The sequence below is a fragment of the Pleurodeles waltl genome, chromosome 1_2 (assembly GCF_031143425.1).
Source record: "Pleurodeles waltl isolate 20211129_DDA chromosome 1_2, aPleWal1.hap1.20221129, whole genome shotgun sequence".
NCBI lineage: Eukaryota > Metazoa > Chordata > Amphibia > Caudata > Salamandridae > Pleurodeles > Pleurodeles waltl.
In genome coordinates, this window is record NC_090437.1 from 152,367,229 (window position 1) to 152,655,586 (window position 288,358).

The following is a 288,358-nucleotide window of genomic DNA, read 5'->3' on the forward strand; positions in this document are numbered from 1 at the left end:
GGTTAGCGTTTTTGGACGCTGCTGTAGCCCTGGAGGGACCAGGAGGTCGCAAATTGGACCAGGAGAGAGAGGGGACGTCGAGCAAGACAAGGAGCCCTCTCAGCAGCAGGTAGCACCCGGAGAAGTGCCAGAAACAGGCACTACGAGGATGTGTGAAACGGTGCTCGCCCGAAGTCGCACAAAGGAGTCCCACGTCGCCGGAGACCAACTTAGAACGTCGTGCAATGCAGGTTAGAGTGCCGTGGACCCAGGCTTGGCTGTGCACAAAGGATTTCCGCCGGAAGTGCACAGGGGCCGGAGTAGCTGCAAAAGTCGCGGTTCCAAGCAATGCAGCCCAGCGAGGTGAGGCAAGGACTTACCTCCACCAAACTTGGACTGAAGAGTCACTGGACTGTGGGGGTCACTTGGACAGAGTCGCTGGATTCGAGGGATCTCGCTCGTCGTGCTGAGAGGAGACCCAAGGGACCGGTAATGCAGCTTTTTGGTGCCTGCGGTTGCAGGGGGAAGATTCCGTCGACCCACGGGAGATTTCTTCGGAGCTTCTGGTGCAGAGAGGAGGCAGACTACCCCCACAGCATGCACAAGCAGGAAAACAGTCGAGAAGGCGGCAGGATCAGCGTTACAGAGTTGCAGTAGTCGTCTTTGCTACTATGTTGCAGGTTTGCAGGCTTCCAGCGTGGTCAGCAGTCGATTCCTTGGCAGAAGGTGAAGAGAGAGATGCAGAGGAACTCGGCTGAGCTCTTGCATTCGTTATCTAAAGTTTCCCCAGAGACAGAGACCCTAAATAGCCAGAAAAGAGGGTTTGGCTACCTAGGAGAGAGGATAGGCTAGCAACACCTGAAGGAGCCTATCACAAGGAGTCTCTGACGTCACCTGGTGGCACTGGCCACTCAGAGCAGTCCAGTGTGCCAGCAGCACCTCTGTTTTCAAGATGGCAGAGGTCTGGAGCACACTGGAGGAGCTCTGGACACCTCCCAGGGGAGGTGCAGGTCAGGGGAGTGGTCACTCCCCTTTCCTTTGTCCAGTTTCGCGCAAGAGCAGGGCTAAGGGGTCCCCTGAACCGGTGTAGACTGGCTTATGCAGAATTGGGCACCAAAAGTGCCCATGAAAGCATTTCCAGAGGCTGGGGGAGGCTACTCCTCCCCTGCCTTCACACCATTTTCCAAAGGGAGAGGGTGTAACACCCTCTCTCAGAGGAAGTCCTTTGTTCTGCCATCCTGGGACAAGCCTGGCTTGACCCCAGGGGGGCAGAAACCTGTCTGAGGGGTTGGCAGCAGCAGCAGCTGCAGTGAAACCCCAGGAAAGGCAGTTTGGCAGTACCAGGGTCTGTGCTACAGACCACTGGGATCATGGGATTGTGCCAACTATGCCAGGATAGCATAGAGGGGGCAATTCCATGATCATAGACATGTTACATGGCCATATTCGGAGTTACCATTGTGAAGCTACATATAGGTAGTGACCTATGTGTAGTGCACGCATGTAATGGTATCTCCAGCACTCACAAAGTTGGGGAATTTGCCCTGAACAATGTGGGGGCACCTTGGCTAGTGCCAGGGTGCCCACACACTAAGTAACTTTGCACCTAACCTTTACCAGGTAAAGGTTAGACATATAGGTGACTTATAAGTTACTTAAGTGCAGTGTAAAATGGCTGTGAAATAACGTGGACGTTATTTCACTCAGGCTGCAGTGGCAGGCCTGTGTAAGAATTGTCAGAGCTCCCTATGGGTGGCAAAAGAAATGCTGCAGCCCATAGGGATCTCCTGGAACCCCAATACCCTGGGTACCTCAGTACCATATACTAGGGAATTATAAGGGTGTTCCAGTAAGCCAAAGTAAATTGGTAAAATTGGTCACTAGCCTGTTAGTGACAATTTGAAATAAATGAGAGAGCATAACCACTGAGGTTCTGGTTAGCAGAGCCTCAGTGAGACAGTTAGGCACCACACAGGGAACACATACATATAGGCCACAAACTTATGAGCACTGGGGTCCTGACTAGCAGGGTCCCAGTGACACATAACAAACATACTGAAAACATAGGGTTTTCACTATGAGCACTGGGCCCTGGCTAGCAGGATCCCAGTGAGACAGTGAAAACACCCTGACATACACTCACAAACAGGCCAAAAGTGGGGGTAACAAGGCTAGAAAGAGGCTACTTTCTCACACAACCCCCCCCCCCAAACGAAGGACAATAAGGCTAACCTTGGCCAGTTGAGACTTTATTGTCTAAGTGGTGATAAGTAGAGAGTAGCTCTGCAATAGACTGGTTACTCCCTTTATCATCCACTCTATGGTTACTTCCCTGTGGGGATGTAAACCACCCTGTTTGAAGTTTTTTAGCTAAGCAACAATGTGAAGATGTATTTTCAGAGTTTCTATCAGTAAGTTTTAGTTTAGAGCAGTGGGAATTGTCCACTGAACCTATTTGTAGTGATGGAAATGCCAGACAGGGATGCTGTCTCAGAAAAGCCATAGCTGGGCAAAAACTTTGTCCATATGGCTGGAAGAGAGAACAGGGATGCTGTTTCTCTTGAGTTGGAGCAGGGCAGGGATGCTGTCCTATGAGCTCCACACTAGGGCAGGGATGCTGTCCTAAGTGTTGTGAGGCAGTGCAGGGTTTCTGCACTAAAGTTTCTCTGGGAGGGTTGGAGGGATGCTCCATGTTAACTAAAATGGTGCTCTTTTTGTCACCAATGTTAGTTATCCCACAGAGAGGTACTTCTACCTCAGGGAGTCCAGCTTTGCCAGCTGATGATTCCCTTGGAACAGGTGCCACCCCAGGAGAGGTTTCTCCCACCACAGGAATGGTATCCTGAATGGTAGGGTGGTTAGGGGATACTGTGATACCCTTTTTACCTGTTGATGGAGAGGGATCCTGAGTGTTCAGGCCTTCTCTCCTTTGCTTTTTCATTTCAGTAGAAATGATAGGGAACAATTCCTCAGGGATGCCCAGCATGGCTGCATGGGCATAAAACCCTACATCAGCCCAACCTGAGGCCTCTAGGTCATTACCTAAGAGACAGTCTACAGGTAAGCTAGGTGATACCACCACCTGCTTAGGGCCAGTAACTCCACCCCAACTAAACTGAATTAAAGCTAAGGGAAGAAACTTAGTGGAGTTACGGACATCAATAATCTTATACTGTTGTCCAATGATGTGTTGATCAGGGTGCACTAGGTTTTCAGTCACCAAAGTGATACTGGCACCTGTGTCCCTGTAGGCCAAGGCCTCAACACCATTTATTGAAACTGTCTGCCTGTACTTATCCATTGTAAGGGGACAAGCAGCCAGTGTGGCAAGGCCAATGCCACTAGATGAGACAGAAACTGTCTTGGGACTGACTACCCCAGTTTCTATGATGGACCCATAAGTGAACCCAACTACACCCTTAACTTGACTGTTGCCAGCAGTCCCACCACTAGTACCACTACTGCTAGGGGCACTAGAGCTTGATGTATTAGTGGTGGTAGGCTCAGGGGGTTTACCTGGACAGGACTTATCCCCTGGCCTATGGCCTCTGTTTTTACACACAAAGCACCAAGGCTTTTTAATGTGTGCAGGTTGGGAAGAAGAGGAAGAATTTGTTTTATCCCCACCCTCTGAAGAGTGTTTAAGATTTGAAGTGGGATCTTTGGTTTTACCCTTATCCCCATGCTTATCTTGAGATTTTTCACCATCTTTCGTCTTATTGCCATCTTTGTCACCCCCTGTATGAACTTTTCTGTTCACCCTTGTTCTGACCCATTTGTCTGCCTTCTTTCCCAATTCTTGGGGAGAGGTCAGATCAGAGTCTACCAGGTACTGGTGCAACAAATCAGACACACAATTATTAAGTATATGCTCTCTCAGGATTGTGTTATACAGGCTTTCATAATCAGTAACTTTACTGCCATGTAACCACCCCTCCAAGGCCTTCACTGAATGGTCAATGAAATCAACCCAGTCTTGTGAAGACTCCTTTTTGGTCTCTCTGAACTTTACCCTGTATTGTTCAGTGGTTAAGCCATAACCATCCAGGAGTGCATTCTTAAGAACTGTAAAATTATTGGCATCACTTTCTTTCACAGTAAGGAGCCTATCCCTACCTTTTCCACTAAATGATAGCCATAGGATAGCAGCCCACTGCCTTTGAGGGACATCCTGTACAACACAGGCCCTCTCAAGTGCAGCAAACCACTTGTTAATGTCATCCCCCTCCTTATAAGGGGAACTATCTTGTGCAGATTCCTGGAATCATGCTCTTTTGCAGGATGACTATGGGGAATACTGCTGCTGCCACCATGGGTTTCTAAACCCAACTTCTGTCTTTCCTTCTCTAGTTCAAAAGACTGTCTATCCAAATCCAGCTGTTGCTTCTTAAGCTTCAGTCTGGTTTGTTCCACCCTCAACTTATTGAGTTCCCTCTCTAACCTTCTGTCATCAGGGTTGGTGGGAGGGACATTCCTAGATACAGAGGTATGATGGGAATGAAGAGAAGGAGACCTGTCCCTTACAGAAGCCACCCTAACAGCTTGGCTAACAGAAACATTACTACCAGTATGGTGAGAATAAATGCTTTTGCTATGATGTGAGACAACACTATTTGTATGGTGTGGCTCATCATCATTACCAACTATGCTAGACTGTCTAGTAATGGGCAGGCTAGGAAGTTTCTTTCCTGAATCTTTTCCTGGGGGAGTCCCTGAATCAGATTGGAAACTATTAGGTACTTTTTCAACAGATGGGGCACCTATAGCCTTATCTTGTTCTCTAAGCATGTTAAGTAACAGTTCCAAGGAAGGATTCTTCCCTACACTCAAACCTCTCTCTATGCAGAGACTCCTTGTTCCTTTCCAGCTAAGGTGATCATATGCAAGTTTGGACAGATCAACATTTTGGCCTGTGCCAGACATTTTTAGAGAGAGTTAAAGTGATAGAAAAAGAGAAAAAAGTTTGTCAGAGCTTTTAGAAAGACAGAGAAAAAAACTTTTAAAACTTTTTAGAACTTTTTAGAAAGTTAGAAGTACTTTTCAGCACTTAGAAAAGAGTGAAAAGAGGAAATGCAAAACTTTTTGGCTATGTGTATATACACTGACCTTGTTTTGTATATTTTTCTCTTATGAAAAGTACAATGACAAGAGTGGTAAGTAGTCTCAAAGCACTTATCCCACCGCTGCACAACCAATGTAGGAGGCTGGACTGGCTTGTAGTGAGTACCAAGGGGTACTTGCACCTTGCACCAGGCCCAGTTATCCCTTATTGGTGTATAGGGTGTCTAGCAGCTTAGGCTGATAGATAATGGTAGCTTAGCAGAGCAGCTTAAGCTGAACTAGGAGACGTGTGAAGCTACTACAGTACCACTTAGTGTCATATGCACAATATCATAAGAAAAAACAATACACAGTTATACTAAAAATAAAGGTACTTTATTTTTATGACAATATGCCAAAGTATCTCAGAGTGTACCCTCAGTGAGAGGATAGGAAATATACACAAGATATATATACACAATAGCAAAAATATGCAGTATAGTCTTAGAAAACAGTGCAAACAATGTATAGTTACAATAGGATGCAATGGGGAAACATAGGGATAGGGGCAACACAAACCATATACTCCAAAAGTGGAATGCGAACCACGAATGGACCCCAAACCTATGTGACCTTGTAGAGGGTCGCTGGGACTATTAGAAAATAGTGAGAGTTAGAAAAATAACCCTCCCCAAGACCCTGAAAAGTGAGTGCAAAGTGCACTAAAGTTCCCCTAAGGACAAAGAAGTCGTGTTAGAGGAATAATGCAGGAAAGACACAAACCAACAATGCAACAACTGTGGATTTCCAATCTAGGGTACCTGTGGAACAAGGGGACCAAGTCCAAAAGTCACAAGCAAGTCGGAGATGGGCAGATGCCCAGGAAATGCCAGCTGCGGGTGCAAAGAAGCTTCTACTGGACAGAAGAAGCTGAGGTTTCTGCAGGAACGAAAAGGGCTAGAGACTTCCCCTTTGGTGGACGGATCCCACTCGCCGTGGAGAGTCGTGCGAAGTGTTTTCCCGCTGAAAGAACGCCAACAAGCCTTGCTAGCTGCAAATCGTGCGGTTAGCGTTTTTGGATGCTGCTGTGGCCCTGGAGGGACCAGGAGGTCGCAAATTGGACCAGGAGAGAGAGGGGACGTCGAGCAAGACAAGGAGCCCTCTCAGCAGCTTGTAGCACCCGGAAAAGTGCCAGAAACAGGCACTACGAGGATGTGTGAAACGGTGCTCGCCCGAAGTCGCACAAAGGAGTCCCACGTCGCCGGAGACCAACTTAGAACGCCGTGCAATGCAGGTTAGAGTGCCGTGGACCCAGGCTTGGCTCTGCACAAAGGATTTCCGCCGGAAGTGCACAGGGGCCGGAGTAGCTGCAAAAGTCGCGGTTCCCAGCAATGCAGCCCAGCGAGGTGAGGCAAGGACTTACCTCCACCAAACTTGGACTGAAGAGTCACTGGACTGTGGGGGTCACTTGGACAGAGTCGCTGGATTCGAGGGATCTCGCTCGTCGTGCTGAGAGGAGACCCAAGGGACCGGTAATGCAGCTTTTTGGTGCCTGCGGTTGCAGGGGGAAGATTCCGTCGACCCACGGGAGATTTCTTCGGAGCTTCTGGTGCAGAGAGGAGGCAGACTACCCCCACAGCATGCACAAGCAGGAAAACAGTCGAGAAGGCGGCAGGATCAGCGTTACAGAGTTGCAGTAGTCGTCTTTGCTACTATGTTGCAGGTTTGCAGGCTTCCAGCGCGGTCAGCAGTCGATTCCTTGGCAGAAGGTGAAGAGAGAGATGCAGAGGAACTCGGCTGAGCTCTTGCATTCGTTATCTAAAGTTTCCCCAGAGACAGAGACCCTAAATAGCCAGAAAAGATGGTTTGGCTACCTAGGAGAGAGGATAGGCTAGCAACACCTGAAGGAGCCTATCACAAGGAGTCTCTGACGTCACCTGGTGGCACTGGCCACTCAGAGCAGTCCAGTGTGCCAGCAGCACCTCTGTTTCCAAGATGGCAGAGGTCTGGAGCACACTGGAGGAGCTCTGGACACCTCCCAGGGGAGGTGCAGGTCAGGGGAGTGGTCACTCCCCTTTCCTTTGTCCAGTTTCGCGCCAGAGCAGGGCTAAGGGGTCCCCTGAACCGGTGTAGACTGGCTTATGCAGAATTGGGCACCAAAAGTGCCCATGAAAGCATTTCCAGAGGCTGGGGGAGGCTACTCCTCCCCTGCCTTCACACCATTTTCCAAAGGGAGAGGGTGTAACACCCTCTCTCAGAGGAAGTCCTTTGTTCTGCCATCCTGGGACAAGCCTGGCTTGACCCCAGGGGGGCAGAAACCTGTCTGAGGGGTTGGCAGCAGCAGCAGCTGCAGTGAAACCCCAGGAAAGGCAGTTTGGCAGTACCAGGGTCTGTGCTACAGACCACTGGGATCATGGGATTGTGCCAACTATTCCAGGATAGCATAGAGGGGGCAATTCCATGATCATAGACATGTTACATGGCCATATTCGGAGTTACCATTGTGAAGCTACATATAGGTAGTGACCTATGTGTAGTGCACGCATGTAATGGTATCTCCAGCACTCACAAAGTTGGGGAATTTGCCCTGAACAATGTGGGGGCACCTTGGCTAGTGCCAGGGTGCCCACACACTAAGTAACTTTGCACCTAACCTTTACCAGGTAAAGGTTAGACATATAGGTGACTTATAAGTTACTTAAGTGCAGTGTAAAATGGCTGTGAAATAACGTGGACGTTATTTCACTCAGGCTGCAGTGGCAGGCCTGTGTAAGAATTGTCAGAGTTCCCTATGGGTGGCAAAAGAAATGCTGCAGCCCATAGGGATCTCCTGGAACCCCAATACCCTGGGTACCTCAGTACCATATACTAGGGAATTATAAGGGTGTTCCAGTAAGCCAAAGTAAATTGGTAAAATTGGTCACTAGCCTGTTAGTGACAATTTGAAATAAATGAGAGAGCATAACCACTGAGGTTCTGGTTAGCAGAGCCTCAGTGAGACAGTTAGGCACCACACAGGGAACACATACATATAGGCCACAAACTTATGAGCACTGGGGTCCTGACTAGCAGGGTCCCAGTGACACATAACAAACATACTGAAAACATAGGGTTTTCACTATGAGCACTGGGCCCTGGCTAGCAGGATCCCAGTGAGACAGTGAAAACACCCTGACATACACTCACAAACAGGCCAAAAGTGGGGGTAACAAGGCTAGAAAGAGGCTACTTTCTCACACAACCCCCCCCCAAACGAAGGACAATAAGGCTAACCTTGGCCAGTTGAGACTTTATTGTCTAAGTGGTGATAAGTAGAGAGTAGCTCTGCAATAGACTGGTTACTCCCTTTATCATCCACTCTATGGTTACTTCCCTGTGGGGATGTAAACCACCCTGTTTGAAGTTTTTTAGCTAAGCAACAATGTGAAGATGTATTTTCAGAGTTTCTATCAGTAAGTTTTAGTTTAGAGCAGTGGGAATTGTCCACTGAACCTATTTGTAGTGATGGAAATGCCAGACAGGGATGCTGTCTCAGAAAAGCCATAGCTGGGCAAAAACTTTGTCCATATGGCTGGAAGAGAGAACAGGGATGCTGTTTCTCTTGAGTTGGAGCAGGGCAGGGATGCTGTCCTATGAGCTCCACACTAGGGCAGGGATGCTGTCCTAAGTGTTGTGAGGCAGTGCAGGGTTTCTGCACTAAAGTTTCTCTGGGAGGGTTGGAGGGATGCTCCATGTTAACTAAAATGGTGCTCTTTTTGTCACCAATGTTAGTTATCCCACAGAGAGGTACTTCTACCTCAGGGAGTCCAGCTTTGCCAGCTGATGATTCCCTTGGAACAGGTGCCACCCCAGGAGAGGTTTCTCCCACCACAGGAATGGTATCCTGAATGGTAGGGTGGTTAGGGGATACTGTGATACCCTTTTTACCTGTTGATGGAGAGGGATCCTGAGTGTTCAGGCCTTCTCTCCTTTGCTTTTTCATTTCAGTAGAAATGATAGGGAACAATTCCTCAGGGATGCCCAGCATGGCTGCATGGGCATAAAACTCTACATCAGCCCAACCTGAGGCCTCTAGGTCATTACCTAAGAGACAGTCTACAGGTAAGCTAGGTGATACCACCACCTGCTTAGGGCCAGTAACTCCACCCCAACTAAACTGAATTAAAGCTAAGGGAAGAAACTTAGTGGAGTTATGGACATCAATAATCTTATACTGTTGTCCAATGATGTGTTGATCAGGGTGCACTAGGTTTTCAGTCACCAAAGTGATACTGGCACCTGTGTCCCTGTAGGCCAAGGCCTCAACACCATTTATTGAAACTGTCTGCCTGTACTTATCCATTGTAAGGGGACAAGCAGCCAGTGTGGCAAGGCCAATGCCACTAGGTGAGACAGAAACTGTCTTGGGACTGACTACCCCAGTTTCTATGATGGACCTATAAGTGAACCCAACTACACCCTTAACTTGACTGTTGCCAGCAGTCCCACCACTAGTACCACTACTGCTAGGGGCACTAGAGCTTGATGTATTAGTGGTGGTAGGCTCAGGGGGTTTACCTGGACAGGACTTATCCCCTGGCCTATGGCCTCTGTTTTTACACACAAAGCACCAAGGCTTTTTAATGTGTGCAGGTTGGGAAGAAGAGGAAGAATTTGTTTTATCCCCACCCTCTGAAGAGTGTTTAAGATTTGAAGTGGGATCTTTGGTTTTACCCTTATCCCCATGCTTATCTTGAGATTTTTCACCATCTTTCGTCTTATTGCCATCTTTGTCACCCCCTGTATGAACTTTTCTGTTCACCCTTGTTCTGACCCATTTGTCTGCCTTCTTTCCCAATTCTTGGGGAGAGGTCAGATCAGAGTGTACCAGGTACTGGTGCAACAAATCAGACACACAATTATTAAGTATATGCTCTCTCAGGATTGTGTTATACAGGCTTTCATAATCAGTAACTTTACTGCCATGTAACCACCCCTCCAAGGCCTTCACTGAATGGTCAATGAAATCAACCCAGTCTTGTGAAGACTCCTTTTTGGTCTCTCTGAACTTTATCCTGTATTGTTCAGTGGTTAAGCCATAACCATCCAGGAGTGCATTCTTAAGAACTGTAAAATTATTGGCATCACTTTCTTTCACAGTAAGGAGCCTATCCCTACCTTTTCCACTAAATGATAGCCATAGGATAGCAGCCCACTGCCTTTGAGGGACATCCTGTACAACACAGGCCCTCTCAAGTGCAGCAAACCACTTGTTAATGTCATCCCCCTCCTTATAAGGGGAACTATCTTGTGCAGATTCCTGGAATCATGCTCTTTTGCAGGATGACTATGGGGAATACTGCTGCTGCCACCATGGGTTTCTAAACCCAACTTCTGTCTTTCCTTCTCTAGTTCAAAAGACTGTCTATCCAAATCCAGCTGTTGCTTCTTAAGCTTCAGTCTGGTTTGTTCCACCCTCAACTTATTGAGTTCCCTCTCTAACATTCTGTCATCAGGGTTGGTGGGAGGGACATTCCTAGATACAGAGGTATGATGGGAATGAAGAGAAGGAGACCTGTCCCTTACAGAAGCCACCCTAACAGCTTGGCTAACAGAAACATTACTACCAGTATGGTGAGAATAAATGCTTTTGCTATGATGTGAGACAACACTATTTGTATGGTGTGGCTCATCATCATTACCAACTATGCTAGACTGTCTAGTAATGGGCAGGCTAGGAAGTTTCTTTCCTGAATCTTTTCCTGGGGGAGTCCCTGAATCAGATTGGAAACTATTAGGTACTTTTTCAACAGATGGGGCACCTATAGCCTTATCTTGTTCTCTAAGCATGTTAAGTAACAGTTCCAAGGAAGGATTCTTCCCTACACTCAAACCTCTCTCTATGCAGAGACTCCTTGCTCCTTTCCAGCTAAGGTGATCATATGCAAGTTTGGACAGATCAACATTTTGGCCTGTGCCAGACATTTTTAGAGAGAGTTAAATTGATAGAAAAAGAGAAAAAAGTTTGTCAGAGCTTTTAGAAAGACAGAGAAAAAAACTTTTAAAACTTTTTAGAACTTTTTAGAAAGTTAGAAGTACTTTTCAGCACTTAGAAAAGAGTGAAAAGAGGAAATGCAAAACTTTTTGGCTATGTGTATATACACTGACCTTGTTTTGTATATTTTTCTCTTATGAAAAGTACAATGACAAGAGTGGTAAGTAGTCTCAAAGCACTTATCCCACCGCTGCACAACCAATGTAGGAGGCTGGACTGGCTTGTAGTGAGTACCAAGGGGTACTTGCACCTTGCACCAGGCCCAGTTATCCCTTATTAGTGTATAGGGTGTCTAGCAGCTTAGGCTGATAGATAATGGTAGCTTAGCAGAGCAGCTTAAGCTGAACTAGGAGACGTGTGAAGCTACTACAGTACCACTTAGTGTCATATGCACAATATCATAAGAAAAAACAATACACAGTTATACTAAAAATAAAGGTACTTTATTTTTATGACAATATGCCAAAGTATCTCAGAGTGTACCCTCAGTGAGAGGATAGGAAATATACACAAGATATATATACACAATAGCAAAAATATGCAGTATAGTCTTAGAAAACAGTGCAAACAATGTATAGTTACAATAGGATGCAATGGGGAAACATAGGGATAGGGGCAACACAAACCATATACTCCAAAAGTGGAATGCGAACCACGAATGGACCCCAAACCTATGTGACCTTGTAGAGGGTCGCTGGGACTATTAGAAAATAGTGAGAGTTAGAAAAATAACCCTCCCCAAGACCCTGAAAAGTGAGTGCAAAGTGCACTAAAGTTCCCCTAAGGACAAAGAAGTCGTGTTAGAGGAATAATGCAGGAAAGACACAAACCAACAATGCAACAACTGTGGATTTCCAATCTAGGGTACCTGTGGAACAAGGGGACCAAGTCCAAAAGTCACAAGCAAGTCGGAGATGGGCAAATGCCCAGGAAATGCCAGCTGCGGGTGCAAAGAAGCTTCTACTGGACAGAAGAAGCTGAGGTTTCTGCAGGAACAAAAAGGGCTAGAGACTTCCCCTTTGGTGGACGGATCCCTCTCGCCTTGGAGAGTCGTGCAGAAGTGTTTTCCCGCCGAAAGACCGCCAACAAGCCTTGCTAGCTGCAAATCGTGCAGTTAGCGTTTTTGGACGCTGCTGTGGCCCTGGAGGGACCAGGAGGTCGCAAATTGGACCAGGAGAGAGAGGGGACGTCGAGCAAGACAAGGAGCCCTCTCAGCAGCAGGTAGCACCCGGAGAAGTGCCAGAAACAGGCACTACGAGGATGCGTGAAACGGTGCTCGCCCGAAGTCGCACAAAGGAGTCCCACGTCGCCGGAGACCAACTTAGAACATCGTGCAATGCAGGTTAGAGTGCCGTGGACCCAGGCTTGGCTGTGCACAAAGGATTTCCGCCGGAAGTGCACAGGGGCCGGAGTAGCTGCAAAAGTCGCGGTTCCCAGCAATGCAGCCCAGCGAGGTGAGGCAAGGACTTACCTCCACCAAACTTGGACTGAAGAGTCATTGGACTGTGGGGGTCACTTGGACAGAGTCGCTGGATTCGAGGGACCTCGCTCGTCGTGCTGAGAGGAGACCCAAGGGACCGGTAATGCAGCTTTTTGGTGCCTGCGGTTGCAGGGGGAAGATTCCGTCGACCCCCGGGAGATTTCTTCGGAGCTTCTGGTGCAGAGAGGAGGCAGACTACCCCCACAGCATGCACAAGCAGGAAAACAGTCGAGAAGGCGGCAGGATCAGCGTTACAGAGTTGCAGTAGTCGTCTTTGCTACTATGTTGCAGGTTTGCAGGCTTCCAGCGCGGTCAGCAGTCGATTCCTTGGCAGAAGGTGAAGAGAGAGATGCAGAGGAACTCGGCTGAGCTCTTGCATTCGTTATCTAAAGTTTCCCCAGAGACAGAGACCCTAAATAGCCAGAAAAGAGGGTTTGGCTACCTAGGAGAGAGGATAGGCTAGCAACACCTGAAGGAGCCTATCACAAGGAGTCTCTGACGTCACCTGGTGGCACTGGCCACTCAGAGCAGTCCAGTGTGCCAGCAGCACCTCTGTTTTCAAGATGGCAGAGGTCTGGAGCACACTGGAGGAGCTCTGGACACCTCCCAGGGGAGGTGCAGGTCAGGGGAGTGGTCACTCCCCTTTCCTTTGTCCAGTTTCGCGCCAGAGCAGGGCTAAGGGGTCCCCTGAACCGGTGTAGACTGGCTTATGCAGAATTGGGCACCAAAAGTGCCCATGAAAGCATTTCCAGAGGCTGGGGGAGGCTACTCCTCCCCTGCCTTCACACCATTTTCCAAAGGGAGAGGGTGTAACACCCTCTCTCAGAGGAAGTCCTTTGTTCTGCCATCCTGGGACAAGCCTGGCTTGACCCCAGGGGGGCAGAAACCTGTCTGAGGGGTTGGCAGCAGCAGCAACTGCAGTGAAACCCCAGGAAAGGCAGTTTGGCAGTACCAGGGCCAGTGCTACAGACCACTGGGATCATGGGATTGTGCCAACTATGCCAGGATGGCATAGAGGGGGCAATTCCATGATCATAGACATGTTACATGGCCATATTCGGAGTTACCATTGTGAAGCTACATATAGGTAGTGACCTATGTGTAGTGCACGCATGTAATGGTATCTCCAGCACTCACAAAGTCGGGGAATTTGCCCTGAACAATGTGGGGGCACCTTGGCTAGTGCCAGGGTGCCCACACACTAAGTAACTTTGCACCTAACCTTTACCAGGTAAAGGTTAGACATATAGGTGACTTATAAGTTACTTAAGTGCAGTGTAAAATGGCTGTGAAATAACGTGGACGTTATTTCACTCAGGCTGCAGTGGCAGGCCTGTGTAAGAATTGTCAGAGCTCCCTATGGGTGGCAAAAGAAATGCTGCAGCCCATAGGGATCTCCTGGAACCCCAATACCCTGGGTACCTCAGTACCATATACTAGGGAATTATAAGGGTGTTCCAGTAAGCCAATGTAAATTGGTAAAATTGGTCACTAGCCTGTTAGTGACAATTTGAAATAAATGAGAGAGCATAACCACTGAGGTTCTGGTTAGCAGAGCCTCAGTGAGACAGTTAGGCACCACACAGGGAACACATACATATAGGCCACAAACATATGAGCACTGGGGCCCTGACTAGCAGGGTCCCAGTGACACATAACAAACATACTGAAAACATAGGGTTTTCACTATGAGCACTGGGCCCTGGCTAGCAGGATCCCAGTGAGACAGTGAAAACACCCTGACATACACTCACAAACAGGCCAAAAGTGGGGGTAACAAGGCTAGAAAGAGGCTACTTTCTCACAATGTTAATAAGCAATTATCAAGTTTCCTTGAAGATTATAAGCTTCTCCATCCTTCACAAATGGGATTCCGACCACAACATAGTACAGAGTCAGCTCTGCTAGCAGTTGTGGAAGACACTCGAAAACTACTGGACTCAGGCAGACTTGCAGCCATCATTCTACTTGATCTCAGTGTTGCTTTCTACACGGTGGATCATGATATATTGCTTCAAAGACTCTTGGCTGTAGGAATTGACGGCACTACGTCAAATAGGTTCTCCTCTTTCTTGAAAGGTAGAACTTTCCAAGTTCTGGATCGAACGTACCTCTCCAATACGCTTCCCCTCACTTGCGGGGTCCCTCAGGGCTCCTCGTTGAGTCCCACTCTTGTTAATCGTTACATGCTTCCTTTAGATAAAATTGTCGAGCCCCATGGTCTTTCCTTGGTTTCTTATGCAGACGACACCCAGCTGGTAGTATCTCTCTCTAATACCAGCAACACTTCTCATTCCAATCTATCTTTATGCCTTGTAGATATTGCTAGATGGATGGCTCTTTCTAAGCTTAAATTGAACAATGAGAAATCTGAAATAATGATAGTTGGAAATCCACCTCTTCTCAGGTCTCTCTCTTTGGCCCTTGAAGACCTTAAACATTTCCCTTTATCTAAGGAAAACATAAAAAGCTTGGGTTTTTGGCTAGATTGGCACCTTAGGATGGACTGTCAATCTAAAAAACATGCTACATCCTGTTTCGGCATACTGAGGTCCCTGAGGAAAATTCTTCATATTCTTCCTTTTATTGCCAGAAGGCTTATCATTCAAGCTCTGATCTTGTCTCGCCTAGACTATGGCAACTCTCTTTTCCTCAGCTCCCCTAGCTATGTAATAAAGAGACTGCAGGTTGTGCAGAACACCGCTGCACGCCTGCTCATGAACACACCTAGACAGCTGTCGGCTATACCAGCTTTGGCCCCTCTCCACTGGCTTCCAATTAAGCAACAGAATTAATTTAAAGACTATCTGCATGACACACAAAGCCCTTCATAATAAAGGTCCCATGTTTCTTAGGAAGAATATCAAGCCCTATGTACCTCAGAGGGCACGTAGGTCTTCATCTGCCTTTTTTGGTGACCATACCTCGTTTTAAGAAAGCAACTTGGGGTGGCAGTTCTTTCTTAGTTAAAGCCGCGTATCTCTGGAATTCGCTCCCTCTGGATCTCCGGCAGGAAAAATTGAAATTCCCATTTCGGAAGAAGCTGAAAACATTCTTGTTCACAGCATAGATCTTGCTGAAGTCTAGTTTCCCTCTCTAGCGCTGGGAAGCCTCCGGGTAGCCATGCGCTTTACAAATCCATTAAACTAAACTAAACTAAACTGCACTGGGTCCACTGCCACTTTCCAAAAATCTGCCCCTTAGTTTCTTTCTAAAAATCATGAAATCACCTTCCATTCTTAGGCTAGTAGGCAAAGAATTCCAGAGCCTTGGAGCAAGAAATGTAAAAGATTGACCTCCTTCTCTGGCTTTTTTGACTCTGGGAACAGCAAGGAGGTTGAGACTGTTGGACCTACGAGCCCTCGTAGTGTGATATGGGGTAATCAGCTGTTGGAGAACATGTGGGCCACCTTTGTATTTATCCCGGAGAGTGATGCAGAGTGCTTTGAATTGTACTCTGCAAGTTATTGGTAGCCAATGCAAGGATTTCAGTGCTTCATGACTTTGTTTTGGGAATGCCTAAAGGTATCTGGGCCGTGGCGAGTTTTTTAAAGGCTGACAAAAGAGTGCCCAGATACAATGAGTTGCCGTAGTTGAGGCAGGAAAGGATTAATCCTTGGATCACCGTGACTCTAGACTCCCTCGAGAGCCAGTTCCACGTCTTCCTCAAAGCCCTCGGAATGTTAAACCAACTACCCGCTACCTTATTTACTTGGGATGCCATGAGGAGCTACTTGTCTAAAGTGATCCCTAGGTTCTTGACTTCCGGATTAGGGAATGGACGTTCTCCCAGGGAGGGGGCCCAACTAACCTGTTCCCAGAGTTTGGGGTTGTTGCCGACTACCATAACCTCCGTTTTCTCCCAGTTCAATTTTAAGCAGTTGGCTACCGTCCAATTTGAGACCACTCTAAGCAGCTTTTAATGACTTTTAGACTGTATCAGGTGATAGAGAGACAATCAGGTGGGTACTGTCCATGTAGGATACCATTGTGAACCCAAATGAGGAAATTATATCAGATAATGAGTGAACAAATATATTAAAACGTGTGGAGCTCAGGGAAGCACCCTGAGGTACCCCACACTTTAGCTCATGTCCCACTGAAACAAAAGGCCTCTCACTAACTGAAAAGCTCTGCTTCTCCAAAAATGAGGTGGGCCATGTTAAGGCATTGCCCATGATACCTATTTCTTCCAGCTGACGGCGTAGGATGGGAAGTGATACCATATCAAATGCCACACTTAGTTCAAGGAGAATAAGTGCATTTGAGCCACCCTGATCCAAGACCATTTTAAGATCTTCAGCGGCCTTTAGAAGAGACTTTTCTCGTGCAGGAAGAGCTTCCTGCACTGAAGCCTGTTTGAGTAGGATGAGGGATATTATTGGCTTCCAAATATTTTGCTAGGAGTTTTTTTTTTTTTTATGTTACTGATTCCAGGGAGCAAGGATATAGGTCTGTAATTTTCTACTACCTCTGGATCCAAGGTGTTTTTTTAAGTAAGGGGTGGACAATGGCATGTTTCCATTCATTCCGGACACAGCAGGTAGTCAAGGACAGGTTGCTTATGTCAGTCAAATGCCTATTGGGGCAGGATCAAATGGCAAGCCTAATTTGATTGATTCTGCTATGACAGCGACTACCTGTTTGCCCAGTTGAGGAAATAAGGGCAGTTTCACTGACGTCTTATCCTTCATGGGCCTTTTGTCTATGCTAGCCTTGTAACCCGCTGAGCCTGATAGAGTAGCATAAACATTCTTCACTTTTCCAAGGAAGTGGTTGGAAAGTTGTTAGCAGCGTTCTGCCAAAGGAGGAGGACCTGCTTCTGGTGTACCAGGCTTTAAGAAAGAATTTACAATGTTGTAAATTTCTTTAGAAGAGCTTGAGGATTGCGTGATTCTTTCAGCAAAGCTGTTAATCCGAGCTTTGCGGATGGCATGCTGATATTTTTTCAGGGAAGTTTTATAAAGCTGTTTGCAAGCCTCATCATATAATTGTGCACTTTCTTTCACATTTTTTACATTCCCTTTTTAGTTGTTTTAGTTCTTCAGAGAACCACAGCATTTTATCTCGAGATTGCCTATTTTTACTGGTTTTTAAATTATTTAACTCTTCGAAGGTTTTACTAATCCAGTTTTTAAGTCCTAGATAGAACATGGACACCAGTTTATATTCTGTTTGGTTTGGGACTGAGTTCCGTAGCGCCAGTTCCCAGCCAGCTACCTCCAATTTGGACCATTGTCGTGTGGTCTTGTAATACACAACTTTATATATGGAGTCTCTTGTTTTTGGGATGGAGAAAGAAACAATATAGTGGCCTGCTCAGACAGTGCACAGAGGGGAGTCCACTAGCATGTTAGTTATATTAGTAAAAATTGTGTCCAAGGTATGGCCCTTATTGTGCTTTGAAAAGCTGACCATCTGAGATAATTGAATCATTGCTATGTCCTGTAGAATGTTGGCCACCTGGGTACATGCTGGGTCCTCAACATGAATATTTAGGTCACTCAAAAGCATAAAGTTAGCTGTTTGGAAGCTATGCGCTGCTAGTACTTCTGGCGTATTCTTTACAAACTCTGTGGCTGAGCCTGGTGGACAATATGCCAGTAACCCTGAAAATGTATAGGAGTGATAGAGTTTGATGGAAAACAACAGTCTTTTACTGCCTGAGATCACCATTGGCGCAGACTTGCTGCCTAATCCTGTTTTACAATGATGGCTACCCCACCTCCCATCTTGCTGGTGCGATCACACCCAATGTGTGTAGCCTAGTAGCAAAGCTACCTCTGGCCAGCTGTCCTCATTAAGGCAGGTCTCGGTTAGAAAAAGGGCTACCATTTGAGTCTCTTCTAAAAAATAAATAGCTCATTTTAGGCTTGGGGAGGGATCTGCAGTTGATTAGATACATATGTCATCTGTCAGTTGGCTGACTATATGTCAACTGATTCTCACTCTTAGATGTAGAGCAATGTTCTGGTACTGTCTTTGCCAGGACCACCCTTAGTGTGCATAAGCAGAAAGGGCACACTTTTGGTGAAGTGATTGTATCAAGGGAGTGCAGACACACTGGCCCTCATTACGATTCCGGCGGGCGGCGAAGGCCGCCCGCCAGAATTCCGCCCTCCATAATACCGCTCCGCGGTCAGAAGACCGCGGAGGGTATTATGAGTTTTTCCCTGGGCTGGCGGGCGGTCTCCAAAAGACCGCCCGCCAGCCCAGGGAAAAACTCCCTTCCCACGAGGATGCCGGCTCGTAATAGAGCCGGCGGAGTGGGAAGGTGCGATGGGTGCTGTTGCACCCGTCGCGTATTTCACTGTCTGCAAGGCAGACAGTGAAATACATTTTGGGGCCCTCTTACGAGGGCCCCTGCAGTGCCCATGCCGTTGGCATGGGCACTGCAGGGGCCCCCAGGGGCCCGCGACTCCCCCTCCCGCCATCCGGTTCCCGGCGGGAGAACCGCCAGGAACTGGATGGCGGGAGGGGGAGTCGGAATCCCCAAGCCGGCGCAGCAAGCTGCGCCGGCTTGGAGGATTCCTTGGGGGCAGCGGGAAACCGGCGGGAGACCGCCGGTTTCCCTTCTCTGACCGCGGCTAAGCCGCCGCTGTCAGAATGCCCCGCGGGGCACCGCCGGCCTGTCGGCGGTGCCACCGCGTCCCGCGGCCCTGGCGGACGTAATCCGCCAGGGTCGTAATGACCACCACTATCCCTTGGACTCTTATTAAAGTTGGTCTGTTCTGCTGATGAGTGGCTAGTTATCTCCCCTGTAGAATAGGCATGGGTCCCGGTCCCTGGCCATGTACAGACATGGATGGGCGCAGAGGGGTTGCCTTTGGCGTGCTCGCTGTGTGAGCCCACTGCCTGTCTTTGCCCCAGCTGCCATTAAATGGAGTGGCCTTTCAGAAAACTAGATCGCTGCCTGAGAGGGGAACTACCAACAACTTGACAACAGGCTATTGGCACTGAACACGGTCAGATAGTCAGGTTTACAGCCTCCCAGCTGTATGTACATGGTACAAGTGCTGGTGAACTGTAATTATTATTCACTCACTCTCTCTGCTGAATGAGAGAGAGTAAATCATTTATGTTTCCTCCAAGTGTCTGAATAATGTGAGAATCTGAGCAATGCATGCAACAGAAAGAGTTGTCTTCGTATTTCTTATTAAAAAAGTTAATTGCCATTGTTGGCTCTCAAAAATTGTTTTATTTTGTGTGGTTTAATGCTTCTCTTTGTGTTTACACAACACAAATGACTCCTGAAGCAGACATTTACAACATCAGAAGAATCCACTGATTACAATAAAACTGTGTAACATAAAGATAATTCATGCACATATAACACATTGAGGCGTACCCTATATAAATGGTACATGAAAGGGAACATTTTTATTGTGTTTCTTATTTCATCATTTTCTCAATACTGAATCTGAATTATTATATCCCAGTGTCATTGAATACACACACCACTGACCCAATAGTCACAAAAATCAATATCACTATTCATTTGGTGAGGCTACCATCAGGAGGAAAATCCACAAAAAAAACAAAGTCCATGAAGTAATCCTTTGATTCTAGTTTAACATCAAATGTAATCTGGTTTAGAGAGATTGAAGTGGATAATTCATCAACGTTTTGGTCCCTGCATGTCAAACAAGTAGACAAGACTATCTTTAGGACTAGGTACACAAATGACTGACCCGTTCAATAACTAATATAGGAATATATACACATATTTAAGAGCCATATCAGGGATTAGTCTAAAAACTTGTATACACCATCTCTCACAAAAGTATGCGTGTGTAAAAACACCCAAAACCTAATGTAGATAGGTCACTCAGTCCACATGCACAAACCATTTTAAACATGTTTAAACAGTCTGAAACCTGGAAAGGGGGTAAAGGAGAATGCCATAATAGAAGTATTAGGTGGAAAACAGTATGTGAAAAGGCCACCATAAAGCTGAAGAGCCCCTATTTAACCCCTGGGTGCCTTGGATGTAAGGATTACATCCTCGGCTGCACCCGGCCCATGGGCTGCCCACCCCCTCCCCTGGGCAGGGATGGAAGGGGAATCGATTTCCCTTCCACCCCGCCCCATCTAATGATGTCAGCACGATGACATCATTAGAGGCCTCCATCGCCCTGGAAGCCATTTGCTTCCAGCGCAATGAGGGAGAAACAGGTATGTTTCTCCTGCGGCCGGGGGGATTGTTTGTGAAACGGGCATTGGGGGAAAAGAAAGGCCTTCCCTTTCCCTCAGGAATGCCCACTAGTCACCAGGGAGTTCATTTTGGTCGGTTTCATGTGGCGGGGAGCAGCCCCTTGGGCAAGGGTCGCTCCCCTTAGGGGGGCATATTATTTATCGCCATTTATGCCCCCCTTGGGGGCAGATCGGCCTATAGTTTTTAGGCCAATCTGACCCCAAGGGGGGCAGAAGCCACAGTGACACCAGGGATTTTTTTTCTTTGTTTCTTTTGTGGGGGGCGGCCCCTTGGGCAAGGGTCGTCCCACCAAAGGGGGCACAGCACTGTTGGCCAGTTCTGCCCCCCTTGGGGACAGATAGGACTATTTTATTTAGGCTCATCTGCCCCCAATAGGGGCAGAAACCACTTAGGCACCAGGGATCCTGTGTGTGTGCGTTTTGTGTGGGGGATGACCCCTTGGACAAGGGTCGCCCCACCCCCAAAAGCAGTACATTACTGACGGCCATTTCTGCCCCCCTTGTGGGCAGATCGGCCTATTTTTTTAAGACCCATCTATCCCCGGGGGTGGGGGGCAGAAACCACAAAGACACCAGGGATTTGGTTGTTTTTGTGTAGGGGGGCGGCCACTTGGACAAGGGTCGCCCCCCAAGTGTGGCACACAACTGTTGACCATATTTGGGGCAGATCAGCATATCTTATTTAGGCCCATCTGATCTCAAGGGAGGCAGAAGCCACAAAGACACCAGGGATTATTTTGTTTTATGTTTTTTTTTTTTGTTGGTGTTGGGGGTTGCCCTGTGGATAAGGGTCAGCCTCCAAGGGGGGCACTTGACTGTTGGCCATTTCCGCCCCCCTTGGGGGCAGATCCACCTATTAATTATTTGGAGGCCCATCTGCCCTCAAGGGGGGCAGAAGCCACTAAGACACCAGGGATTTTTGTTAGTTTTTTTGTTTTTGTGTGGGGGGCGGCCCCTTGGGCAAGGGTTGACACCCAAAGGAGGCACACAACTCTTAGCCATTTCTGCCCCCCATGGGGGCAGATCAGCCTATTTTATGTTTTTTAGGACCCCAAGGGAGGCAGAATCCATTAAGGCACCAGAGATAGTGCAGCAGCCTGGGGCTGAAAGGTTTCCTGTTGGAAGACCTGAACTCTGGGTTGTCCCAAACATGGAACAGCCAGAGTTGCCTGCCTTTACTGGTCTCCCGGGGTGAAGAGTAAATACGGAAAACTTCTTGTTTATGGACAATGTATTTTTAGAAGAGATTGTTGAGCAGACTAATTTGTATGCGGAGAAGTATTTGAGGGACAACGCTGCCAGACTTAGGCCACACTCTAGAGCTACCAAGTAGAGTCCCACAAATCTGGAAGAGATTAAAAATGTTCTTGGGTTTTGCTTTTGTGATGGGGTTGAAAAGGAAGCAGTCACAGGCTTCTTATTGGTCTACTAGTCTCTTGATGGCAACGGCTATAATTCCTGGAACCATGAAACATAACAGGTATTTGCTTCTTCTTCGGATGCTGCATTTTGGTGACAATCCTTTAGCCTTGCCGCCACGAGATTACCCTGATTCTGACTGTTTTTTTAAGATTAGGCCTGTCTTAGATCATTTTGTTTCAGAGGTCTATGTTCCAAGGAAAGAAATATCTGTAGATGAGACTTTGGAACTGTTCAAGTGACGTTTGTTTTCTTAGGTAGTACATTCCTAGCAAGAGGGCACAGTATGGAATTAAGATGTATATGCTGTCTGAAAGTAGTACAGGATATGTTTATAATTTCTGGGTCTACACTGGTAGGGATTCCAGTATTGATCCCCATGGTTGTCCGCCCCATTTTGGATTAGTGAGAAAATTGTGTGGGACCTTGGTAGACGACTGTTTAACAAAGGTCACCATTTCTACCTAGATAGCCTCTACACTGGAGTGCAGTTGTTCAGGTAATCGAGTGGACACTGTTGCTTGTGGCCCAATCCGCTGTAACCAGAAAGGCTATCCAAGGGAGCTTGTGTGTAAAAAACTTGAGAGGGGACAGTGCAGTACCTTGCGGAATGATGAGCTGCTAGCTGTAAAATTTGCAGACAGGAGGGATGTCTACATGTTAACTACCATCCATGATGAGAGTACTTCCCCTGTGACTGTTTAGGGTCAGGTTGCCGAAGTGCGCAAACCTGCGTGCATTTTGGACTAGAATAAGCACATGGGTGGTGTTGATAGAGTAGATCGGAGGTTTGAACCTTATACTGCTGTTAGTAAGTCTTATGTTTGTTATAGAAAGTTGGCTATACATTTGTTTCATTTAGCAACTTGTAATGCTTTTATTGTGTTCACGGATTGTTTCCCTGAGTCAAGGATGAAATTTGTTAAATTTCAGGAGTTAGTGATAGAGAGCTTTGTTGTAGTGGAACAGGCAAGAGTTCCTAAAGTAGCAGTGGTGGAGGATGTGGCTAGATTGAAAGATTGCTACTTTCCCAATCAGATTCCTCCCACTCCCAAAAAAGACTTTCCTGCTAAGAAATGTAGAGTCTGTGCCCGAAGAATGTATCTGGAGGGAGACTCGTATGTACTGACCCGAATGTCCTGCAAAGCCTGTGTGTGTGGCCGGCTGTTTCAGGAGTTACTACACCCAAAATAATTATTGGGAACTACAGTGAGCGTAAACTGCCTGTTTTATATTTTCATATGTTCATTTTCATGGTTGGCATTACTGTCATGTATTTAGTTAGAGCTTTTGTGTTTGTAGTTTTGTACTCATAATTAGTGTTTTCTTTTTTGTTAAAAAAAAAGTGATGGTGGTGTGCATGGAGTGGTGCTTGGCTGGCAGTGTAAATAGTGACACTGTTAGCCAAATACCAGTCCACAGACTCCGTCAGCTGGTGTGAGCGCTGTGTCAGGCATGTGGGCGTATGGAAGTGATGGGCCCTTGAATGACGCTGTCTGTTGATGCGAGTGTTGTAATGTGCTGAGGCCGCGGCTGGCGCCGGGAAAGGTCTTGTGAATGTCATGTATGAAAGGTGTGTGAATGGACTGTAAAGCGGTTGGTGCCTTGTCGTGGCTTTGCTGCTCACGAGCTGTGAGTCATTGGTTCAGTTTTTTTGGCCTTTCGGTTATTAACAGTGCATTTTATTTTTGTGAAATTTCTTGTTAATAAAATTTGATCTATTGAACTATCACTCACCTTAGTACCAAATCCAACCAGTATGTGTGGTAAAATTAAAAATTAAAAAACCCACTCTGCTGTAATCAGGGGTCGAAGCACAACCATGACATGCTAGGTGTCTCAGGTGGGACCCTGATGATGAATCATGCCACCAACTAGGTTGGTGGGTGAGGGGTCTTTTTAGCATAACCTAAAGACGTTTCTTTTCACAATTTGAATGTTTGGAACATCACAAAAGGATGTGGACACATCAAAATGATCTATTACAAAACTACCTGTGTTTGCAGGGGGGCACCTATGTTTTTGGTCCCGGGTGCGGCGGTCATCAAGGGAAACCTACCAAACCCAGACATGTTTTTAAACTAGACACCCGGTGGAGTCCAGGGAGGTGTAGCTTGTGTGGATCCCCCTACATTTTCTTACCCAGACTCCCTGCCAACCTCAAAATTTGCCTAAAAAAGCATATTTTCCTCACTTTTCTTTGTAGGCTCACCGTGCTGGTACACATTTCCTTCCACCCAATGTTCCCCTCAGTCTACTGATAAAAATGATACCTCACTTGTGCTGGGTGGAAGGAAATTTGTGGCTCCCCTCAGATTCCTGAACTTTCCATCACCGAAATGTGAGGAAAAAGCATTTTTTGTGATATTTTGAGGTTTGCAAATGATTCTGGGTAACAGAGCTCAGTAAGAGCCCCACAAGTCACCCCATTCTGAATTTCCCTAGGTGTCTAGTTTTAAAAAATGTATAGGTTTGTTAAGTTTCCCTAGGTTCTGGCTGAGCTAGAGGCTAAAATCCACAGATAGCCACTTTGCAAAAAAACGTCTGTTTTCTTTGGGAAAATGTGATGTGTGCACGTTGTGTTTTGGGGCATTTCCTGTGGTAGGCACTGGCCCTACCCACACAAGTGAGGTAGCATTTTTATCAGGAGACATGGGGGAATGCTGGGTGGAAGGAAGTTAGTGGCTCCCCTCAGATACCAGAACTTTCCATCACCGAAATGTGAGGAAAAAGTGTTTTGTTTGCCAAATTTTTAGGTGTACAAAGGATTCTGGGTAACAGAACTTAGTGAGAGCCCCACAAGTCACCCCATTCTGAATTTTCGTAGGTGTCTAGTTTTAAAAAATGTACAGGTTTGCTAGGTTTCCCTAGCTGCCGGCTGAGCTAGAGGACAAAATCCACAGATAGGCACTTTGCAAAAAACATGTCAGTTTTCTTTGTGAAAATGTGATGTGTCCACGTTGTGTTTTTGGGGCACTTCCTGCTGCGGGCACTGGGCCTACCCACACAAGTGAGGTACTATTTTTATCGGGAGACTTGGGGGAATGGAAGGAAGTGTGTGGCTCCCCTCAGATTCCAGCACTTTACAGCACTAAAATGTGAGGAAAACTTGTTTTTCAGCCAGATTTTGAGGTTTGCAAAGGATTCTGGGTGTCAGGACTTGGTGAGAGCCCCACAAGTCACCCCACTTTGTGTCCTCTAGGTGTGTAGTTTTCAATAATGTATAGGTTTGCTAGGTTTCCCTAGGTGCCGGCTGAGCTAGACGCCAAAATCCACAGCTAGGCACTTTACAAAAAACAGGTCAATTTTCTTTGGGAAAATGTGATGTGTCTATGTTGCATTTGGGGGTGTTGCCAGTCGCAGGCACTAGGCCTACCCACACAAGTGAGGTACCATTTTTATTGGGAGACATGGGGGAACACAAAATAGAAGAACAAGTGTTACTGCCCATTGTATTCTCTACATTTTCCCCTTCTAAATGTAAGACAGTGTGTAATAATAAAGTGTATTTGAGAAATGCCCTGTAATTCACATGCCATAACGGGGACCCCCAAATTCAGAGATGTGCAAATAACCACTGCTTATTAAACCTTTTCTTGGGCACATTTTGAAAATACTAAAGTTTCCCTGATAACTATTTTTGACTCTTTATATTTTACCAAATGAATTGCTGTGTACCCTGTTTACAATTAATACCCATTGCAAGGTGTATCTCATTTATTGGCTCCGGGTACCTAGGGTTCTTGATGAACCTACAAGCCCTATATATCCCTGTAGGAAGTTGGCTCTGTATGTACTATTTCAAAGTAAGAAATAGCATGCACAGAGTCCAAGGGTTTCCCTTGGAGGTAATATAGTGGCAAAAAGAGATAATTCTATTGCTCTATTTTGTGGTAGTGTGGTCGAGCAGTAGGCTTATCAGAGGGTAGTGTTAAGCATTTGTTGTACACACACAGGCAATAAATGGGGAACACACACTCAATGACAATTCCAGGCCAATAGGTTTTTGTATAGGAAAATATATTTTCTTAGTTTATTTTAAGAACCACAGGTTCAAGATTTACAAGTAATGCTTCAAATGAAAGGTATTTCTCTTAGGTACTTTAGGAACTTTGAATTAGCAAAATAGCATGTACAGTTTTCACAAAAATAGTAATAAGCTATTTTAAAACTAGACAGTGCAATTTTCAACAGTTCCTGGGGGAGGTAAGTGTTTGTTAGTTTTGCAGGTAAGTAAACCACCTACAGGGTTCAAAGTTGGGTCCAAGGTAGCCCACCGTTGGGGGTTCAGGGCAACCCCAAAGTTACCACACCAGCAGCTCAGGGCCGGTCAGGTGCAGAGGTCAAAGTGGTGCCCAAAACGCATAGACTTCAATGGAGAAGGGGTGCCCCGGTTCCAGTCTGCCATCAGGTAGGTACCCGCGACTTCGGAGGGCAGACCAGGGGGGTTTTGTAGGGCACCGGGGGGACACAAGTCAACCCAACAAGTACACCCTCAGCGGCACGGGGGCGGCCGGGTGCAGAGTGCAAACAGGCGTCGGGTTTGCAATAGGTTTCAATGGGAGACCCAGGGGTCTCTTCAGCGAAGCAGGCAGGCAAGGGGGAGCTCCTCGGGGTAGCTTCCACCTGGGCAAGGGAGAGGGCCACCTGGGGGTCGCTTCTGCACTGGAGGTCGGATCCTTTAGGTCCTGGGGGCTGCGGGTGCAGTGTCTTTACCAGGCGTCGGTTTCTTTGAAGCAGGCAGTCGCGGTCAGGCGGAGCCTCTGGATTCCCTCTGCAGGCGTCGCTGGGGGGTGGCTCAACTCTAGCTACTCACAGGGTCGCAGGTGCCGGGGAGTCCTCCCTGTAGTTTTGTTTCTCCGCAGGTCGAGCTGGGGGCGTCGGGTGCAGAGTGCAAAGTCTCACGCTTCCGTCGGGAAACGTGTGGTCTTTAAAATTTGCTTCTTTGTTGCAAAGATGATCCTTCTTTGGAGCAGAGCCGCTGTCCTCAGGAGTTCTTGGTCCTTTTAGATGCAGGATAGTCCTCTGAGCCTTCAGAGGTCGCTGGACCCTGGGGAACGCGTCGCTGTTGAAGTTTTTCTTGAAGTGGGGAGACAGGCCGGTAGGGCTGGGGCCAAAGCAGTTGGTGTCTCCGTCTTCTCTGCAGGGCTTTCAGGTCAGCAGTCCTTCTTCGTCTTAGGTTGCAGGAATCTATCTTGCTAGGTTCTGGGAGCCCCTAAATACTCAATTTAGGGGGGTGTTTAGGTCTGGGGGTTTAGTAGCCAATGGCTACTAGCCCTGAGGGTGGCTACACCCTCTTTGTGCCTCCTCCCTGAGGGGAGGGGGGCACATCCCTAATCCTATTGGGGGAATCCTCCATCTGCAAGATGGAGGATTTCTAAAAGTCAGAGTCACCTCAGCTCAGGACACCTTAGGGGCTGTCCTGACTGGTCAATGACTCCTCTCTGTTTTTCTCATTATCTCCCCTGGACTTGCCGCCAAAAGTGGGGGCTGTGTCCAGGGGGCGGGCATCTCCACTAGCTGGAGTGCCCTGGGGCATTGTAACACGAAGCCTGGGCCTTTGAGGCTCACTGCTAGGTGTTACAATTCCTGCACGGGGGAGGTGTGAAGCACCTCCGCCCAGAGCAGGCTTTTGTTTCTGTCCTCAGAGAGCACAAAGGCCCTCACCACATGGGGTCAGAAACTCGTCTCTCAGCAGCAGGCTGGCACAGACCAGTCAGTCCTGCACTGAACAATTGGGTAAAATACAGGGGGCATCTCTAAGATGCCCTCTGTGTGCATTTTTTTATAAATCCAACACTGGCATCAGTGTGGGTTTATTATTCTGAGAAGTTTGATACCAAACTTCCCAGTATTCAGTGTAGCCATTATGGAGCTGTGGAGTTCGTTTTTGACAGACTCCCAGACCATCTACTCTTATGGCTACCCTGCACTTACAATGTCTAAGGTTTTGCTTAGACACTGTAGGGGCATAGTGCTCATGCACCTATGCCCTCACCTGTGGTATAGTGCACCCTGCCTTAGGGCTGTAAAGCCTGCTAGAGGGGTGACTTACCTATGCCATAGGCAGTGTGAGGTTGGCATGGCACCCTGAGGGGAGTGCCATGTCGACTTAGTCATTTTCTCCCCACCAGCACACACAAGCTGGCAAGCAGTGTGTCTGTGCTGAGTGAGGGGTCCCTAGGGTGGCATAAGACATGCTGCAGCCCTTAGAGACCTTCCCTGGCATCAGGGCCCTTGGTACTAGGGGTACCAGTTACAAGGGACTTACCTGGGGTGCCAGGGTTGTGCCAATTGTGGAGACAATGGTACATTTTAGGTGAAAGAACACTGGTGCTGGGGCCTGGTTAGCAGGGTCCCAGCACACTTCTCAGTCAAGTCAGCATCAGTATCAGGCAAAAAGTGTGGGGTAATTGCAACAGGGAGCCATTTCCTTACAATACCCGCAACCATAAGCATCCAGCAGACGTAACAGTATATTGCTTTAAAAAAATCTGCCATAGCTGGAAAACGTTATAGAAGAAAACATGGACAGAGATGGCTCTTTTTTCACCTCAATTTCATAATTTTTGTTTATTTTAGCTGTTACTTTCTGTAGGAAAACCTTTAAGGATCTACACAAATGACCCTTTGCTGAATTCAGAATTTTGTCTACCTTTCAGAAATGTTTAGCTGTCCGGGATCCAGCATTGGTTTCACACCCATTTCTGTCACTAACTCGAAGGAGGCTGAAAGCACAAAAAGTAGTAAAAATGGGGTATGTCCCAGTAAAATGCCAAAATTGTGTTGAAAAATTGGGTTTTCTGATTCAAGTCTGCCTGTTCCTGAAAGCTGGGAATAAAGTGATTTTATCACCGCAAATCCTTTGTTGATGCCATTTTCAGGGAAAAGCCCAAGCCTTCTTCCGCAGCCCTTATTCCCATTTTTTTGAAAAAAACGAAATGTTCGCTGTATTTTGGCTAATTTCTTGGTCTCCTTCTGGAAAACCCACAAAGTATGGCTACCTCTAGAATCCCTAGGATGTTGGAAAAAAAGCATGCAAATTTGGCGTGGGTAGCTTATGTGGACAAAAGGTTATGAGGGCCTAATCGCGAACTGCCCCCAAATAGCCAAAAAAAGGCTTGGCACCTGAGGGGAAAATGCCTGGCAGCGAAGGGGTTAAAGGAAAGAAAATGTACTACAATGTACCAATTAGTGCTAGTTAGTGTTGTTGGTTTAAACCTTTTTTCACAGTGCCTGCTGCGATATTCATCTAATTTCTTTGATAGTGAGTATCCGAGCCACATCATGTCTTTTTGTTGAGCTGAAAATCACTTCTAACACAAGTCATTTTATTTCAGTTGCACAGTGATTTAATGTTTTGTAATGTGCCACTAACTGTGCATTTTGTACACTACATCGAACATTAATCTGGAATCCAATTTCATGTACAAAATCCACCCTTCAGGAGTCTTTTGTGCTCAAGAAATTCAAAGAGAAGCATAAAACCAGTGGTTGAGTTTCTCCCCGAATTCACAGGGAATTATTGGGTTGCTCTATCAGATGTACTCAATTTTTGTTTAGGCTTTTGCACGTGTCCTTTCTTTTTTCTAAATCTCCAACAGTTCCTTTATTCCCAATATTTACCAGCTATGGTTTGGCAAAAGCCTCCCATTCACCTTAACTGTGTTAGCGCGCCTGGTCCTTAGTAAGTAAACTTACAAGGGGACGCGAATAGGCCGATGAACCTTTTGGATCGCATGGAATATCTTAGTTATGTAGTGACTAATGGTATCAACAATCAGCACAACCAGCTTCTAATATCAAAACCAGAACTATTATAACCATCAATTCATGAATAATCACAACTCCATAAAGCGTTTTAACAATTTTTATTTCCCTATTAGTTACAATACTAAGACATCAATAAGATTAAACTTTATTCAATCTACTCAAAGTTAATTCATCAAATGAACACCAATACATCATCTAATTAGAACTTGAGAAATCATATGCTCAAATGCTTCAACATAAACCAATAAAAATGAATAAAAAGCATCAATAACAAAGTTCAGCAAGTAGTTCATCAGTCATTTGTCACTGTCAAATGTCACCCCTAGAAAAACCTACCTAACCAAGATTAGCATTAGCATGTTGGACTCCATGCAAAATAATTTAGGAAGCATGAATTTGGAAAACATCTTGCTACAAGGAAAACTATAAAAACAGCGTAGTTGGTACCTAGAAGAAAAGGCACAAGTTAGTCAGTCACATTATCATAGCTACCTATTCACGGAATGGATCAGCAACAAAGTCAGTCTTCGACTTCAGGTCATCAATATATGAGCAACGCATCAGGCTCTCAGAGTGTGAGCCCAATGACAGAATCTCGAACAGTGTCTCCTGATGTCACTAATTCTCCCCTCGCATCTGCCTAATTTCTGAATTCTTAGCCCCTTGTCATGACTTTTTATTAGGGTCTCCCAGTCCATCCCCCTAATTTCCAATTGGTCAGACAGTCAGCAGATATGACTTCAACCTATAACATTAATTTACCAAATCTATAAATTTTAATATCAGTCCTTTCGCAAGACGCGGATTGGTCCACTATACAATGTCCTCATCATCCGGCTCTTCAGGTATAGAAAATGTTGCATGTTCCTCTTCAGTCAGTGCTTCCATTGTTCAAGTCCTGGGAAAGTACATTTAGCCTACTCTACACATAATTCTATCAAATTGTCTTCATCATCTCCTGTCCATCGGTACATTGCACAAAATTCTAGCTAAGCAACTTTAACATCGGGTGGTTCATGGTCAGGCTATGCTTCAACTTCTCTACAGCGCGTTAGTATTTCAGCTCTTCTTATCAGGCTTGGAAAAGCTGGCCTGCTTAACCTGAGCTAAGCTTACTTCTATAAATTAATATAAACACAGGTTATACATTTTGATATGACTTATTACTACATCAATCTTTCACATTTTCATTACTTCACACATCTCGTAATTATTTTAGCATATCTTCGCATAAATGGCTGACAATCTCCGTGGTCACAATTTCAAACGTACACATTATTTTCCCTACAGTTGATTTCTCTATGAACTTTCATTAATTAAGCACGTAAACATTCATTAATAATTTCTAATTAGCATATTTGCGCCAACATCTGGCAAAATTGAATCCATAAGTCGTGCTTTAGAGATGTGGCCTAGCGTATGGAGCAGATAACTTTGGACTTAGGGAACCAGGTTGAATCCCTGCCTGGCCTTAACTTTCTGTGGTTCTTGGTAAATTAGTTAATCTCCCATTTCTGGTTCTCATGTAGAGCTCTTTAATGCCCATGGACGAAATTTATGGTATATAAAAATACAGAAGCAAATAAAACTACAAACCTAAAGAACGACTAAAGCTAAAGTATTACGGTTTATATTGTTACCTTTAGTTATTGTTTACTTTTGCTGCACGTTTCCTCTCTCCATCCAGCACACTTACAGCGACTTTATTCCCACTTACCAAGTATGCTCTTTGTAAAGGCCTTTCATTTACCCTTTTAGCTGGCAACATTGAGTGCAAGAAACATGTTTTTAGAGATGTGGCCCTCTGATGGGACTGCTAACCTTGGACCTGCAGAACCAAATATCTATGATTCTGCCAAGCATGACATTCTTCTCATGCTTAACAAAAAGCCAAGGAGCATATTTATAAATAGATCAGCATGGTGCAGCACCACAAATCTTTTTGCTGCGCTGCCCTACGCCAATGTGAGAGGCCAGAAATGCACCATATTTATGAAATACAGTGCATTCATTTTACTCAGCACTGGTGCACAATTTGGTGCCTAGCACCAATGCAGGTACCCTTGCACCAGTGTGCAAGGGTGTCTGCTTTGCATGCAGGATTGTTTTTATGCAGAAAAGGGGTACCATCTTGAATGAAAACAATTCAGAGAGGTGTTTTCTTCTTTCTATGTGTGCTGCACAATGCAGCACACATGGAAGGGGAAAAGACGAGGAGAAATACAAATATTTCTGCTTGTTACCCCTCTCCTGGGGAGAGGTAAAGTTTTAGTGCTGTCCCAGGTTCACGTCATTTAGTAAATCTGGGGCATTGTCAAAATCCACGGGTGTTGCATGGGAAAACTGACTGCAACACCCATGGGGCGACCCCCTTGCACAGAGTAAAGCAACGCAGTGACTTGTCGTGCCTTGCCTTACTCCATATCTCTAAGACCATGCAGAGCAATGCAAAGTGGCTTTGCATGGCCTCATAGATGATTCTGCAGTCTGCACCACCGAAGCATCAGCAACGTGGTGGCGCACAGTGCTTGTAAATATTCCCCCAAATGTGTAACCTGTATTTCTCAGGTAGAGCGGTTGAATGCGGATCACCTTCAAGAATACCTCCACTCCGGACTGGAGCAACCATCACTGCATACACTTTGCCATCACCGCACCCAACAGCCGCCTCCGCGTCCCCAGTGCCCCCCACAGGAAATGGAATGGAATCACCAACGAGCAATTCACCACAACCCTCGCCAAATCACCACCACCGACAATGCCAACGCCGCAGCACGCAACCTCAACACTTGGCTCACCGAATGCGCCAACTTCTTAGCCCCCTCCGATCAACTTCAGTCAAGCGTGTTCCAGAAAAAGCCAGCTGGTTCAACGCTGAACTCCAAAAATCCAAATGCACCTGCAGGCACCTAGAGAAGAAATGGAGAAACAGCAAAACCAGCAAAGACCTCACCTCTTTCAGAGCCGCCATTCCCACCCATCACCAATGAATCAATAACTCCAAAAAAGCTGCACTCCGTGCCCACACAACACGAGAGAACTCTTCACAGTAATCAACAAATTCACCAATCCTCCCTATGAAGCCCCCAATATCCCCCATTGCAAGGCTTCTGTGACAAACTGGCCACTTTCTTCCACTGCAAGATTAGGGACATCTATGACAGCTTCCTCCCGCAGAACCCACCCAGCGTCAGAACCTATGATCCATCCAGCCCCCCAGAACCCATGCCAATCATCCAGAGCTGGTCCACGCTCACCACAGAGGAGACTGAAATCATCATGAACAGCATTCACTCGGGAGCTCCAACAGACAACCACCACATCTACAACAGAGCCAGTGCATCCATCGCACCCGACCTCTGCAAGACCCTAAACTGCTCCATCACAACAGCCACTTTCCCCAAAGATTTGAAACACGCCAAAGTCTGCCCCCTCCTTAAGAAACCCACAGCCGACCCATCAGAGCTTAAGAACTTCTGACCCATCTTGCTGCTACTCTACCAAGTCCTTGAAAAAAACATAAACTTGCAGCTGCAACAATTCCTGGAGGACAACAACTCTCTGGATACCTTTCAGTATGGATTCTGCAGCAACCACAGCAAGGAGACAGCTCTTCTTGCAGCCACCAATGACATCCGCAAACTCCTCGACCACAGACAGACACCGCAGCACTCATACTCCTCGACCTCTCAGCAGCCTTCAACACGGTCTCCCACAGCACCTTATGTACCAGACTCACAACGCAGGAATCCGCAGAAAAGCCTTGCAAGGGATCCACTTCTTCCTCACGGGAAGAACACAGAAAGTCAGGCTCCCACCCTTCATATCCAAACCAACAGAAGTCAGCTGCGGAGTCCCTCAGGGATCCTCCCTGAGCCCAATGCTCTTCAACATATACATGGCCCCGCTGGCAGCCATCATCAGAAACCACAAAATGAGCATTGTGTTGTACGTCGATGACACACAACTCATCATATCCCTCAGTGAAGACCCGGACAAAGCTAAGAGGAACTTTCACACCAGGATGAAAGCCCTCGCCGCCTGGATGAGGGAGAGCTGCCTCAAGCTCAACTCAGACAAGACCAAGCTCATCATCTTCGGAAACTCCACCTCAGCCTGGGACGACTTCTGGTGGCCCACATCTCTCAGCGCACCACCTATTCTGACTGACGAAGCCTGCAACCTAGGAATCATCATCGACTCCTCCCTATCTTTGACCCGACATAAAACGCAGTCACCTCTTCCTGCTGGCACACCCTACGCCAACTCTGCAAAATCTTCAAGTGGATCCCGGTCTACTGCCGCAAAATAATCACTGACGCCCTAGTCACTAGCAAGCTCGACTACGGCAACGCACTCTACGCCTGCACCACAACAAAGAACATCAAGAAACTACTACTCATCCAAAACCCTGCTGCAAGACTCGTCCTGAACCTTCCCCACCAAGAACACATCTCCCAAAACCTAAGGACCCTCCATTGGCTCCCAGTAGAGAAGCGAATTAACTTCAAACTACTCACCCACACCTACAAGGCACTGAACAACATCATTCCGGCCTACCTGAGCCATCACATCTTCCTCCTTAACCCCGCCAGACGCCTCCGCCCAGCATGCGCTATCTACCATCCTGCGCATCTGGAAAACCACCCCCGGAGGAAGCTCTTTCACATACCTCGCAGCTAAGAGCTGGAAAAACCTGCCCACGCACCTCAGACAAAGTCCATCTCTCACCATCTTCAGGAAGAACCTCAAAACATGGCTCTTCGAATGAGGTCCAGACCCACCACCAGCGCCTTGAGACCCTCACAGGTGAGTAGTTGCGCTTTACATAAACTGATTGATTGATTGATTGCATGCTCTTGAATCACATTTCTGCTATATAAAACTACAAAGCTAATGAAGGACTAAGGCAAAAGTATTAATATTTTTCTTGTGATCATAGGTTGTTGTTTACTTTGAATGTGTAAATGTGAAAGCAGACTTCAAAGTAAACAACTTTATTGATGGAAAGGAAATGGCATTCCTGACTGACTTATATTTTCTCCTGTGCATTTATATTTCTTTGAAGAGTAAATAGCACCAGACTGGTAAAGCATCTTGGCAGTAAGTGAGTAGGTGTGTAAATAAATCAGAAAGGCACAAATTAAGACAATTACCTGCCGAATGTACTGGCACATGTATGAAAATGTCCTGATGTAGGAACTATGCTGTTGTGACACATGTACAGGAATGATCTGGGCATTTACTGTGATATTGTACCTATACACTTTATATTCTGTTGATTGCTATGAGTATTTTATACTAGGTGAAAGTGATGTTATTCACAATTAACTGGTAACGTTTCTTAGTTTGCTTTTTACAGGAGATTGTGTAATTAGGCCACCATGCACACATTAAGATACCTGTTTTGAATATTTATTCAGTTTCATTGGTTTAAAATAGTCATGTTTCGTTGTGCACCTCGTTTTGCAGCTTTATATCATATTTTAATGTAAAATACCCTTTTCAGGTTTAACATTTAAGTTGCATACTCGTGTATATAATTTGATTTGGCCAGGCGACGTAAAGGCATTGTGTGCTGTGTCTTTAATTACACTCTAGCGCGGGAGGACGACTGGCAGATGGGCGCCATGGATAGTTTCTGGCGGGGGTGTCATCAGAGGGGTACACTTACGCATATTCTATGGCAGTGTCCACGTTTGGCTGCCTTCTAGGAGAACATACTGGACCCTATCAATAGAATGTATGACACAGCTGTGCACCGTTTCCCTAGCTATGTTTTATTAGGGCTGCCAAACCCACAGACATACTCTCTCAAGGCTCCGAAGGGTAGGGCCATTGCACTTGCGATCAGAGCTGCCGAACAGCTACTTTGAGCTAGATGGGGCTCGGAGATAGTGTTCTCACAGACGGACTGGCTACACAAGCTGTGGGACTTCCTGGGGATGGAAAAATTGACAGCAATGGCCATGGGATCCCTACCCCAGTTTGGTAAGGTATGCGGGCCCTGTGTCTCTTACCTTTCAGATGAGTTCAGGGAGCTGACGTTCCCGCGCTATCTGCAAGTGCTGCGCTTGATGAGCTTAACTAGAGCCCCGGTGAGAGGGACAGTTGCAACATGAGTTGGAATGGGCCAGTGTTAAGGGGGAGAGAGTGAACAGGCAATAATGCAGGATATAGATATGGTACGGGGAGGCATGTTATTTTGTTATACATTTGTATTCAATTTTATCCATCGGCCAGTGGTTGTAGGTGGAAAAGTTGTACATGATAAAATGTCAATAAAACAGATTCAATCCTAAAATCGTACTGAATACTGTGCTCCATGTATGTGTGGCCAGAGTCTGCCTGGTAGGTCCATCAAACTGTTTTTTTCTATGCACTTGTACAATATTGATAACGGAAGGTAGCAACTTGTAGTAATAATGAGTATTCTTTTTTATTAGGACAAATTGTTGCTGGTGTGCCCCGTTAGAATGCTTGTTTTGAAACAGTGTGGTTTATTGTGAAGGGGATGTGGCCTAAAATGTGGCTGACTTTAGAACTAGTGGACCTAGTTCAAAATCTGCTCACTATCCTATTTAATCTGTGCAAACCACATAATTTCCTCGCTAAAATTGTGTGACATTTGGTTCTCATATTGTGTTCTTTATCCCCTCGCCCACGTTTGTGCCCATATAAAAATGTATGGTTTATAAACTTCATGGTACAAGGCAGCATTTCGGGCTAATATTAGCATATTGATTATTTTTTATTAAACCAGGCAACCAAAGTGGTTAATTTACCTACTTTAATAAAGTGTCATTTATGAAAAACACATACTTATAGGCTGCACAATTCTTTAGTGCTCAATCTTCGCCATACTCATCTATAAACGCGCCTGGTCCATGTGTTTTTTCCGTTGGTGGTGTTGCAAGGTAGCCGCTCAGGTCAATATTAGTACACTGATCAATCATAATGAAAACCAGTAGCCAGCCTGCCTCCTTGATATGCTTGAATAATGCTGAGCTTTGCAAACCATACGGTTTTTACTTTGCAGTGTGTGCATGTGGCTGCTGTTTTTTTGCCCTGCACCTTTCACCACTAAAGTAAAATAAATACTAATGGTTTGGACACTTGCAAGCTGTGCCTTTTTATAGTTTTCACTTACAGTTGACTGTGATTTTTTTCATTTTAGCTTCAAATATAAAATAACTTGGTTAGATTTAGTCACTATTAAGAGTCATACCTAAATCTAAAATATTACATGATTTTCAAACGTTTGTGCAAAATATACACGCAAATAAATCAGAAAATAAATAATAAAAAATGTACAAACAAATGTTAGTGCCAAAATGGTATCACTAACTTACAGTATACCTTAAAAGAGCCAAACATATTAGCTTTGCCAATGCTTGTTTATGAATGGTCGAACAAGTGGTAATGGTCAATTCCGATGGCATTTTGCCTCTGTTTGAGGCACAGTGGGATGGGAAAAGGTCTATAGAAAAGGCTTACTGTGGAGGTTGGTGCAGCTTAGGTCACTTCCTGGGCTAGTGACAGTATTTATAGGGCACACTAGTCAAAACAAGCATTGGTAAATGAATTTGATTGCACCTATGTGATTAATAATAAGCAATTTGTTGTTGTAATTTGTAGCTTGGTGAGTAGTTGTGTTATATAATTTACTGAAACTCCGGTAAAGTGGTATGACTTGTTTATAGACAAAAAGGCAACATCTTGTGCTGTTATTAGATATAAAGTGGGAAAGAAGCTATGTAGGAGACGCAAACATCGAGTGATCTGCAAGGGCGGGCGTAAAGGACGAGAATCTGCAAATGCGGGCACCTTTGAATGGATCTAGTATTTTGAGATGCGCTTTACTCCTTTTGTTTTAGTGTCCTATAGACCTTATTGTTAGTTACTGTGTTTTTTAATAAAATTTAATTTGAAAGGGAATTTTTACAAATGGCTAAATAAAGGAAGGCAGCAAATGTTGGCTACAAAGTGCCCTATAAAGTAACTGTGGCCATGAAGGGTACTTGGCACCGACATATAAAGTCTTAAGCATTTGTTGTGCACCATAAAGTCGTAAACAATGATGAAATGACCAGCATTAGAAGCTGGAAGACTTTTCCGTGAATACAGATCTTATCTCATAGATAATCAGTCCGTGAAGTAGTTAGAAGGAGTCGAGATACCCCCAAAATTTAAAAAAATATACTTCTCACAAGCACAGTACAAATGCGTCCTGAGAATGTAAGATTTGAGTGAATAAAATGTTGCTCAAACTAAAGCATGGCCAGGCGAACATTAGTTAAAAGCAGTCGGCTTTACGAAAAAATAAAATCGAAGCGCTATGGTGTGGCCAGCGTTGACCGCATCATAGTGCTTTATTTGTTTACTTTAAGCCATGTTGCACATCAGGCTGTGGCACTGTACAATATGCCTTATAACAGAGCCGGTTGGTCACAAGCAACCCTCTCTTAGGGGAGAGGATGTGGCTTTACAGATGCCCACTGTGGATCTGGGAAACCAGGTTCTAGTCTTGCCATTGGCTCAGCATCCTGTGATTCCTGCGCGGCCTCGTATTGAATTGTATTTTTTAACGTGTAGTGTGCTGTTTTTCCGGAAGGACACAAAGCTGTACTTTTCCAGGAGTTATATGTGTGCAGCCATAGTACATTCTTTCTCATGCGAACCGGTTGCTAAAGGCAATGATCTTGCTAGATGCAACAGTGTAGTTTGTAACAGGTGCAAAGTTAACCGTACTAGGAGAAGACAATGAAGACACTGACTGGTGTGCAAAGTGTAACATTTTCTACCTGACATTCCAACCGTTGAAGACGTCAATAACAAGGACCAATCTGTGATGTGGGAACTGTGAACTGTGGAAAATTCTACCAAGGTGCTTACCAAATTATTGGTCAGAGATAATGATGCGCCAAACTTTATCCAATGAGGAATTAGGGAATAGTTAGACAGTTTTGATTTAACGGCATGACCTGAGGAAAATGGGACCACTTACACTTTAACTTTAACTCTTGCCATTGCCATTTGCCATTTCTTTTGCTATGAGACTTTTGTTAGAGCAACTTTGCTAGTTGATGCATAATAGTTTAGTTGTCCTGTCACTTTAAACTATCCTCTACCCCATTCTTGCCTGATGCTAACTTCTCCTCCATCTGAGGGAAGTAAATCCGTTCCTTAGCTATGCTATCTTGAGACTTTGCCAGTCATATCTCTGCTGATGGTTAATCGACTGATGTCCTGAGGACGAAGACTGACGCTGCTTGCTGATCTGTTGGATTAGTAATTATCTGATGCAAATTGTGATTGTCTGTTTGCCTTTTCTTTCTAGGTACCAACTGCTATTTTGATAGAGGCCTTAGTATAGATGTTTTCCAAATTCGTGTTTACTAAATGTTTTGCATGAAGCCCAACATGCTAATGCTAATTTGAGGTTAGTTAAGGTGGTCACTAATACATTGTGCAAATAGACAAATGATCGAGATCTTGCTTTGTTGATTCATGTACTAATGAGATGCCTCTAAGTTGATTCAGATTAATGATGTGCATAAATATTGAAAGAATATAGCCTATGCACTGATTAAGTTGTGCTTCCTTTTGCATATCGATAGTGTTTTCTGATGAGTTTATTGCTATTGAGACTAATAGACATGATATTAGATTGTAACTAATAGGGAAATAAATATCCTAACACTAAATTAAACTGGTGTGGTTATTCATGACTGAAATGTCATGGTGTGTTAAAATTTTCAATTACTATTGATTGTTCATTGATTAGTGATTGTCATTATTGATTATTTATTGACATGTTTGGTTGATGATTCGTGAGGAAAATCCTTTGTACTGGGAAGTCTCCAAACACGGTGCAAAGGTTTGTCGACCTAGACGCGTCTCCTTGTAAGTTTACTTATTAAGGCTCTGATGCGCTAACAGGGGCACATAGCTCTCATGTTATCATCAGCAATGTCATGTGATACGGACTGTAGTTGTTTGTGAATATGTGCAGTTTGTGTCTGCCTATGCAAATCTCGACCCCCTCGGCTGAGGCAGGCATCCTGCTGCCAGGGTAACCACCAAGATATATGTGTAGGAACCACTGAGCACACAAAAGTGCAGATCGCCAGGACATTTTTAGAAATAGATGTGTAACATGTAAATGAAAAAAATAATTATTTGAGGTGACTATAACAACAGTGCTGATTATTGCTTGATTGTGATGCCTGCTCTTGTCTCTAACAATAATGATGTCTCTCCTATCCTATCACTGTACAGAGGCCTTCTCAGTGCCCTGTCTTTTTGCCTAGACTGCCTGCAATAATACCATACTCAGTTGATGTCTGTTCAGAGTCACGCCGCTGATGCTTGTTCAGTGCCATGACTCCATAGATGCTTGCTCGGTTCCCAGACTCTAGTAGTGCCTGGTTTAAGGCTCCATTCTCCTGGTGCCACTCAGTTCCCTAGGTGCACTGTTCTAATTGTGCCTCTATCATCACATGCCTGTAGGGCTCCTGCTAGGTCTGAATGTTTGATTGGTTCCGCATTCCGTCCATCCAGTTACGCTATCCCACAGCGTTTATATTTTGCTTTGCTTTTGCCGCCCTAAGTGCGCCGGGTATGCCCAGACGTGGGTCCCGGGCTCACTGTGCCACTGGATTCAAGCTAGCCTGGCTGAAGAGGGGTGAAACCCCGAAACCGGTCCCAGGATGCTTGTTTCCGGTCCAGGGAGAACCTGGCCTGGCAGTTCGGGCTGGACTGTTCCCATGTGGAACAGGGTCAAGACTGATTTGCATATGGCTGGGTTCAAACTGGGGTGGCATGGTGAGCAAAATAATGGATGGATTAAACCCAGATCTGTGACTGGGGGTGAATGTTTGATTGGTTCCGCATTCCGTCCATCCAGTTACACTATCCCACAGCGTTTGTATTTTGCTTTGCTTTTGCCGCCCTAAGTGCGCCGGGTATGCCCAGACGTGGGTCCCGGGCTCACTGTGCCACTGGATTCAAGCTAGCCTGGCTGAAGAGGGGTGAAACCCCGAAACCGGTCCCAGGATGCTTGTTTCCGGTCCAGGGAGAACCTGGCCTGGCAGTTCGGGCTGGACTGTTCCCATGTGGAACAGGGTCAAGACTGATTTGCATATGGCTGGGTTCAAACTGGGGTGGCATGGTGAGCAAAATAATGGATGGATTAAACCCAGATCTGTGACTGGGGGTGAATGTTTGATTGGTTCCGCATTCCGTCCATCCAGTTACGCTATCCCACAGCGTTTGTATTTTGCTTTGCTCCTGCTAGGTCTGCCTGGTTCATTTGTTTGTTCTAATGTCTGAGCCAAGAGCCCTGCCTTGGTCCCTGTGTTGCACTATACTGAGCGCTGCCCTGCCGTAGCGCTGTGTCAGATCCACGTGGGTGGCAATGAAGCCCTGATGCTCGTGAACTGCTCTGAGGACTGTCATGATTCTGCAATGTGCACTGTGAACCGCACCACTTCTATGCCTTTGGGACAACTGAGGACATTAATTTCAAGCATGTGAAAGATGCAGGAGCAACAAGGCATATTAGTATCCAATTTACACATCTATAATTGCACAAGATATCTGCATTGATTCCTGCTATCCATTTTCAATACGTTCAGTCAATCAAATCAATCAAATAAATTTCTTAAGCGCACTACTCACCCGGTAGGGTATCAAGGCGGTGGGGGGGGCAGTTACTTCTTGAAAAGCCATGTTTTTAGGTGCTTTCTGAAGGTTAGGAGGTCCTGGGTCTTGCGTAGGTTGGTCGGGAAGGAGTTCCAGGTTTTGGCGGCGAGGTGGGAGAAGGATCTGTCTCCAGAGGTGGTGCGTTGGATGCAGGGGACTGAAGCGAGGACGAGGTCGGCGGAGCGGAGCTGTCGAGTTGGTATGTGGAAGTTGACTCGTTCCTTGAGATCCAGTGTCATGGAGGGCTTTGTGAGCGTGGACAAGGATTTTCAAATGATCCTTTTGTTGATGGGCAGCCAGTGTAGGGATCTGAGGTGGGTGGATATGTGTTCGTGGTGAGGGAGATTGAGGATGAGACATGCGGCTGCGTTCTGGATTCGCTGGAGTTTTCTTTGAAGCTTGGCTGTGGTCCCTGCGTAGAGGGCGTTGCCATAGTCCAGTCTGCTGTTTATGAGGGTGTGGGTGACTGCTCTTCTTGTTTCTAAAGGAATCCATTTGAAAGTCTTGCGTAGCATGCAAAGGGCGTTGAAGCAGGAGGATTATATGATGTTGATTTGCTGGGTCATGGAGAGAAACGAGTCCAGTATGATGCCAAGATTGCGTGCGTTGGTGGTGGGCGTGGTCCGAGGGTGGTGGGCCACCAAGAGTCGTTTCATGCTGCCTTGTTGGGGCCGAAGATGATGATCTCTGTTTTGTCTGAGTTCAAATTGAGGTGGCTTGCTGTCATCCAGTTGGCGATGTTGAGGAGTCCGGCTTGCAGGTTATTCTTGGCAGTAGCTGGGTTCTTAGCGAGGGAGATGATGAGCTGGGTATCGTCAGTGTATGAAATGATGGAGATGCCGTGGGGGCGGAGGATGTTGGCGAGAAGAGCCATGTAGATGTTAAAGAGGGTGGGGCTGAGGGAGGATCCTTGGGGGACCCCACAGATGATCTTGGTGGCTGTAGACCGGAAAGGAGGAAGGCGGACTCTTTGAGTTCTTTCAGCGTGGAAGGAGGTGAGCCAGTCCAGGGCTTTGTGGCAAATTCTGATGTCGAAAAGGCGTGCGCGGAGGGTTTGGTGGCATACAGTGTCAAAAGCTGCAGAGAGGTCTAGGAGGATGAGGGCGACAGTCTCGCCCTTGTCCAATCTGGTCCTGATGTCATCTGTGCAGGTGATGAGGCCGGTCTCTGTGCTGTGGTTCTTGCGGAATCCAGACTGTGAGACATCGAGTTTGTTCTTGTCTTCTAGGAAGCGAGACAGTTGTACGTTGACTATCTTCTCCACGACCTTTGCGGGGAAGGGGAGAAGAGAAATAGGTCGGTAGTTTGTGAGGTCTTCAGGGTCTGCTTTGGATTTTTTGAGAAGAGCGTTGACTTCGGCGTGCTTCCAAATATCTGGCAAGGTTGCGGTGTCGAAGGAGCTGTTGATGACGGTCCGGAGCTGGGGAGCGATGATTTGACTGTCCTTGTTGAAGATGTGGTGGGGGCAAGGGTCTGTTGGGGACCCTTAGTGGATGGAGCGCATGGTTTTGCCGATTTCTTCGTCGTTGGTGGGGGTTGAGAAAATGTACATAAACTTAATCATACACCATAGCTGCTAGGCATCTGTTTATCTTTATTATGTTGCCATGTGCTCGACAAACCTCCTGAACTTCGATGATTGACCTTGTGTTCACAGCCTTGGGCTGCAATCTGCTTATCGCTGTAATTTACTTGTTCTAACCGTAGTTCAGAGAATGTTTGTGCTTAATCAGTAACTGCCAGAACAGGTTCGTACAGGTCGTTGCCACCTCCTGCCAGCTAATCTGTACCTTCTCCCACCACACGTGTATCTCTGAAATATTCTGAAGGCCGCAGAGGACCTTGAATATGCTAGGGGTGGAGTTGTCCTCTGACTAAGTAGTTTTGTGTGTATATAGGGTTGGGTGCCCTTTAGTGAAGGGGCAGCCTCCGTAGGATAGTCATTTGACTGTCCTGGGACTCTGTATTAGCTCGAGCTATAATCCATGTAATAAACTTCTCTTTATTTCTCCAGTTGGTGACTCTGCTTGATTTGTGTACTCTCTGCTAAATGGACCCTGAGGACTAGGGTGTCCCTCCACCGCTGGGAAGGAGACCCCGAGTGGGGATTCTATCTTTACTGGTTCCTCAGTTGGCGCCCGAACAGGGACCCGAGTCAGGCATCCAGGGGACCGACCAGGTGACGGAGGACTCACGATTGGACTTCCAAGGTTCTTCGTTCTCTGTTGTGGACCTGCGGATCTCCACTGTGTGTCTTCCAGCCGGCTCGACTTCTCCTGGCGCTGTCTGAATTCGGGTCTCTGTTTTCCGTGAACTACTGGAGTCCCCAACTGTCGGACTATAACAGAAGTGTCAGGTAAGTACAGGAGTTGAAAGATTCCTGTCTAAAAATAGGTCTGTGAGTATTGTACGGTTTCTATCGCTCTTTGCAAAGATCGACATCAGTGGTAAGACTGACCTCAGTTGTCATTTAGGTATATAGGAAGCAAAGGGCATATTTGCCACTCATTTGGTGTATTCAAACCACTGGTGTAAGAATTGTTTTTTTTTTTAAATACTGGAAGAATGCCAGCGTTCAGTTGTTTTAGGAAATTGTGTTGTTGTCTTTGCAGTACGGACTCCCGCCTGGAGGAAACATGCCCCACTCCTCCGGCCGGGACTCCGAATCATGATATATATGTTAAATATGGCATAGGTCCGATTATCTGGTCTGATATATGGAGAAAAAGAAACAAAGGTAGTTCTGATTTACAATGGCCTACTCATGGGACATTTGATAAAGATAAATTAGACTATTTACAGGAACGTTTGTTTGTGACAAAAAGTAGACCAGGGATGTTTGATTCACTACGGACTTGGCAGAAAGAAGCAGACCAAAGACGTAGGAAGGCAGAGAAAGAATTACAGAGACATAAGACCAGGACGGTGACTGAAAAGTTATATGACTCTGACGTAGCTGAACATCAACAGAAAATTTTAGAACATGACCGAAGGCTTCACTTACAAACTGATAAGTGTTACCCTTCAAGGACAGTAGTGGATAAGTCACAAGAGGAAGACCCCCTTTTAAACAATATGTTAGATAAACCCCCGTTATATACTCCACCAATATATCCTACACTACATCCTCAACCTGCACCAGGTGACCCTCTTGTGCCACCCACGGTTGGATCTCCGGCGAGTGCTCCGCCACCCACCACCACCCCTCCTGTCACCAGACCTATAGAGGATACACCCCGCCCGACTGTACACACCCCTCGACTGGCCCCCGTTTGGCCCACCCCTGACTCCTGTTTAGACACAACACATACCCCCCGTCCCATGACCCCGCAAAAGCGCACCCTCCGCGGACACTTGTTCTCTAATTCACAAGAAGAAGATGTCATTGAAGAAATGACACGGAGGTGGATGACTAATTGGAATGACTATGGAGTCAGGGACATTGTCCACACTATGAAACAATGGGATAGTTTAGTTCAGTTACATGCAGCTACCCTTATGTGCAACATTATAATACAAGAATATGAGGATGATGGATCCTCAGCTCCCGCGGGACTGGTGGACCTCCGAAAACGCGCCTCTACTGGACTGCCTTTTGGTTCTGGTCTACATGATTATGTTGTTACTCTTCTCGTATATAGGGACCGCCTGTGGACATGTAGCCCTTCTATAAGGGCATCCATGTTTCCCATGAGAGAGGTTCCGCCGATTTGGCGAGAGCCGGTGATGGATAACGCTGGCCAAGTTATTACCGCAGGGCATTTTCAACAAATGTGGGTACACACCCCATGGAAAAGATCAGAAACATATACCCTAAAAGCCGCCTTACCTGACCCCCGTAAGAATCCTGCAGGATATTATAAAGAACTGCAACAAATTCTTGAATCCTGAACTATGATGTTGTCTGATATTGACATGTTAATGGCAGCAGTAGTCCCGCAGGAAGTATGGTCAAAAGTACGGAGGCACGACTATGCTGAACTAGGGGGCACGTGGGACCAATTGCAAGCAGCAGAAAGGGACAGGGTTGGGGGAGCGAAACCAGACCCACTTATATTGGCTCTCCCACTGCGTATTTTGGATTTAATGAAGACCATACTTGCACCACACAGGATAAATTGGGATAAATTGGCCGCCTGTAAACAGAAGAAGGACGAGGGTGTTTCAGACTTTTATACAAGGTTTGAGGGTGTCTTTTCTGATTACAGCGGCCAAGACATCACTACTGAAGGGGGGATAAGACTCTTTGTTGGCAAATTCATGGACAATTTATTACCAGACATAAAGGGAAAATTGAAATTGTGTGAAAGTACGTGGCCAGTCTCTACTGCCACTGGAATACTGACAATGGCCCAATATTATGAGAACCCAGAGATAGAAGAACAAGAAAAGAACGAGAAAAAAATGAAGGAGTTGAAAACGAAGGTGTTATTTCAGCAGGCCTACCCTCAGCCCCGTCAACAGCAGTCCAGATCAAGGTCACAAGGACCTCCCAATGACAGAAGGCAGTCCCAACGCCCTCCCCGTTCTTCCCTCTCCTACAATCAGTGCGCCTATTGCAAGCAGGAGGGCCACTGGAAGAATGACTGCCCCAATAAGGACAACTCCACAGGCCGCCCCATGCCCCCACCGCAACAGGGCAACAGACCACGCGGTAGGTCTGGTCCTGCAGACAGACCCCGCCAGCAGGCCCCTTCACGGTCCCACAGTACCCCCCGCCCGAATTATTTTGATGCTTCATCCCAGCGTCAATATTTTAATGACGACTATGATGCGTATGAAGGTGAGGGGTCCTCCTTTGACTAGGACAGCGTTCAACAGAGGGGGGTGGGACCAGTTTGTATTCCTGTTAGGCAGAATGGCCCTCACTTTGAGGTACAGTTAGACTGTACTTCACATGATTTTTTGGTAGATACTGGGGCCACCAAAAGTTCTGTTAAACAGGAAGAGGTCCAAGGGGTCCCTCTGTCTGGCAGTATTAACATCTCTATGGGTTTTTCTGGTGTTCCGGTGGCTAACCCCGTCTCCCAGCCGCTGCATGTTGCTACAGGTCCTTACACCATTAGCTCCCCTCTCATTCTTACTTCGGCCTGTAGTGAGAATTTATTGGGTTTGGACCTATTAAAGAAATTGTATGCCACCATTTATTGCTCTCCGGATGGAGTTCATGTCACTTTAGGTCCAAATATTTCCCCGTCACAATTTTTGTCAAAACCACTTCCACCCGAACTTCGAGATTTGCCAGACATTTTATGGGCCACACATAATGACGATGTTGGATGTCTGGACATACCACCGTATGTCATACGCTTGAAAGCCAATGCCAAATTACCTCGTCTTCCCCAATACAAATTATCCCAACACATTGAACAGCAACTCAAAAATATTGTGACCCAGTTGATTGATTTGGGTGTCATTGAAGAAACGGGTGGTAATGATTGTAACAGTCCTGTTCTTCGTGTTCATAAAAAATTATCTGATGGCACCGCGTCTCCAGGACTCCGATTTGTTATTGATATACGGGCGGTCAATAAGATTGTAATACCCCAGTTCCCTGTTGTTCCTGACATTACGACATTATTAACAATGATACCTGCCTCCGCTACTTGGTTCTCTGTTATCGATCTTAAGAATGCATTCTTTAGCATTCCCATTCATCCAGATAGCAGACACATCTTTGGGTTTTCACTGGGTGGTCGCAGTTTCCGGTTCTGTCACGCTCCACAAGGCTATACTGAATCACCTAGCATTTTTAGCCAGGCCCTCAAGGGTCAATTAGATACCCTTGTTTTTCCTTGCTCCTCGACGCTGGTTCAATATGTGGATGACCTTTTAATAGCATCCACTTCAGAACAAAATTGTATAACAGATACTGTAGCCTTATTGAAACATCTTGCACACCATCACCATAAGGTCTCCCTCTCCAAATTGCAATATTGTAGACAGGAGGTTATATACCTAGGACACCTCCTGTCTAAGGAGGGACGTACGTTGACGGCTGAGAGAATACAAGCTATACGAGACATACCGGTTCTAAGGACACAGAGAGAGGTTAGGGCCTTTATAGGTATTACCTCCTTCTGTCGTCAATGGATTCCTAATTATTCTCTTTTGATAAAACCGTTTTTGCATCTCACCCACAAACATTGTCCTGAAACAATTGAATGGAAGGACGATTTTCAGTTTGGTTTTGATGAATTGAAAAATACACTCTGCACAGCACCTGTACTGGGTACGCCTGATTATCGTAAAGATTTTCAGTTATATGTGACCGAGAGAAATGGATGTTCACTATCAGTGTTAACCCAAGAGCATGGCGGCAAACAACGCCCCTGTGCTTATTTTTCGTCCCTACTGGATCCAGTGGCCCGTGCACTCCCGAGTTGTCTACGGGCAGTAGCCACTGCAGCGGTCGCAGTGCGTCAGTCGGCCGGGATAGTCATGGATTCACCCCTCACCCTGTTGGTCCCACACACTGTTGACGCACTATTAAACAAAACAAAAACACAGCATCTTACTAATGCACGATTAACTACTTATGAACTGACACTTTTAGCTAGTCATATAACATTAAAAAAGGTGCAACACGCTCAATCCTGCCACTTTTTTGCCAATTACTGAAAAAACGGAAGATTCTTATGATGACATACATGACTGCATCCTCCGGACGGAGGATGAAACAAAAGGGAGAGTGGACTTACAGGACACTCCACTGAAAGACCCTGATGGCATATTATACGTAGATGGCTCATGCATCAAGCTACCCGATGGCACTACCTCTGCAGCCTATGCAGTTACAACAGCTACCACTGTAGTTGAAACAGCTAGAATACCACATAACTCTGCTCAGGCCGCAGAATTAATAGCTCTAACACGAGCCTGTGAGTTAAGTAAAGGACTTAATGTGAATGTTTACAATGACAGTCAGTATGCATTTGGCGTAGCACACAAATTTGGTCGCTTGTGGGCAGAACGAGGATTCCTCACCTCACATGGGACACGTATTCAACATGGGATCCTTATAACTAACTTACTTTCTGCCCTGGCATGGCCCAAAACAATGGCTATCATGAAGTGTAGTGCACACAAAAAGGTGACAGATGAAACTGGACGGGGCAACGCCCTAGCCGATCAGACAGCAAAAGATACAGCGTATGCAAAAACAGGACACATGTATGTGGTAGATAGTACAGAGAAGGTTTGTCCCCATTAAATATTTGGGAACACGGTAGAGAGTGTCAGGAAGATACAGGATGAGGCAACTGAACAGGAGAGAAAGGAATGGGAAGAAGGGAAGGCCAAGTTAGATGAAAATACGCTGTGCTGGACAGATCTGTCACAGAGGGAAAGATGGATGTTACCCGATGCATTCGTTCTGCCAGTAGTGACTATGGCCCATGGTCCTGCACACGTTAGTGCAAAAAGCATCTGTAATTTGCTTGATCCGGTTTGGTCTAATAAAAATATCAGAAGAGTAGCTGACCAACTGGTTCAATCCTGCATGATTTGTTTACAATATAACATAGGGAAGGGCGCCTCAGTCCCCGCTGGGCATTTTTCACCACCAATGTATCCCTTTGAAGTACTACAAATGGATTATATTGAGATGGAAAGGTGTAACAACTTGAAATATGTCCTAGTTGTGGTCTGTATGTTTAGTAAGTGGGTAGAAGCTTCCCCTACTAAAGATAATACTGCCCTTACTACTGCAAAGGTACTTCTGAAGGAGTTCTTCCCACGGTTTGGGGTCCCAAGGTGTGTCTGGTCAGATAATGGGAGTCATTTTGTAGGGCAGGTGATGAAAAGGGTGTGTGAAGGGTTGAGCCTCCACCAGAAGTTTCATGCAGCTAACCACCCCCAGTCAGCAGGACTAGTTGAAAAATATAATGGCACACTTAAATTGAAGATGTCAAAGATATGCACAGAACGCGGTATACGGTGGCCGGACGCGTTGCCCCTGGCTTTAATGTCTGTCAGGATGACGTCTCACTCTAGATCAGGGTTGTCACCCCATGAGATAGTGATGGGAAGGCCAGCAAATGTCTGGGGGGTCCCTCGACCTCACAAGTACTCAGAACTAGAACATCCTGTTTTGATGGACTATTTAAATGAACTCACTAATTCTTTGCGTTCTATTCACCAACAGGCGCGTGAAGCACTCCCATCTGTATCCACTGATCCAGGTCACAAGATACTACCTTGCGACTGGGTTCTCACAAAGAATTTCCAGCGGAAAAAGAGTCTCGAACCTCGATGGAAAGGTCCGCGACAGGTCCTTCTTGCTACTCGAACAGCAGGTAAAGTCGAGGGAGCTAAGAATTGGATACATGCATCCCACTGTAAGAAAGTACCCCTACTCGTACCCTCTGATGAAATAAAAAGTGGTGACCACCCGACGACTGAGGACCATTTCAGCAACACTACGCGGAGTGATAAAAAACAGAACAACAGTGTGCTGCCGGGGGTTCCCTCAGATTTAGATCACACTGAACAATTGTTTCCTGACCATACCATACCACAGTCCACAAGATACAATTTCCACCCACGAAAATAAGAAAATGAACAATGAACTGATTGCTTGTCCCCTGTACTAAGTCTGACCATAGCTGCAGGGGCGTGATTTTGTCTGTCGGGGCGGACCAGAGTGTGTCAATAGGACTGCTGGTATCACCCCACAGTGAAGCAACCACCAGTCACAGGCAGCACATAGGTCGGACTGAACTGCTAGTGGGACAAGCAATAAAGAGAAATGGGTGTTATACAAGAAGACAAGAGGAAAAAGAAGAAAATAAGTAATTTAAAAAGGCTATTAGGCCCATGTATCGCTTGTCTCACCATAACAATACTATTTTGGTACTTCTGTCCTGCATTGGGTGGGTAATACATGATTCTGATTCAGAGGTCTCACCAACTACGCCACCACCTTCAGAACACAGCCATGTTTCCTTACCACCCCATGAGGAAGGACGACGTAAGGAATATGAAAACAATACCTTCATATCTATGTTACATCAACATCAGCTGGCTGTAAATAGAACAAATTGTTGGATATGTGGCTTGCTACCGAGTTCCGTGCAAAGAAGGTTGCCATATATTTAATTCCCTTTTTCTTTTGATGGCTCCTGCAGCACCTGGTATGAAATATCAACCATTTGGGCTACCTCAATGGATGCTACTAATTCCGGACTATTGGTCACCCACCTATACCGGTTATGCTGGCCCACTGGAACGAGAGTTTATGGAACAAAGGAAGAAAAGTCAGAATATGCTGACCGACGAAATAGGTCTACTGACATATATTTTTTATCCTTTAATACCACACCCCGGATTGGCCGAAGATTTTTTGTAACACAGGTCAAGGCTCCACTTTGTTTTCAGAAAAGTGGTAATAGAAGTGTAGGTGCCAGTAACTGTAATGCTACAGTAATATTGAATGGAACTAATTGGCCAACCATGATACCATCACGAAACTCGTATTTTGTTTGTGGTAATAATGCCTACACCTCCTTGGTATCCACCTGGACCGGCACGTGTTACATTGCTTGGTTACGACCACCAACTTAAACAGCTGGCCCTCAACACCACAGGACACGGAGAGGGGTAATATCTGCAGAAGATACCTCAGCACAAGAAGCATTGGACTACTTTAAAGGAGTCCTTCCATTTTGGGGCCCTATGATGAACAGTAGGGATATCAGACATCTCACACGAGTCGTGGAAGCAACAATAAATGAAACAGCAGGAGCTCTGAGTAACATCACTGCAGAGCTCGCTGCTGACCGCCTTGTTACTCTTCAAAACAGAATGGTTCTTGACATCATCTTGGCGGACCGTGGTGGAGTTTGTACTTTGATCGGATCGAGCTGCTGCGTTTATATACCAGACAATACCCCTTCAGTGTATAAAGCTATTCAAAGGTTGCATATGATAGCTTCCACAATACACCAAGACGAAGGAACATGGTCCTTGACCGACTGGTTTTGGGGTTTGATTTCCCAATGGGGCTGGAAGATACTAATATTCCTTTTCGTGCTCGCTGCTGTATTCCTCGCCTGTTGTCTTTGTGTACAGTGCCTACCTGCTTTGTGCGGTTGCTGTATGGCATCCCTTGCCCCCTGGCCTGTTCGCCCTCCTCAACACACGGCTATGCTGTCCCTTGAGCAGGAGATAAAAGACCTTATGTCCATTAACATAGACGCTGAATGACGTTCAAACTTGCCTCACAATGGCAAAAGGAGGGATTGAGAAAATGTACATAAACTTAATCATACACCATAGCTGCTAGGCATCTGTTTATCTTTATTATGTTGCCATGTGCTCGACAAACCTCCTGAACTTTGATGATTGACCTTGTGTTCACAGCCTTGGGCTGCAATCTGCTTATCGCTGTAATTTACTTGTTCTAACCGTAGTTCAGAGAATGTTTGTGCTTAATCAGTAACTGCCAGAACAGGTTCGTACAGGTCGTTGCCACCTCCTGCCAGCTGCATCTGTACCTTCTCCCACCACACGTGTATCCCTGAAATATTCTGAAGGCCGCAGAGGACCTTGAATACGCTAGGGGTGGAGTTGTCCTCTGACTAAGCAGTTTTGTGTGTATATAAGGTTGGGTGCCCCAGAGTGAAGGGGCAGCCTCCGTAGGATAGTCACTTGACTGTCCTGGGACTCTGTATTAGCTCGAGCTATAATCCATGTAATAAACTTCTCTTTATTCCTCCAGTTGGTGACTCCGCTTGATTTGTGTACTCTCTGCTAAATGGACCCTGAGGACTAGGGTGTCCCTCCACCGCTGGGAAGGAGACCCCGAGTGGGGATTCTATCTTTCCTGGTTCCTCAGAGTCCAGGTGTTCAGTAGGTTGGTGCGGCAGGGTGTTGTGGTGTTGGTTGTGTCGGTGGTGGTGATGGTGGGTGCTGACGATGTGAAGCTGTTGTGTATGTCTGCGATTTTGCAGTGGAAGTAGTTGGAGAAGGAGTTGCAGAGGTCTTTGGAGTGTGGAGGGTCGATGGTGCAGGATTTGGGTTTGGTGAGTTCTTTGATGATGGCAAAAAGTTCCTTGCTGTTGTGCGTGTTTTTGTCTATGCGTTCTTTGTGGAAGGACCGTTTAGAGGTCCGGATGAGTTGGTGGTGTTTACGCATGGCTGTTTTGAGGGTGGAGAAGTTGCTCATTGAGGGTTCTTGGCGCCAGGCTTTCCCAATTTTTCGGCATTCTCGTTTGGAAGACTGAAGTTCTGTGGTGAACCAAGGAGCGGTCTTAATGGTGCGGCTGTTGTTGTTTGTTTTCAAAGGGGCGAAGGAGTCTGCACAAGTTTCTAGCCATCGTGTGAGGTTGAGGGCGGCAGTGTTGGGGTCGTTGGTGATGGGAGGTGGAGCTTGTGAGAGGTTGGAGATCAGGTGTTCTTTGGAGATCTTGTTCCACACGCAGTAGGGTGTAGGGTGCTGTTGGTGGTGGGTTTCAGGAAGGAGAAGTGGACGCAGTGGTGGTCAGTCCAATGGAGTTTGGTGGTGTGAGTGAAGTTGATGTGGCTGCTGGAGGTGAAAATGGCATCTAGCGTGTGTCCCGCTGAGTGGGTGGGTGAGGTGACCAGTTGCTTGAGTCTGATGTTCGCGAAGTTGTCCAGCAGGGCTGTGGAGTTGCAGTCGTGGGTGCTTTCCAGGTGAAAGTTAAGGTCACCAAGGAGTATGTAGTATGTGGAGGTGAGGGTGTGGGAGCTGATCGTATCGGCGATGGTGTCACGGAAAAGGGGGGTGGGGTCCTGGTGGTTGGTAGATGAGGGTTCCTCTTAGGGTGGTGTTGGTGTTGATGTGTACTTGAATGTGTAGATGTTCTGTGTTGTCTAGGGTGTCGTTGGTGTCGGTGGAAATTGTGTATCATGGCGATACCTCCTCCTGGTTTTTTGCTGCGGTCTCTACGGGTGATTTTCTAACCTTCTGAGATGGCTATGGCGATGTTGGGTTCTGATGAGGAGTTCATCCATGTTTCAGTGAGGAAGGCGGTGTCAGGAGAGATTGTGGTGAGCAGGTGCCAAAGCTCGATGGTGTGCTTGTGGACAGAGCGGGTGTTAAGGAGGATGCAGTTGAGGTGATTGGGGGGTTTGGTGTTGTTGTGGTGCTTGTTGATGTTGCTGGTGTTGGTGTGAGTGCAGGATAAATGACATGAGCGGCATGTGAAAGGTCTGTGTGTGTGTTTGGGGTTAGCCTGGGCGCAGGCGGGGTGCTGGCCTGGGTTGAGAGCAAGGAGTTCTGTGGAGGAGTAGTGGCGATTCGGGGGGCCAGAGGAGCGTGGACTAGGGGGACGGGGTCTGGGCACAGTCCAGGCGTGGACGGGCACAGACAGGCTTCCCTCTGGTGCGCCTCAAGGGGAAGGGGAGGTGGGAGGGAGGAGCAGCTGGGAGGCGGGAGGGAGTGCCCAATGGGGGCGCGAGGGGGCGGGGCTGTAGGTGACGAAGCGGCTGGGTCAGAGAAACCGGCGAGAGCCAGAAAAGATAACGGTCACAAATACAGAGTGCAAATACAAAGCAGAGCACAAAATGGGCACAGTTTAGGGTAAAAACAGTGTGAAAAATGAAAAACCAAAAACAAGAAATGAAATACGAGCTATGGAAAGAAATACCCGGTATACTAGACACGCCTACCACTAGGCACCAGGGATGAGGCGCAGATGGGTTCCTGCGGGTGGTGGAGGGCCTCGAACTTCTTTTTCAGCAAATGGCGGGGTCAGGGGCACAGAGGCAGGCTGGTGGAGCCGAGTGTACTCCTGGCCCAAAGCAGGAAAAAGTTCAGGAAAAAAACAGCTGAAAACTGCACTGAGCCTCATAGCAACCCAGATAAACTGAACTCTTTACACAATGTGTAGTCACGCAAAAGGCAAGCACACATCTTACTTAAAGTGTGTCCTCTGGACGTGTAATGCGTGAACCCAAGTAAAACCTTATTTCCTAGGCAATAGGACACTGTAAATAGCTATATTGGGTGCATCAACAAACTAAGGTCAAGCGTCGTGACTTTTTTAGCCAGCGGTCTTTAAAACAGAATAAAAGTTTTGAAGAGACAAAGAAATGTAAACGTGCGTGCTGCCACCAAAAGAATTGTTCAAATGCATCAGCAAAAGTACACAAAGAAATGCGTGCAGCCACGGAAAGTTAAGTAAAGGCACAATTAAATAATAAAAGTGTCAGAGAAACAAAGAAATGTAGCTGTCTATGCTGCCACTAAAATAATTCTTCAAATGAATCCGTGAAAGTACAAGAACATTAATTAAAAGGAGTCGGATCACAGACTTAACCTAATGAAAAAAGTTCGAGTAATGAAAGCGGATGAGAATGAATAATTGGGCATGGTAAGCTGATTAGAGAAACCTACCCCCCCCCCCCTCCCCGCCCCCCCAAAAAAGGAGATACAATGCTACAACCAATAAAAACGAAAGAAAAGTAAGTGACAAGCACACGGACAAGTAAGAAGTGAAGAGGGGATGTAAGCCCTTTTTAAGATTATTAAATACAATATATTTCAAGCGCTGTTCAGGCAAAACCTGAAAACTGCCTAATCAAACAAGCAAGACGTGTTTTTTTTAAATCCTAGAACGGTGGTTGAAAGTTTTACATTTAGCATAGTGAGTTTCAGAGTTGAGGTGCCTGAACTAAGAAGGTGTTATGAGAGTGTGTTTCAGAATCCTTATCCAAGGCTGATATTTACTACCTACATTTGGAACTGGGTCCTGGAGAATGATTATAAGTTAGCCAGGAGCTTGCTGATGAAGGCATTTGAATGGTATAAAAAGCGTTTTGAAGGTAATGCCATCCTGCACTAGGAGCTAAAGAAGGGATGCTCCTGAAAAGTAGCCTAGGGTGATGGAAGAAGGGGGAATCAACTGTGGTTGCAGCCAAAGAGGCATATGGTTTTGGCCTTAGCTGCAAGGCAGGGTTGTGCTAACTACTAGGAAGGAACTCGTGCCATGCTCTACATTTACCATCATTTTGCACTGTGGTGCACCACTTTTTTGCAAGTCAAGATTTACAAAGCCATGGAAGAGCTGATTTGCATCGCCTTGTGTGGTTTTGTAGGAAAAAGTAACATAATGCAATGCTTTGTGCTGCGTTGCATTACACTGCATCAGGAAGGCGTTACATGGGTGGAACAATGGCCTTTCGATGCAGCCACCCATGTATTTTGACATAAACACAGGTATACTAAAGGCAGTAAACTTGGGTTTGTGTCAAAACTGGAAGCCTACCTGAGCTTCATTTGTCTTCATTACTTCCTCTTTCCATATAAAGAGAAATATACCTCTAAGGGTTGTTGTTGTGCGGGAAGGTATCCCTGTAAACACAGGCACCCTCGCACCATGGCACAAGGGTGCCAGCATTACCACTAGGCTGCTTAAAGTGCACCAGTGCACCAGTGCACAAGAGAGCAGATGTGCATCATATCTCATTAGATATGGCGCATTTCTGGTCTCTTCCTTTCACACAACGCAGCGCAGTAAGTTGCCTTGCTGCATTGTGTTACGTGAAAGGTTAGTAAATTCGGGCCTAACTGCCTGTCAGGTTGGAAACCACACATGAAACCACTGATAACGTGACTGATACGAAATCACATCAGTAATTATAGTTCAAGTGTAATATTCTCCATAAACATAACTGTTGCTCATTTATAACAAACAAATGAAATGCATTATTTAACTCTTTTTGAAAACTCTACTAATGTATGTATCATTTTTCATTCACTACTCACCGCACGTGTCTAAGTAGGTGATGTAATGTAAAGTGTTACTGCCTTATGACCGAGTATCACAACAGGTACAATCACTAAAGAAACTAAACAACAGAGACAGTGCCTGATTTGTGTCGTAGCCACCAGCAGTCAGTTTTGAGAACTGGGTCTTATTTTTTATCTTCAGACATTGAACCAAAGTATGAGAGCGGGACAAGCAGAAAAGAGAGGTCGAAGGGGTGGAAAAAATTAGGAAAACAGTGTCAAAGCGAAAAATAGAGATGAAAAGAACTCGCAAGAGTTAAAGAAAGAGACAGGAAGGGTAGGGTTTGGGTAAAACCAGGCATGTGAAGGAATCAAAAATAAGCAACTTTGATATTGAGCAAAATTGGCTTTTGGAGCTTCCGCGGCAAGCTCCCAAGAACATTTGGGGCGTCTGCTTTTTAGTTTACAAAGTAAGCCCCCAACATAAAATAGGGCACTATTAATACATCCGACTCCGCACAGATATTCACAGCACGTGTACTCACACAGTCCATATAAACTCCCTTTCCTTCCAGAGCACAGAATTGATGATGAGAGCTCTTCACTCTCACGTACTTGTGTGGCATTTTAAAATATTAGACACAGAACCTCTGAATTCCGAGTCCTTCCTGGGTGCCCTTTTGCTGACACATTCTCTTCCTTGCGAAGAGAACAATCTTCTCATTTACTGCTCTAGAAGGAGTTTGAACTAAAACCCTCCCCAGTGACAGTGAAGGTACCTGCAGTAGCTAGTGCTGCACTCAGCGTGGTCCTTGCAGGAGGCACCAAGCGGGCGCAGGGAGATCCACCGCCAGAGCATGGATCTTTTGGAGCGCAGAACAGAAAGAATTTCTTGGACCTTGGTGTTTTGTGCAGAGGCAATCTAAAGAAATAAATCGCACTTTGTTAGGTGATGTTTGTTTCATTTTGCATGTTAAGCTCTAACGTACCACACAATTAATTCATAATTCATAGTCCACCAAAATGACACATGGTCAGGTTTTCACAGAATGTGTTGAATTTCTAGAATGGTTCAGAATGTCACATTAGTCTAAGTAATTCAAATGAGATAAGGACAATTAATCTGGGTCACAATAACAAAAGGTGTCTTAGTTTTACTTCAACCCACTAAGGCCCTAATTTAAGAAAAGTGGTGCTGCACCCAGTGCAGCGCCCCTTTTATTGCGCCCCTTAGCGCCCCCCTAACGCCACCATGTGTACGCCATATCGAATGCACCATGGTCGGTAATAAGGGGAACTAGCGACAACATTTTTGATGCTTGTTTGGAGCTTTGCAGGATTAGTGTAAAAACTGTTGAATCTAATCCTAAGAAGCCCATTGATGCCCATTGAAATAAATGCTGGGCCTTATTTTAAAGCCTGCTTTGAGCAGGTGTTAAAAGTGCCTAAATAAATGACACAAGGAAATCTTTTGAATTTCTTTGCACCATTTTGTTCAGATCCCCTATTGGGGGAACCCCCCTTTGAATACATAATGCCTGGCACAAGCATAATGTGGCACAAAAGGTTACAAAGTGGCACAATGCATGCATTGCAGCACTTTGTAAATTTTGCGCTGCATTTTGTCCGCGTTGGGCCACATTTGTGTAAAAACAAATTATGCCAATGTGGCATAAAGAGGTGCTAGGGGCACTTAAATCAGCCCCTATGTTTTACACTGTACTTCTCCTTCCTTACAAGCTTCATGCTGCTCTCAGAAGGGCACAGGCAGACACCCAAAAAGCACAGCCGTTGGTAATTTTGTGATTAAATCATTGTTTGAAATCTATCTTCCTGGATGTAAAAATATTACTCTGTACCTCGATCAATGAAATGGTCATGATGGAATATTTCAGGTATGCTCTAAACGAGGTTCGACAAATCTTTTCTCCCCAGCAGGAGTTAAAAGATATTAACATAACATCAATCAACATACAGTATACAATGTGGCCAATTTGGCCACACAAGGAAGACCCAAATCAGAAATAAAGGTAAATGTTTTTTTTTTTACAAACTTGTACTCAGATTAATATAGACAATTCACAAAAACATGCTGTAGAGCAACGGTACTCAAAGTACGGCCCGCGGGCCGCCAGCGGCCCCACGGACCTAGCTTGGCGGCCCACGAGACGCACACCAAACGCCATATCATAATGGCAGCCGTATGTAAACATAGAAGAGGGCCGCGGGAGCATGCTCCCGCGGCCCTCCTCTATGTTTACATACGGCGGCCATTGTTTATTGCGTTGCCCTGACGATCCTGGAAGCCAAAGCCCCATAAAAGTCAGCGCTTGCAGCTAACTTTTACGGGGCTTTGGTCGTCTGCTTGCTGTCACCGGCTCCACGTCTGCTGCCCGCCTGCCTGCCGTCTGTTCCAGATTTGTGGCATCTTTACAGTGCTTTGAGTCAGGTAAGGCTCTTTGGTTATTTATTAATTTGTTTTTAATGTAGTGTGTGTTACTGGGGTAGGCGTGAGAGCAGATTGCGCTGTGTGTGTGCGCTGTGTGTGTGTGTTACTGGGGTAGGGGTGAGAGCAGATGGCGCTGTGTGTGTGCGCGCTGTGTGTGTTACTGGGGTAGGGGTGAGAGCAGATGGCGCTGTATGTGTGCGCGCTGTGTGTGTTACTGGGGTAGGGGTGAGAGCAGATGGCGCTGTGTGTGTGTGTTACTAGGGTGGGGTGAGAGCAGATGGCGCTGTGTGCAGATGGCGCAGTGTGTGTTACTGGGGTAGGGGTGAGAGCAGATGGTGCTGTGTGTGTTACTGGGGTAGGGGTGGGAGCAGATGGCGCTGTATGCAGATGGCGCTGTGTGTGTTACTGGGGTAGGGGTGAGAGCAGATGGCGCTGTGTGTGTGTGCGCTGTGTGTGTTACTGGGGTAGGGGTGAGAGCAGATGGCGCTGTATGTGTGCGCGCTGTGTGTGTTACTGGGGTAGGGGTGAGAGCATATGGCGCTGTGTGTGTGCGCGCTGTGTGTGTTACTGGGGTGGGGTGAGAGCAGATGGCGCTGTGTGCAGATGGCGCAGTGTGTGTTACTGGGGTAGGGGTGAGAGCAGATGGCGCTGTGTGTGTTACTGGGGTAGGGGTGGGAGCAGATGGTGCTGTATGCAGATGGCGCTGTGTGTGTTACTGGGGTAGGGGTGAGAGCAGATGGCGCTGTGTGTGTGCGCGCTGTGTGTGTTACTGGGGTAGGGGTGAGAGCAGATGGCGCTGTATGTGTGCGCGCTGTGTGTGTTACTGGGGTAGGGGTGAGAGCAGATGGTGCTGTGTGTGTTACTGGGGTAGGGGTGAGAGCAGATGGCGCTGTGTGCAGATGGCGCTGTGTGTGTTACTGGGGTAGGGGTGAGAGCAGATGGCGCTGTGTGTGTTACTGGGGTAGGGGTGGGAGCAGATGGCGCTGTGTGCAGATGGCGCTGTGTGTGTTACTGGGGTAGGGGTGAGAGCAGATGGCGCTGTGTGCAGATGGCGCTGTGTGTGTTACTGGGGTAGGGGTGAGAGCAGATGGCGCTGTGTGTGTTACTGGGGTAGGGGTGAGAGCAGATGGCGCTGTGTGTGTTACTGGGGTAGGGGTGAGAGCAGATGGCGCTGTGTGCAGATGGCGCTGTGTGTGTTACTGGGGTAGGGGTGGGAGCAGAGGGCGCTGTGTGCAGATGGCGCAGTGTGTGTTACTGGGGTAGGGGTGAGAGCAGATGGCGCTGTGTGCAGATGGCGATAGGGGTGAGAGCAGATGGCGCTGTGTGTGATAGACCGGACCCTGCAAGGGTAAGAACTGTGCTGCTGTATCTTTGTCTTGTAATGCTTAGGCACCAAGTTAGACCTTTGTTTGTGCAACCTCTAAACAATAATGCTTACTTTTATAACCCATACCCACCAACCCAGTACAGCCAGAGAGAAACCACCCACCCATGAAAACTACCAAAAATCAGATGACAATCCCAATATAAATCAAACCATTTGTAAAGTGTCCAGTGGGGTACACTTTGTGTGATGGGCAAACACCTTCAGCTTACTCCTCCTCCCAGGGGTGCGGATGATAAATGGCTGCTGCATCTAATTAAATGTCTCTTGTGATTAGGATAGGGATATACTCTGGAACATTCCCATTTGGCTCTTGTGATTAGTGTAGGAATATACTACTAGAGCCAGGGCTGTTGAAAATGTCTTACAATAATACACTTTTTTTTATCTGGCCCCTGGCATTTCGCGCACAGTTGATTTCTATTGCTGTGTGACCCAGCATGCTGAAAAAAAACAGTTTCTAAAAAGAGGCCCGTATACCATTCATTGGCCTCATTATCACTCTAGTATTCCTAGCAGGTTGCAAGCATAATTGCAAAAAATACTTTTTATAACATGGTCCTCTGGGAATCGGCAAAGGCCAGCATGTGTGTTGCCAATTGTTAGATCACGGTATGCTTTGTTTCCTTTTACACATCACTTTATATTACTTTGCTGTTGTGCACAGAGGTCTGTAGCGAGACGCAGTGTTGGTCCATTGGTCGTGAGGCGGTGTCGGTCCATCGGTCGCTCGTGAAGTGTTGTCGCTCGTGAAGTGGTGTCGGTCCTTTGGCTGTGAGGGGAAAATCTGATTCCTGACCCTTGAAAATCATTGCACAAACTTGCTGAGACCAATGGCCTACAGTCCAGTTACCAAGCCTTGCAAATGACCCAGATCCATACAGAGTGAACACAGATCATTCCAGGCAGCATGGGAAGAAGAGTACTTGTTTGTTGAATGGCCAAAGGAGAAAGCTACCTGTTTGCTTTGCAAAGAGAAAGTAAATGTTCTTAAGAGATATAACCTGGAACGGCACTACAAAACTCGACACGCAAGTTATAGTGAGAACTTCCCATTGCACTCACAACTGCGTTCAGCAAAAGTGGCATTGTTAAAGCAAACACTTCTTTCCCAGCAGAAGCTCTTCCTTTGCCAAATGAAGGAATCTGAGGCTGTTACAGAAGCATCATTCAAAATATGCTACCTGCTTGCCAAACATAAGAAGCCATTCACAGAGGCAGAGCTGGTGAAGAAATGTTTCCTTTCAGCAGCTGAAATTTTGTTTGAGAACTATAGCAACAAATCCAGCATTTTAAAAGAAATTGGTGCCTTACAGCTATCGGATTCCACTTGTGCACGCAGAATAGAGGCAATGGGTGAAAATATCCAGGAGCAGGTGATCAAAGCTGTCAGAGAGTCACCGTTCTTCAGCATTGCCATGGATGAGTCCACAGATATAGGCGATGTGGCCCAGTTATTAGTTTGGGTGAGGTATTTGGACCAATCACTTCATCCCAAAGAAGAGCTCCTGTGCCTTCTACCACTGCACGGGCACACAAGAGGAGAAGATATTCTGGACAGTATCTGCAACTACTTCGAAACACATCACATACCACTGGACAGTCTTGTTAGCATCACAACAGATGGCGCGCCTGCTATGGTAGGCCATGACAGAGGCTTTGTATCTTTGCTTAAAAAGAAGCTCACTGGACAGCCTGTAATAGACTACCACTGCATTATTCATCAGGAAGTTCTGTGTGCAAAATTAAAGCATGGAGAACTGAATAACGTCCTAAAACTTGCAGTGAAAATTGTTAATTTTATTCGTGCCAAAGCCCTTAACCATAGACTTTTTAAGGCTATGCTGCAGGATTCTGAAGCTGAATATACAGACCTCTTGATGCACACTGAAGTGCGATGGCTAAGCAAAGGGAAAGTTCTGGAGCGGTTCATTGCTTTGCTTCCTGAAATTGAACACTTTACAAACAGCAGAGGTCAAACATTCCCAGAACTAAAGGATGTGAAATGGCTTTTAATGCTCCATTTTCTTTCAGATCTATTTGCACACTTCAATGCTCTTAATTTGATGCTGCAAGGCAAACAACAGCTTGTGTGGTCCATGATGAATGGTATTTACTCATTTGAAAGTAAGCTTGTGCTATTCAAAGAACAACTGGATGTTGCTGACTTCACCCACTTTCCAAAACTGTTGGCTGTGACTCAGAGGTTTCCAAATGCACAAGAAATGCTGCCAACGCTAAATCTTGGTGCATGTCTTGAGGAAATTTCTGGGGAGATCAAAAGGCGATTTTCTCAATTCAGAACCCTCACCCCCCTATTCAGGCTGGTTGAAAACCCCTGGATGGTGAGTGCACGAAATCTTGATGCTGTTGAACTTATTGGCGTGAAAAGACCGCAAGCACAAATGGAGCTGATAGACATGCAGCATAACTCAGCTCTTGAAGCATCTTTTTTGGGGCAGGCACCAGAAGAATTCTGGAACACTGTGCCTTCTGACAAATTTCCTGTTCTTTTTACAGTGGCCCAGAAAATAATTTGTATGTTCGGGTCAACATATGTTTGCGAAAGTTCGTTTTCCACAATGGGACTTTTGAAGAGTAAATTCAGAAATAAGCTAACAGACTTACATCTGGATCAGCTCTTAAGGCTTGCCGTTTCAGACATAATACCAGATTACAGAACACTAATAAGAGACATGAAGTGCAAAATAAGTTCGTAGTATGTCTTCCTTTGACATACCTATTTTCCAGACTCAGAGAAAACTGTTCTGCATTGGGCCTGTGCTGAATATCCTGTTCACAAGAATTACCATGCCATGCCTCTTAAGATTACTATTGTCTGATAATAAAAATGTTTTTCAAAATGTCCCCTTTGTAGGTTTGTAGTTATACCTGGATTCAAAATACAGCATTGTTTAGCATTGTTTTGAAAAAGGGGGTGGGGTGGTTGTTCCCCCTCTAAGCCCCGCCCCCTCTAAGCCCCGCCCCCCGCTGTCACTTCAGTGCGGCCCTCGGCCGCAAACCATACTGCAATTTTGGCCCCCGAGAAAAAGTTTGTGAGTACCCATGCTGTAGAGGGATAGTAACACCATTTGGAGTCCAAACATCTAAAAGAAATGCAATCTGATTAACATTAAGCAAATTAATGACTGAATAATTGCTTTATAAAACAACAATAACAACACTTGATGCTCATTATATAAGCTTTGCCCAGGTGAGAAAGTAGCCTCTTTCTAGCCTTGTTACCCCCACTTTTGGCCTGTTTGTGAGCATATGTCAGGTGTTTTCACTGTCTCACTGGGATCCTGCTTGCCAGGGCCCAGTGCTCATAGTGAAAACCCTATGTTTTCAGTATGTTTGTTATGTGTCACTGGGACCCTGCTAGCCAGGACCCCAGTGCTCATAAGTTTGTGACCTAGATGTATGTGTTCCCTGTGTGATGCCTAACTGTCTCACTGAGGCTCTGCTAACCAGAACCTCAGTGGTTATGCTCTCTCTTTACAAATTGTCACTAACAGGCTAGTGACCAATTTCACCAATTCAGATTGGCATACTGGAACACCCTTATAATTCCCTAGTATATGGTACTGAGGTACCCAGGGTATTGGGGTTCCAGGAGATCCCTAGGGGCTGCAGCATTTCTTGTGCCACCCATAGGGAGATCTGACAATTCTTACACAGGCCTGCCAGTGCAGCCTGAGTGAAATAACGTCCACGTTATTTCACAGCCATTTTACACTGCACTTAAGTAACTTATAAGTCACCTATATGTCTAACCTTTACCTGGTAAAGGTTGGGTGCTAAGTTACTTAGTGTGTGGGCACCCTGGCACTAGCCAAGGTGCCCCCACATTGTTCAGGGCAAATTCCCCGGACTTTGTGAGTGCGGGGACACCATTACACGTGTGCACTATACATAGGTCACTACCTATGTATAGCTTCACAATGGTAACTCCGAATATGGCCATGTAACATGTCTAAGATCATGGAATTGCCCCCCCAATGTCATCCTGGCATTGGTGAGACAATCCCATGATTCCCCGGGTCTCTAGCACAGACCCGGGTACTGCCAAACCACCTTTTCCGGGGTTTCACTGCAGCTGCTGCCAACCCCCCAGACAGGTTTCTGCCCTCCTGGGGTCCAGCCAGGCTTGGCCCAGGAAGGCAGAACAAAGGACTTCCTCAGAGAGAGGGTGTTACACCCTCTCCCTTTGGAATAAGGTGTCAGGGCTGGGGAGGAGTAGCCTCCCCCAGCCTCTGGAAATGCTTTGATGGGCACAGATGGTGCCCATCTCTGCATAAGCCAGTCTACACCGGTTCAGGGATCCCTCAGCCCTGCTCTGGCGCGAAACTGGACAAAGGAAAGGGGAGTGACCACTCCCCTGACCTGCACCTCCCCTGGGAGGTGCCCAGAGCTCCTCCAGTGTGCTCCAGACCTCTGCCATCTTGGAAACAGAGGTGCTGCTGGCACACTGGACTGCTCTGAGTGGCCAGGGCCAGCAGGTGACGTCAGAGACTCCTTCTGATAGGCTCCTTCAGGTGTTGCTAGCCTATCCTCTCTCCTAGGTAGCCAAACCTCTTTTTCTGGCTATTTAGGGTCTCTGCTTTGGGGTATTCCTTAGATAACGAATGCAAGAGCTCATCAGAGTTCCTCTGCATCTCTCTCTTCACCTTCTGCCAAGGAATCGACTGCTGACCGCGCTGGAAGCCTGCAAAACTGCAACAAAGTAGCAACGACGACTACTGCGACACTGTAACGCTGATCCTGCCGCCTTATCGACTGTTTTCCTGGTGGTGCATGCTGTGGGGGTAGTCTGCCTCCTCTCTGCACTAGAAGCTCCGAAGAAATCTCCCGTGGGTCGACGGAATCTTCCCCCTGCAACCGCAGGCACCAAAGAACTGCATCACCGGTCCTCTGGGTCTCCTCTCAGCACGACGAGCGAGGTCCCTTGAACTCAGCAACTCTGTCCAAGTGACTACCACAGTCCAGTGACTCTTCAGTCCAAGTTTGGTGGAGGTAAGTCCTTGCCTTCCCACGCCAGACTGCATTGCTCGGAACCACGTGTTTTGCAGCTACTCCGGCTCCTGTGCACTCACCGAGGATTTCCTTTGTGCACAGCCAAGCCTGGGTCCCCAGCACTCTAACCTGTATTGCACAACCTCCTGAGTTGTCCTCCGGCGGCGTGGGACTCTCTTGTGCAACTTCGGGTGAGCAGCGATTCACTCCACTTCGTAGTGCCTGTTCTGGCACTTCTGCAGGAGCTGCTTGCTTCTGAGTGGGCTCCTTCTCTTGCTGGGTGCCCCCTCTGTCTCCTCACGCAGTTGGCGACATCCTGGTCCCTCCTGGGCCACAGCAGCATCCAAAAACCCTAACCGCGACCCTTGCAGCTAGCAAGGCTTGTTTGCGGTCTTTCTGCGGGAAAACACTTCTGCACGACTCTTCACGACGTGGGACATCCATCCTCCAAAGGGGAAGTTTCTAGCCCTTGTCGTTCGTGCAGAATCCTCAGCTTCTACCATCCGGTGGCAGCTTCTTTGCATCCACAGCTGGCATTTCCTGGGCATCTGCCCACTCCCGACTTGATCGTGACTTTTGGACTTGGTCCCCTTGTTCCACAGGTACTCTCGTCTGGAAATCCATCGTTGTTGCATTGCTGGTGTTGGTCTTTCCTGCAGAATTCTCCTATCACGACTTCTGTGCTCTTTGGGGAACTTAGGTGCACTTTGCACCCACTTTTCAGGGTCTTGGGGTGGGCTATTTTTCTAACCCTCACTGTTTTCTTACAGTCCCAGCGACCCTCTACGAGTTCACATAGGTTTGGGGTCCATTCGTGGTTCGCATTCCACTTCTAGAGTATATGGTTTGTGTTGCCCCTATCCCTATGTGCCCCCATTGCATTCTATTGTGACTATACATTGTTTGCACTGTTTTCTATTGCTAATACTGCATATTTTGGTATTGTGTACATATATCTTGTGTATATTTTCTATCCTCATACTGAGGGTACTCACTGAGATACTTTGGCATATTGTCATAAAAATAAAGTACCTTTATTTTTAGTACATCTGTGTATTGTGTTTTCTTATGATATTGTGCATATGACACTAGTGGTACTGTAGGAGCTTCACTCGTCTCCTAGTTCAGCCTAAGCTGCTCTGCTAAGCTACCTTTTCTATCAGCCTAAGCTGCTAGACACCCCTATACACTAATAAGGGATACCTGAGCCTAGTGCAAGGTGCAAGTACCCCTTGGTACTCACTACAAGCCAGTCCAGCCTCCTACATTGGTTGTGCAGCGGTGGGATAAGTACTTTGCAACTACTTACCACTTTTGTAATTGTACTTTTCATAAGAGAAAAATATACAAAACAAGTTCAGTGTATGTACACCTAATCAAAAAGTTTTGCTTTTCTTCTCTCACTTCTTTTCTAAGTGCTGAAAAGTACCTCTAAACTTTCAAAAAGTTCTTAAAAAGTTTTAAAAGTTTTTTTCCTGTTCTTTAAAAAGTTCTAAAAACTTTTTCTTTCTTTTTCTATCCCTTAAACACTTTCTATAATGTCTGGCACAGGCCAAACTGTTGACCTGTCCAAGACTGCTTATGATCACCTTAGCTGGAAGGCAGCAAGGAGTCTCTGTGTAGAAAGAGGTTTAGGGGTAGGGAAGAATCCCTCTAGAGAACTATTAGTTAACATGCTAGTTGAACAAGACAAGACTTTTGTTGGTACTTCTGGTGAGAAATTAGCTGATGGTTCCCACTCTGATTCTGGGGCACCCCTAGCAAAAGATTTGGTAGGGAATCTTTCCAACCTGCCCCTTAGCAAGCCACCTAGCATAGCTGGTACTGATGTGAATTCACATCACAGTAAGAGTGTTGCCTCACATCACAGTAATAGTGTTGTTTCTCATCACAGTAGAAGTATCACTTCTGTAGGCCAGAATGTTAGTGTGACATCTGTTAGGGCCAGGTCTCCTTCTGTTCATTCTCATCATTCCTCTGTTTCAAGACATGCCCTACCCACCCACCCTGATGACAGAGTGTTAGAAAGGGAGCTCAATAGATTGAGAGTGGAACAATCCAGGCTGAAGCTCAAGAAGCAACAGCTGGATTTAGATAGGCAGTCCTTGGAAATAGAAAGAGAAAGACAGAAATTGGGTTTAGAAACCCATGGTGGCAGCAGCAGTATTCCAAATAGTCATCCTGCAAAAGAGCATGATTCTAGGAATCTGCACAAGATAGTTCCCCCTTACAAGGAGGGGGATGACATTAACAAGTGGTTTGCTGCACTTGAGAGGGCCTGTGTTGTACAGGAGGTCCCTCAGAAGCAGTGGGCTGCTATCCTATGGCTATCTTTCAGTGAAAAGGGTAGGGATAGGCTCCTTACTGTAAAAGAAAGTGAGGCCAATGATTTCAAAGTTCTTAACAATGCACTCCTAGATGGTTATGGCTTAACCACTGAACAGTACAGGATGAAGTTCAGAGAAACCAAAAAGGAGTCTTCACAAGACTGGGTAGACTTTGTTGACCATTCAGTGAAGGCCTTGGAGGGGTGGTTACATGGCAGTAAAGTTGCTGACTATGAAAGCCTGTATAACTTAATCCTGAGAGAGCATATTCTTAATAATTGTGTGTCTGATTTGTTACACCAGTACCTGGTGGACTCTGATCTGACCTCTCCCCAAGAATTGGGAAAGAAGGCAGACAAATGGGTCAGAACAAGGGTGAACAGAAAAGTTCAAACGGGGTGACAAGGATGGCAAGAAGAAAGATGGTGAGAAATCTCAAGATAAGCATGGGGATAAGGGTAAAACCAAAGATCCCACTTCAAATCTTAAACACTCTTCAGGGGGTGGGGATAAAATAAATTCTTCCTCTTCTTCTCAACCTACACAAATTAAAAAGCCTTGGTGCTTTGTGTGTAAAAACAGAGGCCATAGGTCAGGGGATAAGTCCTGTCCAGGTAAACCCCCTGAGCCTACCACCACTAATACATCAAGCTCTAGTGCCTCTATCAGTAGTGGTACTAGTGGTGGGACTGCTGGCAACAGTCAAGTTAAGGGTGTAGTTGGGTTCACTTATGGGTCTATAATAGAAACTGGGGTAGTCAGTCCCAAGACAGTTTCTGTCACACCTAGTGGCATTGGCCTTGCCACATTGGCTGCTTGTCCCCTTACAATGGATAAGTACAGGCAGACAGTTTCAATAAATGGTGTTGAGGCCTTGGCCTACAGGGACACAGGTGCCAGTATCACTTTGGTGACTGAAAACCTAGTGCATCCTGAACAACACATCATTGGACAACAGTATAAGATTATTGATGTCCATAACTCCACTAAGTTTCTTCCCTTAGCTATAATTCAGTTTAGTTGGGGTGGAGTTACTGGCCCTAAGCAGGTGGTAGTATCACCTAGCTTACCTGTAGACTGTCTCTTAGGTAATGACCTAGAGGCCTCAGGTTGGGCTGATGTAGAGTTTTATGCCCCTGCAGCCATGCTGGGCATCCCAGAGGAATTGTTCCCTCTCATTTCTACTGAAATGAAAAAGCAAAGGAGAGAAGGCCTGAAAACTCAGGATCCCTCTCCAACAACAGGTAAAAAGGGTATCACAGTATCCCCTAACCACCCTGCCATTCAGGATACCATTCCTGTGGTGGGAGAAACCTCTCCTGGGGTGGCACCTGTTCCAATGGAATCAACAGCTGGCATAGCTGTACTCCCTGAGGTGGAAGTACCTCTCTGTGGGATAACTAACGTTGGTGAGAAAAAGAGCACCATTTTAGTTAACATGGAGCATACCTCCAACCCTCCCAGAGAAACTTTAGTGCAGAAACCCTGCACTGCCTCACAACACTTAGGACAGCATCCCTGCCCTAGTGTGGAGCTCATAGGACAGCATCCCTGCCCTGCTCCAACTAAAGAGAAACAGCATCCCTGTTCTCTCTTCCAGCCATATGGACAACGTTTTTGCCCAGCTATGGCTTTTCTGAGACAGCATCCCTGTCTGGCATTCTCATCACTAGAAATAGGTTCAGTGGATAATTTCCACTGCTCTAAACTAAAACTTACTGATAGAAACTCTGAAAATATATCTTCACATTGTTGCTTAGCTAAAAAACTACAAACAGGGTGGTTTACATCCCCACAGGGAAGTAACCATATAGTGGATGATAAAGGGAATAACCAGTCTATTGCAGAGCTACTCTCTACTTATCACCACTTAGACAATAAAGTCTCAACTGGCCAAGGTTAGCCTTATTGTCCTTCGTTTGGGGGGGGTTGTGTGAGAAAGTAGCCTCTTTCTAGCCTTCTTACCCCCACTTTTGGCCTGTTTGTGAGCATATGTCAGGTGTTTTCACTGTCTCACTGGGATCCTGCTAGCCAGGGCCCAGTGCTCATAGTGAAAACCCTATGTTTTCAGTATGTTTGTTATGTGTCACTGGGACCCTGCTAGCCAGGACCCCAGTGCTCATAAGTTTGTGACCTAGATGTATGTGTTCCCTGTGTGATGCCTAACTGTCTCACTGAGGCTCTGCTAACCAGAACCTCAGTGGTTATGCTCTCTCTTTACAAATTGTCACTAACAGGCTAGTGACCAATTTCACCAATTCAGATTGGCATACTGGAACATCCTTATAATTCCCTAGTATATGGTACTGAGGTACCCAGGGTATTGGGGTTCCAGGAGATCCCTAGGGGCTGCAGCATTTCTTGTGCCACCCATAGGGAGATCTGACAATTCTTACACAGGTCTGCCAGTGCAGCCTGAGTGAAATAACGTCCACGTTATTTCACAGCCATTTTACACTGCACTTAAGGAACTTATAAGTCACCTATATGTCTAACCTTTACCTGGTAAAGGTTGGGTGCTAAGTTACTTAGTGTGTGGGCACCCTGGCACTAGCCAAGGTGCCCCCACATTGTTCAGGGCAAATTCCCCAGACTTTGTGAGTGTGGGGACACCATTACACGCGTGCATAGGTCAATACCTATGTGTAGCTTCACAATGGTAACTCCGAATATGGCCATGTAACATGTCTAAGATCATGGAATTGCCCCCCCCAATGCCATCCTGGCATTGGTGAGACAATCCCATGATTCCCCGGGTCTCTAGCACAGACCCGGGTACTGCCAAACCACCTTTCCCCGGGTTTCACTGCAGCTGCTGCTGCCAACCCCTCAGACAGGTTTCTGCCCTCCTGGGGTCCAGCCAGGCTTGGCCCAGGAAGGCAGAACAAAGGACTTCCTCAGAGAGAGGGTGTTACACCCTCTCCCTTTGGAATAAGGTGTCATGGCTGGGGAGGAGGAGCTTCCCCCAGCCTCTGGAAATGCTTTGATGGGCACAGATGGTGCCCATCTCTGCATAAGCCAGTCTACACCGGTTCAGGGATCCCTCAGCCCTGCTCTGGCACGAAACTGGACAAAGGAGAGGGGAGTGACCACTCCCCTGACCTGCACCTCCCCTGGGAGGTGCCCAGAGCTCCTCCAGTGTGCTCCAGACCTCTGCCATCTTGGAAACAGAGGTGCTGCTGGCACACTGGACTGCTCTGAGTGGCCAGGGCCAGCAGGTGACGTCAGAGACTCCTTCTGTGGTTCTAAAAATTCTGGACCCATGTAATTTACTTTGCCACAGCAGTACGATTTTAGTATCAAAAGACCGATAATGACTAGTACACTAAGCATGAGCATTTTCGCTCAATTCCAGCAGCGTTTTCACCTCGAAATCGCCATTTCCGTCCTGCACTCGTGGCTCCCATTTTATACAAGGCAGCCATTTTTAAAAGTTGCCCTCACATAGGCTTATAATACAGTCAGATTTGATTCCAAGGACACATACACCTTGATTGACTTTTCTCTGACCTGGGCAAGCTGGAACCATTGCCTCAGGCCAAACCTGTTTGGTCAGTCCCTCTCCCAGTGGCCGAATCAGATAGCATCAAGGCACACCATGCCATAAAACCCTTATTATCGCTCACACACCCTGCTTAATCTTGCTCACACCTGCACCTGCTCTTTTCTTCTTCTTACTTTACGAGGGGGAGGTGCCCGTTTTTATTAGGGGTCCACACTTATCTGATGTAAAATACTAGGCCTTGCCGGGTAATTTATTATGGGTTGGATGACATGAAATATGAGGTTTCATCATGACACTGTTTTTTCCTTTGTAATGAAAACATGTGAATGACCAACCAAAATGTCAAGAATGTTTGCCTGAAGCTTAAAAAACTGTATATAAGGAAACCTGACTTTGCATTGAAACACAGTCTCCTGAGAACATACAAACCGTGCTGTTGTACTTCTAGGACGCTTGTTACTTGGTTGCAGCCAATAAATTCGATCTTTGACTTCACCTAGAAGACTCTGAGTTTCTGTGGTATGAATCAGGAAAGTACCCGAGGTCTTTGGGTGTACCCTGGCACCACTGGGTTACCGGATCAGTACCGGTTCTGAAAAACCCAGTACCTCAGTTGGCGCCCAACGTGGGGCGATACCAGCGGTACCGGTCCAAGCCTGAGGTCCGTGAGGAGCTTCGTGTGAAAATTCTGGAGGAAGGCCGCCACTTCATCGACCCCTGCATGTCGACGTGGTCCGAAAGTCTTTGCTGCGAGGTTCCCCGCTTCCCGACGGCTACGAAGGACTGCTGCCCTGGCTATCGCCTTGATTTGGACCCTTGATGTTTGGTAGAGCGAAACAATAAGACGAGTCTTCTGGTGACGTCATCGATATTTTCAGTTAAGTATAAGTGGAGCGTCTCCCAGTCCTTAGTTGGACACTTGGTTTGGTCCTTAGTTGGACATTTGGTTTGGTATCCCTTCGGGATCACTTTGATTTGGAACTTGCAAGTACCAAAGCCGAAGGACTCGTGTATTCACGAGACTATCGTAAACGATAATCCTTTGAAGTTTGAAGCTAGACTAGTGAGCGAAGATGCCTGGTCTTAGCAGACTTGGAAATTTGTTTTGTCTTGGGTGTAAAAGGGACTCCCGGTTAGAGGACTCATGTCCGGTTCCTCCGATTGGAACTCCAACCTATGAACTATATGTGAAGCACGGAGTAGGCCCCATCACATATAATGAAGTATGGATCCGTTACACCAGAAAAGATGGTGTTTTAAAATGGCCCCAAAATGGTAGCTTTGACATAGAAATCTTAGATAACCTCGAAGTTAGACTTTTTAAGAAGAAAGCCCGGCCGGCAATGTTTGATTCTTTCCGCTTATGGCGTAAGGAAGCCAAGCAAAAGGAAATTAAATTAGCTAAGAAAAATAAGAGAGAAAAAGGTATTTTGATTATGCAAGCTGCTATACAGTTTAAAGATAACGAAGTAGAACAGTTGAATGAGCAGTTGCATAGGCGACATAAAATGACAGTAGATAAATGCTATCCAGTTTTGCCGCCTCTTCAGCAAGATGCAGCAAAAGACTCTGAAAAAGATCCCCTAATGTCGCATTTGCTAAGTTCGCCACCACCCTATGCGCAGAATGCCACGGCACCTCCGCAACCTCTAGTTGCACAACCAGTGGTTGCATTGCCTCCTGCTCCTCCACAGCACCCACCAGCTATTCTTCAGTTGGTTCCTATTCCTCCAGTGCAGCCTCCTCATGGGCCACCGGCTTTGACATCTGCTCTGCCTTTACTTCCTACAACTTTGACTACTATAGCGACTACCACTCCTGGTATTGTTTCTGACACTGCTTCTGTCTCTGCCTTGTCTCATTCTGTTTTTCCTCCTGTTCATTTGTCAACCTCTCCCTCTATCCGTCAGAGAATGACAAACACTGTGACTAGTCTTTTATCCCCTCTCTTTGGGTCATTAGCTACGACCCCAGTTTCAGAGCGTAAACAATTGCGTAGCCAATTGCCTGATGGTAGGGAGAAAGAGACACTGAATTATTTGGCGCATAAATGGGTTACTGAACCAGCAAGATATGAACTAGAGTCTGTTATGGATGTCTTCCATCAGTGGGAAGAACCGAAACAGAAATACGTTTTTGAGAAAATGTGTACTTTTCTTTCTGAGGATTTAGAGGAAAATGGTTTGGAGCCCAATCCGCCTAAGTTGTGTCGTGTACGGTTCGATTTTGCAACAGGTTTGATTGTGGGTTCAGATGTCGAGAAAGCAGTTGCGATGTTATTGTCGTTTAGGACTGAAGGTGTTTCCAGGTTATTGTTTAAATATGATTCTTCTGCTAAAAAGAAAGGGAAACAGTACCCCATGAGAGAAGTTCCACCACAATGGAGGGAAGGGGACCCAAATGCTAATCCACCTGTCCTGCCTCATTTCCAGCGTGTATGGGTACACGTTCCATGGAAGCGAGCTGAAGTTTTAGCCCTTAAGCAGACATTGCCTGATCCCCGTAAGAATCCTACAGGGTATTACAAGGAATTGTCACAGACTGCGGGGTCTTGCATTATGAATTTAGCTGACATAGACATGTTGTTTGGGAATGTTGTTCCACAGCCTTTATGGGGAAAGATTCGCCATACAGACCATGCTCAAGAGTTAGGTGACACATGGGCTAATATTGCTGCTGCAGATGCCCGACAAATTGGTGGTGCTAAACCTGAGCCTTTAGTGACAGAGCTTCCTGGTAGGATTATTGATTACATGAAAACTATAATGCCTGCGATGCGTGTAAACTGGGATAAATTGTCTGCATGTAAGCAAAAGAAAGAAGAAACGGTATCAGATTTCTTCACCAGGTTTGAAGAAACGTTTGTGGACCACAGTGGTCAAGATATGAGCACAGAAGGTGGTCAACGTTTGTTCGTCGATAAATTTGTGCATAATCTGCTTCCTGAGTTGTGTAAAAAGTTAAAAGATTCAGAAAGTTCTTGGGCAGTTTCCTCTTCAGCGCAGATATTGGCTACTGCACAGTACTACGAAAATAGAGATAAAGATGAGAGAGATAGAGTAGAGAAGAAAACTAAAGAATTGAAAACGAAGGTTCTGTTACAACAAGCGTACCCGCCACGTGGTGGTCAAAATAGTGGTGCACAGAACAACTATCAGAATAACTATCAGCCCCAACCGTTTCAGAGAAACTCGCAAAGAGCCGAGTATGCTCAACCATGTATCCCAGTAGGTCCCAATCAGTGTTCATATTGCAAGGAAGAGGGTCATTTCAAGTATAGTTGCCCTGCTTTGCTACAGCGCGCAAATGGTACTTCTGGTTTAAGAGGTCGAGGTGTTCCACAAGCACCTAGAGGAAGAGGACGTGGATATGTTCCCCAGAGCGCGCGCCCATTCCTCCCTCAAAACTCAATGAACAGATTTGATCAACAGGTTAATGCATCTGGTAGGACGGCTCAGTACTATACTGATGATTACTATACAGAGGATGAGCATTTGGACAGTAATGATTGCTAGGATAGCCATAGACAAAGAGAGGGAGTTGTTTCAGTTCCAGTAGATCAGAGTGGGCCTTATGTTAAGGTGATTGCATCAGGTGTGTCAGAACCTTTTCTGTTGGATACTGGTGCTACCAAGAGTTCTATTATGCACTCAAAACTCCCTGGCGCACCTTTGTCTGGCGAAACAAATGTATCAGTAGGGTTTTCCGGCGCCCCAGTTAGAAATCCGATTTCTAACCCTATATCTCTTTCTGTTGGACCTTGTAAATTTGAAACACCCCTTATTTTGACGACAGGTTGTGGCGAGAACTTGTTAGGATTAGATCTGTTAAAGAGATTGTATGCGACATTGTATTGCTCTCCTTCTGGAGTGCAACTCACATTGGGTAAGAAAGTGGTTTCACCAATGTATTTGTCAAAGGACAGATTTCCACCAGAATTTTCGTCTCTTCCTAATACTCTTTGGGCTACTGGACCTAATGATGTAGGTCTTTTGGAAATTCAGCCATATGTGATAACATTAAAAGCCAATGTTAAAATGCCACGTATTCCCCAATACAAGATCTCTAGTGAAGGGGAAAAAGCGTTGTTAGCAATTATTTGTGATCTGATTGAGAAGGATGTAATTGAAGAGACAAGAGGCAGCGTTTGCAATAGTCCTGTTTTGCCTGCCTTGAAGCATACTGACCCTACTCAGCCACATGTTTATAGGTTTGTAATTGATCTTAGAGAGGTGAACAAAATAGTTGTGCCACAGTTTCCAGTCGTCCCCGATATCACTGCATTATTGACAATGATTCCAGCTTCAGCCACTTGGTTTTCAGTGATAGACCTGAAAAATGCTTTCTTCAGCATCCCTATTGCAGAAGAGAGCAGGGACATTTTTGGCTTCAATTTGGGAGGACGAAGCTTCAGATTTAAGAGAGCTCCTCAAGGCTATTGTGAAAGTCCATCTATCTATAGTCAGGCTTTGAAAGCACAACTTGACACTCTTATGTTACCTGATGGCGCCACTCTCATTCAATATGTCGATGATTTGCTAGTTGCTGCAGATACTAAGGAGATCTGCAAAGAAGCAACATTGTCATTATTGCGTCTGATTTACACCACAAAGTGTCCCTTTCAAAGTTACAGTATTGTCAAAAAGAAGTGACCTATTTAGGTCATCTCTTTTCGAAGGGGGGAAGGCAACTGACCCCAGAGAGAATCAGGGCTATTGCAGCAATGAGTGTGCCAAGAACACAGAGAGAAGTGCGTGCTTTCTTGGGTATTACATCATATTGCAGACAATGGATACCTAATTTTTCGTTAATAGCCAAACCCTTGGTGGCATTAACTTGTAAAGATACACCAAATCCCGTCCCATGGTCTGAAGATTGTCAGAAAAGTTTTGTCGAATTACGTGATGCATTATGTTCAGCTCCTGTGTTGGGTACCCCCAACTACAGGAAGCCTTTTACATTGTATGTCCATGAGAAAGAAGGTTGTGCGTTAGCAGTTTTGACACAACAGTTTGGAGACAGGGAGCGTCCATGCGCCTATTTCTCTTCAACCTTAGACCCAGTAGCTAAGGCACTACCAAGCTGCTTAAGAGCGGCAGCGGCAACTGCTGTTTCTATCCGACAGTCTGCTGGTTTAGTGATGAATAACACATTAATCGTAATGGTTCCACATGCAGTGGACACGTTGTTAAACAGAACCAAGACACAGCATTTAACTAGTGCTCGATTGTCAGGTTACGAGTTGACATTGTTAGCAAGCCATGTACATATAAGAAGATGCACTACACTTAACCCAGCTACGTTATTGCCAATTGTGACGGAGTTAGATACTTCTGAACAACATGATTGTCTCCATAGAACAGAATAAGAAACGAAAGGGAGAATAGACCTTCTGGACACTCCCCTTGCAAAGAGTGATGGTACTTTGTGGGTGGATGGTTCATGCTTTAAGCTCACGAATGGTGACACGACTGCGGCGTATGCTGTGACAACTTTGTGTACGATTGTTGAAGCTGCACGTATCCCACACAATTCAGCCCAAGCAGCTGAGTTAATAGCCCTAACAAGAGCATGTACAGTATCAAAAGGAATGAAAGTGACTATCTATACCGATAGCCAATATGCGTTTGGTGTGGCCCATAGTTTTGGGCGTTTGTGGAAGGAACGTGGGTTCCTGACCTCGCATGGAACTAAAATACAACATGGTCAGTTGGTAAATGAGCTCCTTGATTCACTTACTTTACCGTTGCAAGTTGCGATTGTGAAGTGTAGCGCACATAAAAAGGTGACTGATGATGTTGGTCGTGGGAATGCATTTGCTGACGAGGTCGCAAAAGAAACGGCAAGGAATGTGATGAGCCGAATGTATGTCGCGGGCCCTGCAAGATGGATTGGTGATGTTGGAATGTGTGAAGACACGATAGAAAGCGTGAAATCGATTCAAGCTGAAGCCACAGAGAGAGAATTGAGTGTGTGGAGAGAAAGTACGGGTAAATTGGATGCGAATGGTTGTTGGGTCAAGTTGTCAGAACATCAAAGATGGTTGCTACCCGATGCGTATGTGCTTGCAGTAGTTACAATGGCTCATGGAATGGCTCACATCAGTGTGAAAGGGATTTGTAAGTTGTTGGCCCCAGTATGGCAAAATGCAGGAATTCCCAAGTGCGCAGAAAATGTGGTTAAAAATTGCATGGTATGCCTGAAACACAACCCTGGTAGAGGAACCCCAAGTCCAGCTGGTCATTTTGCACCTCCTACGTATCCGTTTGAGGTTTTGCAGCTAGGTTTCATCCACATGGAGAGGTGCAACAACTTAAAATACGTACTCGTTGTTGTTTGTGCCTTTTCAAGATGGGTGGAAGCCTATCCCCTAAAAGACAATACTGCGCTATCCACAGCCAAAGCCCTTGTGAAAGAGTTCTTCCCTAGATTCGGAATGCCGAGAATGATCTGGAGTGACAATGGAAGTGAATTTGTGGGTCAAGTGATGAAGAAAGTATGCGAAGGGCTAGGCATAAACCAAAAGTTTCACGCTGCAAATCACCCCCAATCAGCTGGATTAGTGGAGTGCTATAATGGCACTCTAAAGCTAAAATTGGCCAAGATACAAGCGAGCTCTGGTCTTAAATGGCCTGACGCTCTACCCTTAGCACTCCTATCAACCAGAATGACTGTGCATTCACGAGTGAAACTTAGTCCTTATGAAATAGTCTTTGGCTGCCCGGCCAATATATGGGGAGTGCCCAGGCCCAAGAAGTTTAGCGAGATAGAGCATCCTTTTTTGCTTGACTATCTGTATGAATTGACGGCTAAATTGCGTGTTTTACATCAACAGGTCCACGACACCCTGCCTCCGGTCTCTGAATCTCCAGGTCATCCCATTGAGCCTGGATCCTGGGTTTTAATAAAGAACTTTCAGAGAACCATAAACGAGCAGCCCAGGTGGACCGGACCGCACCTCGTTCTTCTCTCCACAAGATCAGCTGTTCGAGTAGAAGGGAAGAAACACTGGATCCATGGGACCCATTGCAAAAGGGTACCCCTACCTCTGCCATATGACCGGTGGGTCCAGGAAGGTGTCGCCGACTCAGAGACTGAAACCGTGCCACGTTTTCTGCCTTTCAGCGATGCACGAATAAAAGGAACACTCACTGAGAAAGAAAGTGATGACATTTTACAATCAGCAGTATCACCGTCAGTTCGATTGAACACTACAGAACCTGAACTCCTTTTTCAGGACCACACGATACCTGGGACTAACCGTTATAATCTACGACCAAGAATAAAGGACAAATAAAGCAGTTTACTTTTCTTCCCTTTAGCAAAGTTCTCCAATATGGAAAATTATTTTTGAATGACTTTTTGCTTTTTTGTGTTTTTTGAACCTCCATCCGGGTTCAGCTGTAGGATCGTGGCTGAAAAGACTTAGGGGGGTAGCCTGTGGACACAAGGTCTACAGGTCTGGTTTGTTCTAGGGCGGCCTGGAACATTCAGAACACTCCTAAGTGAAGTAAACCAACCACCACGAACGGCAACGGTTAGAGGATGGAATCTTTCCAAAATGGAGAACATGTTGAAAGACTGAGTTTCAAGAAGAGAATATGTGAAACGATAACCAGGAAACGGTTTTTGCTGCTGTGCATTTTTATGTTATTTAGTATACTTATGTTTTTTATAGGATATGTTTTATTCTGTTTTAACGTGATATTGGCACCCACTACCTCGTCTACACCTCCTCCTTCCACTGTTTCCCCACATTCTTTTCAACTCCTCCCTAAACATGAATCTGCTAGGAGACTAGAGTTCATTAATAACTCCTTCATCCAGCTTTTGCACCAACACCAACTAGTGATAAATACAACTAACTGTTGGGTGTGTGGCCTTATGCCTCACACAGCAGATAAAGGTATCCCTTATCTGATCCTGCCTTTCAGCCACAATGGTTCCGTGTGGGCATTCAGAACGATATTCATCTATGCACACTACCCCCTACGTTTTGCGGAAGACAACCCTAAGAAAAATGCTTTAGTTAAAGGTATCATAGACATGATGAAGGACAATATCTTCTACGAGACTATCCCCAGAGATGAGACAATGGCATATATAGGATGGAACATGACCGGATATGAAGCCACAATGAGTGAGAAACAGCAAGCTAAGATATCTTCCCTGATTTGGGTTGTACCCCATCAGGGTCACCTGTGTCTGCAAGGTACTGGCAAGAATCCCAGAGCTCAGCTAGGGGAAAGCGTCTGCACTGAGACATATGTCTTCGCATCTCAAACCTCCCCTCCGCTCTTGGCAGCTAAGGGTACCTATTTCATCTGCCATGATAGAGCCTTTACATGGTTGCCCCCTGACTTTTCGGGCACATGCTTCGTTTCGTTCCTGTTGCCCCCTACCTACACAGCAGCGGCAGATTACCACAAGACAAGGATAGTTAGAGGCGTCTTCAGTGAAGAAGACACTGCAGGACAAGAATTTGGGGACTTCGTAAAGGGTTTTCTGCCGTTCTGGGGACAGCAGGAGCATAAGGCAATTGATAAGAGTGGTTGAATCCACCGTGGCTGAAACCGCTGGTGCCCATGGTAACTTGACTGCTGAGCTCCAGTCGGATCGTCTTATGACCCTTCAGAACAGGGTCGCATTAGATGTCATACTTGCAGACCGGGGTGGAGTATGTACATTGATCCAATCGAGTTGCTGTGTTTTTGTCCCAGATTACGCTCCAACAGTATACCAGGCCATCTCCAAACTGCATAGAATTTCCGAATCTATTCATTTAGATAGAGGAGATTGGTCATTAATGGGATGATTCTGGGAACTGATATCAGCATGGGGATGGAAGATACTGATGGTCATTGGGATGATCTTGGCCATTCTTTTCCTGTTCTGTCTATGCGTGCAGTGTGCTCCTGCGATATGTGGCCTCTGTGTTACATCATGCATAAGGAAACCTGCACCAAGAGACGAGCTAAATACTAGGATGATGTTACAGCAACATCTCAACGACTTTAGAAACATAGACCTGGACTCAGATTAGCATGAGAATAGGTTTATTGCCTATGTAAGGGCAAAAGGAGGGTTTGTGGTTCTAAAAATTCTGGACCCATATAATTTACTTTGCCACAGCAGTATGATTTTAGTATCAAAAGACCGATAATGACTAGTACACTAAGCATGAGCATTTTCGCTCAATTCCAGCAGCGTTTTCACCTCGAAATCGCCATTTTCGTCCTGCACTCGTGGTTCCCATTTTATACACGGCAGCCATTTTTTAAAGTTGCCCTCACATAGGCTTATAATACAGTCAGATTTGATTCCAAGGACACGTACACCTTGATTGACTTTTCTCTGACCTGGGCAAGCTGGAACCATTGCCTCAGGCCAAACCTGTTTGGTCAGTCCCTCTCCCAGTGGCCGAATCAGATAGCATCAAGGCACACCATGCCATAAAACCCTTATTATCGCTCACACACCCTGCTTAATCTTGCTCCCACCTGCACCTGCTCTTTTCTTCTTCTTACTTTACGAGGGGGAGGTGCCCGTTTTAATTGGGGGTCCACACTTATCTGATGTAAAATACTAGGCCTTGCCGGGTAATTTATTATGGGTTGGATGACATGAAATATGAGGTTTCATCATGACACTGTTTTTTCCTTTGTAATGAAAACATGTGAATGACCAACCAAAATGTCAAGAATGTTTGCCTGAAGCTTAAAAAACTGTATATAAGGAAACCTGACTTTGCATTGAAACACAGTCTCCTCAGAACATACAAACCGTGCTGTTGTACTTCTAGGACGCTTGTTACTTGGTTGCAGCCAATAAATTCGATCTTTGACTTCACCTAGAAGACTCTGAGTTTCTGTGGTCTGAATCAGGAAAGTACCCGAGGTCTTTGGGTGTACCCTGGCACCACTGGGTTACCGGATCAGTACCGGTTCTGAAAAACCCAGTATCTCACTTCTGATAGGCTCCTTCAGGTGTTGCTAGCCTATCCTCTCTCCTAGGTAGCCAAACCTCCTTTTCTGGCTATTTAGGGTCTCTGCTTTGGGGAATTCCTTAGATAACGAATGCAAGAGCTCATCAGAGTTCCTCTGCATCTCTCTCTTCACCTTCTGCCAAGGAATCGACTGCTGACCGCGCTGGAAGCCTGCAAAACTGCAACAAAGTAGCAACGACGACTACTGCGACACTGTAACGCTGATCCTGCCGCCTTCTCAACTGTTTTCCTGGTGGTGCATGCTGTGGGGGTAGTCTGCCTCCTCTCTGCACTAGAAGCTCCGAAGAAATCTCCCGTGGGTCGACGGAATCTTCCTCCTGCAACCGCAGGCACCAAAGAACTGCATCACCGGTCCTCTGGGTCTCCTCTCAGCACGACGAGCGAGGTCCCTTGAACTCAGCAACTCTGTCCAAGTGACTCCCACAGTCCAGTGACTCTTCAGTCCAAGTTTGGTGGAGGTAAGTCCTTGCCTCCCCACGCCAGACTGCATTGCTGGGAACCACGTGTTTTGCAGCTACTCCGGCTCCTGTGCACTCACCGAGGATTTCCTTCGTGCACAGCCAAGCCTGGGTCTCCGGCACTGGATTGCACAACCTCCTGAGTTGTCCTCCGGCGGCGTGGGACTCTTTTGTGCAACTTTGGGTGAGCACTGATTCACTCCACTTCGTAGTGCCTGTTCCGGCACTTCTGCGGGTGCTGCTTGCTTCTGAGTGGGCTCCTTCTCTTGCTAGGTGCCCCCTCTGTCTCCTCACGCAGTTGGCGACATCCTGGTCCCTCCTGGGCCACAGCAGCATCCAAAAACCCTAACCGCGACCCTTGCAGCTAGCAAGGCTTGTTTGCTGTCTTTCTGCGGGAAAACACTTCTGCACGACTCTTCACGACGTGGGACATCTATCCTCCAAAGGGGAAGTTTCTAGCCCTTGTCGTTCGTGCAGAATCCTCAGCTTCTACCATCCGGTGGCAGCTTCTTTGCATCCACAGCTGGCATTTCCTGGGCACCTGCCCACTCCCGACTTGATTGTGACTTTTGGACTTGGTCCCCTTGTTCCACAGGTACTCTCGTCTGGAAATCCATTGTTGTTGCATTGCTGGTGTTGGTCTTTCCTGCAGAATTCCCCTATCACGACTTCTGTGCTCTTTGGGGAACTTAGGTGCACTTTGCACCCACTTTTCAGGGTCTTGGGGTGGGCTATTTTTCTAACCCTCACTGTTTTCTTACAGTCCCAGCGACCCTCTACGAGGTCATATAGGTTTGGGGTCCATTCGTGGTTCGCATTCCACTTCTAGAGTATATGGTTTGTGTTGCCCCTATCCCTATGTGCCCCCATTGCATTCTATTGTGACTATACATTGTTTGCACTGTTTTCTATTGCTAATACTGCATATTTTAGTATTGTGTACATATATCTTGTGTATATTTGCTATCTTCATACTGAGGGTGCTCACTGAGATACTTTGGCATATTGTCATAAAAATAAAGTACCTTTATTTTTAGTATATCTGTGTATTGTGTTTTCTTATGATATTGTGCATATGACACTAGTGGTACTGTAGGAGCTTTACTCGTCTCCTAGTTCAGCCTAAGCTGCTCTGCTAAGCTACCTTTTCTATCAGCCTAAGCTGCTAGACACCCCTATACACTAATAAGGGATACCTGGGCCTGGTGCAAGGTGCAAGTACCCCTTGGTACTCACTACAAGCCAGTCCAGCCTCCTACACCTAGCCCATCTGTGTGCAAACTGAAGTCATCTAAGTAGTGAGCTAAGTAATGGGAGTCCCTCAAAATCAGCGAGTCACTAATTGACATGTGCTGGGCTACAAAACATGGGGACAAAAAAATAAAAATAAAATAAAGGACAAAAAGAAGTTGGAAAAATGCCATCTGGGGCAAAATGAAGCCAACTTAAGTAGGCAAAAGATAGGTGAAAAAGGAAGGTGTCAGCATCTCAGATGCTCGGTCAAAAGTCTTCTCATGGGTCAAAGTAATCCTATGTTCTCTCAGCAAGCATCTAGGAAAAGTGCAGGGCAAGGGAAAAGAGATCTTTTACTCTCAAAGTCCAAGGGATCCTTACTCTCAGCTAACTGAAATCGTTTAATTAAAGTCCATAGTAAACAGTGATTTGTCCATTGGTAACGCCTATGGATCTGAAGATTTAATTGTCCAAAGCTCTCACATCAAACGACAGATATCTGCAACATCCAGGCAAGTTCCCAGGACCATCATGGTAAGGTATCCATCCTTGCTCTCCTGTACAACTTTTGAGCACATCTGTTTCTAAACTAACATTTCATATGAATGAAATTTGAAAGAAATGACACGTTAGCAAAGAAGAAAAACAGTTTTGCCAAATTCTATGAAACTGGAGCCTAGCAGGCTTTGCAGGCTAAACTAAAGCAGAATTAAAATGGCATACTTTATTCAGATTAATCAGAACAAAATAACTTTTCAAATATAAAACTGTCAGTAATGATAAAATACAAGTCAAAATAACATGTTAATGCATGTCAGCAAATATGATGGGGAACTACATTTTCCAGCATTAGCCTATGACATTTAGGCCCTCATTACAACCCTGGCGGTTGGTATTAAAGCGGCGGTAATACCGCCAACAGGCCAGCAGTAACAAAAATGGGATTTGGACCCTGGCCGTTACCGCCATCCAACACCACCACTTTAACACACCGCCCGCCTGGGTGGTAACAGCCGCTGGGCTGGAGACTTCAGCCTCTAGCCCTGCAGCCATCACATTCCCACCCTCGGGATTACGACCCGGCCTACCGCCTTGGTTTTTGTGGGTTTTGTACTGGAATTCCGTCCCTGGCACCGATAGGGGTCTCCCCCACCGCCACCCCCTCCCCAGAATCTTCCCCCACCCTCCCGCACCCGTTCCTGCTCCCCGCACATCTATACACCCACACGCGTACCCATATACACACATGCACACACGCATACCCACCTCCACCCACGCATGCACACATACATACCCACACACCAGGACATACACCAACATACCTTGTCACACACATGCATCCACAACACACAACACTCACAATCACTCATTCACGCATGCACCCAACGCGACTCACACCCGCATGCACGCATCCCAGAACATACACACGCCCCCCATACACACAACACCCCCCACCCTCTCTCTGGTCAGAGAACCCGACTTACTTGCTTGCAGGGGTACCTCCGGCAGGAGACGGTCCATGGGGCTGCTGTCAGCAGCAGCGTCCGCCAGCAAAACACCGCCAGGCCGTATCATTGCTCATGATACGGTCGGCGGTGTTTTGCTGGCATAGCGGTGCTGCTGTCAGCAGCGCTGCCTTACTGCCGTCCACCGCCATGACTGTTGGTGGTGTTCCACCAGATTTCTGGTGGAATACCGTCAGCGGTCATGGTACGCATTGCCGGCTGGTAGCCACGGCGGCGGTATGTTTACGGCCGTCGCCGTGGCAGTAGGTGGTCAATACTGCCAATGTTGTAATGAGGGCCTTAGTGTACAACCGTTATGAAAATCATTATTGTTTTAAGTGTAACTGTTTTCTAATATCATAAGGAAACATGAAATCAAATAAATGATTATATTCCAATTAATATGGTTATACCACACATTTAAATTATACACTACAGTGAATACACCTCGAAATAGACTTTTAGTGAACCACCTTAAAATTAGCTTGTTATCAATCCACACAATATAATGTCAATATGGTCACATATAGATCAACATTGTGCCGTCGAAGGTAACAGCCAAATCTCAGATGCACCAGTCAATAGTGTTTTCTTGCTTGTACCCCAGTATATCATTATCAATGCCAATCTCAGAAAATACTCCGAACACCTTATTCAGCACAAAACTCTACTCTAGGGATGTGTTGCTTCTACAGTACTCAAAGCTGTCAATGGCCTCATACAAGTGAATAACGCAATCTTCCATGCCAAGTGCCAGCAGTGGAATTTCTAGGTCTGATTACACCTTAGTGTAAGTTTACCATTTTATGCTAATCATGAACTATATTTATGAGTAGTATCTTTATGACTGTGAGTCTCTGCACTCATGGCAGAGACTCCACACATAAAAAGTAGGCAGTCGTAAAGATACTACTCATAAAACTTGTTTGTGAATTGCAAAAAACTGTGAAGTTCAGTAAATTGTAAGTTTACCTTTGTGAATCAGGTCCTCTCTGTGTCATTCATGCACATGTCGTGTAGAGGATGCATACCTTTTTCAACTTATATATGAGAATTCTGGCCTATATACATGATGACAAGTGCAATCAGAGCACAGATGACATATGTCTCATTCCAAAGGAGCCCCTGGCAGCCTTGCGATGTCATTAGAATCTATAGCCCTCTGCTTGACTCAAACTGCCTCCTGGAGTGGAACTAGGGCTCGGATTTACATAGGTTTTGTGTCAGGTTTGTGTTACTTGCAAACCCAATGCAAAATCCTGTGTAAGATTTACAAACAAACACAAATGACAATTTATGTTGGATTGGTATAAAAAGAAGCACAATACAACACATTATGCTATCCTACATTAATTACTCTGCGTCAGGGCGGCATTCCATGAATGGTGCATGAGCAATCCTGTGCAACCATACATGGATTTTGATGCAAATCCATTTCTATAAGTCCTTGCAGACATGGATGTATGCCAAAACCTTAAACTTACCTAAGACTGCTGTAACAAGAAGCAAGGTTTTCATTTCTCTAGTTTTTTCCCTCTTTGCATTTTGCAGCACTCACGCAAAGAGGACACTGCCTTTCAGCATAGTATTAGTGCTTGGAGGGAATCCTTCCTGCACTAAAAGTATGCTGACCATAGCAAAGACACCCTAGAACAATGGTGCAAGTGTGTCTGCATTGACACATGGCAACAAAAAGTGCATGAGGGCTAGGGAAAGAAGGAACAGTGCAACATCTTTTAAGATATGGTGCTATTCTGCTTTTTCTATGTTCACGCAGTGCAGTGCAGCAACTTCACTTGTTGCACTGTGTGTGTTATTTATCTGTAAATCTGAGCCTAATTTTCTGTTAGACATTGGTCTCCAGTTGGCAGAAGTATGCACCCCGTCCAAGTAGCAACCACAGTCATAGTCATGGTAAGTCAGATACACACCCTAAAATAACCTGTGCTCAACCTTTGGTAGCTTGGCACAGTGCAGTCAGGCTTAACTTAAGAGGCAATGTTTAAAGTATTTGTGCAACACTTAAATTACAGTAACACAGTGAAAACACCACAAAAAACTCCACACCAGTTTAGAAAAATAGAGAATATTTATCTGTGTAAAACACAACCAAAACGACAAAAATCCAATAAGTAGTGCTCAAGATATGAATTTTTAAAGTATATACAACAATACAATATTTAGAAATCAATAACACTAAAAGGTTACTAGAGGTCACGCTAGACCGGAATGAGTCCAAAGTTCAGCCGACCACAATGGAGAGCAAGCTGGGTACAGGACCCATGCGGTGCCCACTGAAAAGTACCCTAGATGGATGGCTGCTTTGATGTCGAGGAGGCGATGCCTCAGTTTCAATCTGGGGAGATGTATTGTCATCGAGCCATGCCGCCATTGAAGCTTGGTCCTAAAAGTGTGGCATCAAACCCGCTGCGATTGAGTCGATGTGTCATTGATGAGCCACACAGTGAAGGCAATGCACTGGAGTTCATGGTGATCCGTCGATCCGCGATGTGAAGTCCTTGATCTTAGCGTCAGTGGCCATGCTTAGGCATCCAGGGAGGATGTGGCAATTCTCATTGACTCAATGCTGTTGCTGTGTTGGTTTTTGCAGGAAAAACAGCTGCAGTTCCCCTTTCAAGAACCAGGACTTGATTGGCACCTCTTGGGTGGCAGAGTCCAGTAGCTGAACCAGTGTTGGAGGAAGTCCTTGATGGCCATGAGACTTCAGAACAGGAGGCAAGCCAACAAGCCCTTGGTTCTTATGAGGATGCAGAGAGTAATGTCCAGTCCTTCACACTCCCAGGTCAGAGGCAGCAGACCAACTCAGCAATGCAGTTCAGCAGAGTGGCAGTCCCTTCTGTCAGCACATCAGTCCTTCCTGGCAGAATGTCCTCAGATCCAGAAGTGTATTGTTTTGGGTTCCAATACTTATAACCCAAATGAGCCTTTGAAGTGGGGAAGACTTCAAAGGGAGGCCTTGGAAGTGCACAAGCTCCCTGGTCTTCCTTCCCTGGCTTCTGACACTCTGCAGAGGGTTATGCAGCTCTTTGTGTGGAGACAGGCACAGCCCTATTCAGGTGTGTCACCAGCTCCTTTCCATCTAGTCTAGGAAGGCCCATCAGTTAGGTGATGAGCCATCAGGGTGTAAATGTTACACCTCAGCTCCCTTTGTGTGTGACTGTCTGAAAGGAATGCACACAGCCTACCTGTCACCCACCCCAGATTTGTTCAGAGGCAGGCAGAGACACAGAATGGTAAAAGTAAGAGAATACCAACTTTCTAAAAGTGTCATTTTCAGACTTACAATTTAAAAGCCAACTTCACCATAAGTTGTGATGTTAAATTATGAGTCCAGACACACCAAACTCCAAATTTCTATCTTTTCCCAATTGGAACTTACACTTGAAGGCTGCATCATGGTAATCCCAATGTTAACCTATGGAGAGATAGGCCGTGCATTACTGAAAAACAAATGTATTAGTTTTTCTCTACCAAGACATGTTAAACGTAAAAGTACATGTCTAACTTTATAAGTACACTACACCTTGAAGCTATCTAAGGCCTGTTTTAGAGGTGATGTCTATATTTAATAAAAAAGAAGGTTTGAGCTTGGCAAGTGGGTGCACTTGCCAGGTAAAAATGGCAGCTTGAAACTGCACCGACAGGCTCTACTGTGGCAGGGCGAAGACATGTTTAGGATCAAATCTGTTTATTGTATTTAAGAAAAGGAAAATAAAACATACAAACATAGCTCATCGTAGGACATAAATGCACATATCAGCACAATAGTAGTCTCAGATCTTCCCGCAATAGTCTCTATCGTAATCAGAGGATCACACCCTGTGGAACCACCCAGCCAGTCTTCTCTTTGCAGAATCGTGTATCCACCGGAAAAGCCCCATATCCTCCAAAGTACCAGCCCCACAGATGAAAACACATAAACTTACAAACATGAACACTTCAACAATGCCTCCCTCCAAAAAATCATGTCAGCTTCCTATTTCTCCTCACCTCGACCCTTTGCATCATCCAAGCTCATCTCCCTCATCCAACCTCCCCCCAGCACTCCAACCAAAATTCAAATCAGCCTCAACACTCTCAGGTATAACGGGCATGTCAGCTCGGGGAATTCTGCAGAGAGAATCCGAAGGAACGGCCTCCACAACTCGCCCAAATCTCCAACCCGCGGCTGGGAGGCTAGCGTAATTTTCTCCATGGCCAAGATAAACCACAATTTCTGGAACCATGAGATACACGTCGGAACTCTATCTGTACCCCAGAGAGCTAGGATCAGTTGCAGCACTGTGTTAAGTGCTAAGGCTATCTGTCTCCCTTTTAGAGACCGTAACGGGAAGGTAAGGGGATTAGGCAACCCCAATAAAATTTACGATGGGAATCTCGGGATCTTAACTTGGAACACTGCATCAATATCATCGATTATGCTTTCTCAATACCGATGCAGCTTAGGGAAGTGCCAAAGCAAATGTGTGAGCGTACCCGTAGCTCCACACCCCCTCCAGCAAAGATCCGACTTATCATGATTCCATGCATGCACCAGTGCTGGAGTATAATACCAGTATGAAGCTACTTTATATGATGTCTCTGTCCCAGCTGCATTATATGCTGTGTGGTGTGTTCTATAGAATATACTATCCCATTCTTCATCTGAGAGTTCTCTCTCCAGCTCCTTCTCCCATTGCAACTGCCCTTTTGACTTAGGCAGGCGGCTCTCCCCTTGCAAGAGCCGGTAGAGTGTCGAGATGAGTCTCTTATCATCCTTCTTTAGGAACAGCCATTTCTCAAATGGTGTAAGAGGCCTGTCTACCAGAGCTCTATTCGCCGGCAAGAGAGCCCAGTGTCGAACCTGATAATACATCAATCTATCTGCCTCCACTAGGCCATATGCCTCTCGCATCTGGTCGAAGGACAACACCCCTTGTTCGTCAAAAAGACTCCCTACTCTCCTGAAACCCCGTTCATACCAGCGTCTCAGGCTCTCTAAACGCAGTCCAGGCTCAAAGTCAGGGTTCGCGCCTATGGGGGTCATAGGGGACGGAAAGGAAGTCAGCCCTAACCGGCTAGCAACCGCATCCCATACTCATAACGTTGTTCCAGTAATCGAGGAAGAGTAAAGGCCTCCCGCCCAGTGCCGGCGCCGGAGCCAAGGCTCCTTCCATATATGAGAACCCACCACCGCTTGGTCCATAAAACACCAATGTTTCTCCATGAGAGCGCGACTCCACTCCACCAGAGAGCGCAGCTGTGTAGCCTGAAAATATCTCAGAAGACATGGTATCGCCAAACCCCCGCTGCTCTTGGGACGATATAAAACCTGCCGCGGGAGACGCGCCGGGCGACCCTCCCATATAAATCTCAAGACTGCCGACTGCAGGGTGGCAATCATCCGAGGAGGTGGTGCTAGCAGGAGAGCCTGAAACATATACAGTATCCACAGCAAGATTGTCATCTTGACCGCTGCCACCCTGCCCAACCAAGACAATTTTGGCTCCCCCACAACTCCAGGTCCCGTCGCACATCGCGAACCAGCTTCGCGTAGTTCACACTTGCCGTTTTAAAGGCAGATGTCGCCAACTCAATCCAGAGATAGGAAAGGCGTGAGGGCGACCAAATAAAGGGATACCGAGCCCTCAGATCCTTCTCATGATCAGCACTCAGTGACAAACCAAGGACCTGCGATTTCTGCATATTCACTCTAAATCCCGATACCTGGCTAAATTCAACTAGTATCTCCATAAGCGCAGGCAGAGAGGTCGCAGGCTCCACGAGTGTAAAGATAACATCGTCAGCATATAAAGTAATAAGATGGTGATCCCCGCCAAATTTCACCCCAGAAACCAAGGGACTATCCCTCAAGCGCTGAGCCAGGGGCTCCATATATAGCGCAAACAAAAGAGGGGAAAGCGGGCACCCCTGACTGGTCCTGCGCTCCACCAGGAACGGCCTAAAAAGCACACCATTAACTCTGACCGCAGGTCTAGGGGACCAATAAGCACACTGGATCCAAGATCTAAAGCCCGGACCCAGACCGAAACGCTCCAGGAACCGGAATAAATATGGCCAATGAACTCTATCAAACGCCTTTTCGATGCCGACAGAGAAAAAAAGCGCCTCTCTACGGGATCTCTCAATCTTATCTAATAAATGCAGAAGGCGCTTCGTATTGTCGCCACATTGTCGATTCGGAATAAACCCAGACTGATCCGGATCAATGAGACCCGGCATATAAGGATTAAGGCGGTAAGCAAGGATCCCCGTAAATAACTTAGCGTCAATATTCAGAAGTGAGATCGGCCTATATGAAGCGCACTCCTCTGGGTCTTTGCCCGGTTTATGTATAACAGTAATGGTAGTGTCTAGCATACTCGGCGTCAGGATTCCCGTCGTCCGAAAGGAGTTAAAAAGCCTCACCAGAAGGGGGGTGAGCTCAACACAAAAGGTTTTATAAAACAGTCCAGTGAACCCATCAGGTCCAGGGGATTTCCCACTCTTTAAGCGGGAGATAGCTGATATAACCTCCTTCGGTCTTATCTGTTGGTCTGCAGAGACGCCTCCCGCTCCCCAAGAGGAGTAATTGCTATGCCCTCTAAGTAAGAATCCAGGGCCGCATCATCCCGTTCATCTGCTGCATACAACCCCGGTAGAATCCTGCAAATGCCTCTGCAATCTGATCGCTCGTGCAAACCTCTTCGCCCGAAGAAGACCAGATCAGCTTGACCGCTGACGCCTCACGCAGCGCTCGTAACCAATGCGGCAATAGCTTCCCACATCTATTGCTCCTGATATAGTATTTGTGCTTAAGTTGTGCTACTGCATACTCCGCCCTATCCCAGTCCAGTCGCTTCCGCTGCTGTCGTATCTTCTCTAATTTGCGCCAAATCCTATGCGTCTCAGTGGATTTATGGGAACGCTCCAGGACAGCGACCCTGTGCTCAAGCCTCTCCCTCACCTTCCTCCTCGCTTTATTATCCCTCGCCGATAATGCCATCGCCCGCACTACCGCTTTTAGCGCATCCCACACAGTCTCCACAGAAATACTGCTCTCATCATTAAACTGATATACTCCCTAATCGCACAACGAAGCGAGTCCACCGCTATCTCGCTCTGGAGCAGGGAGTCCCTAAAGCGCCAGCTCAGAGTGCCAACGCAACCTATCTCCATGGCCAGTTGAACCGTGATAGGGGCATGATCTGTCAGAGCCCTAGGCTCAATCGTAGCCTCCCAAACCTGGGACATAAACTCATGCGAGGCCAAAAAAAGATCAAGCCGTGCATATGTCTTGGTCGCAGCTGAGAAAAAGGAATAATTCCAGAGTGTGGGATGCAATTTCCTCCATACGTCCTCCAACCCACACTCCGCCAGCCACTGACGCCCCATCTCTGACAAAGCTCCAGTCTGCCCAAAGCGCTGAACCGAGCGGTCAAGCTCGTTATCCATCACCAGATTAAAATCTCCCCCTACCAAGATGGCACTATCCGGCGAACTGAGTATAGGAGAAACTGACTGTCTCAGGAATTTCTCCTGCTGGGCATTCGGAGCATAGAAGGAAGCAATAGTAAAAGAAAAGGCCCCAAGCCTAATTCTAATAGCCAGGAACCTACCTGGGACTTCATGTACCTTCCCCACTATCTCCCCAGCAAATGATCTTGAGAGCAGTATTGCCACCCCTGCATGTTTCGTAGTTGCTGAGGACCAGAGCTGCCTAGGGAACCATCTGGATCGCATACGGAACCTATCTCTATATAACAAGTGGGTCTCTTGTAGTAGACAGATATGGCTCCCCGATTTCTCCAGAGCGGACAGTATCGCTAACCGCTTAGTTGGGTTGTTAAGCCCACAGACATTCAAACTTAAGCACTTAATTGTCATACCATCAAGGGGAGAAAATCACTCAGAAGGGGAGAGAAACCACTATGGGGCCGAAACTCAGAACAGTATTTCCACCACTCCAAGTAACATGACCAACCAGATAGAGCCCATGATGACCTATCCCACAGGGAGGCATATAAACATATATCTAAAATGCACAATAGGTGCTCATAACAAAAAAGTCCTCTCGCACCCATCCCAGAGAGGAAAGTCTCCATAGGGCCGTAGAACCACACCAGATCGCCCATTGAGTCCACCGCCTCCGCTACCCAGGCCCTCCCACAAGGGCGCGAGCCCGCTATAAGCGACTCCTTGCTGAGCAATGGGCCCCGCCTTCTACCCCTAGGCACTTGTCCCAGCCGCTACACTGCTCAATGCCGACTGACGTTCCAGTATCCGCTCCGACTCTGTGGGGCGCTGCTGCTTCCTCCTTCTCTCCTTCCTCCTCCAGCGCGGGCGATCTCCTCCCATCGGACCTAGGCTCGTGTCTGAGCCCCTAGTGTCTCCCTCCAGGCCCAGGATCCGGCAAGCCTCCGATACCGTCTTCACCTGACAAAGCTGGTCCTCCCAGCGGAAAACAAGGCGGAACGGGTGACCCCATGAATAGGACACAGCCTGCGCCCGTAAGTGCTCTGTGATGGACTTAAACTCTCGCCGCCGCTGTAAGGTCCGAATCGACAGGTCCTGGTATAACTGCAATTGATAACCTCTAAAATGGACCTGCGGGATATTGCGTGTCCGCTGCAAAATGTTTTCTTTCAGTCCATAGTTATGGACACATGCCAGGATATCTCGCGGGCGATCCCCACCTCCCCCAGCGCAGCCCACACGATGTACTCTGTCCAGGACAATCTCCAGAGACGCCTCTAGGTCCAGCACTGAATGAAACAACGCCACCACAAAGTCTCTAATGTCATCCTTCTCCGCTCCAATCGGCACTCCTCTAATGCGGATATTGTGTCTTCGCGAGCGGTTCTCCAGGTCCTCCACTGTCATCTGGAGAAGGTCCTGCTGCTCCCGCAGACGCAGAACCTCCTGCTGCAGGACCACAACCTCCTCGCCACGGGCCATCTCTCCATCCTCAACCCGGGTTAACCTCTCAACCAGGGACGTGAGCTCCACCCGCAACTCCTTCACCTCCTGCGATATGTCTTTACGGAGCTCCTGCAGGTCCCAGCGGATCGATTCAAACAGGGAGGTGAGGAAGCCTTTCGTAACCGGGGCCGCGTCCTCCTCCGATGAATCCTTCCTTGCTTCAGGGGACCTTGTGGCTGGCGGGTCTTCAGGGCCCCCCCCCCAGCACCGGGCGTCCCCCCGTCAGCATGTCTCGTACCGTCCGGTCTCGTTTAGGTTTGGAGGTCGCCATACCTGTGACTTCTAACAGCCGCTGCTCAGGAGTTCAGTCAAACCTCTGCGCTCCAACACCGGACTCCGTTCCCCCAAGCTGGGCCCCTCACCAGCAGCCATCGGCCTCTGCTCCACGGTGCGCTCCCCGGGGCCACTCCCAAATGCAACTCGCTTCTGTGCCCGGTGAGGTCACCACAGGCTGTCCACACCTCCAGCCAACGTCCGGGCCCCCAGGGTCACCACTGTCCCTATGCAAAGTCACTTAAAGGGGTCCTCGCCCCACCGTTGTCCTCTCTTAAGGGCCAGTTCTCCAGGCCCAACCAGCGGGCCCCGCCGTTTCCCCTCTCTGGCACCACCCACCAGAGAGGTCCCGCCTCCTGCCCGTCGTTCAGGGGAACTTACACCCTCCTGAGGGCCCCGCCGAGGGCCGAGTGGTACATCCACTGCCTACTGGCACACCTCCCAGTTCTGGGCCCACCGCCCTGCAAGGGCAGCGGGCCGCCGCCACTGTCAGCCGCCAGCTCTGCCCCAGGAAACGCGCCCCCACACGCGCCACCAGCGATCACAGGGCGCCTTCAATGTGTGGGCCCGGGCGCCACGCTTCCTGCCGGGACCCCCCCGGGCCTCTCCACACGGGGTCGGACTGCTAAATCAGGGCCTAGGCGGCGGAGCACGGACCAACCCGTCCACTCACGCCACCATCTTGGCCACGCTCTTGAAGACATGTTTAGTGTGCTACTGTAGTGGGTGCCACAATCAGTGCTGCAGGCCTTCCAGTAGTATTTAATTTACAGGCCCGGGCATATATAGTACACTTCACTGGGGACTTACAAGTAAATTAAATGTGCCAGCTGTGGAGAAATCAATGTCACCATGTTTTAGAATACACAGTACCTGAACTTTAGCACTGGTTACAAGTGGTAAAGTGCACAGAATCCTAAAGCCAGAAAAAATGAAGTCAGAAAAACAGGATGTCAGAAGGCAAAACATCAGGGGAAACCACACCAAGGATGCCGGTCTAACATTTTCTAAAGTTCAATTCGTAAAAATGAACCAATAAGCCATCTGTACTAGGTCTCTTAACCTTTGATTTGGACAGGATGGAGGCAGCAGTTAATGAATGGCTTATGTCTATTACCCATAACTTGGTTGCTGAATGTAGGAATTTTTTCTCGAAGAAGCCTAGGAATGTTTTAACTTTTTTCACTGTGGAATTGTAATTGCAGATATGTGCACCTACAAAACTTGACTATTGAAACTCAATTAATGTAAAATATTTATTGGAAATGACCTGGAATCACCAACTTTTATGACCTTTGCCGCTCATGTCGTGCAAGATTTTCTCACTTCTGGTGTATAGCCACTACCGGATGAGTTCTGAACAGGTACTTCTGACCTTCCATTTCAGATTCAAGGTGGCAATGATGCCCTTGCATTCAGTGTTTTGAAAGGTAGGAAGCTTTGTGAGTTGCAGTCTCTCTTTTTAAATTATTTCATTCAAAGTCAATGCAAGAACACAAACTAGCATTTGAAGAATATGGAGACAGAGGGCCTAATTCACAAAGGTAAACTTAAACCAAAAGTCTAAGTTTAGACCAAAAATGTAAACTTAGACCAAAAGTTCAACTTTACACATAGTAAAATTAGACTTTTGGTCTAAGTTTATACTTTTTGGTCTAAACTTAGACCAAAAGTGTCAACTTAAAGTAAAACTTTACTATGAGTCAATATAGACTTTTGTTAAAAGTTTACACTTTTAGTCTAAACTTAGACCAAAAGTGTTAATTTAGACCAAAAGTCTAACTTTACTACGAATAATGTTAGACTTTAGCTCTGAACTTAGACTTTGATCTAAACATAGACATTTGGTCTAAGTTTACCTTTATGAATTGGGCCCAAAGTCCTCTTTCATAGGTCAATGTAACATTAAAGCAAACATGTTTGTGTGTATGCACCACCTAGTAGAGGTAACGCCCAGCCTGCATAACCTGTACATTTCCTCTGTACACTTAATTACATTTTGCCTAGTTTTGCAGGGAGAAATTTAATTAGGTTTTTTGCATCTTTTGGCACAATGCTGATCTTCTCTGCATTCACAACTACCACGACCACACAGACAAAATGACTTGAAAGTCTTGGAAATACACATTTATTTGTATTACAATCAAACAGTTATTTGCTGGAACTCTTTCTTTGAGGCATACGGTGTTCCAGCTACATAACGACATGAATAACCAAATCAACGCAAATACAAGGGAAACTAAAATCTATTTTCTATTAGGCCCTAGTCCTACCATACATTTCAAGTAACGCATGATGCTTTTTATTTGACAGCATGAACACTGCACCATATTCGATACTACACCATGCATTTATCTTTAACATTTCACATACATATATGCAGTTTAATTTCTATTTTTGAGATTATTTGTCAAATCATATCACAACATATTATTATTATTCACGAACAATAATTTACAGCGAAAGGAGAACGATGTTTAAAACATGTAAAATTACATACTCTGAGGAAGAACAGGAGTTAATTTAGTATTTATAAAAATTCAAAAGGTAAACGCTAAGATTACGGCAATGAAGGAGTGAATTGTACCTTTATTGGCGGCAAGGGTATTTGACAAAGGGGTTGTAGTCAATGTGTTGAACTTTAAACAGCAAACTTAAAATCTTGGCTGCCCAAATCACCCCAATTTTATAAACCATACTAAAACATAAAATAGAATGGAGGTACAGTTGGGTATAGTGGGCTTGCCTCCCCGCCCCCAAGAAAATTTGGAAAGAAATGGTAAAAACTGTGTATTCCACAACACGTTTTCCATTGTATATTCAATTGTATTAGTTCTTGAAAACATTGTAAAGGATGACCTTACAGAGCACCAGGATACGTAATCTTTTTCAGGGCACTTCAATAATTCCCTAACCATCACCCTCAAACAGTGCCTCTCATCTTCCGTAGGCACCTCAATTGTATGTATTTCATTTGTTTTGTAGCACCTCTCGTACCAGCATAGGATGTTGGTGCACCTTACATCACATAGACAATGAGTCATACATGTGTAAGTCAGTGTATAATTGATTTTGATATAAGACAAAGAGGACTACAAGGTGTAGGATTTACGTGTCATCCACACTGGTAGGCATTTCTTAAGAGTGCTTGGTATGGGAAAGCATAAACTTGAGATTCAGAAGGTACTACAGTGGTCAGGGTTGACTTTACTAAAAAAAAATTATTTATACCCCAAAAAAACCTTTTTAGCAAAATTAGAATAATCAAACTCTGGGAAATAAACATAACGTTCTAACCTGTGCCATGCAGTTTGTACAAAGCTCTTTGTACATATATATATATATATATATATATATATATATATATATATATATATATATGTACACATACACACTCATTTATGTATATACACACACGTTGCCACCCACCCACAAACCATACCCACCCTAAGCCCTGATTAATTTCCTTACCACCCTCAATCCCATACCAATCTAAAACCTAAAAATGCCCTTTCCACCCCAAAACCCATACCCACCCTAAACCCATAAAATGCCCTTACTAACCTAAAATCCATACCCACCCTAAACCCATTACTTGCCCTTACCAACCTAAAACTCATACCCACCCTAAAACCTAAAAATGCCCTTATCACCCCAAAACTCATACCAACCGTAAAAACTAAAAATACCCTTACCATCCTAAATTCCATACCCACCCTAAAACCTAAAATGCCCTTACCACACCAACACCAATTCCCACCCTAACACCTAAAAATGCCCTTACCACCGCAATCCCATACCCACTCTAAAACCTAAAAATGCCCTTACCACCCCAAACCCCATACCCACCCTAAAAACAAAAAATGCCCTTACCACCCCAAACCCATACCCACTCTAAAACCTAAAAATGCCCTTACCACACCAAAACCCATACCCATCCTAAAACCTAAAATTGCCCTTACTACCCCAAAACCCATACCTACCCTAAAAGCAAAAATGCCCTTGCAACCCCAAATTCCATACCCACCCTAAAACATAAAAATGCCCGTCACCCCAAAACTCATACCAACCCTAAAACCTAAAAATACCCTTACCATCCTAAATTCCATACTCACCCTAAAACCTAAAAATGCCCTTACCACCTCAAAACCAATTCCACCCTAAAACCTAAAAATGCCCTTACCACCACAAAACCCATACCCACCCTAAAAATGCCCTAACCACCCCAAAGCCCATACCCATCCTAAAAGCTTAAAATGTCCTTACCACCCCAAACCCATACCCACCCTAAAACCTAAAAATGCCCTTACCACCATAAAACCCTTAACCAACCTAAAACCAAAAATGCCTTTACCACCCCAAAACCCATACCCAACCTAAACCCTAAAAATACCATTACCACCCCAAAACCCATACCCACCTAAAACCTAAAAATACCCTTACCACCCTAAATCCAATACCCACCCTAAAACCTAAAAATTACCTTACCACCCCAAAACCCAGACCCCCTCGAAACCTAAAAATGCCCTTACCACCCCAAAACCTGTATCCAACCTAAGAACCCAATATATGTATATAAATAAAAAAAAGAATACTTAACTTTTTAACCTCTACCACGCATATACATTTACCATTCTTGCCTTTAGAATGAAATTTGTTGTAAAGGCATGCGTATTAAAGGTATATTCGTAGTAAAGGCATGCGCGGTAAAGGCTTGCGTGGTAAAGGCATAGTCGTGGTAATGGCATCGTTGTAAATGCATTTTGCGGTAAATATATTGTTGTAAATGATGTTTCGCGAATGGAGTAACTTAGAGTGCAGAAGTGGAATACAGTGTCGTACTGTGTGGGAGAGTAGGGTATAGTAAACTGGAGTGGAGCAGCATAGAGGGAGCTGTGTAGAGTGGAGAAGGTTGTTGTAAAGTGGTATAGAGTAAAATATAGTGCTGTGCCCTGGCAATGACACAAGTACATTGTTGTACAGTGTACGGCTACAGAGGGGGGTATAGTGTGATAGAGTGGAGGGGCGTAGCCTGTTGTTGCATTAAGTATAGTGTTGTTGAGCGAGTACAGTGGAGTGGCGTGGAGTGAAGTCAGGTAGAGTGGATGACCTAGACTGTAATAGCATACAATGGAGTGGAGTAGTGTAGCGTGCAGTGCTAGAGATTACAGTGGAGTGGGGTACAGTGGCATGGCATAAAGTGAAAAAGCTTAGCGTGGACTGAAATAGAGTAGAGTTATGTACAGTGGAATAGCATGAAGTAGAATGCATAGGGTGAAGTGGCGTACAGCAGAGTGTCTTTGACAGGAGTGGCATAGAGTGCATAGAGTGCAGTGACGTACAGTGGAACAGCATACAGTGGATTGTTGTAAACTGGAGTGCTGCAACGTGGAGTAGGGTAGAATGGAATGGTATACATTGGAATGGTATGCAGTAGACTAGTGTACAAGGGAGTTGCATAGGTTGGAGTGGCATAGAGTGGAGTGGGGTAGTACGGAGTGGAGTACAGTGGAACAGCGTACAGTGGAGTGGCATACAGGGTAGTGGCATAGAGTGAAATAGCGTACAGTAGGGTAAGATACACTGAAATAGCATAGAGTGAAGTGACATATAGTGGCGTGGTGTACACTGGAGTCGCGTATAGTGGAGTGGTGTACAGTGGAGTAGCATACAGTGTAGTGGCATAGAGTGCAGTGGAGTGTGGTACAGTGGAGTCGCATACAGCAGAATAGCATACAGTGGCATAGTGAAGAGTGGACTGTGGTAGAGTGCAGTGGCATAGAGTTGAACAGCATATAGTGGAGTTGCATAGAGTGGAGTGTGGTGCATTGGAGTGGCATAGAGTGGAGTGATGTAAAGTGAAGTGACCTAGGGTGGACTAGTGAGTGCACAGTAGAGTGTTGTAGAGTGAAGTGTTGTAGAGTGGAGTAGTGTGGAGTGGTGTACAGTGGAGTGATGTACAGTGGAGTGTTGTACAATGGAGCAGAGTATAGTGGAATAGCGTACAGTGTAGTGGAGTAGAATGGAGTGGCATAGAGTCAAATAGCATATAGTGGAGTTGCGTAGAGTGGAGTGGGGTGCAATGGAGTAGTGTAAAGTGGAGTGGAGTAGAGTGGTGTACAGTGGGGTAGCACACAGTGGAGTGTTGTAGAGTGGAGTGGCACAAAGTAGAATAGCGTACAGTGGAGTTGCATAGAGGGAAGTGTGGTAGAGTGTAATAGCATACAGCGAAGTTGCAAAGAGTGGAGGAGTGTGGTAGAGTGCAGTAGCATACAGTGGAGTGGTGTAATCTGAAGTGCGATAGAGTGGCGTGGCATACAGTGGAGTAGCATAAAGTGGGATAGCGCACAGTAGAGGAACATACACTGAAATAGCGTACAGTGGAGTAGCAGAGAGTGGAGTAGCACAGAGTGAAGTGGCATATAGTGGAATAGCACAGAGCAGAGTGGCGTAGAGTGCACTGTATACAGGGGAGTGACGTACAATGGAGAGTGGTACAGTGGAGTAGCATACAGTAAAATAACATACAGAGTGGAGTGGTCTACAGTGGAGTGACATACAGTTGAGTGGAGTGGAATATAGTTGACTAGCGCAGAGTTAAGTGATGTAGAGTGCAGCAGCATACAGTGGAGTACGATACAATGGAGTGGTATACAGTGGAATAGCATAGAGTGGAGTGACGTAAGGTAGAGTGGCATTGAGTGGAGTGGCATAGAGTAGAATAGCATAGAGTGGCTTTCAGTGGAATAGTGTATAGTGGGGTAGCTTAGAGAGGAGTGACACAGAGTGGAGTGGTGTAGAGTGGAATAGTATACAGTGGCATTGTGTAAAGGGGAGTAGCATAGAGTAAAGTAGCATACAGTGGAGCGTGATGGACTGGAAGTGGTGCAGAGTGTAGTCGGGTAGAGTAGAGTGGCGTAGAGTGGAGTGGTATAGACAGGGGCATAGCTTCAGGGTGGGTGTTTGGGGTGCTACACCCCTCTAATAAATGTATTTTGTGATAAATAGTTGGACATAGATGCTTTTAGTTGGGTACGGTGCGGTGTCTGTTGGATTTCACCAGGAATTTTTACAGACACAGACAAAAAGACACACCAACTCTCTCTGTTTGGAAAGGCTTAACAAATGTTGGTTATTTCACAAAAGCATGTTTCTCTCATTTCGTACCTACCAGGTCGCATTCTTCTCCCTTTTCACTGCCCCTTAAATCCCTCTCATGTGCTTCGCTTGTCGTATAATGTATTTTAACATTATGTGCCACCATGACTGTTGGAGATCCTGAAGCTCAAACCGCCTCAATTTTGCTGACCAAGGTACGCTCCTGGTAGCTGGGTGGAATATTGTAGAGTGGATTGTTGTAGAGGGGAGTGGGGTATGGTGTAGTGGAGTAGACTGTAGTGCTGTACAGTGTAATAGCATACAGTGCGGTGGCATACTGAGCAGTGGCATAGAGTGGAGTGGTGCAGAGTAGAATAGCATGGAGTGCAGTGCCGTTAAGTGGAGTGGCGTAGAGTGGAGTGACATATAGTGTAGTGTCATACAGTGCGGTGATGTAGAGTAGAATGCCATATAGTGGAATAGTGTGAAGTGGAGTGGCATAGAGTGCACTGTTGTACAGTGGAATAGCGTTGAGTGTAGTAGCATAGAGTGGAGTACTGAGGAGTGGAGTGGTGTAAAATGGAGTGGCATATAGTGAAGTGGCTTACAGTAGAGTGGAGTTGCATACAGTGGAGGTGCATAGAATGAACAGCATAGAGTGTAGCATCGTAGAGTGTAGTTGCGTACAGTGAAATAACATTAAGTGGAGTACCGTAGAGTGGAGGGACATAAAGTTGAGTGGCATAGACTGGAGTGTTGTAGAATGGAATTGCAGAGAATGCAATAGTGTACAGTGGTGTGGTGTAGAGTGGAGAGGCACACAGCTGATTAGTGTAGAGTAGACTGGAATATACTTGACTGACCTAGAAAGGGGTGGCATACAGTGGAGTGTGGTACTTGAAACAGATGTAGCATGAAAGAGGATGGACAGATTTAGATTTAATGTGGCAGACATGTATGAGTAAAATAGCTGTTAAAATACTTAGGGGCAGATTTAAGAGCCCCTAGCACTTCCCTGCACCATATTAGCGTCATTTCTTTTTGTTGTACACTAATGTGGCCCAATGAGGCCGAAATCGCTGTCTCAAATTTACAAAGTGGGGCAATGCATGCATTGTGCCACTTTGTATCCATTTGTGCTACATTATGCCTGCACCAGAGTGGAGAGGCATAGACTGAAGTGTTGCAGAGTTGAGGGAAGTACAGTGGAGTGGGATAGAGTGGAGTGGAACAGAGTGAAGTGCCATAGAGTGCAGTAGGATATAGGGGAGTGGAGTACAGTGGAGTGATGTAGCATGCAGTGGAGTAAATCTATGTAGTGCAGTGGTGTTTTGTATAATAGAGAAGTGCCCTAGAGTGGACAGGCATAGCGTAGAGTCGAGTAAAGTGTTATAAACTGGAGTAGCGTCTTGTACAGTGCAGTTGAGTGGTGTGCTGTAGAGTGTTTAAATGGGTCATAGAGTGGAGTAGATTGTTGTATGGTGTAGGTTAGGGGCATACAGTACAGTCCAGTATTGTATAGTTGCACACAATGTAGTAGAGTCCTGTAATAGGGATTTGCATAGAGTGAAATTGTGTGTGGTACAGTGCGTGGTGTAGAATGGAATGTTGTATAGTGCCATAGAGTGGGGTAAAGCACCATGCAGTGGAGTACAGTAGAGAGGAGTCCAGTGGAAGGGAATAGCTTAGACTGGACTAGAATGTTCTGCAGTAGAGTTGTGTGGAGTCAAGTAGAGTGGAATGGCGTAATATACAGTGGAGTATAGTGTTGTAAAGCCGAGTGGTGTGTAGTACAGTGGAGTGGAGTGGTGTGTTGTTGAGTGGCAGAAAATGTCATGAAGTGGAGTAGAGTAGAATATCACAGAGTAGATGAAAGTGTAGTACAGTTGAGTGGTGGTAATAGAGTGGGATAAAGTATGGTAGTGTGGAGTTGGATAGACTGTCGTACAGTAGAGTAGTGTACAGTGGAGTGGCATAGAATGCAGTAGCAAAGTACAGTGGAGTGAAGTGGAGAAGTGAGGTGGCGCCGACTGCAGAGGTATAGAGTGGAGTGGCATACAGAGGAATGGCAGACAGTGGCGTGCTGTAGAGTGGAGTGGTGTACAGTAGAACAGAGTACAGAGGAGTGGCAAAGAGTTTAGTGGCGTAGAATGGAGTGTGGTAGAGTGTAATAGCATACTTAAGAGTAGCATAGATTGAAGTGGCATAGAGTGGCGCAGCGTACAGTTGAGTGAGGTACAGTGTAGTGGCATATGGTAAAATAGGGCAGAGTGGATTGAGGCACAGTGAGTGGCATACAGTAGAATAGGGTAGAGTGGACTGCCATACAATGGAGTGGTGTAGAGTGGAATATCATAGAGTGGAGTGGCGTAGAGTAAAGTGTTATACAGTGGAATTGTGTAAAATGGAGTGGCAAGAGTGGAGTTGCGTACAGTTGAGGAGTGTAGACTGGAGTAGCATAGACTATAGTAGCATACTTGGGAATTGCGTGGAGTGGGGTGACGTTGAGTGGAGTGGCCTAGAGTGGAGTGGCATTGAGTGGACTGGTGTAGAGTGGAATGGGGTACAAACAGATAGCATACAGTTCAGTGGCATTCAGTGGAGTGGTGTAAATTGGTGTGGCATAGAGTGGAGTTGCGTACAGTTGAGGAGTGTAGACTGGAGTAGCATAGACTATAGTAGCATACTTGGGAATTGCGTGGAGTGGGGTGACGTTGAGTGGAGTGGCCTAGAGTGGAGTGGCATTGAGTGGACTGGTGTAGAGTGGAATGTGGTACAAACAGATAGCATACAGTTCAGTGGCATAAATTGGTGTGGCATAGAGTGGGATAAGCAGGTTCTCAGGCCCAACTTTCCCCTCCACTTACTTCAGACTGGTCTTCTGACCAGTCCAGGCACTTCCAGACTCATCCTTTGTACCTCGAGAACCCTGCCTTGTTCTTCCTGCAGCATCTTCTCTCCTCTCTCTCCATCTAATTTGCCTCTTCTGGGCCTTCAATCCTCCCTCTCAAACTCTCTGTTTGCCTGTGCCTTTTTGGACTTCTGTATTCTCACTATTCGTTCTCTTTGTGCCCTCTCATGCTACCTTGTGTGTGTTTTGTGCTCTTTTTGTACTCTCTTGTGCTCTTTCTGTGCCCTCTTGTGCTCCTTGGCCACTTCTCCACTTTTCCACTCTCGTACTCTGGTACTCTTACAACTCTCCTGCAATGTGCTCACTCTCCACTTCTCCCTCTTGTGCCCTCTTGCACTGCTCTTGTCCATCAGGCACCTCCACCACCCCCACGTTTTTTCCTCCTCTGGTGCTTACCTGCTTATTCTTTTTCTTCCCTTCCCAGCCCCATCTACCTTCCCCCTGTGGTCCTCCCCCTTTCTATGATATACTTAATGGCAGATGCTGTGCAGCTCCTCTGCGGACACATAATGAATGCCAAAGGAGGGCCAAAGACAAGTATGTATGCGCCTGCCTGTGCTTGGACTATGCCTAGCACCATGAACCCAAGTTCGAGCGGCCCCCACAACTACACTGCTGACACCCTCCACTCTCTTGACCTGAAACGCAACCACAACCGCTGCTCCCTTGCCGCACTACACACCAGGGTAGGACCTTTCACCTGCACTCACCTCACTCCCACCAGCACTCCCACATGCACCACCCCCACACAGTGCTTCTCATGACCGGCTCACTCAGCAGACATTGACCATCCCCGCACAGTATACACCACACCCAGACCACCACAACAACTTGTATGCATGCTTCTCATGACTGGCTCACTTAGCAGACACGCTACCAAGGTCTTGGACCTCATCGACCCTCATGTACCCGACATGCTTTTCCTCACTTAAACCTAGCTCAACCCAAGAACAGCACCCGACATTGCCACAGCCATCCCAACAGGGCACAAATCGCACACTAAGACAGACTGCACAAACAAGGAGGAGGTCTTGCCATCATCCACAAGGATATCATCAAATGCAATGCCTCTGCAGACACCAACACACTGTTCATGGAACTCATGCACTTCAAACTGCAAACAGACAGAAAAACCTCCACCAAAGGAACCCTTCAATATTGACTGGCCGGACCATGGAGCAACTTCAGCAACCGCATCGCAGACTTCATAGCACCTCTTGCCATCAACCCCAAGTGCTTTATCCTTCTTGGTGACCTCAACTTCCCCCTGGATGACCCCACAAATCCCAATTCCAAAGCCCTGCTTGAAAGCCTCAACAACATTGGACTCTTCCATCTCATCCAGGGCCCAATGCTCACAGCAAGAGACAATCAGGACCCAATATTCCCCTCCAGCAACAAAGTCAATTTTAGCCACGTCACCCTGGATGGACCACTCCATTGTTTACTTTCATGCCAGCACGATGCAAGAAAGCACACCGAAAATCCTCAGTGCACCCAGACGTAGCTAGGACAGAATAAAAAAGCAGACTGGCTCATCGTCCTCAGAGTCAATCAACCTGACACCACCAACAACGTAGATAATAACATAAGAAAATTAAACGAATGGATCTCAGGCCGCGCCAATACCTTCGAATCCATCAACAGCACCAAACAAAGAAGAACAAACATGCAAGCCTGCTGGTACACCAACGACCTCAGGGAATCCAAACACTACTGCAAGCAACTAGAGAGGAAATGGAGACCCAGCTAGGAAGCCACTTCCAGAAACACCAAAAAGGAGACATTCAGGCAGCACCACCAATAACTGAGGGAAACAAAGAAAAGGGCCCTGGCATTAAGAATTGAAATCAACTCCAATAACAGCAAAGAACTGCAATTGTGAGAGAATTTTCCAAAACCGCAGCTGCAGCCAACTCCATTATACCCTCACAAGAATTCTGCAATAAACTCTCTGTCTACTGCAAATTAGATCCCCAGCCCAACATCGAAACAGTCCTCATCCCATCCACAGATGACATCCAGGCCATCCTCAACCAAGGGCAAACCACAGCACTCATCCTACTTGACCTTACCGCAGCTTTCAATACCATTTCTCACCACACACTCATTACAAGACTACATCACACAGGAATACAAGGTCCAGCACTGAAGTGAATAACCTCATTCCTCGCAGGCAGAACCCAGAGTGTCGAACTCCCACCATACACGTCATAACCGAAGAAACCTATCTGCGGAGACCTGCAAGGACCGTCACCTAGCCCACACCTCTTCAACATATGTATGACACCACTTGCAAATACCATCAGGTCACACAGGAGCAACATTGCCTCCTACGCCAACAATATGCAGCTCATCTTATCCCTCACTGTTGACACTGGTACTACCAGGAAGAACTTCACAAGTGGCAAGACTAATGTGGCAAACTGGATGACAGAGAACACCATCATGATGGTAGTGCTGGTTTTTGGAAACAAGGGCTCACCATGGGGTCCTCCTGTTGGCTTATGGAACTAGGTCCAACACCTAGTCCAATGGACCATTCCAGAAACCTTGGACTCATCCTGGACAACAAACTCACCATGGCATCACAGGTCAACACTGTTACCTCTTTCTGCTTCCACATCCTATTAATGCTGCGTAAGGTCTTCAAGTGGCGCCCCCAGAACTCCTGATGCACCATTACACAAGCCCTCAGAATCAGCAGACTGGACTATGGCAATTCACTGTATGTCGGAATTGCTACCAATGTCCTCCACAGACTTTAGAATGTCCAGTGCAGCTGCCAGACTCATCCTCGACCTCTCATGCCACAGCTCACCTCAGGGTGATATACTGGCTCCCATCCAGAAACACTGCCACTTCAAACTTCTCACCTAAGCATTCAAGCCACTGCACAACACTGGACCCAACTTCCTCAGCCACCACCTACATTGCTCCCAACCCACCAGACAACTAAACTCAGCTTCATTCTTATTCGTACCCCCCACATCAGCAGAAGCAGAATTAGTGGTCGTTTGATTTCCTACATTGCTGCTCAGACTTGGAACCACCTCTCCCAACACATCAAGGCCTCCTCCACTCTGCTTGAATTCCACAAAAAGCTGAGGATATCACTCAACCCTGGATCACAAGCAGTCACAGCGTTTAATCACATGCCTCTCACATGCCTCGGGCCTGAAAACCCTCTCGGTGACAATTGTGCGCTCTACATATTCACATAATATAACATAGCATAGAGTGGAGTATATTATAGTGGAGTTGCCTTCAGTGGAATAGTGTAGAAGGGCTTGGCGTACAGTGTAGTAATGTATAGTGGAGTGGCGTAGACTGGAATGTTGTACATTGGAGTGGCATACAGTGGAATACCGTACAGTGCAGTAGCATACAATGGAGTGTGGTGGAGGACTGGTGTACAGTGGAATATCGTAGAATGGAGTGGCATTGAGTGGCCTTGCATAGGGTGGAGTGGTGTAGAGTGGTCTGGTGTGCAGTAGAGTGAGGTACAATATAGTGGCACACAGTGAAACAGCTTACAGCGGAATGGCATATGGTGGAGTGCAATACAGCAAAGGGGCATACAGTAGAATAGCATACACTGGAGTGGGGTAGAGTTGAGTAGTGCGGAGTGAAGAAGCAGAGAGTAAGATATTGTAGAGTGGAGTGGCATAGAGCAGAGTGAGGTACAATGTAGTGGCGCACAGCAAAATACTTTAGACTGGAGTGGCATAGAGTGGAATGGCATGCAGTGTAGTGGCATAGAGTGGAGTGTTGTAGAGTGGAATACAATAGAGTGGAGTGCTATAGAGTGGAGTGGGATAGAGTGTAATCAGGTAGATTGTAGTGACGCACAGAGTAATAACACACTGTGAGTGGTGTAGAGTGGCGTGTTCTATAGTGGAGTGGCATACAGTCGAATAGTATACAGCACTGATTCCCAACCCATGGTTTGGGACCCCTGGGGGTCTGCAAAGCCTACTCAGGCGGTCCGCGACTGCTTAGAAAATTAATTAATATTAACAGATTAATAAAATGTATATAATAAATTGGCTAAATGTACAATTGAAAATATTAAAGAGTACTATAACCGTCAAGGAATTTGAAGTTGGAGGCTTAAATTAGTGTCCTCAGATTGATCTTGGGAGCAGAGCAGTTTCATTAAACAGAATATAGTATGGACGATGTTTTAATTTTATTTTATTTATATTTGTTTGAAAATAATTAAATAAAATGTGTTATCATTTGTGTATGTGTTTGATGAATCCTTGTTTCTGTATTTTTGAGTATTGTTTTGCATTTCAACTCATCGACAAGGTTTAGGCCAGGGTCCCTGGCTTGCAGTAATTACTCAGTGGGGTGTTTCCGGATTCCAATAATGATTCAGCAGGGGTCCATGGGATCCAGTAATGATAAAGTGGGGATCCACTGAAGTTATAAGGTTGGGAACCACTGGTGTACTGTGTAGCGGCATAGAATGGAGTGGCATATAATGAAGTGGCATACAGTGGAGTAGTGTACAGTGAATTGGTGTAGAATTGAATAATGTTAAGTTTAGTAGTGTACAGTGTAGTGGCAGAGTAGAGTGGCATATAGTGGAATAGCATAGAGTAGAATGGTGTAGAGTTAGTGTCATGCAGTGAAATACAGTATATTATAGTCGCGCAGAGTAGAGTGGCATAGAATGGAGTAGCATAGAGTGGATTGACATGGAATTGAGTGGTGTATGGTGTAATACCATACAATGGACTGTTGCTGAGTCAAGTGGCATATAGTGAAGTGAAGTACAGTGGAGTGGAGTACAGTGAAATAGCGTACAGTTTAGTAGAGTAGCCTAGGGTGGAATAGCTTTAATTGGAGTCTTGTAAAATGCAGTAGTGTACAGTGGAATGGTGTACAGTAGAATAGCATACAGTGAAATTATGATGATAGTAGTGGCATAGAAGAGTGTGTGATAGAGTATAACAGAGTACAGTGGAGAGGCATACAGTGCAGTGGCATAGAGTGGAGCAGTGTTCAGTGGAGTGAGGTTCAATGTAGTCTCATTCAGTTGAAATCCAAAGAGTGGAGTGTCATAGAGTGTAGTGCCATAGAGTAAAATAGCGCATAGTGGAGGGGCATAATGTGGAGTGGCATACAGTGGAGTGGGGTACAGTGGATTAACTTAGAAAGGAGTGGTGTAAAGTGGAATAACTTATAATGGAGTGATGTAAACTGGATTAGTGTAGAATGGAATGGTAACAGTAGAGTTGCGTACAGTGAAATGGCATAGGTTTGAGTGACATTGAGTGGAATGGTGTAGAGTGCAATGGTGTATAGTGGAGTGAGGTAGAGCAGAGTGGCTTGAATTGGAGTAGTGTACAGTGGAGTGGCATACAAAGGAATCGCATATAGTTGAGTTGCGTACAGTGGAGTGGTGTAGAGTGGCATGGAGTAGCATAGAGTGGAGTGTCATAACGTGAGTTATGTACAGTAGAATAGAGTAGAATGGATTGACGTAGTGTAATGCTGTGCACTGAAGTGATGTAGACTGGGGTGTCCTACAGTAGAGAGGCATACAGTGGAATGGTGTAGACTGGAGTGATGTACAGAGCAGTGGCATACAGTGGAGTGTGGTAGAGTGGACTGCTGTGCAATGGAATAGTGTAGAGTGGAGTTGCATAAAGTGGAGTGGCATAGAATGAAGTGGCGTATAATTAAGGCTCCCAGTTTTCCATTTTTACTGATTTGTACAGATAAATACAGACAGAATAAAATGTGCTTAATGTCTGTATTTATTTTTAAATGTGGAAAACAAAAAATTCATTTTGTAAGAGACTCTCCATGGTGTCCTTCATGAATTCCAAGTCGGCCGCTGAGCAGATAGATAGCATGAGGAGTTACAAAACAGGATGAGATTTCCTTAATTATAGGCATTTGTTACATATATTTGCCTACAATTCTATTATTTCTCTGTGGGTGTAGTGTTTTGTTATATTTGCTGCTTAATTTGCTAAAATGCAACAGGCATCATAGTTTGAGTGCATGTTTAGCAGTTAAATAAATATGGAAATTTACCATTTTGCGACCTCATAAATTCTCGATTCTAAGTAAATATGGATAAATACCAATAAGATGGCCCAAAAATAAATATGGATAAATACAAACGGAATTGTTTGAGAAAAAAAAATAACACCAGGAGCCCTACATATAATAGACTAGTGTAGATTGTAGTTTGGTACAGTGTAATGGTGCACAGTTGGATAGCTTAGAGATGAGTGGTGTACAGTGGAATGGTGTACAGCAGAAAACCGCAACCTGGAGTGGGGTAGAGTGGCGTGGCATAGAGTGGATAAGCATACAGTGGAGTAGTGTAGACGGGAGTGAGGTACAGTGTAGTGGCGTACAGTGGAATAGCATAAACTAAACTAGAGTGGTGTAAAATGGCATAGAATGGAGTAGCATGCAATTGAGTGGTGTAGAGTGGAATAACGTTGAGTTTACTGGTGTACAGTGTAGTGATGTAGAATCGAGTGGCACATAGTGGAATAGTACAGAATAAAGTGACGTACGGTGTATTAAGTGGAATGACGTAGAGTGCAGTAGAGAAGAGTCTAGTGATATAGAGTGGAGTGGTGTACAGTGGAGTGTCTCAGAATGGAGTGGTCTACGGTATAATATAATACAATGGATTGTTGTAGAGTGGAGTGCTGTATAGTCGAGTGGCATACAGTGTAGTGGTGTAGAGTGTATTGGAACACAGTGAAATAGGTTACAGTGCATGATGTACACTGAAGTGGTGTACAGTGGAGGTGCATACAGTAGCTTACAGTGTATTGTAGTGCAGAGCTGTGTGCAGTGGAATAGCATACAGTGGAGTAGAGTAGACTGGAGGGACAAATTATAAAGTGGCGCAGACTGGAGTGTGATAGAATTGAGTAGAGTAGACTGTAATAGCTCACATTGCAGTAATGAGTGGAGAGGCGTGGAGGGGAGTGTAGTGGAGTGGTATAAAATGGATTAGCGTACAGTAAAGCGGTGTATGGTGGAGAGGCATATAGTGAAGAGAAGTAGAGTGGAGTAGCATAGAGTGGAGTGTAGTAATGTAAACTGATATTGTGTGAAAGTATGTGAACAGATTTAGATGTAATGTTGCAGAAATATAGATTATGATGTGTAAATGGTATTTATTGGTAGTATGTATGAATGGTGTAAGAGGTGTTAAAGCTATAAGCTTTAAAGTAGTCATTGGATTGTGCTGCACTATTGTGCTGTAACGTTGCTGTATACCACAGTACATGCATATGAGAAGGCGTTATGTGATTGGCTAATGGCTGTGTTTACCAAAGGCAAAAGGTAGCCATGCGGTTTTTAGCACACTTTGGCTGCATTCTGGGTTATAGTCTTAGATGTGGGTAAGTAGTAGATTTTATGTTTTTTCCTACCTATTATCACTTCATTAAAGTGATAGTTGTTAGAGAAATGTATTTATATATTTCTATGTAGTTTTACAACAGTTTAGGGAGAGCTGCACGTTTTTTTAAATGTATTTTAAGTAGCCAAAGAATTTTAGGCATTACCGGACTACTCTGTAGACATTTTTGTGCATATATAAATATGTTAAAAATACAAAATACACTTCCGTATACTATATTTTAAAAATATAGTGTATTGCAGTGTATTTTCAGTTTTTTAATTTAATTGAAGTACTGTGGTAGTACCACTGTACCCTATACAATTTTACAAAAATATATAGAAACATATAAATATTTTTCCCTAGTTAATACCACTTTAACAAAGTGGTAATACATAGAAAAATATCAAACCTAATACTTGCCTATATCTGAAGGTGTAACGTAGAACACAGTCAAAATGTAGCTAAAAACAACATGGTTGCTCTTAAATTTGGTAAAGGCAATCATTAGCCAATCATGGAATGTCCTGTCATAGCTGTTCACCGCAGTACTAAATTATATGAAAGTACCGCAACAACCAAGGTGACTGCAACGTGTGCCTCTGCCATGCACTGGCTGTGTGGGTCTGTGAGTGGGTGTGTGAGTGGTTTTGTGGGTCTGTGGGTGGGTATTTAAGTGGCTGTATGGGCGTGTCAGTAGTTGTGTGAGTGTATACATGAGTATGTGAGTGGGTGTGTGAGTAGTTGTATGAGTGGCTGTGTGGGTGGGTGTGTGAGTGGTTTTGTGGATGTGTGAGTGGCTGTATGGATGTATGAGTGGGAGTGGGAGTGGTTGTATGCGTGTTTAAGTGTGTGTGTGAGTAGCTGTGTGGGTCTGTGAGAGGGTGTGCAGGGGTTTTGTGGGTCTGAGTGAGGTCTTGAACTGCTGATCAGTTACCAGTTCACACTGGGGCTGTGCTGAGCACCGTGGAAGATCAGTGAATCCTCGTGCATCTCAAAATAAACATTTTTGGCCAATTTCTTGACCACGAGGGGTCCCTCAGAGACCCCTCCATAAGTCCCATGGTTTCAGGGTACCTCTATCCTGACCCCTTATGTACAATTTTTCCCCCCTCCTCCTAGGAACTGTGTTCTGTGAAAAGATGGTGGCCTCAACTTTTCTCTCACATTGTGACCAGCCAATCATGGCATTGCTGTTGGTACTTGGATCAACGAATCCACCATGGTAGATCTGCGGTTGATCTGTGACTCTACATATGCATACAATTTTTCAAAACTACTGAACAGATTTACACCATATTACAACAGAGATCTTTCTGGAGCAAGATCTAAGCTTCTGCAAAATTTGGTGCAATTACGGCCAGTGGTTCAGGCTGTATTCGCGTCTAAAATCCCTATGGGAAATTGCATGGGTAAAACACATTTTGGGATGCCTCTATTTCTCAGCCTCTGCTTAACGAATCACCCAGAAACTTCCAAGACAGCAGATGAAAGTGAACGGCAGACTAGTTTTGAAAATTTTGTGAGGATTCGTAAAATGGCAATTAGCAAAACAAAAAACTTTTCTGTATGGAAACTACATCCTACCTGTAACTACCTACAATATATATGATGGGGAATGCTTCTTTCATAGTAGGTGCTTCCCAACCAAGGAGCTCTCTCCCATATCAGAAACACAATTGTCCACTAAGATATCTTTTAAGGAGATCTTCATCCCTTATACAAACTCTAAGACACCATTTGTTTTTCAACAAAAAAAAGCCATTAAAAAGCGACAAACACCCTACAGGATTATCTACCGCAGCTGCCACGGTCCTGAGGGCTAGTCCTGCATTGTGTTCTGTTTCTATTAGTAATAAACCCTGTACAGTTCAGTGATACCGCCCGCATCATTCACACTGCCCTAGAAATCCCACAAATAAGCCATTGGAGAAACCCCCGACTGAGCCCCTTACCAGAATAGCGGAAGTTAGAATGAGCACCCAGGTGACTACAAGCGCCTTGGAGAGGTTTTTCGGCATGCTGAAGCTAGTTGTAGAGCTTGCAGTGAGAGCAGAGGTGAAACCTGGCTTCCTGGAAGGATGCGACCATAAACACACTCACTCCAGCCTAGATTCCAATATTTATCCCTGCCGCTTTATTGCTTCATTAAGACAAGCGAGTTCAATGAACATCAGGGACTGCCGTGTGTATGCCAGAAGTTGTAATGAACAAAGGACACAAGATAGAGGCGATAAGAGAACTCCTCTCATACACACCCCTTTCAGCTTGCCAAGTAAACACTCCTAATCAGTCATAGAGTCTGCTGTGTAACAACCTGTACGCCCAAATCAATACACAGTGACTACTGTAACTCCTTTTAATATAGCACTTTATAATATGCATGTGCTGTTTCAAAGCGCTGTAAATAACAAATGTTACTTTGAAAGGTGTACATTAAATGGGTGATTCAGCATTAGAAATAATACAGCCTCCATTATGCTTACATCCAGAACGAAAGTCAGGTCACTTCGATTTATGCGATTCTGCATCCATGAAATTTTCCACATAATTAATGCACTTGCTACTTGGGTCACATCATTTTCCTTTTTCTGCATAATCTGCTTTCTTGAACAAAAACAAATATGTTTCTAGCTCAGACAGATCAAAATATTACCAAAAATGCAGCACGTCTTGCCACTCAGTGGAAGGTCCTTCGCACTCGTCACTTTTGAGTCATTTACAGCTGTATTTGGGTGCTAAAATCGTACTTTTTTGTGTCCAGACCTATTTCCTAACCTAGCTGGACCATGCCCTACTCTCAGGGTCTTACACTACCACTGCCTGCTTGGGATGGTTGGCAGCGATCCAGTCAGTTCCCATGCTACTCCCAGTATCTACTCTGGGCGAAGTACTACACTTAGGCTTCTTCCCCCATATGTCTCACAATTTCCAGAATTGTATTCCTTTGTCATTGTTGACCTCTTTGCACATATGACTTAAAAGCCAATGAGAAATAGACATGCAGTCCTTCTTTCGCTCTACTTGCCCATGGGCAGCTGCGGTCCCACCATTAGGGTGGAGGAGCATTCCCCCCTTGCTGTCAGTGCAGCAAAGGTGAAAAGTAAAATGGTAATAAAATGAATTGCCATTTTATTTGTCACTGCCCCTAGCCTGAACAGTGTTTGAAGGCGGGCCATTGCTGCTCACTGGCAGAAGGGGAGGAGTGGTGGTCACTCCAGTTTCAAAGTGTGCATGTCACATTGGCCGGCCTGACATGCACACTTTAAAAATCTTCACCAAACTGCCTTAGACAGCTGGGTGGAGAGCAGGCACAGGCCCCTAGGCCGCCCAGTGCCTGCTGGAGCACCAAAGCAGCTCGCTCCAGCCAATCATGGTGTTGCTCTCAAGTTGCTTAACATTATCAGATGCATGAGAGCAGCATCCGGATTCATAGAGGGAGTTGGCTGAGGCTCCAGGAGAACTTGCTCTGACTGCATTGAAGACAACACAGAGGTGGAGGAAGCGTGTGTAGGCACTTTTATCTTTTTAGCCCATTGACAGACACTGATAGAAACTAGCACTGCCTTCAGCCTCAACTCCAGAGCTCTTAGTCACGTCCAGTTATAAAATCTGCTAATGAGCCATGATGGCGAACTTTGGCATTGGAGCCTAAAGGCATTGCGATTTATTAGAGTGCCTTTCACTGGGTTTAGCTCTCTGCTCGACACCCCTCCGCTGTTGAGGATCACCCCCTGCCACTGCTCATATGGCCTAAGAAGAAAGCTAACGCTCAGTTCATGCTGTGATCAACCAAGAGAGTGACACTGCTCTGAATCCTAATTCATATTTTGAAATGGTGCTAAATCCCATGACACCTTCTCCAGCAGCAGTAGCCATGTTCTGAATGCTTCCTACAGCCTGCGTAGAGCTAGGAAATCAAGAAATCCAGGGGCATATTTACAAAACAATAAAGCCGCTGAGCTGCACCATTAGGAAAGTGCAGGGTTGTGTAGTATTTGCAGCAATACGACACACCCCTGTAATTTCCTCATCGCTGGCACACAATTGGCAGCCTTGCACCAGCGCAGGCACCCTTGCATGCCACTTTTACACCACCCCTTGTGTTGCATAGGAATCTGATGCATTTCCAGCCTTGTAAGTCTGACAATGTGTCAGATGCTGTGGGTGTTATGTGGGAACACCCACAGCACCATCCATGGAATGCCCCTTTAACACAGAGTAATGCATGAAAGAGGGCCATATTTACAAGGCCATGAGAAGTCATGCAAGTTTCCATGACCTTGTAAGTTTGGGCTGGCACATGCGCCACCGGAGCGTCAAATAAAGTGATGCTCTGGTGGCGCTAGGGTATTGTAAAAATCCCCCACAATGTCTTTATGAGGCATCAGTCCCAGTCCTGCTGGCATGCCAAAATCCAGTGTTCAAAGTCATTTGCGAGATAATGAGAACTCTTTACTTAATTTGTCCCATTGCTTGCTGGTGCTCAACACTTATTTAAAACAGTCCACCTCATGGTGGCAGTGTGTGTCTATTTAGAGCAAATCACATCTGCAGAGTGTTTAACAATGGAACATACAGTAATTAAAAAATATTATCAGCTCCTGCAGATAAGGGTCAGACTTGCCTCCAGGGCAGTCAGGCAATGGCTGAAAGGGTGGTCTGACAGGTCAGTAAGTGGGCCATTTTTGGCTGTTTGTGGACCTGTTAAATGGCCTGATTGGCCATTTTTAGATCTGGTGTTAGACAAAAAATTGTTATTTGACCTTACATGTAGAATATACTTATATATTGGGCCTTTCAGAGACACTTCTTCATTCATTGGTTTGTTGTTGTGTCATTCACACTTGGCTTCCACCCACTACAACATACACTATGGGGCAGTGGGTCAGGATACTAAAGCCACTGGTTAACTTCATTTTGTGTGGCTGCATTTTGCTTGCTCACAAGAACACATCTGCACACAAGCTAGTCTCGTTCAGTGCCAGTGTTTTTGTTTTTGCTTTAGAAATACTTTAGTGTCCTCTCTGTGTCTAGAGCCTAGTGCAGTGGTTCCCAAACTTTTTCGATCCCCGGCTCCTTTGACCTATTGGCCGTGTTGGCCACGGCTCCCCATTATGTTACTTTTTTTGGGCGGGTGGGGGAACGTAATCCCAGCCTGTACCTGTACCTACACTATTTACAGTTTGACTTCTTAATTCTCTCGTTCAGGTTCCTGAAAACCATTTATTTTAAACTATTTCTTTTCTTTTGTCATAGGGATATTATTAATGGTACTCTGGCGCCCTCCGCTGGTCACAATAATTAATGCAGGGGGTTTTGTTTCCAAAACCACGGTGAAAAGCTACCGATTAAAAGCACCTCCGAGTGGTTTCCAGACTGTGTGCGGCGCCCCTGGCTAATTTTGACGGCGCACCAAGGAGCCGCGGCGCACAGTTTGGGAACCACTGGCCTAGTGTGATAGCTGGACGCGTCTCGTGCACATTCCATCCTTATCAGATTCCATCTTCTGCTGGTACTGTTGTAAATTCCTTTTAGACTGTTTTGCTTTTCAGACTGCTGCTATTTCACAGCATACCAGATCAGAATGATTTCCATTGGAAATTGTTATGTATTGAGTTATACTTCTTTTTTCTTTTATTCTTTATCTATTTTCTCTATCTTTTCTTCTTTCCTAATGTCTTTTCTTTAACTCTTTATCTCTTTCTTTTCTACTTTCCTAATGTTTTCCTGCCTTCTTTCCTCCTTCCCCCTTCCTTCTTTCTTTGTTTTCTTTCCTTCTTTCCTTCTTTTTCTTTCTTTCTTTCCTTCCTTCTCTCTCTCTTTCTCTCTTCTCTTTTTCTCTCTCACTTTTTTCTTTCACTTGTTCATTCTTGCCTCTTTCTATTTCTTTCCTTCTATATGTTTTCTTTTCTCTTTCATTTATTGCTTTCTTTCCTTTCTTTCCTTTCTTCTCTCTTTCTTTTTTCTCTTTCTTTTCTTATTTCCTTATTTGCTTCTCCTTCTTTCCTTATCTCTTTCTTTCCTTTTTCTTTCCTTGTCACTCTCGTTCTTTCTCTCTTTCTTTTCTTCTCTTTGCTTCTTCCTTTTATTCTCTCGTTCTCTATTTTTCCCTCTTTCTTTCTTTCTTTTTTTTTAGCTTTTTTTCTTACTCAGAGGCAAAAGGCTCGTAGACAATGACAGACTGATTGACTTTTTTAGGTTTGTGTTAGCCAAGACCTTTTGATTGTACTAAAAAATGCATATAACATAGTTACTTATAGTCAGACTTCATCCATTAGTCCGTGGTTGAAGTCATTCACATTTTTCTTCCACCTACTCCAGTGAGCTTTAAGGGGCAATATATCAGTCTACTTTAACCACTGGCTGACTTCACTACATGTTTTAGCATGTCGCACTTTCACAAAGAACACATCCACAGACAAAGTAGTTCACTTCAGTGCAGGGAGTAATATAGTAATTCTGTTTTTTTTTTAACTCAAAACCCTTTCTTTTGCCTGTAGCAAATTATTTTATTTCAGATTAATGATAGCCCAACATAGTCCCAAGCAATTATGTTTTGCAAAAACATGACAAAACAAAATAAGAATTGTCAGGATGCTGGCAGCCAACCCTAGACCAATTGTTTTTAACAATGTTTTTTCAACATTGATTTCCTTGTTATTATCACAAACTTTTCCTGCAGGAAGAACAAATGCATGTAGTTTCCCACATCTTGGAAACCACTTATACAGAGTGTCTTTAAAAGTTTAAAACTGCCCTGGTTCCCAAATATGGGCAGTGTTTTTTAGCTATCTGAGTCACTAGTAGGGACCACTTTTAGTTTGGTACGCTGGTAGGTGCGTGTGACCGGCCGCTGTTACACCAAGAGGACCTGTCGTGCTGGTGTGCTGCCTCTTGACGCTCCCCCATCCGAATCTGCAACCCCTACGTCAGAGGGTGCTTTTTCATTCAGCTGCTTCCTGCATGTTTCAGCTCGTGTGTCCGTCTCCGCTCCCCCAACGCGATGTTGCGCGTGCGCGAGCGCTCACAGCAACACAGATTCAAACGAGGTGTTTAACCCCTTAGCTGCCAATGTTTAACCCCTTCGCTGCCAGGACTTTTCCTTCTCAGGTGCCAGGGATTTTGGTCTATTTGGGGCTCTTCGCTTTTAGGCCCTCATAACGTTTTGTCCACATAAGCTACGCAAGCCAAATTGGAGTCCTTTTTTCCCCACATCCCAGGGATTCTACAGGTACCCAGACTTTGTGGGTTCCCCTGAAGGAGACAAATAAATTTGCCAAAATGCAACAAAAATTTCGTTTTTTCAAATAAGGGAAAAAAGGGCTGAAGAAGAGGGCTCGTGTTTTTTCCTTGAAAATGGCATCAACAAAGGGTTTGCAGTGCTAAAATCACCATCTTCCCAGCTTTCAGGAACGGGCAGACTTGAATCAAAAAACGCAGTTTTTCAACCCAATTTTGGTATTTTACTGGGACATACCCCATTTTAATGTAGACAAAATTTATAATTCACCAAGGGGTCATTTGTGTAGATCCTACAGTGTTTTCCTACAGAGATAACAACATAAATAAAAAATAATAAAATTGACGTCCAAAAAAAACAACTGTTTTTCTCCACGATTTACTCTGTAACTTTTTTCTGCGAAGTTAGATTTTTGAAAGCAATATACTGTTACGTCTGCTGGACTCTTCTGGTTGCGGGGATATATAGGGCTTGTCGGTTCATCAATAACCCTAGGTACCCAGAGCCAATAAATGAGCTGCACCTTGCAATGGGTTTTCATGCTATACCGGGCGTACATCAATTCATTTGCTGAAATATAAAGATTGAAAGATAGGATTCAAGAAAACCTTTGTATTTCCAAAATGGGCCATGACAAGGTGTAGAGAAGCAGTGGTTATTTGCACATCTCTGAATTCCGGGGTCCCATACTAGCATGTGAATTACAGGTCATTTCTCAAATAGATGTCTTTTTTACACACTGTCTTACATTTGGAAAGAAAAAATGTTGAATAAGACAAAGGCCAATAACACTTGTTCTTCTATTCTTTTTTCCCACAAGTCTCCTGATAAAAATGGTACCTCACTTGCGTGGGTAGGCCAAGTGCCTGCGACAGGAAACGTAACATGGACACATCACATTTTTACATTGAAATTTGACGTGTTTTTTGCAAAGTGCCTACTTGTGGATTTGGGCCCCTAGCTCATTCAGCACCTAAGAAAAACTAGCAAACCAGGACATTTCTGAAAACTAGACACCTATGGGATTACAGAATGGGTTGGCTTGTGGGGCACTCACCAAGTTCCTTTACCCAGAATCCTTTGCAAACCTCACAATTTGTCCCAAAAAAAAACATTTTCCTCTCATTTCAGTGACAGAAAGTTCTGTAATCTGAGCGGAGACACAAATTTCCTTCCACCCAGCGTTCCCCCAAGTGTCCTGATTAAAATGGTACCTCACTTGTGTGGGTAGGCCTAGCGCCCGCAACAGGAAATGCCCCAAAACACAACGTGGACACTTCACATTTTCCTAAAGCAAACAGAGCTGTTTTTAGCAAAGTGCCTAGCTGTGGATTTTGGCTTCAAGCTCAGCCGGCACCTAGGGAAACCTACCAAACCTGTGCATTTCCCCCAAGTCTCCCGATAAAAATGGTACCTCACTTGTGTGGGTACTCCTAGGTCTCGTGACAGAAAATGCCCCAAAACACTATCTGGACACATCAAAATTATCAAATACAAAACTACCTGTTTTGGTGGGGAGGGGGGCACCTGCGTTTTTGTTCCTGGATTCAGCAGCCATCTAGGAAAACCGACCAAACCCAGACATTTCTGAAAAATAGACACTAGAGGGAGTGCAGGGAGGTTTGACTTGCGTGGATCCTCCAATGTTTTCTTATCCAGAATCCTCAGCAAACCTCACATTTAGCTAAAAAATCTAAATTTTCCACCATTTCTGTTTGGGATCACCCCACCGGGACAAATTTCCTACCACCCAATGTTCCCCTCAGTCTCTCGGTAAAAATGATACCTCACTTGTGTAGGTGGGCCAAGTGCCTGTGATAGGGAAGAGCCAAAAATATGTGGAAATCGAGGGGGAACCAAAGCGGGTCCAAAAAGGCAGTTTGAAATTAAAAAAAAAATGTCTGACAAATGCAGCATAATTTTTATCAGTATAGATGAGACAATGTTAAGAGGTAGGAGGTTTGTGTATTCCTGCAGATTCCGGAAGGTTCCATCACAAAAATGTAGTAGAAATGTTTGATTCCCAGCAAAGTTGGAGGTTTGCAAGGCATTGTGGGAAAGAAAATGGTGTGGGGTGTATGTGAAGCACACTATCCTGGAATCAACTAGATGTTTAGTTTTCAGATGTGTCTAGGTGTTGCGGATGTTTCTAAATGGCAGCGTCCCAAAGTCCAAAAAGTGCAGCCCTCAACATTCCAAGTGGCACACTTTTGAGAGTTACCAAGCTCTCATGGCCCAAACGTAAAACCAAGACCCAAAATAATTGGGGGAGAGGGCAGGAATGGCCTAAAAGTAATTAGGCCCCACCGGGAGTGACCCTTGCCTAAGGGGTGGCTCCCCACACATAAAAAATAAAAAATAAACAAAAAAATAAGTTATCCATGGTGTCTAGGGGTTTTCTGCCCACCCTGGGGGCAGATCATCCTAATTATATTAGGCCGATCTGCCACCGTGAGGGCAGAAAAGGCCTACAAATGTTTTGCCCCTCCTTGGGAGCGGCTCTTGCCCAAGGGGCCACTCCCCTTCTGAGTAACTATAAAAACAATAACAATTCCCTGGAGTCTAGTGGTTTCTGCCTCCCTGTGGGCAGTAATGGCCTCAAAATAATTTGGCCCCCCAGGGGGTGGCCCTTGCCTAAGGAGTCACTCCCCACATATAAAAAAATAAATAAATGTATATATATGTATATCCCTGGTGTCTAGGGGCTTATATTAGGCCGATCTGCACCGATGGGGTTGGTGTGACCGGGCAGAAATGGCTTAAAAATATTATGGGCCCCTAGGGAGCGACCCTTGCCCAAGGGGCCGCTCCCCTTATGTGTCAGCATGATAAAAAAATAAAATTCCCTGGTGTCTAGTGGTTTCTGCCCCCAGGTGGGGCAGAATTGGCCTAAAAATAATTTGGCTCCCCGGGGAGTGACCCTTGCCTAAGGAGTTGCTCCCCACACATAAAAAAAATAAATAAACAAAAAAATTATCCCTGGTCTCTAGGGGCTTTCTGCCCCCCGGGGGCAGATCGGCCTAATTATATTAGATCGATCTGCCACCAGGGGCGGCAGAAATGGCCTAAAAATAATATGGACCCCTAGGGAGCGATCCTTGCCCAAGGGGCTGCTCACCTTATTGACAGTACCTAAAAAAGAATTCCCTGGTGTCTAGTGGTCATTTCGGCTGCCCAATCGCATTGCGATCGTAAAGGCAGAAATGCTGTGAGAGACAAGAAAGGTAAGGTCTTTCCTTTCCTTTCTTGTCCCTCCCGCCCCACCTCCCGGTCGGAAAAGAAATGCAAAAGCATTTCTCTTCCGGTGTTCTAGCTGTCTGCGCATTCCCGTCTGTCTGCGCTTCCCCGTCTGTCTTCGCTCCCCCTGATGTCAGAGGGTGCTCAGGAATACCGCTGCTGCCTGTATGTTTGAGCTTGTACGTCTGTCGGTGCCTCCCCAAACGTGATGTTATACAGGCATATCGCTGGATGAAATACTTATCCTTGCAAGGTCACACAATCTGTCCAATAGTCGCAGAGGACATGGATGCTGCCTTAGCGCGATCTGCTCCAGCACCAGGCCAGGCCAAATTGGGCCCAGTAAAGGAAGAACGGGTTGACGCCGTCCAAGGATGCTACAATCAGCCACATGTGGCTCGACCACCGAGACTGGAGGAAAAGAGGTATGGTAGCTGTGGTCTAGAGCACAGGATACCAGGAATATGCCCTACCAAGGGAAAGAACTTCTTCAAATGTGATAAGCCCAACGATTTTGCCAAAGTTTTCTGAGGGAGGTGGCCCAGATCCGTGACGACGTTGGCCCGGAAGGCGGCAATAAAGCAAGTTACGCTAGACGATGGCACTGGGATGGTGGCAGTGGACGCATACCCAGGCAACAAACCCTACGAGGATGATGAAGATAAGGAGATATTTGTTGTTTCGTTTGCTGACAGGTTGGACCAGAGGTGGAGGCCACCACCCATGTGTACCATAACGGTAAATGGCACGACAGTGCTCATAGACACTGAGGCGTCGGTAAACGTTATGGATGTGGAACAATACAGCAAGATATCTCCCCCACCAGAGCTCACACCATGCTGGACCAAGATATATGCCTATAGGGGCGTGGACCCGTTACCCCAGCGAGGGGCGATAGAGGTTACTGTTGGTAGTGAGCGCCGTTCAACACATGCCAAATGCCATGTGTTGGAAGGCAAGAAAGGAACCCTTCTCCGATGCCACACGGTGGAAGACCTGGAGCTAGTGTTTTTCGCTCGGCAAGTCCACGACTCTCTGGCTGAGGCGGTGCTGGCCCATTTCCCGGAGTTGTTTCATGGGCTAGGAAAACTGAAAGGAAAGTAGTTCCAGTTACATGTTGATCCTGCAGTACGACCCATTGCCCTAAGGCACCAGCAGATGACTTTCCACTTACGACCCCAGGTGGAGAGTGAACTACAGACAATTGAGGAGTGGGGGTCATAGAGAAGGTGACCGGCCCGACGCCCTGGGTGTCGCCACTCGTCATCGCCCCAAAGCCTAAGCAGCCTGACACCATTCGCCTGTGTGTGGACATGCGCCTTCCCAACATTGCCATAAATTGAGAACGCCACATCACACCCACCATGGACGATATTGTTGTGGATCTTAACAGGGCCCAGTGGTTCTCTAAGTTAGAACTATACTCGGGATACCATCAGCGGGAGCTAACCCCAGAAAGCCATAACGTCACCACATTCTCAACCCAGGTGGTGCTGCAATGTTACAAGTGCCTTAGCTTTGGGGGCTCTTCGGCCGTGCAGATCTTCCACAATGCCATACGGGAGACACTGTCCGGTTTGACCGGCATCATTAATCGACATCTTAATTTTCTCCAACACGTTAGAGGAACATCAAAAACAGCTGAGAGCCACTCTCCAGAGGTTAGCAGAAGCAGGACTAACATTGCACCGGAAGAAATGCGCCTTGTACCACAACTCCATTGACTTTTTTGGCTACATCTTGTCAAGGGAAGTTCTGAAGGTTGACCCCAAGAAAGTAGAGGCCATCAAAGGAGCAGCCTTACCTCGCAACGCCAAGTCAGGAGCTTCCTCGGTATGGCAACGTACTATGGGAGGTTCATCCCCAATCTGGCCACACTTGCCGAACCTCTTCGACAGCTCACGAAGGCCAACACCCCGTGGGAGTGGGGCATAGAAGTGGACAAGGCGTTCCAAGCAATCAAAAGTTCACTGTTGGACTCTGTGGTCATGGCATACTTCCACCCGCACAAGAAAACGGAAGTCATGGTGGACTACAGCCCCATTGGGCTCGGAGCTGTATTGCTGCAGGACAGAGCCACCAGCAGTGGACGCCAGTGGCCTATGCCAACATGGCCCTCTCGGCAACGGATGCCCGGTATGCGCAAATTGAGCTGGAAGCGCTGGCCATACGACGGGCCTGTCAGCATTTCAACTTGTATTTTTGAGGGCACAAATTTATGATGGTTACCAACCACAAACCACTGGTATCCCTCTTTGCGGGCACGGCCCAAATTGCCCTGCCAAGAATTGAAAGGTGGGCGGTGCTCCTCCAGCCCTACCGGTTTTACATTGTCTACTGGCCTGTAGTCAACAATCCTGCAGATTACTTATCACGCCATCCGTTGCGGCCACGCTCGCAGGTAGAAGAAGAGGAGGAGGATGGACGGACAGAGAGTTTCGTAAACATGATTGTGAACCTAGCATGTCCCACAGCGCTGATGGTGACGGAGATCACTGACGCCTCAATCCGAGATGCAGTCATCGGCTGAGCCAATCGGTCATGGAAATGTTTCCTTGACAAGAAGCACGATTTTGACTCTGAGGAGCGCAAGACGATGCAGTGGATTTGGAATGTGAGGGCTGGAGCTCTCTGTGAGTCCAGAAGGTCTTCCTCTCCAGGGCCAGCGCTTAGTAATACCCCGCAGTCTACACCTTAGAGTTGTAGAATTAGCTTACCAGGGTCATCAGGGGACAGCGAAGACTAAGGCCTGTTTGCGTGAGAAGGTGTGGTTCCCCAGGATGAACGCCATGGTAGATGACCTGATACCAACAGGTGATCCCTGTGCGATCACCGCTCGAGATCCCGTCCTTGCTCCAGTGATGACCAAACCGCCCAGCACTCGACCATGGCCCCGGGTAAGCCTGGATTTTGGTAGTTTTCCTGATGGCTGGCTGACGGCTGTCATGACTGACTTGTGCGCCCGGTTCCCGATGGTGGAACTGGTGACGTCCACGGCATTTGAGCATGTTCATCCTGTCTTGGAGAAGGTTTTCGCTCTCCTGGGTCTGCTGGAGGACATAACAATGGACAATGGTCCTCCATTTCACGGCCAGGAGTTTCAGGTTTCGTTCGCCATATCACACTGGTGAATTACCCCTCAATATCCCCAGGCAAACGGGGATGTTGAGCACTTCATGTGGACCTTGAACCCCGCTTTACGAACTGGAGTAAGTCAACAAGAGAACGCCAAGATATGCCTGCATGCGTTCCTGAGGGCATACTGGCAGACACCCCATAGCACGACGGGCTGTGCCCCGGCAGAGTTGATGTTTTGTTCGCCACCACAGGACTGCAGATACACTGATGAGCAGTGGCAACCTACTGAATTGGATATACTCAAGTCGCAGGAGAAGCGAAAACAGACCAATGTCTAGGCCAGCAAGAGGAGAAGGGCGAAACATTCTGACCTAAAAGTGGGGGAATCCGTCATTCTGAAGGATCGCCACCCAGGTTGGAAGTTCCGTACCCCTTTTGAACCTGACATCTAGATAGTCGAGAAGATCGCTGGGACCATCGCTGCTGCCACAAAAGGGGGACGTCAGGTGACCCGGAATGTGTCGAGGATCTGGAGGGTGGAGCCTCGGGATGGCGATTCAGGAGCTGACCCGCTGGAGGAGAGTGGCGAAGAGCTTGAAGGAGGCTACGTTTCACAGCCAAGTTCTCCAGATGAATGCTGACCAGGAAGTGACGGAGGTCCCAGCAGAGATCTCGAAGGGTCCTGTTCCCCATATCGGGGACCCGCACGAGGGCTGAAGCAGAGCGGGAGAAGTGAAAGGTACCACCTGCTGCCCAACCCTGAACCCAGCCAAAGTCTTAAGAGACTTCATGTGTTTAAAAGAAAAGTGACTGGTGTGCGTGTACAGCCAATAACTCCTGCTGTTATCTTCTTTTCCTTTCTCTCTCTTTTCTTTTGTATCCCTGGTTGTTATTGTTATTCATATGCCTTGTTCGAGGGTGAATGTTTTTGTAGTAGTTCACTAAAACATGGGGGGGAAGTAGACAATCACCCGGGCTCTCCCCTACATTGTTGCCTGCTCTGTGACACCATACGTTGTCCGGGGCGGAGGTTATTAAATAAAGAGGTGCCCGGCCTGCGCGGTATTGGCGCACTAGTTAACTGTACAGCTTGCTGCAGCGAGGTTTTGTTCCCCATTAGGCCGTACAGTCCACAGTCAGCGTGACGCACCCAGCCGTGCTACAGTAACTAGAACCTCCGCCCCGCCATGCAGTTATGTCATCGAACATTTTCCTACAAATGTTATGGCCACACATCAATTTTGTTATAACAGATGTAATGAGTGCTGTAATATATGGCTTAATTATCAGCGCACGGCGAGTGCACAAGTTATATTTAACCTCTATCATATTATTTTACTTGTAGCCCTGCGGAAGTTGTGGTCTCCAGAGTGTGGGGGCTAGGCGCAGCCCTTGCATAGTTACTAAGCTTAGCCCTGGGGAGGTGGTGGTCTCTGGGGCTTCTAAAAGAACTAGTAAGGGGGATCCTGTGTGCCCCATCCTATTTTTAAGCCATAATGCCCTGAGGACCTGGCCAACCCTGGGGCAAAATAACTGTGAAAGTTGGGAGACCATTTTTTTTAAACCTCTGCAAAATCTACAGATCCAGCCGCAGATTTTGCAGAGATTTAAAAACAAAATACCTTTAAGCCCTGGTGGGGTCCCAGGGGGACACCTGGACCAAAGCTAGTGTGTTAGACTATACATATCCTGTTACATTTTCTTTTTATGTTTTTATTGGGACTCTGGGAAGCTGAATTACACAGGTGCCTGAAAGAATGTATGGGATTTAGGAGTGTACGTACGACTGATGTCTTAGTGGTCACCTCCTCTCCATTTTTAGGTCTGCACTGCCCACAGTGCATTTACTGCCTCTGCAATATATACAGCTTACCTTTTGGGGTTTGTAGCCTATTCATTGCTTGCTGTTGGACCGGACGCAAAAACGTCAAGGTGATGGATGGAATGCTTGAATTAATCCCGGCCCATGGAAATTGCTCGGGCAGCATCCCATTACAACATTTCTTTTGCCCACCATGTCACCATATCACCCCAGTTTGGAACCTGCCATATGCAAAGCAGTTTTTACCCTACTGCTCAAGGAACAGTCCAGCCTGAAATGCCAGGCCAGATCTTCCCTGGACCATAAACAAGCATTCTGGGACTGTTTTTAGGGTATCACCACCTATGGGCCAGGCTAGCTTGAATACAGTGGCACAGTGACCACAGGATAAACATCTGGGCATAAGCTTCCTACGTAGGGCAACACCACACCACTCCACTTTACACTACTCCTCCCTACAACACTCTACATCACTTCACTCTGCACCACTCTGCTCCACTCTATGCCCTTCTACTCCATGCAAGCCTCACTTCATACCGTGCTACTCCACTCCAAGACACTCCACTGTAAGATTTCTATGACATGGCTCGCCACTCCACTCCACACCGCTACACTCCATTCTACCCCACTCCACTCCAATCCAATACAACCCAATCTACCCCACTCCACTGCATTACAATCTATGCCACTCCACTCAAACCTTCCATTTCAATCTACCATACTCTAAATTACCCAATCTACTCTGCTCCAGTGTATCACACTCCACGTTAACCTACCCCCACTCTACTTCAGTCCAATCCACCCCACTGTACTCCACTACAATTTAGCCCACTCCACTCTAATCCCCTTTACCACTCTGTATTTAACCCCAATCTACCCCACTTCACTCCAATCAATCCCACTAAAAATTTACCACACACCACTGCAATCTAACCCACTTCACCCCAATCTACGGCATTACAGTCTAGTGCAGTATACTCCACTACAATCTACTTCACCTCAATCTACTCCACTATACCCCATTCTTCTCCACTCCAACCTACACTATTCCACTATAATCTAACCCACTTCAAACTACTCCACTCCAATCTACTCCAGTATACCCTAATCCACTATTCCCCAATTTACCCCATTCCAGTGTATCTCAGTCCACTCTACTACAGTCTACCCTGATATACCTCAATCCTATCTACCGCAATCAACACAGACTTACTCCTTTGAGACATGCATCAGCTGCAAGGTGCTTCATTTGCATCTATCTTTACTTATATAGCTGAGCTTTTGTCTTAATGTATCAATGCTCATGCTGTATAACAGTTTATTCACACCTCAAGATAGTATATTTCATTAGTGTGTAGCTCACTCTTGCAGGGATGCATTTCTTGCACTTACCTTGTTGGAGACTCAATAGTAGCCAAGCCTGGTTTGTGTTTATGTAACTTTCTTCACATAGAGAGGTAGGCCTATTTTTGCCCTTGGTTGTGTGACCTTAGCTGTTCTTGCTAGTCCAGTTGATGCCTTGTTATTTGTTGTTTAGCAGGGCTCCTTCTCTGCCCCACCATCTCCTACCACCGTTTTTGGTCTGCAGTTGCCCTTTTCATTGCTCAGCTCGGCCCCTAGGCACTGTCACTCGATGCTTGTTGTCGGTTATGTCTTGGCTGGTGGGTCTGTGTGTTTCTTTTGCACTCTTTGCATTTTATTTTGCCCTTTTATTGTTGTCCTGCTGCTACTGCATTGACTTAATAGTGTCTTATTCAAATTCCAACATGTAGTCCTCTTTTGTACTTGGTGTATTCCTCTGTGTCTATGGCCGGAATATTGCTATTCCTCTTTTTCTCATAAGTCCATGTATATCTGTGGGTTCCAGTATGGCTCCACTCCACTCAATGCAACTGCAAGCCACACAGTGCCACTTCACTATACTCAGTGCCTCACCACTTCACACCTCACACCACATAATATGACTACACTCCATGCCACTATACTCCAAGCCACACAATGCCACCCTACACCACACAATTACACCGCTCTTAATACCACACCACACAATACCAACTCCACTCCACCAGCACTAAGCCACTCCCCCCTATACCATTGATCTTCAAACTTTTTAACCCCAGGCCCACACAGACACATACACCCACACAGACACACACACCCACACCAATTTTTTCACAATTATTCTATTAAATGTGCAATGTTTAAACTTTTTTAAATATTGCAGATAACTTGTGTTACTGTTATAAAAAATGCAATCAAGTACATGATGCCAACCATACTATTCTGGTCAGGCATGTACTGCTCATTTTCTTCAGCTTAAGACACAGCACGGTTCTCAGCATAATGCTTCTCTTGGCCATAGCCTGGTGCCTCACCTCCCTGGGATCATTTGAGGCCCCCCAGGGGAACCCACCTCCCAGTTTAAAGGCCCCCTGTTCTACACAATGGCACCGTACTCCACTCCTCTAAGTGCAAATCCACACCACTTAATGCCACTCCAGTACACTCCAAGCCGCACAGTGCCACTCCATCCCACAATGTACCACACTACTCTAATCCACACAATGCTACTCTTTTACATGTTGCACAATGCTACTTCAAACCATGCCAGTCCACTAAATGACAATACACTACACTCCAGGCCACAAAATGACACTTCCCCCAAGCCAAGGCACTCCACTTCAGTCAGTACACTCTACTTCTTGCAACATAACATAACTCCACTTAATAAAATTTCACTCCTCTACACTCCACTCCACACAGTGCCAGGCAACACAATGCCACTCCACTCCTTCTAAATCAATATAGTTTACATATGTGCAGGAGCAGTGCGTGGCGGGGGCGGCTGGTGCGGGGGTGAAGAAAAATTAATAATTGAAGAAAAAAAACTTACCTGAATGCGCTGCCGCCATCACCACCACCAAGCATCACCTCTTTCTTTGGCAACAGGCACAGGCTCCCAGCCTGCCCTGCGGACAATCTAAACGTTACCATCATGACACGAGTCTTCAGATTTGGGGGAGTGCCAAGCCAGGGTGCTCCTAGGCAGACTGTGAGAGTCTGCCTGTTCTCTCCAACCCAGCACTGCATTGCTGGATTGGACAGAGCTTAGTGCGCATGTTTGTTTGCCCAGCCTGAGACGGCCGGCTAAACAGACATGCGTACTGAGGGGGAGTACTGAATATTCCCCCTCTGTGCTCATCAGGGCCCGTGGCCCCACCCCTTCTACAATACAACAATACTAAACCTAGTTCATTATTGCTGTATTGTAGAGGTTTGGCAGCTGCTGCTGCTGGTGGGGCCGATGCTCCTCCGACCTAACGGAGGACCCACCCCTGCATATGTGAGATCTATTGATTTTGCCAATGCTTGTTTTGCAGCACCTTTGGCGTCCCGTAATTTTTGTGTTCCCTGGAGGTATAATGAGGGCACATCTTCCAGTCTTTCCCACGGGTGAGTGAGAAGGACCATTAGAGTCCAAGGGGCTGGAATTCTGGTCTGAGGCGGGCGGTCTCCAAACATATTTTCCTTTCATATTTTTAGATACATCTTTGAGTGCAATGGGTTTTTAAGCACCCCTCACGCCCCCACCTCCAGAGATCATGACGGTTGGACTGTGGGTAATCCTCCAATATCATTGATAACTGTATTCGCAGCAACTGATGCTGAGACTGTGTGTTAATTTTCATTTATTGGTGAACATGTGTTTGCGTCATATCATTTTAAATATTTTTATTTGTTCTCTTTTTAAGTTAAATCAGAGTTTAACTTGTTGTGGAGCAAAATATACATGTCAGATTAGAGGCTAACCGTAAACTTTCATACGTCAATACAGGTGTTGGAAATATGGCTGAAGGTGGTCCACTGTTTTCAAGGGCAGAAACAGACACACTTGCCACGATTCTTAAGGAAGTTATTTATATATGAAGATCTCAACCTTTAACACTACTCTACTAGACATGGCACCCAATGTAAAATGTTTCATATTAGAACTGATTTTTATTCATCAACATGTAGATAACACTAATAAAAGTATAGATGAAATATATCATGTCTATGGTCAACCGCCTGATTGGGGTACAGATATTGCCAGGTCACAGTCGAAGCTAACCAGTTTGAAAGTCCGTGGAGATATACATATTATGTCCATCCTATATTAATAGGCCTCACTTTTTTGGGCAATCTGTAAAATATTTCCGACATGATGATGTCATGTCAGATGGCTATTTTGTTCTTCGGTGAGTCTGACTGCCAGGGTACATTGCAGAGCCTTATTGTGTGAGCCCTCTGAAATTCTAAATCTGCAATACTCAAACGTCCTATTACCTAACATTACATGGACGCTCTGGCAGAAAAGGTCTAGGCAGAGTTTTTGATGCCCTGTTGCTAGAACATGGCAAAGAGAAATCAAGACCGCCCCCCTCCCCCTCGGAAAGAATAAGTCACGGAAGGATTATAAAAATGACCTTTTCATCAAGGTTTAGTTATGTCCATGGTATGCTGTGGCTTACAATTGCTAAATCTTTATTGACGAGTGTTGAAAGAATGATAAAACAATTCGAGTTGGGGGTCGACTAAACCTAGGACCCGGAGGACTAAACTGTAGGCTCACACAGAGGCTGAAGGCCTGCGTCTCCTAAAATGTGTTTTAATTATAGGGCTAATCATCTGTCACAGATGGTATCTGATAAGTGCAAAATGAGATTGCAGAATGAATCCTATGTGCAGACAACTGGAGTTTTTTATGTTGCTAAGAAATTCTGCACTGGACTTGTTTCACTCAACTAAGGGCCCGGTTTAATTAGTGGCCAACCCATCATTGAGTAAATTATGAGAACATGGAGTCTTGCGTATATGGAGGGGGGCTGGATCCATGCACACGCCCCTACATGGAATACTGCTCAATTTAACTATACCCAAGAAGGACCTCCCTGATATGCAAGCCCTAGTAGATCCAATGGGCTCTTAACACAATAAGATATTGGGGTATTAACCTAACTCCCACACTGCCACCTTGGACGCAGGCCAGTTGGCCGCAACACTGTTTCCACATGGATCTGTCAGTGGACTGCTGGCCCCTCTGGGTTCTAGCCTGGCTACCCAAGCATGTTTCATTGTTCAGCACCTACATAGCTACCCCCCATTAGGACGGTACTTGACATATGAGACAGGTTGGGAATCAGGTGAGGGCTTACTACCTTCCCCTCCTCCAAAACTCCAATTGCACGCAACCCAGATTTCACTCTTGTGCTACTGCCTCCATTATTTACTAGCTTGGAGGCAGAGGAGTGTAGGAAATTAACAGACCTCTTTGCGGGAGCCTCCATTAAGTCATTTGAACAGTGTAAGGCTTATTACTCTCTCCCTGAAACAACAAGGCTACAGTACTGCCAGCTGCATCATTGGGCATTGCACCCCTCCAATTATTATGGGGCTACCATATCCTATACTGACTTGAAAAATTAGTGAGCGCATATGACGGGTCTAAAGGACTAATCTCCAATACATACCGGACCATTCAACACTCTACACCTCTTCAAACCCACACATTTCAAACTTTCAGGCAGACTACCACTGCAGATGCCATTTTGTCTAAGCAATTGGAACCCCTTTGGCGAGACATACCTAAAACTTAAGAAAGCTTATCCCACTGTAAAATAGCTTATATGATCATTTTTCATTGGTATTATACACTGGCTTACCTCTCCACCATATACCCCTCCACATCTTTTTTCTGCTGGTAAAGCCGACTAGTTGTGGGGGATTATTGACAAATCCGCTGTTGACCCCCAAGCAGGAATTGGAATGTTTGGGGATCAGAGTGTGCTGGTGTCATGCTAACTGACCAAGCAGGCCGCTTCCCTTTTGCGACCCACCCGCCACCACAAAACTCTTGGCCACAGCAAGGCCTGATACCGGGGGAGTTCGGGGCATAGGCGACCTTAGATAGCATCTTACATAGAACTGCCGTAGCATAGGAGGTTGCACCACACATCAGTGAACAGACTTTGGTTGATACCAGTTACTGAGAATCCCGGCGACCCAGTGGGCCTGAACTTCGACCAACAACCCCACTGCGGGCTTCACGAAGGAGTGCAGACTGAAAGTGGGTGTGGGATACCACCCATTTTTTCCCCTGGGCCTATAGTGACCACACTTGAGTATTTGCCAGTGCAGCACTGGGACTGCCTGTCCCCCTCTGCTACGTGGGGTAATTCGGGTCTTTCAACATATATTACTGGGTGTAGAGTGCAGCAGGGGCTGACATTGCTGCTGGTCAAGTGGTGTGCACAGGCTCTCAGCTAGAACAGCAAAGCCATTCCATTACGAAAATGCCAGTATTCCTCTTCCCGGATTATATCAGTGCAGTGCCGCAGGGCTCCCTTTTTGGGGGTGACGTGCAGATTGAGGCCGGCTGACCTCCATTATTCCCTCCTTTTTCAAGTTAAACTGAAGGCCATGGTTTGAATTAAAAGTTACTGCTTTACCAAGCCCATGGATGCCTGGGACTGGGTTGAGACATCCGCTTTCCCTTCACTGCCATGCCGACAACAAGAGGCACAAACATTGCATCGCCAGAAGCACTGGGTACGCAAACATGGTGGTGCTGGATTCAAAGGGGCATCTACCCCAGAACAGGCAAAGGAGGGACAGGCCCAGACTTGAGGTTGGAGGTTAGATTGTGGGAAGACTGCATTCACCCCTTGTTTACTGTTCAGACGATGGCATAGCCGATGTCAAAGCATGGTCTCAGCAACCCTGCAGGAGCTGACAAGGGAAACAGCAGAGGAGCTTATATCACAACAAGAACCTCAGGTGAAGTAATCTGTATTCATCAGATTGTAGTAACAGGTCATCCCAACTGACCCAGAGAGAGTAGAACTGCAGACTGCTTACACACTGTGGAAACTGAAGACAGCCTGGCTACCCCCCTTGCCTAGCAACCGGCCAAACATGATGCATGCTGGTAACATGCAGGACCTTTTCATCCATGGGCCTTTTTTTTTTTACTGTTTAGGTGATCATAATGTTTGAGGGTTGTCCACGGTAGGGATTTTTTTTTTACAGTTTTGTATAACTGTGATGATGTGGCTTATGATCCGCTACAGAGCCCACACCCTCCCCACTTAGGATACTGACATGTCTAAACTTAGCATAATCAGGTAGAATGTCCATGGTATGGGCTCCACACGTAACAGACATGCGGTTCAGCAGTATCTTAGGTGATGGGGTGTTCAAATTGCACTGCTATAAGAGACTCATATCATGGGAAGGGAGGGCTCCCATTTTAAAAAATGCTGTAGAAGGAAATGTTTTGTACCACATAGTCTGGCTTTGCTTGCAGAGCCATAATCTTGCTTAGACCAGGTGTTCTCTTCAGGCTCACAATAATCAAAATTGACCTGAAGGGCGGTCCCATGCTGGTCGAGGGGCAACTAGATGGGAGGACGGTCTTGTTAGGAAGCATTTAGGGCCCTCCATTCAACATAGCAGGCCTACTTCTCACGTCTGTTCTCCATATTCACTAAATGGGCCCCCATCCCCTGTATCATTGACTTTAGGTGTGTAGTTGACCCACAGCGTGATTGATCCCACCTACAACTCCCATACTCCCCGGTGTAGGCTTCAACACTGGACTTTGTTGGACTGATGGAGATTGCTGAACTCAGACTCTAGGGAATGTTCCTATAATTCTCCAGCTCCCCCCCCCACATGCTTTGCGTATCCGATTCGATTGGATACTCTGTGTCACAGCTACTGGGCTATTGGCATCAAGGGCAGAATATCTGGGGGAAGACCTATTCCAACCTTAATCCCCTCCAGGTACAGTTTTAGTGGGGTGTGTCATAGTCACAGGTTCGCACTAGGCATTTACAGCCCAACATGCTTGGAGATCAGGTATTCTGTGACACAACAGCAGAGACACTCTCCCATAGCCTACTCGACAACTGGGGAACATCTGTGTCCAAGGTAATTGACTGGGAAGCGATGAAAGTTATCCTCAGAGGTCACTGCATCCATGCGGTTGTAGGGGTGAAGGCAGGCCCACACAGTGACATGTCCTGCATTTAGACATCCCTGGGTGCACTGCAAACTACGGCCCAAGCTGACTGTACAATGCTGGGTGCAATGATTAAGGCACTGCATAGACATGCTCAAATGAGTGAGCAACTACAACACCTCGACATCCGTGCGTACCAAGCGAAGCAGTATGCAGATGTTTATTGTCCTGGCTCCTGCGCAGCATGAACCTGCCTACACAGATCACAATAATCAGGGATTCACCAGCAATTGTCACAAATCAGTCAGATTCACAAGGCATTTACTATGCATTATCAGACCGCATATGACCCTCTATTATGGACAGTCAGGTTGCAATATGTCACTTTCTTGCGTCTGTCAACTTAGTAGTCCGTCGTCCACTAGATAGGGAAGATCTTAACGCACCCCTTTCATGAGAGAAAGAGACGGTGTCATGCGGGGCACAGCAACTCATAAAACACTGGGTATGGATTCCAAATCTAATTCTACAAAGCCTACAAGCATCCTTTAAGCCCTGAAACTGAACAAGAGTTCCAAACGGACGGTTGACTTCTGCCCACCCTCTGCAAATCTTAGTATCCTTTTCCAAGCCTGTGAAAGACCCCATGGAGCTTGCCTCTTAATACCCGCATTCTATGTTGAGGTCTGATTATAAAATCCTGAACAAGGTTATAGCGGGCAGGCTGTGTGAACACATGCCACGTCTGGTGCACACAGGTAGGTCCACCACCACTTTAAATATACACCTTCTGCACAGGGTAATGAAGCTTCCTCTGGTCCAGTGGCCATTTGCTGCATGCTTGGTGCTGGACTTGCATGAAGCATTTGATATAGTGGATTGAAATTGCCCGTTTTTGACCATGACTACTTTTGGCATCAAGGGATGACTAGATGCGTTAATTTTACTCATATACATTGAACGCACAGTGCGGGTGAATATTGGCCAGTGTATCTTCCCCTGTTTCTGAGTGAGCAGAGGAATGTGGCAAGTCTGTCCGCTGTCCCGTCTGCTCTTTGGCCTCGCTATGGAGCCCTCATCCCTGAGGCTCCAACAGCAGGGGCATTCCTGGAGTATCCCATTGTCTGGGGAGATCCATGTAGTCTTGTTATATGCAGATGATGCATTATTCTACATCCGAAACAAACAGGAGGGCATAGCTGATATCCAAGACATACCCCTGGAGTTTCATGTTGCTTCTGGCCTGGGGGTGACCTGTGCCAAATCATGCCTGTTTATGCTGCACCCGAACTGTCCCTAGCAGCATTTCATTGTGGATTCCAATCCTTTGTGTTAGGAGCTCCGCACGTTTTGATGCCTTGGCATAAACATCTATCACGAGACAAAATATCTAATAGATGGCAACCTTATAAGAAGCATTGCAACCCGCATCCCCACATGGCTTTTTGGAGCACTTTGCAAGGTAGAGTGTCCCTGTCTAAGATGGTAATGCTCCCTCTGCTACTTTACTTTTCCTATAACCTCCTGGTCTGTGTCACCCAGAGGCACACCCCATCCATTACACTTGGCCTTAAGGAGTTTCATTCAAAACAAGGGGAGTTGTCACATTGCACTCCGTAAACTACAGTTGTCCCTAGACTAAGGGGTATTTGGGGCTCCAGATTTTGAACATTACTAGTTGGCAGCCCAGGTGCATTGGTCGGCAAGTTGGTTGTCAGGCCATCACACAGAAGAACTTGAATCTCCCACAGCAGCCCGAGCACACTTTGTGGTCTAGCGGATCTTCCTCCCCCAGGACAGGCTTTCACATGATGCTAATGGATTATTGCTGATCACATGAGAGTTTTAATCAGAGCTTGCGATACATCACGCAGATTCTTTGCTTGCGATACCACTGAGCTACATAACCTCATTCAGCAAAATGTTTGGTAGCGTGGGCACGAGGGCCTGGGTAGAGGCAGGCATAAGTACACTAGTTGCTTTGTATCAGGAGGGTACATTATTTTCTTATAAATGCTTACAGAAAGAACATACCTTCCAGCATGTCATTTCTTGGCATACGGGCGCTTGCTGGGCCACCGTAGAAATACTCTGGGCCATCACAGACAATATGCCAGTAGAGCGACAAACAACACATTACACATAGTTTATACAGTGGAAAAGGAAATTTGGCAGTGAATTACATCATGCAATACATAGCTATCAGCTATGTAGGTACCTTGCAATCTCGTGTGCATGGGAACGTCACTCGAGGGTGGCCGTACTCCAGCTTTGTGAGGGCTGTCTGGTTGGGGCAGTGGAAATTGCCTGGTACGATTTGCAATTTGAGGGCGGCTAACTATGGTGGAAGGCTGCTGGTCAAGGAATTCAGGAGCACTCGGAGTTACGCTGTATGTAATAAGTGTTGTGTTGGGAAATAAACAGAAATAATTATTTGGAAAAGAGCTGAACTCTCTAATTGGGAGCAGAAAGGCAAACTTTGGCTGTGTGTCGGTTGTCCTTCAGGCCTCTTAATTGTATGAAGCGCCTGGTGACAGTGAGCACATAAAGGGTAGTTACATGAGAGGTTGCTTTAACAGGAGGGGATGGGTGGATTGAGGAGAAAGGTGGCGGTTCTCCTTTGTGATGTGTACACCTGCATAGGGGCATTGCAAGAGAAGTTCTCATCTGACTGGGGAATTGAGAGGTGTTGTGTGGGTAAACTGATGAAATTGTGATGCCTTCATCAATATGGGGCCTCCCGTTGGCATGGGTAAGGTTCCACTTTGTCATTGGGTAAGGCTGTGGTTTAGTGAGTTATGGGTTTCTCAAGGGGAAGCACCTGCTGTAAGGGCCTTATATTGTAGCAACATCACATCCCATGCTGCTGCGATGGGGCACCGTCTGATACAGCCGGCCTCCTACCAGTGTAGTGCAAGCCTATCTGCCTCATCCTAACAGGACACTGCCAATTGCCATGGGCCTGCGACGCAGTTGCGGGGCCTTTCAATACAAAGAGAGGAGGCATTTGGCCAATAAGAGGGCCAGCTTAGCAAATTTGGCTTGTACTTTGTGTTGGTTCCATCAATGGGAATAATCCTAGTGCGGTGGCCTCCCATGTTTTCAGTGCATTAAGTTATGGGAATGTGGCCAAAGTGCTATGCAGCTTGTCCCAAAAGTGTGCCAATGTGGAGCAGGACTAGAGCATGTGTTGAAGGTGCACCACCGGGAAAGAGCATCTCAGGCAGGTGAGGTGTGCCACTAGGAATATTCTGTTAAGGGGGGGGGGGGAGCGGTTGAGGTAGCCCCTATGTAGAAGCACTTATTGGTTATTCTTTTAGCATGCTTTATGTGTTACCCTCTTATGTGATTCCAGGGCCCTGGCACATTCATGATCATGAAAATGCCTCCTGTGGTTCTCCGTACAGAACTGCCTAAGTTGCATCGGGGTGTGTCAATGTGTTCCAATGGCTTTACAAAGCCAAATGACAAGATGTCACCCATGTACCATTTGATATATTGTACAAACAACTTTGTGTCTAGTTTTTTCTGTAAGGATTTACCATAGGGAGTCCATTGAGGCAGCAGGCATCAGTATGTGATGAATTGTCCTGGGAGATGGCATAGTCCTGGTCAAAAGCTGGCCGTCCCGGAAGAGGTCTTCCACTGTGTCAAATGAGTGTGCCTGCCAGTCTGGTAGCTGCTCTCTTGTCAATGAGCCCTACACACTGGTGAGGCCTTGTATTGCAATGTTAGGGGCATATGGAGCAATCTGGTTTGTTTGTTAGGCGAAAGTTTCTGGTTAGACATTTCCACGGCAACCATCCAGGAAAGGAGCAGGGCATCATCAGTGGTGATCTTGAATGTGTTTTTGCCCACCAGCCATCGAGCCACCCAATCAAGCTGTGCCACCAGGTAGTAAGACTCGAAACATGGGTCCCCTCAAACCTCCCTGAACCACTGTCAACCCATCATTCCAGATTGTATCCCCCATCAAATGATCTAGATCACAGAAGTGGTATGGTGGAAAGGCTGGTACGTTGACAAAATACTGCAATTGGGGAAGGATTATCATCTTTGAGAATGCAATCTTGCCGGTGAGGGCTCTGGGGAGCTGCTGACAGAGTTGCCCTCAAATTTGTCTTTCCTGCAAGTGGTGAAGTGGAACCCCAGGTAACGGAAGGCAGTGGACTTCCAAGCTAAGGGTGTAGGGGCAATGCTGGTGGTGTGGGGTTTCACCTCGGAACAAAAAAGTATAGAATTTTCCCCAGTTAACTTGGAGCCCAGTCACCGCTTCGAAGTCCTGAAAGGCAGATGTCGAACAGGAGGTGTCGATTTTCATGTCTCGGATGTAAAGTAGAACATAATTTGCGTAAAGGAACACTAAGTTCCTCCGTGCAGCTGTATCCCCCCCCCAAACGGGGCTCTTCCAACTGAGGCAGTGTGCCATTGGCTACATGGATATGGAGAACAGGATTGGAGAGATGGGACAACCCTGTTTAACCACGACCAACAGGAAAGGGGGGCAATATTAGGCAGCCCACTTGGACCCTTGAAGAGGGGTTTATGTTTAGTAGTTTGTTGTAAGCTAGGAGGCATGGACCTAGAACGAAGGATGATAGGGTCGCAACAGGTGCTCCATAAGAGTCAATCAATACAGACTATTAGGCTGATCTAGTATATAGTGGGGATGCCTGGTCTATTACACTGAATAGGCAACAGATATTATAGTGGTGGCCAGTTAGCTGTGTAGGTCAGAGTGATACATACTGAAGAATGGCAGATTGCAATTGTAATATCCAGCCTGTAGGCAGGGTGATTTCTATTCTTGTAGGGGACCACCACACCAGCAGTTATCCAGGTTTGTCCCCTTATGAGTGGATTCGAGCTGTGTATTTGCTAGAGTTAGGCTGGCAATCTGAGAGATACTGCAGTACGGTACCTCAGGAAGCCCTCGTTAATAGTGTGGAGCAGACTGATTAAAAAGCCGCCTACAGTGTTGAAGAAAGAAGAGGATGGGCTGGCCCGTGGTCTTTGGTTTTTACAGGTAATCTGCTAATGGCAGGGTCACAACCTGGTCATGAGTTCCATTGGCATGCTTCACTTGGCGTTAGCCTGGCATGACTCAGCATGTACCTAACAAGTGCACTTTGTCCAGAAGGTCTTGGGTGGTGTTTTTGGGTCTTCAGCTGTGGTACCATCTCTGTGATATTACGTTCTGTGTTGATGAACCGGGAAGCCAGTTTTGGCAGGTCCTTCTGAAGGAGACAAAATTCCACACATATCTCCTTTATGTGCGCTTCTACTGATGAGCAAGAGGATTTATTGGTAAGTAGGATAGTGGCCTGTTTTTCACCCAAGTCCTGTGGAGAGCTGGAGGTCTTTGCCCCGTGTCAAGGCTCCTCCCCATGATGGAGTGTGGGATAGGGTGGACGGGGGTGAGGTTTTGGTGATTTCGGTTTACCCATGGTGTGTTCCCAGTCTACCGCACCAATACGTTGCTGGATCACTGTATGCAGGATGACTCCAATCATGTTCCGCAGGGTAAAAGTCTGCTAGTGTCAGCTGTGGTCTTTGTAGTAGCCAGCTCCCTACACCCTCCCCCTCCCCCTGTGCCGGGCATGCCCCGGTATGGTATGCAAGGTTGGTTCTGGCCAGTCGACAGTCTGATGCAGCACTGTGTCTGTCTGTGTGTGTGTCCGTCCGTGTGTGTGTGTGTCCGTCCGTCCGTGTGTGTGTGTGTCCGTCCGTCCGTGTGTGTGTGTGTGTCCGTCCGTGTGTGTGTGTGTGTGTGTGTGTGTGTGTGTGTGTAATGGCAGGATTAATGTTGATTGCGGCATTCAGGTCCTGGAGCAAAGTTACTCCACGGCTGCCATCTTTGGCTCCATGGCAACCCCATAAGCACCCTCTCATACACACACTGTATATAATGGGTTGAGGCTGTAGACTTGACACCTGGTTTGTTTGTGCACTAGCATACACCGCATACAACCTGTTAAATGTAGTCCTTAGGGAGTGGGGCTTAGGTGGCGAGTCGACAAGGAAATACTGGAAACAGTACTTACATACCCCAGGATGATGCAGAATACCAAGTTCAGTAGATCCTGCATAATATATTTCATATAGCTTACCTCACTCCTGCAACTCTGTCCTAAATGTTTGGGTCCTCCTCTGTTTGCCCGAGATGCCAACATGCAGGTGCTGACACGATGCACGTATTCTGGAGTTGCTCAGTCTGTAACCTTATGGGTGTCCGTGTCCAACTTGCTGAGAGGTGACTGGATGTGTTCACAATGGAAGTTGCACTGTTGGGATTGTTCAGGTGCTCAAAAACAGATAAAGCTGCTAACCGGTTTATAAACCAAGCATTGCTGATAGCATGCAGACTAATTGCCATGCACTGGAAAGCCCAAGTATTGTTAGATATAGCCCACTGGTGTGAGGCAATACTGAAGTGGGGACAGGGAGAGGAGCTCAGGAGGCAAGAAATATGAGGACTACGCAAATACCCCAGAAATGTGGAATGGGAAGCACTATTACTTGACTTGCACACATACAAGAGTTGGTGGCCCGTCACTTAAACCTACCCTGGTGGGGACATAACCCCCTCCTCCCCGTCCCCTTTTATCCACATTCCCACACCTCCATCATAACCCCTTCCAGCCTGTCCATGGGTGAGTGACAACACCCTTCTGTTACACCCTTTGATGTCCCCGAATAGCTTCCTAGTGGCCATTATAGCTTCATGGATGTCACTGTTGATTTTCAATGTTTGCAGTACTTGCTTGAGATAGGAAGATTGAATAGCACTTATGGTAATGGCAGAATGTGAGTTAACATCGACACATGACTTGTTTTTTCCAATGTTGCTGTTTAAGGACTGAACCAAGGACTCATCCTGATACTGATGTGAAACTATTTTATTAATGACGATGTAGCTGGATTGCGGATTTTACTAATGATAATGTAACTTTCATAGATGTAATTTATTCAAGATTGTGATATTGAAAATGCAATTTAAAACTGGTTAAATTTTTTTTATTGGAGATGCAGTTGGGTAGTTAGCTTTCACAAAAAAATACTAATGGTAGGTCAGCACTAATGAGGGACACATTAGCAAAGCACATTTACTTTTGATAATTATTGAAATTATGAACTATGATTCAGTCTCAAGACCGGAGCCATGGATTATGCATTTCCTTTGTCCATTTTATTAATCAGTAGCCTTTACAATTAGAAAAAAAAACTTTATTTCACAGAAATCTTAGGGAAGGGGTATTCCACATAACCTATCAAACTCTAAATTCATAACATAGTCCATGTTTATGTCCCCTCTTTCTTCGTGAGATAAAAATGGTCAGTTCCTTCTTGTTCACTCCCGTTTGGAGCCGTCATTCCCTAGAAGAGAAAATACACCTTGTAACTATTCCATGCAGAACCAATATGACGTTCAAGTGAAGGGCACGCAAATAGCAATGTCACCTTAAATCTCAAATACAGTATTCAAAAGCATGATAATGGCAAAATAGTCATACTACTACCATAGGAAAGTCCCAAATGTATCCTGCATCACCTTTGTCACCGGGTCAACAGAAACCTCTTGCTAAAGCGGGTGTTGTCTTCATGTCCTTAACCCCTTCACTGCCATGGACATAATGCTATTAAAGAATGAGTTACTTACCTTCGGTAGCGACTTTTCAGGTGGATACATTAGCTACCTGTGGATTCCTCACCTAATGAATACTCCCATTGCGCCAGCATTCGACAGAAATCTTCTTCCTAGCTTCTGCACGTCGACGAGGACGTCACAGTTGCCCACGCGATGCCGTCTGACGTCATACAGGCAATAAGAGGTCCTCGCCGACGTGCCGACGTCAGTACCAACATTTTTTACGTGCCTGAGAATAATAGGCCATTGAGATGAAAGAACAATAGTAATATTTAATGATATTCCAAACAAACACATCATTCTGAGAATTCAACATACCATTTTTTTTTTTAAAACAAGTAAATAAATATATGAACTATATATATACATATAAACATATATACATAATGAACGAGTTACTTACCTTCAGTAACGACTTTTCTGGTGGATACATTAGCTACCTGTGGATTCCTCACCTAATGAATTCTCCCATGGCGCCAGCATTCGACGGAAATCTTCTTACTAGTCTCTGCACTTCGACGAGGACGTCACTCTAGCCCACGCGACGCCGTCTGACGTCATACAGGCAATAAGAGGTCCTCGACGACGTGCGGACGTCAGTACCAATCATTTTTTACGTGAATGAGAACAACCAGGCAATGCAATGAAAGAGCAAGGCAACATCCCATTACATTGTAAAAATACACAACATTGCATGAATAACTGTAAATCTTTTATATATATATATAACTCTCTCTTTTTAAAAATATATATATACACATCAAGTATATACACAACAATATATACATATATACATATATATAAATATAATATATACAACATCTATTGCACCCTCAAAGACCAAGAGGAGCGTACTCAAGGATTACTTGGTAAGACCAGAAAGGCAACGGGGAGGCGGGTGGGACCGTGAGGAATCCACAGGTAGCTAATGTATCCACCAGAAAAGTCGTTACCGAAGGTAAGTAACTCGTTCTTCTGATGGATACAACTACCTGTGGATTCCTCACCTAATGAATAGAGTCCCAAAGCAGTACCACGCCCGGTGGTGGGTGCCTAAATGGTCAAACCAAGAAATCCTGCAGCACTGACCGTGCAAAATGGCCGTCCCTTCTAACCTCAGAATCCAAACAGTAATGTTTTGCAAAAGTGTGAAGGGACGACCAAGTTGCGGCCTTGCAGATGTCGACCACAGGAACACCTCTGGCCAAGGCCGAAGTGGCCGACTTAGCTCTGGTGGAATGAGCTCTAATGCCCTCAGGAGGATCCTTCTTTGCCAAAGAGTAACAGATTTTAATGCAAAGAACAACCCACCTGGATAGTGTTCTCTTGTGGACTGCCTTTCCTCTCCTCTTGCCCACATATCCAATAAACAGTTGATCCTCCAGCCTGAAGTCGTTTGTTCTGTCAATAAAGAAGCTCAACGCTCTCTTTGGATCCAGACGGTGCAGTCTTTCTTCCTCTTTGGAAGGATGAGGCGGAGGATAGAACGTGGACAAAGTAATTGCCTGAGCCAAATGGAAGGGTGAAACAACCTTCGGGAGGAAAGCAGCCTTGGTCCTCAACACCACCTTATCCCCATAAAAAGTTGTATAAGGGGGCTTTACTGATAAGGCCTGCAACTCACTCACTCTCCTTGCTGATGTTATAGCTATCAGGAAGACTGTTTTTAAAACCAAATACCTTAAGGGGCAAGAATGCATAGGTTCAAAAGGGGACCCCATAAGGAAAGTCAGGACCAAGGACAAATCCCATTGCGGCATAACAAATGGCTTTGGAGGATATTTATTTAGAAGACCTTTCAAGAATCTGATAACAATAGGGGATTTAAATAAAGATGGTTGGTCTGGAAGACATATGAAGGCTGACAAGGCCGATAAATAACCCTTAATGGTAGCCACTGCACAACCTTTCTGCGCTAGAGACAGAGCAAAAGACAAAACGTCCGATAGATGAGCATGCAAAGGATCAATCTGCCTCTCTCCACACCACGCAACAAATTTAGACCATCTATTAGCGTAGATAGATTTAGTGGAGTGCCGCCTGGCCGCTAATATAACATCCACTACCTCAGGCGGGAGAGAGAAGGAACTCAGGTTGCCCCGTTCAATCTCCAGGCATGTAGGTGCAGACTCTGGAGGTTGGGGTGTAGAACCTGCCCCTGCGACTGCGAGAGGAGGTCTGCCCTGAAAGGGAGACGGAGCGGAGGGCACATTGAGAGTTGGAGAAGGTCGGAGTACCATACCCTCCTTGGCCAATCCGGAGCTATTAGGATGACTAGAGCCCGGTCCTGGCGAATCTTCCTCAATACTCGAGGAATCAAGGGTATGGGAGGAAACACGTAAAGCAACTGGCCGCACCAGGTTATTTGAAACGCGTCCCCCAACGCTCCCTGCATCGGATACTGGAGGCTGCAGAATAACGGACAATGCGCGTTCTCTCGAGTGGCAAACAGATCTACCCGAGGAAACCCCCACTTCTGGAAGATTAAACGGACTTGATCTGGATGGAGACGCCACTCGTGGTCTGCCGAGAATTGGCGACTGAGACTGTCCGCACGCACGTTCAAGACTCCGGCCAGATGGTTTGCTATCAAGCAAATCTGATGGTCCTTTGCCCAGGACCATAGTCGAAGAGCTTCTCTGCAGAGAAGGTACGACCCCACTCCTCCCTGCTTGTTTATGTACCACATCGTGGTAGTATTGTCCGTTAGGACCTGTACCGACTGACCACGAAGGGAAGGGAGGAAGGCCTTGAGAGCCAGACGTACAGCCCGTAACTCTAACAGATTGATGTGAAACATCTGTTCCTCTGGAGACCAAAGACCTTTGATCTCCAGATCCCCCAGATGAGCTCCCCACCCTAGAGTGGAAGCATCCGTTATGACTGTGGCCACTGGTGGCGACTGCTGGAATGGCTTTCCTTGTGAAAGATTGTTGCTTGCAATCCACCACTTCAAATCCACAGCAGCATCTCTGGAGATCTTGACAGTACTCTCTAGATCCCCTTTGTGTTGAGACCACTGCCTTCGTAGGCACCACTGAAGAGCCCTCATGTGCCAGCGAGCATGCGTGACCAACAGAATGCAGGAGGCAAACAGACCGAGCAGACGAAGGACCTTGAGGACTGGAACTACCGCTCCATTTCGAAACATTGGAACCAAATCCTGAATATCTTGAATCCGCTGAGGCGGAGGAAAGGCCCGACCCAATGTTGTATCCAGTACTGCCCCTATGAACAGGAGGCGCTGAGAGGGCTCTAGGTGAGATTTGGGCTCGTTCACCGAAAAACCCAGGTCGAACAACAACTGGGTTGTTGACTGCAGATGATGCGACACAAGCTCCGGGGACTTGGCTTTGATCAACCAGTCGTCCAAGTAAGGGAATACTGCTATCCCCTTCCTTCTGAGTTCTGCCGCAACCACCGACATCACCTTCGTGAAGACTCGAGGTGCTGAAGTAAGACCAAACGGAAGGACTGCAAACTGATAGTGCTGCGATCCCACCACAAACCGGAGATACTTCCTGTGTGACTTGAGTATCGGGATATGAAAGTAAGCATCCTGCAAGTCGACAGACACCATCCAGTCTTCCTTGTTCAACGCCAAAAGCACCTGTGCTAGGGTCAGCATCTTGAACTTTTCCTGCTTGAGGAACCAATTCAAGATCCTCAGGTCCAGGATTGGTCTCAAACGACCATCCTTCTTGGGAATCAGGAAATACCTTGAGTAACATCCTCGACCCCTTTCCTGCTCTGGGACCAACTCCACCGAGCCCTTTGAAAGGAGGGCTTGTACCTCCTGTTCTAGCAACAGGAGGTGTTCTTCTGAACAATAAGAAGGGCGGGGCGGGATGAGGGGCGGGAACTCCCGAAAGGGAAGGGTGTAGCCTTTTCCCACAATACTGAGAACCCAAGTGTCCGTTGTAACAGTCTTCCATTTGGTGAGAAAATGCTGTAATCTTCCCCCTACAGGAGAGGAGTGAGTGGGAAATGGTGGAAGCCTAAGGCTGCTTCCCCTGCTGCACCCCGCCAGAGGATGAGGAAGAGGCAGAGTGCTGCTGAGAGGCTCCTCTGGTGCGTACCCTACCTCTCCCCCTAAAAGATCTATAGGGATGGGAAGAGGCAGGTTGCTGATATCTTCCCCGAAAGGAAGAGGAGGAAGAGCCATGCCCAAATCCATGAAACCTCCTGAAAAATCTGGAAGAGGCCGTGGAAGAAGGAGCTTGGAGCCCTAACGACTTAGCCGTGGCCCTGCTTTCCTTAAAACGTTCCAATGCCGAATCAGCCTTGGCTCCAAACAGTTTGTCCCCATCAAACGGGAGATCCAACAATGTGGACTGTACATCGGCAGAAAAGCCCGAGTTACGGAGCCAGGCCTGTCTTCTTGCCACCACAGTTGTGCCCATTGCTCTGGTTACCGAGTCGGTGGTATCCAGTCCCGTCTGGATAATCTGGGTCGCAGCAGCCTGGGCATTTGAAACAAGATCCAAAAGACCCTGGGGAAGCTCTGTAAACGATGAGGAAATGTCATCCATCAGAGCATGAATATACCTCCCCAGGATACAGGTTGCATTGGTGGCTTTTAACGCCAGACTGCAGGACGAAAAAATCTTCTTGGACTGCGCCTCTAGTTTCTTTGAATCTCTGTCCCCAGGCACCGTCGGGAAAGAACCAGGCGCTGACTTGGATGAACAGGAGGCCTGCACCACCAAGCTCTCCGGCGTAGGGTGCCTAGATAGAAAACCAGGGTCAGTCGGAGACGCCCGATACCTCCTGGCCACGGCTCTGTGAACTGCTGGGGAAGATGCCAGCCTCTTCTACACCTCTAACACCGGATCCAGCAGAGCGTCATTAAATGGCAACAGAGGCTCCGCCGCGGCTGAGGCCGGATGTAGCACCTCTGTTAAAAGGTTTTGTTTAGCCTCCACCACCTGCAAAGGCAGGTCCAAAAAACTAGCTGCCTTCCGTACCACTGCATGAAAGGAAGCAGCCTCCTCAGTATATTCTCCCGGGGACGAAAGATCCCACTCAGGGGAAGTGTCCAGCCCACTGGCCGACTCCAGACCACGCAGCCCATCACCCGAGTCCTCTAGCTCTCCTTCCTCCAGGGCTCGTTGGTACTCCTGCTCCTCTAATACACGGAGAGCACGTCTCCTCGAATGAAGTCGTTGTTCGCGGAGTCGACAATGACTCCGCCGAAGTCGAAGATCGGCGCCGATCTTCAGAAGCCACCGACGCCGCGTCCGGCGCCACAGGTAACTTCGGCGCCGACGAAAGAGCAGCTGAAGCAGATGGACCCACCGGAGTCACAGGCCGAAATCCCGACGTCGACGGGATGGAAATCCCCGGGGCCAATCCTTCTGAAGCCACCGGAGCGGCCACCGGCGCCGACACTGGCGCCGAGCCCACATTCCCAAAAGGGAGAAAGGGCATAAAGGGTGCCGGCCGAAGAGGCGCAGGATCACCCAAAGAAAAGGCCAAAGGCCCAGCCGGAGCACCCCCTGGAGCCATCTGTTGGAAGATGGCATACATCGCATTCAAGATTGCGGAACTATCGGCTCCAGGGGTTGGAAAAGCCGGATACTAAGGTGCCTGTCTCGGAGGCGACCCCGACGCCGGCCTCGGCGTCTGCGCCGGAGAAAACACTTGAGGCTCCAATACCTCAATCACCGACGCCTGTCCAGGTGAAGTTGGAGACGCCGGAGAGGGCAACGGCGTCGAAGGATGCGGCGTAACCGTGGGACTGATCTCCCATGTCCTTCGGCGCCGATCCGAAGACCTGGAACGAGTCTCCTTCGAATGACGCCGAGATTCTCTACGGCGCCGGGAGTCTCGATGACGCCGATGTCTTGGAGAAGAAGACTTCTTGTGATGCTTCTCCTTCGATTTTGCCATAAACAGCTTCGCCTCACGTTCCTTGAGGGCCTTTGGATTCATGTGCTGGCATGAATCACAAGTCGAGACGTCGTGGTCGGAGCTCAAACACCAAAGGCAATCGGAATGAGGATCCGTCACCGACATCTTGCCTCCACACTCACGACAAGGCTTAAATCCAGACTTTCTCTGCGACATTATTACCACAGCGAAAGACTACGCAGCAAAAATACACTGTAACCACAAAAGTAACAGTTGTCCGCACGTACGTTCAGGACACCGGCCAGATGATTTGCTACCAAGCAAATCTGATGGTCCTTTGCCCAGGACCATAGCCGTAGAGCTTCTCTGCAGAGAAGGTACGACCCTACCCTCCCTGTTTGTTTATATACCACATCGCGGTAGTGCTGTCGGTCAGGACCTGAACCGACTGACCACGAAGGGATGGGAGGAAGGCCTTGAGAGCCAGACGTACAGCCCGTAACTCCAACAGATTGATATGAAACACCTGTTCTACTGGAGACCAAAGTCCCTTGATCTCCAGGTCCCCCAGATGAGCTCCCCACCCTAGAGTGGAAGCATCCGTTATTACTGTGGCCACAGGCAGAGCTTGCGAGAATGGCCTTCCTCTGGAAAGATTGCGTCCGCAATCCACCATTTCAAATCGATGGCAGCATCTCTGGAGATTCTCACCGAGCCTTCGAGATCCCCTTTGTGTTGAGACCACTGCCTTCGGAGGCACCACTGAAGAGCCCTCATGTGCCAGCGAGCATGCGTGACCAACAGTATGCAAGAAGCAAACAGACCGAGCAGACGTTGGACCTTGAGGACTGGAATGACCGCTCCACTTTGAAACATTGGAACCAACGCCTGAATGTCCTGAATCAGCTGAGGCGGAGGAAAGGCTCGGTTCAATGTTGTATCCAGTACTGCCCCTATGAACAGTAGGCGCTGAGAGGGCTCTAGGTGAGATTTGGGCACGTTCACCGAAAAGCCCAGGTCGAACAACAACTGGGTTGTCGACTGCAGGTGATGCAACACGAGCTCCGGAGACCTGGTTTTGATCAACCAGTCGTCTAGATAAGGAAATACTGCTATCCCCTTCCTTCTGAGCTCTGCCGCAACCACCGACATCACCTGCAAGTCGACAGACACCATCCAATCTCCATTATTCAGCGCCAAAAGCACCTGAGCTAGGGTCAGCATCTTGAACTTTTCCTGTTTGAGGAACCAATTCAAGATCCTTAGGTCCAGGATTGGTCTCAACCGACCATCCTTCTTGGGAATCAGGAAGTACCTCGAGTAACAACCTTGACCCCTTTCCTGCTCTGGAACCAACTCCACTGCGCCCTTTGAAAGGAGGACTTCAACCTCCTGGTCCAACAACAGGAGGTGTTCTTCTGAACAATAAGATGGGCGGGGCGGGATGGGGGGCGGAAACTCCCGAAAGGGAAGGGTGAAGCCTTTTCTCACAATGCTGGTAACCCAGGAGTCTGAAGTTATGACCTCCCACTTGTGGAGAAAATTCAGTAACCTCCCCCCTACAGGAGTGGAGTGAGTGGGAATTGGTGGAAGCCTAAGGCTGCTTCCCCTGCTGCACCCCTCCAGAGGAAGAGGAAGAGGCAGAGTGCTGCTGAGAGGCTCTCCTGGTACGGACCCTACCCCTCCCTCTAAAATATCTATAGGAGAGAGCAGAGGTAGGCTGCTGGAATTTCCCTCGAAAGGAGGAGGAGGAGCCACGACCAAATCCTCGAAACCTCCTAAAAAATCTGGAGGAGGCGGAAGAAGTGGCTTGCAAGCCCAATGACTTGGCCATGGCCCTGCTCTCCTTGAACCTGTCTAAGGCCGAATCCGCCTTGGCACCAAAGAGCTTGTCCCCATCAAAAGGAAGGTCCAGTAGGGTCGACAGCACATCCGAGGAAAATCCTGAGTTACAAAGCCAAGCCTGCCTCCTCGTAACTACAGGATTGCCCATTGTCCTAGCAACCGAGTCAGTTGTATCCAACCCAGATTGGATAACCTGAGTTGCAGCTGCCTGAGCGTCCGATACTAGATTTAACAGCCCCTGAGGGACCACCGTATGCGTTGATGCAATCTCGTCCATCAGGGCATAAATGTACCTTCCTAAAATACATGTAGCATTGGTGGACTTCAATGCCATGCTACATGTAGAGAACACCTTTTTGGATGCCATGTCCATCTTCTTGGAGTCTCTATCCGAGGGCACAGATGGAAAAGAGCCAGGAGCAGACCTTGCCGAGCAGGAAGCCTGGACCACCAAGCTTTCAGGTGTTGGATGTCTGGTAAGAAAACCAGGGTCAGCCGGTGCAGCCCGATACCTCCTAGCCACAGATCTATTGACAGCTGAAGAAGACCCCGGCTTCTTCCAGACTTCCAAAACAGGGTCCAGCAGCGCCTCATTGAACGGCAAAAGTGGTTCTGCCGATGTAGAGGCCGGGTGCTACACCTCTATCAACAAATTCTGCTTGGCTTCAGTTACCGGCAAAGGAAGATCCAAGAAGCTAGCTGCCTTCCTGATAACAGAATGGAAAGTGGCCACCTCTTCTGTATACTCCCCAGGAGATGACAAGTCCCACTCGGGGGAAGTATCTAGGCCACTAGCAGTGTCCAGCCCATGGAGACCCTCACGAGAGTCCTCAATCTCTCCTTCCTCCAGGTTTTGTCTCTGGTACTCCTGCTCTTCAAGGAGGCTGAGGGCAAGCCTCCTTGAGTGCAGCCTCTCCTCTATCCTCGGCGTCGACATGGCATCAGCGGATGTCGAAGAACGACGCCGATCCTCGGATCCGTCCGACGCCAGATCTACAGGCGCCATAGGTCCCTTCGGCGCCGAACGAGGAGTCGGATGGAGAGAAGACTGCTTCGGAGTCGCAGGAGGTCTAGACGGCGCCACTGGTTGAAACATCGAAGCCGCCGGAGCCGAAGCTGTCGGAGCCGAAGTCTCAGGAGCCACCGGAGCCGATACCGGCGCCGAGCCCACGTTCCCCAGGGGGATGAAGGGCATAAAGGGTGCCGGTCGAAGCGGAGCCGGAGCACCCATGTTGAAGGCCAAAGGGCCCGAAGGACCAGCCGGTCCACCACCTGGAGCCATCTGCTGGAAGATGGAAAACATCGCATTTAAAAATGCGATACTATCAGCTCCAGGGGCCGGGAAAGCCGGGTACTGGGGTGCCTGGTTCGAAGGCGACACCGATGCCGGTCTCGACGTCTGCAACGACGGAGAAAACATTTGAGGCTGCGGAACCTCAAACACTGAAGGTGGTTGGCCCGATGACCCGGGCGAAGTTGGTGAGGCTGGAGAAGGCAACGGCGTCGACGGATGGGGAGTGACAGTGGGACTGACCTCCCAAGCCTTCCGACGTCGAGTAGATGGTGACCTCGACCGAGATCTCTCTTTACTCGACTGGCGCCGTGATTCTCAATGACGCCGGGAGTCCCGATGACACCGATGAGACTTCGGTGACGAGGATTTTCGATGATGTCTCTTTTCCTTCCTTTTCGACTTCGCCAGAAAAAGCTTAGCCTCGCGCTCTTTCAGGGCCTTAGGATTCATATGTTGACAAGAATCGCACTTGTCAACATCATGATCGGAACTAAGACACCACAAACAGTCAGAATGTGGGTCCGTTACCAACATTTTGCCCCCACACTCACGGCAGGGCTTGAATCCTGACTTTCTTTGCGACATTGTAATCTCAAAGAAAAAATAGATCCAAAAAACACACTGTAACTGTCGAAGAGCAACAGTAGCTCCCTCGAAGATAACCGTTTCGAATGGCACGGAAAAAAGTGAACTGACGTCGGCGAGGACCTCTTATTGCCTGTATGATGTCAGACGGCGTCGCTTGGGCAACTGTGACGTCCTCGTCTACGTGCAGAAGCTAGGAAGAAGATTTCCGTCGAATGCTGGCGCAATGGGAGTATTCATTAGGTGAGGAATCCACAGGTAGTTGTATCCATCAGAAATAGGCCGATCTGCCCCCAGGGAGGGCAGAAGCCATATGGCACCAGGGATGTTTTTATTTATATTGAGAACAGGAGCGACCCCTTAGGCAAGGGTTGTTCCCCCCTCAAGCAATTTTTTTAAAAGACCATTTCTGCCCCCCCAGGGGGCAGATTGGCCTTTATTAATTAGGCCGATCTGCCCCTTTTGGCAGGGGGTGGGGTGCAGAAGCCACTAGAAACCAGTTTTTTTTTAAAGTTTTTTTTTTAAACCTTTATATTGATAAAGGGTGCGACCCCTTATGCAAGCTCCCAAATGGCCTAAAGTACAAATTACTTACCTTCGGTAACAAAATATCTGGTAGAGACATATTCTAGTTTCAGATTCCTTACCTTAGAATTTCCCCCCAGGCGTTAGACTGTATCCGGAGATTTTTCTTCAAGCAGTACCCTTGGGTGTCTGTAGGTGGCGTTGGTCGACTCCGCAGGCATCGACTGACGCCTTGATGACGTTGGGAGTAGTACATAGACGCCGCCCTCGCGCAGTGATGTCAGTTTCTTTTAACGGCTTTCCACGCCAGAGCGCAGAGCCGTTAAGAACACTGAGATTGGTGCGCCAGAGCTAAGGACCTGAAAGGGGGGAACACCTGTCCCTAGAAATAATTTCGCAAAGCGGGGAGGATGGGTGGGCGGTAAGGAAGCTGCAACTAGAATGTGTCTCTACCAGATATTTCAAATACCAAAGGTAACTAACCTGTACATCTGATAGAGACTTCTAGTTGCAGATTCCTTACCTTAGAATTGATACCCAAGCAATGCCATCCTATGTGGTGGGCTGCGAACAAAGATCATACTAGAAAGTCTTGCAGGACTGAACGACCAAAGTAGCCGCCTCGACGGACCTGACTATCCAGGCAGTAATGCTTATCAAACGTGTGCAGGGATGCCCATGTAGCTGCCCGACAGATATCCAGGACAGGAACTCCGCGTGCTAACGCAGTGGAAGCCGCAGTTTCTCTGGTGGAATGAGCACGCAAGCCTTCAGGAGGTTGCTTTTTAGCCAAAGTGTAGCACATTTTGATGCAAAGAAGCACCCATCGAGAGATGATATGCTTTTGCACCGCCTTCCCTTTCTTAGCACCCACATAGCCAAAGAGTTGATCGTCCACCTGGAAATCTTTAGTACAATGGAGGTAGAACACCAACACTCTTTTTGGGTCCAGACAGTGGAGTCTCTCCCCTTCTCATGGGAAGGGTGTGAAAGTGTGTAGAAGGTAGGCAAAGTGATGGACTGGCCTACATAAAATGGTGTAAATACCTTAGAAAGGAAGGAAGCTCTAATGCGTAACACCACTTTGTCAGGGTGTACAGACAAGTATGGAGGCATTGAAGAAAGCACCTGGAGCTCACTCACCCTGCAAGCAGAGGTGATAGCGACCAGAAAGACAGTTTGAATGCGAGGATCCGCAAGGGACAATTAGGCATTGGCTCAAAGGGGGTACACATTAAATAAGTAAGTACAAGATTAAGATCCCACTGAGGCATAATAAATGGAGTGGGAGGAAATAAGTGGGTCAGCCCTTTTAAGAACCTACTGACATTAGGAGATTTAAAGAGTGAGGGCTGATCAGGTAACCTTTAAGTGTGCCCAAAGCAGAGCCCTGCTGGGCTAAATAATGAACAGAAGAACCTCTGACAGAGGGGCAGAAATGTGATCAACAGATTTGTTGGTACACCATGCCACAAGATTTATTCCAACGACAGGCATATACAGTTTTAGTCGATGGATGCCTGGCTGCCAAGAAACATTGCAGACTTTGGGTGGAAGGGCAAATGCATTCAACTGTTGCAGCTCAATCTCCACGTATGAAGGTGGAGGTTGGACAGGTGCCGGTGGAGAACCGTCCCCTGCTGCTGTGACAGAAGATCCACCCGAAGAGGCAGTCTGAGTGGAGGATAGATGGACATGCTCAATAGCTCTGGATACCACACTCTTCAAGCCCAGTCCGGAGCCACCAAGATAACTTGGGCCCGGTCGTACTTGATTTTCTTGAGAACTCTGGGTAGAAGAGGGCTAGACGGGAAGGCGTACAGGAGGCCGGAGCTCCACTCGAGATGAAAAGCATCTCTGAGCGAGTGCCGTCTTCGAAAATTCCAACGTGCAAAACAGCTGACATTGCGTGTTCTCTGCGGAGGCAAACAGATCTAACCAAGGCTCTCCCCACTTGAGACCTTGCGTCACCTCCGGATAGAGACGCCATTCGTGATCAACTGTTTGTCTGCTCTGGCGTTGAGAGCCTGCCAGATGTTCAACCATCAGCGTAATGCCCTGATATTCCAGCCATGTCCAGAGGCGTAGTGCTTCCTGACAAAGGGTCCAGGACCCTACCCCGCGTTGTTTGTTGGAGTACCACATGGCGGTAGTGTTGTCCGTGAACACCTGCACCACTTTCCCTTTGAGAGAGGGAAGGAATGCTTTTGACCTAAGCCTGATTGCCCGGAGCTCCAGAATTTTTATGTGGAGCCCCGACTCCGCCGGAAACCAGAGGCCTCTGATCTCTGCTTCTCCCATGTGGCCACACCAACCCACAAGTGACGCATCTGTCACTATAGAGAGATCTGGTTGGGGAAGGGAGAGGGATCTGCTGTTGACACAATTTGGATTCTAAAGCCACCACTGCAGGTCTTTCGCAGTCCCCTCCGAGATCTGGACCATGTCTGAGCGATTTCCCTGATGCTGCGCCCACTGGAACTTTAGGTCCCACTGCAGAGTGCGCATATGCCATCTGGCATGTGTACTAGCAGGAGACAGGAGGCCATGAGGCCCAGCAGGCTCACACTCACCGAAACCCAAGACCGAGGCTGAAAGAAAGATCTGAATCATAGCCTGAAGGTCTTGGACTCGCTTGTCTGGAGAATAAGCGATAAATTGTACTGTATCCAGAACAGCTCCAATGAAAGTGAGCGTCTGAGAGGGAGTCAGGTGTGACTTCGCCACTTTTATAGTGAACCCCAGCTTGTGCAGGAGGTTCGCCGTGGTCTGAAGGTGAGAGACGACTGTCTGAGGAGAAGGCGCCTTCAACAGCCAGTCATTGAGGTAGGGGAAAACTGAGACCCCTAACCTGCACAGATGAGCTGCAACCACCGCCATAATTTTTGTGAACACCAGAGGATCGCTCGTAAGGCCGAAAAGGAGCATGGTAAACTGAAAGTGCTTGTGACCTACCATGAATCGTAGGTAACGTCTGTGGGCAGGCAGGATGGGGATGTGAAAATAAGCGTCCTGCAAGACCAACGCTACCATCCAGTCTCATGGGTCTAAGGCAGAGAGAACCTGAGCCAGGGTGACTATTTTTAATTTCTCCTTCTTGAGGAAGTAGTTCAGGACCCGAAAGTCTAGGATTGCTTGTAAGCCCTTGTCCTTCGTTGGTATAAGAAAGTAGCAGGAATAACAACCACGACCCACTTCTGGCACAGGGACTCTTTCTATAGCTCCCTTGGCCAAGAGAGCCATGACTTCCTGGTGGAGAAGCACAAAATGATCCTCCGGAAGATGATGGACGGTTGGTGGCATGTGTGGTGCTGCAGATTCGAAAGGAGGGTGGGGAGGAGTAGCCCTTCCGAATGATCTGCAAAACCCACCCATCAGTGGTGATAAGTTCCCAGTGGGGCAGGTGATGGCGGATCCTGCCCCCAACTGGGTGGGAGTGACGGGATGGACTAGGAGGGATTGGAGACTGCAGCGGGGGGCAGAGGTGGAATGGACAGACCTATGGTTCCCTGTCTCACAGCCACGTGGAATTCCGCGACCTCGGCCATGCATAGGCTGCCCAGTGTGCGTGGCACGGTGGCTGGGTTGAGGACATGACAGGGTGCCCCTTCCGTGTTCCACGAAATGGATGAAAAGCTGAATGCGGTGGGCGAGTGGCGAAGGAAAGACCAAGGGACCGAGCCGTAGACTGGGAATCATTGAATCTCTCCAAGGCAGAGTCCGCTTTGTCTCCGAAGAGACGGGTGCTATCAAAGGGCATGTCCATGAGTGACTGTTTGACATCCCCTGAGAAGCCACAAGTGCGTAACCAGGCATGGCGCCGTAAGACCACTGTTGTTGCAACCGATCTGCCCAGAAAGTGTGTTGTATCCCACCCACAACGGATAGTGAACTTTTCTGCATCTCTCCCATCTTTCACTGCTTGGGAGACGATAGCACGGGCCTCCTCCGGTATCTGCGGCAGGTCTTGCGCAACTATAACCCACAGGGAGTGGGTATAACGTCACAAAAGACATGCAGTGTTCACAGACCGCAGTGCGAGGCTGTAGGAAGAAAACAACTACTTGGCAAATTGTTCCAGCCTTTTGGATTCTCTATCCTGGGGTACGGAAGGGAATGCGCCTGAAGAAGTGGAAGCCTGGATAACACGACTCTCAGGTGTGGGGTTTTGGGACAGGAATTTTGGGTCGGTCGGTGCAGGCCAATGGCGGCTAGCAATAGTCCTGTTCACAGGAGCCCCTGTGTTGGGTTTGGACCATGTACCCAAAAGGACATCGGTGAGGGCCTCATTGAATGAGAGAAGGGGTTCTGAAGTAGAAGCCCCAGGCTGAAGCACCTCAGTCAGGAGATTAGACCTGACTTCCACAGTAGGTAGCTCAAGGCCGAGGACCTCAGCTGCCCTACTGACCACCATACTGTAAGTTGCTCCCTCCGCCCTAGCCACGGTAGGAGGAGACAGCATGCCAGCGTCAGGAGAAGTATCCAGACCACTGGCTTCGCCCAGATCCTGTTCCCAGTCCACAGCATGGTCATCCTGGTATTCATAATGGTCCAGGGATCCATCCAATTCCTCCCCATAGGAAAAAGGGTCCGAATCAGACCTTGGGTGAATAGGCCCCACTGAAGCCGATGGTGCCTTCGACCGATGCCTCTCCGAGTCATCTGGGATAAATTCTTGTTTTCCTCCAGGGGAACCCACAAACTATGGGTACCTCTCGAATCCCTATGAAGTTGGCAAAAAATATAAATAAAAACAAATACGTTTTTTTTTTTTTTTTAAACGCACATTTGGCATGGGTAGCTTATGTGGCCAAAAAGTAATGAAAGCCTAAGCACGAACTGCCCCGAATAGCCAAGAAAATGCCTGGCACCTGAGGGGGAAAGGCCTGGCAGAGAAGCGGTTAGTAAAATGTAAACTTTGTTATTAAAGCTGGGAAATGTTATATTCTGTGTCAGGAAAAGAGGTGAGGATCATGCTAGGCGCAGACACCTAACCTTAGAATCGATACCCAATGCAATACCATCTACGGTGGTGTGTTTGCAGACCAATTTCAAAGGAGTAAGTCCTGATGGGGCAAAGGGGCAAAATTCTCATTTTTATGGACCTGGGCCTACATGGCAGTAGTGTCTGATAAATGTGTGCAGGTACCAGACGCTGCTGACTGGCAGAGGTCCAGTAACAGAACTCTTCATGCCAACGCAGGGGTCGCATCTTGAGATCTGTTGACATGAGCTTGCAAACCTTCACATGCATCAAAAATTCATAAATATCTTACCCGGCCTGCAGAACGATTAGACTGAATCTACTTGACCTATCTGTAATATACTTGACCCTCACACTGTTGTTAAGTTGTGTGATCCTAGGCAATATTTTATTTAGCTGTCATTTTTTCATTATCGTATATGACAGCACCTTCAAATATGAAAGTTCAGCATTTCTGCTGTACAAAAAAACCTTTTTGATTTAATAGGCTAAACGTTTGCTTCATGCATATTACAAATCTAGCCCACATTAGGCTACACATGAACCCTGACTTGCCTCTTAGTTCACTAATATCATTGTCATCAGGGTGGGGGCAGAAATTTGTTAATTCTTGATAAAGATCTCAGTTAAAAAAAATATATTGCTAAAAAGTGATATGGTTGTGCACTGTCATTTTCAAACATTTTCCATTGACATAATACATTTTCAGAATAACCTTCGGTAATAATTTATCTGGTAGAGACATTTTCTAATTGCAAATTCCTTACCTTTGGATTTCTCCCAGGCGTCAGACTAGATCCGGAGATTTTTTTATTATCGCAGTACCCTTGTGCACAGTCAAGTGGTGGCAGTCGTCTCCGCATCTGTCGTTGGCATCGTGGTCGCCGTGATGGCGTAAGAGGTCGTATATAGGTGCCACCTCAGCGTAGTGACATCAAGTTTCTTTTCACAACTTTAACGCCAAAGCACAGAGCCATGAAGAACACCAAGAAAGGTGTTCCAAAACTAAGGCCCTGTAATGGTTATCCCTGTCCAATGAAATCAGTTCGCGAGCAGGAAGGATGGGTGGGTTGGTAAAGAAACTGCAACTATAATGTCTCTACCAGATACATTTTTATTGAAGATAAGTAACTAGTTCATCTGATAGAGACTTCTAGTTGCAGATTATTTTCTCAGAACAGATACCCAAGCAAGACCATCTTCTGAGGTAGGCTGATAATCTAAGCTCACACTAGAAAGTGCTGCAGGACCGAATGACCAAAGCAGCCGTCTCTGAGGACCTGACTGTCCAGACAGTAATGCATTTTAAATGTGTGCAGAGATGCCCATGTTACTATTTGACAGATATCAATGACAGGAACTCCAGGTGCTAACGCTGTGGTAGCAGCATTAGCTCATGTAGAGTGAGCACGCAACCCCTCAGGGGCTTGCTTCTTAGCCAAAGCGTAGCACATTTTGATGCAAAGAAGCACCCATCGTGAGATGTTACACTTCTGCACTGCCTTCCCTTTCTTCGTGCCCACATACCCCCCCACCCCCCCCCAAAAAAAAAAAAAAGAGTTCATCATCCAACCCGAAACCTTTGGTAAGATTGAGGTAGTATGCCTAGGCTCTTTTTGCACCCAGACGGTGGAGTCTCTCCTCTTCGTGAGAAGAATGTTGGAGTGAATAAAAAGGGAAAGTGATGGATTGGGCTTCATGAAAGGGCGTGACCACTTTGTGAAGGAATGAGGCCCTCGTATGGAGCCCCACCTTGTCAGGGAAAACAGACAACAATGGGGGTTTAGAAGAAAGAGCCTGAAGCTCACTCACCCAGCGAGCACAGATCACGCAACCAGAAGAGCAAGTTACTTACCTTTGGTAACGCTTTTTCTGGTGGATACATTAGCTACCTGTGGATTCCCCACCTAATGAATTCTCCCTATGCGCAGCATTAGACGGAAACTTCTCTCTCTAGCTCTGTACGTCAGGCGAGGACATCACAATTGCCCGACTCCACGCGGCTCCGCTTGACGTTATCGTGGCAATAAGAGGTCCTCGCCGTCGTGCTGACGTCAGTTCATGCAATTTTTTAGGTGCCTTTGAAACATATAAAGAACATCGACAATCTACACCCTTTAAGATTAACAAGAATAAACTTTATAGAGAATCTTCATCTAAAAACTTTTGCACAGTTCTTTAAATGAGGGCACATACCAACATGAATGGTTTGCAAACTTGAAAATAACTTGAATGTGAACTCTAAACATATGTAGAAACATTGAAACTGAAGTGCACACCCAAGGCGATCCTGGTATGACCAGACAGACAACGGGGAGGCGGGAGGGACCGTGAGGAATCCACAGGTAGCTAATGTATCCACCAGAAAAAGAGTTACCGAAGGTAAGTAACTTGCTCTTCTGATGGATACAACTACCTGTAGATTCCTCACCTAATGAATAGAGTCCCAAAGCAGTACCACCTCGGAGGGTGTCCGTCTGGTCAAACCAGGAAATCCTGCAGCACCGACCGCGCAAAGTTGCCATCCTGCAGCACCTCTGCATCCAAACAATAATGCTTCACAAAGGTGTAGAGGGAAGACCAAGTCACAGCCTTGCAGATGTCCACCATCGGAAACACCTCTGGCCAAAGCCGATGAGGTTGACTTGGCCCTGGTGGAATGAGCCCTGATCCCCTCAGGAGGATCCTTCTTTGCCAATAAGTGACATATTTTAATACAAAGAACGGCCCACCTAGAAATCGCTCTCTTGTGGACGGCCTTCCCCTTCCTCACGTATCCAATAAAGAGTTGTTCATCCAACCGGAACTCTCTCGTCCTGTCGACATAAAAACTGAGAGCCCTCTTAGGGTCCAGACGATGGAGTCTTTCCTCCTCCTTAGATGGATGCGGAGGAGGGTAGAACGTCAAGAGAGTTATTGATTGTTCCTAGTGAAATGGAGACACCACCTTGGGGAGGAAAGCCACCCTGGTCCTCAAAACCACCTAATCCTTATAAAAAGTGGTGAAAGGCGGGTGAGCAGAAAGAGCCTGCAGTTCTCTAACACGTCTAGCCGAAGTGATGGCCACCGTTTTGAAAAACAAATATCCTAATGGGCAGCAATGAAGTCAACACCAAATTCAAGTCCCACTGCGGCATAATAAAAGGCTTGGGAGGAAATTTATTAGTAAGCCCCCTCAAAAATCGAACAACCAAAGGAGATCTGAATAGGGAGGGCTGATCTGGAAGATATAAAAAAAGTCGAAAGGGCCGAAAGATAGCCCTTAACCGTGGGCAAAGCACAACCACGCTGAGCCAATGACAACGCGAACAACAAAACATCAGAAAGATGGGCACTTAAGGGATACATTTTCTTCTCCCCACACCAACGAACAAAATTAGCCCACCTACTTGCATAGACCAACTTGGTGGAGTGTCGTCTGGCTGATAAAAGAACGTCCACCACCTCCGGTGGGAGAGAAAAGGAACTCAGGTTGCCCCGTTCAATCGCCAGGCATGAAGCTGCAGGCTTTGGAGGTGGGTGTGTCGAACCTGCCCCTGCAAAAGGAGGTCTGCCCTGAGAGGGAGACGGAGCGGCGGGTACAGTGAGTCGGAGAAGGTCTGCATACCACACCCTTCATGGCCAATCCAGAGCTTTCAGAATGACTTGGGCCCCGTCTTGCCGAATCTTCCTCAAAACCCGAGGAATCAAGGGTATGGGAGGAAACGCGTAAAGCAACTGGTCGCACCAGGACATCTGAAACGTGCCCCCAACGCTCCTTGCATCGGATACTGAAGGCTGCATAACGACTGACAATGCGCATTCTCGAGTGGCAAAGAGGTCTATTCAGGGAAAAAAAAACATCCGAAAGATGTAAAGAACTAGATCCGGATGCAGACACCACTCGTGGTTGTCCGAGAAGAAGCGACTGAGCTTGTCTGCACGTACATTTAGGACCCCGGCCAAATGGTTTGCCACTACACAAAGCCGATGGTCCCGCACCCGGGACCAGAGTCGCAGAGCCTCTCTGCAAAGAAGGTACGACCCTACACCCCCCTGTTTGTTGATATACCAAATCGCAGTCATGTTGTCCATCAGAATCTGAACTGACTGACCGCAAAGGGAAGGGAGGAAGGCCTTGAGGGCCAAATGAATCGCCCGCAGTTCCAGCAGATTGATATGAAACCTCTGCTCTACTGGAGACCAACGACCCTTGATCTCCAGATCCCCCAGATGAGCTCCCCACCCTACGGTGGAGGCATCCGTTATCACCGTGGCCACCGGAGTTGGCTGCGAGAACGGCTTCCCTTGAGAAAGGTTGCTGTTGTAATATTGTTGTAATGATATACCTATGTAATACTCCATATTTACCTATTATATAAACACTGTTTCTTACTTAGTTAATTAACTTAAAATACCACATGACTAAATCTTTACAGTTATGTTTATATTCCACTTGTATTTGTGAAATGGTACGCTCCTATGCTCTCCTTTAGAATGTTAGCTAATGGTACAACCAGGAGTGCACCTTAGAATGTTGATGTGAAGAGTACAGTAGGAGAAAAGAAGCTGTGAGTTGAGGAGGTGTTTTGCAAGGAGTCTGTACAATAAACCAGTCAACTACATCTACCGTTGTGAGTTATTACAGAAGAACTTTGGCGACGAGGATGGGATACTGCGCAGGGGCGGTGAAGACTCCTTGCCCCTGAAGTGTTACAGCACCTCAGCAGCTTGTTCCGTGCTCCTCTTATATAACCTGGAAGGTACAGTCGAAGTTACACTCATGGTGACTGTTCATCATAGATTGATAGAGTGTCTGAGGAAATCAGAGTTTTATGTGAGAATTTCCCTTTTTGATATGGGATTCTGAGCGGCGAAGTGGCAGGCACTACAAGGACTGTATCCTTGAGAGACAGACACTGTGACTCACACACTGAAATTTGGTGTGTTGTGGAGGTGAAGAAGGTGGCAATACAACCGGCACTTGTCTCAGGCAATACCGTATGTGAGAAGCAGTGTCAATTATCTTGTTTGCAAGCCTGGGGTGAACTGTATTGAAGGCGTATTGTTCGGAGCAGCGGCTGAACTGAACTAGTGTCAGTAAACTCTAGCGCAGGTAGCGCCGTGTTCAACTTCTCCTCAGAACGCGTTCGGTTTGCTTTCAGCACCGACCTCCGTGACGCGGGCACTACTATTAGGAAGAAGCCGGGCTGGGAACGGAGCTGTGTCAACGCCAGCCATACGGGGAGAGTGCTGTAATTGTCAACGCGCGCAGTTTTCGAGCGCGTTTGACCAGGTGAGCATACGCTGTGGGAAAACCTCTCACACAGTGAAGCGTGTCGTCAATAAACTGCATTCAACGAGGCGAGCGCGCTGTGTTCTATGTGTGTGCTGAAGGGCAAAGCGCCATACTATTGAAGGTATAAACGTTTATGCGCAATAGTCACCGACCTATTTGGGGATGATATGAGACATTATCTTCACTTTATTGAACTTACCTGGTGAGGAGTTCCTGATCGAGTGGATCACGGTGCAATCCGAGTGCACATCGACGACGGGATATTACGTGTTAAAGAGTGTCTGGGTCTTCCCCAGTTGAACAGTGTTCAAAATAAGAGTCCTGACTGTAGGCTTCCAGAATATTTTCAAAATAAGAGTTGAAAAAAAAAGAAAAAAAAAAAAAGAAATTCTTATTGTTTAGTTATGTGGGGTTTTGAGTAGTAGTAAACGGAAGTTGTGTTTATGTAAGTAAGTATTGCATAATGCACAATAACCTAGATTGAAGAAGAGTTTATACATTACATATATATATAGTGAAACTATCTGCATAGAGAATGGCAGCAGCAGGAATGTCCCAACCGCCCCCGTTCTTAAATGAAATAGGTGAACCGGTTTTACCCTGGAAAGAATGGTCTAAATTGTTTAAATCATACTTGATTGCTATTGGGGGAGAAAAGTTCACAGCGTTAAGGAAACAACACATACTGCTACATAATTTAGGAATACATGGAAGAAAGGTGTATGAAAGCTTGACCATTGCAGAGGATGATGGTGAAGGGGGAGAAAATGTGGATGTGTTCCAACAAACTCTTGTCAAATTGGAAAGTCACTTTGGTCACAAGGTCAATATTGTCCTGGAAAGGCATAGATTTTTTTGCAGAGTACAGGGCAAAGAGGAAAAGGTAGCCACCTATGTTGCCGCTTTGCGGGGTCTTGCACATACATGTGTTTTTGAGGATTTGGAGGATTCGTTGATACGTGACCAATTGGTGAGGTGTACAAACAGTTCAAGGGTACAGGAAAAACTCCTCACACATAACCCCTCTCTTAAAGAAGCTGTGGACATAGCTAAGAGTATTGAGCATACAATGGAATGTATGAAGGAAATCAAAAATTCACCAGAGGTAGACGAAGTGAAGGAGATCAAAAGTTGTAATAAACTAGAAGAAAGTGTGATCAATAAAGTTGAGGATTCAATATTTTCAACTACAGCAATAAAACAAAATCAGAGTGAAGAAATGTCAAAGGGAAGGTGTTTCAGATGTGGGAATCCCAATCACCTTGCTAACAGTCCCCTCTGTATGGCGCGTAACTGTTCGTGCAGGAAATGTGGAGCCAAAGGGCACTATGCACGTGTGTGTAGAAATGACAGAAACATGAAGAAAAGGGCTAATAAGGTGGATGAGGTTACCGATCTGGGCAGTAAGTTTATTCTGCAAGTCAAGGCAAGTCAAGGGAGGGAACCCCTTAGTAACATTTATCCATTGTGCAACATCAAACTTGATGGTATTGGTGTGGAAGCGTACGCCGATTCATGCTCACCATATACATTCATGAACTACCAAACCTATATTGATAAATTCCAAGCTCGGGGGCACAAATTGAACACGGCCAATATAAAACCTGGAGGATACAACAATGATCCGATACCACTTAAAGGGATGTTAGATATGGGCATTACATTTAAGGATAGGCACACCAAAGGAACAGTATATGTCACAAAGAAAGGATCGAACTTATTAGGTTGGAAACACCAAAAGGACCTTGGAATCAAACTGGATCTTAATAGCAAGGAACAAGTGTTGTTAGTAGACTTGCAAGAAATTAGTGAAGGTATAAGTGAGGAATTTCCCAAGCTGTTTGAGGATAGACTAGGATTATTGAAAAATTTCCAACATAAAATTAAACTCAAGGAGGGTGCTACACCGGTAGTACACAAGTGCAGATCTGTACCGTACTTGATGAGGGAACCCCTGAAAGAAGAATTGGAGAAACTAGCTAAATCTGGAGTTATTGAACCAATTGAGAGCTCCTTGTGGCTAGCACCCATAGTGGTCACTAGGAAACCCAACGGCAGAGGCATTCGTCTATGTGTAGATTTGAGGGATTTGAATGCTAATATATGGGTGGACAGGTTTCCCTTACCCAAGATAGATGAAATGGTGAGTATGTTAGGGGCAGCCAAATGCTTTAGTGTAATTGATCTGTCGTCCGCTTACCACCAAGTGGAATTACATCCAACATCACGCTCACTTACATCCTTTATCACTCCCTTCGGGGCATTTAGATATCGCCGGATGCCCTTTGGTCTCGCGTCGGCAGCTGCGGTGTTTCAAAGAATTATGCAAACCATTTTGCAAGGAATTAGGCAAATTATGTGCTTCCAGGATGATATATTGGTGTATGGAAGTACAGAGAGTGAACACAATTCCATTTTAAGAGAGGTATTCAAAGCCCTGGATGAGGCTGGCATGACAATTAGAAAGGAAAAGTGCCAACTAGGAGTGGAGTCTGTGGAATACCTAGGGCATAAGATAAATAAAGATGGGGTAGAACCTAAATGCGATCTTGTTGTGGCAGTGAAGGAAGCCCCAGCCCCAACTAGTAAAGAGGAACTGAGATCGTTTTTAGGATTAGCTGAGTTTATGTCTAAATTTGTTCACAATTTTGCGGTGGTCACTGCCCCTTTGAGAGCATTATTAAAGAAGAATGTACCTTTTGAGTGGAGTGATGAGTGTCAGGCAGCATTCATACAAGTCAAGGATGCCATAGTTCATTGTCCCACTTTAGGAAATTTTGATCCCTCTAGAAAAACATGGCTTACCACGGATGCTAGTGGGAAAGGTCTTGGTGCCACCTTATCTCAGTGTGTTGACGGGCAGGAAAGGATCGTGGCGTTTGCATCCAAGTCATTGAGAGAGGCAGAACTCAACTACTCTACAATCGAGAGAGAAGCACTTGCATGCTTTTGGGCCATTAATCACTTCAAGTTTTTTCTGTGGGGTTTGCCTTTCTTGGTTAGAACAGACCACAAACCCCTCATTTCCTTGTTCACCATTAAAGGTAAAGACCATGCCACACCACGTATTGCAAAATGGATCATGGGGCTGGAAGCATTCAATTTTGTTATGCAATATGTTCCAGGAAAGAAAAACATAATAGGAGATTGTCTGTCTAGGCTACCCAGAGAGGAGAGGCAAGACGAAACGGAGGAGACCCTTGAACCAGTGCTCTATGTGGAGTTATCAGGCATTACTAAGGAAGAATGGGTTGCAGCCACTAATAAGGATCAGGTTATACAAACCCTGAAAAGTAAGATAAGGAGTGGGTGGCCTGAGAGATTACAACCGGTCGAAGAAGAACTCAAGGGGTATTGGGAGGTGCGTGACGAGTTACATATAGCCAATGACTTTGTCATGAGAGGTGAACGAGTTGTTCCTCCCAAAGTGTTGTGGGAGAAACTTATAGCTCTGGCAAACGAGGGACACCTAGGTAGGACCTTAACCAAAAATAAACTTCGAGCTTCGTACTGGTTTCCCACCATGGACAGGTTGGTGGAAAGTGCTGTCCGTGAATGTGTCCTTTGCGCAATGAGTGATAAAACCAAGGTTACGCACAAGTCCCCTTTGTCTCCCGTCAAAGTTCCCACCAAACCTTGGGACAAGCTGGGGTTGGACATCCTGGGACCCCTCACATGTTTAGGATCGAGAGCAAGGTTCATGTTTGTTTTAGTTGATTACCACACACACTGGGTAATGACAAAAGCTGTGCATAGTATAACAACCCAAGAAGCAATAGCATTTTTGAAAGAAGCCTTTGCCAGAGAAGGTATTCCTAGCACTATTGTGACAGACAACGGGGTGCAATTCACTTCAGGAGCCATGGTGGAGTTCTTAAGAAACAGTGGGATCCAGCATTTCAGGTCAGCACTGTACCACCCTAGGGCTAACGGTCTTGTGGAGAGGGTTAACAGGATGGTCAAGGAGTGCTTGCAGTTAGCTAGCATATCACGAGATCCAGGAGAGAGTGCGATTAAGCGAATGTTGTGGTCATACCACACCACGCCTAACTTGGTCACAAGAGTATCTCCCTTTGTGTCTCTTAAGGGTAGGCAACCGGGAACCAAATTAAACCCCAATTGGCTAAAGGGGGGGGAGCCCGTTTTGGTTCAGCGTGAAGAAGTGCTGGCAAAAGTAGAGAAGAGTCAGAGAAAGTATCAGGAGTGGTATAACAACAAATATGGTACTAGGAGTAAACAATGGAAGGTGGGTCATTGGGTCAGAGTGAAACTTCCAGAACCTACTCTGAAGGGAACGAGCAAGTTCTCGGAACCGTTACGAATTGCGAGAATACATAAAAATGTGGTAACTTTGGAGGATGGTCGGGTATGGAGCATGGATCGCATATCTGCCATCCAGGACAGCCAACCGGATAAGGAACAGGAGAGCATTGGGGAAGGAAGCCATACCATTCCCTGGAGAACCCAGACTGATTTGCCCAGGAGAAAGACTCCTCCAACATGGCACAAAGACTATGTCCTACGGCAATGAACAATATGATGAACCGCTCTCCCTTGTGTATTGGAGGGAAAGGGGAAGTGTTGTAATATTGTTGTAATGATATACCTATGTAATACTCCATATTTACCTATTATATAAACACTGTTTCTTACTTAGTTAATTAACTTAAAATACCACATGACTAAATCTTTACAGTTATGTTTATATTCCACTTGTATTTGTGAAATGGTACGCTCCTATGCTCTCCTTTAGAATGTTAGCTAATGGTACAACCAGGAGTGCACCTTAGAATGTTGATGTGAAGAGTACAGTAGGAGAAAAGAAGCTGTGAGTTGAGGAGGTGTTTTGCAAGGAGTCTGTACAATAAACCAGTCAACTACATCTACCGTTGTGAGTTATTACAGTTGCCTTCCACAGCCCACCATCGGAGATCCGCTGCAGTGTCTCTGGAGACCCTTATCGATTCCCCGAGATCTCCTCTGTGCTGAAACCACTGCTTGCGGAGGCACCACTGAAGAGCCCTCATATGCCAGCGTGCATGCATGACCAACAGAATGCAAGAAGCGAACAGACCGAGCAAACAAAGGACCTTGAGGACCGGAACTACTGCTCCTTCTTGAAACATTGGAACCAGCGCCTGAATGTCCCGTATCCGCTGTGGCGGAGGAAAGGCTTGATTCAATGTTGTGTCCAGTACTGCCCCTATGAACAGGAGACGTTGAGAGGGCTCTAGGTGAGACTTGGGCACATTTATTGAAAAACCCAGACTGAACAACAACTGGGTTGCCAGCTGCAGATGACGCAGCACAAGCCCCGGAGACTCGGCTTTGATCAACCAATCGTCCAGGTAAGGGAATACTGCTACTCCCTTCCTCCTGAGGTGTGCTGCAACAACTGCAATCCCCTTCGTGAAGACCCGTGGTGCAGAAGTAAGACCAAAAGGAAGGACCGCAAACTGGTAGTGCTGTGAGCCTACCACAAACCGGAGATACTTCCTGTGCGACTTGAGAATGGGAATGTGAAAATAAGCATCCTGCAAGTCGACCGACACCATCCAATCCTCCTTGTCCAACACCAAAAGCACCTGTGATAGAGTCAGCATTTTTAATTTCTCCTGTTTGAGGAACCAATTCAATATCCTCAGGTCCAAAATAGGCCTCAGATGACCATCCTTCTTGGGGATCAGTAAGTACCTGGAATAACACCCCTGACCCTTTCTTGCTCTGGAACCAACTCCACTGCACCTTTCAATGATAGGGAGAGAACCTCCTGTTGTAATAGCAAGAGATGATCTTCTGAATAAAAAGGAAAGACGGGGAGGGAAGTGAGGCGGAATCTCCCGAAAGGGAAGGGCGTAACCTCTTCTCACCAAACTGATGAAGTCTGTTGTTATAGACTCCCATATGGGAAGAAAGAGTGAAAGCCTCCCCCCTAACGGAGAGGTATAAGAAACAATGGTGAGAGGACTAGGGCTTCTTTCCTTGAGGTAACCCTCCAGCGGAAGAGGAAGGGTGCTGCTGCTGGGTGGCACCTCTTGTGCCGACTCTACCCCGCCCCCTTTATGAGCGATAAGGGAGGCTGGAGGACTTCTGAGATATCCCACGAAAGGAAGAACCTCTTCCAAAAACATGCAGCCATCTAAGAGATCGAAATGGGGTAGCAGCAGCCTGCAGACCCAAAGATCTAGCTGTGGCCCTACATTCTTTAAAGTGCTCTAGCGCAGAGTCCGCTTTTGAACCAAACAGTTTTGCCCCATCAAAGGGCAGATCCAGCAACATAGACTGGACGTCTGTCGAAAATCCGGAAGTGCGTAACCACGCATGCCGTCTGGAGGCAACGGAAGTCCCCATGGCTCTTGCAATAGAGTCCGTGGTATCCAGCCCTGTCTGAATATCCTGTGTAGCCGCCGCCCGAGCATCCGAAAGAAGACTACACAAGTCCTGGCACATGTCCGGAAGTACAGTCTTCGTCGCATCCATTATGGCATGGATATACCTGCCCAGAATACATGTTGCATTGGCAATTTTAGAGGCATGCTGCAAAAAGAAAATACCTTCCTGGCCGATTGGTCCATCCATTTGGATTACCGGTCCGAGGGTACTCCCGGAAACAAACCAGGGGCCGACCTCGAAGAGCAGAATGCTTGCACCACCAAGCTCTCTGGTGAAGGGTGTTTGGATAAAAACTCTGGGTCCCCAGGCGCAGATCTATAATGCCTGGCCACCAACCTACTATCAGCCAAAGAAGAAACAGGCTTCTTCCAAACCTCTTCGATCAGATCCATCAGGGATTCATTAAATGGTAAAAGAGGATCCACCATGGCTGTAGCAGGATGTAAATCCTCAGTCGAAAGGTTGGCATTCACCTGTGCCGTCGGTAAAGGAAGATCCAGAAATGCTGCGGCCTTCCTAATAAGATTGGTAAGAGGCTGCCTCCTCTGTATATTCACCAGGGGAGGGCAGATCATACTCGAGAGGTATCAAGACCACTTGCTGTGTCCAACACAGGGAAATCAACCTGGGGGTCAGTGATCTCCCCTTCTTCGAGGAATTGCTGCTGATATTTCCTCTCCTCTAAAAGTCTAAGGGGGTCATTCCAACCCTGGCGGTCGGTGATAAAGCGGCGGCCAACCCGCCAACAGGCAGGCGGTCCAAAAAATGGGATTCTGACCCTGGCGGGAACCGCCAACACAGCCCGCCACTTTAACACTCCGACCGCCACGGCGGGACAAACAAACAGCGCGGCGGTCACTGCCAACAGGCAGGCGGCAGACAATGTACCGCCCACCCTATCACAACTCACCAATCCGCCACCTTTTCCGGGGCGGGAGCCCCGCCGATAAAAACACGGCGGAAACAGACTACGAACGGGAAAACGCTCACCTATACACACTCCACGAGGAAGGAGGACAGCATGGAACCCGAATTAAACATCCTACCAGCTATTGTCCACCTGCTTATCTACCACGAGTACGAATGCCGGCGCAGACGACAACGGTGAGTACTGCACCTACGACACAGGGGAGGGGGGAGGAGGAAGGGTTATGGGCACACACATACGCGATACACCCACCCCCCCACCCCAAATACCTACACACCAATGCCGAGAACAAGTCAGAGTGACACCCCCCAAACCCCACGGAATAATGCAAAGAAAAAATAAAATGATCATTGAAATTGAAGTATGTTATAGCACAAATGAAGTAATGTGAAATATGAAATATGAAAGATACAAAATAAGGAATGAACATAGTTAAAAATATATACATATGCAATAAGTCCTGCCCATTCTGTCAAAGTTCCATAGTCCGTGGGCCAATGTGCACAAACACAGGGGCAAAGCCCACACAGGAGACCCGAATCCATTGGAGAGAACACTGCTGGGGCATCAGATGACAAAACTACAGGCACCTCAGGGGGAAGGGAAGGGGGGGCACCTCAGCCACATGAGTCCACGACGCCAGATCCACGAGGGGCCTCCATGCCCACTGTACCATCCTGGGGAGTGCAAAGCCACAGTCTCACAAGTCACTACAGTGGGTGGCTTGCCCACTGTATCATCCTGGGGAGTGCAAAGCCACAGTCTCACAAGTCTCTACAGTGGGTGGCTTGCCCACTGTGCCATCCTGGGGAGTGCAAATCCACAGTCTCACAAGTCACTACAGTGGGTGGCTTGCCCACTGTGCCATCCTGGGGAGTGCAAAGCCACAGTCTCACAAGTCTCTACAGTGGGTGGCTTGCCCACTGTGCCATCCTGGGGAGTGCAAAACCACAGTCTCACAAGTCTCTACAGTGGGTAGCTTGGCCACTGTGCCATCCTGGGGAGTGCAAAGCCACAGTCCATCAGATGGATTATTGACTCCGCTGTTAATGGAGGAGGCACGGTGCCCAGAGTGCTACGTGAAGCCCTGCTCGACACAGAACCGGCACTGTCAATGGGCCAGCGGTGCTTGAGACGGCGGTGGCCAGCGGAGCGGTGCTTGAGATGAAGGGCCCAGCGGAGCGGTGCTTGAGATGAAGGGCCCAGCGGAGCGGTGCTTGAGAGGAAGGGCCCAGCGGAGCGGTGCTTGAGATGAAGAGTCCAGCGGAGCGGTGCTTGAGATGAAGGGCCCAGCGGAGCGGTGCTTGAGATGAAGGGCCCAGCGGAGCAGTGCTTGACAGGAAGGGCCCAGCAGAGCGGTGCTTGAGATGAAGGGCCCAGCGGAGCGGTGCTTGAGATGAAGGGCCCAGCGGAGCGGTGCTTGAGATGAAGGGCCCAGCGGAGCGGTGCTTGAGATGAAGGGCCCAGCGGAGCGGTGCTTGAGATGAAGGGCCCAGCGGAGCGGTGCTTGACAGGAAGGGCCCAGCGGAGCGGTGCTTGACAGGAAGAGCCCAGCGGAGCGGTGCTTAACAGGAAGGGCCCAGCGGAGCGGTGCTTGAGATGAAGGGCCCAGCGGAGCGGTGCTTGAGATGAAGGGCCCAGCGGAGCGGTGCTTGAGATGAAGGGCCCAGCGGAGCGGTGCTTGAGATGAAGGGCCCAGCGGAGCGGTGCTTGAGATGAAGGGCCCAGCGGAGCGGTGCTTGACAGGAAGGGCCCAGCGGAGCGGTGCTTGACAGGAAGGGCCCAGCGGAGCAGTGCTTGACAGGAAGGGCCCAGCGGAGCGGTGCTTGACAGGAAGGGCCCAGCGGAGCGGTGCCTGAGACGGCGGTGGCCAGCAGAGCGGTGCTTGACAGGAAGGGCCCAGCGGAGCGGTGCTTGAGATGAAGGGCCCAGCGGAGCGGTGCTTGACAGGAAGGGCCCAGCGGAGCGGTGCTTGAGATGAAGGGCCCAGCGTAGCGGTGCTTGAGATGAAGGGCCCAGCGGAGCGGTGCTTGAGATGAAGGGCCCAGCGGAGCGGTGTTTGAGATGAAGGGCCCAGCGGAGCGGTGCTTGAGATGAAGGGCCCAGCGGAGCGGTGCTTGACAGGAAGGGCCCAGCGGAGCGGTGCTTGAGATGAAGGGCCCAGTGGAGCGGTGCTTGAGATGAAGGGCCCAGCGGAGCGGTGCTTGAGATGAAGGGCCCAGCAGAGCAGTGCTTGACAGGAAGGGCCCAGCAGAGCGGTGCTTGAGATGAAGGGCCCAGCGGAGCGGTGCTTGAGATGAAGGGCCCAGCGGAGCGGTGCTTGAGATGAAGGGCCCAGCGGAGCGGTGCTTGAGATGAAGGGCCCAGCGGAGCAGTGCTTGACAGGAAGGGCCCAGCAGAGCAGTGCTTGACAGGAAGGGCCCAGCAGAGCGGTGCTTGAGATGAAGGGCCCAGCGGAGTGGTGCTTGAGATGAAGGGCCCAGCGGAGCGGTGCTTGAGATGAAGGGCCCAGCGGAGCAGTGCTTGACAGGAAGGGCCCAGCGGAGCGGTGCTCGACAGGAAGGGCCCAGCGGAGCGGTGCTTGAGATGAAGGGCCCAGCGGAGCGGTGCTTGAGATGAAGGGCCCAGCGGAGCGGTGCTTGACAGGAAGGGCCCAGTGGAGTGGTGCTTGACAGGAAGAGCCCAGCGGAGCGGTGCTTGACAGGAAGGGCCCAGCGGAGCGGTGCTTGAGATGAAGGGCCCAGCGGAGCGGTGCTTGAGATGAAGGGCCCAGCGGAGCGGTGCTTGAGATGAAGGGCCCAGCGGAGCGGTGCTTGACAGGAAGGGCCCAGCGGAGCGGTGCTTGACAGGAAGGGCCCAGCGGAGCGGTGCCTGAGACGGCGGTGGCCAGCGGAGCGGTGCTTGACAGGAAGGGCCCAGCAGAGCGGTGCTTGAGATGAAGGGCCCAGCAGAGCGGTGCTTGACAGGAAGGGCCCAGCGGAGCGGTGCTTGAGATGAAGGGCCCAGCGGAGCGGTGCTTGAGATGAAGGGCCCAGCGGAGCGGTGCTTGAGATGAAGGGCCCAGCGGAGCGGTGCTTGACAGGAAGGGCCCAGCGGAGCGGTGCTTGAGATGAAGGGCCCAGCGGAGCGGTGCTTGAGATGAAGGGCCCAGCGGAGCGGTGCTTGACAGGAAGGGCCCAGCGGAGCGGTGCCTGAGACGGCAGCGGCCAGCGGAGCGGTGCTTGACAGGAAGGGTCCCTGTTCAGCGGTGCTTCTCACGGCGGGCTCCTGTTCAGCGGTTCTTCTCACGGCGGCCCCTGTTCAGCGGTGCTTCTCACGGCGGGCCCCTGTTCAGCGGTTCTTCTCACGGCGGGCCCCTGTTCAGCGGTTCTTCTCACGGCGGGCCCCTGTTCAGCGGTGCTTCTCACGGCGGGCCCCTGTAGAGCGGTGCTTCTCACGGCGGGCCCCTGTTCAGCGGTTCTTCTCACGGCGGGCCCCTGTTCAGCGGTTCTTCTCACGGCGGGCCCCTGTTCAGCGGTGTTTCTCACGGCGGGCCCCTGTTCAGCGGTTCTTCTCGCGGCGGGCCCCTGTTCAGCGGTTCTTCTCACGGTGGGCCCCTGTTCAGCGGTTCTTCTCACGGCGGGCCCCTGTTCAGCGGTGCTTCTCACGGCGGGCCCCTGTTCAGCGGTGCTTCTCACGGCGGGCCCCTGTTCAGCGGTGCTTCTCACGGCGGGCCCCTGTTCAGCGGTTCTTCTCACGGCGGGCCCCTGTTCAGCGGTTCTTCTCACGGCGGGCCCCTGTTCAGCGGTGCTTGTCCTGTGTTTCTGGGGAGCCAGACCTGGCCAAGACTTCCCGCTCACTCGGCATCCGACGTTGCGGTCGCGGGGCCCTCATGTGATGGAGTCCTGGGCCCGTGGGTGTCGTCCGTCACAACCGGAATGGGGCTGGTGGGGCCCTCCTGGGCAGCTCGCCTGCTGCCTGACTTCTCCGCCCTGCTGCCCTTGCCCTCCTTCGCTGAAGCTCTGTGGCCCTTGCCTCCCTTTGATGATGTGGCAGGTGACGGGGCAAGGCTACTGTCCTTGGTGGCAGCCGTCTCAGGCTTGTCGCGCCGGCCCTTATTTTTTTTTGTCCTCTTCCCAGGGGGTGGGCTGGCTGTCCCCTTGCTGCTGGCCGATGTTCCTGCCCTAGGAGCTGGTGGACTCCAATAGCCCTGCACTATGGTCACAGTAGATGCAGGGCTGGTGGTGGCTGAGGTACTGTTTGGACTCTTACCAGGTGGAGGGGGTGGGTCAGGTGAGGCAAAGAGGTCAATTTTGGAGAGGAAAAGTTTTTTAGGAGCCATGGGAAGGGTAGGTGCAGTGGGTATGGGAGTGGAGGAAGAGAATGTGGTTGTAGGAGAGTCAAGTGTGCTGTCTTTGGGTGCAGGTGCTTGTGACGGAGGCTGTCGTGAGGTGGATGGCTGTTGGGTGGGTGGCTGCCTGCGTTTGTGTGGTTTGGAAGAGGGGGTGACAGACACACTGGGAGAGAACACAGGGGACGTGTAAATGGCAGTGGGGGTGGTGACTGCACGTGTGCGGACTGTAATGGAGGGTGTGCTGGTGATGGAAGTACTGGATGATGATGGTGTGCATGCAGGTGTGAGTGGAGACGTCACAGGGAGGGAGGAGGGAGATGAGGAGGTGGGGGACACAGAGGTGGTAGTGACTGTTGGCATGTCTGCATCTGGATGTTGCTTGTGTGAATGCTTGTGGGATCTGTGGTGCTTATGTCTGGATGAGCTGCCCTTGGGTGTTGAGGTGTGTGCAGGCTGGTCTGATGGTGTGGATGGGATAGGCAGAGGAACAGGAGACTGGGACTGGGTGGAGGGAGTCAGAAGAGGGAGGCTGGAGACAGGGACAATAGCTGCCGTCAGTGCTGAGGCCAGAGCGTTGAACGATCGCTGATGGGCAGCCTGACCCGAATGAATGCCCTCCAGGTATGCATTGCTCCGATTCACCTCCCTTTCTACACCCTGGATGGCATTCAAAAGGGTAGACTGCCCAACAATGAGCGTCCTGAGGAGGTCAATGACCTCCTCACTGAGGGCAGCAGGGGTAACTGGGGCAGGGCCTGAGGTGCCTGGGGCAAAGGAGATGCCCGCCTTCCTGCGCGAGCGGGCACGGAGCGAAGGCTGAGGGGCTGCTGGGAGGGCGGCGCTGGTGCGCTGGGTGGCGGCTGTACCTGTTGTGGCGGTGGGCACGGATGTTGCCGCCACCGCAAAGGAGCTCCCTTCCGAGGACATGTCGGTGTCGCTGACATCTCCACGGGTCCCCGTTGTGGAGCTCCGCTCGCCCTTCGTCTCACTGGTGTACTCGGAGTCTGTTGCATGGCCCTCCGGGGCCATGTGAGATGCAGCTCCCTCGTACGCCGATGCCACTTCTCCTCCGCCTGATGATGCTAATGCACACATGAACAGAAAGACAAACAAAATGGGGGGGGGGGAGAAATGAAGACAGGTTGAGTGCAGGCATTGGCAACACCGTTGGCGGAGAGGACAGACACAGAAGCCCCCTGCACTAGGCCGCGCAATCGGGGTACACTACTCAGTTATTATGACTAGGCCTGCAGGTCTATGGACAAAAAATGCACACATGGGTGAGGCCGGACCATGGATAGCTGTACTTGGCACCCTACAGAGGTGGGGGGCGGGGGCACATGGCCATGCCTAACGGAGGGGCCTAGCCTACAGAATGCGCCCTGGCCTAGAGATAGCCACAGCCCTCCTCCCCCACCCAGACACCTTCACTGCGCGCAAAGATAGCAGATTGTGCTGATACTCACCCCCTTGTGTCTGCTGTGATGTCCTCACGCGCCCATCCAAATCGGGGTAGGCCACCGGCAGGATCTGGGACATCAGGGGGGTCAATTGGCGGCTGGCACCCCTCCTACGTTGGGAGGCCATCCCCAGCAGAGACTCGGCGGTCTTTCTGGTCCCGCGGCGGATGTCCTCCCACCTCTTTCGGCAGTGGGTGCCCCATCTGTTTTGGACCCCCAGGGCCCGGACGTCCTTGGCGATGGCACGCCAAATGTCGATCTTCTGATGGGCGCTGACCTATGTGACATGTACAGGGTGGTAAAGGAAATCTCATTACTTTTCTGCCTGGTCAATGTGAGTGCCCCCCCCCCTCCCCAACCTTGCCATGTGGCACATGCTCTCATCTTTCGTGCGTTGCACTCCTCATTCGCTCACCTCCCCACCATCTTACATCCACCCCACTCAACACAGGCACAGCCCATTCAACGTGCACCCTGTGTACTAACCTGTTGGTCTGGAGGACCGTAGAGTAGCGCATACTGGGGGAGGACCCCATCAACAAGTTTCTCCAATTCTTCTGAAGTGAAGGCAGGGGCCCTTTCCCCAGTCGCAGCAGCCATTGTATCTCCCAGACCGAGGTCACAGAAGCACTTGCAGTATAGGTCCTCTCCTGTGGATGATCAGGTCTCGAGTGATTAATCAGATAGAAAATGGCGGTCACGCCCGCGGCGTTGCGTACCGCCGCGGTGCGTACCGCGACCGCCGGCGCACATCGTCATTGGCTACTGAAACCCATAGGGTTCAATGTTAACCAATGCGGCTTAGCACCGCGGTCTTCGACCGCCTACCGCCACGGTGTGCCACGCCAGCGCATTGACCTCACATCCCACTGTCACACTTCACAGGTCAGGCAGCCGCTATTTCAAGGGCCCACATGGCTTAATTTCTACTGCGTCACACAGGCCTAGGCCTTGCATTGCCACTCATACAAGCCTTTCAATGCATAGCGAATCGTGTACTGTGCAAGCTGTGTGAACGAACCTGTGGGTTGCTTGACTGTGTGCTCCATGTTGTCCTTCCTAGGCACCGTCCGCTGGGACTTGCGAGGAGAAGGAGGAATCCTCCCGTGTACCGACCGCTGTCGACAATGGAAGAACGACATATCATACTTACATACCGGCTTGACAGAGCAACTATACATGAACTATGTGCCCAGCTGGAGCCAGACCTGATGTCCCCCATCCGCCAACCCACAGGGATTCCCCCTCTGGTGCAGGTTCTGTCAGTACTCCATTTTTTGGCAAGTGGGTCTTTTCAGACAACAGTGGCCATATCATCAGGGATGTCTCAGCCTATGTTTTCAAAGGTTTTGTCCAGAGTGTTGTCTGCCCTGATGAAATACATGCAGAGCTACATTATTTTCCCTGAGGTGGGCGATTTGGCTACAGTGAAGGGTGATTTCTATGCCCTTGGACATATCCCCAACATCATTGGTGCCATTGATGGGACCCATGTGGCTTTGGTTCCCCCCAGTGAAAGTGAGCAGGTGTACAAAAACAGAAAAAGTTATCATTCGATGAATGTCCAGGTGGTCTGTTTGGCTGACCAGTACATCTCCCATGTAAATGCCAAGTTCCCTGGGTCAGTGCATGACGCGTATGTCATGCGAAATAGCAGCATCCCTTATGTGATGGAACAGCTACAGAGACACCGTGTGTGGCTAATTGGTGACTCTGGTTACCCCAACCTGTCGTGGCTACTGACCCAGTGAGGAATCCCCGGACCAGGGCAGAAGAACGGTACAATGAGGCCCATGGGCGAACTAGGAGGATCATAGAAAGGACCTTCGGGGTCCTGAAGGCCAGGTTTAGGTGCCTGCATATGACAGGGGGATCCCTTATGTACTCACCAAAGAAGGTGTGCCATATCATCATGGACTGCTGTATGCTTCACAATCTTGCTTTGCGACGCCAGGTGTCTTTCCTACAGGAGGATGGTCCAGATGGTGGTGTTGTAGCAGCTGTGGAGCCTGTGGAGAGTGAAGAGGAGGAAGACGACGGGGACGACACGGACAACAGGGATACAGTCATACAACAATATTTTCAGTAGCACACAGGTAAGAAACACCCACGCCATATTACATTTACTTAAGGCCTCATGCGTCTGTACTGTCTGTGTTTCCCCCCAGTTCCTGTTTACTGATTTGTGACTTTCCCTTCCCTTTTCAGAGCTGTATGACCCACTGCGTGACTTCTGCTTTATTTGCCCATGGACTAAAGCTTATTGAAATTGGTATGTTGTCGTCACAAAGTTACTGGACATTATTGCACCGTTATGTGTAATACATTTGTTAAGAATACAAGCAGACTCCTGTTATTTTAAGTGCAATAAGTGATTTATTTGAAGTGCTACATATTGGTACATGATTGTAAAACGGTGATGGGTGGGGGTGGAGTAATGTCCATGGCAGAGTCCAGTTCTCAGTCTCACAGGTGCATTGTCCATATGCCTGTGGAAGGATGGAGCAGGGGCAGGGAAAGGTTGGACAGGGTGACAATGTGGGACAGTGGGATGACATCAGGGGGTATCTTATGCTGGCGGGGGTCTTGCAATCCTACTCTGTCTTCTTGTGAGATCTCAGTTCCGCTTGCGGGGTGGTTCTTCTTCTGCAGGAGGTGGGGTTCTGGTGGCCTGTTGTTGTGTGGGGGCCTCCTGTCCACTAGCGCCGGCGGAGGTGGTAGGCTGTTCCTGCCTGGGCTAGTGACAGGGGCCCTTTGGGGTGCCACATGGTCCCGCAATGTGGTGACTATCTTGTTAAGGGCCACGACGATGGTCCCCATTGCGGAACCGATGTTCCTCAGTTCCTCTCTGAACCCCATGTACCGTTCCTCCTGCTGTGCCTGGATCTCCTGGAACCTGGCCAGTACCGTCGCCATCGTCTCCTGGGAGTGGTGGTAAGCTCCCATGATGGAGGAGAGGGCCTCTTGGAGAGTCGGTTCCCTGGGCCTGTCCCCCCCCTGTCGCACAGCAGCCCTCCCAGTTCCCCTGTGTTCCTGGGCCTCTGTCCCCTGGACGGTGTGCCCACTACCACTGCCCCCAGGTCCCTGTTGTTGTTGGGGTGGTGGGTCAACCTGGGTGCCCTGTAGTGGTGGACACACCGCTGATTGACGTGTCCTGGAGACAGAGGCATGGGCCCGCTGGGTGGGAGCTGTGCTGGTGTTCCCAGAGGGGGTTGGGTCTGGTGTAGCCTGTGGCTGTCTGTGGGGAACCGACTGTCCAGAGGTCCCCTATGGGCCGGGCTGGTCATCTGGTCCAGGGAGACAGAGCTGCTGTCATTGCTGGGGGCCTCTTCTGGGGGTGGGATGGACATCTCTGTACCCTCCGTGGCGCTGTGGTGGCGTTCGGGTCCTGCAGGGGTATTAAGGTATGGTTATTGCTTCTGTGTGTGGCATTTCGTGTGATGGGTGGGTGTCCGTGTAGCCAAGTGCAGGCATTCCCTTGTGGGGGCTTTTGTGAGGGTGGCTTGTGGGGGTGATGTGTGTGTGCAGTGGGCATGCTTTGGTGATGGGTGTCCATGCTTTGGGGACGCATGCAGGGCTAGGTTTTGGGATGGGTGGGTTGTGATGGTGAGCCATTTGCAAGGAGTTGGTGTGATGGGGGTGGGGGTATGATTTGGCATGCAGGTGGGGTGGGGGGAATGAAGTAGTGAAGATTTGACTTACCAGAGTCCATTCCTCCGCCTACTCCTGCGAGGCCCTCAGGATGCAGGATGTGCAAGACTTCCTCCTCCCATGCTGTGAATTCTGGGGGAGTAGGTGGGGGTCGGCCGCCAGTCTTCTGCACCGCAATGTTGTGCCTTGATACCATGGAACGCACCTTCCCCCGTAGGTCGTTCCAGCGCTTCCTTATGTCATCCCGATTGCGTGGATGCTGTCCCACCGCGTTGACCCTGTCCACTATCCTTTGCCATAGCTCCATCTTCCTGGCAATTGTGGTATGCTGCACCTGTGCCCCGAAGAGCTGGGGCTCTACACGGACTATTTCCTCCACCATGACCCTGAGTTCTGCGTCACTGAACCTGGGGTGTCTTTGGGGTGCCATGGGGTGGTGTGGATGAGGTGTGGGGTTGCGTTTGTGGTGATGAGTGTGGTGCGTGTGGTGGTGTGTGGTGTTTGGTGTGTGGATTCTGTGTGGGTGATGGTGTTGTGTGCCTCTGTGTTGTGGGATTGTCTATTCTGTGCTCTCTCTCTAGCCTTTGTCAATATTTTCGGGTCGTAGGGGTTTGTGGGTGATGTGGGTGTGTGTTTTATATTGTGTTGGGTGTGTTGGAGTGGTGTTAGTATGTGTATCAGGTGTGTGTGTTTCAAAATGACCAATGTGGCTGAGTTTTCTATGTGTGTGTGTGTTTTGACCGCGGCGGGGTGTACCGCCAATGGAATACCGCGTTTGAAAGACCGCCGCGTGGATTTGTGTGTCATGATAGTGTGGGCGTATTTGTGTTGGCGTGACAGTGGAGGTTTGGTCATCGCCATTTTTTCGCCGACCTTTGGTATGGCGGACTTTTGTGGATGTCGGGTTTTTGGCGGGTTGGCAGTTGCGGGTCAGAATGACCGTGGTAGTTTACCGCGGCCGCGGCGGTGTTATGGCGGTCTTCTGACCGGTGGTATGCGCCTTTGACCGCCGAGGTCAGAATGACCCCCTAAGTCATGGAGCAGAGCGGCGTCGGTGAATGGCGCCGGGAAGGCGTCATGACAGGTTCTCCGGATCCACCGACGTCGCAGATGGATCCATCGGCACCATGGAGAAGGCACCCGCATCCGATGCTGACATCCGACCTCTCGGCCCCATCACCTCCAACACCAGCATCAAAGGTCTCTCCCTCGACGTCGAGAGCTGCACTGTCGGCAGAGGGGCCTGACTTGAATCTCCAGCCAAACAAAATGGCATAAACGGCGTCGGTTTATATGGAGCTGGAACGAGATTGAAAGCCAGGGGACCAGTGGGGCCAGCCGGCGCACCACCTCCCGGAGCCATATTTTGAAAAATCTGGAACATGGCATTAAGGAATGCCGCAGGATCCGTACCCAGAGCCGGGAACGAAGGATAAGCCTGTGGAGCCGGTGCCGGGCTGGACTCTTCAGGTTCAGGATGCACCGGCGAAGCCAGATGACTGAGGCTCCACAACTTCAAAGACTGACGGGGCCGGGGACGTTTGCGGCGTCGCAGGTTGAGGGGGACACAGTCTGACTCACTTCCCAAGACTTTTGGTGCCGGGACGATGGAGACCTCGACCGACTTCTGGACTGACGTCGGGAGTCACGATGACGTCACTTCTTATGGGATGACTTTCCAGAAGAAGACCGATGGTGCCGCTTCCTTTCCTTATTGGACCTTGCCAAGAAAAGCTTTGCCTCGCGTTCCTTCAATGCCTTCGTATTCATCTTTTGGCAGGATCTGCATTCTTGGAAGTCGTGATCGGAACTGAGGCACCAAAGACAATCGTTGTGCGGATCAGTCACAGACATGCAACCTCCACATTTCCTGCAAGGCTTGAACCCCGACTTTTTCGGAGCCGACATCCTGGAAATACACAAAGTATACCTTCCTAAGAGCTAATGATACAGGTAACAGAAAAGTAACCGTTATCGAAGGCATGGAAAAAAGTTAACTGACATCAGCACGGCGGCGAGGACCTCTTATTGCCACGATGACGTCGCGCGGAGCCGGGCAATTGTGATGTCCTCGCCGATGTGCAGAGCTATAGAGAAGTTTCCGTTGAATGCTGCGCATGGGGAGAATTCATTAGGTGAGGAATCCACAGGTAGTTGTATCCATAAGAAATGCAGTTTTAAGAATAAGGAGCCGCACAGGACAGCTGTGTAATGGCTCAAAGCACATATCAGCACATATAAAGCACATATCAGCTAAGTAAGAATAACATTACGGTCTTACTGAGGCGTGATAAAGTGGGGGGGGGGAAACAAATGGGTAAGACCATTAAGTAATCTACCCACAAGAGGAGACTTAAAAAGAGAATGTTGGTCCGCCAACATTAGGGAGGCTGAGAGCCGCCAAGTAACCTTTAAACAGTGCCAATGCAGAGCCCTACTGGGTGAAAGATATGATGAACAAAAGAACTGCATAGAAAGAAGCGGGGGGAGAGGGAATCAAGAGACTTGTTTCTACACCATGACACAAATTGATGCCGACAAGCGTATACCGTTTTGGTAGAGGGACTCCTGGTTGCCAAGATAAACTCACAGACTTCGTGTGGAAGGTCAAAAGCCGTCAACTGCCGCCGCTCTATCGCCACATGGAAGGCGAAGATTGGACAGCTTCAGATGGAGAACCATCCCCTGCTGCTGCACCAGAAGTGCCTCCCTAATTTGCAGTCTGACTGGAAGATCGGTGGCCATGCTCAATAGCTCTGGATACCGTACTCTCCGTGCCCAGTCTGGAGCCACAAAGATTACTTGGGCCAGAAGTGGTTTTGGCGGGAAGGCGTAAAGGAAGCCCGAGATCCACTCAAGACTAAAAGCGTTGCAGAGCGAGTGCAGTCATGAAAACTTCAACATGCAAAACAGCTGACATTGAGTGCTCTCTACAGAGCCGAACAGATATAACCAAGGCTCTCCCCATTTGTGAAAGAGACCTTGCACCTTTTCTAGATGTAGACGCCATTCTAGATCGACTGACTTAATGACTGCATTTGTCTGCTCTGACGCTTGGGGATCACACCAGATGTTGAACCACCAGTGATATGCCCTGATGTGCCAGCCATGTCCAGAATCACAGAGCCTCTTTATAAAGGGTCCAGGACCCTACTCCACCCTGTTTGTTGCAGTACCACATGCCAGTAGTGCTGTCTGTGAACACTTGCACTACTTTCCCTTTGAGAGAGGGAAGGATTTCAATGCAAGCGTGATTCCCTGGAGCTCCAGAAGGTTGATGTTGGGCCCAGAATCCGCATGAGACCAGAGGCCTACGATCTACGCCTCTCCTATGTGGCCGCCCCATCCCAGGAGTGAGGCATCTGTCACTACTGAGATATCTGGTTGGGGAAGCAAGAGATCCAGATTCCAAAGCCACCACAGCAGATCTTTCACAGTCCCCTCCGAGATCTAGACCATGTCGGGGAGATTACACTGATGCTGTGCCCACCGGAACTTAAGTCCCATTGAAGAGCCCGCATATGCCATCTGGCATGTGTCACTAGCAGGATGCAGGACGCCATGAGGCCCTGCAGCCTCTGAGTTGTTTTCACCGAAAGCCAGGATAGAGGCTGAAACATCAGAATCATAGCATGAATATTCTTGATTCGCTTTTTGGGAGGGTAGGTCCGAAACTGCACTGTGTCCAGAACAGCCCTGATTAAACGGAGCATCTGATAGGAAGTCAGGTGAGACTTTGGCATGTTTATAGTGATCCTCAATGTATGCGGGAGGTCCGCCTTAGTCTGAAGGTGGGAGACAACTTTCTGGGGCGTGTCTGCCTTCAACAGCCAGTCGTCGAGATAGGGGAAGACCGAAACCCCTAACTTGCGCAGATGAGCTGCAACCACCGCCATCACTTTCGTGAACACCCGAGGGGTGCTGGTAAGGCCCAAAGAGATCACAGTAAATTGAAAGTGCTCATGATCTACTAGGAATCATAGACAGTACCTGTGGGCATGCAGGATGGGAATATGGAAACAAGCACCCTGCAAGTATAACGCTACCATCCAGTCTCCTGGGTCTAAGGCAGACAAGACATGAGCCAGAGTGAGCATTTTGAACTTCTTCTTGCAGAACAGAATGAGGGCTCAAAGGTCTAGGATGGGACATAAGTCTTTGCCTTTTTTGGGCACCAGAAAGTAGCAGGAATAACAACTACAACCTACTTCTGCCACAGGGACCCTCTCTATGGCCCCTTTGGCGAAGAGAGCCGTGACTTTCTAGCAGAGAATTGCCAGATGATCATCTGGTAAGGGGCCGTAAGATGGAGGCATGGCCGGTGGGGATTACCCCCTTTGTATGATATGCAAAACCCACCTGTCTGTTGTGATGGTCTCCTAGTGGGGCAGGTGAATGCGAATCCTGCCACCAACTGGTATATGAGGGTGGGTACGGACTAGGAAGGTTTGGAGGCTGCACCAGGGTGGAGTGGGCAAACCTGTGTTTTCCTGTCCCATGGGCCTGTAGGATTCTGCATCCCCGGTGGCTGTAAAAGGGACACAACAGGAAGCCCGTTCCATTGCCACGAAAGGGGAAAAATATGGACTGTTGGTGGTGAGGTGAAACAGAGAGGCCAAGGGATCGAGCCATAGCCCGGCACTCAAACCTCTCATGTGCCGGGTCCACCTTGTCCCCAAAGAGACAGGTGCCATCAAAGGGCATGTCCATGAGGGTCTGTTGGACATTTCCTGGAAAAACAGATGCCCTCAACCAGGCATGGCCCCTCAAGGCCACCGTCAACGCCTCCGATTTACCTGTAGAATTGGTTGTGTCCATTTCACAGGGAATGGTGAACTTAGCTGCATCTCTCCCATCAGCAAAGGCTTGGGAGATGTTAGCCCGGGTCTTCTCCAGGATCTGCAGCAGAACTTGCACGACCGTATCCCACAAGCAGTGGTTAAAGCAGCACAAAAGGCATGCAGTGCTCACCGACCGCAACGCCAGACTGGAGGAAGAAAACCTCCTCTTCTTACCAAGTTGGTCTTTGATTCTCTATCCGGGGGAGTGGAAAGTAATGCACCAGATGAAAAGGCTCTCCAGTGAGGGGTGTTGGGCCAGGAATTTAGGGTCGTTTGGAGCAGGCTGATGGGGGCGAGCGATTCTACTGTTTACAGGAGCCCATGTTCTGGGTCTGGACCAAGTACCCGGAAGGACATCAATGAGGGCTTCATTGAAGGGGAGGCTCGGCGGTAGAAGCCCCAGCTTGAAGCACCTCCGTCAGGAGATTCGTCCTGACCGCTACAGTGGACAGCTCCATACCAATGACCTCAGCCACCCTACTGACCACAACAGAATAAGAGGTTCCCTCCGCCGTAGCCACGGTAGGAGGAGAATGCATGCCAGCGTCTGGAGAAGTATCTAGACCATTAGCTTCACCCTATTCCTGTGCCCAGTCCAAATCAGGGTTATCTAGCTGGTATTCTAAAGGGTCCAGCGTCCCCTCCTATCCTTCCTTGTATTTGTACCCATAGTAATAAGGGTCCAAACCCAATCTGGGGTGAGAACCACATCGAAGTCAGAAGCAGCGTCGGCAGGCGCTGTTCTTTCTCTGGGTCATCGTGGGTAAGAATTGGGTCAACGTCGATCGTGTGCACCACCAATGTCGGGAGCACTGATGACCTAGCTGGTGTCGGGGAAGGTCGCGATGGCACGACCAGGGTCAGCAAGGATCCAGAGGGACCACTGGGGGCAGAGGCCAAAGACGCTGGTGTGGAACCAAAAGGGCCCTCATATGAACCCCTAGGCCTCGAAGGTGCCACAGAAGGGTCAGAATGCCCAAATATGAGGCGCATGGCCTCAAAACTCCTTGAGTTTGGCAAGGGTCGCCCTGGCTCACGGAAAATTGGGGAGGTGCGGAGCACAGCAAGGACACTCCTCCCACGTTGCATCGGCTGAGCGATGCGGTGAAGTTGGAAAACGCCTGGCCTTCTTTGACGACTTCTTTCTCTGACCTGAATGACATGAATATTATGATGCTGAGTGGTGGTGAATCCGCAAACAGTCTCAAGACACTCCTCATGAGTGACGCCATGAACGATGCAGAGTCGAGCGTCGGGCCTTCATGAGCTTTAGGGACCGCTCCCTCAAAGCCTTCGGGTGCATGGCCTGGCACTCAAAGCACAACTTCGGTTTGCACTACAAACACAAACGGACCGGATGCCGATCTGTCCCCGACATCATATGGTGACAGGCCTCGCAAGGCTTGAACCCGTTCTTCGGGGACATCATGATGGCCCAAGGGTCAACACAAAAAACAGACAAAAGGGTCCAATACACTTAAAAAATTAGCAGGGTATCTCTTCTCCAGATCAGCGTGTGGCACAGAAAAGAACAGACGTCACTACGCCTATTTCCTCAAGTAGTGGAACTAAAATGTTGTGGATGATTGCATGGCAAAGTAGTGGCTTATGGAAGGTAGGTATCCATACACAGACTTTTGAAAGGTTTCCCTAATGGAAGGTAAACCTCAGTCAATTTCGAAGTACTTAACTTTTGTATGATACAACAAGATACAATTAGGAAAATACTGGTCTGGTTGAGATGGGAACTGGGGGCGGCAAACAACACTCTACAGCCTTTTCCCCTGCTTAGGTCAGACTTTAGAATGACAACATGGTTGAGCCTTTTTTGGGCATTTCAGGTATGAAATCACAAAGGGGGTCATTCTGACCCTGGCGGCCGGTGACCGCCAGGGTCACCGACCACGGGAGCACCGCCAACAGGCTGGCGGTGCTCCAAAGGGCATTCTGACCGCGGCGGTTCAGCCGCGGTCAGAAAGGGTAAACCGGCGGTCTCCCGCCGGTTTACCGCTGCCCCATTGAATCCTCCATGGCGGCGGAGCGGGCTCCCCCGCCATGGGGATTCAGACACCCCCTACCGCCATCCTGTTCATGGCGAGAAACCCGCCATGAACAGGATGGCGGTAGGGGGTGCCGCGGGGCCCCTGGGGGCCCCTGCAGTGCCCATGCCAATGGCATGGGCACTGCAGGGGCCCCCGTAAGAGGGCCCCACAAAGTATTTCAGTGTCTGCTTTGCAGACACTGAAATACGCGACGGGTGCAACTGCACCCGTCGCACCCCTGCAACTACGCCGGCTCAATTCTGAGCCGGCGTCCTCGTTGCAGGGGCATTTCCGCTGGGCCGGCGGGCGCTCTTTTGGAGAGCGCCCGCCGGCCCAGCGGAAATGTTTGAATGGCCGCCGCGGTCTTTTGACCGCGGTGCGGTCATTTGTCGGCGGTACCTTGGCGGACGGCCTCCGCCGTCCGCCAAGGTCTGAATGACCCCCAAAGTGTCCTTTTCACCCTTGCTACGTTCTCCAGAACATATGAAGTGGGGGCTGCCGCTTCTGTAACAGTAAGACTTTCAATGACAGGCAAATTAAAGTGAAGGAAAAACACAAGACTTCATGTGGTTGTCTGATGATGAACAAAATACGCAATGTACTTTACCCTCTGGATTTGGAGGATAAACAATTTCTAGTACCAAGAAGTTTTATGACTCACATTGTATGGATGAAAAAACTGGTTCTTATCCAGTCCGCCCAATGAAATCAGGTGATCAGAAGATGAGCTGGAATCCAAAGGCACCTAACAGTGAGCTGTAGCCTCGGAGTTCTGAGCAGTATCCACCAACTGATAGGGAGTAAGAACCGCAAGTCCTTAGGATTCACAAAACCTATTGGTCCTTGAGGTGGGCAGAAGACTTTAGTATGAGTGTGAACCTCTGGGGCCATGTGTAGGAAGTTGGCTCTGTGTATACTATTTCAAAGTATGAAATAGTCTGCACAAATTCCTAGGTTTCCCCTTAGAGGTAAGATGGTGGCAAAATCAGATAATACTAATGCACTATTTGTGGTAGTGTGGTCGAGCAGTAGGCTTATCAGAGAGTAGTGTTAAGCATTTGTTGTACACACACAGGCAATAAATGAGGAACAAAGACTTACTCCAGTCCAATAGGTTTTTATATTGAAAAATATTTTCTTAGTTTATTTTAAGAACCACAGGTTTAAGATTTACAGTTAACACTTTAAATGTAAGGTACTTCACTTAGATACTTTAGGAACTTTGAATAAAAGCACTATCATATACAGTGTTTGTAAAAATGGCAATAAGCTATTTTCAAAATGGACAGTGCAAAAATCAACAGTTCCTGGGGGAGGTAAGTAAAGGTTAGATTAGGAGGTAAGTAAAACACTTACAAGTCTCAGTTCTGGGGCATAGGCAGCCCACCGTTGGGGATTCAAGGCAACCCCAAAGTTACCACACCAGCAGCTCAGGACCGGTCAGGTGCAGAGGTCAAAGTGGTGCCCAAAACACACAGGTGCCTATGGCGAACAAGGGTGCTCCGGTTCCAGTCTGCCAGCAATTTAGTACCTGCGTCCATAGGGGCAGACTGGGGGTGGGGGTGGTGGGAGGGAGGATTGGGCGCACAAGTAGGCATACAAAATACACCCTCTGCAGCACAGGGGCAGCCGGGTGCAGTGTGCAAAGCTGGCGTCTGGTTTCAATTGGGGCACCTGGGGGTCACTCTAGCAGTGCAGGCAGCAACAGGGGGGGCTTCTTGGGACAGCCACCACCTGGACAAGGCAAAGGGTCACCTGGGGGTCACTCCTGTGCTGAAGTACGGTTCCTTCAGGTCCTGGGGGCTGCGGGTGCAGTGTTGGTTCCAGGCGCCGGACCCTTGTTGGAGGTCACGGTCAGGGGGCGCTTCTGGATTCTCTGCAGGCATCGCTGTGGGGGCTCAGGGAGGGGTCGTCTCTTGTCACTCACTGGCTCGCAGACACCGGGTAGTCCTCCCTGTAGTGTTTGTTCTCTGGATCTTGAGCCGGGGGCGTCGGGTGCAGAGTGTGAAGTCTCACACTTCCGGCGGGAAACGTGAAGTCTTTGAATGTTGCTTCTTTGTTGCAAAGAAGTAGCTGGTTTTAAACAGGGCTGTTGTTCAAGGGAGTTTCTTGGTCCTTTAGTCCAGGGCAGTCCTTTGAGGCTTCAGAGGTCGCTGGTCCCTGATGGATGCGCCGCTGGTTGTAGGTTTTCGAAGTTGGAGACAGGCCGGTAGGGCTGGGGATAAAGCAGTTGTGGTCGCCAGTCTTCTCTGCAGGCTTGTAGGTCAGCAGTCCTCCTCGTTTCTTCAGGTTGCAGGAATCTGATTCCTGGGATCTGGGGTGCCCCTTAATACTGAATTCAGGGGTGTGTTTAGGTCTGGGAGGGCAGCAGCCGATGGCTACTGTCCTGGAGGGTGGCTACACCCTCTTTGTGCCTCCTCCCTGTGGGGAGGAGGGCACATCCCTAATCATATTGGGGGAATCCTACAAACTCAAGATAGAGGATTTCTCAAGGCAGGGGTCACCTCAGGGCACCTTAGGGGCTGTCCTGACTGGTGGGTGGCTCCTCCGGGTTTTCCTCATTATCTCCTCCAGCCTTGCTGCCAAAAGTGGGGGCAGTGGCCAGAGGGGCAGGCATCTCCACTAGCTGGTATGCCCTGTGGTGCTGTAACAAAAAGGGGTGAGCCTTTGAGGCTCAGTACAGGGTCCCCATTTGGCCAGCAAGTTGTCTGGTTTGTGGCAGGGACTGGTCAGCCTACCTCTAGAAGTCGGGTTGGCGTTCAGGGGGCATCTCTAAGATGCCCTCTGGGTATATGTTATAATAATTTGCACACTGGCATCAGTGTGCATTTATTGTGCTGAGAAGTTTGATATAAAACTTCCCAGATTTCAGTGTAGCCATTATGGAACTGTGGAGTTCGTGTTTGACAAACTCCCAGACCATATACTCTTATGGCTACTCTGCACTTGCAATGTCTAAGGTTTTGCTTAGACACTGTAGGGGCATAGGGCTCATGCAGCTATTCCCTGACCTGTGGTAGCGTGCACCCTGCCTTAGGGCTGTAACGCTTGCTAGAGGGGTGACTTAACTATGCTACAGGCAGTGTGAGGTTGGCATGGCACTCTGAGGGGAGTGCCATGTCGACTTAGTCATTTTCTCCCCACCAGCACACACACAAGCTGTGAAGCAGTGTGCATGTGCTGCGTGAGGGGTCCCCAGGGTGGCATAAGACATGCTGCAGCCCTTAGAGACCTTCCCTGGCATCAGGGCCCTTGGTACCAGGGGTACCAGTTACAAGGGACTTATCTGAGTGCCAGGGTTGTGCCAATTGTGGAGACAAAGGTACAGTTTAGGGAAAGACCACTGGTGCTGGGGCCTGGTTAGCAGGGTCCAAGCACACTTTCAAATCATTACTTAGCATCAGCAAAGGCAAAAAGTCAGGGGGTAACGATTCCAAGGAGGCATTCCCTTACAACTACCCTCTACACAAGACGGAGACGACAACTGTTTTGGACCCAGCCATACCGGCCTGTCGCCTGACTCAAAGAAAACTGCAACAGCGACGCATCCGACAGGGACCAGCGACCTCTGAAGCCTCAGAGGACTGCCCTGAACCAAAGGACCAAGAACCTCCTGTGAACAGGGGCCCTGTTCAAAACCAGCTACTTATTTGCAACAAAGAAACAACTTCCAAAGATTGCACATTTCCTCCCGGAAGCGTGAGACACTACACTCTGCACCAGACGTCCCCGGCTCGAGATGCAGAGAACCAACACCACAGAGAGGACTCCCCGGCGACTGCAAGCCTGTGAGTAGCCAGAGACGACCCCCCTGGGCCTCCACAGCGACACCTGCAGAGAGAATACAGAGGCTCCCTCTGACCGCGACTGCCTGTAACAAGGGACCAGACGCTTGGAACCAACACTGCACGCGCAGCCCCCAGGACCTGAAGGAATCGAACCTCATTGCAGGAGCGACTCCCAGGTGACCCTCTGCCGAGCCCACCCAGGTGGTGGCTGTCCCGAGAAGCCCCCGCTGTGCCTGCCTGCAACGCTAGAGTGACACCCCCCACAACCCAGGTTCCTCCATTGTTTTCAACCTAAAACCCGATGCCTTCTTTACTCACTACACCCGGCCACCCCTGTGCCGCTGAGGGTGTACCTTGTGTGCCTTCTCGTGTCCCCCCCCGGTGCTCTACAAACCTCCCATAGTCTGCCCCCCAGAGGACGCGGGTACTTACCTGCTGGCAGACTGGAACCGTAGCACCCCTGTTCCCCATAGACGCCAATGTGTTTTGGATACCTCTTTCCTGTGCACGTGACCAGCCCTGAGCTGCTGGTGTGGTAACTTTGGGGTTGCCTTGTACCCCCAATGGTGGGCTGCCTATGCCCCAAACATGAGACTTGTAAGTGTCTGTCTTACCTCCAAAACTAACCTTTACTTACCTCCCCCAGGAACTGTTGATTTTTGCACTGTGTCCACTTAAAATAGCTTATTGCCATTTCTACAAAGACTGTACATGATATTGTGTTTATTCAAAGTTCCTAAAGTATCTACGTGAAGTACCTTGCATTTAAAGTGTTTGATGTAAATCTTGAACCTGTGGTTCTTAAAATAAACTAAGAAAAGCTATTTTTCAATATAAAAACCTATTGGCCTGGAGTAAGTCTTTGAGTGTGTGTTCCTCATTTATTGCCTGTGTGTGTACAACAAATGCTTAACACTACCCTCTGATAAGCCTACTGCTCGACCACATTACTACAAAATAGAGCATTAGAATTAGCTCTTTTTGCCACTATCTTACCTCTAAGGGGAACCCTTGCACTCTGTGCACACTACTTCTCAATTTGAAATAGTATATACAGAGTCAACGTCCTACATATATGTACTCCCTTAAACATACACTGCAACCTGCCCATGGGGCTACCAAGGGCCTACCTTCGGGGTTCCTGACAAGTAGTAAAAGGGAAGGTTTAGGCCTGGCAAGTGGGTAAGCTTGCCAAGTCGAATTGGCAGTTTAAAACTGCACACACTGACACTGTAGTGGCAGGTCCGAGCCATGGTTACAGGGCTACTAATGTGCTGCAGGCCCACTAGTAGCATTTGATTTACAGTCCCTGGGCAACTCTAGTGCACTTTACTAGGGACTTACCAGTAAATCAAATATGACACTCATGGATAAACCAATCAACGGTACAAGCTCTATAGGGAGCACTTGCGCACTGATTAGCAGTGGAGAAGTGCACAGACAATAAACCATAAAAAACGGACCAGAAAAATATTGTAGGAAGGCAGCAAAACGTTTGCGGATAACCCTTCAAAAAGGGCCATTTCCAATATCACACCTGCAGGAGCTGTAACATCTGATGGTGAGCCTCAAAGGCTGAAATCTCTTGTTACAGTGCCATGGGGCACTCCAGCTAGTGGAGTTGTCCGCACACGGACAAAGCCCCACTTTTGGCAGCAAGTCCATCAGGAAAATTATGGAAAGCAGGGAGGAGTGACCCCCCAAAACTCACCCCTCCCCCTGCCATCCAAAGCTAGGGCCATCCCTAGGGTGTCCAGAGCTGAGGTTGCCCCCCCCTTCCTGCAGAATCATCCATCTTAGTTTGGAGAACAGAAACCAATAGGGTGAGGTTTGTGTCCCCCTCCCCAAAGGGAGTGGACACAAGAACGGGGTGTAGCCACCCATTGGCTACTGCCCTCTGACCCCTGTAACCCCCCTAAATCCAGGATTTAAGGGCTTACCTGAACCCAGGTCATGAGATTCAGGCTGACCTGACAAGAAAGAAGAAGGACTGCTGAGCTGAACCCCCAGCAGAGAAGACAACGACAACTGACTGCCTCAAAAAACCTTCACAAAAACAGTGAGGCATCCAGCGGGACCAGCCACCTCGACCAAGTTATAGAAGTGCACCCAAAAGGACCAAGAACTGCAGTGGACAGTGGCCCTGTCCAAGAAGGAAACATCCAGGGACTCTGGCACACCTCCAGACACGTGAGTCCTGACCACCCTGCACCAGACACCCTACGGCCGGTGACCACGTGGCCCAACCAGCTAAAGAATCATCAGGTGATTGTGAGCAAGTGCCCACCCTGGGTTGACCTTTCGACCCATCCACAAAGATGCCTGCAGAGGGAAGACCGAGGACCCCGACCCCTGAACGCAAAAGCACTGGATGAATATACCTGCACTGTGAGAGACTGGCACCTTATTGCAGTACTCCCCCACATTTTTGCCTGGTTTCTGAATGCAACTTGGACTGGAGTGCACTGGGATCCTGCTAACTAGGTTCCCGGTACCAGTGTTCTTTCCCTAAAACATTTTAAAAGTGATTGGATACATCTTTAGCTATTACTACAAGTCCCTAGTAAAAGGTACTTAGGTACCCAGGGCATGCAGTACTTTGGATAAGCCCCTGGTGGCAGTGGCACTGATTGTGCCAACCTCAAGGGACATGCATCAAGATGTGCACAGCACTGCCATAGCAGACAGAGTCTCCTGCTGCAAACATAAAATACAAACTCTACTTGGCACACTACCTGTGTGCCCGGTCCACCGTACACTGCATTAACTATGGGTAAGACACCCCTATAGCAGGCCTTACAGACCTAAGGCAGGATACTCCATACTATATGTGAGGGCACAGCTGAATGAGCAGTATGTTCCCACCGTGTCCCTGGCAAACCTGGGATATAGTGAGTGAATAGAGCTGCCATTTTAATGTATGTGCTGGACACTGGCCAACACGAGATTCCCAGCAAAATAATGGCTACTCTGAACCCTGGGTTGTTTGGTATCAAACCACTCCGAATGATAAATTCAAACTGGTACCAGTACTGGATTTATAATAAAATGTACCCAGGGATCACCTTAGAGGTGTCCCCTGCAAAAGCCAACTATCCTGGCACATTTTCTGACTGGTTTCATCCAGCCTGCCACACCCACACAGTCCATATACAAACCTTGGTGGAGAGCCCAGTCTCCCTGGTTCATAAACCAATGCCCTCCCTTGGTGGAGGAGCTAACCACCCACTCTCCCAGGAACGTGCAAAAACCCCGGTAGTGAGCTTCAAAGGGCTACAGACCCTGAAACTCGAGCCTCCAGGCCTGCTGCTAGCATCTGAGGGGTTGCCACTTTGCAAAGCACCCACTTTTTGAGTGAGCAAAGGTGGGAAACCACACAAAGATTAGGAGTGGCGGCCTAGCATGCACAACCTCTAAGGTGTTGTCTGCGAAGTGGACCCTCAAATTCAGTTTCCTCCATCTTGAAATGAAAGAAACTAGCCAATCAAGTTTAGGGAAGTCACCCTTCCCAAAGGAAGTGGACACTAAAGTGGGTGGAGCCACCCATAGGTAAGTGTCCCATTGGACATTACCAGGTTTCCCCTAGAACGCCCACTAAATTCAGTATTTATTGGACATCCCTAGAACAAGCAATCAGATTTCAAAATACAAAGAAGACCTGCACCAAAGAAGATCCAAAGCAAGAGAACTACGGACCTGTTGCACAAGAAAAAGCGCCAAACCCTGCCTGCTGCAGCCAGGACCTGCAAATTGCTGCTGTGGAGGAGCTGGACACTGGACCGAGCCCAAGAAACCCAGGTAATATCCAGGCTTAAAGAATCACCCCAGATATCCCTTTTGAGTGGAGGCACCACTCAAAAACCAAGCAAGATCCAATAAGCCAGTGAAGGTCGCTTCACTGGCTGGCCGATATGTCCACAACCGGAATTTGCAGCCGGACCCCACAACACACTAACTACTGTCCCGGACGTGACCTACAAGTGTGCCAAGATTGGTGGCACTGTGCCCTCCAGTGGCCGAGTTACACCAATTCCCTGGGACAACCTCAAACCAGCTCCCCAAGAGCTGAAAGGATCAGGAGGAAGCCCCTGTAGAGGGACTTTAATAACACCCTGGGACCTACCACCAGAATGCTCACAGTGTCCTGTAAGCAGCCAGAGAGACTCACCTCCAAAAGGACTCAGTTGCGCACAGCTCTGGATCTCACGCCGCATCCGGCCGCTCTGCGCCCGCAACAAGGAACCAGCTGTGCTCCACTGATCCCCAAACCCTTGCGACCTCGACAGCCCAAGGGGACCCCCAGAAACCATCTTTTCCAAGTGGCCCCTACAGGTGGCCCTGTGCCAAAAGCGTTTCCTACGCTGCTCCCGCCGGAAACGGGAATTAAATAAAACTGAAGTATTTTTATAAACTCTGGTCTCGAGTTATTCATTGAGTGCATGTGCTGCATGATTGGTTTTGTGAGCACAACAAATGCTTAGTACATCTCCTGGATTAGCCTAACTGCTCGACCAGCTACCTTAAAAATTGTAGCATTAAGTGGTCTAATTTTTGCTCCTGGAAACCAAAGTGTGGTCGTCTGGACCCACTGCATAGTGTGCCTAGTTTTGCACACTGCATAGAAGGCCAGCCTCCTACAGATGCCTAAAAGACCACTGCACCCGCAGCCCCCAGAGAACCCGAACCTCCAGCACAGGTACATTCCTCCCTGTCTAGCTTAGGGTTTGCTCCAGGGGACCCCCTGGTCCTCACATGCAGCATCTGAGTGACCCCGGGGTCTCCTCACAGAGATCTATTGGAAACCCAATGCCTTGTTTGCATCCTGCACCCAGCTGCCATAGTGCCACTGAGGGTGTGCGTTTGATGCCTCCTTGTGGCCCCAACAGTGCCCCTCTAACCCTCCCCCTCCTACCCCCAGGTCTGCCCACCAAAGAACAGGTACTTATCTTCTGGCATATCTGATTCAGAGTGCACCCTGTCTCCGTAGGAGCCCACTTTAAAATGGCTCAAATTTGATCTCTGCACCCGACCGGCCCAATGTTGCTGGGAACTTGGGGTTCACTTGAACCCCCAGCTGTGGACTTCCTAAGCCCCAGAGACTGAAACTGTAAGTCAAGTACTTACCTCTAAAACTGTGCTTTAGTTTCTTCCCCAAGGATGTGTCCTGAAAATTACAGTGTCAACATTTAAAATAGCTTTATTGGCATTTATTCAAAAACTGTATGCTATATGAATTCCATTCAAAGTATTATTATTGATATATATGTGAATTACTATCTATTGATGTAATTACATGCAAAGAGAATCTTGTGATTCTAGAAATAAATTAACAAAATTTATTTTTCTATATAAAAACCTATTGGTCTGTAGTTCAGTCATTAAGTGTGTGCTTCTTCTATTGTGTCTGTGTGTAGAACAAATGCATTTGTAGTATCTACTTTAGCCTCTGTGGAACACCTCGAGTCTGTGCATGTCATTTTGATATAGTATATAAAGAGTGAGCTTCCTACAAAGGGGGACTGACTGAGTTGGCGAGGTAGCGTGTTCCAGGTCTGTGCTGCGATGTAGGAAAAGGATCTCCCTCTGGCTGCATTGTTACCAATTCTAGGGGTGGCAGCAAGGGCAACTTGTGCAGAGCGGAGTTACCGGTCTCTGTTTGGGTCTGAGAGACTCAGTTGGTGCACGAGTCACTGAGTCTGAGTGGCTCTGTGAGTGTGCGCACGAGTACCTCAGTGAGTGTGAGTGCTTGGGGATTCTCTGAGCAGGTCTGTGTGAGTTCACGAGTGCCTCTGTGGGTGTATTACTGGGTGCATGAGTATGTGAGTATTGTAGGAAGCAGCATATATAGTGAACCAAAACGAGGTACACTGTGCAAAAAGTCAAAGCAATCAGAGGAACAAATTACATCCCAAATGCTCCTTTTTTCGGTAGTGTGGTCAAGCGACTCCTACGGTAAGTGAGACACACACTGAAATAAATCACACCAATTTATACAAATAACATGTACTTTTATATAAAGTCTGATATTTTGATTTATGAATTTTTACAGCTTGCAAAACTTGATACAGTGCATTTTTCAGATGTGGTAAAGTTATCCTATGAAGGAAGAACTAGCACTGCATACAGGTATAGTAAAGCGACTTACGTGATCAATCTCCTGGACTTCGGCCACACGGACCATTCACCTCAGGCAGCAGGGTGCATGGGTACAGCTCAGCATCAGGTGCCCCATGTAAGTCTATGGGGACTGGTTTGGTCACAAAGTTGCTTGAGGGATGTATTGGGAGTCCACATCAGAGGAACCCACGTGGGTTTCGAACCTTGAGACCCTTAGGCACGTAGGGACACCACCGGTCCACTTCACCTCAGGCTGTGGGGTGCAGGTGCAGTGGTGTTTTCTCGCATCAGGTCTGGTGCTGGAGTTCCTTGTGGTTGTAAGGAGCCCCGCAGAAACAGTCTATAGGCATGGACTTGGGGTTTAGTCCGAACAAGCCAACAAGTGGCCTCAGGTCTCACGAGGCAGAGAGATGTGGGGACAGCCTTGGTCCTCTTCTCCTAGGCCCAGGGCAGACGGGTGCAGAGGTGTCCTGAGACATGGGGTCTTTGTCACTCACTGTTGCTAGGGGTCTGCAGAATCAGGCTGCAAACGCTGTCAGGAAGTCCACATAGGGCAAGCTCTGGGTAGGCTGTGTCTGAACGGCCTGGGGACCTTGGTGACACCACTGGACCACTTCAACTCGGGCTAGGCAGCTCAGCTGCAGTGATGTTGCCCTGTGTTGGGTTTTTGGCAGTCAAGGTCCTCATGGCTCTTCCTTGGGTGCCCTCAGATGCAGGGCAGCAGCTCCTGTAATCCAAAAGAGTTATTCTTGGTGATTTGTGAAGCACGGACAGCGCTCCCTGATTTTTGGAACCTGCAGTGGCAGGACAGGTCAGATGCTCCTCAAGGGCCAGGCGAAGCAGGCTTGGCACCACGTCAGTCGTGCTTCTTAGGTCTATGGTTTTGCAGTCTTGTTGCACACTCCTTTTGTGTCATGGAAGAAAGTCAGAGAATCTGTGTAGGAAAGTGCCCTTGTTGGCATGGTTGCCCCCCACTTTTTGTCTGACATTGGTGATAACTTGACAGAGCGTGATGGGATCCTGCTAACCAGGCCCCAGCACTTGTGTGCTTTCCAAAAACTGTAGCATTGTGTTCACACAACAGCACACCCTTGGTACACAGTTAAGTCCCTTGTAAAAAGTACCCATGGTACCAAGGGCCCTGTTAACTGGAAAGTCCCCAAGTGCTGCAGCATGTCTTATGCCACCCTGGGGACCACTCACCTAGCACATGCACATTGCCATTGCAGCTTGTGCGCGCTGGTGGTGAGAAAAAGGCAAATTCAACATTGCACCTCTCAGTGTGCCACACCACAAACCACTGTCGATGGTATACGTAAGTCAATACTCAAGCAGGCTTTACAGCCCTAAGGGAGGGTGCACTATACCATAGGTGAGGGCATACCTGCATGAACAATATGCCCCTAAGTGTCTAAGTCCATTCTTAGACATTGTAAGTCTAGTGGGGCCATATTAAGTATATGGGCTGGGAGTTTGTCATTATGAATTCCACCGATCCATAAACTAAAGTCTAGAATGTTTGTATCAAACTTGTCAGCACAATAAACCCAAACTGATGCCAGTGCTGGTTTTATTGAAACATGCACCCAGAGGGCATCTTAGAGATGCTCCCTGTATTTACCCATTCCTTTAATGCAGGACTGACGGGTCTGCGCCAGCCTACACGAAGAGACAAGTTTCTGATTCCATGGGGTGAGAGCTTTTGTGCTCTCGTAGGCCAGAAAAAAAGCTGACACTGTGTCCGTGCTTCACACCTCCACCCTGCAGGAATTCTAACACCTGGTGGTGAGCCTCAAATGATCAGGCTTCTTACCTAGAAGCAGGCCTGATTCTGAGTGCCCCCAGTCTCCATAGGTTCCCACTGTAAAACCCGGCAGCAACGTTGACCTCTGCATAAAGCCAGCCCTGTGTGGCTGGTGGAGGGTGCTTGGCACTAACTCAAACTCAGACCCATGGTATTATAACCCCCAGAGAATGGAACTGTAGGTCTGGTACTTACTGCCAAAACTGTACTTTCTTTTATTCCCTACGGAACTGTTCCTGAAAATTGCAGTGTGTCAACTTTTAAAACATATTTGCTATATTCACTTAAGCCATTTATATTGCCAAATTAAAACAGTTAGGTATTGATACATATTTTGGATACTTACTTGTAAATGTGCTTTCCTTGCAAATTGAATCTTGTGGTTCTAGAAATAAATGGACAAAAATAAGTTTTGGTATCTAAAAAGAATTGCCCTGAAATTAGGGCTTTGAGAGCATGCTTCATTTATTACCTGTGTGTACAAAAAATGATTTGCACTACCCTCTGATAAGCCTAACTGCTCGACCACAGTACAACAAAACAGCATTAGTATTGAGAGAGCGTAGTTTAAATATTACATGTTATAACGTGAAATGCTTATGTTTAACAATGCTGCATTAATAATTGAAATGTATTAATAAACGTTGAGAATTGTTCACCTGTGTAAACTAATGTCAACTAGAAGAAATAATCATTTATAATTGTGCACATTAACACGAATAAAACTGCATTCATTAGAATTCGTATATCTTAAGTTAGCGTGAGTCGAGAATTAGCTGTGTAACTCTCATATTAAAGCATATTTTTCTGTTTCTCCAGTGTGCTGACTTGCAAAAGACCATGACCCAGCGATTGTTCTTTTTCTTACTTATTTGTAACAATGCCCAACTCTCCCATTCGCATGCTAGTAGCTTTTAGTATAAATTATGAGACTTCGAAACAAACATGGACACTTTCAAGGACAATAAAGCGAGGAGAAGAGAACTCTTGACCCGAAGTGTGTGCCAAGGAAATGAAGTAACCCCGGATATGCCACCTACGAAAAACGTCAATTATGAAGACCAATTAGGATTTAGAAAGATATCGTGAAATGACAAATGCATTACTTAATGTATAATTTGATTGGTTACCAATAGTGGGGTGTAGTGACTGACCAATAGAATTTTGGGGGAATGTATTTTGGAAAAAGGGATAAAAACCCATGACACAAGAGACAAGACACATTAGGTGGGGAATGATATCAATTGCATCCAGAAACTCTGTCACTCTATTTGGTGACTTGAGACTTAGACAATAATCTTTGCCCATAGACTGCCCATTACACTTTCCTCCTTAAGGGGAGAGTGTCCCTTGCCTTTACTTAGATAGACTGACGGTGATCTAACTGATGTCCTGAAGACGAAGACTGATCCTGTATGCTGACCTATCCAGAGGAGGGTAATAATATTACTAATGAAATCTATTTTGCCTTTTCTTTCTAGGTACCAACTGCTGTATGTTTTGATTAGAGACCTTAGATAGACGTTTTCCAAATTGATGTTCTAAATTGTTTTGCATGAAGCCCCACATGTTAATGCTAATTCGAGGTTAGATGAGGTATTCATTAGACTGACGGAACTGACGTGACTGACGTAGTGCTATGCTGAACTAAGACCTTTAGGAGGTATCATGTATCGCGATCTGTTCTCATTTACATAATTATCTTATGTTCCTGATCTTTGCATTATTGAAAGCTCATCGTAGTTGTCCCCTTGTGATTATGTTCATATGCTTCTTGGTTTTGGGACTAATGCATTTACTATTAGATTGTAATCAATAGGGAATAAAATTCACTAAAATCTCCATTAAGGTGTGGTTATTCGTGACTGAAAGGTCATGATTGCGCCGAAGGTTTATTAATGACTAAAGTGAAATATATTTTGATGTTAACTGTTGACAAGGTTATTGACATATTGATTGACTTATTGATTAGTTATCTCGTCTTACGGAGTCTCACCACTGGGTCCAAAGATTCATCGACCTAAAACGAGTCCTGATGTGTATAAATTAACATAGACGGACGCGTTAACAGTATCATATTTGTTGCCTCTAAACTCTGGTGAATCCCTGTACAACTATATCTCAATTTGATATAGCATATCCAGAGCCATCTTCCTACAGTCTTGTATCAGTGGTTCCCCTAAATACTCAATTTAGGGGAACCGGTATTGAGAGTGAAGGGTAGTAATCACTGGAGTACTGTAGGAATCCGGCCTGGTGTGTGCTAACTACCTATGGTATGATCACCTTATACAAGGTCCATGTATCCCTTATGAGTGAAGTGGAGTCAGTGTCAAGGAAGTCAGGCTCTCTAAAGGTAGCTGTGGATAAGTAGCCAAGGCTTATTTAGGAGACACGCAAAGCTCTCATGCAATACCACTGTAGTCATACAGCACTTATACAAATGAAAGAAGGCACTCAGTGCTACAAAAAGAGGCTCTTTATGAGAGTAATACAAACACAAACACTAGTTAGGCAATACTCCAATTGTAGGTAAGTAAACATACTATACATGTACAGTAACAATCATGAATAGGCTTAAAAAGCAATTGAGAACACTGAAAAACAGCAGACAACACTCAAAACCAGGGGGAGTGGGGGTGGGGTGGTGTTGGGGTTAGGTGGATGCAGGAGTTGGTCGACGGTGGAAAGAAGACGGTCAACACTGGGGCAGGTGAAGAGTTCCTGGCTGATGCGGTTGACGTCCCACGCTGGATGAAGCATTGCAGTCAGTCTGTGGAGTGAAAAAAAACACATACAAGACCTGAAAAAGGCAAATATCGCAGTTGCTAGCAGTGGAGCTGTTGGGGACCAGGAAGGCCAAGGGAGGGGGAGAGGGAACTAAACCCACAGGGGATGTCCCTAGCGACCCTCGGCAGTGCAGAGAGTCCAAAGAAGAAGATGCAGCCCACACAGATGACTCGCAGGCAAGGAGCACAGGCGTCACGGTGATGCCCATGCAGGACACTTAAAAAGGAGTCCGAACCATGCAAAGGGCTGAGCGTCACAGGGAAGAGTGATGTGGACAGGAGCTACACAAAGACTGAAGTTCCCCTGGAGGCGGTGCCATCAAGCCTTGTCAGTTGCAAGAGACACTATGCATGGAGAAGGGAAGGTCCTACCTTCACCCAAGTTGGACAGCTGGTAGGGAGGACGCAAAGGACCACCAACTGTGATGCAGGATCCACACAGTTCCATAGAAGAGGAGATCCATGCAGCCGGTCATCATTGCAGCAGAATGCCTGCAGATGCACAGGAGCGACTTTCATTCCACTGGAAGTTTGCTTCTTAGGGCAGACTGAAGACTCGCCACCCTCATATGATGCACAGCCGGGGAAATGTTGCAGTTGCTAGAAGAAGCCAGAGAAACAATGTTGGAGAGCAGAGGTGTAGCTGTAGATGCGGACTGTAGGTCCCTGTGGAGTCCAGCTGCGGTTCGAGAGGCCAGAAGTTTCAGTAAACGATGCAGATGATTCCTGCTGGAGTCTTGCATGTCGAATCTAGGAACCCACCCATGAGGAAGACCCTAAATAGCCTGGAACTGGTCACCTAACCATATGGCCACTAAGATGCCCCCAGAGGCCTCTGCCCACCCTAAGGTCAAGATGGCAGAATCAAAGGGCCACCTGGAGGAGCTCTGGGCACCAACCCTGGGGTGGTGATAGACAGGGGAGTGGTCATTCCCATTTCCATTGTTCAGTTCCAGGACAGAGCAGGGATTAGGGGTCCCTCAACTGGTGCAGATTGGTTTTAAGAAAGGATAGCACCAATGGTGGCCATCAAAGCATACCAGTGGCTTTGCGAGGCTACCCCTCCCAAGTCATTTAACACCTTTTTTCTACCCAAAGGAAAAGAGTGTTGCCTCCGTCACCTAAAGGAAATTCTTTTGTTCTGCCTTCCTGGACTACAAGTCGGAAACGTTTGATAACAAACATGCCCATGTTCCGAGTTACCCTCATGTAGCTGGCAAAGGTAGTGACCTATGTCCAGTACACGTGTGAAATGGCATCCCCGCACTAATGAAGTCCAGGAAAATGGAGATGAGTCTGTGGGGGAAACTCTGCTCATGCAGGGGTGCCCTCCGACATCGGTACTTGCAGCAGGCCCTCTGGGCTAGGAGGCCCTGCCTTAGAAGTGACTTACAGGTACCTGGTGCAGTGATCTTCAGTGAAAGGGTGCATGCACCTTTACATGCAGGCTGCAATGCCAGCCCTGCAAACACATTTTACATAGGTCCCCATGGGTGGCATAACATGCTGCAGCCCATGGGGAACCCCTGGTGTCTCCCCGCCCTGGGCACCATATACTAGGGACTTACATGGGGGCACCAGTATGCAAATGTGGGAGGTATGAAGTCATAGCAAACAAATGTACAGGGGGAGTGCACAGTAACTGGGGTCCTGGTTAGCATACTGACAAGCAAAAAGTCGGGGTAACCATGCCACAATAAGGGTACTTTGTTACAGCTACATACCCTGGAGTCACAACACCCTGTAGATGACCACTTTCTGTGGGGAGTGGGCAACACCATGTCCAGAGGTCCTAAATTCCCCCAGACACAAGTAGAATTTCCTAGGCTGTGTCCATTTCGGGCTGGTCACCCTAGGCGTGTGTCCAGCCTCGAAATGCAAAATGCCTCCTACATAGCTAATTTTCCTGAATATCCAGGTGCCAGATGGGGTCTGGGGGTGGGCATCTCCCTCTCAGAGACTAGATCTGTCTTGGAATGCAGATCATGCTATGGGAAGGGGTGTCCAACACCTCACCCTGAGAAGCTTTGTGTCTGACCTCCAAAGAGCAAAGGATCTCACCCCTGGATCTCACTCTAGTCTGTTGGTGGCAAACTGGCTAGAACTGGTCAGTTAGCTCAGAAGCAGTTGTTATGTTTTCAGGAGGAAACTGTAAGGTACACTCTGGATGCGTGCATTAATAAATCCATCGCCAGGGCTTATAAAACATGAGAGGTTCAACATCCCTATTTTCATTGAAAACATCATGGAGCTGGGCAACTCTTATTAATCAGTGGCCAACACATCTATTTAAAATGGATTCCCTGTTCACCTAATATATCTAAGAAACGACAGACCTAGCAGGGGCATATCTTCTCTTGCAGATATGACCACGCATATAATAATATGCACCCTGCCTTAGGGCTATAAGGCCTGCTATAGATGTGACTTACAAATATTACAAGCAGTGTTTTGGGGACATGGCACACAGTCCATAATTTATGTTGCGTTTTCACTTTTAGGGGGCACCTTGTCAAGCAGTCTGCATGAGGTCAGTGCTGGGTCCCTTAGAGAAGAACAAGTTCTGCTACAGCTCTTAGCGACCCTCTGCAGTACCGAGGCACTCTAGGTAACACTTACTATGGGACTTAGAAGGGTGCTACAGAGCCTTATCACTTGGGATCAAGGGATCAGGTGTCTTGTTTTGGGGAAAGACTGGCACTGGGGACCTGCTTACCAGGAAGCCAGTGAACTTCAGTTAAAGCTGCATCAAAACTTGGCAACAAGTTGGGAGGGGGCAAGGGACGGACAACTACGTACAAGTGTGAGTATGACGTTTTTGTGATGTTCGTTAATTGGTTGCAATGTTACATAAGGAGGACGGGTTGGGAGTTGAGATGAATTTGTGAGTATGGCACGTGGTGCCAAAGAAAACTTGCCATTGAATGTATTATGACCTTGGCCTAAGTTGTTAAATATAGGGCTGCTCAGTTCCAAGGCAACCAAGACTTACTTGGTTTCACCTTATCCCATTTTCTTCTACCGTCCTACTCTTCCTTTCTCCTTATTTTATCCTTGCAGGTTCATTTTCTTCTCTACTTTCTCCTGGTGATTGCTTCTCTATGACCCTGTTCCCCTTCCCATTCTGCCTTTTGCTCTTTGGCCAGGTCACTGGCACACTGGTCTACATTCTAAAAGTTTTAACATCTCATTTTCAGGGATAGGGAGGTCTTTCCATTATTGTAACACGGGAGCAGCTCACTACTATTCATGGAAATAATCTGTGTGACACCCTCACATTTACAATATATGAGGTTCTATTTTGATGTATGTAGGAAGTTGGCTCTGAATATACTATCTCAAAGTGAGAGATAGTGCACACAGAGTCTAAAGGTTCCCCTTAGAGGTTGATAGTGGCAAAATTAGATAATTTGAATGCTCTATTTTTTGGTGGTGTAGTTGAGCAGTAGGTTTGTCAGAGGGTAGATTTAAACATTTGTTGTACACACACAGGCAATAAATGAGAAACACACACTCAAAAGACTTAACCCAAGTCCAATAGTTTGCCTGCAGAACATCAGGATCCCTCGGCGACGGCGAAAAGTGAGGGCTACTTTGAGCGACCTCAAAAACTGAAGGCACCAGTGACAACTCCGGACTCTCCTGCGGAGGCGTGACAGTAGGACTCATCTCCCATGTCTTCTGGCATCGTGAAGATCGAGACCTCGATCGGCTCCGCTCCGAACGGCGCCAAGAGTCACGATGACGCTGCTTGTTATGCTTTTTGGGAGAAGCATGGAAGGAACCCTTTTTATGGCCCTTCTTCTTTGCTTTGGCTAAGAAGAGCTTCGCCTTGCGCTCCTTCGGAGCTTTTGGATTCATGCTCTGACACGAAGAGCAACCTTCCACATCATGCTCTGAACTAAGGCACCAAATACAGTCCGAGTGGGGGTCGGTCACTGACATCCGACCCCCGCATTCTCTACACGGCTTGAAACCGGACTTCTTCGGAGGCGACATTGTAACCACCAAAAATTGTTACAGTTAACAACGAGCCAGGAAGAAAAACCGTTGGCGTCGAAGGCACGGAAAAAAGGAAAACTGATGTCAGTACGCCGACAAGGCACGTTGACGTCAGACGAAGTCACGTGGAGCCATGCCATTATGACGTCCTCGTCGACGTAGACAGCTAGGAAGATGACTTTCCGTCGGATGCTGGCGCAAGGATCCAATTCATAAGGTGAGGAATTCACAGGTAGTTGTATCCATCAGAAATATATTTTAATTTATTTTAGAACCACAAGATTCAACTCAGGTTACTCACGTTATCGCAGTCGCCTGGGAGTCCCTTCTGCGGTATTTCTTTTCTGGAGCTCGAGGTGGGGGCATTGGATGCAGAGTGAGAAGTCTCACGCTTCCGGCGGGAAGGGAGAGTTCTTTCAAAACTTGCAAAAATGTTGCAGTGTCCTCAGAGGTCGCTGTTCCCCAAAAGATGCGTCGCTGTGCAGTTTGAGTCTGGGGACAGGCCGGTAGGGCTAGAGCCAAGTCAGTTGGTGTTTCCGTCATCTCTGCTGGGCTTTCAGGTCAGCAGAACTTATTTGTGCAGGTTGCAGGAATCTGATTTCCTGGGTTCAGGGTCGCCACTAAATACTCAATTTAGGGGTGTGTTTAGGTCTTGCCCTTGCGGGTGGCTACACCCTCTTGGTGCCTCCACCCTGAGGTGATGGGGGCGCATCCATATTGCTTTTGGGGGCATCTTCCAATCTCAAGATGGAGGAATTATAAAAGTTAAGCGTCACCTCAGGGCACCTTAGGGGCTGTCCTGACTGGTGGGTGGCTCCTCCTTGTTTCCCTCATCATCTCCTCCAGCCTTGCTGCCTAAAGTGGGGGGAGTCCATCTCCACTAGCTGGGATGCCCTGGGGTGTTGTAACAAAAGGCATGAGCCTTTGAGGCTCCCCGCCAGGGGTTACAGTTCCTGCAGGGGGAGGTGAGAAGCACCTCCACCCAGTACAGGCTTTGTTCCTGGCCACAGATTGACAAAGGTATTCTCCCCATGTTGCCAGAAACTCGTCTGGTTGTGTCAGACCGGCAGAAACTGGTCAGCCTAGCACTAGGAGTCGGACTGGTATTCCGGTTCCCTCTCCAAGATGCCCTCTGGGTCTATTTTAAAACAAATACCACACTGGCATCAGTGTGCATTTATTGTGCTGAGAAGTTGGATACCAAACTTCCCATATTTCAGTTTGCCCATTATGGAACTGTGGAGTTCATGTTTGTTAAACCCCCAGACCTTATACTCTTATGGCTAACCTGCAATTACAATGTCCAAGGTTTTGCTAAGACACCGTAGGGGCATAGTGCTCATGCAGCTATTCCCTCACCTGTGGTATAGTAAACCCTGCCTTAGGGCTGTAAGGCCTGCTAGAGGGGGGACTTATCTATGCCATAGGCAGTGTGAGGTTGGCATGGCACCCTGAGGGGAGTGCCATGTTGACTTAGTCATTTTCTCCCAACCAGCACACACAAGCTGGCAAGCAGTGTGTCTGTGCTGAGTGAGGGGTCTCCAGGGTGTCATACGGCATGCTGCAGCCCTTAGAGACCTTCCTTGGCAACAGGCCCTTGGTACCAGGTGTACCATTTACAATGGACATATCTGTGTGCCAGGGCCTTGCCAATTGTGGGTACCGGTTAGGGAAAGAACACCAGGCAGATTTTATCCTCCAAACCCACCCTTGCTGCCATCCACAGAATCAGAAAGAGCACATCTGAAGGCAGATGCTTCTCTTACCTTGTAGCCCAGTCAAACACGCTTCCACTCAAACTCAGACATGCAGACTCACTGAACCAGCTCACAAAGGATCTAAAGACATGGATTGCAGAGTGTGCAGTACGTCCGCAACAGCTATTTGAGCCTCCATGGATGATAAGCCGCCCTTTAAAAGCGTCTGATTGCTCAAATGACTGACGTGTGCAAAAATACCTTTATTAGGAATTAAAAACTTGCCTAACAATAGCTTTACAAGTATGTCTCAATAAAAACATAAAAGAAAAGAAATGTTTTACCTAGAAGTTATTTTGAAAGATTAGCAACACATAACTCACCCACTGTTCAATATCAGTCATGTTTGGCCACTAGAAATGGCTGCCAATACTCTTTTTAGTTTTGTTAGTTCCAGAGTGACCTCCAATTAGTGAAGAATGTAACTTATTAAAAATGTGTTTTGCCAATTCTTCACCAACGATAACTTGTGCCTTCTTCCCCTTTCCTACAAAGAACACCTTTTCACCTAATTTGCCAAAAAAAATGAGAACGTTTAAAGGACGATTTCTATTTACTGCAGATGTTGCACGAGAGATACATTAAAAGCACGTAATATATATATATATATACACACACATACACACATACACACACTCTAACAATCATTTAAAAAAATAAAATATAATGAAATGAATCAGACTAAACAATATTTGTTAACACATAAGTAGATAGATCAATATAATTGAAAGGATCACCAATTCATGAAGCTTCATTCAAACAAGTACAGTAAATTGTATGATTGTATAACAATTTTCTAATTCCAAAGTAATTTGAAAAATAACTTACCATCAATGGTGATTTTTTTGGAAAGTCTCCGTAATCCATGCTTCATTATTTTACTGAAATCATCAGGGTACACATTACTGCGTATATAAAATTCAGAATCTGGTTGTACTTTGTAGCATCCATTGTTCTTTACAATAACAAAAGAAGTATAAACTGAAGAAAATTTAAACATCGTAATAGTAAAAAAATAAAATCACATGGATGAATATACGTTAACAAAGGTACATAATATGTTCCTCTGATTGACAATTTGCACCCACACATTCGTTTTTTGAGAATGGATACCATAAGAATATCTCTCCGCAGTACCTGCCTCCGCTCTGGTGGGAGGACCACATAAGCCATCAGAAGTCTGCTTCTTCGCCAAGGCATTGCACCTTCTAATAGGAAGAAAAAGATAGTTGTAGATGGTCCTCTTCTCTCATCAGCTTGCCTAATTTTCACAGCAATTAAGCAAATAAAAAGCTGATCATCCATTTAGCGTTGTTTAGTACAATGAATGACCGCTGTGGGTCAAATATATGTAAGAATGAGGAGGTAGAGAAAAAGTCGTCAGGACAATATTTAGACCAACGTGAAAGAGTGAACACTTTTGGAAAAAGAGAACCAGCTTGCCTCAATAGATGGTAGTTAAATGTGTGGCTACAGAGAGGGTTAGATGCTCGTTAACCCTTATGTAAGAAGTAATTACGGGAAAAAAAGAATATTGTATCGTCAACAAACCTATCGGTCCTCATTACAACCCTGGCGGTCGGTGTTAAAGTGGCGGTAAAACAGCCAACAGGCCGCGGTAAAAAAAATGTAATCACAACCGTGGCGGAAACCGCCAACATAGACAGCCACTTTAACACTCCGACCGCCACGGTGGTACAAACAAACAGAATGGTGGTCACCACCAACAGACAGGCGGAAGACAATGTACTGCCCACAGTATCATGAGAGGCCAATCCGCCACCTTTTCAGGGGCAGATTCAACGCGAACAAAAACACGGCGGAAAAATAACTTGGAAGGAAAAATGCTCACCTCTACACACCATACGAGGAACCAGGATGCCATGGAGCCGGAACTCCATATTCTACCAGCCATTGTCTTCCTGCTCCTCTACCAGGAGCACGAACGCCAGCGGCGAAGACCACAGTGAGTACTGCACCTATGACACAGGGGAGGGGGGGAGGGAAAAGAGAGACACACACACGCAACACCCCCACCCTCACCCACTCCAACACACACACACAAATACATGTTGATACATTACAGTTTCACCCCCCAAAGCCCCCGGAAGAATGCAAGGACAATGGAAATGATTGTAACGATTCTGATCAATAAAAATCCAGTACTCATAAATATATATACACAATATTAACAAATATATACACCAAGAATTAAAGTCCATGTGCTGCACATACATAGTCCGTGGACCACTGGGCCCAAAATGCATGGGCGAGGCCCACACAAGATATCCAATCAAAACGGAGCGAACACTGCAGGGGCATCAGATCGAAATACAACAGGCACCTCAGGGGGAAAGGAAGGGGGGGCACCCCAGCCTGATGAGTGCACAACGCCAGATCCATGAGGGGGCTCCATGCCCATTGATGTATCCTGGGGAGTGCAACGCCACAGTCTCACAAGTCTTTTCAGTGGGTGGTTTGCCCACTGCTGCATCCTGGGGAGTGCAAAGCCACAGTCTCACAAGTGAATAACAGTCTCCACTGGTTCTGGAGGGCGGTTTGTGCCCAGAGTGCTTCATCCTGCCAAGGACTGAGGAAGTGGATGCTTTTTTCCACTGGTTCTGGAGGGGGCTTTGTGCCCAGCGTGCTTCATCCTGCCAAGGACTGAGGTAGTGGATGTGAATCTCCACTGGTTCTGGAGGGGGCTTGGTGCCCAGAGTGCTTCATCCTGCCAAGGACAGAGGTAGTGGATGTGAATCTCCACTCACGGTGGGCCATGGAAGCTGTCCAGGCCCCTGAAACTGACCACCAGCTTCGTACGACTGACCACGGAGGATGGCAGCCATATCTGCGGTGGTGCCACTGGCATATGTGGCGTGTCCACTGGTGGTGATTGTGGCAGCCTCAGTAGCGGCGGTGCTTGCGGCGCTCATTGGCTTGCAGTGCTGGTGGGTGGCTCAGTGAGCGTGCTGGGGGCGGCGGTGTCCTGGGACGCGGTGATGGTAGCGGCGGTGTCCTGGGAAGCGGTGCTTTGGTGGCGGTGTCTTGGGAAGCAGTGCTGGTGGCGGCGGTGTCCTGGGAAGCGGTCTTGTCCGCTGTGCAGGTTGGTGGCGACTTCCCTTTCTTTCTGTTCCCCTTCCCCACCTTGGATGGTGGCGCAGCTGTCTTCACACTCCCAACTGTAGTCCTGGGAGAGCCCTTGGTGGCAGGCGTTCTGCCCTTCTCCCTCCGGGCTGTGGCCAACTTCTTATGTTTCTGAGGTGGGGGACTGTCTGTGGTCTGGCTCCTTGGCACACTGGCTGCCCTGCTGCTTGGCGCACTCCAGAAGCCGGTTACTGCTGGCACCACTGTTCCCGTTGATGTGGTGGCTGAGGTGCTGGGTTGTGACCTGGAAAGCTGTGCCATAGGGGACGGAAGGGGTGGGGGAGGTGAAGGGGAAGAAGTCAAGGTTTGACAGGAAAAGTTTTAGACACACTGGGAAGGGTAGATGGAGGGGGTTTGGGAGTGGAGGAAGAGGTAGTGGTTGTAGGAGGTGTACATCTGCTGAATTTGGGTGAAGGTGCATGGGATGGAGGCTGTTGTGAGGTGGATGGGTGTTTGGTGGGTGGGTGCCTGCGTTTGTGTACTTTTGGAGGAGGGCTCACAGACACACTGTGAGAGGAAACTGGGGATGTTTGAATGGTAGTGGTGTGGTGAGTGCACGTGAGTGGTGTGTGGTGATGGACGTAGTGGCTGAAGATGTAGTGCATGCAGATGTGAGTGGAGACGTGACAGGGAGGGATGAGGGAGACGAGGAGGAGGGGGACACAGTGGAGGCAGTGGATGTTGGTATGTCTGCATGGGTATGATGCTTGTGTGAGTGCCTGTGGGATGTGTGGTGCTTATGTTCGCCAGAGCTACCCTTGTGTGTTGAGGTGTGTGCATGCTGGTCTGATGGTGTGCTTGGGATAGGCTGAGGTAGAGGGGATTGGGTCTGGGTGGAGGAAGTTGGAGGGGGGAGGCTGGACACAGGGACAATGGCTGCCATCAGTGCTTAGGCCAGCGTATGAAAAGCTCGCTGTTGGGCTGCCTGACCAGAATGAATGCCCTCCAGGTATGCATTTGTCTGTTGCAACTGCCTCTCTACACCCTGGATAGCATTCAGAATGGTAGACTGCCCAACAGTGAGGGATCTGAGGAGGTCAATGGCCTCCTCACTGAGGGCAGCAGGGCTGGCAGGGGCTGAGGTGCTGCTGTGAGGGCGGTGCTGGTAGGGGGGTGGCGGCTGTACCTGTAGATGCAGGGGGCACAGAGGGGCCCGCCACCGCAAGGGAGCTCCCATCAGAGGAGGAGTCCGTGTCGCTGGTCTCAGCTCCTGTCCCCGCCGTGGAACTCCCCTCGCCCTCCGTCCCACTGGTGCCTTCAGACTCTGCTGTTTCGCCCTCCAGGGCCATGTGGGATGCAGCTTCCTCCTGCTCCGGTGCCACTGCTCCTCTGCCTGATGATGCTAATGCACACAAGAACAGGTAGACCACAAAAAGGTGGGGAAGACAGAAGAAAGACATGTTCAGTGCATGCAATACCGCTACAGTTGGCGGACACTACAGACACAGCAGCCCTCTGCACTACGCCATGCACTTAGAGTTCCCTAATTAATCACAGGGACATGGGGTACAAGGCCTATGCCCGACTGCTGCACACATGAGTCACAGGAGCCTGACTAGGTGTAGATGGCTCTTAACACTGGTGGGGTGCCACATAGCCTGCCTTACGGAGGGAACATGCCTACAAAACTCGTCCTGGCCAATGGGTACCCACAGCCCACCTCCCCCAACCAGACACCTCCAATGTGCGCTGAATCAGCTGAATGAGAGTGTACTCACCCCCTTGTGGCTGCTGTGATGCTCTCAAGCGCCCATCCAACTCCGGGTACGCCACCACCAGGATCTGGAACATCAGGGGTGTCATGGTGCGACGGGCACCCCCCCCCCCACGTTGGGAGGCCATCCCCAGCTGGGCCTCCGCCGTCTTCTTGCTCAAGCGGCGAATGTCCTCCCATCTTTTCCGGCAGTGGGTGCTACGTCTGTGGTGGACACCCAGGGTCCTGACTTCCTTGGCGATGGCACGCCAAATATCCTTCTTCTGGTGGGCGCTGACCTACAGGAATAGGACAGGGGAAAAGGAGAAGATATAACCGTCCGCACCGTCACAGTCATTGGCCCGCGTTCCTACCCTTGCCATGACACACATACACTCACCGTCGTTTCATGGACACCTAATTCTCCCCCCCATCTTCCATCCACACAGGCATTGCCCATACAGCATGCTCACAGTGTACTTACCTGTTTGTCTGGAGGAACGGATAGTAGCGTGTACGGGGGGAGGACCCCATCCACTAGTTTCTCAAACTCCTCCGTGGTGAAGGCAGGGGCCCTTTCCCCAGACACATGAGCTATTGTCTCTTCCAAACTGAGGTCACAGCAGCACTTGCAGTGTAGGTCATCTCCTGTTGAACATCAGGTATCAAGTGAGTGAACAGATAGAAAATGGCGGTCACGTCCGCTGCGGTGCGTACCGTCACCGCCAGCGTACATCGTCATTGGCTCCTGGGACCCATAGGGCCCAATGTTAACCAATGCAGGATTGCGCCGCGGTCTTCGACCGCCTACTGCGACGGTGTACAACGCCAGCGCAGTTACCTCATATCCCATTGTCCCACCTTACAGGTCAGGCAGCCGCCATTTCAGGGGGCCACATGGCATTATGTTTAAATGCGTCACACATACCTAGGCTTTGCATACACACTAAGACAGGCACATAGCGGATTGAAAAATATGTGCAATAAAGTTGTGTTTTCGTACATCAGTGTTGGCTGACCCTCTGCTCGCTGTTCTCCTCCACAGAGTACGTCCGCTGGGGCAGGTGAGGAGATGGCGGCATCCTCCGGTGTACAGGACGCTGGTGGACCTGTTGACAATGGAAGAGCGACATGTAATTGTCACCTACAGACTGGACCGTGCCACAATCCATGAACTGTGTGCCCAGTTGGAGCCAGACCTGATGTCAGCTATCCGCCATCCCACAGGTATCCCCCACCTCTAGTGCAGGTGCTGTCAGTACTCCATTTCCTGGCAAGTGGGTCTTTTCAGACTACAGTGGCCATAGCCTCTGGGATGTCCCAGCCTATGTTCTCCAACGTGTTGTCCAGAGTGTTGTCTGCCCTGCTGAAACACATGCACAGCTACACCGTGCTCCCTCAGATGGAGGATTTGCCTACAGTGAAAGGTGACTTCTATGCCCTGGGACATATCCCCAACATCATAGGTGCCATTGATGGGACACATGTGGCCTTGCCCCCCCCGCAGGAGTGAACAGGTGTACAGAAACCGGAAGAGCTACCATTCAATGAATGTGCAGATGGTGTGTTTGGCTGGCCAGTACATCTCCCATGTGAATGCCAAGTTTCCTGGATCAGTGCATGACGCTTACATTCTGAGGAATAGCAGCATCCCTTATGTGATGGGGCAACTCCAGAGGCACTGTGTGTGGCTATTAGGTGAGGACATGGACCCTATACAGTGTGACTAGGTGTCTGGGAATGGGGTTGCCCCTAAGGGTAAGTGTGTGTCTAACAGTTGTAACAACATTTGCAGATGACTCTGGCTACCCCAACCTGTCATGGCTACTAACCCCAGTGAGGAATCCTAGAACAAGAGCAGAGGAACGCTACAATGAGGCACATGGGCGAACTAGGAGGGTTATAGAGAGGACCTTTGGCCTCCTGAAGGCCAGGTGTAGGTGCCTACATGACGGGTGTTTCCCTATTCTACGCACCAAAGAAGGTGTGCCAGATCATCATGGCCTGCTGTATGCTGCACAACTTGGCTTTGCGAGGACAGCTGCCTTTTCTGCAGGAGGGTGGTCCTGAAGGAGGTCTTGTGGCAGCTGTGGAGCCTGTGGATAGTGAAGACGAGGAAGCAGAACAGGAAATCGACAACAGAAACAAGGTGATTCATCAATACTTCCAGTGAGACACAGGTAAGACGACATCACTGCCTGCTACATCTGATACACTTGTTCTACCTCTCATCTGTCTGTCACTTTCACCCAGTGTATGGACCCTGATTTGTCACTTTCCCTTTCGATTTCACAGATGTGGGTCCCACTGTGTGACCTCTGCTATGTTTCCTCATGGACTAGAGCTGTGTGACATAGGTATGCTGACAATACAATGGATATTGCTATTTTCCTCAGTTATTGCAAATACACATTTGTGAAAGCACAGACTGACTCCAGATTGTTTTGTGATTTAAGGGTGTTTATTTAAGTGCTAAATAGTGGAGGGGGTTGTAAAATGGTCAGGGTTGATGGTGGAGGAATGTCCATGGCAGAGTCCAGTCTATTTGTTTCACAGGTGCATTGTCCAAAGCGGCATAGGAAGTGGAGCTGGGGCAGTTGATGGATGGACAGGGTGACAAAGTGGGACAGAAGGATGACAATCAGGGTGGTCTCATTTCTTGATGGGGGTCTTGGCATCGTGCTCTGTCTTTGTCCTAGATCTCAGGGACCGCTTGTGGGGTGGTTCTCCATCTGCAGGGGGTGGGGTGCTGGTGTCGAGGTCCTGTGGCGGTGCCTCCTGTCCACTAGCGCGGGCGGTGGGCAGTTCATCGTCCAGGCTAGTGTCAGGGGCACCTTGGTGTGCCACAGTGTCCCTCCTGGTGTTCACGAGTTCCTTCAGCACCCCTACAATGGTGCCCAGGGTGATATTGATGGATCCGAGTTCCTCCCTGAACCCCAAATACTGTTCCTTCTGCAGCCGCTGGATCTCCTGAAACTTGGACAGTACTGTTGCCATTGTCTCCTGGGAATAGTGGTAGGCTCCCATGATGTTGGAGGGCCTCATGGAGAGTGGGTTCCCCTAGGCCTGTCCTCCCCCTGTCGCCCAGCAGCCCTCCCAGTTCCCCTGTGTTCCTGGGCCTCTGTCCCCTGAACCGTGTACCCACTGCCAATGCCCCCAGGTCCCTGCTGTTCTTGGGGTGGTGGGTTAGCCTGAGTTCCCTGTAGTGGTGGACACACTGCTGCTTGACGTGTCATGGGGACAGAGGTATGGGCCCGGTGGGTGCTGGTGTTTCCAGAGGGGGGAGGCTCTGTTGTGGCTTCTGCCAGTGTGAGGGGAACCGACTGTCCTGAGGTCCCAGATGGGCCTGGCTGGTCATCTAGATCCAGTTGGACAGAGCTGCTGTCATCAATGTGGGCCTCTTCTGTGGGTGGAGTGGATATGTCTGGAACATCCTGTCCAGTGACGTTGATTAGGGGTCCTGCAGGGGGTTTAAAGGCATAGTTTTTTATCTGTGTGTGCCATGGTGTGCAATGGGTGGGTGACCCTGTACCCCAGTGGTTGCATTCCTGTGTAGGAGCTTGTGTGCTTGATGTTTAGGGGTCTGTGTGGGTATGTGCAGTGGACATGCAATTATGATGGGTACCCATGCTTTGTTGTTGCATGCAGGGCCTGGTGTTGGGATGTGTGGTTTGTGATAGTGGGACATCTGTGAGGAGTTGGAGTGATGGGGGGTGAGGGTGAGGGTATGTGATTGCATGCAAGTAGGGTGGGGGATGAAGTAGTGAAAGCTTTGACTTACCAATTCCTCCAGCTACTCCTGTGAGGCCCTCAGGATGCAGTATAGCCAAGACCTGCTCCTCCCATGTTAGTTGTGGGGGAGGAGGTGGGGGTCCGCCGCCAGTCCTCTGAACCGCGATGTGGTGTCTTGAGACCACGGAACACACCTTCCCCCGTGGGCCGTTCCACCTCTTACTGATGTTATCCCGTGTTCTTGGGTGCTGTCCCACTGCGCTGACCCTGTCCACGATTCTGCGCCATAGCTCCATCTTCCTAGCTATGGTGGTGTGCTGCACTTGTGATCCGAATAGCTGTGGCTCTACCCAGATGATTTCCTCCACCATGACCCTGTGCTCCTCCTCAGAAAATCTGGGGTGTCTTTGCGGTGAACATGGGGTGGTGTGGGTGATGTGTGAGGTGATGTTTAGGGGTGTGTGGTGTTTTGTGCGTGGATGTGTGTGTGATGGTGTTTTGTGCCTCTGTATGGTGTTGTCATCTTTGCTGTGCTGTCTCTCTGGCCTTCGTCAATATTTTAGGTAGTAAGGGTTTGTGGGTGATGTGGGAGTGGTGTGTGTATATGTATAAGGTGCGTGTATTTGGAATTGTCCAATGTGGTTGTGTTTTGTAAGAGAGTGTATTTTGAGCGCGGCGGTGTGTTATCGCAAGCTTATCACTGACCTTTGGTGTTAACGCCAATGTTGTAATGAGGGCCATAGTGATTAGGCTCAAATGGAGTTCACGAGAAAATCTCCAAAAACAAATGTAAAATTTCAGTGTGCTCTAAAAAAACATGTTTAGGCTGCTAGTGAAACAAGCTGCTTGTAATACTATCGACAGCTGGTGACTAACATGGAAGATCGGTCAGGCACCCGCAAACAGGCTGGAAACACTGAAAGATAACCTTTGTTTGTGCTCAAAGATTACGATAGTCCCACGCCAATGAGCTGACACTGCCATCATCAGTTTTGTGAAGACACGAAAGAGGATCACAGTAAACTTAAAAAGCTACTTGCTCACTTTGAAACACAGTTAACGTGTGAAAAATTCAGGATGCGGGTGTGTGAATAAACATTGTGAAGGTCCAGCACTACTATAAAGTATCCTGTTTGAGCACTGACAACACCTCAGCCAGGGTGTGCATATAGATATTGTCTTTGTGGAGGTAGCTGTTGACGGACCACAAAAAAAAAGGACCTTTTAGTTTTTTTTGTGCACAAAGAAATGAAAAGAAAAAGAACCACAACCTATCTCTGGAGGTAGGACAACCTACTCTGCGCTTGTGCAGAAGAGAGATGGAAACACCCGCTGGAGCAAGGAAGATTAGCTCTCCATCAGACACTGAATGAACATAGCAACAGGTCATGAGCTTCGCAGGTTTCTAAACGTAGATGACCACTGCTGTTGCTTTTGCCAACTCCATTCCTCCCAATGACTCCCTCCCATTTCTGTTAGTCAGCACAAACCTTGGCACTGAAAAAATAAAAAATACCAAGCCAAAGGCACTTTACCGTCAAGTCTGCGAAGATCCACATCCACAGCTGATCCCAAATAGCCTGCTCTTCCTTGCCAGCACCAAATGTTGCGGCGTTAGTCAGACAAGCGCAGAACATTTTGATAGCTGCCTGTGGATCTTCCATGGTGTGTACAAGCTTGAACTTTCTGGTGCAGAGCCTGTGGGTGTCTAAAACTGAAACTTTATAACAGAGGGCACAAAAATGCATAGACCTCAGCCAGATTATGTTGTGACTTTAAAGACTCATATTGACTAGCAGGCTGTATGTCACCACACTAGACTGAGGAATAATAGTGGGTAAGAGACAAAGAGCCCACACAAACAGTTGTAGACTACAGTTCTAAGAAAGACTATTATTTTGCCACACTATGTTCTATCTTGCGTGTGATGTTTAATTAAAAGACAAGTATTAAATGGAACATTTGTTGTACACACACGGGCAGTAAATATGAACACACACTCAATGACTTAACCCCAGACCAATAGGTTTTTTATATAGAAAAATATTCTTCTCTTAATTTACTTTAGAACCACAAGATTCTGAATTCAAGTAAGTACATAAATTGTAAGGTACTTGGCATAAGCAAATATAGAACTTGGAATGAAAACAGTAAGGTACACAGTTCTGGCAAATATGCAAATTACCTATTTTAAAAGAGGACACTGCAAAATTCAACAGTTCCTGTAGGAGGTAAGTACAAGTTAATTTAGCAGGTAAGTAAAGCACTTACAAGTTCAGTCTCCAGGGCATAGGCAGCCGACTGTTGGGGGTTCAAGTCAACCACAAACACCCAGCACCAGCAACACAGGGCCGGTCAAGTGCAGAGGTCAAAGTAGCATAGGCGCTTATGGAGAAAAGGGGTGCTCCGGTTCCACTCTGCTAGCAGGTAAGTACCTGCGTCCTCTGGGAGCAAACCCGGGGAGTTTTGTAGAGCACTGGGTTGGGGGGTGTCCCAAACAGGCGCACAGGGCCAGCCAGGTGCAGTGTGCAAAGTAGGTGTCAGGTTTTGAATAGAAATCAATGGAGGGACCCAGGGGTCACTCTGGTGATGCAGGCAGGGCATGGGGTTCTTCTTGGGCCAGCCACCGACTGGGCTAGGATGAGGGACGCCTGCTGGTCACTTCTGGACCGGTAGTTGGTTCCTCTCGGGCCTGGGGGCTGCAGGGGCAGTGTTTCTTCCAGGCGTTGGGGTCTCTGTTACCAGGAAGTTACGCTGAGGGGGAGCCTCCGGATTCTCTCTGCAGGCTTCACCGTGGGGATGCAGGGAGATTGTCTCAGGGTGGCCACGTCGTTTGAGTCACCTGGGGGTCCACGCTGCAGTGTTGTTTCTCTGGACACAAGCTGGGGGCGTTGGTGCAGAGTGGTGGGGACTCACGCTTCAGGAGTGAGGTGGGTGTCCCTTTAAAGATGGTTTCTTCCTTGTTGTTTGACAGAGCCCATATCCACTAAAGTTTTTTGGTCCTTTGGGTTGCAGGGCAGTCCCCCGAGTCGGCAGAGGTCGCTAGTCCCGCAGGATGCGTCGCTGTTGCAGGTTCTTTGAGTCTGGAGACAGGCAGGTAGGGCTGGGCCTAGTCAGTTGTAGTCTCCATCTTCTCCACGGGTGTTTTGAGGTCAGCAGTCCTTTCGGTTTTCAGGAAATCTGAAATCCTGGGTTCAAGGTCGCCCATAAATACTGAGTGTAGGAGGGTGTTAGGGCTGGAGGGCAGTAGCCAATGGCTACTGACCTTGAGGATGGCTACACCCTCCTTGTGCCTCTCTTTGGGGAGGGGGGCACATCCCTATCCTTATTGGGTAAATCCTCCAAAACAAGATGGAGGATTTTCCAAGGAGGGGGAGGGGGTCACTACAGCTCTGGTCAACTTAGGGGTGGAACTGGCTGAGGGGGTGACGACTCCTTGTTTTTCTCATTATCTCCGCCGGACTTTCCGCCCAAAGTTGGGGCTGTGTCCAGGGGGCGGGCATCTCCACTAGCCAGAGTGCCCTGTGGCAGTGTAACACGAAGCCTGAGCCTTTGTGGCTCACTGCTAGGTGTTACAGTTCCTGCAGGGGGAGGTGTGAAGCACCTCCACCCAGTGCAGGCTTGGTTTCTGGCCTCAGAGAGCACAAAGGCTCTCACGCCAGGAGGTCAGAAACTAGTCCCTCTGTGGCAGGCTGGCACAGACCAGTCAGTCTTGCATTGAAGGATTGGGTAAAATACAGGGGGCATTTCTAAGATGCCCTCTGAGTGCATTTTGTAATAAATCCAGCACTGGCATCAGTGTGGGTTTCTTATTTGGAGAAGTTTGATATCAAACTTCACAGTGCTCAGTGTAGCTATTATGGAGCTGTGGAGTTCGTTTTGACAAACCCACAGACCATGTTCTTAATATGGACACACTATATTTACAATGTCTAAGAATGGACGTTGACACTGTAGGGGCATATTGCAGGGTGCATTAAGGCCTGCTAGAGGGGTGACTTACGTATGCCAAGGCAGTATTTGGTGTGCATGCCATCCTGAAGGGGATGCCATGTCGACTTTGCCTTTTTATCCCCACCAACAAACACCAACTGCAATGGCAGTGTGCCTGTGTTAGGTGAGGGATCCTTAGGTTGGCACAACACATGCTGCAGCCCTTAGGGACCTTCCCTGGTCACAGGGCCCTTGGTACCACTGGTACCTTTTACCAGGGACTTATCTGTGTGCGAGGGGTGTCCCAATTGTGGAAATAATGGTACATTTTAACTGAAAGAACACTGGTGGTGGGGCCTGGTTAGCAGGATCTCAGCACACTTCAGTACTCAGTAGAGTCAGCATCAATAGCAGGAAAAAAGTGTTTGGGGTAGGTGGGGGTTGTGGACTGCAAAAAGGAGGCATTTTCCTACAGAGGGTGTGTAAGCTTGTTGAGGAGACAGCGTTAATTTGTTGTGTTATTGATAGAGAAGCCGAGAGTAAAGGCCAGGTTACGCAATTGGTTAATGTGGGCGGGGGCATTAACATGAGTGGGGGGGCCACCAGGAGTCGTTCCAAGCAGAATGGGGTGTAGGCAATCACAAGCATTTCTTGTCTGAGTTGAGCTTGAGGCAGCTGACGTCCATCCAAGGGCAGACTGCTCTCCTCCCATTGGGAAAATGCATCTTGGCTTGAGCAGAGTCGTCCGACATGGAGAGGATCAGTTGGGTGTCATTGTCGTAGGAGACTATCTTTACCTCGTGTTTGATGATCTTAGCGAGCGAGCCATGTAGAGGTTAAAAAGCTTCTGGCAGTGTGTGGATCCTTGGGCCACTCTGCAACAAGTGTCTAAGTTCTGATGTGAATGGTGGTAGTCTGACCCTCTGTGTTCTTCTGGTGAGGAAGGACCAGATCCAGCTCAGGGGTTTGTCTCGGATGCCAGCGTCGAGCAGCCTGTCACAGAGGCTGAAGTGGGAGACTGTCTAAAATGCAGTAGAGGTCTAGAAGGTTGAGTGCGGCAGTGCCTACGCTGTGCACTATGATGCGTATGTCGTTGGTGGTGGCTAAAAGTGCCGTTTCGGTGTTGTGGTTGCTTCCAGATCGGAAATGGGAAAGTTCTAGGATAAGGTGTCTCTCGAGGAACTCTATGAGTTCCTAGTTGATGGCTTTTTCCGTTACCTTGGCTGGGAAAGCGAGCAGAGACATGGGTCAGTAATTCTTCAGCTCCCTAGGGTCGGCTTTGGGTTTCTTGAGTAGCGGGTGGATTTCTGCGTGTTTACAGTCTGAGGGGAATGTGGCAGTCTTAAACAATAGGTTGATGGTTCAGCAAAGCTCTGGTGAAATGATGGGAATGACAAGCTTGAGGATGTGATGAGGGCATGGATCTGAGGGTGCTCCCAAGTGGATGGAGTTCATTATTCTTTGGGTGTCCTCTACAGTAATGGTGGTTCAGCAGTTCGTATCTGGTGGGGGAGCAAGGTCCATGGTGCTGAGCGGTGAAGGCGGGCTCTGTATGCTGAAGACTTTGTAGATGTCCCAGATCTTACAGTGAAAGAAGGTGGGGAAGATCGTTGCGGAGGTCTTGGGAGGGAGGGATGGATGAGGTTTCTGCCCTGCGGTTCGTGAACTCTTTGACAAGGATGAAGAGCTCTTTGATATTGTGAGTGCTGTTGTTGAGGCATGCAGCTTTTTGGGTGGCTCGTATGTTCTGGTGGTACGTTGTGTCAGTATTTTTGCAGGCGGTGCGGTTTGGTGGATTTGCGGAGGCTCCATTTGCATTACAATCGTCTGCAGGCGCGCTTGGATTGATGTAGGTCTTGCGTAAACCACTTGGGAGTTTTGCTATGTAGATTCCATGCCAATTTCCTTAGGGGGGCTACATTGGCTGCACATTCAGAGGCAGCGCTTTAGTTTGCCTGCGGATTCATTGGAGAGAGTGGTTGACAGCGTTTGGTGATCTGTGCTTCCGTGACTATACCCCAATGTTTGCCAGGGGGTTAGGGAATGTGGTGGCGTGCAGTGTTTGAGTAGGTTAAGTAGATGCACTTGGTCAAGCCAACAGTGTTTGGAGGTGTGGATGAAGGTGAGGTTGTCCCCTGCTGAGAGAATGGCGTAGAGGATGTGAAGGGGTTTGTGGGTAGGGACGTTGACTAGTTGTTTGACGCCGAGAATTGTGGGGTCGTACAGGATGTTTGATGTATTGGGGATATTGAGGGTATCAAGCTGTAAATCGAGATCACAGAGTGGGATGTAGCAGGAGGAAGTGAGTGCTTGGAGGGGCAATGAGGTTGACAATGTCTTGTAAAGACTGGGGTTGAGGTGCAGGTGGCCTGTAGATGAGGGTGCCACGTAGGAAGGTGTTTCGGTTGGTCAGGATGTGGAAATGTAGATGCTCGTGCGTTGACAGAATGCGACTAGATGATGAAAGGCAGAGGTTGTTCTAGTAGATTATGGCAATGACACCTCCAGGAAGGTTGGCTCTGTCCTTGTGTATGATTTTGTAGTTGTGCGTAATGGCCGTGGCAATGTCTGTGGTAGCTGCAGGGGTGATCCAACTCATAGCGAGATGGTGACGTCCAGAGCTGTTGAGTCGAGGTCTCAGACTTGTAGTGCATGCTTGACGAGGGAGCATGTGTTAAAGAGCAGTGAGGAATCATGGGGTGGTACTTGGGAGTATGCTGGAGCAGGCGCAGCAAGAAAATGATCCATGTTTGTACATGTGGTCAGCTTGGTGGCATACTGATGATCTTATGGGGTTGAGGGCACGTAGAGTGCTTGTGTTAAACCAGCAGAAGGGGTGAGAACCAGGGTCCCTGGTGCTGGGTGGCATCCATGCACAAACAGGCTTCCCTGTGGCGCACTAGCGTGGCGGTCGTCGTTAAGGAAGAGAGGTATGGAGGCGGTGGTCCAGCGATAAGAAGGTGGGAGAAGCACTTTGCATGGGGCGGGTGGGGATGCTGGGACACCAGCAGTGCGGGGTAAACACAAGAGGGAGAAAAAGAGAAAAGGACAGAAAAGCAGCAAGTGAAAGGGAAAAAAAGGTCCAATTATTATGCCCAGTGTTGCCTCTGAAATGGGGGAGACTTAAAAAAGAGGCCTTTGAAGAAAGTGCAAATAGGACAGGAAGTGCAGTGACTAGTTGCAGACTCGCTAAGGGGGATTATGCATCCATGTGTGGGAAGATATTTATGATCCAGTCACACCTGAGCTCCCTTGGCGTGTGCCTGTCTGGAGGGAATGCACAAGAGATGATGCGTCACCCACCCAATCATGTAGACATGCCAGTAGGCAGTAAATATTTAAGAAAATAAAACGGCAAATTTATTAATGTGACATTTTCAGCCACACAAATTAATGTTAGACTTGACCATAAGTTGTGATTTTGAATTGCGAGTCCATAGACACCAAAGTCCAAATTTTGTTTTTTTCAATTCGAAATTAGACAGGCTGCTTCAAGGTAACCCTGATGTTAGCTTAAGTGAAAGTTAGGCCTTGCGGTGGTGAAAGACAAGTGTAATAGTTTTTGTATTACCACAACAGGTTAAAATTAAAAATACACGTCCAACTTGCCCCTGCCCTTTGATCTGTCCCAGGCCCACTAAAGGGGTTACATATGTTTTAAAAATAAAGGTTTGAACCTGGAAAGATTTAACTTGACAGATCAAAATGGAAGTTTAGAACTGCACACACAGACTCTGGAATGACAAGCAAGTTATGTTGACGTACTACTTAATTGGGATGCGCAATCATTACTGTGGGCGCACTAGTAGCCTTTAATTTACAAATCCAGGGCATAGGTAAGTACAATTTATTAGGGACTCATAAGTAAATGAAATATGCCAACTGTGTTAAGCATACATCACCATATTTTAAGGCAAGAGCACATGCACTTCAGCACTGGTTAGTAGTGGTAAAGTGCTCAGAGGCCCGACAACAAGAAAAAGTCTGAGAAAGAGAAGGAAGGCCAACATTTGGGGGTGAACCTTAAGAGAAGGACATTTGACAATAAGCAAAACGCAAAATACATACAGATATTGTATTTGATTCTCATTTTTGAACCACTGTAACAATATGTCCTGCAGAAAAAAATATAAACTGAGCAGATGGGATAGATGCTTGTACAAAATAACAGTAGACTGGACTAACCAATTAACTGAAAGAAGAAATTGACTGCCCATACACAATTAAGTTCAGCTGCTAACTGTACATCAACTATATTAACAGGGGAGCCATACTATATGTGAGTTATACTAAGTATGATGATGTACCCCAACTAACCAGTACCTCACCTACTTATCTCAAATGTCTGTAATACAAATGAAGGTCACTCTTCTTTCCATGAAAGAAACAGTAATGGGGCAGATGTCAGACAATACAAGATCGTATAAATCCTCTGAAAAATGGCCATTTAATTTTGGAATCCTTGAGAAACACTGCACTGGTCGCCACCATACTCTACACCACTTTACTCTGTACTAATACATTCTGCACCAATACACTCTATTCCACTGTATTCTATGAAACTGCTCTGCCCCATGCCAATGTACTCTACGCCAGTGCACTCTAAACAACTGCACTGTATGCCGCTGCCCTTTACTCTGCACCACTGTACTCTATGCCACTGTTCTCTGTGCCACTCCACATCACTGCACTGACACTACAAAACTTCACTCTACACCACACTATTCTTTACTACTGCACTCTATGCCACTACACTGCATCACTGCACCCTAGGCACTATACTCTGCACTGCACCACTCTACGCCACTGCAGTCTGCAACATGAGTCTACTCTGCACTCTATGACACTGCACCACTCTGCATTACTGCACTCTCTGCCACTCTATTGTATGCCACTCTACTCCACTCTATGCTACTCTACCCCATGCCACTCAATGCCACTGCACTCTAAACTACACTGTACACCACTACGTTCTACTCTGCAACATTGCACTCTCCGCCACTGTACAGCAATTTACTCTGTACTACTGCATTCTACGCTACTGCACTCTATGCCACTCTTCATCAATCCACTCTACGCAACTGCACTCTACAGCACTATAATCAACTCTGCACTGCACCACTCAACACTACGCCACTGCACTCTCTGCCACGCAAGTCTACTCTGCACTCTATGCCACTGCACCACTCTACACTACTGCACTCTGCCACTCTATTGTATGCCACTCTACTCCACTCTACTTTGTCCCATGCCACTGCACTCTACGCAAATGCACTCTAAACAACTGCACAGTACCCCACTGCACTGTACTCCAAATGAACTTCACGCTACTATGCCACTAACTTATAGCCATGCTAAACAGCAGCCACTCTGGTTAAAACACATTGGCAAAGCCAATAACTCTTGCGTAGACAAGACCTATTGGCTTTGCCAATGCCTGTTAGTACTATGAGGTATGAGGTCCCTGAAAGAACTGTGAATGTGTAAGTCCTTGTTTTAAACATGCAACTGATGCCTCGTCGGGGGTAGTAAATGTTATATAAATACAATTACATCATAATATAGGCTGCTACAAAATGTGCAAAAACATTTCAGTTAAATTTAAAAAAAAGTGTTTTTCAAATACAGATTTGATTAATATATAGTTTATACCTAGTACTAACATTATTTATAACAGTCTAATAAAACCACACACTCCACAGCTCACCTTGGAACACTATTACAGTATCTCTCTGAAAGAAAATATCTTTGCTATTAGAAAACTTCAAGTGACTCCTTTGGTTAAAGTCAATGCAGGTTTCAAGCCCCTTTATGTTTGCAGATTTACCAGTTGCCCACGTTTGCATTTCTTCAGGGAAGGAGACCCCCTGGCAAGAAGGCAGTTTCTTATCTATCTGCCCCTCCCTACCTCTGAGCACAGGAGACCCCCTGCCTCTCTGTCCAGTTGGGGAAACTAATCTGCCTGTAATTTGGCCCTGCCTCCGTTGTCCTTTTGGTGAAAGGCTAAAATTACGGACAAATACCGTCCCTTAACCCTTTCATCGCGGACAACGGGCGGCAAGGCCAAATTACAGGCAGTCCGTGGAAATTACCGACAGGTGGTCACCCTAATAACAGTAACATTCATGCCTGCGCGCCTGGGACCACCTAAACAGAGGCTTGCATTTCATAATGGTAATCGCGCTAACTGCCATTTATTTAGTGCTCACAAAATGCGTGTGGCGTCCCGAGCTGCTTCTAACGGCCCAATGAGGTGCCGCGATGCAGCTCGGGAACAGGTAACTAGTAGAAGGGCAGTGACACAAAAGAAACTCAGTAAAAGAGGAAAGCTGAGATTATATATATAGAATATATAATCGGCACGAGTGCTGACCTTAGAGAAGGGGTAGCGCCGCTCAGACGAATCTGTAACGCAGTAATGCTGCTCCGACCGCAATCTGTTGTGCCCCTGGCAATGCCGACCGTTAGAATGAAAAACGCGCATGCGCATGCGCGTCACCCTCAATAAAATTCAAAGCGCGCATGCGCTCCAGAAGTGCCCGTTGAGGGGAGCAGTTCCAGACAGTTGTGCGCATGCGCACATAACAGAGCCGACCCGATTCGGACGGGGAGCAGCTAAAGACAGAACACCGGACTGGGACTGACACTGCCGCTCCCGACCCGGAAGCGGTTGTGGCATCGTCCAATCCCTTGTCACTTCCGGGGAACGGAGGGCAAGGGCAGGAAATGCGCGCCTTTCGGGTGCGTTTAAAGGAAGACCCGATGAGAACTGGCGTCGTCAGAGTATCCAGAAGAAAAAGAGAGATGAGAGCAAGTGCTGGCAGTGTACCCAGCATTGAAGACTGCATGGAGACCGGCCGACCTTCCGAAGCCCTGCCCGAGGAATCCAAGGCCCGGGAGGCGCCATGCGAACACTCCGGCCACGTTTAAGGGAAAGAGTGGCCACCTCAGGTGCATGCACAATACTGGGAAAAGGAGGGAGAGTGGGGAAAGAATTAGAAGGGAATAAGACGACACCAGTACAGGCCTCAGGGGAAGAGCCTGATTGAGTATTTTTTGGGGGGATTTTGTTACACTCTTTGTTTGTTTTATTGGTTTTGTTTTTCCTATTTTCTCTCACGTGGCTACTGGAGAGAGAGAGGAGGGATAGAGTAAACAGGAAATCAGTACAAAAAGGGAGGGGGGAAGGGGAAAGCACTATATATAAAAGAGCACAGAATACCGAAGGGCTCTCTAGCTGCCTTAGGTCCATAGGTCCAGGAGGAGAATAAAAGGGAACAGTAGAGCAGACAGCAAGGAACACAGAATGACAGACCAGCCCAGATATCAGCTAGAAAAAGGAAAAAAGAGCATGGAATAAGGAAAAGGGGCAGCATGAGAAAGGAATGCCCAAAATACCCCCACAAAGAAGAAAACGTACAGAGAGGGGACGAAAAGAAGAGATCCACAAAACAGGTCGCAGAGAAAGAAGAAGAAAGGACAGACAGAAATACAGAAAGAGGAGGCAGACGAAAGAAAGAGAAAGGAGAAAGAGGGACTGTAGGAAAGCCTAGACGTAGTGAAGAGACCCACACTTACCTATATTTTGTTTCCTTCTTATTCCCGCATGCGCCTCCCGGGAGCCCTAAGAAGAGAAGAAGATGAGAGAAGTAAATGAAACATTTCCCACCATCTGGAACAACCTGACTTGTACAAAACAAAACAACAACTTCAATAAAATTCAACATCATACCTGCTGCTGACTACTTGTCCTCATTGCGCCAACCTGTCATAGTGCAGCTCCTCTGAATGGTCAGAGGAGCGTCGTCCTCCCACTAGCAGCAACCGCTGCAAATCCTTTTACATGAAAAGGATATTAAACTCTGTTTATCATCCTTTCCATGTAAAAGGGGTGGGGCATTGGGGGTCTCGAGCTGAGGGGAGTGCACTGTGCACTCCCCTCAGAGCGCATGTGTGTTTGGCTGGCCGTCTTGGGCCAGCCAAACACACATGCCAACAAGGCCCACATGCCCACAAGGCTCACAGGCTCCCAATCTGCCTGGGAGCGCCCTGGCTGGGTGCAGGGCAGGCTGGGAGCAGGTAAGTTTTAAAAATAAAAAACTGCACCCATCCCGCCCAGCCCCGCGAGCCGCTCCTGTACGCAGGCCTATTTTCTATCCCAGCCCAACCCTGCTCCTTGTCATGCTTCAGATGACATTGCTATATTTGTTGAAGTGTGATGGTTAGTGGATAGCAGCATCGTCACTGGCACTTTTAAGCCCTGGCACAGGTAAATGGGTGATGCAAGCTGCAGTGGACTCCTTGAAACATCTTCAACCCAAGCACCTATTTTTCATTACACAGTAAGCACTGAATGAAGGAAAGGTATTGCTATCAGTCCCTTAATGTCCATAAGGTTATCACAAGTTTGAGTTCTGGCAGGGTATTTTACTATTTTTATGCATATATTTAACCTTTTTTTTCCATCTCAACTGCTCTGCTCTTTTCCATTTTCTTAGGAATGCTGCAGCAGAGATTTGAATTATCTTCTTTGTGTGTTTAAATGTCCTATGCCAGTTGGAAATGAGCTTTTGCTTTCTGTTGAGCTTTCATCTGTAGCTGGTGAACTTGCTTGTGGTTCAGTGTAAACGGCCTTGAAGCAGCCTGGCTAGTTGTCAGTGTTAAGTCACAGCAGAGAATGGCAGAGAATGGCAGAAGGTAAGGTATGCAGGGCAAAGAAACACTTCCAGGCAAAGTCATAAGCGCTTCCTTTCCACATTTGCATTTGATGTTTTACAGAGAATGAAGATTCTCCAAATTTGTAAAGAGAGAATCTGGATTTCATTAAAGACAGAGAGGCTAGAATTCTGCATAAGTCTTTTATAGCCATTCCATTGCAGCACTTCAAAGAAAACAATAACCATACTTAGGCCTAGATTAATACTTTCTTTGCGCTGAATTAGCGTCATTTTTTTTTTACACTAATTCAGCACAAACCTTACTCAAAATGTATACTTGTCTAGCGCCAAAGTTTTGGGGTTAAAGTCATTTTTTGCTAGCGTGAACCTACCGTGCGTCAAAGGGATGCAAGGTAGGCGTTCCCAGGCACCTTATTTATCCTCCTTATTTATCCTCCTGTGCAAAAATGGTGCATGGGAGGGAGGCGGGCCTAAATAATGGTGCTAAGCTTGCTTAGAGGCATAATTTAACGCCTGGGTTAGGGCAGGTCATTAGGGGACCTGTGGGCCTATTTCTATGGTGGAACACCATGGAATAAGTCCACAGGTGCCCTCCCTATGCCCCAGGGACACACCCACCCACACCAGAGGGACACCAGGGGATGGGGACCCCATCCCAGTTAAGTATAGGTAAGTAGAGGTAAGTATGTTTGATTTTTTTTAAGGTGCCATTGGGGGCCTTGAAATAGGCCCCCCTACATGGCACTGGATGCAGTGACCATGCCCAGGGGACCCTTGTCCCTTGTGCTGGCCATTGGAGTGGTGGGCAGGACTCCTGTCTTTTATAAGACAGGAGTCATGTGGTATGGTAGGTTTAGCATCAAGAAATGACACTTGTCTGGTTAGAGTCATCTTTTTTTACTTTAACCAGCCTAACATCATTTATTGGTGCAAAACTGCCTTCTCCCATACTGGCACACCCACCCGGCTAACGTCATTTTCCATGACATTAGCCCACCCTTTGCACCCAATTGTGCCATTCCATAAATCAGACCCCAGGCCAGCGTCTTGGAATGGCGCTAGCCGGCGGTAAACTTTTTCACACAAAACTGCATTAGCGCAGTTTTCAGTGAAAAAGTATAAATATGGGCCTATATGTCTCAACCGAGCAAACACCTTCATCTTTTAAGCTGCTCAATCACAACAACTTGAATCAAATTTAAAAACAACGATCAAATGTTGTACACTCCCATAACATCTTCTGCACTGCTACTGTCCACTCTTGTGCATCTGAAAAATAATATTGAAACAATATAAACTGTTTTTCAAAAAAAAATTTTTTGCAAATCAAGTCCAACAAACTATAATTTATTAAGTCTTATATATCCACTCCCTTTTCAAAATCATCCTTACCTGGAAAGGGAGGGAGGGGTAATGCTAGCCTCCGAGTCTTTAATGAAATCCAGATTCTCTCTTCACAAAGTTTGAGAATCTACATTTCATATCAAGACCGGAGGGTAGCATTGTGAATATTCAAAGCTGTGAGAATACAACAGATGAAACATGTTCCATTGGTTTCAAACAAACCTGTGCAAACACATCTGCATTAGACCAGTCTGCTGCTTTGAATATCTCCTCCAACTGACCACCTAAGGAGAAACCTTTACTCACCATTGCACATCTGACTGAATGCACACCAAACTTCTGCATGTCTACTCTTTCCTCGAGCATACAAATCATCTCTTAACGTGATGTTGTTGCCGAACTTACTTGATTGCAAGGTCTCACTTATGAAATCAACAGTTGAGTTACCCAATTTTTTAAAATTCTTGCATACTATTCTTATACTCCTTCAAGCAGCGAACCACACATAACTTAGGACGCTCGTTATATTTTGGATAAAATATAGAAGAAGACAGTCTTTGTCCACCTTGTAACTTGAAACAGTACTCTATTTGAATTATAAAACCGATTACTTACCTCTAAAGATCATACATCTTAATCTAAATGAGATTAAGCATAACAATGTTGCCCCTTTACAAGACAGCTGTCATAAAGATAAATACTTATTTGCTGCCCATTTTTCTAACTGAAATATCAAATTCACATTCCACAGAGAGTTATACCTAGCCCTAGGTGGTCTCTGTAACTTGATGCCTTTCAATACTCCACAAATTAAGGAATCCCTTCCTTTTAAGCAACCTCCTATAGGAGCATGGCCTGCCGCCACCGCAGACCTACAACAATTATTTGTCCTATAACTCATGATTTTTTTAAACAACAAAGATAAGAAATTTTAAACATCTACAGAAGAAGCCTCCACAGTATCCAAGTCCCTCTCCAAGCACCAATATATCAATTTTTTCCATGCTCCAGCATAGCGATTTCTAGTGCCTGGTGCCCATGACTCCCTGAGCAACTCCTGAGCCTGCTGTGAAAGTCCTGCAAAATGCTTTCCTCACCCTGAAATCTTTCAAACAAGATGACCAAAGGGTGCACTCTTCTTCTGGCCCTGACAGCATTTCTTCTGAATCCATAATCAAATAAGGCGGCTCCACCTCTAACACCAACAACCCGGGAAACCAGGGTTGAGTGATCCAAAAAGGAGTGACCAGAATTGACTGACATCTCTGCCTCCTCACCATCAACAACACCCCCTGTATTATCCCAAAAGGAGGGAATGCATACCCCAGAACTACCTTCCAATCCTGCTGAAATGCATACACTTCCTCTGGTTGGGGAATACCAGGGTAAATGAAATGTCAGCCTTGATGCAAATAAATCTACATCGAGGGGACCCCACACTTGCTGAATTCTCTGCAATAAATGAACATTCAGCTTCCAATCTGTAGTCCCTGAGATACATTGAATTCCAATCTGCTACCTTATTGGATAGACCTGGAAAATACTCTGCTTGTAAACCTATTTTTTGTTCCAAATGAAAATTCCAAATCTCATTTGCAATCTGAGTCAGATTCTTCAACCTGCTTCCACTCAAAAGGTTTATATACCAAACCACCGAAACAGTGTCCATTTTCAACAAAATATAGTAATTCTTTAACATCTTCCTGAAGCTCCGCAAAGCAAAAAATCTTGCTCTCATTTCTAAACCATTTATGTGCCCGAAACCTTCTTCCCATGTCCATCTGCTGTATCTGTTTCCAGCACGTAATCCGGACATATTCTAAAAATAGCCCAGCCGTTCCAGGCATCTAGATTGTCTAACCAACCAAACCAATTCCTCCTGTCCTTTCACTGAAACTTGAATCTGGTCCCCATAACATAATCCTCTCCTCAAACCTTCGGCCTCGAATCTATGCAGAGCCCTGTAATGAAGCGGTACTGGAAAAACTTCTTGAATAGAGGATGAAAATAAACCTAATACTCTCACCAAATATCTTAGTGTAATAGACTTTTTCTTTAAAACTTGCCTGACCTCTGGCTTTATCTTCATCACCTTCTTTTCTGGCAAACTCAATGTCGCGAGCACAGTATTCACCTGAAACCGGAGGAAATCCATCTTCTAGCAGGGTTCCAACACTGACTTCTCCACATTGATAAAAAAAACAGAGATTCCTGGAGACCAACTACTAAATTAAGTTGCTCTATCAACTACTCCTGATCGTGTGACATGATTAAAATATTGTCTAAATACATTATTGTTAGACTTGGCATCCTTGGCATGGTCTCCCCTAACTTTTTGCCTCTGTTTCCCAGGTTGTCGATGTGTGCTGGACTCTGTTTCTGCTGTTTTTGTTACTCTGGGCACTTTACCACTGCTATCCAGTGCTAAAGTACAAGTGCTCCTATGAAAAATATTGTGTAATTGGTTTTCCATGATTGGCATATTTGATTAAATCAAATGCTACTAGGGGGCCTGTGGCACTGGTTGTGCCACCCACATTAGTAGCTCTGTAAACATGGCTCACGCGTGCCACTACAGTGTCTGTGATTGCAGTTTTAACTGCCAATTCGACTTCGCAAGTGAACCCACTTGCCAGGCCTAAAACTTCACTTTTCTTACGTGTAAGACACCCCTAAGGTAGGCCCTAGGTAGCCCCATGGGCAGGGTGCAGTGTATGGTTAAGGTAGGACATATACTAATGTGTTTTATAGTTCTGACAGTGAAATACTGCCAAATTCGGTTTTCACTGTTGCAAGGTCTATCTCTCTCCTAGGTTAGCATGGGGGCTGCCTTTAAATATGATTAAAGCGTAGATTCCCTTTGGGAGCAGATAGACATTTGGTGTTTAGGGTCTCTAAACTCACAATTTAAAAATACATCTTTTGGTGAAGTTGGTTTTGAGTGTTTGACAATGCCACTTTTAGAAAGTAGGTATTTTCTTGCTTAAACCATTCTGCCTGTTTGTGGATTCCCTGTCTGGGTTAGTTTGACAGTTGGGCTGTTTTGCACCTCTCTCTAGACAATGACACAAAGGGAGCTGGGGTGTAGCCTGCATATCCTGATGAGCCATCTGTGCTAGGAGGGAGAGGAGGAGTGGTCACTCACACCTGAAAGAGCTGTGTCTGCCCTCACACAATGCAGTCTTTACCCCCTGGTGTGTGTCTGGTGCCTGGCCTGGGCAAGGCGGGATCTCACAAACCTTAGAGACTTTCCTTTGAAGTAGGCCTAATTCAAAGGCAGAAAGGGGTATAAGAAGATCCCTCAAAACCCCTGCAAATGAGACCACTTCTGGAATCAAGAGGAATCTCTACCAAGGAGAAGAGCAGAAGAGCTGAGAAGTGCTGCCCTACGTGTGACTTTGCTTTGTGGAGCTATCCTGCAGTTGCTGCTTCTGCCTGTGAAAGGGGACAAAGACTGGACTTTGTTGTGTATTCCTGCTTGTGAAGAATCTTCAAGGGCTTGAACTGAGCTTGCCTCCTGTTGTTGAAGTCTCAGAGCCATCAAAGACTTCCCCTGCCAGCACCTGGACTCTCTGCTGAGACACCTTCCATGCCAAGTGGTGCCTTATCCAGTTCCTGGGCCCTTGAAAGGTGAAGCTGGCAGACAAAGACTGAAAATCCACACACAGACCGCCATGTGGGGACATTTCGAAGCACCTTCCGTGACGTGGCTGATTAACGACACGCTGCTGGCTTTGCGGCTGAAATCAACACTCCACCTGCATCGCAGCTGGAAGATCGACACAATGCGGCTGGAGAAATGACAGGCAACACTTGCTAACAGAGGCTGATAACAATGCAAACCCCCATGCAGCGGGCTTTTGTGATAGCGTGCGACTTGATTTTCAACGCAACATTGCTGGGCACTGAAAAACAACGCAAAGCCTGTCCAGACCCGAGGTGTCCGTCCGGATCGACGCATCGCTCTCTTGCGGGAGAGAAGAAATGACGCACGCCGACCTGACCGGAGGAGGAACGATGCATGGTCTCGCTTGCGAGTTAGAAATCGAAGCATCACTGGCCTTTTCCGACGCACACTCGCCTGCGCTGTGTTATTATGACACTACCCAGGTACTTTTGTATTACGAACAACGTTCTCGCTGTTTTCTAAAGGATTTAAGACTTTTATTCTTTGAAAATTCATACCTTGACTTGTGTATGTTGGATTTTTGTTGTTTTGGTCTTGTGTTGTTCAGAGAAATTTTCCCTATTTTTATAAACCTGTGTTGTGTCATTTTGTAGTGTTGTCACCAAATTACTGTATGTGTTGGTACAAATACTTTACACATTGCTTCTGAAATTAAGCCTGCCTGCTCGTGCCCAGCTACCAGGGGGTGAGCAGGGGTTAACTGAGGGTGATTCTTCTTTACCCTGACTAGATTGAGGGTCCTTGCATGGACAGGGGGCAACCTGACTGCCAACTAAAGACCCCATTTCTAACAATTATCATACAAATCCCCCTTTCTCTGAGAAAAGCTACAACTGGCATCAACGCTTTCATAAAACACCAATGTGCAAACGCTAGACTGAAAGGTAGGCAAGTCAACTGATAAAGGCCTCCCAAATAAAGAAACTTGCATCTCCCCTTCACCATTGGAATGGTAAAATATGCATCTTTCAGGTCCAGTTTCACCATCTAGTTGTTCCATTGCAAAATATCTCTCAACAAATGGATACCCCCCTTGAAATGCCTGTACATCAAATACCAGATCAGATTTCTGAAATTTATCACGGACTGCCAGTCAATGTCCTTTTTCTTGACCAAAAAAATTATGCTTACTAAAGTCACTTCCTCTTCTGCCACTCTCTCTATTGCCACCTTTTTCAAAATCTGTACCTCAGCCAATATCAACATCTGTTGGATTTTCTAAACACTATCTATCTTGGTTCCATCGTCTGTACAGGATATTTCCTGAACTCTATTGTGTACCCTTGCACTGTATCTAAGATCCATTGATCGCTTGTTAAAACCCTTCAATTGTTTTCAAACTTCTGTAACCGTCCCCTTACCTTTTTTGGGTAAGAATCAAAAACTGTTCTCATTCTTACCTTGGCACCCTTGAGTAAACTGGGCCCTTTCTCTGGCCTGCCAACTCCTGCCACCTCTTCCTCTCTGTGGGTAAAATCCGATCGCAGATTGAAACCCTCTAAAGGAGCCTTGCACTTGTGATTGATATTGGGATCTTGAAAATGATCAGGCAGAGAAACATCCCTTTGCTCCGGCCCGATCAAAGCCAGAGCCCCCAAATACTCTCTCCAGTGAGGACTATGACTTATCAAGACTGGTGAACATGGAAACATACTTTCTCCCATCCGTCACAAAACCATCCATGAATAGATACTCCTTTGAGTCTTCTGTAGGTTCTTTTTTTGCAAAGTTCCATAGTTTAGGACCCATCTACATCAAAATCCCTTTCCTCCTCTCTGCCTTCATTGCAGCATTAGCGTTTCCTAAGAAACATACTGCCCTCTGTTATGACCCACGCAACAAATTATTGTCCACCTGAAATGACTTTGTTTTGGTCTCTTCGACCATACCCAAAATTCTGGCTAAAGGGCATATGACATCTAGAAGGCTATCCTGGCACTGCTTTGGTGCCCTTTCCAGACCCTTCCTTGGATCACATCCCAAATTAAATAAGAAACCTATTAGGTCTGGGTCAAATTCAGCTGTTACACAAGCCTTGTCTTCTAGAACCAGACTAAAACACTCAGCTCTCATCACAGGCCTAGATTTCTTTTCCAATGATCTTTTAATCATCATATTCAGTCCATAAGGCATTTTAGTATGGAGCTGAATAATGAGTTTACCCTCCATCTGGCGTAGCTTTCGAATTCTGTCACCACCTCTCTCACTGTTTTTCATTTGCGCTATTCCCATGAATCTTAGCGATCTCCAATCATTAGTGTGTGATCTCGCAAAATGTTTGCCATTGTATAGCTCATATCTTTGTTAGTAATGGCTCTAGTATGTTCTAAGATCCTTTTCTTGAGCGCTCAATAGCGCAAATGAAAAAGAGTGAGAGAGGGGGTGAGAGAATTCGAAAGCTACGCCAGATGGAGAGTAAACTCATTATTCAGCTCCATACTAAAATGCCTTATGGACTGAATATGGATGAGGAATTACATGCACATTTATGATTTCAAAGATATATGATAACAACAGTAACCAGGCAGTGTAGGGTGGTTACCTATTATTAAACTATATGGTATCATAGCCAAATGATGGTAGCCAATAAATTGGAGAGAAAGCGCATTCACTGACATTTATGTGGAATCAATAGAATAAAATAAGAGATAAGAAAAATATCATAGCGCTGTGTGACCTTAGGAGGAGGGGCAGGAGCCCTTGAAAACCTGTTCGCGCTCCTGCCGTTGCGGGAAGCGCTGTGTGACCTTAGGAGGAGGGGCAGGAGCCCTTGAAAACCTGTTCGCGCTCCCGCCGTCGCGGGAAGCGCTGTGTGACCTTAGGAGGAGGGGCAGGAGCCCTTGAAAACTTGTTCGCGCTCCCGCCGTCGCGGGAAGCGCTGTGTGACCTTAGGAGGAGGGGCAGGAGCCCTTGAAAACCTGTTCGCGCTCCCGCCGTCACGGGAAGCGCTGTGTGACCTTAGGAGGAGGGGCAGGAGCCCTTGAAAACTTGTTCGCGCTCCCGCCGTCGCGGGAAGCGCTGTGTGACCTTAGGAGGAGGGGCAGGAGCCCTTGAAAACTTGTTCGCGCTCCCGCCGTCGCGGGAAGCGCTGTGTGACCTTAGGAGGAGGGGCAGGAGCCCTTGAAAACCTGTTCGCGCTCCCGCCGTCGCGGGAAGCGCTGTGTGACCTTAGGAGGAGGGGCAGGAGCCCTTGAAAACCTGTTCGCGCTCCCGCCGTCGCGGGAAGCGCTGTGTGACCTTAGGAGGAGGGGCAGGAGCCCTTGAAAACTTGTTCGCGCTCCCGCCGTTGCGGGACGCGCGCGGGCGGCGCCCGGGCGAAGCCCGGGCCAAGGGCGGGCCCGTCCTGCGCCCGTCAGCGGCTGACAGAGGCTGGGCTGGGCCACCCCCCTAACATCTATCTCCCAAGAAGGCCATATTGTACGCAGTCCCTTTGTTATTTCCTACTCTGTCTCCCCAGTCAGCTGCTCCATTTAATCTGACACCTTATCATTTAACCTTGCACCTACACTAACACCTGATGGGCAAAAGGAAAGCAACAGAGGCAGGGGCCGGGGCAGTACTAAAAGCCAAGCGAAAAAGGCATAAGCATGCTGCTAGCAACTGCGTTATGGATAGAATCGACTCTCTCCTGGGCGAATGCAACGGAATACTAACTAGCCCCCAGGGAAACATTTCTATTGCAACTGGGGAGGGGCCCACTTCAACTAGCAGGAAGGAAGGTTCCATGAAAATCGCTGAGATTTTCGTGAAACGTGGGCAACAAGTTACTGACACTACAGGGGTGGGTGAAAGTAGGAACGTTATCACCCATGCGGCCCCCTCCCTAGCAGAAGACCTACCACTTGCCACCAACGATTCCATCCAGCTCAGTAACCGCTTCAATCCCCTAACCAACCTCCCTGAATCACGCGACGACATCAACCCAGACACCCTGGCAGATGGGCCAGCAGCAACCAACACGCACTCTCCTCATGTAACCCCACAGCATATCGAATACATACAAGCTCTAAGGAAGGAAGTCACAGAACTCAAGCATATGGTTAACTCATTACTTGCAATAGTAAAACAGCTAACCCACGCAAATAACACGACCACCAGTAACCTTGCCCAAAATCCAATCCTATTAGGCATCACAACAATCTCGCCCAACTCCTCGGCTTCTAGCCACGCTGGCCCTCACCCTACCAAAGAAAAGACCATGAACTCCCACCAGTCTCCCCTCTTCCACAATTTAGGCATAGGAAATTCACTAGACATCTATCATAATACCCTCAAACCCACGAGCAACACCGCCTCAAAATACTCTACGCAACCTGCCACTGACCAGTCCCATTTAGGTAATATAGTTCTAATGGTTAACGTTCCCAAGTTAACCACATTGGCGCGCAAGGAAGGGGTAGACTCTATCAAAAACAAGGCAATCCACTGGATTCGCCATGTTAGAGGCTGCCGATCCATAATACGTGAGGACCTAATTACCGTAGTACGACGGCCAGACCCGGGAACTCACTTTGATATCCTAAAACTGACACTCAAGAACAGGACCATGGCAAACAATCTGGTGGCCCTAGACGCAAGAACAAGCCCACCTGCACACTCACGCATCCAGTTTAAACAGCCCAGGTCACCCACGCTCCACGAGGAACGCCCGAGTTACCACCCGGCAGAAAACCTATCCCCTCTTGGTAAACATGATTGACTCACAGCCCCACCTAAAATCTATGCAGGCAAACCTTGCAACCTTCCAACATCCATCACCCCCAGATCCTCCTTTTACCCCACCACTGTCTGTCCATGTATTCACCCCCCTACCCATGACACCGCAACCATTTCCGGCTCACCGAGCAATCATGACAACGATGCTCCACCCATCTTGCAGGCACATTGCCCACCAAACCTAGAGCTGCTATCTAGGCCCGCAAGCATCTCCTTGATCAGGACCAGGCCTGTTCCAACAGAGGAACATCACCAACCACCACAAGCCTCACGGGCAAACATTGGCATCAACCCATCCCTGCTCCCCCAGCCACATCTGCCAAACCAACCCCTGACAGCCAACTTCAAAAACCCCGGGCATTTAGGCAGGACAACTCAGTCACAATCTGGGGTACGACTTGTCTCATGGAACGTGGCAGGTCTGAATTCTATTCTTCCCCTTCCATCCTTCTCCTCATTTATTGACGAACATGACATATGTCTCCTACAGGAAACATGGTCACTCGACCCACTCTTCCGAACAGGCTACTCAAATTTCCACATCCCCGCTGTGGCCAGCACGAGAGGCAGGCCCTCAGGGGGTCTGACCATCTGGATCAAAACATCGCTTAGCTGCCATATATCACAGCTACCTACCGCCTCTCCCGACCTGTTAGGCCTTCGTCTATCCTTTGGGCCTGACTCTGTGGTGAACATCTTTAATATCTACGCTCGAGGGGTCAGGGGGGGTCAAGTCTCCAAAACCCTCTGCGCCCTCGTAGCCCTCTTACAAAATTATCCCCGCCATCATAAAACCATTGTGGCTGGAGACTTCAACGTCACATTCGAACCCCTTGACTGGGACGATCTCAGGTCCACCCGCGAGGAAGATCAAGTCTGGTCTATCCCCGCCCTGTCCATTCCACCCATCAAAAGGTGGACGTCGGTTGCGATTCAGGTAAAATCATTGACCTTGGAGTTTGGACTCAGGGCGCTAAATGGCAGAACTAATTCAGACACCAACGGTAGTCACACATACAACAAAACGAACCACACCAGCAGAATCGATTATTGCCTATTCGATATAAGATTATGGCCTCTAGTCATCGATATGACAATCATCGAACGGACCGAAAGTGATCACAACCCTCTCTCTGTCCACACATTAGCCCTAGGTAACCTCCCAGCCACGTCTAACCCCGCAGCAGTAGCACCCGAGGGTATTAACCTGGCCAACAACAAAAGACACCTAAAATGGGACAATATTGTGGCCCGGCCCGCACTCATCAATGCTGCCAACAACACCCTAAAATCCACACTAAGGGACCTAGAGACAGGTTCTGCAACACCCCACCAGGATATTAGCTCAATCCACACCTCCTGCTTTAGGGATATCGCAACCCACTTCTCAGCACCCCCAGCCCACGACGACAAACGACCCAAAGCCAGGCACCGCTGGTTCAACAAAACGTGCCGGTCCCTAAACAAGCGCCTAGTTCAAGCCATTAAATCCAAGGACCCCATCGCCATCCGCGTAGCTAGGAAGTCCTATAAATCTGCAATATGCATAGCCAAGCGTGATCAAGATAGCAAATGGTGGACATCACTCAGCGACGCTGTGCGCGAGAGAAATTATAGTCTGTTCTGGTCCCTGGCAGCGCGAGGCCCAGAAACCAGTGGTTTGGACATCACAACCAATATTGCCCCAAGAGACTGGATAGCCCACTTTAGTAGTCTGTACTCCCCTGATCATGATAGCCCCACCTCTGTTTGTACGGGCCCCCTCCTACTTCACTCATTAGCACCAACCACCGCAGCACCCCTGTTGTTCTCCCAAAGTGATATAACTTATTCTCTAAGCACTCTAAAACGCGGCAGGGCCCCTGGTTCAGACTGCGTCCCTGCAGACCTATTCTCAACAGACCTAGCATCCTGGTCAAGATATCTCACCATTCTAGCTAACGCAATAGCATCTGGGGCGCCAATTCCCGACTCTTGGAAAGCGGCCATTGTTATTCCAATCTTTAAAAAGGGCGACAGATCTCTACCCTGTAACTATAGACCCATTAGTCTAATTGACTGTGTCCAAAAAGTCTTCTGCCACTGCCTCCTAGGGAAGATAGAAGAATGGATAATTGACCACGATATCCTTAGCCCCCTCCAAGCCGGTTTCCGAAAGAAGATTTCCACCACTGATCAAGCCCTCAGATTCCTATTATTATATTGGAAAACAGTGTTCATCGGTAAAGGCAGCCTTTATGTAGCTTTCGTGGACCTCAAATCTGCTTTTGACCTAGTACCTCGCAACAAACTGTGGGTCACTCTCTCTCGGATGGGAATCCCGGAACACATCCTTGCCATTTTGATACGACTCCACGAGGACAACTACGCACAAGTCAGGTGGGGCAACAAGGGCCAACTTACCGATAGAATCCACGTCTCTAGGGGTGTGCGGCAAGGTTGCGTACTTGCCCCGACCCTCTTTTCCCTGTACATCAACGAAATTGCCCCCTCCCTCCTCAGACTGCAGGCTGACGCACCTTCACTTGGCACACAAAAAATCCCAGTCTTACTCTTTGCCGATGACACTCTTTTGATATCTAAGACCCCTAGTGGTCTAAGGAAACTCCTTGCGTGCTTCGAGCATTTCTGTTCATCCCAGGGTCTCGAAATCAACGCAACGAAAACCAAACTAATGACCCTTAATCCCCACAGATCTTTCAAAGGGAAATTTACTTTAGAGGGCTCCTCACTCGAGAAGGTGGGCATTTTCCGCTACCTGGGCATAACACTCACTGACAACATGTCCTGGAAGCCACACATAGGAAAACAAGCCCTTAAATTAAGACAAACAACTGGGGCTCTACTCAAAAATTTCCACCTCTCACACACAAAACCAATTCGCCCAGTATTACAGTTATACGAAGCCCAGGCAGTTTCCTCAGCGCTCTACGGGGCTGAACTTTGGGGTTATAGCAAAACCCAAGACCTAACCACCGCTGAAAACAACTTCTTAAGAAACCTTGTGTCCCTTCCGCTAAGCACCCCACTGTTCCCTCTTTTCAAGGACCTCGGCATCAAACGCATTGGTCACAAAGCCCGCCTGCGACCTCTGCTGTACTGGCGACGTCTCTGGACCACTCCGGAACTTGTCATCTTCACCGAAGCTCTACAGGTCATCCTAAAAGCCGACCACCTGCACAGAATCCCTTGGCTACGATCCATCAAGGATTTACTTCACTCTATCGGGCTCGATGATCTCTGGAACTCACCAGCCACGTCAGTCTTTCCCTCGAAAAGCGAACTAAAGAAACTTTACTGGCAAAGGGCCAACAACGAAGACACTCGGGCTGCACTCCACACTACATTATCTTGTGACTTTGCCAACCTAAAAGAGTCATGCAAGTACGAAACGTTTTGGGACCTAATCACGGCCCCAAGGGAAAGGAAACTGTACTTCCAGCTCCGCATTGGAACACTCCCATTAAGACTTTTCACCAGCAGCTGGTCACACAACGAATCCACCGCATGCCCTGCTTGCAAAGCCCCCGTCGAGAATCTCCCTCACCTCCTTTTTGCATGCCCCGCGTATACTGCCCCCCGTAGGAAATGGCTGGCCCCGGCATGCAGACTACTGGGAGCACGCTGCTCTGCGCTAGCTCTGCGAATCCTTAGATCAGACACCAGGCCAACGCTAGTGATCGCTATCGCCAAATTCCTCGGAGCTAGTTGGCTTATTAGAGGGAAAACTCTCCTGGACAAAGACTCCAAATAAGACTGTCCCAACATCCTGCACAGTGCATTTCACATCATTTAATTTTATCTAATTTCGTTCCATTTTATTCTATCTCATTTTTATTCCATTTTAATTTTTATTTATATTTTACTCCCTTTGATCACCATAATTACCTGCAATTTTATTTTATCATGTGCATTTATTTGTATTTATTACTGCTCGCGCTTTTTTGGCTCTTGTAGCTGCAATAAAGCTTCTTTGAATTGAAAAAATAAATATCATAATGTAAAAATAGGATGATGAATGAATGCAATAAATCTCTCAAGAATAATGTAGACACAAAGCAACTAATTATTAGACTAGAATATGCTGTAATATAGAAGTAACACCCTACACATATATATATACAAATAGGATCAATGAAATAAATGTCAAAGGGCAATAGTGTCATCTACTTGATAGTAGAAACAGTGAAATTGAAAAAGGCAAATAGTAAATACAAACAATATGAAATTATAAATCAGGAGGGATTGGAAAAACAGAGAAAAACACAAGTGAACAGTATTATGTATTGAAATGGGATTTTTAAATTTTAAGTTTAGAAAATCATTTATTTGTAATTTTATTTGTAATATATGTTAACTACAATATCCCTAATGCATTATGTTTGATGTAGTGATATTGAGTATAAATAGCAAAAGGGAAGAGGGACTCATTCACTGTGAACAAGACTCCATGGGGAGTTGAAACACGTTGGTGGTTGTTATTTTGAAATAAATTGCACTATTGAGACTTTGTGGAGTGCAGTGAATACTTTTTTGTTATTTGTACTTTACGAGACTGGTCCTCTCCGTCACTGGGCACCGGCAGTGGAGTGCGCCGCCCAGCAACCTTCAGACCACTTTGTTTGACATATATATATATATCTATATATATACATATATATATATATATATATATATATATATATATATTCCCTGCTTCTCCTCAAATTAACCCAGATCCCCCTTTAACTAACTTTCAGTGAGACATGTACAAAACAGGGTTTGCATTTGCATTGAACAGTGCATGTAAATTTGCCAAGCTCGACATGAAGGTGTGTGATGTCTCTGAAAGTTACTACAATGCGCAGAAATGTCACACACAACCCACTCATGATAAAAAGAAAGTGCAGGCACATTTTTGTGATGTCTGATCTTTCAGCTGTGTCTGACCTAAAATACTAAGATTTTGGGCAAATCCGTCCAGTTAGAAGAAGCAATTGTTACAAAGAGGCCAGTGTTTTATTTAGAATTAGGTAGATTCCAGTCATGCAGAATGGGGCTCTGATGGTGTAGTGAATCCTAGTTCGTTTTAATGGGATAACAGGAGTTAGCTTAGCCTCTGGCTTGCAGTCTCGTGCCCCGTCACCTAGTGACTTTTAACCTACTTAGCTTGCTCTGTCTTAGCCCATTTTATTATTTAATTCTTCTAAGATGGCTGCCTTGTTTATAGTTAGGCCACTTGTTATTGCATCATCAGTGTCACCGTGCTAAGGCTTCAAGATCAAGCAACAAAGTCAAACAAACAGTAGGTATTCACACTTAGGGATTTTCCCTCTCTATACTTTCTAAGGATTGTTTATATTAATTGCCGTCCCAAGCATGTCTGTTATCTATTGTTTGGGAACACACCTACGTCAGGGGTCCTGGTAGATCTGTATAAATACATCGCACTTCAGACAGATAATCAGAGGGATTCCGATCAGAGGGCATCGCCACGATCGCTGATATCGATGATGCACGTCGTCTTAACGCTGACCCAGTTTTCGTGTCCCAGCGGAGTCTGAGATAGAGACCTCATTCCAAGGTAACGAGGGTTGGGGGCTCCTCTCATGGACATGGCATTGGCAGATTAGGTTTAGCAAACCCAGCTCTCCTCTAGGTAGGAGGTTAGGCCTCTCACATTAGGGTATTAGGGCATATTACATCACGTATGTCTTTTTATGCATTGCAAGATGGTGGGGGTCTTTGTAATAATGGCTCTTGTCTTCACAACTCTGTTTCTTGCAATATTCATTATCCTAATCATTGAAGCCCATGCAACGTATTGCAAATTGCAAGTATGTTAAGTAAAAACTATTGAAACTTTACTGCATCTTTGTCATTGCCTGTGTTTGTATGAGACATGATATATCTGTGAGAAAGGGGTAATCTTCGTTTAACCACGACACTCCCTGAGATCTCTTACTCTCGAGTCCATGCGTAAAGGCTGCCACAAATCACCTTTTACTATTGTGTTTCTGGTGAGGTGCTGCTTGTGAGCCGGAAAGGTTGGGACAACAGTTGCAACTTGTTGTAGGATGGGCATAGTCACCTACAAACAAAAGTACTGTCATCCTTTAACCAGCAGTCATGCCTAGAGCAAGAGTCCAAACTACGACAATGGCAATATCATCATTTTTCTTTGTGAAAATTCTTGCCCCATAAAGCACTATCTGAGGAATTGAAATCCATGACTGAGGCTAATCATCAAATCAATACATTTAAAACATTTAAATAACATGGGCTCCACAGGGGAGACAGAATGGTTAAGTTTTCAAAGGATTGGGGTGTTTTAAAGGTCAAAAGGTTTACAAATTCAAAATCAAGTATCAATCAGTAACCAATAAATGACTACATTTAGTAAATATGAAATTCAAATCAATCAATGTCATATAAGTAAAAAGACAAATCAGTATAAAGTTGTCTCAAATGAAAAAGGATAAGCAAATCAGTTCTCCTAAAAAGAGAAACATACTCTGCCTTGAAAGTGGACAAAAGAATGCCTGCAGTATGTATTACTATATACACTAGCATGCATCACACAATTCTAACATTTGCTATGTCTACCCAAGGTACAAATAAAACATCAGTTTAAGTCACTCAGATGCAAACTAAAGCTCATTAGTTATGATACTACACAATGAAGCTTCTCTAAATATCTTTCAAAGTTATAAGTATCTGTAACATAATGAGATATATTGAACCAGCCTATACAGGTGCACTGTAGCAACGCAATAAAACATTCTGCAAATATCACTAAAACAAAAACATTTCACATGAGTAAGTAAGAAAAGTAACATTGCACTTGTTGGTTGGGACATCAGCTTCTCCTAGAAATAAAAAGTCACATGTTTATGAAACAAGATGCCAACCAGACCTTAGTCATCTCAAAATGCAGGCCTATGTTAGCTTTGGTTAATCTAAACATGAATAATACACAGTTAATAGCATTTGCATGTTTACATATTAATAGAATGTAGACATATTTAATATGAAATATAACCCCATCAGGACCTGGTGTTTATTAAGAGAGAAAGCTTATTATAGCAGAGTTCTGTCTGCCTTTGAGAAAATGTGGGTACCCTTTTCCTTTTCTTCCATTGTGTTCTATTCACACGAAAAAAGCTTATTTTTGGCAAAAGATAAGGAGCTTTTTTCTTGACACATGCTGTCCTGTCTATCTTTAGACACCCAGACAATGAGCCCTTTAACGCCCCAAATCTATTTCCTTGTCATAGTGTCTCTGCTGTGGCGGCCTGACAATTATGCTTTTTTGCCAGCTTCTCTGCCCTGGCTCCCTTTTGGGGCTGGTGTGCCTAGGGTAATTACTTTCCACTGGCTCAAGAAAAAATTCTGAATCGAAGATTGTTGCCCTTGTTCATTGACTGACTAAGGAAGTTCAAAAGTGATGCTTGCTTATTGTACAGTAGGTAGCAGAAGTATGATTGTCAGTTGTCCACTCTCACCTATGTATCATTTGTATGCAGGCATTATGAAACACATTTTATTTCAATTGATAGTGATATGTTTTAGTTATTGTTGAACATTGGTTTACACATGCTTGAATATTTGTATGCATTGTACACCATGTAAGGGAGACAACCCATCAACATGAGAGTTAACATGTTTAGACAAAAGATTTCCAAGATAAGCAAATGTGTCTATTTGTATCTGTTAAATGTAAATTGGGGACTATGGGGGTGATTCTGACCTCGGCGGTCGCCGCCCGCCAAGCGGTTCCCGACGAAAGACCGCTCGGCGGTCAAAAGATCGCGGCGGTCATTCTGGCTTTCCCACTGGGCTGGCGGGCGACCGCCGAAAGTCCGCCCGCCAGCCCAGCGGGAAACACCCTTCCCACGAGGAAGCCGGCTCAGAATGGAACCGGCGGAGTGGGAAGGTGCGACGGGTGCAGTTGCACCCGTCGCGAATTTCAGTGTCTGCAAAGCAGACACTGAAATTCTTTGTGGGGCCCTCTTACGGGGGCCCCTGCAGTGCCCATGCCATTGGCATGGGCACTGCAGGGGCCCCCATGACACCCCATACCGCCATCCTGTTCCTGGCGGGCGAACCGCCAGGAACAGGATGGCGGTATGGGGTGTCAGAATCCCCATGGCGGCGCAGCAAGCTGCGCCGCCATGGCGGATTCCCATGGGCAGCGGAAAGTCGGCGCTACACCGCCGGCTTTCCGCTTCTGGCCGCGGCTGTACCGCCGCGGTCAGAATGCCCGGCGGAGCACCGCCAGCCTGTTGGCGGTGCTACCGCCAACCTCCGCCATGGCGGTAATTACCGCCAGGGTCAGAATGACCCCGTATGTGTGTACATTGACTCCAACTTTAGCTGAGTCTCTAGCAGCCATACGAAGATCCATGGGTTGAAATAGTGACAGTAAGTTTGACACACATATATTTGACATACTTTCAACTATGATGTGCTTGGTTGCCTACATGGTATACCACAAACTTGCATAGTTAGTAGTGAATTTGAATGTCCAGTTGCTTATTGAATATTTCTATTGTTTGACTTTTGACATGGTTATTTCATTTTGGAATAATTGTCCGTCAGGTATTGTTTTCACCATGGCAAGTTGTCTGGATTAACTTTTCTGTATGAGACCTAATTATGTTTGAAAGACTGACTTGGTCCAACAGACCTGTACAGTAAACTTTCTGTTGGAAAATGTATGTATGTGAAATTCCAGTGTTGGTTAATCAGTACTTATAGGTCTTGAGTCTTACACCATTTCTTGATCATAAGTATTTAGATTTGTTTATGGTCATGAAACTGTGACACATTTCCTTAATCACTAAGTGACCCAGGGTTGTTCCTAGTGTATGACGTCTGTATTGTCCTATGTAAGCAATGTGTGACAATTACTATGATTAAGTGACATGCAGAAAATGTAAGCACCTTGTGGCATGTATGTAATCATCTATTACATTGATGAAGAATGTCAATGTGCCTTATTATGAATGTGTAATATATGAATTTGAATGTTGTAAAGGCTGGTGTATACTTTGCTCTTTTAGAGTGACTTATGTACCTAGAGTATCTATTTGTTATATTATTTGAGCCAACACTTTCACTGCATAACAGGCATTAATATTTGATGGTCCTTTCACATTTGTGGTCATAAGATATTCATCAGCAAACAGATATACTGCCATGTGTGAAACAGATACTTTGGATGTGAACATATTGAAATCAAGAAAATTAACATATATTCCCACGTGATACACCATTGCACACATTTTTGAGGTTGTTCCTTTAATATTAGATTCAAAACAAGTGTGGGGCGCATGTTTGTCATTTGTCGTCAATGCAGTTACACTACTTGTGATTCTGCCAGCTCACACAGTATGAACATTCACAACACCTAGCATTATGTATAGCTTTCTTCCTTCAAATTCTGAATCTGTGAGGTAACCACACATTGGGACATCATTGGCTACATGTTTGAGTGACATACTATCACTAGGTGCACATCACACCTGTTCCAAACACAGAGATGGATGTTCAGTCATTTATTTCAAATCCTCTCATTGATGAGACTGTGGCAGAAAATGTAGGCCTCATGGGCATTTCCTGGGTATTTAGCTAGAATGTTTATGAAGAATCCTCGATGGTCTACTATTACCTGAACATTTATTGAATAATTATTTTTCCAGTTCCTGTATAGGTGTGCAGTGGCTGTAGGGGGTGCAAATTGCATTTGTGCAATCTATGCCACCAAGCATATGGGGGAATCCTGCAATACTGTAGTACCCTTGAGTGGCCTCTAGCTGCTGTTGATCATTTTAGGGGAAGAGTAGTTACTGTGATGTCAGTTTAATTATGGCATCCAACAAAGATAGGAGAAAGGCAGAGAATGTTCCCTGTGATATGCCTGCCAATCTTGCTGCTGTAGTTTGGGATGATTCAGAGGCCAAGGTGTGTAGCACAGACATCAATTTGATGTGTGGTGGAATGGTATGGATCCTTGTAGTTTCTGTCTGGAGACTTGGCCCTATCTTCTCCAGTAATTCCATGAAGGACTTCCTCTTCAAATTGTAAAACTGTATGATCTCCTCTTCCCTGCGGTCAATGAAGGCTATACATTGGCGGAAAATATGTTCCTTCCTCCTTCGCTATCTACATGGTGGTGATGGTCTCTTAGCTACTTCTAGAAGCAGTATGACTACTTCCTGATGTAGTTGAACTTGCCAAAATGTTCTGTGATGTTGAGGATAATAAACTACAGCCACTGCTTCATTTCCTATGCCTGGTTTGCAGATGTACAGCAATTCTGGTGCATTTCTAGCTTTGCATTGCCCTACTCCGTGATGCAGAGCTGAACTCATAAATACCACTGCATCACAGTTGTGTTGGATTTTGCGGGGGAACGCCTACAATGCATATATTAATTCATGTGTGATTCAGCTGGATTCAGCACAGCTTTTGCCCCACGCAAACTTTAAAAAACAACGCATTTTTGTAGATGCCTTGTTTTTTAAATATGACTTATTGCGTGCGACCGGTCTTGCATCAATCTATGTGACACAAGGCCAGAGCAAGCCACTCATAAATATGCCCTGTGTTTGGAGAGCTGCTTGGAAAGAACATTTGAAAAGAGGATCACCTCCAAAAGTTTCTGAAGCACAAGACAATGAATGCAGTTGCAGTGTTTGTCAAGTAGAAATTCTGTTTTCATACTATAGGTAGAGCTATTGGAATTATGTGATTCTGCAGCGGAGGCTTTTTTCCCATCATGAATTTGCCTTATTTGTCACATAATCCATCATCTGTTGCATAATGTGCATATTTTAACAAAAAAACGTTTTGAGCTCAAACAGATCAAAAGTTGTTAAAACATGGTGATGTGTTCCTGCAAACTGTAAGGCCCTTTTGCAAAGGTTGTCTGGTCATCTTTCAGGTGCCTAATGCTGTATTTCAGTGTTAAACTGGTACTGATAAGGTGAAATTTTTTCCCAGTCAGTGTTACCATGGGTGAAAATAACAAAATGATGAAGCAATACAAAATGTATTGCCTTATGCAGCAAACTTTGTTGGTACATATGTTGCAGCAGATATCATCACCCTAGTCTCAGGTGTAGATGTCAAAATGTCATTTGTTTGGGGATCTACAAAACAGCACACATGTAACACCTTTCCAGGGCTACTTGATACAATACACATTTACCCTGCTTTGCATAGCAATGCAAGGAGGCTCAAAGGCCCATAACAAAACATAATAAACATAATAAACTGCTGAAGTTGCACTGTGTGGCACTTTTCAGAAAAGTAAGACAAGGTAGATGTTTGCCAACCCATCACAATAGGAAGACAGAGATGGGTGATGTGTGAAATGTGTATGTCAAAATGCAAGCATAAGTGGTTGTGGACATGCACAATTTTATTAAATATGGTGCAATGGTTGTGTTGTGTTGGGTAGGAATTTTGCCCTGCATGGTAAGAGTTGTGTACCCCTGGTGTGAGTGCCCAACTGTATTGTTGTGGTGTATCACTATCACTGATATTTTCCCATAGGGGAAAATGGAATATGCATGTGTGCCATGACATAGGCCTGTGTCATGGATTGCAGTCAGGCTGGACAACGAAAGCCCCCCAAAGATCTACCCTCATAGTTGTTGTATGCTACTGCTTTTGCCAGGAGTTAAACAGAGCACACATGTGTGTGGCAGAGTACTGTGTTGTGATCAGTAATATAAACATGACATTCATAGTGAACATGACTGTTTAACCCAGGGTCACTGCAGTAAGGAGCTGGCTCACTCACCTCTTCACCTCTAAAGTTCTGCTGCCGTGTGTTTCACTCACCCCTCCAACATCAGGTTGATCTGTAAGTATGTGCGGGATACAATCATGTGCCTACACAACACATAGCTTGAAATGTGGAACAGAGTCCACATGGTTAATGTGTGTGCATGTAGTTTGTGTTCAACCTGACACACTCTAGTACAGTAAAAATGGACTGTAGTTCTAAACAATGTTTGCAGACTGAGTGTGTGTGCTACATGTCAGTATGCTGGTGGTAGCATGATACAAGTGGATTAGAGTACTGGTCACTGAGGGGCATATTTATACTCTGTTCGCGCCGGATTTGCGTCGTTTTTGTTTACGCAAATCCGACGCAAAACTAACTCCATATTTATACTTTGGCGTTAGACCCGTCTAGCGCCAAAGATCCTGGAGTTTGCGTCATTTTTTAGCGTGGACACCTTCCTTGCGTTAATGATATGCAAGGTAGGTGTTCCCTTCTAAAAAATGACTCCGAGGCATGTGCGCCGTATATACACTCCCGGGCAAAAATGACGCCCGGGAGTGGGTGGGTCAAAAAAAATGACGTCCAGCCGCTTTAGCGTCATTTTTTAACGCCTGGTCAGGGCAGGCGTTAAGGGACCTGTGGGCTCGGAAGGAGCCCAGAGGTGCCCTCCCATGCCCCCAGGGACACCTCCTGCCACCCTCGCCCACCCCAGGAGGACGCCCAAGGATGGAGGGACCCATCCCAGGGAACTTAAGGGAAGTTCAGGTAAGTTTTTTTTTTTTTTTGGGGTGGCATAGGGGGGCCTGATTTGTGCCCCCCTACATGCCACTATGCCCAATGACCATGCCCAGGGGACATAGGTCCCCTGGGCATGGCCATTGGGCAAGGGGGCATGACTCCTGTCTTTGCTAAGACAGGAGTCATTTAAATGGTGGTTGGGAGTCAAAAAAAATGGTGCAAATCGGGTTGAGGTGAAAATTTTGCCTCAGCCTGACTTGCCCCATTTTTTGACGCCCAAGCTCCATTTTCCCCTACGCCGGCGCTGCCTGGTGTAAGTCATTTTTTTTGACGCACACCAGGCAGCTCCGCCGGCTAATGTCATTCCATAAATAAGGCGCCCGCATGGCGCTTTGGAATGGCGTTAGCTGGCGTTAAATTTTTTGACGCACAACTGCGTTGGCGCAGTTGTGTGCCAAAACGTATAAATACGGCCCTGAATGTACTGTGACTGTACACTGAGTGCAGAAGCACGGCCCCGCTAAATAACATGGATCACCTTGGGTTCCTTTGTGGCTCAGACATGGGTGCCTGGGGAACACATGAGAATTAGAGGAATTCCATCAGATGGAGCTTGATAGTCCAGCAAAACTGCAAGCTAGGTGAGCCATACACTGGGGAATGCAAGAGACAGCCTGTCTCTGTGCTTCCCTAAATGTGTGTTGCATCCATGATACATTATAAGGAAGGGGCCTTGACAAATCACAGGAGGAGATACATTGGACTGAATAGGGGACATAATAGAGTGTGTTCAACATTTATGAATGACCACAATTAAATCATGGATAAGAACAATAAATCCAGCTTCCTGAGAAAAAGGCATTTCTTGAAAATATAAACTTTCAACAATTTCATGAACTGTGCAAATTGCACATCCAGCAAACAATTGTCTTTCACCATTTCTGAGACAAGAACAATTTCTTAGTTAAGCAGAGGAGTGTCAGTGTGTTCAATTCAAGCCTTCGTAAGAAGGTCAGTGGTAAGGAGACAGACCTGGGGCTCCCTGTGAAAGGAAGTAGGAATCAATATAGCAGGATTTGGCATAGGGCATTTTACCAGGGTAATGTGAGAGTCACAGAACAATAATATTTCAAGTTTACACAATTTGGATATTGCAAGCTGTAGTGTTGTAGTGGTCAAAACGTTTGGCCAGAGTAGGAGATACAATGACGCTGAGTGGTGATCCAAGAACAATATTTTCAGACACTTCATTAAGAAGGTAATCTCCTGCATGGACATATTTTTTGTTATTATTTTTGCAGTTTTATATAGCACAAACTCACCCCGCAGGTACTGGAGCACTTCACATGAGCACCAGTTACATTACAAAAGGACACATTCATTTTGGAAGGCACATGGATATTAAGTGATTTGCCCAGAATCACAGGATGTTGAGCCGCCAAGACTCGAACCTGGTTCCCCTGCTCTAAATTTGGCAGCTCTGGCCTTTATTTCACATCCTCTCCTCAAATTGGCTTGCTGGCACAGCATCAAGAGTGGTGGAGTGAGAAACATTTGCTATTTTTTCTTACCATATTCCTGCAACAACACCATTAGGGCAAAACATCCCCTCCGATGGTACTACAGAGTAAAAGGTTTCCTATAAGTAGGCCCTTTTATTTTACTTCACTTGCCTGACTAATAGTTTGCACTTCCGTAGATTTATTTCTTCTGTGTATACGGTCATCAATCTTAGCAGCTGTGATATCTGTTTAAGGCATGAAATATATGTTTTTAATTTCACTTCACCCGATGACTTAAAGTTTGAATTTGTTTTCTTTTGCATGGTATTCTTACAGGTGTTAACTTTAACAACTGCCATACCTGATTACATATACAGCTGGCCGTTACTACTAATGGTTCAAGTAATTGGACATGAATAGGTTACAGCCATTTGTATTTGAAACAAAAGTGACATTATAGTAGTGTGTGCACTCCGCACCATTAGTCTTCATATTATTTATTTTTAGCCTCCAAGAGAGCTGTGTGATAAGATATCCTTACTGTTAATAGCTTGAGTTTCATTTCATCATTTGCTGGTTTAAGTTTATGCATATCATTAACTTTTCGTAAAGGTGCTTTATGTTGTTAGTGTCTAGCGCAAAAAGCTCTGTCCCTGGTGTATTCTCTCTGTGGGTTTTTACCCATGCCCCTGTCATGCCCATCAGTTTGGTTGGTTTGTGGGCTTACCTTTTAAAATTCGCTTGATTTAATTAGTGAAAGGCATGCAAACGTAATGCCTTTTCCAGTGTTTAGCCCGCCTGGAGCACACCGGCCAACTACTGAAAACATACGAGGCTCCATGTTTTCATTATGGTTTCTGGACTACTTTTTCTCTTTGTTTCGTAGGCAGCACGATCTCGCTAGGCACTAGATGAGCGCTTTGCATGACATCGACCCTGTTACATGGATATTTGCACTTTTTCCGGTTACATTAATAATTGCACTTTTGCAGGTTACATGGATAATTGCACTTTTGCCAATGCGTTTCACTGCCAGCATAATTCTGTTTCCTTTTGTTTGTCTACTTTGCAGTCATGGCGACCGTCGGCTCGCTTATGTGAAACTGTTTTACTTTTCATTTTCAGTTTATGTGGCAAGGAAAGTCGGGTTCCGAGTTTACAACGCTAATAGCTTTAACTCAAGCAAACACGAGACCCTTTGGTTTGCAAATGCTTGTTTTAAGTGTGCTGTTATACCATGGTTTCTGTCTTGTGCCTGCCCACTAGGCCTTTGTTGTTCAGTTGTCTAGTCGTCATTTCCGCCATTGAATTGTGTGTAGAGGTGATCATCACTGGCCAGCTTTTGATTTAGTGGAGCTCTTGGACCATGAGAGGTTCGATGTTTGCATGTTTGAATTCAAGTTGTCATTGTTGAAACCAGGCTATAGGTGTGCTGTCCCATTTTAATATACTGGTTTGCTTACAAGTTTCGAGCCACCTAAAGTACCAATAACTGGTAGATGTGTTCCTTCCTCATGCATTAACCTTAAGTTGGCAATCAGGGGATAGTGGTCGCTTTCTTTGCATTTTGGGATGGAGATGGGGTGGCAGAAATCACGGAGTTGTACTATTCCGCAGAGTTATCCAAACACTCTGTCAGATTCTGCAGAGTTCCGTGTGAGGTGGAATGCCGCCTCGTCTCAGAACACACGCGTCTCGTGGACATCCATCTACAGACTTTGCTAGGATAAATATCCCTTTTACAGTGAATCTCAGTCTGTGGGGTGAAACACATCCCAAGTGTCAGTGCTTGAAATGAAAATATAGAAGTTCAGGTACTCTCTAGGGTACCTATTTGCTCCTGGGAAGTGTCAGTACTCATCCATTGTAATGTATTGCAACAAGTGCAGGTACTCTCACCTTCAAATTAAAGAAGTGCAGGTACTCAGTACCAGACAGTTCATGTCCATTTAAAACACTGGCAAGTGCTGGAAACATCAAAACAAATGCCAGCCAGTGTCCTCCGCAAGAAGAGAGAGGACTGTGCACTCAGCACCAGAGAGTTTATCCGGATGAACAGAGATCATGATTCCCTGATAGTCTGGGTTAGAAAACTGTCGAACAGTCAGGATCTGGTCACAGGGTGACAATGGGGCTTTTTGGCACTATTTAATACATCTAAGAACAAGCCAGACCCTTCGATTGGCATGCCTCCCCTTAGCTTACCCTCTAAGTATTCATAAAACTTGAAGGGTTAATGCTCCTGGCACACAATTCAGTGGGTAACTTGTAAATTACTGGCTAAAACGTGTTTTTGTACACAGCACTCGATGCTGCTGGCTTAATGTTTTTTTTAAGACTTAGCAACGATTTTGTCATCACCCTATTCAAATTACTTATTTTATCAACCACTTTTCCCCAGCCTTACCTCGAGGGTTTCTGTGCCCTTGTGTAATGTAACTGGAAGTCATGTAAAGAGCTTCAGTACCTTCCGATTGACTTTACTCTATACGAAACTGAAAAAATAAACACGAACGTACACATAAAGAAGGCGGAAATGGTTGAAACACAACCAGTTCCACTTAGCACAGGACTCAAATTAAAAAAACAATGCGAGTGCTTCCAAGTCTTTTCAAATTGAAAGCTACAATCAATTAGTTGCACTTACCATGAGGCGTCCAAAGTACAGCAGATGCATTCCCAATGGTATTTGTGTGCTGGGGTAGCGCGCAGGGCTCAATTTAGCTGTCTGCACTACGGAAAGTACCCTTTTCACACTGGTCGGTGCATCCATTTCACCATTTTGAGACAAGGCCTCCGCCACCCGGGTGTCCTCCATCACCCGTCCAGTAACATGGTCAATGTTTTGTCATATTTGTTATCCCCTAGGTATCGTCTATCCTCTGCTCTTTGGAGGTCTGCCTTATTCAACAGCTCGGAACACTATACTGCATCCCTGCCCACCCCACAAAGGTGAACCTCAGCCCTGCCTCAGCAGGGGCAGACAGAAGCAGCAGTTCTCCGAGCTGAGTTTTCTGCTGTCATTACCCCCATCGCTATCCTCCTGGTCGAAACACCCAAGCAGGATACTATTAAAACACACCTCCAATAAAGTAGAGGATGAAGCCTGGCCTTTTCCTTAGCAGATTTCCTTCCATATTGAATTTCAAGGGTAAGAGCGGACAAGACTTCTTAAGAATTTATGCTCTGACCTTGTCAATTCAGCAGTGCTTGAGAAACCCCAGAGCTCTGCCCCACATAGTGCTGACCTTACAGCCTTCATATCATAACCTGAAGGGCAGCTGCTACTGGTTTGCAAGAAAAAGCTTTATTCTCTGGCAGCAATGCACCAGCAATTTGCCTACGCTCATGCCTATTTTATCAACACGGGGTTCTCATGACATGTTTCCTGCCAATTTAATACATAGGTATTCAAAGGTGTCAACTCGCTCAAGAGCCTTACCCACCATAAGAGGCCTCCCCCTATAGGACTGGTGCAGAATTATAGTCCTAAACTTTGTCTTGGAGTGTTAATCACTAGTTCCCATATTTTACAAAATTCTTCGATTGGTGTTTTTGCTGCCAATAATGTATCATCCGCAAAGAGAAGCATAGATATTTTACGTTTACTAATGGATGGAACATCTACCAAGGGTATAGAGAGAAAGTCGACCACATCATTTAAAAACAGCAAACAAAATGTAGGGGCTAACACACAGCCCTGCCAAACACCTTCATTAAATATTATTGGGTCCGTTTTTTGTCTCTACTCGCCCCACCGAATAACTGCATGATTACCTTCATGTAGACGAATAATTATAGAAAGGATGTTACATGGCATTCCCATATCATGTAGCACAAGCCACAATATTTGGAGCGGAACCAGATCAAAGGCAGACTTTAGGTCAATAAATGCAACATAGACACTGCCCCTTCCAATTAAAACAGTTGATGGAGCAGATATGCTAATTCAAGAAATTTTGAATGATTAATGTGTGTTTATTAATGAGAAAAATGCATAGACAAATTAATATTAGAAAAATAACGTGTATAATCGAAAATGTGCCCGCTGAGAGTGGTCACCACATGTATTAACAGATGCTAAATAATGGGAAGATGTATATGAAACCTATTAATATATCATAACTGGATGTATAACCTATGTTGTTTGTTAATTTATATTCTTAACTTAGCCGGACTAAAGGCCTGCTTTCACTGGGCCTTGCTTGCTCACAACATGAAGACTCTGAAAAGGTTTGCAAGGACTGGTAACTGGAAGAAAGGACCTTGAACTGTTCAGAGTTCAGACAACTCTGCTAGAACGTTCTGCAATGTACCAGCGGACAGGAGATGATGAAGACAATGCGATACAATTATGTGTAGTGTAGGCTAAATTTACTTTCCCAGGACTTGAACAATAGAGGCACTGACTAAAGACTTGTATGCAACAATTTTGTTACCTGAAGAGCCGGATGATGTTCTCATCACAAGAAGGACCAATCAATTTTATGGGACATGATGCCTATGCAAAAATTGTGATTTGGTAAACAAAAACTATAGGTTAGAGTCATAACTTCCGACAGATGGACCAATTAGCAATTAGTGGGATGGATTGAGACACCCTAATAAAAAGTCATGACAAGGGGAGCGAAATCAGAACTGCAAGGAGAAAGTTGATGATGTCAGGAGACGCTGTCCGAAGTGCTGATAATTGGGCTCATACTGTGTGAGTCTGATGCATAGCTGACCACTGATGACCTGGGGAGGAAGATTGACTCATTGCTGATCCATCCTGGATAGGTAGTTATGAAATATGACTGACAATTTTGTGCCTTTCTTTCTAGGTGCCAACTGCGCTGTTGCTGAAAAGATCTTATCTCTTTAGATAGATTTTTCCAAATTAATGTTTCACCTAAATTGTTTTCGCATGAAGACTCACATGCTGATGCTAATCTTGGCTAGGTAGGCTGACAGGGGAGACGTTTACGGTGACAAATGGCTGACGGATTGAACTGCTGAATTGCTCCATTAATGCTGATATTCATTGACCCATGATTGCATTGTCACTTATTTTTTGTTTTGGAGAGTTTAATGTTTTCCTGTGATGAATAATAAATATTGATTAATACAGGCTAAATTAACATTTGATTAGAATTGTAATCAATAGGGAATAAAAATTATTAACGTTTTCCATAAGTGATGGTTATTTCTGATTAATATGGTTTTCCTTTTGGTTCCTTAAGTGTTTGATATTGATCTATGGGTGTTGATTATTGGTACAGTAATCACTGCATGATTAGGATAGTCCATGCGATTCAAAAGGTTCATCGACCTATACGCATCCCCTTGTAAGTTTACTTACTAAGGACCGGGCAGTTTTTGGTAGCAGCTTGATGGTTAGTTTCCTTGGAGAACTAGTTATGTGGTGACTACTGGTACTAGTTTAAGTTAGGGTTAGTTGTTTGTATTTTATGAGATTTGAATTGTATTTTTCTGAAATGGCAATTGTAGCAAGGATGATGTCCCCTTAAGCCCAGAAGTGACTTTCCCAGATCCTGGATCCTGCTAGTAAAGTTGGGTATGTTCTCGGTGTATTTTGAGATAGTATGAAAGTGGTAGAATGCGCCTGCACAAGCTTAAGCAAATTGCAGGCGAATTGTGAGGTATGTGAGGTTTAGTAGGGAGTCTGAGTGCTCCAATTAAGGTTAGTAGGAGTGTGCGTACTCCGTAGTATGAGAGTAGGGAAGTTGTCAAATGTCACGCGTGTGGCGCTTTGTGCTAAAAAATTATCCACATGGTTGTTGGTGATGTACGGACCCTGCGTGGTCTAAGACTCCGGAGTATATTTGACAAGTGTAGGAGACACTTGGTTATATGTTGTAATCTGTCTGGTGTAGTAGGTTGATCGGGCGTAGTCAACAAGTCAGTGAGTGTGATAATTGGGTGGAAGGAAAATTCAACTGAGATTTGGCGAGTTCTATGTGCACCAGAACAGACCCATTGATCAGTTGAGAGTAAAATTTGCAGGTCGAATTTTGCTTGCGAATGTGCGGGAAAGAGGAATAGCTATATGAGCCAAGAGAGTCATTGGTGAAAATCTGTAAGGTCTCTGAAGCAATTGTGTCCCTTCCTGAAGTAAACCAGCAGGTTTGTTTTAGTTATTAGGTTTTTGGTATGTTCTCACGATAATTTGCATTAGATGTGTGACTCGAGTTAAGGAGGACGAGCCGCAGGACTTTGTCAGCCGATGTGTGTAAGTGTGACATCAGAGTGTGCTGCGCTGGGATAGGTTGGTTAGTGAGAAGAGCCGCGACCGGATTGGCAGCCGTCCGTGAGAGGCAATTGGCTGAGTAAGCAGGTGAAGGGAATCTTGGGAGTAAAAGTCATTTAATTATTGAATCAAAAGTAAACAGAACAGACAAAATGAAGTTTTTCAAGGCATTTAGGAGTGCGATGAAGGGTGATACTTACATTGTCATCAGTGGGGGAGGCGATCCCACCAGAAGATTCTCCAGCTTATGTTGTGATGGCGGAGCGAGGTGTAGCACTGTGTCTATGGTTGAAGCAATGGTGCAAGTTAACTAAAAATCAAAGGTCTTTAGCGTTTCAGGAGCATGGAACGTTTAATTTGAAAATTTTGGATCAATTGCGAATGTCATGTACGACATTAAGCCATTACCAAGACCAGCACAGTTTTAAGCTTTAGCGATTTGGGAGCTAGTGGCCGGACAGCAACAAGAGATGAAGGATAAAGCGAGTAGAAAAGTCTTTAGCTGAAGCTAGATGGGATTCGGAGCAAAAGAGATGGAGAATGGCAACACTACAGGAGGTTAAATTGTTCCCTGCTATTGCAGAGGAAGGTGAGGCAGAGAAGGAAGATAGTGTTAAAGAAGATGAGAGTGGAGGAAGAAAGAAAAAGAGAAAGTTCTATGTAGACGATGATGATTCTGATGTTGAGGATCTCATTATGCAGTTGTTGAGAGATAGACCTCCACCTTCAACAACCTACGCAGGGGATCCAGGCACTACTGCCACTGCTCCTACAGCTACTGGGGCACAAGCACAGGGAGCCGAGGGAGCTGTACAGGCAGAAGGCAGTCAATTACAAGGGGTAGTGCAGAGTACCCATAATGCAGGAAATAGTACTGTAGTTCAGGCACAGATACATCCACCTTCGGTGCAGCAAATTTATCCAGATGCGCCAGTTCTGGAGACGGTCTCGAATATCATAGTGCTGAGGGAGCAGGTGCTTCCGAAGCCAATGCTGATTCAGACAGATCCCACACCAATGTTGTTGCCTTCAGCTCAAGCACAGGGTCTACCGAAGTTTACACCACTGACAGGAACGCAGTCAGATCTCACACCATTTATGAATCAGGCAATGGGGTTAACATTCACACAAGGTGCAGGTGGTAGAGCAGCTCCAGATGCAATATTGCTACCAATTACTGTTGGTCCACCGGTACCTCTATTTGCACACAAAGAAGCCAGATGCAGGAGAGCAGAATGAAATGTCACAGAGTCTTGTGAAGAAGGGAGTGAGTGATCCTGCGCAGCTAATGTCATCTGCAGGATAAACTTTCAATGGATCTAGACCTTTAATGGATCTTAGTCCACTTGTAGTGCTTCCAGATGCGGTGAATGTCCCGAATGCGAGTCAGAGTTTGAGACTTCTGACACCGCAAACTTCAGGTGCAGTGGTACAGCAGCTACCAGTGTTGAATGCAAATAACATTTCATTTCAGGGATTATCAGCTCAGCAATTAAGTGAATGGTTAGACAGTCTAAATACACCTCAGAATACACCCAAGGGTGAGGATCAGATAAATTGAGGGAGGTTGAATATAGAGGCTACCAAATTAGTCGAGGGTACAATGGGTGTGAACAAATGGAGTCTTACACAGAAGAAGAGCTGAGGTACTTATGCCCTAAGATCACAAGAGAAGTGAATAAAATACATCAGAAACTGGCAGAGTTAGCAGAAAAACATGACATTGACAATGAGAAGACAAAGCATTTGAAACGGAGTTATAGATTCGATTTTGAAGCAAAGGATTTCAAACACATGAGATCAGCAGGAATGAAAGCACACCAGTGAGAACTGCTGCAGAGTGCACAGATTTGGGGAGCATTAGAGAAGTGGGAAGGTAGAGGGACAAAGAAAAAAGAAAACGGGATTCCCAAGAAGGGGCAGATGGTGTTGATAAAGGGGAATCAGTCAAGATTCTTCCAATGAGAGAAATTCCGGGAGGGCAGTTTGTTTATGTCCCTTGGCACAGGAGTGACATATTGTCATTTACAAATGATTATCCAAAATTGAGAGAGAAACCAGTTGAATGGTATTAACAGACAGAGAGATTTGTGAAGCTTTCCAAATGTTTGTGGGAAGAGTTGAACACGCTATTGGAAATAGTGGTACCGGCAGATTTATGGGTTGAGTGAAAGAGAGCAGTAGACTGGCCAACAAGTGAACCAGAAAGGGATAAGTTAACAGGTGCACCTTCACCCGAGGTAATGAAAAATTATTATAAGGGGATTGAGTTCCTGAAGACAAGGATTTCTCCCTAAAACATTGATTGGCAGCGGATTGATAGAACGGTCCAAGAGTCTAAAGAATCAATACATACCTACTGTGAAACATTGTTGAAAGCATTAAAAAATACAGTGATGAGGAAGCAATTGAGCCGAAAGACATGTTGCATTTTGTGTTCAGATTTATTGAAGGTTTGAGACCAGAAGTAGGGCAGATGATTAAGAATCATTTAATTAGCTGGCAAGCAAAGCTGATTGATGAGGTGTTGCAATATGCAAAATACTGTAGTGATGAAATTGAGTTGAAACAAAAGAAATGCAAAGAAAAGGCGATGGTGATGCAAATCAGGCAGCTCAAACAGGAGTGCAGGGAGCTTCCGTACCGCCTATACCGCTGCAACAGAGAGCTGTTATGTTCCATCCTCAAGTGAGGGGTAGAGGACGTGGAACAGACATGATGCGTGGTCCGGACTTAGGAACTGTGGTTGTTCAGAATGACATGCAAGGTATGAAATTTGTTTTACCGTGTCATTTGTGCGGAAACGTGGGACACTGGAAGCGGGAGTGTCCATTGATGGTGCAGGATGGTGTGGTTCAGCAAAGTGACGTCAGTACATTTCAGACTGTAATAAGTCCCAAGAATGAAAGGATTTATTCCTAATGCTCGGAATTGAGGACAGAATTCCCGTTCTGTCTCTCTTTCCCCCCCCCCCCGTTTGCATTTCTTCTAAAGAAACCCCCCCCCCGTCCGTTTTGTTCCCCCTTCTCCCTCCTCCCTCTCTTTCGTCCCCCCTTCTTTTCCCCCCCCCCCCCTCCTTCCTTTTCTTTATCCTTTCCCACATTTTCCTCTTCTTTTTTTTCTTTCTTTCCTGGCCCTTTGGGCTACGGGACCGCTGGGAACTACATTTCCCAGCGGCCACTGGAAACGCGAGCCTTCCGCTGGTGGCGCTCGGGCCGGAATCTTCCGGCTCGGGCCCCACCCTTGCACTCGCCCGCATTCATGCCGGCGCCCCGGCACAGCTGGGGCGCCCGCGGGTGCGGTAAAGCACACCAAGGCCATCAACCTAAAGAGGCCCGCCTTTGCACTCGATCACATTGATACCGGCGCCCCGGCTTGGCCGGTGCGCCCGCCATTACGGCAATCATATCGAGGCTAGTAACGCAAAGAAGCCCGCGGCGGAGATTAACATCAATTGAACTCCAATTTACGCGCTAACAGGGCGCACCTGGAATTTCTTACAGCCATAAATAGACCGTTCTCCCTCAGCCACTTGTCACAAGCGGTCCAAGGAGAGGACGAAGTAGGCGCACGGCGAGCGTCCCCTTTGATGTAGTGAGTGGCATACCGGATCACAGGCAGCACAGATAAGCCCTTATTGCTTTTAATCTTACTTTTTTTGTCTATAGTCACTTCGGTTTCTCTTAACCAGTATTTTTCTACCAGCAATAGTGGGTTCCTAATGGGAACTTGCTTTCCCCCCCCTAATGCTCCCTCTGTATCTATTCTGCCTACTTCTGTTCCTCTCCTCACTTCGTCTTTATGTTCATCTCTATCCCTTAGTGTGTGACTATAAGGGGACACTCCCCCTCCTGGATACCAGAGGCTAGCTGCCTCTAAGAAAAGGGTAAGAACTATAATTCCCTGCAGTGATAGGACTGTCCACTTGTGTAGATATACCCACTCAGTCACTCCACGCATGTATTTTACCTTTTTTGAACATATGTGTTTCGTGCATGAATGCATCCCCTTGACACGTGTGTAGTTGGTTGGTTTTGCAGTGCTGTGTGCCACCAGAGTGCTAATTAATTGTTTTTCTCCCCATAGGCCGCCTCAAGGTAATTCCTTGGGTAATGTAGATCATTCATTTTTCATTTTCTCACTCTTTGATTTCCCCATAGAGTATTTCCCTCCAACGTGAGACGTAGGGATCCTAGGCCCTGACGAATGCCCGAGACCTTCATTGGCTCACTTTTGAGGGCAGAAACATGTTGGCTAGTAATTAGTTAGGTGACCCTGTGAGTCCTTGTCCTCACAGAGGTGTCCCAACCCCCCTTTTTAACTACACCAGTCAGACACCACCATTAAATTTGTTGCTCTTCACAGGTGTCTGCTTAGGTGTTTTTAGTTTTTCAGTAGATTAGCTGGATCCCGATCTTTCCAGAAACAAGTTTATTTACGCACTCCCTCCTGTTCCTTTAACAGTGAGGTTGAGTCCGCCCAGGTGGCACTGTCCTACCTGGGTGGGTCTAGGTGGTCAAATGATGAAGCATGACACTATATAGTGTGTGAGACCACCTAGTCCGTAAAAGGAAATCCCTTTCTTCCCACCCCTCGCTGTTCCACTCGGTAATTTCCAACTGACATTCCACTGACTTTACCCTTCCAAATAGGAATACATACAACCCAGGGCTACGCTAATATCCGCGACGTCCGCTTTTAAAGAACCCCGTACTTTCGTGTGTATTTTGAATTATAGGGAGCTAAGTACGGAGTGTTCCTCCATATTTATCCCCCCTCCTCCCTCTTCCTCTCTCCATGTGTAATGATAGTTGAGCAGCTGCTAGCTGCGAGAGTCCCCCCTCTAGTGAGTAATTGTTGCTCCTTTGTCCAGGACCACACACCAACACTAAGGTTGTTTGTCCTCTTCCCTTTCTTTTCCCCTCTCCCCCTACTGCCTCATATCGGTGCTCTTTCTTCCCCAGTATGGCGGAAGGACTCTCCTTCAGTGATGAGGATCTGACAGCCATTCTGTCGGCCCCCTCACTTCTTGGTGATACCACCCTCTCCAAGAGTTTGTCCCAGTTGGGCGACTGGGATACACTAGTAGAACTAAAACGATCTCATGTCAAAACTATTCTCCACGGGGCCGTTCTGACTGAATACCTCCGGAGCAATACAGCACCAAATGGACTGTTGGTCACCAATGCCCCACGTATATTCCTTGAAGATCTAGAATTTAGAAAGGATTGGGCATTGATAGCATGGAAGTGTACTAGAGATTGGCTCATCCTGATCATAAAAACAGCGACAAGGTTATCCGAGGCACTCCTAATTCAGATAAAAACGAGTGAGAATAACCTAAAATCAGGGATGAGCATTCTCTCCTTTAAAAAGAAACTAGAGGAGGTAAACAAAAATATGAACGAGCATAAGGAATATCTCACTCAGCGAAAGATTTCTAAATTCCAAAAAGATCTCGATCGGTTCTCCCACGAGAAGATATACCCTTATACCAAATCGGATTATGTAGCGAAAACTAACAACATATCCGACACCTCATCTGGTGGTAACACCAGTTCAGATAATGATAGTTCATCATCAGATAATTTGCGGCAACGTCGTGGACGACGTGGGCAACGCCGGGGAAGGTGGAATCACCCACCTATGTTACCCCCCTGCCCTCCATACCATAATCAACAATGGGGTTGGCCTTCCCAATATGGACTCCCACCTCAATACCAGGCGCCCTTTTTCCAACACCCTGCACAATGGTCTTTTCCTGAGCCACCGCAGCCTTTTTTAGACAGAGGCAACGGGAGGGGAAAAGGAAAAAGGAAAGAGGTACATTGGAGGCTAAGAGAGGACACCCCAGAGAATACTGCACAAAGGGAACCCCTCCCAGGGACAAGCAAAACACTATAACGAGCCTGACGGATAATCAAACAGATAACATTATCAATCTGAGCAACCGGGTTCTGAGTGAAATTGAAACTAAGGCACTAAACAAGGGCTTAAACTTTGTGCCCACGCCCAAAATTGACTTATTTAAAACCCGAACAGAACTAGCGGGTTTGTTTCGAAAGATACGCTTGAAAACGTTCTTCTTGGAGAAACATTACGAGGCTTCAGACAAAAACACTGGCCTACGCCCAAAGTCCACTTTCTGCCCAACCACGGGACAGATGCCCCCCGAGGTCCTGGCTTTTGAGAAATCAGTATCCCTAAAAGTCAACGCACTTACTGGGACCACCAAAAAAACATACCAGAATATGAGTACGGCCGAGCTTTCAGCTCTGAAAGGCCTGACATCTGACCCCATGATAATCATTAAACCAGCAGACAAAGGGGGAGCAACGGTAATTTCTCCACTTAAAATGTATAGAGATGAGTGCGAACGTCTGTTGGGTAATACCCACCATTATAAACGCTTATCTCGAGACCCCACACCTGATATTCAAGACGAAATTTCCTTTTTCGTGATGAAGGGCATAGAGAACGACTGGATTACTCGACATGAGGCAGACTTCCTGATACAGGCTAACCCTAGGATTCCCTATTTTTATATTCTCCCAAAAATGCATAAAGGGAAAATTCCCCCACCAGGGAGACCTATTGTATCCGGGATCGGATCGGTTCTAGAACCCCTGTCTCAATTTGTGGATTTCTTCCTTCAGCCATTGGTCAGAAGAATTCCTACTTACCTAAAAGACACGACGGATGTGTTAGTCTTATTAGACTCTGTGGCTTTTGACACAACTAGAGAACTGTTGATCACCCTGGATGTAGAATCCCTATACACCAACATTCCCCAGGAGGCCACTCTGCAGGTCATTAGCGACCTTTTGGAAGCCAATAGAGGAGAGTCACGTACACCGCCTGACTTCATACTTGACTTGGCACATTTGGCTCTCACAAGGAACTATTTCAAGTTTGAGGATAACTTTTTCCTTCAAATACAGGGTACATCTATGGGTAGCACTTTCGCACATAGCTTGGCATGTCTCTATGTTGATCACTTTGAGAGACAGGTAGTCAACCACGATGACAACCCGTTTTTCCAGCAGATTAAACTCTGGAAACGATATATAGATGACATTCTATTGGTCTGGACAGGAACTAGAGATGAGGCGATGAATTTTGTAAATTGGTTAAATACAGCTAACCCTTTCCTGAACTTCACCATGACCATAGGTGACAACCAACTAGCATTTCTTGACCTATCAATCTATGAAAGCAATGGGGCTCTAGCCACAGAGGTCTATTATAAACCCACAGATCGGAATAACCTGCTCCAATTCAAAAGCTTCCACCCAAGGTCCCTGAGGGAGAATCTCCCTGTTGGTCAATTTTTACGTCTACGACGGAATTGTTCCACCCTCACAGACTACCGCAAACACGCTGAGAAATTGGTTAGTAAGCTGCAAACCAAGGATTATCCCACACATTTGGTGAAGAGAGCATACAAAAGAGCGGGGAATAATAATAGGGACCAACTACTACAACCACGCACTAGGACGCCTGACACTGAACAAATTGTGTGTGTGACTACCTTTAACCCACTATCCAATAAGATTCAGAAAATCATCAAAGATGAGTGGAAAATCCTTATATCTGGTGGTTTACCTTTTCAGCAGCCACTACATGCGTTTAAAAGAGCCACAAACATACGGGACATGGTTGTCCACACAAGACCCAAAGAAGAAAAAAACAATTCCCTAACGACACAAACCACACTATGGGGCCTCCCACCACCAAGAGGACACTACCCATGTGGCAACTGCAGTGTCTGCTGTTTCACCAAAAAGTCAACCACAATAGACCTAGACCTTAAGACTCCATGGGCTCAAAGATCCCTAACCAACTGTAACAGCAAAAACGTGATATATTTGATTAGATGCCCCTGTAACCTTAAATACGTGGGAATGACATCTAGAAAGGTCGCCACAAGAATCTGTGAACATAGGAGTACGATCCGTTGTAAACGAGAGGCTACTAAATTGACTAACCACTTCCTTCTGGAAAAACATTCGGCAGATGACTTAAACTGGACGGTCATTGAGCAACTATCTCCATCGTCCTCCAATATGACACAGAGATTGCTCCAGACCGAACAACGTTGGGTCTGGAGATTACACACGGACACCAATGGTCTTAATGATGAGATCCCCTGGTTCACACTCAATAAATGATTTCTCTGACTAATTTATGAGTCCTCTCTTCCGTCCGCTTCTGCTCTATCTTTTTCTTCCCCTTCCCCCCCCCCCTGGTTGCATTTCTTCTACAATATCCATATCTTTCCCTCTTCTTCGTTTCCCCCTAAAAAGAAAATCCTTCATCTCCCGCTCTCCTCTCTTTTTCTCGCCTTTTTATTTTTAGTTTTATTTATCATTATTATTTTTAATTTTATTTCTCCCCCCCCCCCTTTTGTTTTTTTCCCCCTCCCCCCCCCCCTTTCTTCTACTGCCCCCCCCCGGTTCTCACCGCCTCCCTCCCTCTCTTTTCCTTTTTCTTCCCGTTCTGTCTCTCTTTCCCCCCCCCCCCTTTGCATTTCTTCTAAAGAAACCCCCCCCCGTCCCTTTTGTTCCCCCTTCTCCCTCCTCCCTCTCTTTCGTCCCCCCTTCTTTTTCCCCCCCCCTCCTTCCTTTTCTTTATCCTTTCCCACATTTTCCTCTTCTTTTTTTTCTTTCTTTCCTGGCCCTTTGGGCTACGGGACCGCTGGGAACTACATTTCCCAGCGGCCACTGGAAACGCGAGCCTTCCGCTGGTGGCGCTCGGGCCGGAATCTTCCGGCTCGGGCCCCACCCTTGCACTCGCCCGCATTCATGCCGGCGCCCCGGCACAGCTGGGGCGCCCGCGGGTGCGGTAAAGCACACCGAGGCCATCAACCTAAAGAGGCCCGCCTTTGCACTCGATCACATTTGGTACCGGCGCCCCGGCTTGGCCGGTGCGCCCGCCATTACGGCAATCATATCGAGGCTAGTAACGCAAAGAAGCCCGCGGCGGAGATTAACATCAATTGAACTCCAATTTACGCGCTAACAGGGCGCACCTGGAATTTCTTACAGCCATAAATAGACCGTTCTCCCTCAGCCACTTGTCACAAGCGGTCCAAGGAGAGGACGAAGTAGGCGCACGGCGAGCGTCCCCTTTGATGTAGTGAGTGGCATACCGGATCACAGGCAGCACAGATAAGCCCTTTTTGCTTTTAATCTTACTTTTTTTGTCTATAGTCACTTCGGTTTCTCTTAACCAGTATTTTTCTACCAGCAATAGTGGGTTCCTAATGGGAACTTGCTTTCCCCCCCCTAATGCTCCCTCTGTATCTATTCTGCCTACTTCTGTTCCTCTCCTCACTTCGTCTTTATGTTCATCTCTATCCCTTAGTGTGTGACTATAAGGGAACACTCCCCCTCCTGGATACCAGAGGCTAGCTGCCTCTAAGAAAAGGGTAAGAACTATAATTCCCTGCAGTGATAGGACTGTCCACTTGTGTAGATATACCCACTCAGTCACTCCACGCATGTATTTTACCTTTTTTGAACATATGTGTTTCGTGCATGAATGCATCCCCTTGACACGTGTGTAGTTGGTTGGTTTTGCAGTGCTGTGTGCCACCAGAGTGCTAATTAATTGTTTTTCTCCCCATAGGCCGCCTCAAGGTAATTCCTTGGGTAATGTAGATAATTCATTTTTCATTTTCTCACTCTTTGATTTCCCCATAGAGTATTTCCCTCCAACGTGAGACGTAGGGATCCTAGGCCCTGACGAATGCCCCGAGACCTTCATTGGCTCACTTTTGAGGGCAGAAACATGTTGGCTAGTAATTAGTTAGGTGACCCTGTGAGTCCTTGTCCTCACAGAGGTGTCCCAACCCCCCTTTTTAACTACACCAGTCAGACACCACCATTAAATTTGTTGCTCTTCACAGGTGTCTGCTTAGGTGTTTTTAGTTTTTCAGTAGATTAGCTGGATCCCGATCTTTCCAGAAACAAGTTTATTTACGCACTCCCTCCTGTTCCTTTAACAGTGAGGTTGAGTCCGCCCAGGTGGCACTGTCCTACCTGGGTGGGTCTAGGTGGTCAAATGATGAAGCATGACACTATATAGTGTGTGAGACCACCTAGTCCGTAAAAGGAAATCCCTTTCTTCCCACCCCTCGCTGTTCCACTCGGTAATTTCCAACTGACATTCCACTGACTTTACCCTTCCAAATAGGAATACATACAACCCAGAGCTACGCTAATATCCGCGACGTCCGCTTTTAGAGAACCCCGTACTTTCGTGTGTATTTTGTTCAGAATGACATGCAAGGTATGAAATTTGTTTTACCGTGTCATTTGTGCGGAAACGTGGGACACTGGAAGCGGGAGTGTCCATTGATGGTGCAGGATGGTGTGGTTCAGCAAAGTGACGTCAGTACATTTCAGACTGTAAAAAGTCCCAAGAATGAAAGGATTTATTCCTAATGCTCGGAATTGAGGACAGAATTTCCTACTGGTGCAGTAAATACAGGTGCCGCGTGCACAATTTGCTCCATTACCGCCAGTGCAGCAGCAGATTCCCATGGCACCTAGACAGCAAATTCAAATACCTCAATCCCCGATGGAACAGCAACAGGTGATGCTTACTCAGCAGGTCACAGCCCAAAGACACAACAATAGTAATAATACAGTACACCAGTTTCCATTTCACAGTGAGGATGAAATAAACGAAGAATGAATGAGTGATAGTTCAGATGAAGGAGCCTGTATGCTTGCCGCCTCCCTAAAAGTAGATCAGCGAGGGCCTTTTGTGAAGGGAAAAGTGATGAGTTACAAGGTTTCATTCTTGGTTGGTACGGGAGCTACGCACTCTACAGTAAGAAGCATATAAGTTCCAAATTTACCTCTTTCAGGCAGAACAGTTCATGTTGTGGGAGTGGAAAACAGACAGCTGATAAATCCAATCACGGAGCCAGTGCAGGTTGAAACAGGAAAATATTTGGGAATGCATAGATTTGTGGTGTGTGATTCGAGTCCTGTGTTCTTATTGGGTAGAGACTTAGGACCATATGTACAAACACTTTTTCCCATAGACACAGATTGGGTAAAAACCTTTGCTACATCTGGCCCTTATTGTGCAAAACTAAATGTTCCATCAACTGTTCAGACACAGGGATAGAAGTCCAGACAAATAGTGATGATGAAGAAGAGCAGGCATCCACAATGATAGTCAGCAATGCCTATGAAGAATGCCCATTGATTGAATTTTCCCAATGTTTACGGTGAAAGAATTGCATTCAGATTTACAGGGAACTGTGAAAAAGGAAGTCTGGAATTTGGCAGGAAAGGAAGTAGGTCTGATTAAGGGAGTGGAGCCGATTAAAATCACTTTGAAGCCGAATGAAGTATTCTTGCAGCTTCCACAGTATAACATGGCAAAAGATGGTTTGATGAAGGTGGCACAAATAATTGGAGACTTTTTAAAACAAGGAGTTTTGAAAGAAGTGCTGAGCAGCCCATGCAATTCACCGATAATGGGTCTGAAAAAGCCATGTGGGAAAGTATGAGTTGTACAGGACTTGCGGAAAGTGAATGACATGGTGATCAAATGTTGTTCAATAGTGCCCAATCCAGCAGTGATACTGTTTCAGATTCCTTGCGATGCAGAGTGGTTCACAGTGGTAGATTTGTCACAAGCTTTCTTTTCCGTGCCTCTTCATGAGGATAGTCAGTTTCTTTTTACTTTCAAATTCCTAGACAGAGTCTACAGCTAGTGCAGGCTTCCACAAAGGTATACGGAGTCACCATCCCTGTTTAACCAGATCCTGAAAAAGAATCTAGAGTCAGTGGAATTGCCATGCCAATCGACTCTTTTGCAGTACTCTGATGATTTGCTGATCGCATCCAGAACAAGGTACGAGTGTAAGTATGACTTGATTGCCCTGTTGAATAATTTGGAGAGTTTGGACATAAAGGGGGTCATTACGACCCTGGCGGCCGGGGGTATGTTGGCGGTAACACCGCCAACAGGCTGGCGGTGTTCCGCCAGCTATTATGACCGTGGCGGAAAAGCCACGGCCATACCGCCGGCCCCTCCACTTTACCGCCAGGATTCCGCCTGGCGGTCATAATCCCCAGGGCAGCGGTGCCAGCACCGCTGCCCTGGGGATTATGAGTCCCCGACCGCCGGCCTGTCCATGGCAGTACACACCGCCGTGGAAAGGCCGGCGGTAAGGGGATTTGGGGTGCCCCTGGGGGCCCCTGCACTGCCCATGCACTTGGCATGGGCAGTGCAGGGCCCCCCAGGCATAGCCTTGCGCGCATTGCAGTGAAATGCGCGATGGGTGCTACTGCACCCGCTGCACATCAGCATTGCCGCCGGTTCTATTACGAGCCGGCTGCAATGTTGATGTGACATTTCCGCTGGGCCAGCGGACGGTATCACTGTTACCGTCCGCTGGCCCAGCGGAAATGTCATAATAGGGAGACAGAAATACCGCCGGCAATGGCGGTATTCTGTCTCCCTCGGCGGTCTTTTGAAAAGACCGCTGAGGTCGTAATGACCCCCAAAGTCTCTCCTGTAAAATTGCAGTACTGCCAAAAGTCAGTGAAATATTTGGGACATCAGATTGAGAAAGGATTGAGAAGAATTTCTAGGGAAAGTAGTACTGTCATTCTGCAGAGAAGTCCCCCAACTTCACAGAGAGACATCAGAATGTTTCTGGGAATGGTGGGGTACTGTAGACAGTGGATTCCAAATTTTGCAGAAATTGCCAAACCTTTACAGCAGTTGACCCATAAGGAAGTTATTGATCCCATTACCCTAGATGAGGACCAGATGAAAGCATTCACCGAATTGAGAGAGAGTTTGTGCAGAGCTCCAGCGTTGGGAATGCCTGATCACACAAAGCCTTTCATGGTCTGTGGCTGTGTGTAACACTGGTGCACACTTCCAGGTTTGTTGCTTGAAAATTAACTACACAATGTTGATGTACGGAGTCCAAAGTAGCAAAGTTTCCGTTCCAGAAGTGCCAGAATGGTTCTACACCTAGCCACAAGGTGTATGTGCTGCGAAACTGATGGTCTACAGTCAATTACGAGGAAAAAAAGGAACCATGGCACATCCACATGTTCATAATGATGTTCTTTTATTCTTCTAAGTGAATCTTATATTCGTTCACAGCAGGTATGAAGTCATCATGGTCACAAATCGAGTCGATACACTACTATACTATTCAATGCATAGACAGCCGACACATGTTTAGTCGTTCGCAACTTTATCAAGGCTTTTTAACAATTGATAGAAAGACCATGAATGAAATTAAGGGGGTTATTCCAACTTTGGAGGAGGTGTTAATCCATCCCAAAAGTGACGGAAAAGTGACGGATTTACCACCAGCCGTATTACGAGTCCATTATATCCTATGGAACTCATAATATGGCTGGTGGTATATCCGTCACTTTACTGTCACTTTTGGGACGGATTAACACCTCCTCCAAAGTTGGAATAACCCCCTAAGTCTCTTATGGACAAATCCAAGGATACGTTTTGGTATTGGTTTCCAAAATTATATCAGGACCATGATAAGTCCGATATGGAGAGGTGCGGCAGTATCACATTAAACGGCGTGTGATGTAACATGACACAAAGCCTTTCACATTGTTTTGTCACAAACGTGATGCTTGTTCTTTGTCTGTTTTGACACAGGTCCATGGAGGTGCTTATTGCCCAGAAGCTTATTTTTCAGCTACCTTGGACCTGGTTGCAGCAGCTTTACCAGGTTGTCTGCGCGCAGTAGCGGCAGTTGGTAATAGTCTTTCCCAGTGTGAGGGGGTAGTCATGGGATACCCTTTGACGGTAATGGTACCACATTCTGTTGAGATTTTACTGACAAAGACGAAAACACAATATTTGACAGGAGCCAGACTGACAAGGTATGAGACGAGCATATTGGGTGCTCCAAATGTAACATTGAAAAGATGTACAGTGCTGAATTCAGAAACATTACTTCCAAGTAATACTGTTGAAATTGAAAAATAGGAAGATATTGAACATGATTGTCTTGAGGTAACTGAGCTGTGTACCAAACCAAGGCCTGACATTAGAGACACACGTTTAGAAGAAAATGTCCAAATTGTCTTTGTTGATGGTTCGTGTCTCAGAGATGGAACAGGCAGACTGAGAGCAGGATATGTTGTGTGCACAATTACAGGCACATTAGAAGCTTCATGGCTTCCAGGTGTGTATTCTGCACAAGTGGCAGAACTAGTAGCTCTTACTAGAGCTTGCTATGTTTCTGCAAGGTTAAGAGTCACAATCTACACTGATAGTCAATATGGATTTGGAATTGTCCATGATTTTGGCCAGTTGTGGTCGCAACAAGCTTTTATGACCTCAACTGGAACTCCAGTGAGAAATGGCGACCAGATAAAAGAGTTGTTGTACGCAATTCAGTTACCTGATGAAATTGCTGTGGTAAAATGCAGTGCACACCAAAAGACACAGGATTACATTTCTTTGGGAAATGGATATGCGGATCAAGTCACAAGGTTTTGTGCATTGAACTGTATATCGTTTAAAGATAAGTGGGAACTAATGCCTGAAGATGAAACAAATTGTGCAAGTTTTGCTTTCAAAATAATTGACAATTTAGATTTCAGATCTCTTTAGAATCAAATAGGGGAACTCACTTCAGTAACGAAGTGATCAAACTCATATGTGCAGCATTAAACATTGAGCAGAAACTGCATTGCAGCTACCGTCCAGAAGCATCAGGACTTGTAGAGCAAATGAATGGTACACTGAATTCAAGAATTGCCAAAATGTGTGCCGCAACAAATCTGAAATGGCCAGATGCATTACCTTTGGTGTTGATGTCAATGCAAAATATACCTGACAGAAAGCCAGGACTGTCACCCCATGAGATTCTCATGGGCAGAGCAATGAGATTGTCAGCAATTCCAGCAAATGCTCTTGTCAATATTACAGATGATACAGATTATATGGTGTTGGACTACTGCAAAGGTTTGGCTGATGTGGTTCGATCTTTCTCTCAGCAGGTGCAGGCTGCGACCCTGCCACCCATCCATGACCCAGGTCACAATCTAAGAGCTGGAGATTGGGTCGTCATCAAAAAGCATGTTCGAAAGACTTGCCAAGAGCTGCGTTGGAAGGGTCCATACCAGGTGGTGTGGACAACTACGACAGCTGTGAAGTGTGCTGGACTACCTAACTGGATACATGCAAGCCACACCCAGAGAATGGTGAGTCCACAAGATCATGAATAAGTGTTGTTGAGAGCACCAACAGCAGCAAAACAAGTGGCACTTCCTGAGCCAGAGCAAGTGGAGCCTGAAATTGACCCAGAGCTGGTGGAAGATGGGTCAATTACACCAGTAAAAGACAAAAGTGCTTTGACAGAGAAGTTCCGAATCAGTACTTTGATGCAACCTGAAGGGAATCAATAGACTGAGTTGTTGAGCTAATCTGAAGGAACATTTTAAAAAAGACTGTTGAAATAAACCCGTAAAAGACATTGATAACCCGATACGACATTTGAAACCTGGATGTGACAAGCTGCTAACAGATTTTTGACAAAGGAAGGAAGGGGTTCCTGTGTATGAAATTGAGTTGTGAGAAATAAGCATATTTTTTGATTTACTAATTTTGATTTTTCCTGTTGCACTTTATCTAAGAGTTAGTTCTGCTTTTTGATTCTTTACAGATCATGGCTGAATTAAATAATAGCGTTAAAAATATTAGATATTGCAGATATTTGAGTGCTAGAGTGGCAATTATGTGTGGAATAATATTTATAATAATGATTGTGGGTATGTCTATTCATGAGATGAAAGAAGCTGCTATTACTCCTGTTCATGAGACTACTACACTAACAGCTTTAGAAAAGTTCAAGCTAGCTGAAAAATATTTGCATGAGTATACTAATGCACAAGGAGAACTTTCTTCTAATGTTTTCTATCGGTTGTTGAGTGAATATGTAGAGACTGTGGATGCAAAGAAGTGTCTTGTGTGTACGCAAATTCCTTCCTCTGTGGAAGAAGGGGTTACGTACCATAGTCTGCCCCTAACCTATGGCATAACATGTAGTCTCCTACTAACCAGATTCTATAACCAAGAATATATTCAGTATTTCTACTCCAATCAATATTTAGGCCCTCATTATGAACACAGCGGTTTTCACCGTCGTGTTCAGGCTGGAGGTCTTTCTATCGACCGCCAGCCCCCTGGGACTCCGCCGGCCGTATTACAAACATTCTGCTGGGCCGGCGGGCAGAAACATTGTTTCCGCCCGCCGGCCCAGCAGAATGCCTGGCCGGGACATTGCCGGTGGCTGTCAATGCCTCTGTGCGGCAGGTGCAGCTGCACCCATCACGCAGATCACTGCCTGTAAATCGGGCAGTGACCTGCGCGACGGGGCACTGCACAGGGGCCCATGCCAAGTGCATGGGCAGTGCAGGGGTCCCCAGGGGGGGCCCCAGAGCACCCCTTCCACCAGCCTTCCCCACCAGGGAAAGGCTGGGGGAATTGGGATCATTATCCGAGGGGCAGCAGCGCTGCCCTGTCGGATGATGATGCCGTCCACCGCCAGGCTGCTTGTCGGAGGCAGCCTAGCGGTGGTTGAGGGCCACCTATGGCGGCCCTCCCTGTCCTCATTATGTGGCGGTGTGGGTCGCCATGCCAGATGGTGGGATTTCCTGCCACCGCCGGCATGGCGGCCCACACCACCAAGTTCATAATGAGGGCCTTAGTGTTTTCTTTTGAACCCATTATTAGATAGTTGAGTAAAATAGCTAAGGAGCATGAAATAGTGGTAGTTAGAGGATTCTTTGAGCCAACATTAACTTTTGGAACTGCTTATGCTCACCATAATAATCTGTCCTGCTTATTAACTCGGTTGGAAAAGAGCTTTATAGGGCACATTGATGATAGAAGGAAGACATTAAAGGAGAAATTAGAAAAAGGGCTGGAGAAGAGGACTTATAAAAATGACAATGCTTACACTGTTATTAAAACACAAGGGAGATTAGCCCTAGATGCATTTCACATAGGGAAGCTTTGTATATATAGGCCAGAATCGTGCACTGACACCTTATTTGCGGGGACAAGTGAATGTAGGCATGTGTTTTTGTTTCAGACTAAATGGACTTTTATGTTGAATGGTCAGGACCCTGTGATTCCTGAGATCGATTATATATGTGGACTTAATGCTTATTACCGTCTTCCTAGAGGATGGCATGGGACATGCTATTTAGGGATAGTTTTTCCTAAGATTTATCAGATAGATGATCTAAAGAAGATACCGAAAGTGACTGTATTACATCATAAGCGACGGGAAGGGAAACCTCTTCTGCAATTGTGGGAGATATTTGTGGTGCAATAATTCCTTCTGTAGGGGTTATTTTGAATGCAAACAAGATACGAAAATTGTCTACTATTGTGGATAATATGCTGACAAACTTTGCAGGGGCAATACTCCTGTTAAATACTGAATTGGCTGCGGATAGAGCTATGACGCTTCAAAATAGGCTTGCTTTAGACATAATTTTGTCGAAAGATAGCAGAGTCTGTAAAACGATTAATGCTAGGCACTGTTGCTCATACATACCCGAGAATGAAAAAGAGATAAGAGACTTACTTACAAATCCAACTAATTCAAGAAAGGATTTGAAAGAATTGAAGGAACCAGGGGTTTGGGAGAAGGTTGGAAATAGATTTGCTTCTGTGGGAAATTGGTTTAGTCAGATTTGGAGTGGGGTATTATGGAAAATTGTCCAGTGCATATCAATTGTGATTGTTTCCATATTAGGATTATGGGGTACATGCAAATTATGGCAAAGGGTAAAATTAAGGAAAGGTAAAAATGATCAGAGGAGGGAAGAGCCAACTAGGAGACAAGTTTATAGGGAAAATTCAAGAAGAAGACAAAATACATCTGAGACAAATTTGTGAAGCGTTGACAAGAAGGGTGTGATGACATATTTAGTCATCAGAGGAGGGACTGATGGAGCAGATATGTTAATTCAAGAACATTCTAATGATTAATGTGTGTTTATTAATGAGAAAAATGCATAGAGAAATTATTATTAGAAAAATAATGTGTATAATCGAAAATGTGCCCATGGAGAGTGGTCACCATGTGTATTAACAGATGCTAAATAATGGGAAAATGCATATGTAATGTATTAATATATCATAACTGGATGTATAACCTATGTTTTGTGTTAATTCATATTCTTAATTTAGCGGGACTAAAGGCCTGGTTTTACTGGGCCTTGCTTGCTCACAACATGAAGACTCTGAAAAGCTTTGCGAGGACTCGTAACTGGAAGAAAGGACCTTGAACTGTTCAGAGTTCAGACAGCTCTGCTAGAATATTCTGCAATGTACCAGCCGACAGGAGATGATGAAGACAATTTGATACAATTATGTGTAGTGTAAGCTAAATGTACTTTCCCAGGACTTGAACAATAGAGGCACTGACTAAAGACTTGTGTGCAACAATTTTGTTACCTGAAGAGACGGATGATGTTCTCATCACAAGAAGGACCAATCAATTTTATGGGACATGATGCCTATGAAAAAATAGAGATTTGGTAAACAAAAAACTATAGGTTAGAGTCATACATTTCGACAGACGGACCAATTAGCAATTAGTGGGATGGATTGAGAGACCCTAATAAAAAGTGATGACAAGGGGAGCGAAATCAGAACTGCAAGGAGAAAGTTGATGACGTCAGGAGACGCTGTCCGAAGTGCTGATAATTGGCCTTATACTGTGTGAGTCTGATGCATAGCTGACCACTGATGACCTGGGGATGAAGACTGACTCATTGCTGATCTATCCTGGATAGGTAGCTATGAAATATGACTGACAATTGTGTGCCTTTCTTTCTAGGTGCCAACTGCGCTGTTTCTGAAAAGATGTTCTCTCTTTAGATAGATTTTTCCAAATTAATGTTTCACCTAAATTGTTTTCACATGAAGACCCACATGCTGATGCTAATCTTGGTTAGGTAGGATGACAGGGGAGACGTTGACGGTGACAAATGACTCACGGACTGAATTGCTGAATTACTCCATTAATGATTATATTCATTGACCTATGATTGCATTGTCGCTTATTTTTTGTTTTGGAGAGTTCCATGTTTTCCTTTGATGAATTAATAAAGATTGATTAATAAAGGCTAAATTAATATTTGATTAGAATTGTAATCAATAGGGAATAAACATTATTAACCTTTTCCATGAGTGATGGTTATTTCTGATTAATATGGTTTTCCTTTTGGTTCCTTAAGTGTTTGATATTGATCTATTGGTGTTGATTATTGGTACAGAAATCACTGCATGATCAGGATACTCCATGTAATTCAAAAGGGACATCGACCTATACGCGTCCCCTTGTAAGTTTACTTAGAAGGACCGGGCGCGCTAGCACAGTTTTCCAATATAAAAGCATAAAATGAAAAACCTGGTCTATGGTGCTTGCCTTGGTCCAAAAGTCTGCCTGATAGGGCGTTTGAATTTTCTGTTCCTTGATCGAATCTTGGAACTTGGGCAGAACTGCAAGGCAGAATATTTTTTGTATTACATCGATTAGGCTAATCATCCTATAATTGCTGGGAGAATCCCTTCCCCTTTTGATATAAATCGACACTACTTCTGCAAACGTCCATGAGGCAAGAACAGGCGCACCCTTAGCAATATAGTTTGCCAGCACTAAAATTTATTTTCCCCAGTTCTCTTTATCATATTTAAATTAGTCTTCCAGGATGCCGTCCGGCCCTGGTGCTTTGCTGCACATAATAGTATCAATAGGGGTGCAAATCTCACCAAAGTCAAAAATATTTTGCTGACTACTGGGGACGATTGCTGATGGAAAAAACACTGACTCCATCTGAGGATTACCCGAGTAGAGGGTTTTAAAATGGTTGACCCACACGGTTAGTGGGATTGTATTATCCACCTGAAATACAGCCTCATAGCCCCACCACTAACAAAAACCCAACATTTATATGAGTCTTTCTTTTTACAGGCGTCTTTTAGATCTTGCCCTCTTGTTTCTTCCCAAACTCTCCAAGCCTGGATCTAGGTTTGCCTATAGGGTTTCCTCAAAGTGCTTATTGCACCCAGGTCTTTGAACTTAATGGCATTTACCAATTCAGACCTAGCCTTGTTACAGCTCCTGTTGTACGTTAGTGGAGTTATTTAACTACTTTTTCGATTTCACTGATGGGGCTGTGAAGTGCTATCTGATGACCTTGAAAGAATCTGAGTGAATGCTAGCAACCTCATACCAATTTGTACCTCTGTAGATATCATGGTAAGGATATCAATTTTTAGAGCTACATGGTTTCATTTTAGGCTTTTTAGACGAAATGTCTTATTGCCAAGGGCTAGGGGCACTTGTGGTGCGGATCGGAGTCGTGACCCCCCCATTTTCTGTGCCTTGAAAACACCCACGCTGCAGGAGTGCCAGGACGTGCTTTAATGCAATGTCGGTGGTCAGCTTCGCCCCCTTTCAGGCTGTGGCAGCACCTCCTGTCGCTGGGAGTTCTGGGACCGAACTTTTTGTTGCCAAGGGGCTAGGGGCACTTGTGGCACTGATGGGAGTCTGAACCTCCTCCTTCTGTGCCTTGAAAACACCCACGCTGTGGGAGTGCCGGGACGTGCCTTAACGTGATATCGATGGCAGGCCCAGCCCCTTTGCAGGCCGTGGCAGCACCTCCTGGCCCTGGGAGTTTTGGAACTAAAAGTCCTGTTGCCAGGGGTCTAGGGGCACTTCTGGCACTGATGGGAGTCTGACCTCCCTCCATCTGTGCCTTGAAAATACCTTGTAAAAATTGGGAGGTTTTTACTGTTTTAAAATTATCTTAACAATTATTTTAGGGATCTGCTATTGTTTAGAAGAATAGCATACTTTATAACTAGCTTTGTTCAATTTAAAAGTGTATTTCAGTTTTGAGTTAGAACAGAATATTTGGTACAACATAATTCATGCAATTTAACAAATGTTTGGAGAAGTCTACTTACAATAGTTTATTTGGCATTTCTTCTACATATTTATTCACTTTTCCAAATGTTTGTTGTACTGGAGTAAGAATATAAAATCTTACCTGCCACCATTTACCCTGTCTTCGTGGGACTGGCGTTAGTAAATCCTATCCCTTCATTGCACTTTCCCGAATGTTTTGTGGAAGTGAGATAAAAAACTGTATATTTTGTTAATTTTTGCTCTTTTCCCTGTGCTTGGGAGATTGGAGTTAGAGCAGTAAATCTTACTCCCTCAGGTTGTTGCATCCTCAACAATGTTTGTGGAACTAGAGTTAGAACACTATATCGCCCCTGCAACATCTTTTATGAACTTTCCCTGAAGTTTGAGGGACTGGAATTTGTATACTAAATAGAACCTGCCAAATTGTTACACTTTCCCCAATGTTTCCCAGTGCTCATGGGACTGATGTTTAAAAGTATACTCACCTCACCGGTATATGCATTTTCCCTTATGTTGAATTGGAGTTAGAATTCTATATCTGCCCCTCCTCAATTTCTACACTTTCCACAATGTTTGTGGGATTGGAGTTAGAATAGTATCCCTACCCTTAATTTTATCTTTTTCTACAATGTTTTTGGGACTTGAGCTAGATTAGAATATCCCCCTAACTTGTTTTAGGCACTTTTCTCAAAATATCATTAAAATATTAATTATTCATAATGTGTCAGGCTTCGGAGCTGGCGTAGTCGTATGCCTTGGCGCGGTATCGATCTAGCCTCTCCTACCCCCCCCCCCCAGGGTAACGCGCACATGCCACGCCCTTTGCTGCACCAAATTGTCATTCCTGTGGTAAAGTGCATCTCTCTGGCGGTAGTCCTCTATAAATTCCAACCACACCCAGGTTCCAGTGCTTACTATTTTTGAACCTTGCCTGGGCTTGAGCTGTGGTCGGATTCTCTTTGAGGTTGAGCCTTCCTGTTTGCCTTTGTTTGTCAAGCCTTCCTGTTTGCCTTCATTGGTCAAGCCTCTGTGATTCTTTGAGCGAGTGGTCGGACTCGCTAGGGTGAGTCCGTTCCGATGGGGCTTCTCCCCCCTCCGGTGTTGATTTGTTTTCAAAAGAAACCTCGATACTTGTTTCTGCTCCTGTGATTCCTGGAGCTTGTTGATTTACTGTTCCCATAGTTACCAGTTCGTTCTCGAGCTGGCTTTTCTTTCAGAGATTTCCTTTTGAAAAACTTGACGTGTTAATTCTTGCATACCTTATTTTCAAAGAAAACGCTCATTATTGAAAGAGGTGTATGATTACACGCGCATGTTATTGAAAGCGCATATTTACATTCATGTGTGATATTAAACATATGTTTAGTTATTTTAAAAAGTTTTTGATTTTGACAACAGTTTATTTTGGGATTGTTTTAGCTAAATGATTCTTCACTGCAACTACAGCTTCGTATTTTTTGCGCTAAGGCAGAGGATAAAGTAAACTATATTAATACTAATCAGCATCTAATGTTAGTTCTAATTTTCTTGAGACTTTTTGACGGTCTGTTTCTGGTTTGTCTTTTCTAAGATTCTGGCAAAGATTATCTTTTCTATGGATGTATAATATTATATGAGTATCATCGCTTGTAGCTTCTTAGTTGACCTTAGGGAGCATTGCTCTATCTTTTACATGTTTATTCCACACGATTTAGTAAACTATTACAATATAAATAATTTACCAGAGTTCAATGTTATTATAGTTCTCTTTGTATTTAATATTTTCCCTTTCAGATCTCCTTCCAAGCTGTTCCTCTCCCACTTCCCTTTCCCCCTTCCTGGCCTCTCCAATCTTCAGTGCTATTACGGCATCTGAATTGGTGTTGCCTGGAGGTGGGCCATTAACTAGCAACGCATAGATCCCGAGGAATTGGACTTTGACATAATGTTATTATTCCAGACAGTTCACACTCTTATTCTTGATTACAGTGAGTCACTTTTTTAATACATTACAGCCAAATCTTCTGCTTGTTATGTGTATCTTATGTGTCCATCAGTCTCATTTTAATAATGAATTATCTTTTGGATTGTCAATCATTACTCCTGTTGTGCAATCACATGCTTTAAATGTCATCCTTCAATAGGTTCTTACTCAACTCTGCTTCACATAGCAGCCATTTTCTTCAAATATCTGCAGATTTCTGCTCCACATAGCAGCCCATCTTTAAAATATTTGTCTTTCATGACAACTAGTTTTGTCAGTACAGTTGGAATTTATTCAAAATATCAAATTCAATCCATAGTCTGGATCCAAGTGTCTCATAGCATATCAATCCCTTAGACTGGGGTATGGACTGGGATATCATTACCAAAAGACAATAATGTAGTTTGGTTATCTGGCACAGCATTTATTACTATTTATTATGTTTTTGTAGAGAAATGGATATGTTTCTGACTTTTTCAAATATTTTTTTCTATTTACAGTTCAAATGACAATATTGTCTAGGTTTGAGAGAGTATTGATAACTTGATATAAAACATTATTAATCTGGCTTTTCCAAAACGAATTGTTTAAATTTTTTTAGGGGATTTGCTTTTTAGATTGTCTGCTATGGAGGAATGACTTGGGTTTTCTACAGCATCAAAAATCTGAGGACTTTCATTTACTTTATATATTTGTAATATTGTTTGTGTATTTTGATACTTAATGACTTGTTAGTAATTTGTTTAAGATTCCATGTTTACCGGTGTTATATTTATATTAAAATAGGAGTGTTCTGTGAAATGTTTTATATACTTTAAAATACATGTGTTGTATGTTTGTAATTTCATAGAATGGTTTATAATTGTGCTTATCTGTTTTTGTTATATTTACTTAGATGTATATGATCATTTTTACTTGTGTGAATGTTACATTTTAATTAATATGTTTTAATGTTGCCTTTTTTAAGTTTGTAATAGAAATGTGTATATTTTGGGTTAAAGATGTATGTATGGATTTTGTACATTTTGTTTGATTTTGCTGCTTTTAAAACACTTTTGTGTTTACTATATTTCTCTCATCTATATTTTTTTTCTTGTCACAAACTTGTTTTCCTTTAGCAACACAATTTTTGTACCACAAATTTTGGTTGTTGATATTGTGGCATCCAACCAAATTACCACAAGCAGTTGTATTCCCTACTTGTAGCTGGCTTCTCTTTGTTCTCAATATATCCTCAGCCTGCTCCTCCTTTCCATTCCCCTGCATTGTCCATTGTAGCCAAGTTGCTATATGTCTGGCATACCCTGAATGTAGTGGAGAGAGTCTCCTGATGTTTATCGCACTTTGCTGAGCCAGTATGAATATGGCTGCCCACTACTTGCACAATGCAGCATCTTGAGAAAGATTATTGGCCAAGGTTTTTGCCCCTACTCTTAGATACTAAAAGCGATGTGCTAATAGCCTGTCCCTGTATCCTGTGGAAAACTCTAGCAATTGAACAGAAGCTCCATCAACAGCCCCTGCCTGGCTGAAGCATTATCTAAAAGACATACATATACTTGCTAATACAATGAGAATCTATAATCGAATCCGATACACAGTGAGCGTTATAGAATGTTTGTTCCCATAGAGCTAGACTCCATGAATACAAATGAACTTGGACTTGATTGGTCCCCACCAAAATGAAAGTGCTGCATGATTTCTGAGTAGGAGGTTGGTCAATAACCAGCTTGTTGTTGGTGCCAGAAAAATAATTCACATTTCAACTTCAGTGAAATTCTGTAGATTAGCATACAGAAGTAGGACAGACCAGGGTAAGGAATCTTGGCTTTCCTTTTGTGGAAATCAGGAGCAAGCACTCTGCCTGAGCTGGCGTCCTGCTGACCAGGTTGATACAAAGAATAAACCACCATCAAGAATTTGGTCTCTCCTGCCTTGCTCCATGTTTCTACTCTAAGAAAGAGAGTCACATCCCTGTTTTGTGTGGTACCATCCTTGTGGGGGTGAGGGACGACCTCAAGAGTAAGGAAGAACTGCTGGTGTTCTGAATGTATTTAAGGTGCTCTTTCTCCCCCCTGTGACTACCACCCCAATTTTAGGTGCCCTGACTGTCTCACCCTGTCCTGCTGGCTGACTGCCCACCTGCTGGCAGCCCAGCCATTATAAATATAGCACCCAATTCCCAAAACAGGAGACTGTATTTCTTTTTCCCCTTTTGTCCCATTGTTTCCTGTCAGCGTACCCCTCTGGCTTAAGTCTGTTCAGTACATTTCCTCAGAGGTCTTGATCTCCACCTACCTGTTTCACAAAGACACCAGTTTGAGTGCACCAACTGATTCCCCCACTCTGATCTTGGAGTGCTGACTCTTAGCTCTTGCATCCTGACCCTGCAGGTGCAGAGTACACAGACATTTAGAACCTATTTCCACTATCAAAGGAGCATAAGAGACAAAATGAGAGCACTTGCAGAATGTTCTGTACTGCACATGCAAACGTGTTCTGTAACTTTTAGGTTGAAATTTTCTTTTGGACATGCAGATTGTCTCTATGAAGCCCCATGCGCTGACATTGACTGGATTGCTACATTTAAAGGGAAGTCAGAGGTTTTACAGAACTAGGTACAAAGTACATAACCATGAGTTATTGAATTAAGTCTACACTAGTGAACCTAGTGTGACTACAAGTCTTAGCTCTTTATACAAAGATACATCACTGACCAGACAATAGCATTATTAAGTGTGATTACTATGTTAAATTTTGCTGACATTTAAACTTGCATCACCTCCCAATCTTGGGCTAAACAGTTTGACCTTGCTACTCCATGAAAGTCTCTTAAATGTATTCATAGTAGTATACTTGTTCAGTTCCTTAGGCCTCAGACAATTGACGAAATAGATCACTTCTTTATCAACATTAACCTACCGAATGCAGCATTTCTGATGAGGGAGCCTCACCAACACTCAAAAACTGGCATGTATACAGCTAACAACTCCAAATCCCAAACAACAGAGGTCCAGATTTAGAGTTAGTCTGACAAAGTACTCTCACAAATTTGGCAGAGTAATCTGTCTCCCAAAACCTCAGCCTGCCCATCTCATTTAGAGATGATGTACCTTACATTTTGGGCCGACTAAGCCCCCGTTGGCTCAACCAACAGAAAAGTTCCTCTGATTGCCTGACAGAGTAGGAGCCATTGAAGGAAGGACATTACACTGCCCACCTTATTTAGGGTACATTATGTAATGATTTTTTTCCTGTCCGCCAAAATCCTGGCAGTGAGAGTCAGAAAAAAATAATGATCTGCACATTCTGAAGTAAAACCCCAGGGTGTGGAGGGCATTTGTTATTTGTCTTTGTGAAACATACTGTCACTTTAGGAGTTTGTTTCAGAAACACAAATGTTTTTGAAAGGTTTGGTGAACAGTCCTCAAAACTGACAGCGGCCATCCACCAAATATTTTGTACACTTAAAGAAACCGTTGTGGCAGTAGTTCCTTTCAATGTACAGAGAGGACCACTAGGCCAGCGGTCATCTCTACATTTGATGGGCAGTAGTAGGATGGTGAAGGTAATGTCTTCCACCACCCTGCCAGACGGAGTACTATCCATCAAATTGCAAATCAGGCCCAGAGTTACCAAAGACATGCCAGCAATTCAAAGGTATGTTTAGTGAGAACACATCAGAACAATTATCCCCAATTTGAAAATATAATTGCTTCTTCAACCTGATACCTAGAATAAAGATTTCTCAATTTAAGAGGAGCAAGAATCAACCAAATATATTCAAGAGTACTTATCAACAGATTTCATATAACATACAGTAGCTCCAATAAATGATCCCATACATTTTGTTCTCATAACCGAGGAGAACTATGGCACTGTGTGGATTATCATTAGTTCAACATGGCTAAAATATTAAATATATATCCACGTTTCCTTATTTTCATCATGTGGATTGTTTACGGTCAGAAACAATGTTTTCAACACTGGATATGTGAGGTGCATGTAAGAGGAAAATGAGGCAAATGGAAAGCCACTCTCCATACATGCTATGATCACTTTGTGTATATTTTCTTATGCCCTTTGGCTTCTGTCCTGCTGCATTTCAGCATTGTTTTATTGGAAATCTTCAGGTATATCATGAATGTGTATGTATTTTGATTATATTTTAGTATTGTACAAGTTCACCTCTTTGAACATCAAATGCATGTAAAAAGAGTTGTCACGTGAATAGTAATAGTGCTTTTTGGAGTCCTCTATTTTAGCCTTCTTAAATTCCTTGAGAGCAACTCACACTACCAGGGGACATATGTTTAAAATTTACTCCAGCATGTGTTAAAGGCCATACATGAATTTTCACTACAAACCATTCACAGGTATTTCTGATTTCACTATATTTCTACTTCTATTTGAGTGTCAACTGTTGTAACCGCAAAAACACAAGCTGTATCTCTATAACCACTAGCTCAGACAAATGTATTCTTTTTTTTTTGTTGCAATTTTTTATTAGAAATCGAAAGGAATAACTCTGTAATACAGTGGGTGGAACAGAGGGGTAGGGAGCAACACATCGCATACAATGACAACGGAGGCACTACGCATAGGTAAAAAGTAGATGCAGAGAAGTTTTATATCCAGGTGATATGGGGGAAACCACAACGCAGAACACGAGGTAGACATTATGGTCATTTTGGGAAGGGTACAGAGGGGGGAAACCAGGGGGAGAGGTGGTGGGAGGAGGACAATGGGAAAAAAGGTCACTGGGGCAGTGTAGAATGGGGGCGCAGTTCTGGCCAAAACACAGGACAAAGTTTGGCACTTCTCGTTGGCAGGGAGCATTCAGAGGAGGAAGTGGAGTGGGAGCCTCATGTATAAGGCTAAGACTTAGTGCCTGAGGTCCGGAAGGAAATGTGACTATGTCTGGAAGAAAATCTCCACTCTATCTTGGAGATTGTAGAGGATAAATTTGTGGAAGGCCACTTGGTACATTGCAGCTAGCAACTCCTTGTGAGAGGGGGTGTAGGAGAACACCAGTGGTGAAGGATGCAGATTGTGGCCTTGGCAAGGGCTGTATATAAGAGTTGATGCTGGGGGTGGTCGGGGTGTCACCTGGGTCATGTAAGTAGATCACAGGGCAAGATAGAGGGGTCATGGGAGGCCGTGTCTTACGCTGTGTGGTTCCCAACTGCAACCCAAAAGGGCTGGTTCAAGGGGCAGTCACAAAGGACGTGCAAAGTGTTGCAGCGGGTATCGCCAAAAGGTTGCATGGGGCAATTGTCCTGCCTCTCGCAGTTTCATGGGGGTCCAGTGCTAATCATGCAGCATCTTGAAGAGGCAGAACTTGAAACGGGCATCCCTTGTCCCACAGTCGAGCCCTTCCAAGAGTTATGTCCAATCTTCTGCTTCGAATTTCATTTGCAGTCTATTTTGCCATTTAACGCGGAGGTTAGTAAGACGAGGAAGAGAGAAACTAGACATAACCCCTGGCAGTTCTGGCCAAAACACAGGACAAAGTTTGGCACTTCTCGTTGGCAGGGAGCATTCAGAGGAGGAAGTGGAGTGGGAGCCTCATGTATAAGGCTAAGACTTAGTGCCTGAGGTCCGGAAGGAAATGTGACTATGTCTGGAAGAAAATCTCCACTCTATCTTGGAGATTGTAGATGATAAATTTGTGGAAGGCCACTTGGTACATTGCAGCTAGCAACTCCTTGTGAGAGGGGGTGTAGGAGAACACCAGTGGTGAAGGATGCAGATTGTGGCCTTGGCAAGGGCTGTATATAAGAGTTGATGCTGGGGGTGGTCGGGGTGTCACCTGGGTCATGTAAGTAGATCACAGGGCAAGATAGAGGGGTCATGGGAGGCCGTGTCTTACGCTGCGTGGTTCCCAACTGCAACCCAAAAGGGCTGGTTCAAGGGGCAGTCACAAAGGACGTGCAAAGTGTTGCAGCGGGTATCGCCAAAAGGTTGCATGGGGCAATTGTCCTGCCTCTCGCAGTTTCATGGGGGTCCAGTGCTAATCATGCAGCATCTTGAAGAGGCAGAACTTGAAACGGGCATCCCTTGTCCCACAGTCGAGCCCTTCCAAGAGTTATGTCCAATCTTCTGCTTCGAATTTCATTTGCAGTCTATTTTGCCATTTAACGCGGAGGTTAGTAAGACGAGGAAGAGAGAAACTAGACATAACCCCTGGAAGCGTCCTCATGTCCTAAGGTAGGAAACTACTGGGGAGGTTTGTAGGATCCAGGGTCAGGCATCTAGGCTATGTTGGAGGCAGTGTTGCAATTGGAGGTGTCTCCATGATTGCTGTTTTGGCAGTCCAAACTCCTCTTGAAGTGAGGCAAAGGACTTGAGAGTTCCGTCAGCGATGACCTGGTCTAAGCTAATGATGCCTGCCATCCCCATGGCTCCCAGTTCAACATCTCCCCCACCAGTGTGCAGGCAGGTGTTTCCCCATAAAGGTGCATGGTCTTGAAGAAGGGGATCCACCCCAAGAAGGCGATGGGCTCGGTGCCAGGATTTTATTATGGCCTGTAGGATCAGGTTGGCAGAGCCTGACGGTGTCATGCCACCTCTTTAAAGGGGACTCAGTGCGTACTGGCATGACAGAAGCGTGCTCTCCACCATGACTCACTGTGGTGGGTCTAGCGTCCCAGGTAGCACATAGGCCTCCTGATTAAAGCGTAGAGCCAGTGCACAGTGCTCAACCGAGGGGAGGCCCAAACCACCACACAAGCGATGTGCCAAGAGTTTGTGTATACCAAGTGGGCGGGAGGACCCCCAGACAAAGTAACAAATCCCTGCATCTATAGTGCATAGGGTAGGCAAGGAGACCAATATAGGCAACACACCGAGGACATACGTAAACCATGGGAACGTCACCATTCTCACAGCCTATACTCTTGCCAACATGGATTTACGGAGGGGGGACCATTTTGCAAAGTCTAACTTCATGCGGGCAAAGGGTCATGGTTGTCTGCCAAAATATGGTCCAAACCCCTATTGACATAGACCCCCAGGTACTTCAGGCGAGACGGTGTCCAACGGAAGAGGTAGCCATGGCTAACTGCCTTCGTGGTCATGCACGAAAGAGGCAGCGCCTCGTTCTTGTCCCAGTTTTCCCGGTATCCTGACAGCATTGCAAAGTCAGCGATGATATCCAGAAGGGCTGGGAGGGAGCTTCCTAGATCCGTGAGGGTGAGAAAGATATCATCTGCATAGAGATACACTGTGGACATCCCGTCAGGGATGGGGACACCTGAGAGGAGTGAGGAGTGGCAAAGGAAGGCCGCAAGAGGCTCCTTGGCCAGGAGGACTAGCAGGGGTGACAGTAGGCAACCCTGCTGGGTTCCTCTCTTGATTGGGATTGGATCTGACAGGAAGACTCCGCAATTAACCTGAGCGGTGGGGGAGTCGTATAGCCAGTTGACCTTATTTATGAATTCCTCTCCCAGGCTACCTCGCCACAGGGTTTAGAAGAAGAACCCCCCACTCAATCCTGTTGAACACCTTCTCAGCACGTAGATATAGGGCAAGGGCCTCATCCGGCAGATCTTTGGCCACCCACAGGGTGTGAGTGAGGGTATAGAGGTGATTCCTGAAGGAACATCTGGTGGCAAAGTCCACTTGCTAGCAGTGAATCAAGGACGGGATCACCTTGTGGAGGTGGGCTGGTTCATTAGCTATGACTTTTATGTCCCTGTTTAGTAGGGAGATGGGTTTATATCTTCCACACAGGAGGGGGTCCCTCCCTGGTCTTAAGGGGAACCACTATCATTGCTCTGGTAGAAATTGAGCCAAGTGAACCTTCACAGAAAGCATTGTATATGGAGTCAATTACGTCCCCTCCTGCCCACTTGTAGAATTCCATGGGGAAACTGTCCTCCTGGGAACTTTGTGGTAGGCAAGTCTAGAGATGGCTTGCCAATCTCATTCTTACTGATTTCCCCATCTAGAAGGGCCCTGCAGGCCTTGTGAAGGCTGAGGTGGCGCACCCCTCCAAAGAGGGCTGCCACACGAGCACTGGCAGTCATTGTTTTTTGGATTTA